We start from the raw sequence: 257226 nt of genomic DNA on the forward strand, positions 1-257226 counted from the left end.
GCAAAACCAGAAGGGCCTTTGGCAGGGAAAATTGCCTCCTTGAGGTCTTGGGAAGACAGATGTCAACAAGAGTGGGCTGGACTGGGGTGGGGACAGCAGCGCAAGGTTTCCAGAGTTTGCTGAGCCCTTCCCATAGAGACACCAGATCAGGGAAATTTGAGACTTGCCCTGGCGCTTCTGAGATGGCACATCATACCCCTCGCTTTACCATGAGGAACTGAGATTCAGATGGGGGAGTGAATTTCTCGGAATCACCAATTAGGAATTTTCTGAGCTGGGTTTCATTCATTGTCAACTCTCCCATGTGCTCCTTAGCCCTAGACAAGTGAGGAAATCCCCAGGTCCAGAGCGGGAGGGTATTTTAAAGTAGTGACCAGAAGTGGCAGTGAGTCAGGAAAAGCAGAAGGTGAGTGTAAGAGCTGACTCTTGGAACAAGCGGAGCAGAGCCGAGAGCACTGGGTAAGGGCAGCAGGCAGGGCGAGCTTCCCCTGCAAAGGCCCAGAGAACCAGACAGGCAAAGTCCACACCGGAGGGTCCTCGCCTTCAGCCCCAGGGCTCAAGGGACCAACCTGGAGTCAGAGTGATACAGAGAGATCTGATTAAGATCATGTGGGTGGTGGGGGGGTGGGTAGGGGGTGGAGGCGGGATAGGAGGGGCTGTGGGAGGAGTTTGCCCAGGCAATGGAAGCCAGTCTAGGATGGGACTGGCTGAGAAGCTGAAGCGTCCAGAGCCAGTGGAAATAAAAAGAGGGCTGGGGCTTTGGCCCACGAGTTTTTCTAGCTCCTGAGCTGGCTCTATCTCAGGCTCAGGCTCTTCTTCCTTGAGAATGCTCGGGTGGTCATGTTACAGAACCCCTGGGCTGCTCCAGTTGAAAACAAACCCGCGGGCTCTTTAGTTAGGGGCCCGATTGCCCGCCGCCAAAATTATAACTCTCAATACCAGAGTTTAGTGAAAAGAAAAAGAATAGTTTATTTAACAGTTATATAGATTTAGTTATTTGCGGATTTCTGTTGTTAAGTCTTATGTTCTTTAAAACACCCATAAACACATATCCTTGCCTCCCCCCTACCAAACCTGGCTAGTTTTAGAAAAGTCAGAGAAACCCTTTCCCTACTTTCCAAACACAGTTCAGCTTTACCAGTAGCTGCCAATCATTCAATCCTGATTGGGGAGACCTCGTCTGTGTTATGGGGTCCACCAGCTTTTAATCCAGAACCTCATGGATTCTCAGCCTCCTTGTAAACTGTATAGTTAGTCCTTTTGTAATCCGCAGTCAGCCTCAGCCTTAGTCCAATCCGCACAGTCCGCCTTAACCTTAGTTAAATCCGCACAGTCAGACCGCCTAAAATGTCTGCCGCTTATTTTTAAATCCCTGACTACATCCTCTGATGTAGTGGGTGCGGTAACCAGTTCTGACCATTCACAGAACCTTACACAGGTGCTTTCTCCATACCATCCCCTGGTTCAAGACTCCTCCCATCTGCCTGAGGCTTTGGATGCATTAAAGCCATTTTGCATAAAAAAGACACTAGCCACCGGCCTCAGGCATGTGGAGGCATTCTGAAAAGCTGCTTCCTTCTCCCCATCCCCCAGCTGCAAACTCTGGGGTTTTTTTTGGAACACCCCTGTTTCTGTAACAGTCATGTGGCAGCTGCCTGCATTTCCCAACAGATGGTATTTGGAATGGGAAGCAACTCCAGGCACAGCCTAGGGTCGGGCTGGCCTGGCAGAGGGTGGCAGGTATATTCTTTGGTTATTCTAGAGGGAACAAGGCTCTGAGGCAGAAGCCCGCCATTCTTCCAAAATCATGTAGCTTTTGTGTATTATGTTGTTTTAGTTTCTAAACTAACCCTATAGAAACTAACGGGGAAAAGCTAGGAGAATCCAGGTGTAAGAGTTCAACCTTATTGACAGGCTTAAGTAATTAAAGTTGTGACTTGATCGGCTTAAATGACTGCTTTTGGAGAAAGACTCCTTCCCTTTATCATCAAACCTTTGCCTCTGGAATTTTGCCTAGAGGGTGGTGGTGGGCTGCGGGACTCCCCAAATTGCTGCTCGGTGACAAGAGCGGAGAGGCTTTGAAGGGGAAGACCAGGGATCGGCATTCTGTCCTTTCCACAGAAGGATCCTGGGGAGGATCCCGGGGAAGAAAGAATAGCATGATGGAAGTTGTGTGTGAAGGGCTTCGTCGTCGTCGGCAGCCGTCCGTCTCGAGAGACGATGGTGTAGCTTCTTAAGAGTCTATCTGCACCGCCGAGAATGGCTGTGCAGTCCGACTCGGGAGTGACACGGTATCTGTCTCCTCCCGTGTTGAATCGACATCTTGCGATGACGCTGGAGTGTCCTCTCCAGTGAAGCTGAAGCTACAGAGCCTGGGCAGGGTGATATGGAGGGTCTGCTGTTGCCCATGCAGCAGACCCCCCCTCTCTTCGCAGCTGAAGGGTCCAAGGGAAAGACGGAGTCAATACAGCTTGGTTTCAGGTGCGCCGCAGGAGTTGCCGGTGTTGACTACAATGTCAAACCGCCTTAGGGACTCCGGCTCCGGATTTTCTGTCGGGGTTTACTCCCTTAGCCTTTCCCCTGAAGAGGTATGCCGCAAGGCAGCGGAGGTTTTTTGGAGTCAGAGTTTTCCTTCTCTGGTGTGCCCTGACTGGAAGATCGAACCAGCGACACTTAGCTCGCAGGCCGACGCTCAATCCACTGAGCCAAACCAGCCAGGGGTGAAGGGCTTACTCCTACCCATAGTCTCATGGTCACCACTAAAACGTGAAGTCTGTGAATGAGAAGAGATTCTAGGGGACGTATCCTCAGGGAGTGAACTGGTCATAAATTCCTGCACGTAGTCACGCCCCAGACCACATAACTTCTTTAGTAAAAGATTTATCTCGGCCATAAAAAACCACTGTCCATTGTTTCTGTGCACCCTGGTTAACACACCTTTGAAATAACCACCCTCCAGAGAGCACATGATCTTGTAAACTACCCTGTAATCCCTCTCTGCCTTGCTTTCTCCCACCTTCAGGTGATCTCCCTTACTTCCCTTTCTTAATTTCAAACGCATAAAAGAAACCACAAACTGTCATTCTCCAGATCATCTGAGACTTTGCTTACTGGCAGTTAGGTTTAAATACAATCTTATAAAAATTCTTTTGCAGGCTTGGACATTCTGGTGATCACAAGTCAAAGGGAAGGAAATACAGTAGGGAGGGAAGGAAGGAAAGAGCGAGAGACATGAAGAAAGAAAGGAAGGAAGAAAAAAAGGAAGGGAGGGAGGAAGGAAGGGAGGGAGAAAAGAAAGGCTTTCTGACTTGGGACCGGCATCAAAGAATTGCTTTCCTTCCAGCTGGACCATAAATAAGATGGGAGGAATTGACAAGCCCGGGAGACAGGAAGCTGACTTGGCTCTTTAGAGGCCCATCAACTTCTCTGTCCTTTATTGAACCAAGGGAATGCTGCTAAAATCATTTCCAGGGAAGGAAATATCTTATCTTTTTTACTTGATTTTGCATTTGGAAGTCAGTTGTTTTCTGATGATAGTAAATTCCACTTCTGTCATTTACATATATCTAGTTTGAAAAGACATGGAAGTATTTTAATGATGTCTGGGTCCATTTTTAAAAATCTGTCAGTGCTCCCAGGGCCAAAGAATTCTACCAGCTGAAATATGATTTTATCTACCCAACCAAGCTTACATTCCAGCAGCGTTAAAAGTATTCTCCCAGCCTTTAAAGAAAGTCATGGAGATCATCCATTTGAGTGCAGGATTCTTGTTCCATGAGAATGTCTTATCTGGTTTTCAAATTAAATACAAAAATAAAATAAAAACCTAATGTAAAAAAGCTAATGTGCTAGGTCTTCTCAAGAGTTCAAATGGGAACTTCTGGGCATTAGAAGTAAAATTTGTCATAGAACCAGCCAGGCATTAGCCTAGGCTCCAGTCCTGTCCCTGTGATGCCACAAGTCGTGTCACCGTGTGGGGTGGGGGTGGGGGTGTCACTTGAGGTGATGTCAGTTATCTAATCTTTAAAATAAGGATACTTATCTTTACCTCCCAGGGATTTGTAACAACTAAAGAAATGAGATAATGTGTGCCCTCACCAAAGGGGCTCTAAATACAAGAGACACTAAATTAATGTGAGCTCCTATCATCTACTTTGGAAGTAGATTCTTGGAATTCTTTAGTCACTAAACCCAACAGGAGCAGGGCTTCCCCCCAACCCCCACAATCATCCTGTTCCCTCTGCTCCTAGTTAACCCCTCGTCACCCTGCAGGCCTCAGACCAGGTCTCTTTCCACCTACTGACAGGGAACCTCAAGAGTTAAAGACTTTAGCTCTGACTGGTGTGGCTCAGTGAGTTGAATGTAGTCCAGTAGCCTGGCAAACAAAGTTTGCCGGTTCAATTCCTGGTCATGGTACGTGCCTGGGTTCAGGCAGGATCCCCAGTTGGGGGTATGCAGAGGCAACCTTTGATGTTTCTCTTGCACTTCCGTGTTTCTCTCCCTCTCTTTCTCTCTCCCTTGCTCTCTCTCTCAAAACAAAGAAATAAAATCTTTAAAGAGAGAGAGAGTTAAAGATTTTAGCCTTAGTTGCTAGGCTTAAGTGATTAATGCAGGTGGAAAGCTATTATTCCAGGAAATGGAATGCATGACTACTTTACTGTCGGAGATCAACAAGGAAGTCAGCGTTTGTGTCCCATGGGTTTTGCAAGTAATGGAGATGGTATCTGATTTGTTGATGAACATATAAAGAAATACTAGGAAAATTGCCCTGGACTGCAACTGCTTACTTACCTTTTCTTCTCCTTACAAAACGATTGGCTTGAGATGAGATGTTAAAGCAGTTTTTGAGGGTACATAACCTGCTGTCTTCTCAGATCGCCAACACCTGAATAAAGCGCCCATAAAGAGTCTATCCTTGTCTCTATTTACTGGTTCTGGTAGGGAGAGGCAGCATGAGCACCGACTTTTCCAGTTTCACTACTGCTCTTCTCTGCCCCTGGGCTCCAGCCACCCTGTCCTTCAAAGAGGCCCAGTCCAGTCCAGACGTGGGCCTTTGCACCCACAGTCACTTCTCTACTTATGGTAAGTGTGTGCCTCTTAGATATTTATTTTTATTAAAAAAAAAACCCAAAACTTATTTAACTAAAAAAGTGTATTAAAATCTGTCTCCTGGCCCTGGCCAGGTCACTCAGTCGGTTAGTGTTATCCCGATACTACAAGGTTGTGGGTTCAATCCTGGTCAGAGCATATATAAAACTCAACCAACGAATGTATTCAAAAGTGGAACAACAAATCAATGTTTCTTTCTCTCTCCTTTCTTCTTTCTCTCCTGCAAGTCAATAAGTAAAATATAAAAACAAAAAATCAAAAACAACCCCTGGCTGGTGTGGCTCAGTGGATTGAGTGATGACCTGTGAACTGAAAGGTCTCCGGTTCAATTCCCAGTCAGGGCACATGCCTGGGTTGCGGGCCAGGTCTGCATTTGGGAGAGTGTGGGAGGCAACTGATCAATGTATCTCTTGCACATCGATGTTTCTTTTTCTCTCTCTCTTTCTCCCTCTCTTCCCCTCTCTCTAAAAATAAATAAATAAAATATTTTTTTAATGTACAAAAAAAATTCTGTCTCCTGGCTTATGATCTACGGGGCTGTGAAAAAAACAAGTACTGGGAGCCTGATGTGTTTTCTGCTTTTTGACCCCGTTGAGAAGTCCCTGCTTGGAGGCTCTGTGCCTGCGTCTGACTCTCAAAGCAGTAGGAGATAATTAACAGATGAATCATGGAAAAGGGGTGAGGAAATGACATTCCACAGAGCCTCACACATATCTCTGGGATCAAAAGGAGGAAGATTGTCATCACCAAACAGAGAAATGGGAAGATGTAGCTAGATAACTTTGCAAATAAGTTGGAGATAGACCTATAACTAGATTACTCTTAGTTAAGGAGTTAATTGTATTAGATTGTGACCCTGGATTAACCAGTAATAGAGAAACGGGGGGAGAAGAAGAGGGGAGGGGGAGCTAATCGCGTTAGTATAAAAGCAATTTTCTTTGTCTACTTTGCATACGCATTCCTCTGGTTGGCTGTGCACCCGACTCTGCAGACTCGTGAATAAACACCTCACTTAGCTGCTGAAGTCCTGTGTCCCGGTGTTTCATTGTGAGTGTCTCTCACACCATCGTGCAGACTCACAGCCTGGTGCTTCATCTTCTTTCTTACCACCACCGCCATAGGCTCACACACCTGGCTCTCTGCAAGGATCCCACGTGTAAGCCCCGTGTTACCCCATATTTGAAGGCAGACATCACAGCCTGGAGGGCCCCAGAGTTAGCAGTGGCAGCCCCAGCAAAGAAAGAAACTCCTGAATTTTAACAAAGCTGGGCCCCCATCTTGGCTTGACTATTACTAGCTGGGGTCATTAGGCAAGATGCTGCCCCTTTCAGAACCTTGGTCTCTTTATTTGTATAATGAGGCATCCGATCTCACGGGATCCAGTGAGATGAGGTACGTGAGGCACCTGGCAGTGCCTAGCAGCTATGATAATTATCAGGATACTGAGGAACAAACCGCAAATGGGGGAACGTCAGACACTGGAAGAGACAATTGGGGGGATACAGAGGGTGGGCAGACAGTCCCGTGCTATCTTAAACCTTATCTGTAGGCAACAACCAACTTCTGGTGCCCAAGGATCCAGTCCTGCGTCTCTCTGCACAGAAGGTGGGGAACGACCTCCATTTTGAATGCTCATTATGGAGACTGGTCTCTCCCCACACAGTACACCGCCCATGTTGGGGTCCTGGACAAAACTGAACTGCTGCCTTGACCATGGATCATTTCTACAGGATGTCAATGCTTTTGTTCTTCACATAGTTGATTATAACCATGACTTTTCCTCTCCGTAATCTGGGTGCAATTCACTGGTGCCAGCCATATGCCAGACTCTATGCCCAATATATAAGCTCACCTGCCTTGTGTGCCGTGTGTGGGCAGTCTGCATGTTGACAGCATTTTGACCTCTTTCTTTGGCAACTCTTGGGTCCAGGTTTGTTTTTGGGACAGGAGGGGAACCAGCACTACCTGAGACATTACTGAGTGTTCAACTTTCTGCGATAAGCTGGACATGCAGCATTCTGTGTCAGTTCTCTGGCTGACTCTGCTTCTTCAGCCTGGTCAGACTGGACTTAGCCATCCCCTTCTCTCTTGGAGAGTCCTGGCTTGATTGAGTGTCAACATGGGAATGCTCCCTGGAAGAGACTCTGCTGCCATCTTGCTGTGTGGCCTGTGTAAGTCCCTCCCCCTGGGCTCCAGATGCCCCATCTGTACAGTAACCCAGCAGAGTGGCTCTGCTCCGATGTCTTGCCTAGGGGGCATAAATGAGTCGGTCTTCTCTGAGTTTGCCAGGAATTATCACGAGTTATATGACCTTGAGCAAGTGATGTCACCTCTCTGTTTCTCAGCTGCCTTATCTTGAGAGTAATAATTTACTAAAAAGTTTAGAAAACAGCTTGGCATGAAGTGGGCACTGTATGTGAGCAGTTAACCTCATCGCTACCACAGACACCATCATCATCATCACCTCCACCGTCATCACTACCACCCTATCATCACTGCCATCCTCACCATTACTGTTATTGTCACTACCGCCATCATCATCACCATCATCATCACCATCATCATCACCATCATTGCCATCATCATCATCATTACCGTCACTATCATCATCACCACCAGCACCAGCAACACCATCATCCTCATCACCCAGCCCCATCAGGCAGTCGGTTGATGTGGCTGGTGTGGGGAAAACTGCTCAGAACAGGATAGGTAGACACCTGGATAGAGCCCTTGCTCAGGCAAATTTCTGTTTCTTTCCTCAGCTTCAATCTTTTCTTTCTAAGGTAAGGGGATCAGGCCTGATAGGGCAAGGGGTGCACCTTATGGTCCAAGACTAGACCCTTTCCTCGCTCCTCTAGCTTTCTAACCAAATTCTTCAAACTTTGAGTTCCGGGACAGACATTACTCCTTTTCCTAGGAGGTCATCAGTGTCCAGCCCTGCCCTCGGCTAAAGGCAGTCAGTTTAATCTGAACAAAAGAAAAAGAACTGGAGCAATGCAAGGGAAGAAAGAAATCCAGGCCCACAAGATTTACAAGATGAATTTCTTATAAATGTAACACAGCATTGTAGCCACCCACTCCCTGAGAAAGACAGGAGACAGCCTGGAGAGGCGGGGAGGGGAGGGGAGGGGATAAAGTGGGAAGAGAGAGCAGGAAGGGGAGAAAGGATGGGGGAGGGTCTGCAGGAAGATGCCACTAAGGCAAGACTCTAGAAGCAACACCCTCCATTGTCTTTGCTTAACGAGAAATCAAATTGTGTGGTCAATTGTATCTCAGTAAAACTGGGGGAAAAGTCCAAAACTGGGTATGTGCCCGGAGGGCAGTTGTATGGATTTGTTGTCTACCTGTGTGTGTGTGTGCACACTTACATATGTGTCTTTGTGACTATGTGTATGCTTGAGTGTGCATCTATGTGTGTGTGGGTATGTTTGAAAGTGTGTCTGTATGTCCATGTGTAGATAGTGCCTGGCACATATTAAGGTGCGTATGCTTGAGTGAATCTGTATAGTTATGCATGTGTGTGGCTGAGTGTGCATTCCTGTATGTTCATGAGTATCTGAATGTGCCTGTTTGTGCCAGGTCGGGGAGAAGCCTGGATGTATACTGGTGTCTGGGTGTGTGCTGTAAGTACTCGTGATGTTTTGCCTAAGGGGCATAAATGAGTCAGTCTTCTCTGTGGCCCAAGGGTCAAGTGCAGACTCCTGAGCCACACGGTGCCTTTGAAGTGTGACTGCATCTTTCAGTGTGTGAGGCTGCATGGCTGAGTATGAGGGAGTGTTGCACATGCGTGTGTGCATTTGTGAGCTTGTCTGCAAGGGTGGTACATGAGCATGCCTCTGGTGTGTGCTGTGAGGGTGTGTGTGTGTGCATGCACAAGCAAATGTGTGTTTGCTATGAGGGTGTATGTGTGCATGTGTGCACGTGTGTGCGCTGTGAGGGTGTTTGCTTCCGGGCACCTGCATGTGCGGGGAGCCTGGTAGGTCTGGGTTTATTTTCCTCTCCCCAAGTCAGGAAATGCCTGTGGGTTTGTATGATTGGTCAGTTCCCCTTTCATTTTAATCATGGCCATTAGGGCCCCTGGCAGCCTCTTAGCAGTTTCCACCCACTCAGTTAACTCGGCTTACTTTGTGGGAACGACCGGAAGGGTGAGTTTGCAAGAGCTCAACTAAAACTGGCCCCCAAGCCCTGACACTGTGGGAGTAAACACCAGGGCTCTGGGCCCCCGGGGGGGCCACTGTTCTGCCTCCCTCCTGAGGCACTCTCTGTTCTCTGCTGGGCAGCAGGGCAGGACCCCTTCCCAGCCAGGTGAGCCTCAGCACCTGCAGCAGCAATGGACAGGGCAAGAGATCTGGCGGCCGACCACCTGGGTTAAAATGCTGCACCCACCCTTGGTGAGCTAGGAGCCTTTGACCAGGTGGCTGAAACTCCTCCATTTCCTCACTGGCAAAACGGAGACCTGGTAACAAGGCTGACTCTCCCGATGATGCCAGCAAGCCTGAACCGAGACCACGTGCAGTTATCTTGAGAGCAGTAAAGGCCTGAGGGTTTTAGACATGGCCTCCTCATTCCAGACTAGCAGAGTCACCTTCTAGTTCTTGTCATGACAAAATGACTCCTCCCCACCTGTGGAGACATCCACTCTGCACCTGGGATGCCTCTGCATGCTCCAGCGGGTCCCCCATATGCTCTGTTCACCGCCCCCCCCAAATGACTCAGAATGCAGGTATTTTAGGATCTCAAAGAGACACACCTAGAAATAATTGTTGCCACTACAAGCTGCATCAATGACCTATGACCCACTTAGGGTCTTATCAACAGCCCAAAGGTGACCAGGGTTGCACAGATCCTCAGAACAGAAAGGCAAGTCTCTGGGGAGTCAGGAAGACCCACTGGAGAAGCTAGTGTTCTCCTCTTGGGCACCCTGCCTGCCTCCCCACTTCTCAGCTCCCACATGCATATACACACACTTCGGACCTGGGGTTTAATCTACCCGCCACAAGGCCTGCCCCGTCGCTGTTCCAGGGCTTCTGGTTTCTCTGAACAGAAGGAGGAGGCCAGAGCTGCAGAGGCTGGAGAGAAGACCCTTTGGAGTGAAATGAGTTGGTAGAGCACTTGCCTTCCCAGTGCCCAGGTGTCAGGTGCAGACTCCAGAGCCACCGACAGTAGTGATTCCAACCCCGTCTGCAGAGGGCCCGGGAATCTGCTTTGTAACAAGGCGTGGAGGCAGAATACTGGCCCCCTAACAACACCCACAACCTAATCCCGGAACCTGTGAGTGTGTTCCATTTACATGGCAAACAGAATATTGGGGTAGTACAGCAATTTTCAACCCACGTGCCGCAAGAATTTTTAAAACATGCAATACCTGACGAATTAGTCAGGACCACTGACATCTCTTCTCTTAAACTGCTAAGTAGAAAAATGACAACAGCCAACACAAAATAGCCATCCAGTGTGAATGCCATCTTGAACCATAAATATAGGTCATATAATAGAGTTGCATCTTTCTTTTTTCTTTAGGATTTGTCTTTTCTTTTTTTAATACATTTCTTTAAAAAAATTTTTTTTTAAATTTATTTTTAGAGAGAAGGGAACAGAGGGAGAAAGAGAGGAAGAGAAATATCAATGTGCAGTTGTCTCTTGCACACCCCCAACCGGGGACCTGGCCTGCAACTCAGGCATGTACCCTGACTGGAAGTCAAACCAGCAACCTTTTGATTCTCTGCCCTGACTAGGAATCAAACTGGCAATGCTTTGGTTCGCAGGGCGGTGCTCAATCCACTGAGCCACACCAGCCATAACTAGAGTTGCATCTTATTGGTTATGTCACATAATAAAGTTGCATCTGATTGGTTAATTCTTTGTACCAGAAATCCTTATATACAAGCATAGGCATCTGATTATTTTTTAAAGATTTTATTTATTTACTTTTGGAGCAAGGGTAAGAGAGGGAGAAAGAGAGAGAGAAAAACATCAATGTGATCGTGATACATCGATCGGTCCCCTATCACACACCCCCAACTGGGACCAGGCCCGCAACTCAGGCATGGGTCTTGACCAGCAATCGAACCAGCAACCTTTTGGTTCGTAGGTCGGCACTCAATCCACTGAGCCACACCAGGCAGGGCAAGGCACCTGATTCTTTTTAAAAGTTACTTTTGGGCAAAAAAAGTAGGTAATTACTATTATTATCTTTTATAAATAAATCAAAATTGTACCCTTTTTTGTCAGATAGGCAAAAACGTATTTTCTGGTGTGCCGCAGAATTTTAGTTTGTGCGTGCCATGAAATTTTTAAGAAGGGTTGAAAATCGCTCGGGTAGTGGATAGGGAATTAAGGTTGCTAACCAGCTGTCCTTAAAATTGTAGACGTTCTGGATTATCTGAGTGAGCACAAGACAAGAACCTTTAAAACTAGAAGACAGAGGCAGAAGAGGAGTCCAAGAAGGAAGCAGTGGTTGGGGTGACGCAATGCAAGGACTTAGCCCTTTGTCACTGGCTTTGAGGGTGGGAAGAGACCGCAAGTCAAGGGATGCCGGCAGCCTTTGGAACTGGAAAGGGCTAGGAAACAGATTGTCCCCCTAGAGCCTCCGGAAAGCAGCACAGTCCTGCCGACGGCTTGTTTTAGCTCAGAGAAGGGGAAAAGCCATTGTACTGGAGGTAGAAAGTGACGGAAGCCCATGGCAATATTGCTCCTAGCTAAGCAGGAGACATGCTGCGCCTCTGTGAGGCTCCGCCATCACGACTCAGCCGGTAGCGTCGCCACCTACGCTGGAAGACCTCACCATGCCGCCACCCCCTGTGCCGCCACAGAAGAGAAGGCTCCCCCGCTGTGGCTGCGCGCTGTCGCAGAGTCCCGCTGCAAAGCCACAGGGCACGAGGGTGTTCCCGTGTAGTGAAGGAGCTCCTGCAGTTCCCATGAGGACTGCTGGGATGAGGAGAGTTTCCAACGGCAGCCGCTAAGCCCCCGGGTCCCCCTCCCTGGCCTTGTGGTTGAGCCTGCTGCGCTACACCAGACCCCTGGCCCTCTGGATAAACCCTTGAGTGCTTGCCAGCCCGTCCCTCCCTCCTTCTCCACTCCAGCTGGCCACACTTCCTTCTCTATGTCTGAACCTGACTGTGGACCCACGTTTTCCTCCCAGGTAGCTCCTCGGCCTTCTTGTAAACCAGTGGGTACGAATAGCACGAGGCCGGACAGAAGATGTAGGCTAACTGTGCATGAGTCCAAAGGTTTCTGAATCCCAACTCTGACCAGCCGGGACACCCAGGGCTTAGGCATAAAGGTCTCCTCGTCCCATCCCTGCTAATAATCATATCTACCCACACTTTTAGGTAAGTGAAGACAAGAGAAGAAAAGACAATTTTTGAAACCTCTGTTTAGTGTTAAGCTCCTAAGTTTTTCATCTCCTGATTAAGAGGGGTTAGCATTTTTCAAGTCAATGCAAAAAGCATCTGCTACCTACTCAGCCCTGGAGGGGGAAGTATAGGAGAAATGCGGTTTAAGAAAATTACACTGTAGCCCTGACTGGTGTAGCTCACTGGGTTGGGTGTTATCCTGCAAACCGAAAGGTAGCCGGTTTGGTTTCCAGTTGGGGCACATGCCTGGGCTGTGGGCCAGGTCCCTGGTTGGGGGCGGGTGGGAGGCAACCATTCGATGTTTCTCTCTCACATCGATGGTTCTCTTTCTATCTCTTCTCTCTCTAAAAAATAAATAAATACAATCTTTTAAAAACTAAATCTGGAACTATTCTAAAATTTAAAAAATAAAATTGTTTTAAAGAAAGTCATACGGTAGCTGAGGAAATACACTTTGGCCGGCCCTCCTCTAGTGGCTCTGACCCCTCTCTGCCTTAGAGTTCCTTCTTGTGGAATAGACTTAACTCCTACATGTCTATGAACCCCTGAGGGGCAAGATCCATGTCTTACCTCTATCTTTCCCAGGGTCCAGGCCAGGGCTCAGCTCATACTAAACATAGAATCAAAAGAGTCAAGAAAGTCAGAGGACAAGAACATCTGGGCTCTGTCCACGTCACTTCCCGCTCAAAGACCTTCAGTGGCTCCTCATTCAAGGTCGCATAAATTGTAAGCCCCCTTAGCCAGTCCTGGGGCCTTCATCCACCTCTCTTTCCTCCTTTTCCATCACTCACCCCCCTGACCCCATCCTCCGCCCCCCAGTCATGCAAGACTCAGTGTATCTATCAGGGTTCATTTGGAGAAGCAAAACTACTAGGCATTATAGAAAAATCGAGCTATATTTAGGGATCTGACTTTATGCAACTATAGGAGCATTACAGCTGCATAAGTGTTGGCGCACAGCTGTGGCCTCTGTATTCAGAGCCAGGCCTGAGGCCAGCAGGCAGGCGATAGAGAAGTAAAATATGGCCAGGAGTTGGGGAGAGCAAAGCAAACTGGACCCCATGGGAAGGAATTGGAACTCATGTCTCTCACTGTGTCCGAGCCTCTAGCTTCCATCCTGTAGTTGACCCGCAGGAGAAGCAGGAGCCTCTGTTGAAGAAATTGACCCACGAGACAAAGAAACTGGAGAAGATCCGGCGGGAGCTGCAGCAGGTCCAGGCCTGGACCCCACATGTCACACCAGCACCAACAAGAAAGAAGGAGCCTGCCGTGGACCGAGCACTGGCCTGTGAACACAAGGGTCACAGGTTCGATTCCCAGTCAGAGCACATGCCTGGGTTGCAGGCCAGGTCTCTGGTTGGGCACGCGTGAGAGGCAACCACACATTGATGTTTCGCTCCTTCTCTTTCTCCCTCCCTTCCCTTCTCTCTAAAAATAAATAAAATCTTTAAAATAAAAGAAAGAAAGAAGGAGCCTGCAAATCTTGGTCATACATGAGAGCTGTGCAGTGTCTCTACTGATTGAACACAACAAAAGGCTGGGTTCACTTCTAGTTCTTTTTAATTTTCAAGTGTTTATTATTTTTTTGTGATACAAAAATTTAAATTACCAAAATTAAGGTCTTTATTATTTAGGTTAAAATGGATTATTTAAAACATTTTTTTTTTATTTTGATTGGTTTCAAGAGTACAGAATCACTGCGCCGCCCACTCACTTCTCCTTTCCAAACCTCAGGCAGGTTGCTCGTATGGCCAATTCTAACGCAGAGAAAATACCAGAAAACGCAGCTCCAGCTCAGCTAAACTTGACCAAACACACACTTCCCCAGCCTGCCTCCTTTGCTGGCAATGTTCTTCCCCATTCTCCTCCTGAATACCTCCAGCTGAGCTATCAGGGCCCTGCCCAAATGGCTCTGCACCCCTCAAGGCTCTCCTGTCATCCTGGAGACTCAATCGGCCTTTCCTTGGGCCCCAAGGACACTCAGTACTAATCTCCTCTTGAACCTTCTCCCCTTTCAGAGAGCTAACATGATCCCCATCCTCCTGTGTGAGGCCACATCTGTGTCATCTCCAAGACCCCAGAGACTAGATACCACTAAACATTATCTCTGTCTGTCTTCATACCAACCCTTTGAAGCAAAATTTTTTAAAGAATATTTTATTGATTATGTTGTCACAGTAGTCCCAATTTTTTCCCCCATTGCTCCCCTCTGCCCAGTACCCACTTCCCTCCAGCAATCCCACACCCTTAGTTCATGCCCATGGGTCATGCATATGAGTTACTTGGCTTCACCCTTTCCTGTATTATTCTTAACTTCCCCCCTGTCTATTTTGTACCAACTGATTATGCTTCTTAGTCCCTGCACCATTTCCCCATTTTCCTCCCTCTCCCCTCCCAGCTGATAACCCTCCAAATGATCCCCATACCTATGATTCTGTTTCTATTCTGGTTTGCTTAGTTGGATTTTGTTTTTATTTTTTAGATTCAGTTGTTGATAGTTGTGAGTTTCTTGTCATTTTAATGTTCATAATCTTGATCTTTTTTTTCTTAAGTTTCTCTAACATTTCATGTAATAATGGCTTGGTGATGATGAACTCCTTTAGCTTTACCTTTTCTGGGAAGCACTTTATCTGCCCTGCCATTCTAAATGATAGCTTTGCTGGAGAGAGTAATCCTGGTTGTAAGTCCTTGTTTTTCATCACTTTGAATACTTCTTGACAGCCCCTTCTTGCCTGCAGTTTCTTTTAAGAAATCAGCTGATAGTCTTATGGGAACTCCTTTGCAAGTAACTCTCGGCTTTTCTCTTGCTGCTTTTAAGACTCTCTTTATCTTTCACCTTTGACATTTTAATGATGATGTATCTTGGTGTGGTCCTTTCTTGGTCTAGCTTGTTTGGGACTCTCTGTGCTTCCTGGACTTGTAGGTATATTTCCTTCACCAAATATGGGGAGCTTTCCTTCATTATTTTCTCACATAAGTTTTCAATTTCTTGGTCTTCCTCTTCTCCTTCTGGCACCCCTATGGTTCAGATGTTGGCACGTTTACAGTTGTCCCAGAGGTTCCTAAACCTCTCCTCATGTTTTTCAATTCTTGTTTCCTCATTCTGTACTGCATGACTGTTTTTTTCTTCCTTATGTTCCAAATTATTGATTTGAACCCCAGTTTCCTTCCCTTCACCATTGGTTTTGTGTAGATTTTCCTTCATTTCATTTAGCATAGCTTTCACTTCTTCCCTTATGCATTTTCCATACTTAAGCATATCTGTCAAGCCTGTGAGAATCTTTACCACCAGTGTTTTGAACTCTGCATCTGTTAGGTTGGCTATCTCCTTGTCGCTTAGTTCTCCCACTGAAACCTTGACCTGTTACCTCTTTTGGGCCATACTTATCTGTCTCCTCATTCTGAGAGGCTCCTGTGTTTGTTTGCCTCCATGTCCCAGGTAGAGCTGTCGCTCCTGTTACATTGTAAGGGACAGAGCCTTAGGTATTCGTCAGTACAGGGCAACCCGTTTCATCACGTTTTGGTGCTGTATGTGGGGGAGGGGTCCAAGAGGGAACAATGCCACTTGCCCAGCACTCACTCATTTTCCAGGCACCTCTCCCACTTCTGTATGGGAATGGCACCCCTCTAGCTGTTGTCCTGGCCATTGTTCTCACAGTGGGTGAGTCTGCGGATGTTCTAGGATCGTGGAGGCCCTTTAAACAAGCGGACTCTGCTGAGAGACTGGCAGTTTCTGCCTCCGCCCCAACCCCCACTGGTTTGCACAGTCAGAAGCAATGAGGCTTGATTTTCCCCGGTGCTGGGACTGTGAACTGTGCAGTCTGGTCAGGAGCTGGGAGCACTCCCCAGGTGTTCCTCCCAACTTTTTAAAATGTTTGACTGCACTTCTCTGCTGGCCTGCTACTGCTAAGACCGCTGCTGCCGCCACCACACCGTGTCCTCTCCGCCCCGGCTCCGCCCCTCCTACCTGTCTGGTTGAGTATTTCTTCTTTATATCTTTGTTTGCTGGACTTCCATGCAGCTCGATTTTCTCGAACTTCTGGCTGTCTCTTGTTTTGAGGTAGTTGTATTCCTTCTTAGTTGTGGGAGAGATGCAGCATGTCTGTCTAGGCCTCCATCTTGGCTGGAAGTCTGAAGTAAAATGTTCTATTGTCCCCCATTTTATGGCAGAGGGGAACTAAGACTGGGGAGCAGATGTCACCTGCTGAATGCTGCACAGCCTATAAAGGCAGAGACAGGACTTGGTCCAATCGCCTCCCAAATCTGAATTCTTAATCAGCAAGCAAATATTGGGGTAGGCAACATGAAAAGCTCGATGGGAGCAAAGTAACCAAGCACCCTGGTTTGCCTAGGACTGAGGGGGTTCTTGGAATGGTGGGTTTTCTTTATTTGTTTTACTTTAAAATTTTTATTTATTTATTTCTAGAGAGAGAGGAAGGGACAGAGAAAGAGAGGGAAAGAAACATCTATTGCACCCTGACTGGGGACCGAACCCACAACCTAGGGCTGTGTCCTGACCGGGAATTGAACAGGTGACCCTTCACTTTGCAGGATGACTCCCTACCAACTGAGCCACACCCATTAGGGTAGAATGCTGGATTTTCAGTTTTAAAATCCAGATAGTCCCAGTGTTGTGAGCATATGTTCACAATATAATTTTTCCTATAAGTCAGCCAAGCAACTACTCAGCTAGCTGCCTGCTGAGCAGCCCAGCACCAAGGAATAGAGAAGAGTCACACACAGTAACTATGCTACTCGCTCAGCTTTTATTGAAGGCAGGTTCACTCAAAGTAGAATATCATCATACATTAATATCTCACTCACACTCTAACAATCTAAGAGAATTATAATACACACACAGCAATCAATGGAGGGTAATGAACCTGAGTCCCAGAGTCTCAGTCAGCAGGTTTGGGAGACAGCACAGTGGGCAAGGGAGCTGTCAGCCTCTTACAAGGAAGGATCTCTGGAGCCAGATGGGCAGCAGGGAAGACAAAGTCCTCAGTCCAGCAGGGCAGAGCCTCCGGCAGCCAATGACAAGGGAGATCAGTGCAGAGTGGAACAGCACTCTGGTGCGTGGCGCTCGGCTGTCTCAGCAGTGGTCTGGAACTTCCTTCAGTTATACCTGGAAAATGGTGTACTTTACCCTTCTGGGTCTTTTTGATAAATGTCTTGGCACCTCTGATGCCAAGTGGGGAATTTTCCCAGAAGCCTATCTATTGGTGGTCTCTCTATGCAGACATGGCTGTTCTGATCACATGTGCAGGTACCTTAGGTGTGTCTCCTTGCCAGATGTGTCTAGCATGACTTAGGATGTTCCCTTCTTGAACCAGAGTGTCATGGCTGACTGGCAACCATCTTGGTTGACATGAGTGACTTCATTTTGTTTTATATACTTTGTGCTATCTTCACCAGACCAATGCCCTTATATTAGTCCTGCTCTCCACACCCAGGCAAACGGGACCAGTTGGTCCCCCGAGGAGAAAGTGTTCTGGCTGTTTCAAAGTGGGAAAGGCTCTGGGAAGTCAGGGAGGGGCTATTCTGAAGCACTGACCCTGTGCCACCCCCAAAACCAGAGCTAAAAAGGAGCTTTTGGATTGGCTTTGAGATCCAATTTCTCCCTTCTTCAGAAACTTCCACTTCTTAGTTATTTGGAAAACAGTTCTGGGGCCATCATAGTTCTACAGCTGCTGGTTGCACTTGAACTGTGGTGGGAAGAGATGTGAGTTAAGGACTAGCAGGAAAAAGTCATCATGGTCTGCAGACTGGGCATCAAAGCATATTTACAGAACCTGCGGGGCATAGGTTGGCTTCTCTGGGCCCAGCCTGCAGAGGTGGCTAAAGAAGCACCAGCAGAGCAGATGGAGGTAGAATCCCAACCTCCTGAACATCAGCGTTGCCAGGAGCTGCTTAATCCAACCCCGTCTGCCAGCTCAGCCCTGTGAGAGGATGTATCCAAGGCCACGGAGCCATCAGGAGCAGAGCTGCAGCTAGACCCACGTTTCAGGGCTTCTGCCCCCAAGTGGGGAGACTACCTGGGCCAGAAAGAGTGGTGTGGCTCACTGCTAACTTCAGGTGAGCTGCTTCTCTGTCTCTGCTGCCAAGACTCCACTACATACTTAACTGTTACATGAAGCAAGGTCTTGCCTTCTCTTGGAGTCAGTTTTCTCCTAGGCAGAGCAAGGGGATGATGCCTACCTCTGGGGTTACTGAGAACATGAACAAAGAAACTTGTCTTAACAGTTGGCCGGCTTATCTTAACAGCTGGGAACTGTCTTTTCTTGGGAAAAATGCCTTGATAAGCCTCTGGGAGAGACTCACCAGGCTGGATGTAATAAGCTGGGCACCTCTTCAGTGTAACACGGAGGGCTGGGAAAGGAAGAGATGGGAGGGGGCAGGCAGGAGAGAGAGAGCCGGCACCAGGGAGTGGGGACCCACCAGCCGTGTAGGCAAGCCATGGGGTGGCCAAAGGAGACTTTTAGAATGACGCACTGCCACTGTTCTTCAGAAATTGTGTGTAACACCACCTGTCCCCTCTCCACCCATAAATCATCGGTAACATCTGCCAGTTCCGCAGTGCTTGAAACTACTCTGTCTCTGTGTGTGTGTGTGCACGTGTATAACTCAAAGAGAGCTAAGTTTCCTGTTTGAGTCAAGGCCGTAGGAAACAGAGACCACACAAAGAAGCAAGAGCTAAGGCTTTGAGAAAGTTTGGTTTGGCAGAGACCACGAACTATACACGGAGATCCATCCACTCTCTCCCTTTCCTGGGCCACAGCTCCATTCCGCAGCCGCCCTTGCAGTTAGGTGTGGCCAAATGTTGGAGCTGAAGCCAGTGGAATGTGTGTGGAAGTGCTGAGTGCCACTTCCAGGCCTGGCCCAGGAAACCTCACACACCAGCCCCTCCCTGCGTGTGGGATGGTCTTGGTTGGGAGCCATGTGTCGACAATGGCGCATCCAACATCAGTCCGACCTGCCGCCACCCCCACAAACCTGGAAACTTCTAGATCTTATCAGGAGAGAAAAATAAACTTTTGTGTTGGGTCATTATATTCTGGGTCTAACTGTTAAAGAAGTTTAGCCTTCACAAAACAATAAACTACAAGAGGCCTGAGACATCCAGGAACTATGAAATCAGGACAGAGAGCTGGGGGTGGAGGCTGTTGTACACACATTCGAGCAGATCTCCAAGAGGGGCGGGGCCATCTGACGTGTAGGTTGCACATGTGAATGCTCTGTATGCCCCGAGCCAGTGACAGCCATTCTGATGATGGTGGTGTTTACTAGGGAAGCGCGTGTCTGTCTTCCAGTTGGATTCATGAACCCTACCTCTCAGGGCAGGAGAGCTGTGGATGCTGTCATTAGGATGAGGAGCTAGTCCAGAGAGAACCAACCTGGAGTTTTGTTTTCTCGATGCTGGGGAAAGACATCCCCTTCACATCTGTTACAAGGAGGAGAGGTTATTTGGCCCAGGAAGGAATGAAAGGTGTTCTTTATCCTCAGGGAGGTCTGAGTTCCTTCCCTACCCAGGAGAGATATCAGCCCAGTGCTTTTCCAAGTTCCTGCCCTCCTGATAAGTCCTGGAGCCCCACAACAGAGAAAGGGGCAGAAAGCATATTAATGATTCTAGGCGGTGAAAAGGAAAGCACCCAGCCTCTGGGTGGGCAGCCATCGGGCAGGGCGCCAAGAGGTTCAGAAGGCTGGGCTCCCTCTTGCTGCCCCGAGGCCTTGTGGGGCACAGAGGCTCTGAGGCCTCACTCCAGCGGCTGAGCTCCAGCTGGCACAGTGTGGATGAAGTTGACGCTGAGCACCCCCTCTTTGGAAGGGTTCTGATAACCTCAGCCAGAAACTGGGGAACACAAGGCAGCTGCAGTGGACAGACGCTGAGGCCCAGCACCCCAGCATGCGGCAGCGAGCCTCACAGTGTCGGTGGCAGTGACAGTATCTGGCAGCCTCCCCACAGTCCCCTGGCAGCCTAAGAGCACAACTTGCTGTCGATGGAGTGATGAGGGGGCACGGCTGGTTTGAACTGAGCTCAAAGAACAGAGATGGAATACGACTTGTAGCCTGAGGTAGAAGGGTCCATATTTGTCACCAGAACTTAGGAAAAGAGGGCTGCTCATCCTGGGTGACCCCTGGACCAGGGCCAGGTTGTGTGCAAGGACTCAAGCCCCACACCCTCTGCTCTGTCCACTTCTTCCCCAAGTTGTGGCTCTCAGCGACCATTGGCACCCCAGGCCAAAACTCGGAGACCTGACTTCCTGAGCAAGCCGGCCCCAGGCAAGCAGGAGGCCCAGGAACTGAGCTTTGGGGGAGCTGGAGCAAGGAGTGGGCAGAGGGAAGGGGGGCGGGGCAGCAGAGCAAAACAAAAGGAAAGGAGCTGCCAGGTTCTGTGGAAGCTCAACATGACTGATTAAGGGAAGATCTTGGCAAGGGTGTGAACAGCATTGCCAAGGCAACCAGAGGTGCCAATGTCCACCGAGACCATTCATCTTGCAGACAGACCATTTCTCCCCAGGTTGGAGACGGGGAAGAGCAAGAAAAGATGTCAGGGGAGCCACACAGAGTTCTGTACCAAGAAGCTTAGCGTGAGGAACCAGCACCTCCTGGGTTCATGGTGCCTCACCTCCCGGGAGCCACAGCCAGGGCTCTTGGTGACCACAGCTCCTAAGGTTCCCTGTCCCCGGAGGAACGCAGACTCTGAAGTCAGGCCGGCCAGGGTCTGGGTCGCAGCTCTCTGACGTCCTAGCGCTGCTTGGGCAAATCTCTTCACATCTCTGAGCCTCAGTTTCTCCACCTGTAAACTGGGGGTTATAATACTTGCCAGATGGGGCTGTTGTGGGGAATCAACAGAAACAGAACATGAACGTAATTTCTCATAATTGTCTCTGTTGTGACTTAATCACTGAACATTTGCTCTGTGCCGGGACCTTTTCCTAAATTATCTGATTGAGTTCTCTCTCTGATCCCTCAAGGGAGAGGTAATGCAGTCAGGGTCCCCAAGTTTGGCAGACAGAGTGGGTGGGGGTCAGGGGAGGCACTGAGGAGGGGCTAGGGGGTGCCTACAGCTGAGGAGGCCAGTGTGGTGTCCAGTCAAGCTGTCAGGATTCTCCACGCACCATGGACCCAGCAAGGTTAGGTAGGAAGCCAATGTCCCCTTCCTCTTCCGTGCTCCTTTCTCCAAAGCACCAGCCTCGCAGGCCCTCTCCCCACTAGACCGCTTGGTGGAAGTCATGAGACTGGGCAAGAGGGCAAGACTGGCTGATAAACGTGCACCCAGCGAGGGAAGCAGAATGGGCTACGGTGCAACATGAAGCGCTTATGACCGAGGGTGAGGAAGGGCTTCTACAAGTAGAGGAGACATCCTGGGGTCCCGACGGAGCGAACGAAGACTCTGCTCAAGAAACGTGAAGCCATGTCAGGTTTCGCAGGGCCTGTGGCCTTTCCAGGAACTGCCTGCCGGTGCCTGGAGGTCAGCACGCCAGAGAAGGGCAGGGCAGTCGGAGTGGGAGGGAAAGGGCTTCAAGAGGCCAGTTTTTATTGCAAACATCCTTGAAAGATGGAGAGAGTTCTCTCTCTCTCTCTCTCTCTCTCTCTCTCTCTCTCTCTCTCTTCTCAAAGGGCAGGCATGCTTACTGCCCATTATAAAAGTTTGGGGTTCTCTAAACTCAGGACTCATCCCTTGTACTGCAACCACTGCATGTAAATCATCCAGCCGGTCCCTTCTATATCATCCATGTGTAGAGTTGCCTATTAAAGTATAGTACCCCTAGTTAAACAATGAATACTTATAAAATGTAAGTATGTCCCATGCAATAGTTGAGACATACTAAAGAAATTGTTCATTGTTTATCTGAAATTCAAATGTAACTGTGTACCCCATGTTCTTAAAAAATATAAATTGGATAACTCTGCCCCCGTGGGACTCAGGGACAAGAGGAACTGGTACAAAAACGCTGATGCTTGTGCCTCTTGTTATGCTGTGAGTAATAGAGTCCTTTGTCTCTGACCCAAGAGTCTTGGGTTTCTGCCAGCACCCAAGTCAGCTTGCAAGTAGGGCAAAATCTCCTACCCTTCCCAGTTCTTGGTAGGGGTCTCCGGCCCACGCCTGGAATCTGGCATAGAGTTGACAGCCCCAAATATCTGTGGCACGAATGGTTGTCAATTGGTAGGAACTGCTGCCAAGTACACAGAATTCCTCAGGGGTTTAGAGTGGGTTCCTGGTGGTCGGTGCAGCAACTTCACATTTCACTAACTCATCGCTGTTACCATGGTTACTATAACTACATAGGGCTTCATAGCTTCCAAAGAACATTTTCATGCATTATCTTTTTCAGTTTCCCAATGACTCTTTGAAATATGCGCAATTATTCTTACTTTAGAGGTTAGAAAACTGAAGTTCAAGGTCAAGAAGTCCATTGCACAAGGACACACACCCAGTAAGTGGCAATCACTCAGCCAAAGAGAACTAACACCTATCATGTAACTTCCATATAATGTGGGCATGATCAGCCACAAAAAGGGTCTGACAACTCACTCAGAATTGCATAGGTGGGGAGTGGCAGAGTTGAAATGAGAACCCACTTCTGTTTAACGCCAAAGCCTACGCAAAAATGGTACAAGGTCATAGGGATGGGAGTAACATCCTTTATAATGATTTCCCAGCCAGTAGATAGGGACAGAAGACAGGGTGCCAGTCCCAGGGGCTGTAACTGACAGTGACTAGATTGGCCAAAAATGTCGATGCTTGAAATGATAGTCCCATTCAGGCTGAGAGCTACAGGGGAAACTGAGGCACCTGGGCCACACAGACTGGACCAGCTCAGCAACCATACATTCTAGGACTTCAACAAATACCATAATTCATTCCATGGCCCATGGACTGGGGGGCTAGGTTGCCCCAGGGTCCCAACAGTCTCAGGTATGGAACGGTGATTCAGGATGAGAGGGACAGGAGGGGGACCGGGATGTTTTCTCTCCGTCTGTGAGGAAAGCTGACAATTTGCGGGAAATAGAGTCTTGCACCAGAGTTTCTGTGTGTTTCCTGAAACACTCATTTCAAAAAAAGGGGGGAAGAAAAATTCTATAGTGAATTTTTCAAAAAGTGTGAAAAATGCCACAGTCCATTTCTCCTCCTTGGATTTATAATCTTCAGTATATTAAAGGCTCTGAGAAGTCCTATAGCAAAGGAAGCTGTGACATTTTCCTGAACATATCGATTGGGACATTTCTCTCTTACTTTTTAAAATAAATTTTTTTTGAGCAATAACTATCATTAAAAACTCTGAAACACGCTGGAATTGCAAGAACTTGGAGGCACACCATTTCTTGATGTTCTCCCTTTTCCTTATTTTAAACAGAACAAAGCATTCACTGGGGGCTCAGGAAGTGGAAGGAAGCAGCGTCAGAGCCACTGCGCTGTGTCATTTCAGAGGACTCTACTAGCACAGATGCCAGCGGAGCACCATGTACTGTCTCTGTGAAGAGCCTGCAAGGTAGCAGCTCTGGGCAGCATTTATCACCAAAAAGAGGTGTTTTGACAGATCCTCTTATCTCTGGGGCCTCTGTATATTTCCGGTAATGTGCGGCAGAGAACATTTTCTAACGGGAGGCATGAATGAGACCTTATTTAGCACTTGCCTCTTGAGCCAGAGGAAATGCAGCTGAGGCCCAATGTCTCGCCCCCAGATGAAAGGGGAAGGAGCTTGCCTCTCACACCAGCTGCAGGAGCAAAGGTCCTGATGCCCTTGCCTGACAACCCTTCCGGGGACTGTCAGAGCCACCCTTCTGGCCCACGGATGATTTCCAGGCTGCAAGCTTCCTAGAAAAATGTGATTACCCCTGAGAAGAAAGATCCTCTGGAGTCACATTGTCCCCGAATACCCAAAGGCCCCCTTCATTAAGGTATGGCCCAAAGAACTAATGCATGGGATGTTAGCAAATATTGCAAGAAGAAACGGTTCCCTGCTTACACAAATTCAGGCATCTTGGTGTTCTCCTGGTCCCCTGCAGAGTCCCAGAGCACACGTGGGTGTTGAGAAGTCCCAAGGAGAAAGGCTTTGATTTCTACAAGCCTGGAACAGCTGTTTATATTCATCAGGAATGGGAAATGCTGGGCATTGGAGCTTTAGTCAACAGCCCGGCAAGGACCAGGCTTGCAGGAACGCACCACAGGGTCAGGGAGGAAGTTCTGCCAAGTGGACTCCAAGGCCAGACAGATATGTGTTCACGTCTTGCTTCATGATTAAGAATTTTGCAGCTTTTGGCAAGTTACCGAACTTCCCGGACTTTGAATTCCTTGCTGCTATAAGAACAATAACGGAAGTTCCCACCACGAGTGGGTTTGGTAAGGACTAAATGAAATGATGCAAGTGGCAAGTGCTCAAGCAATGGTTGTCGGCATTATTATTGTTGTTGTTATGGTTTTTTGTTATTGTTTATGGAGATGGAACGGAGAATTAGACAGCAAGGAGGGAAAAGGCCAAACATGCATTTTGCTGCCTTAGTTGTAAGGTGCTGTAACATCAGAGCTGCAAGACCCTTCCTTGCCCATTAAGGTGGAAGAACTGACAAAGACACCATCCCCCACTCATACATGGAGTTAGTCTCAAGCCAAGAATTTATTCATTCTTCAAGTACTTACTGAGCACCTACTCTACTATGTGGAGACAGTTTGCACAAACCTAAGAAACAAACGCAGCACACGCCAGAGATCTCCTGCTTGGAATTTGCCTTACAGAATTTTTTGCAAAATGTTCTCAAGATGAATGTATTTTCTAAAGGGCCATGAGAAAACGCGCACGTATCTACTCATCTGAGCAAAAGAAACAGAGTAAGGGTAGACCAGAACCTAGCAGGATTGGTTATGTGCTGGAGGGGAGGACGGGGAGGGGAGGACAGGGTGGAAGAAGGGGGATGGGAGGAGGGAAGGGTCAGTGACATTTCTCTGAATCTGCCCTTTGTGTAGCTCTGACTCTTAGAACATTTCATAGTGACATTTCACATACCCCAGAACTAATGAGCTGAATAGAAGCAACCAGGATGGAGGTGGAACCCCAAACGTTCTTCGGACAGTAACAGATGAAGCTAATACTATGGCAAATGAATAATGCTTCCATTCTGAGGGCAATGAGGAAGAAAATAACTAATTTAAGCAACTTTGGAAAACAGTTACGTGGGCGAGATATAGACAAAAAGACTATAAGGTTAAAGGCAAAAAGAACTATACACAAAGATTGTATTCTAGTGATTAAATCTGCTTTTCACAGGAGTATGGGTTAGCAATTCTGAAACTGTTTTTTGCATATAGTAGGGTTGAGCAATTAAGTAAATATTGTGGAGTCAAGTCTCATGCTAGCGAAGAAAGAGGTTGGCAATAAGTAAAGGAGGAAGATTACAATGAATTCTGCAGTGCTGGCGGTATATGAGCCTTTGTGCATGTACGTGTGAGTACACATAAACACCTTCTCTAGTTCTGCCTGCGGAGAGGAACAAGAATCAATGACACTCTCTCTTAGTTCATTTGAGCTGCTACAGCAGAATACCATAGACTGGGTGGCTTATAAACAACATCTGAGGGGGCTGGGAAATCCAAGATCAAGGAGCTGGCAGAGTTGATGTTTGGTAAGAGCCCATTTCCTGGACACAGCCTTCTCACTGTGTCCTTGTCTGGCACAATGGATGAGGGAGCTGTCTTGGGTCTCTTTTCTAAGGGCACTAATCCCATTCATGAGGGCTCCACCCAAAGGCCTCACCTCCTAATACCATCACCTTGAGGAGTTAGTATTGTAACATGGGAATTTGGGGAGGACACAAACATTCAAACATAGCACAACTCAGTAGCAATAAAGACACCTGGTGCCCAGATTTTAGTTTCTAAATACTATTCCCCAGTAAAAAAAATCCAGTCTCCTTGAAGAAATGGTTGATTCTGGGACAGATGCAGGCAAAATGCAAAATGAGCCTGGAACATCTTCTGGTGACAGGAAGCAAAGGATTCAAAGTTTGAGACAAATTGAAGAAAAAATAAATAATGATGGTAACACATTACAACTCATAGAATAAAATGAACATTCATAAATTTATGGTACTAGATGATCAAATAAAGAAATAAAGGAAAAGGGACATCTTTTACTTTTTCTTCTTTTTATCCATTATTGACATTATAATAGATGTCCCCAATTTCCGCCTATTTGTCCCCCTCCACCCAGCCCTCATACCAAGGACATCTTTTTCTTATAGCAGAATTCCAGTTAACAAATATAGAAGGAATAGTGGAAATGGAAAATAACCATTAGGCAAACACCAACTATGAGGATTCTGATAGACGTTAAAATTGGTGGACCAAAGTATGAAAAGAAGCAGGATATTTGCACAATCTTTAAGTATCTCCCACAAGACAATTATTAATTACAAAAGACGGATAGTAATTTTTTTGGAGGAGAAACATGGCTGTCACCCAAGTGAGCAAAGTTAACACCACCAGTAATATGCACATTATGAACCTTCTGATAAGAGGAATTGAGAAGGCTACCATATCTCTCCTCCCCCTTTATATAACATAAATATAAACATCATTGCTGTCACTCTTTTAACTTATCCATATGCTACAATTACCAATCACATTTGGATCCTGTTATTACTTTGAATGGCTGTTTGTGAGATCAACTAAGAATAAGAAAAACAAAAGATTTTATTTTACCTTCATTTATTTCTTCTGCATTGTATTTATTTTTAAATTTTCCATTTTTATTTTAACTTTACACTTTTATTTATTTATTTAGAAATCATTTCTATTATGTTGTTTTGACATCTTTTTTAAAAATTACATTTTATTGATTACGCTATTACAGTTGTCCTGATTTTTCCTCCTTTGTACCCCTTTGCCCAGCACTCCCCACTCCCTCAGGCAATCCCTCCACCATTGTTCATGTCAGTGGGTCTCATATAAGTTCTTTGGCTCCTCCATTTCCTATTCTGTACTTTACATTCCCATGGCTATTCTGTAATTACCTATTTGTGCTTCTTAATCCCTTCGCCTCTTTATTCATTCCCCCACACCCTTGACATCTTAAAAACAAACAAACAAAAAAACCTTTCCAGCAGAGGAGAGACTGCCTCTCCCTAGGCTAGCCAATTCTTAGAGCAAAGGGCTCAGCCAGGAGCACACCCTTCATCTGCAAACTAACCCACCCAGAGCCTCAGTTCCTCATCTGGCCCATCCATACCAAGGGACAATATCCCTCTGCCTGTCATCGCAGGGCCAGTGCCAAGCAGCCAGAGACCACCCCTCTAGCCCAAAGCTCCCCAGATTATTCAAACTAGCCAATCATAAGGTGTTCACTCTGCCCTGACTTTCCTTTCCCATGGAAACCCCATGAAAAGCCATGGCCTCAGTGCTTCCTTCCCCCACTCCTATCTGCCATCTCCAGATCACCCTGGGGTCCTTCCCATGTGGCCCTACGTGGTGTGCTGTGTCCCGTCTCTAGGAAATATCAATACAATAAACTTTGCTTTCCTGCACTCTCTGGTGTCTCCTCTCGTGGCCACACTTGACTGACCACATTAAAACAACAACAATAACAAAAAACCACAAAACAGCTTCCCTGACATTCTTCCTTCAGGGAGATTAAAGTTTCCGGCTTATATGACTTTCCTTGTTTCTGAAGAACTTCTTTTAGCATTTCTTGCAAGGCAGGCCTAGTGGCTACACATTCCCTCTGGTTTTATTTGTCTGAGAGGGTATTTCGCTTTCACTTTTGAAGCATAAAGTCACTGTATACAGAATCCTAGGCTGGTAGTCCTTTTTCTTTCAATATTGTAACCATTTTACTCCCCTCTCTTCTTGGGGCATGCTTTCTGACAAGAAGTCCAGTGTAATTCTTATCCTTGGTCCCCTGTACGTAAGGTGTTTTTCATTATGGCTTCCTTCAAGATTCTTTCTTTGTCTCTGGTGCCCTGCAGTTTGAATATGCTGTGCCTAGGTGTCCATTTTTCAGCATTTATCTACTTGTCGTTCTTTGAGTTTCCTAGATCTGTGGTTTGGAGTCTGTCGTTAATTGTGAAAAATTCTCAGCCACTGTTATTTCCAAAATTTCTTCTGTGCCTTCTTCTTCTCCTTCTGGTATTCCCATTGCACGTACGTTATACCTTTTGTAATATTCCCACTGTTTTGAGATATTCTGGTTTTGTGTGTTCCTTTTTCTCTTTGCACTTTAGTTTGTAATATTTCTATTGACATGTCTTCAAGTTCGCTGTTTCTGTCCTTGGTGTGTCTAATCTACTAATGAACCTACCAAAAACACTCTTCATTCCTGTTATAGTGTTTTCAATTTCCAGCATTTCCTCCGGATTCTTTCTTAAAAGTTTCCATCTCTGCTTACAGTACCCATTTGTTCTTGCATGTTGTCTACTTTTCCATTAACGCCCTTACTGTATTAATCAGTTATTTTAAATCCTTTATGTGATAATTCCAAAATTTGTATCATACCCGAGTCTTGGTCTGATGCTTGCTTTGTCTCTTCTCTCTCTCTCTCTCTCTTTTTGTCTTTAATATGTCTTGTAAATTTTTGTTAAAAGCTGGCTATCATGTATTCAGCCAGCCATGATATGTCTGGCATTAGGAACTGAAGTCATCAGGCTTTTAGTGTGAGGTTTTATGTTAATCTGCCTTGGAACTGGGCTGTTTTTAATATTTTGTAGCTGTAGGTGCCAGAGGCTTCAGTTTCTTCTGATTTCTTTCTGGTTTCCTCCAGTTGTCTTCGGTTTTTCCTAAAAATTTGTTCTTTTTACTTTTCAGTTACAGTTGACATTCAATATTATATTAGTTTCAGGTCTACTGCCCAGTGGTTAGACATTTATGTAACTTACAAAGTGATCCCCCAGTAAGTTTAGTATCCATCCACACACTCCATACATAGTTATTACAAAATCATTGACTATATTCCCTATGCTGTGAATTCTTTCTTAATTGGTGTATTTGTCTTGCAGTTCTCTAAATTGTAATCTACTGTTATTGTACTTGTCGATGTGGTGGTAACGTGTTGGGGAGGGGAAGCATTCTATAGTCTTATGATTAAATCCCCATTTTTTGTTGTTGTTTGTTTTTGTAGTGGGTCAGAGTCCCTGGGCTGTGATCTTTAGAAGCATTTCTTAGTTCCCTCCCCCACCCCTTCCCCACCCCCTCATGCAGGACAGGAAGACGGGGAGGAGGCTGGAGTTGTCTAATTGCCCTTTACCCAGATCAGATAAGACTCTGGTAAAGCAGTTTTCCTTGGGGGCCAGGCCTTGGTTGTTACAGACAACATCTATGTATATTTCCACAATGTTTTTTTTTTTCCCTGCCAGAAGCATGAAGGGATTTCTCCCGTCTTCACCGTGAGAACCTGGAAGGTTCCCAGAGAGAAACCCACTAACATGTGGGGGCCCCTTAAACTGGGCCCCTAGGAGATTCTAACTCTCAACCTAGTCTGCCGCTGAGCCTCCAGCAATCTGTCAATTACCATCAGAAGTGTTCCTGCCAGTTCTGACTCCAGTGTTTCTGCTTCTCTGGGAGGCTGTGATTCTATTCCTTGTCTCTCCAGTTCTTAGGGTGAAGTTTGCCCTGTGACTTCAGTTCTCTGATGGAGCTAAAATTTGTAGCTTTTCAGCTTTTTCTATAATTTTTTTTTTCTTTCACTGATTCCAGAGAAGGGGAAGGGAGGGAAAAAGAGAGCAAGAAAAACATTGAGATGAGAGAGAACCATCAATAGGTTGCCTCTTGCATGCACCCCAACTGCGGACTGAACCCACAACCTAGGCATGTGCCCCAATTGGGAGTGGTACCAGCAAACTTTTGGTTTGTGGGAGGATGCCCAAACAACTGAGCCACACTGGCCAAGGCTGTTCAGCTCTTTCTTATTGTGAACATGGAAGTGAAGACTCCTAAGCTCTTTGCATGTTGGAGTTAGAACTAGAACTGTGTGTGTGTGTGTGTGTGTGTGTGTGTGTGTGTGTGTGTGTGTGTGTGCCTGCGCGTGCATGCTTTAAACACTTAGTAAATGTCATCCCGAAATTTTGGGTTATTGACAGACCCCTGCCTGGAGACACAATTTGGAGGGGAGGCAGAGAGAGTCTGTCCTTAATTTTAGAAAATTCTCAGCCATAATTACTAACAAAATTTCTCCTACTCCTTTCTCTCTTTCTTCTCCTGGTATGCCCATTCCACATGTTACACTTTTTGTAATTGTCCCACAGGTTTTAGACGCTCTGTTCCTTATTTTTTCACTCTTTTTTTCTCTTTGCATCTCAGTTTGGAACGTAAATAATGGCTTCAGTAAATCAATGATGTATGTGGGGAGGAGGGCTGAGAAGTTCCCCAAGAATGTCTCCCAGAGACCCTGACCCCCTGAGCTGGAGGTGGGTCAGCACAGCCAGCTCTGTAGCAGGGACGGTCTGCTGGGGTCTGAAAGGTGCTTGGCAGAGGGAGGGGGGAGGGGACAGCCTTGAGAAGATGGTGGGGAGTGGGGGCAGGGGGTGAGCCTCAGCCTTTTCATCTGTTGACCCTGTGCTTTGTCCTCTGTCCTTTGTCACTTCCCTAGTCATCCTCACCTTTCTCTGGATTTGTCAACTTGACTGTGTTCACCTGGTATTGACTTGGAGGTCATCTTCATAGTGGAGGTGCTTCCTGGAACCTACGCCGGGGGCAGAGAGTGGGTCTGATAGTCCTCCTCTCTTCTCCCACTAAAGCTGCTTGGGCCTGGGAGCTTCTGGGAGAAGACACCTCCTAGGAGAGCTCTGGTCCCTGGGTCCCGCTACCACCAGCCTCCAGAAAGGCAAGCAAAGGTCAGAGCTGAGGCAGGTTAGCAAGAAACTAGGAAAATTTCCTGGCAAGTGGAATGAGGAGAGCGAGACAAATGGCTGAGCAAACAGTGGGCGGAATGGCTGGGCAATTAGCCGCCAACTCATACATCACAAGACTATTCTCCTTACCCAAAGATACCTAAGAGTAGGGGGTTTTAACCTGTGGTCCCAAACCAAAGATACCTAAGAGCAGGTGCTTTAAATCACCTCAGGGGGGCAGATGACAAAAACCAGTTGTGCCCTGACCGGGGTGGGCGTCCTTCCGCCAAGTGAGAAGTCACTGGTTCCATTCCTGATCAGGGCACATGCCTGGGGCACATACAAGAGGCAACCAATTAGTGTTTCTCTCTCACATCAGTGTTTCTCTCTCTCTTTCTCTTTCTCTCTCATTCCCTCTGTCTCTCCAAGCAATGAAAAAAAAAAATGTCCTTGGGTGAGGATAAAAAAAGAAAACAAACAAAAATATCACAGAACAAGACTAATCCAAGATGGAGGTAAAATTGACCAGAGAACAACCTCAAAGCTCATTATACCATCATTATAATAAAAATCCACACCACAAATAGGAGGGGGCCGAGGAGGTCAAACACCATGACACTTCCTGAACGGACCATATTTAGAACAAGATCCCCCCCCCCCAACTTCCAACCAGAAGGCAGAGTCAGAATGCGGCACCACAAAGCTTGGAGGCAATGCCCCCTTGAAACACCTAAAATGCCAAGAACTAACTGACCATGTGCACCCCACTCGTGAGGTGGCCCACGTCCACTCGGATGTGTACTTTTCGCTTTTTTCACTGTGACGTCCATGCTCTGGCCTTTTTTCTCTATCTGAATAAACCTTGCTTTGTTCTTATTCCGATACATCCTTGAAATTTTTCCTGTGCTAGTCAGGAACCTGGAGGTCCCCTGGCACACGGAAAGTCCCAGACCCTGCCAGGAGAGCCCATGTCCTGTTTGCCGGTGTACATCCTTGTACGTGTTAGGCATGGTCCTTTGATAGCGTATCCTGTGAGGTAAACATTATCGTTCCCATTTTACAGACAAGAGAACTGAGGCTCAACGGGGCGCTGTTCATTTGCCCCATCACCAGATAGCTAGAAAGGTGCAGGGCAGGGCCCTAACTTCAGGCCTGAGCTTCCTCCCCTCTCCCCCAGCAAAGCCCAGGCCTACCCAGCGTGAGAGAACCATGTTCTCTGTGGCCACAGCTGCCAGCCTCTGCCCCAGATGTACAAGCAGATGCTGTGGGAGATTTAACAGCAGGCCTGTCGGAAATTTGGCCCGGAGCCCCCATTGTCTCAGCATTTTGTAATCTGGCTCCGGGCAGGGGGCCGGGGGTGGAGGCCACTTTTTGTGGGAACTCAGGCACAAACGGGGTGTGAACCATCAGACTGGGACTGAGGCCAAGACAGCGAGAAGAAAGCCGGGGCCTTGGCCAAGGCTCCGGGCCCTCGGGAGCATCCAGCTGGATGGGGCCATGCAAGCTGGGCCAGATGTGGGCTGGGGAAAGTCGCAGAGTCCTGGTGACTCCTTGGCTGCAGGGGAGAGAGACAAAGAGCAAACTGATAGGACAATCAGAGGGTGAAGCCCTGCCAACCAGGGAAACACAGGGCCTCTGTCACCCCGGAAAGAAGCCCAATCCACTGGAAGGAAGCAGAGGAGCTTTTTGGAGGAGCAAACCCCCGTGTGCTGAGACCCAATAGCTGAGCAGAAGTTGTCCAGGGTGAGGAGCATGCATGGCCTTCGTGGTGGAGGGAGCAGCAGGCAAGAAGACCCTGAGGACAGGGAGTTTCGGGGAGGTCAGTCTGTCCTCGGTGTCCCACGTGAAATTCAGTACAGCAAGAAATGAGGTTGGGGGATTGGAAAGGGTCCAGACCATAGAAGTCCTAATGCCAAATATAGCATGGGATAGACTTACACACACACACACACACACACACACAAATTCATTGTTTATCTGAAATTCAGATTTAACTGGACATCCTGTATTTTTATTTGCTAAATCTGGCAACTCCAGCCTCAGGGGCAATGTAGACTTAATTTCTAGGTAGTGGGAAGTCATTAGAGGCATTTCAGGGAAGTGAGGCCATGATCAGATTTGCATTTTAACAAGAGATGGGCAGCCATATGGGTGGAAGGCAGGGAGACCAGCCAAGAGAGAAGTAGGTGGACAGATAGCGGTTTATTAAAGAGGTAAAGTGAATGGGCCTTGGTGATCAGTTGAGTGTAGAAATTGAGAAAACGGGGCAGTCAAGGATGACATCCAAGTTTCTAATCAACTAGATAGACGGTGGTGGCCTTCCCTGAGCTAGGAGCACAGGAAGAGAGGCAGGTTTGGGAGCGGGAGAAGCAGAGATGTCCAGAAGACAACTAGCGGTGGGGGTCTAGAATCCAGGCAGGAGGCCAGACTGGAGGTCTGCTTTTGGCAGGGATCAGATTTTGGAGCGAAACCATGGGAATGGATGAGCATGCTCAGGGAAATCATAGAAGGTGAGAAGGAGGGGGGCTTAGAAGAGACCCCCGGGAAATAGTAATAATTTAGAGGAAGCAGAAGACAGAGAAGCCAGCAAATTAGACCTGGAGGCTGAAGCCAGAGGTCTGGAGAAATGTAGGAAGGGTCTCTGTGACATGTGTCCCTCCTGGAAGCTCAGGCAGGAGACAGAAGAAGGAAAGTGCATTTGAAAGTGTCAAGCTCTACCAAGACATCAAGTCACGTACGTGAAGACAAAAAATAGTCTGGTGGATTTGGCTCCCAGGGACCTGTATTTCAGTGAAGTGGTAAGAACAGGAGCCAGGTGGGCAGGGTGGAAGACAGAGTAAAATGTAGAGACCGCTCTTGCCTGAACTTTGGCTCTGAGCCACTCAGACATGGTGGACTGGCCGCAGGCATGGATCCCTGTCCCTCCTCAGACCCCATCAAACTGGCCTTGAAGGAACAAAGCAGGCATCACCTCCCCATAAGGACAAAGAAGATGGGTCAGGAAGCATCTTTCCAGCTCTCAGGGAGAATAAATGTTCTCCTACTTTGTGTCTCCCTCTTAACACATTAGTTCAGCACAAATTTGTGGTCTTGTTCATTGTAGTTCCCTAGGACCAGCACAGGGCCCAGCACAGAGTAAGGGCCCAGAGAACGTTTGAATGAATGAATGAATGAATAAATGCACCCACAGGCAGAGCTTCCAGTTTGGCCTCTTACCCTCTGAGACTCAGTTTCCCCATCTGTGCCCAGTGGGTGCTGCTCAGGGCATCAGGCAGCCATGACAGCAGGTACAATGACTCCATGAATGTGAACACAGACTGCGGATGTCACCGACTCCAAGAGCAGCCTCTCATACTGATCACTGACTGTCCAGGACTGGCATGGAAGCAGTTAATTACCCTTTTAAACTGCAGGAAAACTTTGCTGTGCCCTACCCCCTCTCCTGCTTGCCAGATCCAGAATCTAATTGTGCAAAGGCTGGAGGACTAATCCATTTAGCAGAAGTCATGGGGAAGGGAAGTGAGGAGTTAGTGATGGCCCCTGGGAGATCAAAGATTGGAATATTTTCAACTCCTGGCTGGAAAACTACTAGGAGATGAATACTGGCCTGACCTAAAGACGGGTATTGTCATTGCCAGAAGAGGGATGAAGGGGCAGGGTTTCCTCGGAGGTGGTGAGCTACTCATCACTGGAAGCATTCAAGTGGGCATAGGGCACCCACTTAGAGGGGACGTTGTACAAGGGATTAGAATGAATTCTTTCTTCCATCTCTGTATTCTTAGGATTCTAATCCAGCCCAAAATGAAAGGGCATCTTCAGGCCACTGTCCAAGGAGCTATACACTTGCTGGCTCCTTTAATCCTCCCAACAACCCAGGGAGGGAGTTATACACTACTCCATATTGCAAGTAAGGAAACCAAGTCTCCATGGGATCAAGTTGCTTGCCCCAGGCCACTCCACAAAAGAGCAACAGTGATTAGCAGCTTTCATTGGAACTATAGCCCAGGTCCCAGACCCAGCACCCCACTCTCATTCAGTCATTGAATTCTCATGACTATTACCCTCCCCATTTTACAGATGAGGAAACTGAGGCTGGAAGAGATTAAGTAATTTGTGAAAGGTCGGGAAGTCAGTAAGCAGCAGTGTCCAGATTCTAGCCCTGGTCTGAGGTCTGCCTGACACCAAAGTCCAGGCTTTTAACCAGAGCAGCACATGCAAACTCAGCCTGCCAGGTTCTTTCCACTGAAGCTCACTGCTGGCAACACACAGGCAGTCCCCTGGCAAAGTGCCCGTCCTGCTTGCTTTCTGTTCTGGGAGGAGAAGAACCAGAGGAACAATGGGAAGAGGGACAAGCGGCATCTATTTCTACAGTCTTTTCTACACCTCCCCCACCCCGATTTCACCATGGAGGGAGAGTAGCTACAACAGAGCAGGGGTCTGTCCTGTGGGGAGAGGCTCCTAATACCAGGGGAGAAATGCATGGTTCTGGGTTGAACGCCAGACACTGGTCCTTTAGGGAGCAAAGCCACCCATTCCTCCAGGACAACACAGGGAAGGAGGATCTCAACGTATCCTGAGCACCTACTGTGTGCCAGGCCCTGAGCACATTCTATCCATTCTCTCATTCACTCCTGTCGTTGACCCAGAATATTTACCGGCCGTTAATTAATTCAGGAGGCCCGATGATCATCTCTGCCTACAGGATGCTGATGCTGATGTTTCTCAGCTCACTTCTGCCCCAGTCCCTTCCCTCTCCTGTCCCCAAGGCCTCCACCTGAAGCCACTGTCCACCCAATGCCTGAGGTTACCCTGACCCAGACCCTGACCTGGCATTTGGAAGCACTCTGGCGCCACCTTCTGGCTGGTGCTGGAAGGCCAGGGGAGTTGGGCAGCTGGGCTGCAGGTAGGCTAGGCTGGCTCTGCCCTTGCCGCAGGAAAAACACAAGAATGGAGGAGCACAAAGGAAGCAGGAACGAAGTTAAAATACAGACCATAAGAATATTGTGGCGGACATAAGACCACAGACTCAGAAAACTTTGAAGATGGCTTTTTAAACATCATCTACTCAGGCACAAAGAAATGAGAGGAGCATCTGCCAGCCACGTCTGAGTGATAACTCATCTTAGTTCTCACCCCATCAGTTTTACAGGTTCTGTGTACATGGTGACAACTCACAATTTCACGTATAGAACACACACACACACACACACACACACACACACACACTCACCACATCTTTCTGCGAATCTTGTTGAGATGCACAGGGGAGGGAGACTTGTATAGTGTAGGTTTGTAAAGCGACTCAAGGTATACATTTTGAAAACAAGGAGAGTCACAGTAAACAAAATAGGGTATTCATGTGAAAAAAGATTCAGATATGCATTTGAAAAAACAGTATTTTTAAAAAACAAGGGAGTATAATTTTGAAGGAGTAAAACATTAAGGATGCCCTAGCCAGGTAACTCAGTGGCTTAGAGCCTCGTCCCAATATGCTAAGGTGGCAGGTTTGCTCTCTGGTCAGGGCACACACAAGAATAAACTAGTGAGTGCATAAACAAGTGGAACAAATTCACGTCTCTCTCTCTCTCTCCCTTCCTCTCTCTGGAAAATCAATTTTTAAAAACATTAAGGATATTTCCGTTAGTTGAGGTTTTAACTTCAGGGGTACATGGCACAAAGTTCTTTTGCTATGAGGTGCTGGGCTCCTTCATCACAGTACTCTTGCTATGGAGGGCCACACCTCAGCTCTAAGCGTCCTCGCAGGTGACACAGAGGGAACCGTAGCCATTTACACAATCCCCAAGGTCAATGAACGAAGACATATCAATCGTCTAGGAGAAGCATAACTTTGGCACTAACATAGGAATAAGTTGCTTGTAGGCGGGGTGAGGGGTGTCAGGAAAAGAAAACAGTGAAGATGAGGGCCACTCTGGCCAGAGAATCCCTTATACTCCCACTAGGGGGAGTGCGAGCTCCTTACCAAGACAACAGGAGGCAGAGCCAGGCACAAAGGTGCAGCGTGCAAGGCGGGGCTGGAGAAGGTGGTGGAAGATGGACTGGGGGGGTGGGGGTCGGGGGCAAAAGCAAGGCACCTGAGAGGCCACCTGGCTTGAAGTCCCAGCCCTGCCACTGCCTTGCAAGGTCCCTGCCCTCTGTGGGCCTCGGTTTTCTTTCCTACAAAATGGAAGGTGGAGTCCACCAAAAGCAGTGCCGCTCACCGTTGCATGTGCATTCAAATCATCTGGAATCTTTTTAAAAGGCAGATTCTGATGCAGAGGGTCTGAGGTGGGGCTTGAGAAGCTGCATTTCCAACAAGCTGGCAGGTGGTTCCCATGCTGCTGGCGCTGGGACTCATCTCTAAGAGACCTGCCAGCTCTGGTGAGTTTGGTTTTTAGAGCTGAGCAGGGAAGACTTGCCTGGGCTTCAAACCCACCACCGAAGTGGCTGTTCAAGTTTTCATTCACTCATTACACATTTTCTGGACCACTGTCTGGGCCAGGACCTTCCTGCTGCAGGGGACATAGACCCAGTCCTGCCCTGAGGGCAGATGGACACAAAATCAGAGCCCCATATGCTGGAGAAGAAGGAAGCCCGAAGTGCAGAGTTGTGAGAGGCCTTTGGCTAGACATGGGGGGGGGGTCAGGGAAGAGTTCCCAGGGAAGAAGTTTCCTTCATACAAGGCCTTTCTGGAAAAAGTCTACTCATTGTTAATATAAAAAGAACAGTTTGTGCAACATCTATGTAACCTGGCAGCCAAGGTGAGTAGATTGGAATGCACATGCGGGAACAATGAGGACTTCACTGTACTGGTCAGTGGGACAGTAGACGCTGTTGAGTGAGCACGTGTACTGTGTGGTCATTGCACTGAAAATGACTGAGCGAGTAGAGTAATCTGCATCAGATTCTGCATTAAGCTTGAACGTTCCTCTGTGGAAACTATTTGGATGACTCAGAAAGCTTTCAAGGATGATGCAATGAGTGCAGCACAAATAAAAGTGTGGTGAAACGCTTCAAAGATGGTTGGGAATCTGTTGAAAGTGATCCATGTTCTGGACGGCCTGCAGCAAGCAGAACACCCGAGGATGCTGAACGTGTATGGGATGCACTCAACAAAGATTGACGACGGACAGTGTGAGAACTGGAAGCTGATCCGGGGATTCCAAAAACTACTGTGTCTGAGATTTTGATGCAGGGTCTTGGCACGAAACATATTGTAGCAAAACTCATTCCATGGCTTCTGCTACCAGAGCAGAAGGAACATCGTGTTGCTGTTGCTAATGACTTGATTCAAACCGCTACCAATGAACCACATTTTCTAAAGAAGGTCATAACCGGAGCTGAATCGTGGGTCTACAGCTCTGATCTAGAAACAAAGGTCCAGTTGTCCCAATGGAAGTCGCCTGGGTCTCCACACCTGAAGAAGAGGTGGCAAAGTCACAGCAAGATCGAGACCATGTTAACTGTGTGTTTTGATTGGGAAGGTGTTGTCCATCACAAGTACACCTCTCTAGGTCAAACAGTTACTAAGAACTCCTACCTTAATCAGCTGAGAGATGCAATATGGCAGAAACAGCCACAGCGATGAGCAACAGGAGATTGGCAGCTTCAACATAACAATGCGCCTGCTCATGCATCACGTCTCATGCAGTCTTTTGGTGAAACATCAGATCACCCAGGTGACTCATCCCTCCTACAGCCCAGATTTGGTGCCCTGTGACTTCTGGCTTTTCCCAAATTAAAATCACCTTTGAAAGGGAAGAGATTTCAGACTGTTGATGAGATCCAGGAAAATATGATGGGGCAGCTGATGATGATTGGAGAACTGTGTAAGGTCCCAAGATGCCTACTTTGAAAGGGACTGAGGTGTACATTGTCCTATGTACAATGTTTCTTCTATCTTTGTCAATAAATGTCTCTTTCATATTACATGGCTTGATACTTTCTGGACAGAACTCACTTATTGAGTGCAGGCCAAGGTGAGGGTGGGGAAGGAAAAGGTTGTCCCAGGCAGAGGAAATAGCACATGGGAAGGCCTGGAGAAGGCAGAGCCAGGCTGATTGATTGCGCAGTGAGAGGGGCCACACGCAGACACACAGGCACACACACATGTGTGCATATTGCATATACACACATGCACACACACATGCCCACATCCCTTTGGAGATGTGGGGAAGAAGCAGCATCCTAAAAGAGATGAGAATTCTCATTAAGAAAACCTCCATGACCTCCCATTGGAGTGAGTTGTTACAGGATGGTTTCCATGGCAACTCTCTGCTTCCCTCCCTAAAGACTCTATAAGTATGGCTTCCAAGTCTCCTTTAACTCCTTGACCAAGGCTCCCCCAGCTGTCAAACTCCACAGGCAACCCCACCCCCTCTCTGGGCCGCCAAGCCTGGGAGACCCCAACCTCCAGCTCACACACGGGCTCCACACCTACCCTTGCCTGCCCAGACCCTGCCTGCTCTTCTCTATCCTTGTGCCCACGTTACCCACTCCCTGAACAACTTTGGGAGGCAGGTTACCCCCTGTGGAGGTGACTGAAGCTCAGGGAGAGGCAGACATTTATTCAAGTTTGAATTCTTTGCATGTGAAATGGGGGGGAGGGGTGTGTGGTCTACAAAAGGTAAGGTCCTACACTCCCTTGCATTGCCTCCTTCCCGAGGTCAGAGCATTCATTCATCTCTCCTATCCGTTTATGTCTGCTGAGCATCAGTCCTGTGCCTGGTCCCATGCCAGGCCCAGGGACACAATCTACTAGGGAGACAGACTTTGAACAAAAAGGCAGGTGAACACAGCAAGGCCCTTTGGTTGTTCATGCATGTGGGCTCTCCCCAGTTCTGGCTCCCTGGGGGAAGAGGAGGAGGGCTGGGAGTTCTGAGGAAGGGCATCTGGAAACCCGGGGGTAAAAGGAAACCTAACACCCCGCTGCTATGGCCTGAATGCTCCTGCCCGCCTTGCTCTGTCTGGGGAAACAGCTGCCATGCTGTGAGGACACTCAAGCAGCCCAGTGGACGGGTCTACGTGGCACCAACCTGAGTCCTCCCTCTTCAGCAGCCTGCACCAACTAAAGGTTTTTTGCTAATTTTTTATTTGCTCGTTCTACCTATTACTGAAAGAGGGATTGTGGTATGAGTGAGCCATCTTGGAAGCAAACCTTCTAGCCCCAGTCAAGTCTTCATTCAAACAACGACCCCCTGGCTGACACTTGATTGCAGACTCATGAGAGACCGCAAGCCCGAATCCCCAGCTCCCAAATTCCTAACCAACAACTGTACAACAATCAATGTTTTTTGTTGTTTTAAGCCACAGAGTTGTGGGGTAATTTGTTATGCAGCAATGGATAGCTAATTGGAATTAATCAGATAACATTCTGATAAATAGAATTCCTGGAATTGATCAGGTATTTATCAACTACGTAAAGAGAAGTAAAGGGATTTAAAAACAATGATGCACTTGAAAGCTATTGTGTATAATCTTATTAACCAACGTCACAAACAAACAGAAAAAACAATGAAAGCCAGATTTCTTACTATCAGAAAAAGGAATTCTAAATATGGAAAGGGGGAGAAACTGGAATGAATCTTGTAGTGTTGGATAGAAATTAGAGTTCATGATTGTCAATATTTATACATAGATGTAGAAATAAATAACTACGTAAATGTCTGTGTTAGTATGTGTATAAACACCCATACACTTACAGCTGTGTCTACTGAGCTCAGAGCACTGACATTCCAAGAGTTGTGGGCATACCTAGTGCCCAGATCTTTGTTTCTAAGTATTCTCCATTAAAAAGAACCAAGACTCCTCAGCCCTGGCTGAGTAGCTCAGTTAGTTAGAACACTGAACCAATTTGCCAAGGTTGTAGGTTCGATTCCCGGTCAAGGCACATAGAATGAACTAATGAATGCATAAATAAGTGGAACAACAAATCAATTTTTTCTTCTCTCTCTCTCCAAAAATAAATAATAAATTAAAAAAACAAAACAAAACAAAACAAAATCCAAGACTCCTTAAGGAAATGTCTAATTCCAGGACAGGGAAGATACAAGATGAGTCTAAAATGTCATTTTCTGCTCGAAAGTAAGAAAGTGTGCAAAGAATGAAGGTACATTGCTAAAGGTATGCACACTAGACAAATCAGGAAAATTTGGCACATCGAAATAAATATTGAGGGGGGAGGGGAGGTATAAGCAGACTAAAAGGTAATGTTAAAAAAATATAATAAAGATTAAAGAAATAAATATTGACTGTAACAAATTAATATTAATCATGTGGTTATTTTGCTGTGACCCACTGAATAGGACAGGAGTCCACAAGTCTAGGCTGATATGAATAAACGAATAAATTAAAAGTTTGCTAAAGAGTTTTATATTTACATATCTCAAAGTAACTCCCCCACAAAATACTTACTCCAAATGGAAAAAGTGATTTTACAGTGGGGAAGCCTAGCAGACACTATCTTTTTTCTTTTTTTTAATTTAATGAATTTTTTTTCATTGTTGTGCTATTACAGTTGCCCTATCGCTCTCCTCTGCCCCCCCCTCCCCACAGTCAGTCCCCACCCCGTTGTCCATGTCCCCGGGTCATTTATACTAGTGCCTTGACTAGGTTCTTCCTCTTCTTCCTCCCCTTCTCCCCCTCCCCCCGCAGACACCATCTTAAACTATCAGAAATGAGACAAATATGAGCCACCTGACCTGATGCCACGAGGAGAAGGCAGTGTCACTTCTGTGATGTTCCTGTAGATATGGGAAGCTTTTACTAATTTTTGTACCTGCTTGTGGTATCGATTACTGAAGGAGGGATTGTGGATGTGTCTATTTCTCCTCTTAGTTCTCTTGAGTTTTGCTTTATATGTTTTGAGGCTACATTATTAGTTGTATAAAAAATTTAGAATGGTTGTATCTGCTTGATAAATTGAGCATTTTTTAAAACTGTGAATAGCTCTCTTTATCTTTACCATTGCTCTCTTTTCTCTTAAACTCTACTTTTGCTGATATAAATGTAAGCTCGATATGGGTGATATGGAGGGTCTGCTGTTGCCCATGCAACACGGGAGGAGACAGATACCGTGTCACTCCCAAGTCGGACTGCACAGCCATTCTTGGCGGTGCAGATAGACTCTTAAGAAGCTACACCATCGTCTCTCGAGGCTCTGTAGCTTCAGCTTCACTGGAGAGGACACTCCAGCGTCATCGCAAGATGTCGATTCAACACGGGAGGAGACAGATACCGTGTCACTCCCGAGTCGGACTGCACAACCATTCTCGGCGGTGCAAATAGACTCTTAAGAAGCTACACCATCGTCTCTCGAGACGGATGGCTGCCGACATCCCAAATGTAAGCTCACCAGTTAACTTTTGGTTAGTATTTACATGGTATAATTTTTTCCATCCTTTTACTTTTCCCATTTCTGTATCCTTATATTGAACATATCTCTTTGCAAGCAGCATATGATTAGTTTTTATTTATCTAATGTGCTAACATTTGCCTTTCAATTGGAGTCTTTAATTTGCTTACATTTAACATAATTGCCATATCTTTGGCTTTAGATCTTACTCTTGTTTTTTCTATTCGTTCCACTTATTCCCTTCTCTCCTTGCCTTCTCTTGCCAGCCTGAAATTATACACCCAGCAAAATACGTCTTTCAAAAAACAGACGTGAAATAGATATGTTGGACAGATAAAAACTAATAATTCATCTACAGCTCACCTTCATCAAAGAAATTAGTAAAGAATAATTTGGGGGCAGAAGAAAACGGTTTCCAGATGGAAACTTGGAGATAAAGGAAGAAATGGAGGCCAATGAAGAGAGAAAATATGTAGTTAATCTAAATAAATATTGTCTGTATAAAACAATAATAACATTCTCTTGTGGAGTTTGAAATATACAAAAAAGTAAAATACCAGTTGTTACCAGATGACAATAGTATGTAAGTGACCTAAGTTTCCTGCATTTTCCCTCAAGTGGTAAAAATACTAATTTCTTTAGACTTTAATAAGTAAAGGACACATACTATAATCTTTAGGGTAAGCGCTAAAAGAGTGGAAAGCTAACAAGCTAATAAAGAGATGACATGGATTAATACAAAATATCAAATCCATTGAGAGTAAGGTGAGAAAGAGGAGAAAGAGAAATATATTTTTTAACAACAAAAAAAGTAAAGCATGAAAGAAAATTTAAAGGTAATAAAAATGTTCTTAAACTAGGTGGTAGGTGCAGCGTTCATTTTGACCTGATTCCTATACTTTACACCTATTAATTAAATACTTTTTAGTCTCAACTACATAGTTAATAAGAACAAATTTAAAAAAAACAAAGCAAATGTTGGAAGACTAGCCACGCGTAATTGATCTCATTTGCATATATACGTATATATGTTAAAAGAGAAAAAGAAACAGAAAATAGGTGGGACAAACAGAGACATATACATACACTTTATAAAAAATGATTTTATTTATTTTATGTTTTTAAAGAGAGGGGAAGGGAAGGAGAAAGAAAAGGAGAGAAACATCCACACGTTGCCTCCCACTGGAACCCACGTGGCGGATGGACCTGCAACCCAAGCACGTGCCCTGATGGGGAATGCAACCAGGGAACCCAGCCAGCCTCCCTTAGTTTTGCAGGACGAAGCCCAACCAACTGAACCACACCCATCAGGGCCATATACTTTTTTTCTGTAAAACAAGATCTGGACGCCTATTTGCCAAAATGCAATCAGTTATGTCTGTGTCTGTGTGGAGCGTGAGTACTGTGTGTGTGTGCGCGGACGGTTTGGGGGAACCGTTCGTTTCTGCCTTATAGACGTGGATGGAGTTTGCATATTTTTTTTTCAGTAAGCATGTATTATTTACATAACTACAAATTACATACAGGCCACAAATATATTTCCATTTTGAAAAAATAAATTTAAAAAATGTAAAGATAATAGGATCTGGTGCGCCTCACAGCCTGGAAAGGCCTTAAGGATGTGGATTCCATCCCTTTCCTGAGCGCTTAGCACCTCTAGTTGTGACCGACTCCTGCTGTCGTGACCCGGCCCTCCCACACGGTGGCGCCGCGGAGCTGGCCCGGCCTTTCCCGGCTCCCGGAGGCTGGGGGTGGGATGGGAGGGAGTTGGGTGTTTTCTCGGTGGGGCGGGGGCGGCGCATCTCCATGAACAGATTTATTTCTTCAGCATGCCGCCCACGGCTTTACCAGGTGGCATCCGGATCGCTCTCACACAACAAGTCAATCGCCCCCGTAGGTGGCTCCAGAGCATCCAGAGCATCTCAGCACCAGCTTCCAGGTCATTATCCGCGCAGTGGTGCCGCCCAACCCACCTCCGGGGGCCGAGTTAAAAGCTCTTGTGTCTCCAGAACTGGATTCCCAGAGCATGCCTGCGGGGCCCTGACAGGGCTCCTTAAATCATCATTGGGGCCTGTCTCCAGAGGTAGTGAGTGCTAGGTCCCCGGAGGAGTGCAAGCCATGTTGACCCACCTCACCCGTCAAGGGAACTACAACAGGGTGAGGTGGTGGCGGGGGAGGAGCCTGCCTTGGATGAAATGCTCCTGGGTCCCTCTGGGCTGAGACTGGGTGTTTCTGATCTCTGAAGTCTCCCACGTGCAAATCTAAGCAAGTCACTCCCTGCTTGAGACACTCCATGGTTCCCCATCATCTTGTCGTCCTGGAAAGACGGTCCAAGTTCCTAAGCCTGACTGCTGAGTTTCTTCACCACCACCAGGCCCCAGCACACAGCTATCTCACCCCATGCCTCCTCCGTGACACTGAATCCCTTCATTCCCTCCCAGCTGTCACGCTGTCTCTCACCTCTGAGCCTTCTACATGCTGTTCCCATTCACTCAAACACTTGTCCACCCCCTTTGTGTCTTGGCTAAATCTGACTCATCCTTCAGACCTATAGTTCCAATGTTGCCTCCTCCTAGAAGCCCCCTCAGGCTTCCTTCTCTTAAAGCCACACTTGACTCAAATTATATATTCATTGCTTGCCTCCCCCTCCCTTGGATGATGGGCCCCATGAGGGCAGAGGCCTGCCTGCCTGGGTTGTCATTATTCCCAAAGGCAGCATGGTGAGGTACCAGGTAGGTGCTCCATAAATCGCTGTTTCATGAATCAGTGTTCAGAAAAGTGCATCGTGCGGTGGGGGCTCTTTCTCTGAGGTGTCCCCAGGGCATGGCAAATGTGCTTTATGGGTTGTGAGTGGGACACAGCCCATCCAGAGAAACCACTGGGCTCCCCCCGGCTCCTGCTGCCAGGGGACACAGACCACGATGGCTGGCAGCTGCCAGGGCCTCTCCCCGGCACACAGCAGGTGGCTGGACACAGGCTGACTTCAAGCAGCACCAGGAAAGGTGAGTGTGAGGCTCGGCTCCAGCCACCTCTGCCCAGCATCACCCCAATACACGTGGTTGCCTCCCGGGTTCTGATGTCCAGTACACGTGCTTCGCTGTTCTCCCGGAACATTCTCAGCACCTTATCCTCATCTGAATTCATCATCTTTCCCCAAATTGCTTTCCTGCTGGTTTCCCATCCCCCCAAACCCTGCTCCTTCCTCCCTCTCCCACCCAGCTACCCATCACCAAAGCATGGTCCTTAATCAAGAACCCCACCATCTGCTTTGCTGGCTGTTCTAGGGTCCTGTGAGGACAACATCCCCTCCCCATCTGCCCCTACACTTCCCGCACTCCGTGTTCCAGCCAGACTCCATCACTGTCACTCCCCACTGAGCTGTGACTGCTCTCTTCTCCTAGCCTTTGGGCTGCTCCCTAGGGCTGGACCTCCACTTTCTACCTGGCAAATGTGTCTGCACCTTGCAGGCTCCCCCTTTCTCCAGGAAGCCCTCCCCAATCTAGTGCCCTTCTTGGGGCTGCCACAGTCACCTTGGCCTTCCCCCATCTCCTCCTGGGTTGCACTGCATTGCCAAACCCAGTGGTCTGTGTTGCGTCCCCAACTCACTCAGCTGCTCAGCATCACCTGACTCGACTGGCCATGCCCTCCTCATCCAAAGCCCCGTTCCCTCTGGCTCCCAGGTCTCCCCTCCCCAGCTCCTCCTGCTCGCTGGCGGCTCCTTCTCAGGTCCCTTGACAGCTCCTTCCTCATCTCCCAACCCTCGAATGTTGGCATGCCCCAGGCCTCTGCCCCAGACCTCCTCCATCTGCTCTGTCCCTCAGTGCTGCCAGGCAGGCACCCAGCTGTAAGTCCCCTGTACATACTGATAGTCTCCATGCTCCTATCTCCAGCCTGGACCTGTTTCCCGACTTCAGGCTGCACCCTATATATAACCTGCCCCTTCCCTCTCCCCTTGTTGGCTTCTGTGCACCTCCAACTTATTAAGTTCAGGTCAAGGTCTCATTCAAACTTACTTCCTCCAACCAACTCCTCTAGAGTCCTCATTCTTCCGGTTCATGAAGCCAGAAACCTTGATATCATCCTTCACTCGTTTTTATCACCCTACAATCAATCAACATACATCAGCACCCCACCCTTTCTCACCACCTCCATGCAACCACCTGGCCCAAGATCCCTCGTTAGGTTAAGTTCGGTGGCCTCCTGACCCATCTCCCTGCTTCAGCCCTTGGCCCACTTTGGTCTACTCCCAACCCGGCAGCCAGCCTGTAAGTCAGGTCATGTCCCGCCTCTTCATTTGGAGCAACAGCCAAGCCCTTCCCTGCCTGCAAGGCCTTCGGGAGCTGACCTGCTCTCCTGCCGCCCTGGCTGGCCTCCTTGGCTGGTCCTTGAACGTCCCACCTCAGAGCCTTTATACTGGCTCTTTCCTCTGCCTTTGACACTGCCACCCCCCGGTGTCTGCACAGTTCTCCCCTCGTTGACCTCAGATTTCTGCTCAGAGAGGACTCCCTTGACCAATTTATATATAACCTACCTCCCAGTACTTCCTGCCCCTTTCCTCTGCCTTATCTTCCTTGCCAGCCCTTCTCCCCATCCGACATAACGTGTTTGTTTATGTGTTTATTTTCTGTCTCCTCCACTAGAATGTAGATCTGGGAGGGCAAGGATCTTTTCTCTCGTGTTCCCGGCTGTATTCTCAGTACAGCTGGCACATATAGACCGTCCTTCAGCAGACACTGAAGAGTAAAGAGGCAGGAATATGAGTGTATTCACCACCACCTCCAGAGTACTCAAGCCATCATCAGCACTCAGCAAATGCTGAAGGCACAGGTGGATGGGTTAGGGGGTAGATGGAGGGAAGAGGGGAGGGAGGGGTGACTAGATGATGGGTGGGCGGACGGGCGGATGGGCAGATGGGGTTGTTGGAGGAGTGGCTGTATGGATGGGTGGGTGAAGAGATGGACCAAGGCATTGACTGGACAAGTGTCCCAGGCCCAGCTCTGCAGGAAGAGGCAGGTCTGTCTACCTGGAGACACCTCAGCCCCAGAGCATCTGAGATTCTGAGGACCCAGATCCTTACTGGCCCCTCTAGGACTTCCTGGGCCCCAGCAGATTTGCCAGGGTTACTACCAGCAGTGAGAAGAAACTGCTCCAATATGCCACACTGATCCAAAATTCAAGTTCTCATGCCTATTGACACAGCAATTCTGCCTCTGAGAATCTCTGCAAGAAAAATACTCATGTTGGTGCACAGAAATAGATATGCGTACCGAGAGGGTCATGGCTGTGCTGCTTGCAATCATGCAAAACGGGGATCAGCCTGGATGTCCCATGGGGGGAATGGTGGCACAGCTCCCCATACAGAGCTTGGTGGCCCATCCACGAATCAAAGAGATGGATCCATGCGTTGAGATGAGAAGATTTGGTGTTGAATTGCTAAGTGGCAAAGCACGTCATAGAACAATCATATGGAATGAGCACATGCAGTGTGAATAAACACATTGTGTGTGTGTCCATGGGTCCATGTCCATGCGCATGGGAAAGGGGTTGGACTCACACACCTCCCAGCCACGGTCACTGCTGGGTACAGAGTGGGGTTCGAAGGGACATTTCCTTGTCAGTGGATATACTTCTTTGTTGACTTTTTGGTTAACAACAAGCATTAGTTTCTGTGTAATCACATTCACATTTTAAAAGAAATTTTCCCTATGCATGTCTCAGCACTTGATCTAAACACGTGTTTTTCTAGCTTTTTGCTGGCAGGCAATGGTTTGATGGCAGTAAGGCTGGGTGGGGGCTGGGTTGATGGGTTAACAATGAGTTCATCACCCAGGGTGGGGGGTGTGAAAGCTGTAACCAGGTTCTGACTAAACCAACCCTGAAAGCATCACCTGGCATTCAAGGCCCTCTCTGACCCATCTTTCAAGCACAATCTCTCAGGATTCCCAAACACACAGAGCAGGAGTCAGCGCATCCAGCCCATGACCCACTTTTGTACAGCCTAGCAGCTCAGAATGCTTTTTATGTTTTTTAGTGGCTAAAGAATAATCAAAAGAAAAATATTTCTCATGACACAAGAAAAACATGTGAAATTCAAAGTTCAGCATCAACAAATGAATGTGTGCATGTACCAGGCTCATTGATATCCGTGTTGCCCACGGCTGCTTTTGAGCTACGACGGCAGAGGTGAGTAGTTACAACAGAGGCTATGTGACCTGCAAAGCCTGAAGTGTTTACTGTCTGGCCCTTCAGAGAAGAAGTTTGCTGCTCCCTGATACATAGTCTCTTCTGTCCAAGCAAATCACCAGCTATGTGGCCCCACTGCTTGGGCTTTGCTCTCCCACGTCCATTCAACCTGCCACCAGAAAGAGACTGGGTCCTATTCTCAGGCCCACCTCTGGTGCTTGTTTTTTTTTAAGTATATTTTATTGATTATGTTGTTACAGTAGTCTTAATTTTTTTTCCTTTGCTCCCCTCCACCCAGTACCCCCTTCCCTCCAGCAATCCCACCCCCCTTAGTTGATGTCCATGGGTCGTGCATATGAGTTCTTTGGCTTCACCATTTCCCGTATTATTCTTAACTTCCCCCTGTCTATTTTGTGCCTGCCAATTATGCTTCTTAATCCCTGCACCATATCCCCATTTCTCCCCCTTCCCTCTCCCAGCTGATAACCCTCCAAATGATCTCCATACCAATGATTCTGTTTCTATTCTGGTTTGCTTAGTTGGATTGTATTTTTATTTTTTAGATTCAGTTGTTGATAGTCGTGAGTTTGTTGTGATTTTAATGTTCATAATTTTAATCTTCTTTTTCTTAAGTAAGTCCCTTTGACATTTCATATAATAATGGCTTGGTGATGATGAACTCCTTTCGCTTTACCTTGTCTGGGAAGCACTTCATCTGCCCTTCCATTCTAAATGATAGCTTTGCTAGATAGAGTAATCTTGGTTGTAGGTCCTTGCTTTTCATCACATTGAGTACTTCTTGCCAGTCCCTTCTTGCCTGCAAAATTTCTTTTGAGAAATCAGCTGATAGTCTTACAGGCACCCCTGTGTAGGTAACTCTCTGCTTTTCTCTTGCTGCTTTTAAGATGCTCTCTTTATCTTTCAACTTTGGCATTTTAATCATGATGTGTCTTGGTGTGGTCATTTCTTGGTCTCGCTTGTTTGGGACTCTCTGTGCTTCCTGGACTTGTATGTCTATTTCCTTCACCAAATTTGGGAAGTTTTCCTTCATTATTTTCTCACATAAGTTTTCAATTTCTTGGTCTTCTTCTTCTCCTTCTGGCACCCCTATGGTTTGGATGTTGGCACGTTTACAGTTGTCCCAGAGGTTCCTAAGCCTCTCCTCATTTTTTTTTTTCAATTCTTGTTTCTTCATTCGGTACTGGTTGACTGTTTATTTCTTCCTTATGTTTCATATCATTGATTTGAAACCTGGTTTCCTTTCCTTCACCATTGGTTTTGCATGGATTTTTCTTCATTTTACTTAGCCTAGACTTCACTTCTTCCCTTATGCGTTTGCCATACTTAAGTATATCTGTCAAGCCCATGAGCTTCTTTATCATCAGTGTTTTGAACTCTATGTCTGTTAGGTTGGCTATCTCCTCATTTGTTAGGTTGGCTATCTCCTTATCCCTTAGTTCTCCCACTGGAACCTTGATCCATTTCCCCTTTTGGGCCATACTTCTCTGTATCCTCATCTTGACAGACTCCTGTGTTTGCCTCTGTGTCTTAGACAGAGCTGTCACACCTGTGACATTGTAAGGGGTAGAGCCTTAGGTATTCGTCAGTATAGGACAATCTGTTTCACCATGTCGTGGTGCTGTACATGGGGGAAGGGGTCTGAAAGGGAACAACACCACTTGCTCAGCACTCACCCCTTTTCCAGGCACTTCTCCCACTTCCGTATGGGACTAGCGCCCCTCCAGCCATTGCCCTGGCTGTTGTCCCCAGAGTGGGTGGGTCTGCGGATGTTCTAGGACTGTGGGGGCCCTTTAAACAAGTGGACTCTGCTGAGAGACTGGCAGTTTCTTCCTCACCCCAACCCCCGCTGGTTTTCACAGTCAGAAGCAATGAGGCTTGATTTTCTCTGGTGCTGAAACAGTGAGCTGCGCAGTCTGGTCTGGTGCTGGGAACGATCCCCAAGTGTCCCTCCTGACTTTTTAAAATGCGTGACTGCACTTTCCGCCAGCCCGCCGCTGCTGTTGCTGCCACCACCACACCATGTCCTCTCTGCCCCAGCTCTGCCCCTCCTACCTGTCTGGGTGAGTATTTCTTCTTTATATCTTTGTTTGTTGGACTTCCATGCAGCTTGATTTTCTGGAACTTCTGGTTGTCTCTAGTTTTGAGGTAGTTGTATTCTTAGTTGTGGAGGGAGATGCAGTGTGTCTGTTTAGGCCTCCATCTTGGCCAGAAGTCTGGTTTTTTTTTAAATTCTCACCTGAAGACTTTTTTTTTTTTCATTGCTTTTTTAGAGAAAGAGGAAGGGAGAGAGAGAGAGAGAAACATTGATGTGAGAGAGAAACATTGATCAGTTGCCTTCTCTACACACCCCAACTGGGGATCAAACCCGCAACCTGGGTATATGCCCTGACTAGGAATTGAACCTGTGACCTTTCAGTCTATGGGATGATGCTTCAACCAAGTGAGCTGCACCTGCCAGGCCGGGGTTCTTGATTTCATGCAGGAAATATTTCACAATACAAATCCAGGTGATTTTGAGAATACATTTATTAAAGCTGGGGACAATTAAAGGAAGGACTTCAGCTAGAAGAAGCAACAGGAGAAAACCTAGGTTGTACTCCACTTTGGATCCTTAGAAACTTTACAGGAAAGAAGTGAGCCACGCTGGGCTGTGTGGACTCACTGCTCACTGAGAAGTAAAAGTCACAGGGACAGAAGTGAGCCAAGGCAGGGCTGCTGTTAGCTCACTGAAAAACCAGAGAAAAGGGGGACCTGGAGGCAAGTTCAGGGAGTTAGCCCAGCAGAAGCTGCTGCTGCCCACTGCTCCCCTCATTGCAAGTCTCACTGGGACCCTTAGAGTTTAGGAGAAAGAGAGCCAAAAAAGACATATCTAAAAGAAGAAACCCCTAGAGAGAGATAGAGAGTGTGTGTGCTGGGACCTTTGTCTTGAGGGTTTTTAAAGGTGAGGAATTCAGGGGCAGTCTCAGGGGAGGATCTCTATAGAATATTTGTCAGGTCTCCAGGTGTGTCCTTTCGGGGTTGAGGCCTCCACTGATTGATGAGCATTAGGGGAGAGGTCATTAGTCGCTACATCTGGTCCTAATGTCCGCCCTGGTGTTGCTCGCTCCATCTGGTTTTGCTGATTTTCTGGGCCTGGAGCTGAAACGCAACTGAGGCCTAAACATCGTTTCTAGTTTGACCAAAACTCTGTCTCCATGGTCTCCTGATCCGAGGCTTTGTTCCTAAGATTATTTGATGCAGGTCAGAACCTGATTGTCCGGAGGGCCCAATGCTTAAGGGAGCGGTCATACAAAGGCTTGTATGGGAGTCCTATGTGGCTATTCTCCGGCCCCTTGTTCCTCCTCTAATGGGGTCTGAACCTCATCACTAGCAATATGCCACCGGAAGAAACGTCAGTGAGGGTCCAAACCACGTGACCAGAGATATGAAAGATCAGGGAATCTAGACTGCAGGACCGGCAATGTGATAGGGGATGAGAGATCATCTTGAGGTCTTTGTTCTCCCAGTTTTTCCCATTGCTAGGCACCTGGGCTCTCTTCCCTGGTGACTTTCCTTATGTGGCCTATCATTCTCGCTCTGCTCATGCCTGTCTAAGTGCCTATTACAACATAACATGCACTCCCTGTCTGCCATGTGCCCTATCTACTGGCTGGAAAACTAACCATCCTAAAAGATCATGTCCAGCCCTCCCTATAACCAGGAGGGCCTGCTCACTCTGCTGATTCATGCCCTTCTGGGCTGATGCCCAGTTGTACCTCTGCACCCACCCACCCCTATCCTAATAGAGATCCTCATTGGTAGAGACCCTGATTCATTTCTGTGTCTCCAGCACTTGATACACTTCTGGCTAAAGTTTGATGAATTACATGGACAGTTGTCATGGCTGGGTTGGTAAAACACTTCCAGGTTTTTTGTTTTTTGTTTCTGATTCACCACAAAACTTGGAAGCTAGCTAGGAAGCATGGAAGGGAGGGGCGGGGGCAGGTGGAGTGCAGAGAGCTGAGCTCATATGGGGGTCCCAATGATTGCAGGGGCACCCCCCAAGGCAGAATCACTTTGTAGGACCACGGAGAACAAGCTGGGGCCAGGATGGAGCAGCAACAGTAAGACACAGCATGACTCCATCAAGGAGGGACCTTGTTTGGAGTCAGAGGGAGCCTGACAGGAAATGAGCTCCCCATCCTGGGAGGTAAGCAAGTGGAGTTTGGATCAAGAATGTTATAGAGGAGATTCTTATTCTTTCAGTGGGGTGCACTGGATAAGCCTCCAATCTGAGGCTCTGGGAAGCCTGAGCTTCTCTTAGGGTGGTGGCTACACTTTTGGGCAACACCCATGGACACTACGGGGGCTTGGGGAGGAGAGGAAATGCCCTTGACTTTAGGTCAGCTTGATCTCATCTTGCTGTTGGAACACAGGGTGTGCCAATGTCTCCAGGGCTTCCCGTACTGAGGACAGGCCTTGGGACCTGGCAGCCAGGACACCTCAAGTTGAGCCCCACGGTGATTTCTGGCAATTGGAGGATCCCAAACCAACACCCCCCTCCCCAGAGCCCAGAAATCTCCCCACTCCAGCACTTCGTTAGAGCTTGCCTTCTTCCCGGAAAGGCCTGAGGTTCTTTAATGATAATCCAGCCTCACATTCATGCAGCGTGAGGAGCCACAGCAGATTGTGGCTGAGAGTCTGCACCTTGGAATCCGTGACACCACCAGCACCACGACAGGGTCAAGTCTCTTAACCTTTCCCAGGAAAGACTCAGCTTTCAAACCCCGCCTGCGCCAGCACTGTGCATGCATGTCAGCGGGGGTGGGGGTGTGTGTGTCGGGGTGGGGGCTGGGGGGTGGCAGTGCAGATTTTGGGCCTTGTTCCTGCCACTTCCTGGCTGTGAGGTTGGTGAGCACTGCCCTTCCCTGAGTCCTGGTTTCCTCCCTGAGACACCAGGGAACTCGCCAGGGCCCCCGTGCAGGCACGGAGCTTCTGTCGCCAGGAAACCAGCCCCTCTTGCCACGCGGAGCCGATGACAGGGCCAGCCCGTAACGTGCCCTCACTTCCTGCCAGCTGGCTCAGAACTTGTCCAAAGAAGCCAACCCTTGGTATGGCCTTTGAGCAAGCCAGGAAAGCAGGCCGACCATCTCCTTAAACGCAGGAGCCAGCAAAGGGCTACAGTGTTGGGGGGCCCAAGAGGTAAAGTGGGGCTGGGTGGTGGCGGTGATGTGTGTGTGACCAAAGGCTGGCCGCACATTAATCTCGATGGCCCCGCCCACCTTCCAGCCTCCGGCCATCCCCATCCAGACACGCTCCTCTCCTCCTTGGCTGGGAGGCACTGCTGGGCGCTCCGTGAGGCCACCACGGCCTGGGTCTCCACCCCGCGCTCTGCCACTTCTCGGGAGCTGGGGGTAGCCTCTCAGTTTTCCCATCTGTGAAACGGGGCTCAGAGAAGCAGTTTTGGAAAGGGGATGAGTGTGGTGCCGAGAGCGCCAGGCTCACTGTGTGCCTCAAGGAGAAGACCCTCTGATCTCCCTCCGCGGGCCCAGCACTTAATGAGATGGGAGGACCTGGTCCAAGCAGATGAACATGAAGACGTGAGGAGAGACACAGGCAGGAGCGTCTGGATGGGGGGGGGGGGGGTGCCCTGGTACTCAGTCAGCGCTCCTGGATTGCGCGCTTATAAATCAAGGCAGGAGGCAGTGGGGGAAATAACAATTACAGCGAACGCTGACTCCTTCCACCAATATTTCATCCAGCAACTATTTAATGGGTCCACTCCCTTGGGCACTGCTCTGTGTGCTGGGGTACAGCGTGGAGCTTGCGGGAGAGCAGGGAGGGACTGGCAGACAATACACAAATAAACATGTGATATAATGCCAGGAGGGTTCCTAAGGGGTGGGAAGAAAAGTAAAGCCAGGGGCAGGAGTGGACAGAGAGTCGTTGGGGGGTGGGGCATGGTATCTTAGAGAGGGTGATCAGGGAGCTGGAATTTGACCAGAGATCTGAACTTGGAGAAGGGCTAGGCTCCGGGGAATTTCACTCCAAGCAGAGGAAGTGGCCAGGCTCTTGGGGTGTGGGGCAGTCCGGAGGAGGGGGCTGGAGGAGGGGTGGGAGGGTAAAGGGAGAGGGAGAGAGAGAAGAGAGGAGGATGAAGGGGAAGCAGGAAGGGGAGGAGAGAGGGAAGGAGAGGAGATGAAGGGGATGAAGGGGCAGATCATGCACGGCCTTGAAGGCTGTGCCGAAGGTTGTAGATTTTGGATTTATTGAGTGCTTTGGCCCTGTTCTAAGTTCTACCTGTATGAATCCATGAATCCTCCTACCAGCCATTCAGGGACTATCCTTGTCCTCTGATCACAGATGGGGAAACTGAGGAACTGAGAACTGAAATCACTTACCGAGCTGGTCAATGGGAGCCGGGGATTGAGCCTGTCCTCACCTGAGAAACCCCTCCAGGAGGCCCACATGGGTCTGTGTTCTGGAGAGGCACCTTGCGAGGTTAGGAGAGTGCCCCAGCCTGGGGTCAGGCTCCATCCCCACTCAGAGCCCCTGGAGGAACTAGAGGAGGAACTAAATCCCCCAAAGGCTTTTCTGATTCTGCTGAGCAGATGGCTCTCCTCTGGGCCGGCTTTACCCTGAAGGTACTAGACCCCTCGATTTCCATTCTTTCTTTACTTGTCTGGCTCCAGGGCTCGGCCCAACCCAGAGGGTGAGTGGGGCAGACACAGTATCATCTCCATGCCAGCCTTCTGGTCTCATCCTCCCCAGCAGTAAAGGCAACAAACAAGCAGATCATGGGTGCCCACCATCTCCCCACTACGTTCATGGCTGGGATCTCCTGCCCCCCACTCCCTCCTGCTGGCGTTCCTCCACGCAGCCCAACTTGGGGCCAGCTGCCATTGCGACAACTTGGCTCCCTCTCTTTACGTGGAGCGACAGGTCAAGTCTGGAACCAGGAGGTCCTGCTGCTGCTGGAACAGGGTGGTGCAGCGGGCCAGTGCCCTGGGCTGTGCATGGAGCACCAGGTCCCAGGTCTGGACCCACCACGCCCAGCTCTCTGTTGAGCTCTGATCCTGAAGCCAGGAGTGGCCTCCTCAACATCTCCACGTGTCTGCCTAAATCGCCCCCAACAGAGCTTGAATCCCCATCCTCAAACCCTGTCCTCCTGGGTCTCCCCCGGCTCTGTAGCCAATCAGGGTGCTCAGGCCAAAAGCCTTTGAGTCATCCTAGACACGCCCCTTTTTCCTTCCTCCGCATCCAGTGGTACAGCCTCACCTGAGGGCCCCACATGGATCCTGAATCTGTCTGCCTCTCTCCATCCTGCCACCAGCACCCTGGCGGAGTGCCAGCATCTGTCACCTCAAGGACTGGTGCAGTGGCTTAGCTGGCCTCCCAGGTCCATTCTGACCCCTCCTCTGGCTCCTGTGCCCACAGCAGCCTTTCATGTCACTCCCCCGCTTCAACCTGCAGTGGCTCCCACACTCCCCTGGCCCACAAGACCTTCTGTGAAGTGGTGCCTGCGACTTTCCTCTTCTCCAAGACCATTCTCCTGCCTGTCCACCCGGCCCCAGCCACGCTGGCCATCATTCTGATCCTCCTGCTCCACCTGCTCCTGATTGTTCTCCCCCAAAACTTCCTGGCCAGGTCACTGCTCAAAGGCCACCCTCTCTGACGGGCCTTCCCTGACCCCCTGACTGCAAGCAGTGCCCTATCACACTCTGTCACGTGGCCCTGCTTTAATTCTGTGGCTAGCACTCCCCTTCAGCTGAAGGTGTGTGCCCCACCCCCACCCCCCAGCTAGAATGTTAAGAACACAAGAGGGAGGACACTGTCATCCGAGCCCCTAGCACAGGGTCAGGCCACAGACTCAGCACTCCGTGATTGTTGGAGGAATGAGTCAAAGAACCCCATGGGGCGTGAATGCCCTTTGCTGCAAGACAGGAGTATACAAATGCCAGTACTTTGTGGCCCTGAAATCTCACCCTAGGAAGTCAGGAGACAGATGTGGGCAGAATATATTTAAGATGTTCATCGTAGTGTTGTTTGTGGTCCTGAGGGACTGGCAACTACCTAGGTGTCTGTCCATCAGAAGGACAAAGGCTCCAATCAGGTATGGCACAGCCAAAAGGGTGGAACATTGTGTGGCCACTGAGCAGGAGGAGACGCGTCTGTTTGCATTGTTTCACCAAGGGGAGAAATCAGAGCCCAGAGCTCAAGACAGATTTATTGTAAATGAATTCCTGGAGCCAGAGAGGCTCGGCACTGCCATGCTAACCCTACTCTGACCTTGGCCCATGAGAGAGTGAAGTCCAGCGAGGGACGTGCCTGGCCCTGGCTCATACCAAGTGCCTGGAGGCACACCCAGAACTGGGACCTGGGTCCCCCTTGCACCAAGCCCCACCTCCTGTTCTCAGCCAGTTCTGGGGGCACAGCCTGATGAGGGGTGCATCCAGACCCTCACCATGAGACCCTCAAGGCAAGTCCTTTCTTTTAGGTCCTCAGCTTCCTCATCTGTAAAACGGGCCCATATTCTTCCCTGCCTACCTTACCTCTTTTGTAGGTTGTCAGGATGATAAAAGTTTGGGTTAGAATCAGTATTTCCCTTTCCTGAGGGCTTAAGACACACCTGCCCAGTCCTGTCCTGTCCTGCCCTAAGGCTCTGAAGCCTGTTATCTCAGTGAATCTGCACAACCACCCTGTGAGGAAGGGCTGCGAGTAGCCCCATTCTACCGATGAGACTCCCCAGGGTGGAGTGACTAGCAGTGTCATGTCGACGGTAAGCCGAGAACCTGGATATGAACCCTGGTAGTTGATTTCAGCCCCACTGTGCTATGTACAGAAAGAAACCACAGCTGCATAGTGTGCCAACAGGCCCCCAGAACCCCAGGGACCCCTGGAGAGCTGGACCAAGCCCCAGTTCCTAGGCACCTTCTCTCCACAGCAGCCTGCCCCCACACCCTCAATAAAAGACTAGGGAGCCTGGTGCCTGTAGCTGCCTGGGTAGGACCTGGCCCCCTCCCTATAATTAAGGCAGCGGGAGGTTGGGAGCTGGGATCTCTGGCATCCCAGGGGTGGGGAGGGGTGAAGCATGACTGAGGAGCTTCCCTGCGGCTGGGCTAACCACATCAGACCCACTGGCTGTTGTGGGAGCAGCTGGGCAGCAGTGGCGGCTGGGAGGGGCCCAGGTGGGTATTTCTCTCCCTGTCACCGCTGCCCTGGGATGACCTGCTGGCCTCCTGGCTTGTCTCCTTGCCTCCTATCTCCCTTCTCTTGATGACTCCTCAGCACCAGAACCATGTCTCCAAAGAGCTGGTCACTGAGGCTTGGCTTCTATGTTCCAGCAATGCAGAAAGGTTTCTCCCTCTTCAAGTGCAGAGCATTAAGACTGGGGAAAGGCTGCTTGCAGGAATAGCCAGGTATCATTGTAAAGGAGGCCATTCCCTGCAACAAATGCCTTCTGATGTTGCATGTCACCCCCTGGACCAGGCCCACACTCCCAGGCTGTTGTTCAGGACCTTCTGGCTCCAGCCCCAACCATCTCATCTCCACTGACATCCTCCCAGTCACTTGTTGTTCCCCATTGCGTGCTACCTTCCTGCCTACTTGCTTTCGCTTGTGCCATTCCCTCTGCTTAGCTCTTCTCTCTCTGCCCAGTTTACATGCCTCCTCATCCAGGCAGCCTTCCCTGATTGGGCCCAAACGACACACTCTTTCTCCCCCAAGCCCAGGTCCCTCTTCTGTATTCTGCATCTAATACATCTTTTTCTTTCCTCCCCCCCCTAACTCATCCCCAAGCTCCAAGAAGGTAACTCACAAGCCTTGGACAAGTCACTTCACTTCTCTAAGTAGCATTGTCCTCATCTATAAAAGAGGATAGCCTGAGTTTCTGCTAGAGAAATCATTGAGGAGTGCACGTGGATACACATGCAGAACAGTGCCCATCACCGGTGGTTGTGTAATGAGTGGTACCCAATGTTACAGCTGTTCCTGTTGTTACAGTAGCCAGAACTTTTTAAAGGAGAATTTGGAACATGTCACTCCCATGGACCATCCTCAGGGTCAGGCCTGAGAACATTCCCGTGAGGCCCTGCCTGACCCTCTTCTGCTGCCCTCCTTGGTCCCATCTCTCTGCACTGTCTCCTCCTTAACCACTGCTCCAGCCACCTGGAGCTTATCTGGGGCACTAAACATCTCATGTACCCTCTCAACTTGAGGCTTTTGCACAGGCCACTCCCTCCATCTGGTACACTTTTCATCCTTGCTCCTTTCTTTCCCTTCCCTGAGGGCTCATCCTTTAGGCCCAGCTTTGATGCCCACTCTTCCAGGAAGCCCTCCATGATCACCCCCTATCAGATAAGGCATCCCTTCTCTGTGTGCCTGCAGTACTTACCCTACATACTGCACTGCAATGACTTGTTTATCTTTGAGCTTTGAGCTCTGCCGTGAGGCAAGACTGGCTTTCTGCTGCAAACGGAGCACCTAGCATGGTGTCTGGCACAGAGTAGATGCTCAAAAAAATGTAGTGACTGAGTGGATGGATGAGTCAATTTCTGCATCTCCCACACTGCAGGAAATGTCTGTAGAACAGATTTGAGTGGGAGGTTCCAGCAGGGCCTGGGAGAAGCCCCTGGGGTTTGGGTGCTGGGTGGTGAACAGAGCGGACTCCCATCCCCTCCCGAGGTGGCTCAGCCCTCCCCCTTCCCACAGACCCCTGGGGCCCCAGAGCCAGATTCCAGATGCTAAGCCCCAGCTCAGCCTCACCTCTTAGCTTTTCCATCTGCACAGCTGGGCCAGATCCCCGCAGCCAGCGTCGCGGGCAGCCAGGCCAATCGTCCCCGGCGTCTTCCTATTTTAGACATCTCACTGCCTCGGTCCCTTCTAATGTTTCCAGCCAGGCTGCGGGGGGAGGAAAAAGAGGTTACTGCTACTTTAAATGTACTGTATGAAGGCGAGGGCTGGAAGGGGGCCTGCTTGCAGGAGTACCCAGTCATCTAGTTGGAAAAGCCGCCAGATGGAATACAAAAGGAGAAACCCAGACGCTCATGGAGACAGCCTCGGTTCATAAATCAGGTGGGGCCGGGGGCTGGGGGCCCATACGCCATGGAGCCCGACTCCCTCCTGGACCAAGACGACTCCTACGGTAAGAGGGGCGCCGGCAGAGTGGCTTAGTTGGGGACTCAGCCACTGCTCAGGCAGACTTTTTTCTGCTTACTGCAGGAATCTGAGTTAAAGTGGGGAGGTGGTCAGGCAACTGGGTGCTGTCTGGTCTTGGGAGCCTGGGATAGGGGGCACAGGGCTACAGGGTCCCGTGAGTGGAGCCTTGGGGCAGCCCCTCAGACTCTGGGCATCGGCAGGGGTGGGGGCAGAGTCGGGAGGACGGAGAAGGGGATTCGGCTGCTTCTGTTTTGCTCTTGGCTAAGAAGGAGAGAAAGGAAGTTTGCAGGCCCCCTGCTTTTCGGCCTCACTCGTGTCCCCAGGCCTGCTGGGTGCCGTGGGGAATTTAATTAGTGAGATCCTGCAGATAAATATAGATGGGCCAGCAACAGGAACGTTCCCTGTAATCAAAGCCCAGCTGAAAGGGCTCCGCTCCGCTTTGCAGGGCCCCAAGGGCTGTGAGGGGAAAACCTGGGCAGAGGGGTGGGGGAAAGTTGCTTGAGACAGAGCCCTCCTCGCAGAAAGCCCGGGACAGAGCCTTACTGTAAGACTCGGAGGAGCTCGGCCATGGCAGTTTCTTCAGGCTTGGGGCTCCGGGGGTGCAGGTGACTAAGACCCCGATTGCTCTCCCTGGACAGGCTGCTGCCCCTCAGCTAGGACGCCTGGTGCGCTCGGCTCTCTCTGGGCAGCACCAAGGAGGGAAGCAAGAAGGCAGGAGTGTGGCTGACGGACTGAGGCAGGGTTTGGGGGAGCAGCAGTTTGGGGGCTCTGTAGGGAAAGGTCCAATGGAGAGGTCGCCCACCCCAGCTTGGATCAGCCTTTTGGGAACCCAGGGCCTCCTGGGACCACGGTCCCTGCTAAGAAAACTGAGTTCTTCCCCGCCCCCTTACCACCCCCCACCCCCCACCCCCACCCCCGCCAGCCCTGGCCTCTGGGCACAGATTCAAGGCCAAATTTCCTTCCTCCTGCAGGAGCTCTGCTCTTTTCAGGGAGAGGGGTGCTTTGCCATGTTTGGGGCTGCCACCCTCAAGGGGCACTTGGCGAGGTCCAGCCCGTGGACCCGGTATCTCTGGGTCGTCAGGTAGCCAGCGGATACAGCTGAGTGACCGCCATGTGCCAAGCTGTGTGTCAGGGTCAGGGATGCGGAAATGAAGAGCTCAAGGCTAAGAAATAGCTTGTGCTTAGTGAATGGAGGGAGGAAAGAGAGAAAGAGAGGGAGGGAGGGGAGAAGAGAGAGAGAAAGGTCCTGGAAGAGGTCCCAGTCTCTAATGGGAGACAGACCAACAACAGGAAACTGGGTTCAGGGTGACAAGATCCTTGGGGGGGTCAGGGTACTGGGGCAGATAGCCTGGGTTTATGACAGGCCTGCCTACCCCCAGAGGTGTTCCCTGAAGCTTGCACAGGGAGGCCTGCATGCTGCCCCATGGAGGGCACAGACCCTTGTCTGGGGGGAACCAACCTGTGGTTGAGCAAGGTTCCAAATCCCCTGAGGCTCCATCTCCCCACCTGGAACCCAGTGGTGTCTTGGGAACCCACAGCCTTGAACTGCTGTCCCCCGGGTTGTCTTGCGGCAGCCTCAGCCTAACTGAAGGGTCACGTGCAGACAGCCCCTCATCTTCACCTGCTCTAGTAGCCTGTTGCTGATATTCTGGCAGCTGCTCAGGCAGTGAGGTGCCTGGGAGCTGGGAAGAAGAGGCAAAGGGACAGAGGGGACCTCAGGAGCTGTCAGACAGGAATGGAGGAGCTCAGGCTTGCTAAGGGAGTTGTCCCTGATGTAGCTGAAAGGGAACTGGTGTCAGTCTGCCTCAGAGGTCAGAGTTGAAGGGGCTGTCTTGGGCCAGGACAGCAAAGGAAAACTGTGGCCTCAGAATCACTTGTTTCCTAGGCGCTGGTTCTACATTCATTTAATCAGTACGTACTACTTTCAGGTCCTAGACTATGTTTTGGGGTTGGAGAGACAAGTCAAACCTTGTCTCTGCCTTTGTGACATTCCCAGGCTAGTATGGGAGAGAAGTAAGCACTCTGATGAGGAAGGCCAAGGCCCTGTGGAACCCTTAAACCCACACCTGGAGTCCAGAAGGCTTCCTGGAGGAGGTGACACCTTCACTAAAGAAGTATGACTCTCCATCATGAAACACTTTCTTCACCTGGCTTCCAGGATAGGCCACTCTCCTGATATTCTCCCACTTATTTCTCAGTATCTTTTTCTGGTTACTTCTCTTGGATGGTGCCCTTCCTCCCAACTCCTCCCTGCTACCCACATTGTCCCTCCACCAAGATGTGCTTCTGCCTTCCTGCATGATCTGACCCTTCCTCCCTCACTGGCTCACTCTGAGGCTCCAGTCATGCTGAGTTCACCTTCTTCAGACTTACCAAACTAGTTATTGCCCCAGGGCCTTTGCACCTTCTGTTTCCTTTGCCTGGAGCACTTTTCTTGTCCTTCTTCAGTAATCTAACCCTGCCTTGTCCTCCTCCCAAACTCAGCTGAAAAGTCATCTTCTCAGAGAAGCCATCCCTAGGCCATGTTCCTCCAGTCCATTCAATTATATCCCACACTCACTGTCTCTTTTCCTTTGTCGTACCTGTTCCTATTTGCACTACATATTATTGTATGTGTGTGTGTTTAATCGCTGAATCCCCCCAGTCTCTAAACTCTCTGACAGCTGTTATCCCCAGAGCATAGCTCTCTGTCTGGCGTGTGGTAAGCATCCCACAGATACTTGTTGAATGAGTGAGGGGATGAATTCCGTTGGCCCAGGCAGAGAGAGCAGCAGGTGCAAAGGCACAGAGGCTGGAGAACTTTGGGGAGTTCTCCGACACATCCGGGGAGGGTGATGCTTTTGGTCAGGGGCTGGTGAGCTGAGCACCTTGGGGGTTCAGGAGCTTTGATAGGGACAGGTTGGGAGGGGCAGAGCTGGGCGCGGGGCTCTGGGCCCTGCTCCCTGATTCAAACTGAGCAAGGCTCTCCCCTGCCCAGTGGATATCCTGAGCTCTGATTCCATTACCCAGGTCCTTGGGGGCTGAAAGGAGCTTGGCCATGTCCCCAGCCACTGCCACTGATGCTCTGGAGACCTGAGCCATATTCAAAATGCCTCAGCACAGTGATTTTCAACCTTTTTCGTCTCATGGCACATAAATTACTAAAATTCTGAGGCACACCAAAAAATATATTTTTTGCCAATCTGACAAAACATAGGTATAATTTTGACTCATTTACATTAGATGGCTATTGTCATGTTGGCTGTTGTCACTTTTTTAATTTGACAGTCTAAGGGAAAAGAAGTCAGTGCCCCTGTTTCAAAAGTTCTTGCGGCACACCAGTTGAAAATCGCTGTCTTTGCAGACAGAGCTGAGCAAACACGGCCCCTTTCGGCGGCCCTGCGATGAGAGACCCTGAGGGCAAGGCTAGTGAGGGCGGACAAAGTGGTGGTGGCAAATATAGGGGCAGGGGGGTCTTTGATACACCAGGCAGAGGCAGAAAGGTGCTCGGAGACTGTGCTACCCCGGCAGAGTCCTTTGTGATGGGCCCCAGCTTCCCAGGATAAGCCGGGGCAAGGGTCAGACAAGATCTGGCTGATCCCCTCTCACGTGGACCCCTCAGAGTTGCATGAGGAGGCCTTTGCCAAGGAAGGGGACGAGAGGGAGGCCTGACAGTGGGCCAGGCTAGGGAGCAAACCTCACCCTGCAGAGCAGACCGCTCTCTCCAGCTCCTCCCGGGGTCCTGCCATGCCCCGCTTCACAGACGCCACCTCTCACCGGTGCACTGATGACAGCTCTTGGTGCTGCCCCAAGCAGGTCATGTTTTTGTCGCCTGGTTGCTGGTCTGACTCCCACTTAAGATCATGTAATCTTTAAAGGAGAGGGCTGCATCTTACTACTGTATCCCCAGGGCCCTGAAGTGCACCTGGCCCCGAGAAGGTGCTCAGGACACGTTTACTGGGTCAATGAATGATGAGCGAAGGAATGAATGAATGAATGAGTCAGTGAGGAGTTGGCACCAGCTGGATCTTGGCGTTAACTTGCTGCCTGCCCCCAAGCATCCCTTCTCTGGGCTTCTGTTTCCTTAGCTGTCCATTGAGGGTGCTGTACCATCTTAGTTTCTAAATCTGACTCTGCACTGGACAGTCTCTTCCCTCCCTGTGACCTGAGCCTCATCCCAGCTCCCTTTGTCTTTGGGTAGCCTGGACCAAATCTCTTCTCCTTGCTCGGCCTCAGTTTCTTTGTCTGACAGATGGGCAGACTTGGGCCTGCCCTGCCTGCTTCTCTGGTTGTCTCGGGGCTCCAGAGCAGTGACGGGGGTTAAACCACATGTGTTTGGACACCTGTTGGGGGGAGTCTCTGATTCGTAGAGGAGGGAGTTAGGCTCGGACAGATGTTGCGATAAACGCTTTGGTTGGTTTGGAAATCCTGGGGGTGGGAGGGGCAGCTCAGAAGTTTGTTTCTTCCTGATGACAACCAACAAGGACACCTGCCCCAGCTGGGAGCCCTAGGATGGGGCAGATGGAGGTGCTTTTGTAAATTTCTAAGTGCTACAGGTATGATAGCCAGTAGTATTTACTGAGTGCCCGCTCTAGGTAAGATGCTTTGCAAGGTCCTTTATGTGTGTACCTGTCTGCTTGAATCCTCACAGCAAACCAGGTAGGTTGCTATTAGCTCCGTTTTTCAGATTAGGAAACTGAGGCTCAGGGAATTAAGTGATAGCCCAGGTCATACGGTGAGGTCAGTGATTCGAACCCAGGTTGCTCCAGAGTCCGGGATCTTTCTTTAGCAGCACTGAGAGCTGTCCCTGCGCCAGCGCGGCCAGGAGCTCCCTCCATTTGCCCATGAAAAATTCTGCCTCCTTGGGAGTGTCTTTGGAGGAGTTCAAGGGATGAGCGCGACGTGGCAGGAGCCACAACCAAAGGCAATGTCAGCTCAGCTGGAAACAGTGAGCACAGAAGCCGCTGTAATGGGATAGGGTCAGTCTAAAGAGAGGGCTATTTTGGGCTGGAAGCTGTCAGGAGGCCTGACGTCGCCCTTCCCAGGCCCTTCCTGTGAGTGGGGGAAGCTGGTAACAGATAGAAAATCATCATAAAGTAACAGCATTCCCGGCATGTGTCTCCCATTCATCAGCATGTGTCCCCTTTCCACTGACCCTGGGAGGCTGGTGTTACCTGTCTCGGGTTAGAGATAAGGAAAATAGTTCAGAGAGGCACAGGGATTCACCCAAAGTCACACAGCTAGTGAATGGGCAACTGAGAGTCCCGTAGCTGAGTCCCAGGCCAGAGTCCATGCTCTGAGCCAGTGCCTGTGAGGCCCCTCTCTGAGGCCGTGACAGTGGGGATGGGGTGCCGGGACATGGGCGCTGTTCAGGCTGCCCTGCTGCTCAGGGACGAGAGCCTGGGGCTGCCTCCTGCCTCTGCCACTCAGTGAACTCAACAGGCCCTGAGCAAAGTCCTGGGCTCTCGGTCAGCCTCAGTTTTCCTGCATGTGAAGCTGTGGTAGTGATGCCAGCCTGGCCAACCCGGGGTGGAGAGGGAATGCCAAGTTCAGGTTCCGTCCATCTCCCTCCAGGGCTCTGCCCCACACCAGCTGGCTGGGCCTCAGGGGACTGATGGAACAGCAGAATGCCACACTCCCACATGAGGTCCTTTCACAGGCGAAGGAATGAGGCCAGAGAGGCAGAACAGGGACCCCATCTACTGAGCTCTTCCTGCATGCCTGGCTCTGTGCTAAGTGTTCCACATGGAGTCACTGAGCCCTTGCAGAGGAAGCAATGACCCCATTGCTCAGATGCAACACTGAGGCTTAGAAGGGGCCAAGGCTGCAAGCTAGCAGTGGCACTCCTGATTCAAAGCTAGGCCTCCCAGACCCTGGGGCTGCTGCCCACCACTCTGGGCTGCCCCCTGGCTATCCTAGCCCCCATCCACAGCCCAAGAGAGCCTCCGTCCTGCTGCCTGGCCATGCCTGGGCCTCTGACCTCCCCCCTTCTCGCCCCACGGGACTCTGGGAAGAGGCTAAATCAGGAAGACTAGTCAAAAAAAAAAAAAAAAATTAAGCCAGCTGGGGAGGGGCTTAAATTATTTATGCACCCAAGTCTGAGCAGCTGGCTGTATGAGGCTGGGAGCAAGGTCCAGCGAGAGTGGGAGGGCAGCCCCTGGGCCAGAAGCTGGGCCAGGCAGAGCCTGAAGAATGCTCTGGAGAGAGGAGCTGGTGTCCCCCAGAGAGGGGGACTCCTGGTGGGAGAAAGAAGGAGAGGCTCATTCAGGAGTTCGTGTTGTTTAGAAAGCAAAGACATGTCACCCCGGTCCTCTCCACAGTCTTCTGGTGAGCTCCCTTCTGAACTGCATGTGGCACACACCGCACAGGCCAGGGCTGCCCACCCTGGGCACCTCTCGTGGGCTTGGGCCACACGGCTGTCAGCTTCAACCTCCTCGTCAAAGGGGTGGGTACAGTATTAGCTACGTCACAGGGCTCCCACTCTCAGGCCCAAGGAAGAGGGTCTTCCAAGGTCCTCCTGTCCGTCCCCCATTACATGATGCGAAGATGGGGACCTGAGAGATGAGGAACCAGAACCACTCAAGGTTCATGCCACCTCCTCAGTGGTTCTTAGATCTGCCCTGACTTTCCATCTCCCAACCGCCACCTCAGGCCAGGCCCGACCATGGACTCTTAGGGCTCCCCTTTTCCACCCCTGCCCCAAACTCATCCTCCCCATGCACAGGCAAAGGGGGCCACTCACAGGCATCTTAAAGTCCCACAGGTACCTCACTGCAGCAGAGTAAAGTCCAAACTCACTAACACCGCCTCTCAAGGTGGTCCATCATCTGACACCTGGATGGTGCCTCTGCTCTTGTCTCCAACCACACCCCTTCTTTCTCTCCATTTCCCCATCATGAATTATTCTCTGCCTTGAATGTGCAATCCTCTGTCTCCTCACTCACCTTTGCACTTCCTGTACCCCTGCCTAGAGAACTAGCCCCATCTCAGCTCTCCCCACTGCTCCTGCCCCAGTCTGGCCATTCCTGCTCATTCTGAAGTCTTAGCTCCAGTGTCACCTCCTCCAGAAAGTCTTCCCTGACTACTTTGTTTGAGCTCCTGAGGCACCTGTCTCCACCTCTGGTCTGTGAGTTTCGCTAAGAGCCAGACTGAAAACTTCGAGGCTAGGTAGGATGGGGTAAGGAAAGTGGTCAGGGTGACTCAGTGGGAAATGTTGGTGTCCACATTGAGAAGAGGACAGTGTTGGAAGTGCAGATTCTGGGTGGGAGGAGGAGTGATGTCCTGGGCTTGCTGTGTCTGCAGAGTTTTCTGTGGAAGAACCTGTGATGATCATTTCAGAAGTGACCTCCAGAGAGGTCTCAATTCCAGGGTGGAGGACAGGAGGGTCTGGGGTCTTCCCAGCTGCATCAGTTCCACTCCCTTTCCTAGGCTTTTGAAGCCTTCACTCAACCACCTCCCCCAGGAAGCCAGCCCTGACTAGCCAGGCTGAGACTGCTGTGTTCTCTCCTTGACTATACCCTCTTGGTCATCACCATCTCTAGTCCTAGGACATCTCATGGGCTAAGCCTTGGAAGTCTTTGAGGTGGGGCCACACCCCTGCATCTCTTGTAAACTCCATGTCCTCCCTGCCCCCAATTTACACACACAGAGATTGACACACAGACAGAAAACCTGGACAGGGCAGCTTCAACCAGTGGGATTCTGGGAAAACCAAACAGAAGCCCAGACAGGCTTTGGGTCAGATTGACACAGGCGAGCAGGAGCAGAGGCAGAAGGGAGAGGTGCATTTTTGTCCAATATGAATGCATGTGTCTGGATGACTGAATCTTTACAATCCCCATCTGGAGGTGCTCCAGCCAGTGACCAACATCCCAGTGCACTTGTGTGTGTGTGTGTGTGTGTGTGTGTGTGCTCCACAGTCTGCACCAGAACCAGGGGGTTTGTACTCCGGAAAAGCCTGCTCAGGGGATCACGGTTCCTACAATGGCTGGGGTGCCTGTCCCTCAGCCCCCGCCCCCAATTCTGCCCACCACTCTCTCTCCCTCTACCCACATCGCAGAAAAGGGCCTCACCCTGCCTCTGAGAGTGGTGGGCTGTTGGGTGCTAGGAGTGGAGGGCGGCAGCTAGCAGAGGTGGTCATGAGGGAGGGGGCCTGAAACACAGCATGAGGCTGAACCAGAAGGTGTCCGGGGAGGTCAGGAGGAAGGGCCGGGTGGGTGAGCTGCGGCCTCCTGAAGCCTGGGGTTGCCGGGGTCCGGGCCCCTCTCAGGAGCCCCCTGGGGGCTGTCCCAGGTCTGTCCCTGGTTTCCCTCCTGGTATCTTCCGAGTGGGGTAGGATGGGGGGAGTCGAGTAGAGTACCTTCTCTGCTGGTGATACTGTCCTTGACCCCGTCACTGTGCCTAAGAGGGTGCCTGCTCTGAGACCCTTTATTCTCTCCTTTGCCAGCTCTGTGGCGGGTGGAGCAGGGCTGGCTGTGCCCCTCTTCTGGGCTCTTCTCCCAGACTGGGCCTCCGGCAGCTTGGAGGGGGTGGACAGGGCCCCTCAGAGCCTCTCTGCTGCTCTGTCTGTCTATCTCTCCGCCTCGCCCTGGCTGGGCCTGCCCAGCTGGCTCGGAGGCCTGTCCTCTCTCTCAGAGCCCCCTCTCCTCATTCAGTGGCACAGACTTCGGGACAGCCAGGGAGGAGCGGGGCTCGGGCCCACACAGCTTCTCCAGGCCCCTCCAAGCCCGCTGGTATCTGTGCTCCTGATCTCACTTCTTTCCCTGGACCCCCAGAGGCTGGTCCTCCCCAGGCCCCACATCCCCTTCCTTCAGCAAGCCCAGGCTCTGTCCCTTCCCCCACACCTCACCACCCAGGCCCCCCAGCCTTCCTGCTGAGCACTGTCTCTGGGCTAGCTCCTGGCCTGGGCAGGCACCAGAGGCCCGGGGAAGCATGAGGCTGGGTCTCGGTCCTGAGGGGAGAACTCAGGATGGGCTCCCAAAGCTACAGTGACAGTTCAGGCCAGGGGGCCTCTGGGAGAAGGGGGATGCTGAGACCCAAAGCTGGCAGGGCCCGATCAGGGAAGAGAGGAATCTGAGTTATTAGGGAGTTGGGGCAGAGGCTTCTGGGAGGAGGCAGCTGGGGCTGGGGCTGGTGCAGGTAGCAGGGGGTGCCGACAGGTAAAGGGGGTGGAGACAAGTGAGCTTTAGGTAAGTCGAGGGCAACAAGGAGGACACCCCAGCAAGGAAAACAGCAAAGGTGTGGCGGTGGGGGGAGAGGGGTATGAGTGTTCAGTGTCCCAGTCTGAAACAGGGGGCAACTGCTCCAAAGGCTGGGTTACAGACGAGGACCTGGAGTGAGGGGGTTTTACCCTCCCTCGGCACTCCTACATTTAGGGCTCAATGGCTCTTTGTCGTGGGGACATGTGTGGACCGTTCTGTGCATTGGAGGACGTTTAGCTGCATCCTTTCCCTCTACCCCCCAGATGCCAGTAGCATATCTGGCTCCTCCAGCCCAAGCTGTGACAACCAAAAATGTCTCCAGACATTGCAAAATGTTCCCTGAAAAATAACATTGCCCTCGTTAGGAATTACTGTCCTAGAGTAAGCTGGAGCCAAGGAAGGGGTGTGAGCAGAGGAGGGACAGGGCCCAAAGCTGCAGCCTGCAAAGGCCTGTGTGCTCCAGCTCTGGTCCCCAGCCCCTCAGCCCGTGCCAGGCCGCATCCCTCAGCTGACCTGGGCTCACTGAGTGCCAGGAAAACCTTCACCAACACGGATGCAGTCCGGAGCGCTGAGCTGGGGGGGTGGAACAAAAGAGCTTGTGTTTGGGGATGGAACCTCCCCTCCCCCGCTCAGCATGGGGGTGGGGGTGTGCTGTTGGGCGGTGATCCAGGGCCAAGAGGGGCTGCAAGGCTGGGAGAGGCTCTTGTCAGAGCAGCGTTTTGGATGGAAGGTATGGGAAGTGGGAAAGCTAACCTCCTCCTGCCTGCGTTCCTGTTCACAAACAGGCCCTTTCCAGGGGCCATGAAATCAAAGCATCTCAGCCAGTCGGATGGAGTTTTAAGCTGGTCCTGACCCGTTATCCTGGGATGAAGGGGTCAAAGGCTGCCTTCCAGGCAGGGGTGGGGTGGGGCAGGCCAGGATGGGAACAGACAGCAGCCCAGAGCCTTTCTTCCCTCTGGTCCACGTGCTGTGTCTCAGAGGGATCCCGGGGTTGGAGGAGAGTGTTAAGAGGGGGTAGGCGCCCTGTTATTACTGTCTCCCCACCCCCAACCATGTGCAGCCAAATGAGCTTCTAAAATGCGCGTCTGGCCTTCCTGCCTCCTCTGCTTAACCCTTCCACGAGCTCCCATGACCCTCAGGATCAGGTCCACAGCCCTTGGACAGCCCCTCAAGGACACTTATCTCACCCGACTCGCCATGGCCCCCCAACCCCACCTTTCAGCCAGATCCCTCTCTAGGCCTCCGTGATTTTCACCCCTCTCTTCTGAGCCTGGAACACTGCCATCTCCCCCTTGCAGCCCCCCTCCACTGGGCTAACTCCTACTCTCACGCTGGTGCCCTTTGGTCATCGCTGCCTCCAGGAAGCCCTCCCAGCTCCTATGGTGCCTTGTGTGTTGGTGGCACCACTCGCCCCAGGATGAAACTCTGAAGTCTCTGTCCTGAGGGCAGTACCCATGTTCTCTTGTTTCCCCGGTAGTCCTGGGCCTAGAATTGAAAGCTGGAGACTAGTGAGCATTTCGTGAAGGAAGGAAGGAGAGAGGGAGGGATAAAAAACAAAACCAAACTTTTTTTTTAAAGAAAAACAGGTCTTTATTTACAATATTCCAACCTTGGGTGGTGGTGGTGGTGGCGGGGGAACGAACTGTGAGCACTTCAGATCCCTGTTCTCCTACGAGACCCAGCACTTCCCTTGCTCCCCAAAAGACTATAAACCAGAATCAAGCCTAACAGTTCCCCATTCCTTATCTGTCAGCTCTTTCCTCAGGATCTGGGGTACAATGTCCTCAGCCTCCCAATAATAGCCCAGGAAAGCCTGTGCCGTGTTACACTGAATCATGGTGACGTCCCGGAAAGGCACAAGTCCTGAGAGTGTCCTCTCATTATGCCCGGAGTTCCAAGAATCCAGATAGAGTCTGGCAGAGGCCGTGGTGACTTCAGGGTCAGCTGGAGCGGGCCCCATCCAAGCAGCAGCACACCTGCCCTCCTACCAGCCCAGGCCGCAGGGCCGGATCCTGACGACAGGCTGCATAGCTGCTACTTCACGACGGGCAGCGTGACTGAACCCCCTTTCAGCTCACGGCTCCTTCCTCATGGCCACTCCTCCTCTCTTCTACATGCACGCTGCCCGCATGGCCCTCTCCCATGGCTGAGCGGCTCTCCTACGCAGCTGCTTGCTGCTACATCATGGCTCTCTCTCCTGTGCACCAGACCTCCCAGCCAACTCCTGTCCACACCCTTTCAGACCCAAAATGTGTTCTTAGTAATGGGGAGCAGCCTGTCCTTCTGGACACTGGGGAATGACCCCACAGTCCGCTGGGAGAAACAGATATCATTTCTCTGTGATGAGCCTCCAGGTGTGAGCCCACAGCCTGGCCTCGATGACAGGTTCCTCTCAGATTTGGCCCTTGATGTCACCACCAGGCAGGACAAGTGTTGGGGGTCGGTCCCAGGGCGACACTTAGTTGCCCACACTGCACTTTGGGCACCACTGGCCACCTGTGGAGCCCAGAGTCCTTGGATCCAGGAAGCCCAAGAGCCAACAGACTGTCCGGGTCGCTGGTTTCCCACCCGTGTCAGAGGAGGTCTGGGCTGCCAACGAGGTGCCCACAGGTTGCCAAGCAGGGGAAACGGCCCTTTCCCCTGACACCGCTCTGCCCAGAGCAGCTCGCTTTCCTCTGATACAAACATCGGGCTCGCTTAAAAATTTTCACAGAACATCTGAAATGAAGATTCTGGGGCTCAGTTTAAAAGGCACTGGTCTAACCCACCTCCTTCTTGAACAGACAGGAAGACCAAGGCCAGGAGAGGAACAGAGTGGCAGAGCCAGGCTAACCTCCTGGCCCTTCTCCCGAACCAGCCCAGCCCTCTACTGAAGGCATAAACCTATGAGTGAGTGACTAGGAATTGGAAAGTGGGGTTTGTTTGGTAACATGAAATGACAACAGAGGACACTTGGTTTCTGGAGCGAGGGGTCAGGGATGGGCAAGAAGGACTGTCCCAAAGCAGGAAGGGAAGAGCAGAGCTGGTGGCTGGTCACCCTGGGTCACTGTGCACTTAGTTTAACTACATTATGCCCAGCTTGCCTCCAGGGCTGTGCATAGACACTGCACAGACTTGCCGGTGTTCACCAAGGCACCACGAGGTGTAAGAACCGGAACCTCAGGGTTCAAGTCTCACTTCTTTCATTTCCTCCCTGTGTTGACCTTGGCCAAACCACTCTCCTCTTGAGACTCAGAATCTTTCTCAACAAGATGGGGCTAGCAATAGCCCCATCCCAGAGTAGTTGTGAAGGGGAAGTGAGAGGCCCGGAACAATTCCCGGTGGGTTCAGAATTTCTCCTTGAATGTGAACGTGGGGGAGTTCCTGGTCTAAGGTTCGCATTGCAGCTATGCCTCTTACTAGCCGTGTGACTTGAGGCATGTTTCTTAACCTCTCTGCCTCAGCTTTCCCATCTATACAGTGGGGATAAGAGCAGCACCCATCTGCCTCATGGGATGTAATGAGTTAATATGTGTAAAGTGCCTGGAATAGGGCTCCATAAGAGTTTGTTACCAATATTTGTATTCAGATAACAGCTCTTGCTAAGGAGAGGCTGCCTAAGTGGAATAAAAAGAATAGATGAGATAATTAAATGGAAAGAAAATTAGGGTTCTCCCAGGGAATTCCTTTGTGGTACTAACCCAGCCCGGTCCTCACCCATCAGCAGTGTCTTCCAGTTGTGGGGGACCCCCCCCCACCTCCCTGCCACCCACTCCCTACGGCTGAGCTTCTCCCTGCATTTTTCTGTAAACGCAGAGGTAGGATTTCATTTCGCCCCTCGATGACTTTGGGTGATAGAGAAGTAACTTCAGACTGCTTGAATTGAATCTTCTCTCCAGAACGTGTAACAAACCTGGAAATTGGAATGGCCCTGGAGCTGATTATTCTGGGAGGGTATCTCCTGGCATTAAAACTAAATTAGATCAAGGTGCCTCTGTTATTAGGAAAATAATTCCCTGTGATTACGGAATGCAGCCATGAATCCTGATGGCAGATGAACTTCAGGTGACTTACTTGAGACGAATAACTGTGCAAAAATCACAGGCTCATCTAATCGCTTCTCTCTGGCATTGCAGTTGGGTAATTATGCTAACGGTTATGAGACATCACCTATTGTGGTCTGGGATTGGGAGGGCTTGAGACAGAAACGTGTGTGGAGGGTGTTTGTTACTTGCTTCCTGCTGGAGAGGTTGGGCACCATGTTTGGTTACAAAACGGCCCTTTCTGGGGAACTGGTTTGGTCCTTTGTCAGCTGGGAGAGGAACTGTTGGGGAATCAGAGTTGCAGTGGCTTTCAGACCATCTTAATCTAGGAAATGGAATTTGTGCGAGTTCCATTATTGGGCATGGGCATTCCAAGAAGTGAGGTGAACTATAAAAGCTCAGGACCTTGGATTTGAGTCAATTCAATTCAATTTGTGCCCACTGGGTGCCAGGCACTCAGTGATCCAAGCACCGGCGACTGGCGAGTACCAGTATTGGACAGTATTTCTGGCACTTTCTGAACATGGTTTCTCATCCCCTCACCAACCTGAAAGAGGCGCTCTCATCCCCCATTTTAGGGACAAGGAAATAATGACTCAGAGACAACCAAGGTGCTTCCACCCACCCAGAGGGATCTGGAAGGCTTCCTGGAAGAGTGGACACAGGGGAGGGTAGGCAGAGAAAACAGCTGAGCAAAAAGCCAGAGGCAGAAGATTAAAGGGGGTGTTAGAAGATGGGAGATGGGGTGGAGAGAGTGGCTGACAATTAGACCAGTTGAGGGTTGGACAATGGGGAGCCACTGCAGGTGCTTGAGCAAAGGAAGGATAGACAGCGCCTGTGAGGTACTCGGGTCACAGTGTGGGAGACCCACTAGGGGGCTGCTGGCAGGGAGAAGGTCAGAAGGTGATGAGATAAGTAACAGGTAACTTTTTAGTGTATGTCCAAAATCTTGCACAGGACACACCTGTCCTAAAACATTATTCGTTCCCTTGAACATTGCTCACCTCTGTCACTGCCAGCTTCACGGTCACACTCTCTCCTAGGTCCAGGGTAGGTTCCCTAGGAAGCAGGCCCTGAGATGTATCAGTGAGAAGGAAGTCTGTGAGGGAGGTGGCTCCCGGGAAGGGAAGGGACGGGAAGGAAAAGGAAAGGAAGGGAAAGGAAGGGAAAGGCAAGGCACGTAGCAGGGCTGGGTATAAGGAGGAGCTGAGCTGCCATTTAGTCTCAGGGCAGGCCTCAGCCCCCCCAGGTGGCAGGGGCGGGGGCGCTGGAGTGATGGGCCACTGAACGTAGAGTTACCACCTTCTGGGGATGTCACCTCAGCTGCTGGCCCTCTTCAGCAGAGGCCACCCCCAAAGAGGGCTGAAGCTGAGGGCCATCTTGTAGGAGTCTCCCCACACGTGGCGGGGGGGAGTCCTCTATTCTTGATGGGGTGGGGGATCTGGGTTGCATATCACAGCATTCACCCCCCTCACCCCCCAACCCAAGCATTCCCCTCTGGCAAGCACCCAACCTCTTGTCTTCTTTCTGACCAGGTCCCTCTGCAGGGCTGTCTGTCCTTCCTTCCTCACTGCCAGTCACCCCTCTCCTCTCACTGTGCTCTTGCTAGCTTCCAGCCTGTACCCTTTAAATCCATCTTCCTCCTCCAGATGAAGGGGTGTTTGTAAAACTAGGGCATTGACTGGCCCTCTGTGCTTGAGGTCTCCCAGCAGCTCCCGAAGTCCCAGCTCCTGGGCATGGCATTCGGGGACCCCTCCTGACCAGCCCAGCCTCTTCTTCCTGTCCCATCTCCCACACTGTCCGACTGGCATCCCTGAGCAGACTAGGCCGGCTCACATTGCCAAGCTTGGGCATGGGCTGGCTCCTTTCTGCCTGTTGCAATTAGTTCTCTCTCTGCTCCTTTAAGACACTCAGAGGTCATATCCTTGGAAGCCTTTCCTGGAGCCACCGCTCTGGCCCCCCAACCCAGGCTGGCATCAGGACCCCCAGAGCCACCCCACCCCCCGTCCTGGTCATGAGCACATGGGGCCAGCACCCAGGCAGTGTTGTTGACTATCTCGTCCCTGCGCAAGTGAGCAGCTCACTGCTCATTTATCTGTATCCCCAGCACCAAGCTCAGCATGTAGCACAGAGGGGTCCCCGTCAATGTTGACATTGACAGACACTCGGGGAATCCAGGGACAGCAGGGGTGGGCGTGAGAGAAACTACAGAGGCAGAATTAAAGCATCGGGCTGATTAAACTAGGGCAGGGCTGGGCCCCTCGAAAGAGGCCTGCCCTTGGGACCAGAGCCATCCTCCTGGTCACCATCACCTGATCCTTCCTCCCCTCATAGTGTCTGACTCCAGCCGCACTCTCTCTGGGTGTTTAATTCTCAGCCAGAAGCAAGGTTTGCACATCTCTATAGATGATTCTAGAGTAACCCTCTCTGCCCCATGCAAACACTGGCTCTCTGCTCCCTCCCCTCCCCCTTCATTCATGTCGTCCCTGCCCAGGGGTTCTGGTGGGCCCAGGTCTTCACCATATGATGCCTCAGTGTTGAATCTCACTTCTCTCATCAACCAAGGGCCTACCACCTCAATGAGAGACTGAGTAATTAGTTAGCTTGTACAACAATAAAACATCGTATGCATGAATACAAGAGTGTGGTACAGGCACTGTTGTTTATACACTGTCTGCTGTCCTGCAGATCGCTTAAACTCTCTGAGCCTCAGTTTCCTCACCTGCTGAGTGAAAATGAATAGTGTTAGAACCTCCTCAGATGTGGCTGTGAGAATTAAGGGAGTGAACACACAGAGCACCTGGCAAAGCACTCACACTTCTGCAGGTATCTATTACACGGATGTAGCATTGGAGGTGTGTAAATGAATTTGGATTCACTAATTCATTCAACAAATATTCATTGAGCACCTACTATGTACCAAATCCTTTCCTGAGGGGTCGGAGGGGACGGGGTGTAACAATGGACAAAACCAGGCACGATGCTTGTGCTCAGGGATGTCCAGCCCCGGGAGGGTGTCACACAACGAAGGCACAGGGACCAACTGTGATAAATGCCACAAGGAAAAGTGTGTGTAGTGTGCAAGGTCAGGGAAGACTTCCCTGGGGACGTGACTCCTAAGCTGCCATGGGAAGAAGTGAACTGGGCCGAGGAGTAGAGGGGACAGAGGGAAGTGGTCTGGAGAGGGGAGCCTGTGTGCAAAGTCTGTATAATGGGCAAAAAGCATCACACAGCTGGGGACTGGGAGCTGGCTGGGTGGCTGAAGGCAGAGAAGGAGGGGGAGATGACAGTGTGGAGAGGTGGGCTGGAGCCAGACCACCCAGGGCAGGCTAGGCCACATAAAGACAAGAAACCATTGAAAGCTTCCAAGCCGGCTTGGGGTGATTTGATTAAATCTGTGCTTTACAGACCTCACGAGGAGAAGCCATAGACAGAGATCAGCAGAGAGAGGGCCCAGGTGGACGCAGGGAGGCAGCTCAGTTCTTCCTGAAGTCCAGGCAAGAGAGAACAGACAGTGTCTGGACTGGCCTGGAAATAAACATTTGGGACGCACCAGCGAAAGGACAGTGTTTGAAGCCAGGGGCCTGGATGCAGCTGAAGTGGAGAGTCTGGAAGGATAAGGGGAACTCAGATAATCTCAGACTCCAGGTTTTATAGATCAGTGGAGTAAAATGATGGAACCAAGAAGAGAACCGGAGAGCTAGGAGAAAAACTGGGGAAGGATGGAGAGACAGGAAAGATCAGAGAGTGTCCAGGGGGTAAAGTAAAGCCAAGAGGTCGGGCGAGATGAAGATGGAAAGGTGTCCTTTGGTGTGACCAACAAGAAGGTCATTGGTAATCTCTCTGAGAAGCATTGAGACGGCAGACCTTAAGCTGGGTAGGGGTTCCTGCCTTGCATGCCTATTTGCATAGGACAAAGAGCCAACTGGGGCTAATGTCCACATCACCAGAATAACAGTACATTGCCCAGTGTGATCTGGATCAAATAGGATCAGCTCATTAGTTCAGAAAATCTCCTCCGAACCCATGAAGTGCACAGTCTTGTTCTTTTCCGGTGCCCACATAGCCCTGGTGACTTGATATATTTTTTGCTTGTACAACACATAACATTGGCCAATTCATCTTCTAGAGTCTGGACCGTAAGCAATTTGCCATCCTCTATGCTGCCTTGATGGAAGCTCCCAGCTAGCAGACATATGTGGATTTTGCATATATAGTGCAGACGATGCATTTGGTAAATCGCTTCAGACGTGTCCCCGGGGAAGGTGCCGCCAGCTCTGTCGCCCCTACAGATGGAAGCTGGCGAGGAAAAGATGGGTCCAGATTGGAATCCCTGGGCTACACGTGAGGACAGATTGGAGGGGGGCAAAGTGGACGTGGGGAGACAGACAGGAGGGTTTGTGGTTCGGAATTGCTGCACAGCACCTCACCCGGTGTTAGGACACGGGATGGGCGGAGGCACTAACTTGGAGCACACTTCTGACCCTCCCACCTTATGGGCCAGCCTCCAGGTGCATGCCTTTGTTCGGAACTGGAGAACACTCCCTGACATATATATCCAGCCTCCCACTTTCATAGTAACTCACGTGGGTTCCTTCCACCCTCCCCTGCAAAACATCTTCCTCTTGGCCAATATTCATGTAATTACTATAATTACTACCTGCTCAAAAAATGGGGCCATGCCTTTTGCCTCTATTATCGCACAGAATCTTCACAAGAACCCCTTGCGATAAGCCCTGGGCACATGTTGGTTGCGCAGACCCAGAAACTGAGGTGCAGAGGGATATCGTCGCGTGTCACAGGTCACACAACTGGCAGAGGGCTCAGTCCAGATGTGAACCCAGGTCGCTCTGATCCCAAAGGTCTCATCGCCTCCGAAGAACACACAGAGAAGATCTGTATAGTGGGATTGCTTTCCTGGACAGTTTGGCATGACCCCGTCTTGTTTGTGAGTATTTGCATCCGCTCACCCCTTTATTCATTCAACAGACCCTCCTGAGGCCAGGCTACACGTAGGTGGTGGGGTGGCAATGGTGGCTCAGACAAGGTTTGTGATCTGGAAAAGCTCACAGTCTGCTCATAACCAGGTGCGACAATCTGCAATATTATAAACATGGACGGTGCGGTGGGCAGGCGCTGTGGGAACCCTCTGCTTGGGAGGGCCAATGAATGGCTCCCAGGGCCTTCTCACGGGCTGAAATGGCTCAGCAGGAGAAACAGGCCCTGGCTTGGCAGAGACAGGGACAACAGGAATTGCAGGGGTAAACGGTCTGTGCAAAGGCATTACAGAGGTGGGAGGGCAGCTTGGGAGACCTGCCTGCCTGGTGGTGCTTGGGTTTGGGAGTCTCAGCCGGCTGGGACTAGGGTGTGAAGGGCCCCAGTGCAGACTGGGGAGCGGGCTATTCATGTTCTTATAATTTATACAGCACTTCATAGGCACAATGACCACATATCAAAATAAGGAACCTGCAGTTCAGAGCAGGACTGGATTTTATGAGGACGCTTATCATGCTTGCTCTGTTCCTTAAAAAAAGTTATAAAGAGTTAAAAAAAACGAAAACAAAAACACAAAACACTTTTGTAACTACAGCCCAGGTCAAGAAATCAAACCTTACCAATATGACTGAAGCTGCTCCCATCATCCATCCTATCTTCCTCTCCCCCCAAGGATAAACTCTTCCCTTAATGGTGTATTTATCATTCCTCTGAACTTATTTATACTTTTACCACGTATGCACATTCCTAGCAAAATATGGTATCATTTTGTTCTGCACGTTTAAAAAAAAATCTATGTAAATGATATCATACAATTTGATCTTCTGCAACTTGCTCCCCATCCCCTCACTTAGATTCATGAGGAGGTCTAGTCATTCATTTTCACCGCAGTTTAGAATTTCACTGACAGCTCCACAGTCTGTCTGTGTGTTCTTTCTCTGATGGCATTGAGGCTGTTCAGATTCTTTTCTAGAATAAATGCTGCTGCAATGAGCAAGAGGTTCTCTGGGTTTATGTCAGAAGCCAAGTCTCTGGGTCACTGGGGTGCTTGCATCTTTGACATGTGTAAATACTGTCCAGTTGTTTTTCAGAGCGGTACCCTCCCACCCCACCAGGAGTGTATGAGAGTTCTTTTTGCTGTCCCCACCCCTTTGCTGGTCAGCAGTCTCACTGGTGGAAACAGCGCTTGATTGGGTTGTGTTTGTATTTTTCTTATCACGAGTGAGACTGAATATATTTTCCTATGTTTACTGGCCATTCATGTTTCCCCTTCTTCAAATTGCCTGTTCATATAGTTTGATTTGTATATTTTGGATTTCGTGTTCCCAATATCTTCTTTTGATAAACAGGGGTTTTATACTTTAATCAAATGTATTGATCTCTTTCTTAAGGGGTTGTGCTTAAAGACACAAGAGTCTTTAAGAAAGATTTCCGTATTACAAGGTTTTTGAATTTAAGTCTTTAATCCACTTGAAACTGATTTCTTTTTATGCACGGTGAGAGGTAGGAATTCCGTTTCATTTTCCCCCATACGGACAGCCTATCTCTCTGTAAAAGCACCATTTATAGTAAAGAACAGTCCACCCTTTCCCCAGGACGTGCAACACCACTTCAGCATCAGGTTTCCATACATGTTCTATCATCAGCCTATCTGTCCATCCTTGGGCTAATATCACATGGTTTCATTGTACCTTTTTAGGCTCTTAGAGCCTCCTCCCTTGAATTAGCAGGGCTTGAGGCTTCCTGAAAGCAGATCCCTGTCTTAATTCATCTTTGGGTCCCTCTCATCACTCATTACATGACCATCCAGGTCACGCGTTTGTTTGTTATGAAGACCTCCTCACACTCTCTCTTGGGCTCCCAAGACTCCTTTATGCAGAAGAGGAAACTAAGGCACAGAGGTGAGATGACTTGACAGGGTCGCGCTGCCATAAAGTGTTGGACTAGGGCTTCTGTGGGATTTCAAGGCCACCCTCTTCACCCATCTCGTACTACCCAGGCTTTACTTGACCCTCCGCGGCTCTTCTGGTCCTGGATTTTCACTCCTCCCTCCCTCCTTTCAACAAGTAGCTCCTGAGTGGTGTATGTGTGCCAGCTTTTGTTGGTGCTGGGACCCAGATCCCATGTCTGGGGGGGCTCTTTCCATTGCTAGAGACCAGTAGGGAGCGTGGGACCTTCGGTGCGCATTTTATGGGAAGTCGTCAGAGGCCTGGGGTCACCAGCAGGAAGTCTGGCGGGGTTTCAGAGTCAATTTAAAGAGCTCCGTTCTGGGCGTGCACTTGGGGCCCAGGCGCTGCCTTCAGAGAGGACGCTGGCTTCCCCCAGGAATTAGAGGCGTCCGCCCGCCCTCCCGCCTCGAGAGGCAGGAATGCGAAGGATCAGCTTTCAGCAGAGCTGCGGCGGCCGTTCCGGGGAGCTCCAGGTGCAGGCCCTTCCCCAGCGGCCGAATCAACTAGTTCTGTCTGCCCAACTGGGAGAGCAGCTCTCGCTAAAAATAGTGCCTTGCCCAGCGCGTCCTGCGCGGGTCGCGAGCCGGAGCCGCGATTTTGGGAATCCGAGCCACTGACAGCCCGGGGAGCCCTGCACGCCCCCACTCCGGGCCTGGCCCGGGTCCCACCCCTGAGGCCCACGCCGCCGGCACAGCGCTGTCCCCACAGGTGCCGCGGAGGGTGGAAGGCTCGCGGACCGAGGCACGGCCCCGGCCGTCCGGGATGGGAGCCGGCGGCACGGCCTCCCGCGCGCTGGCCTGGGCCTCCCTGCCCCTGCTGGGGCCTCCCGCCGGCGCGCTCTGCGAGGACACGATTTGCTGCCGAGGTAAGTAAGGCCCGGCAGGCGGCGGGCGTGCCCCTCGCTCTTCCCAAGCACTTGCTGGGGCCTTTTTCTCCTTCCCCATCCCAGGTCCGCAGCGGGAGGCGAGGTCGGGGTCTCGGGGAGACGCCAGGCATCCGCACGGGGCTGGGGAGAAGAGCCAGACGCTCTCTGCAAACTCACCTTTAGTTTGAAAAAGTTACTGTTTTGCTACCGGGGCCCGAGGAGCGTTCCCCTCCCTTTGGGCACAGTCTTCCTATCTGGAAAATGGGACAATGAAATCGTCAAGCTTTAATATTTGTTGTGACCCCAAAGGAAGTTAGGGTACCGGCTGAAGGGGATCGCAAGCATTCTGGAGAAGTTTGCCCCAACCCAGATGGGATTCTCGAGAGAGTGTGTTAGTGGGAGGGTTAGAATTGCCTTCTCTGTGGCCCTCTCCCCCTCCTCCCCCATTCTCTCCTAAAGCTCTGGACTTAGCATCAGATCTTGGCTCCCGTGGGCGGCCGAAGATCAAGGCAGGGCCCACAGCAAAGTTTCAGAGGTCAGAGGACTCGCCAAGATCCTTGTGGGAGAGGAGGGTGTAGTGTGGAAGAGAGGTGAGCAAAGTAGAGTCGCGTTCCACTCCTCAGTCGCGTACCCCTATAGTCCACAGGCTAAAGCCGGGTTTTATCTCTGAAATCCTGGGGTTCAGGCAAGGAACGTAGTCGGCCGCACAGAGTGCCCTGGTGGGCTAGCTGGGACGGCGGCGCCCTGGACCCCGCCGGCCCGAGAGCCGAGGGCGTGTGGCCTGGCTTAGATGGGGGGGTCGGAGGGAGGGGGCGTGTAGCCCGGCCCAGATCGTGGGCCAAAGCAGGGACAGGGGGCGTGTGTCAGGAATGAGGGGGTCCGCCCTGCCCAGGCCGGCTGGGCGGGGCAGCAGTAGTGGGGTGGGTTGGTCAAACAGGTGCGCCCCCGCCCCTCCCCTCCCGGCCTCCGCTCAGTGCGGGCCAGGCGGGCGGAGCTGCGGGTGGCCGGGCCTGCGATTGGCCGGGCTGGGCCGGCCGGGTGGCCCGGGGAGCCCTAGAGCCGGAGTACCGCGGCGCAGGCAGAGGCGCGGAGCCGGCCGGAGGGCGCTCCTGCCGGGCCTCAGCCTGCGTGGCCCGCACCGCTGCTCTCAGCCTGGCTGGCGCCACGGCAACTTTCCTGTCGCCTGGGGATCTCGCGACCCCGCCACCTCGGGACCTTGCCCCTGGGCCGGGCTCAGGCGCCTTTGGGATGGCAGCGCCCCCCGGCCCCGCCGGCGCATAGAGGTAAGAGCTAGGGCGCCTGAATCAAGATGAGGGGACCCAGGGGCTTGGAGGCCTGCAGGGATCCCAGAGGGATCCGGGGTTCAAGAGGGTCTGGCGACCCTGATTAGAGGTTTGTGGGTACCGGACAGACGAGTGGGCTGCGACTTTGCTTTGCTCACCCCTCTCCCACCTCACAGCCCCCTGTGCTGTGAGGATCTCTACTGGTGGGTTGAACCTTTAAACTTTATTGTGCGCGTTGCCTCTGTATCTCGGTCCTGGGAGAGGATCTCTCTGGGCATTACAAGGAAGGCACCCCCTAGCTGGGGCCCGCAGCTGGCGGGAGGGTTTTGGGGGAGGCTCTCTAGCCTTCCAATCCCAGCGTTCCCAGTGGTCTCACAAAACTTCAGACCTTACTTATTGATTCGCTCTGAGGGTTGATAATTGGATAGCCACTCCTTGCTGTGCAGAGCCAGGCACCCCAGGGCACCCGAGTTTGGGGTGTTGTTTTGTTCAACCCTAGCTGCTCTTCAGTTTTCAGGGGGCGGGGTCACTGAAGTGAGGTCTCTTTTCTGTTTCCTGGGCTGCCTTGTACTCTGCCCTCCGTGAAACCACCTTGAGCTAAGCAGAGTGGGAATGGGGACCAAAACCATTCAGGTCCCAATTCCCAGCCTCGTGGGAATATCTGGTTTTCTAGTTTCTGGATGGTTCATTCTTTTGGGCTGTCTGGCTTGAGTCACATGGCAACTGAGCCTTTTTCCCCCAGCCCCCTTCTACGGTTTAGGGGAAAAAGTAATTTTGATTTGAATTTAATTTTGATTGAGGGTGGATGAGTAGGTAGCTTGTCACTTATGAGAATTATCATCTTTTACATTACAGTATTTCCCCTCAATCTCAAAGCCAAACTCCTGTTTTTTCTTGACCTAAGCTAGTACACCTGAGAATTAGAAACCAAATCAAACACCAGCTTTGGGCCTTGCTCTCACTAGCTGTGTGACCTTAGGCAGCTTCCCTAACATCTCTGAATTCAAAGGTCCCACTCCAGGAAGAACTAGTGGGGCCTTTGAGAGGTGAAGTGTGGAAAGCACCTGGCTCACAGGACAACAGCTTTCGGCTGCCAGTGTGCAACCTGGATCTTGGCCCTTTTTGCTGCCTTAGGTACCCATTTACTCTGTGCCTCAGTTTCCTCTCCTCTTAAAAATTGGTGTGAAACAGCCCCTCTCAACCAACCATTTTGAGAAAAATGCACAGCTGCACATACCCTCCAAGGCATATGGTTCCAATGAGTTTGTAGGTCTGAGATTTAAGATACCCCCCTCCATCCCCCTCCTTGTCACGAACTATTCAGAAGGTATAGGCTTTCTGTCTACCACTGATCTCTCCTCATCTTGGGGGTAAATGTTATAAATACGAGGGAAATGCAGATGCACTAATTAACCAGCATGATAGGGAGAGAGGGGCCAACCGGCACACCCTGGTGCCTTCAAGATCATCCAGGCCACCCCCTTCCCATTCTTCCATCCCTGGTGTTGCGTCTCTGCCTGTTGAACACGTAGACTTTTTTGCCGGGATCCTCTAGTGACAGTCAGCCCACTAGGCAGCTGGCTTCCTTATTGGGCAACTCTAGTCTGTTAAAAAATTCTTCCTGCTTGGAACAGAAATCTGTGTCCCTGTTACTTCTACCCACTGGTTTTAGTACCACCCTTCAGGCATCTCTTACTGGCTCAATTATACACTGTAGTCCCCAGTGCCTGGCATTCTGTTCCTCCCTTTAGGCATTTACCACATTGAACTGAATTTGGCAATGATCATAGTGCCATTTACTGAGTGTTTATTATATGCCAGGTCCTGTGCTGCAGGCTTTACACGTATTTCCTTGCATCCTAAAGGCAACCCCATGAGGTTGATTCTTTTCTTGTCCTCATTTTGCATATGAAGAAACAGGTTTAGAGAGGTTGAGATTCACCCCAAATCATATAATCCAGAAGGAGCTGGAGTACATCCCAAACCCAGCATCTGCCTTTGGAGCCCAAGCTTCTAATCGGTACTTTTGTTCTGTGCCATCATGCATTCCCACGGTGTGTGTGTGTGTGTGTGTGTGTATGTGTGTGGCTGCCTGGGTCTGTGTGGTGTGCTGGCAGAGCTTTTATCACAATCACTTGGGCACTTGTTGAAATGCAGATTCCTCACCTTACTCCAGACGTAAGAATCTGCACTTTTTATAATTCCTCTGGCCATTCACATATGCACCACTGTTTGAGAACCATAGACCTAAAATATTCCTAGGGAGAGAATATAGGATATACAAGAGATCTAAATTCAAGTCTTGGTTTCATTCTTTTGAGCTGGTTACTTTTCCTTTCTGGGGCTTTCTCGGGCTTTCTCCCAGTGGTAAAATGGACGTGATGTTATACCCAGTATCTGTGGATGGCTGTGGAAGTCTCCTGGGTGGATGGCAGGCATTATGGGGCAGGCCCTTGGAGGACAGAATCTTCTCCTGCCACAAGGGATGTGTGTGGTAGTGAGTCTACGGTTCCCAGGAGGCCCTGCTCACCTCTCCACCCCCTAGGCCTCTGGCTTCTTCTTCCTAGAAGTATTGGTGCACCCTGCATGAGGCCCTTGTGCTCAGATTTCTCAGCCAGGGTGGTGGGGATCCAGGAGAGGTGGGCAGGACCACACACACACTCACACCCATTCCTCCTCCATGGCTCCAGGATGGCCTCTGACCTCTCAGACAGGAGGTGCTGTGTCCAAACTTCTGGGGGTGGGAAGTGGGGTGGGCCTGCCATGTGTGCATGTGTATTGTAAGACCCAGTAGAAACCTGTCCCTTCCCCTGGAGGCCTGCTCTGCTTGTCCCTGGGCAGCTCCTGAGAAATGTGTGACCTGAGGCTGGTGGGTGGGGCTGGCTGTCAGGAGCGTGAGGGCTAAAGGAGTCCCTCGCCTAGGCCTCTGGACTCTCCCAGTCCTGTTCTAGCTGTGCTGTGCCCAGAGCTCTGTTCCACCTCCATCCTGCTTAATCCTATGGAGGCGATGACTCATTAAACACCCATTTTACAGAGGAAGTCACTGAGTCCAGGAAGTTAAGTGACCTGTCCAAAGCTCTAATGTCCGTGTGTGGGGGAGGATGGTGGTCAAGTTTGAACTTGAACCCAGGTCCTTGGACAATAAGCCCAGGCCTTTTCGGACTGTATCTCAACCTTATTGTTCCTCTGCTTCACCTGGTCATGGCTTTGGTGCCAGAGCCCTCAGCTGGAAGCTTGAAGACCTGGGTTCCGACTGGGCCACCATCAGGCTGTGTGATCCTGGGCAAGGCTGGTCATCTTTTAAAACTTCAGTTTCACCCTGGCTGGTGTGGATCGGTTGGTTGGAGTGTCATCCTGTACACTGAAAGGCTGTGGGTTTGATTCCTGGTCAGGGCACATTCCTAGGTTGCAGTCAGGGCATGTGCGGGAGGCAACCAATTAATATTTCTCACATCATTGCTTCTCTGTCTCTCTCTAAAAGCAATGAAAAAATGCCCTTGATGAGGATAAAACAACAACAATAAAACTTTAGTTGTCTTTTCTTTAAAGGGGAAGGGGAGGTGTTTAGTTAAATCTCCAAGCTTCCCACCCAACCAGACAGTGACAGGATGCCCTTTTTTCTGCATGTTCTGTATTTCTAGGGATGAGCTCCGGGCACAGGTAGGGGGCAGAGTGCTTCACTGGGGCTTGTTATGAAACCAGTCAGTGTCAGGGGGCTCGGGGAGCTGGGGCGGGGGGATGGCGGGAGGCAGCCCAGGGGGCTCGCCTTGGAATGAAATAGTAGTTTGTACTCTGAACTCTGCAGGAGGTGATGGTGGCATAACTGGGAGCCGAGGGGCAGTGTGTGGTCTGACACCCACCCAGCTGAGCACCCCTCTCAGCCCAGAATAACCTTGGCGGAGAGACCAGGAGGATGCGTAATAGTTTCTTGTCTCCCTCCTGGGTGTCCCCAGCCTTCATTGAGCCCACCCCCTCCTGACTGGTATCTGTGCCTAGGTGGCTGGAACCTCTCCCTGGAGCTGAGCAACTGGCTGAGGGGATCCAGTTGCCTGTTCCCTATGCGCAGCCTGGCTTCCTAAAGCAGGCCCTGTTAACCACAGCCTCTGCTAGCCACCTGCCCTCAGTTTCCCCCTCCATCATGCCTCTCCTTCCCTCCCTGGGGTGTGGCTCCCTGTTACCCACCCACAGGATCAAACCCATTCTTCCTGGCCTGGCAGTCAGGACCCTACACCTGCTCCAGTTTCCTCCCTGCCTCCCTCTTCTCTCTCTGCTCTGCAGGCTGCCTGTGTCCTGGTCTTTCCGCCGGTGACTCTTGGATGACCTTCTCTCTTGGTCAGTGCTTCATTGCCCAAATTCTTCCTGTCCTTCTGGGTCTGGCATAAATGTCACCTCCCCTCCCTCTCATCACCCCACTCAGGGTGAGCTGTCCCTCTGCAGATGCTGGCCTGTAGCTCTTATCAACCACCTTGCCTTATACTTTCTCATCTCCGAGATGTGCTATGAACTTCTAGAGGGCAAGGTCCTGGCCTTACCTCTCATCTCAGCGTCCACGAAGTGGTTAGGGCCCAGCAAGGGCCTTCCTTACTCTGGAAAATGCTCAGAAAGCCTTGTCGAGTTGGGCTGGCTTATAACCGGGCTAGGGTTTCCTGCTCCTAACTCAGAGTGTTTTGCCTGCACCCTGCTTTGCAAGGCAAACAGGTCGGGGTCCTCTCAGTGTGTGCTCTGGGCCAGGCTGGCTCCAGGACAGGGGCAGACAGAGAGGTGCCTTTGGTGTGCAGAAAGACTCTCCTATCTCCTTTGGATTGCTCTCGATCTGCTTTTTTAAAACATCTATTCTGGCTTTGTGGCACTGAAGACAGAGCAGCCTGGAATCAGGTCTGAAAAGGGCGCCTGTCCGTTCTCCCACCTGCAGGCTGAACTGCAGGTCTCTTCCGGCCCAGATCCACCTGATTCCTTAGAATTCATAAGAAAGTTGGCAGAGTACTTATGAAGGGTCTTGGGGGTCCCTGAGATGGTGTTAGGGGCCCACGGATGTGGCCCTAGAGGTATCGAGGGATCACATGACTTTCTAGTGTTGCACAGATATTTGTGGCCAGAACCTCTAGGGAAACTGTCTGTGCCCAAGGGTCAGAGAGGGTTCTTGAGCCCCAGAAACCAAAGGGGAAAGAGTGAAAATGAGGACAAAAATTTATGCTAAAACAAAATATGTCTATAAAGTGTCTGAATTTGTAAGACGCTTTCACTCCGGGGTCTTGTTTAATGTAGTCCTTTAAGCTGACGTTCTCCTGAGGAAACTGAGGCTCAGAGAGGGGATGCTTGGCTGAGCTCGCACAGCCAGTAAGAGGCTGCCCAGGGCTTGCCCTGGCTTCTCTCCATGTCCAGTGCTCGTTGGGCTCCACGGGGGCCTTGAGGAGGAAGGGCTCCCCACCAGGGAGCCAGGAGGTAGGGCTCCCCATTCAGAATGAGGCTTTTCTCTGTGAAACTCTTGCCTGGAGTCATTTGCCCATGATATCATTTGATGAGCGTGAACTCAGGCGGTGGCAGGTGGGCCAGGTGGGACCCGGGAGAATGAGCGATATCTGTATGAATTTAGTCAACACCCACACAGGTGGGCCAGGTGACCAGGAAGGAGCTCTCCGTCCTAAAGCAGGAAATGCCCAGCTCCCTGTAGGTCACAGTGGCTGCCATCTATTACAGACCCATGGTGGTAAGGTCCAAGGGCTACTGGGGGTGCTGGAGGGAGAGGAACAAGACTGATCATGGTCTGTCTAAGCCCTTTTCTCAGCTGGAGGCTGGCAGGAGTCCCTGGAGTCCCATAACATCCATGGTGCCTTTGGTATTGACTGTCCCATTCACTTCTGCTCTGTTAGTTTACCTGTCTCCACCCCTGCCTCTGTCCCTAGACTGAGCATCCTAGCACATGGTTGCTAGGTGCTCATGGTTGACCCATCTAGGTGACCCTGGAGCAGGCTCCACCTCCTCAGAGGGGGACAGGAGGGTGTGTACGGGTAGATGAATAAGCAAATAAATGAATAACCCTTCTCAGTATGTTTGGTGACCCTGTCTGGCTGTCACCCGCTGGGAAATATGTAACAACTGAGTTCACCAAGAAATGGCTGTTTGACAGGGGCTGTGAGGACCCGGCCAGACATCGTGGGAGCTGGTCCCGGCTGGAGCAGGGCCCTCGGAGCCTTTCCCAGCAGAGGATAAGTCATCAACACAGGCGCTGCTTCCGGGAGGAGAGAATTCCCAAAAGTCTCTGCCAGCCCCCTGATAGGGATCTGCAGGGTGTGTGAGGGATTTGTTTTCGGCCAGGATGTGGGGAGTTAAAAATAGCCATCCTAATCCCTTGGGTGCGTGTCACACTTGAGGCTGTGCAGAGCCCTTGGCTCCATTATCTCACTTGAGAGGCTCAGCCGCGGCTGACGCAGGTGGAGGTCGCACTGCCCGCTTTATAAATGAGGGCGTGGAGGCGTGCGCCCCGTTCCTCACGGGAGGCTGTAGCCAAAATTTGGTGGCAGCACCTAGGTCTGTTCCCTGCCCCCCATGTCTGTGTTCTGTGCTCTTGCAAGGGGCCTAATTGACAAGCTACCCAGGAGAAGGGGGTGGTTGAAACACTAGGGGTAGATTATTAAGCAAAGTAGCAAGGACAGTGAGAAGAGTAAGAACCTGAGGAGGACGATCAAGGCCCCAAGGGACAGGGGCTCCTGATGGGGTGGGGGATCAGCTAGAGGTTGTAAGTGGCTGGGGTAGAGGTGTGGGGGTTAAGGGGTTGGCGATGGCAATGAAGCAGAGAAGTACCATCAGGACCCCAAATTGAGGCCCTAAATACCATAAAGAATATGTCAACATGATGCTGTAGGCACCAGGGAGCTATTGAGGATTCCAGAGCACTGCTGCTCCCTGCTTTATCAACAGTGCACGACTGTGCAGTGCAATGGGGTGCCCCCACCCCGGCTTTGCTGCAGGTGTCACGTATGGTGTTTGGTAGAGAGGATTTTTAAAATCCCTCAGAAAACACTCCGTCCACCCCTACCTTTCCTTCTGGAACCTGGCACCACAGGACAGGGAGGACCCTATTTTCTGCTGCTTTTGGGTTCTAGGAGGAGCCAGTTCTGGGCATAGTCTACATCTGGGTTTCTTGGCTTTTTAAAAGTTTTTAATCTAGGCTCTTCTGGTTGTCTGTCTCTCTGGCTTCATGGTAGGAGGAATTAGGTGAGAGGGAGGAGGCAGCAACTGAAGTGGTGGGGGAAGGCTCTTCCCCTACCCCTGGCCTGATTCACTGAAGCCTTAACAGGCTGCCCTAGTGCCTCCGACCCCGGGCACCTTGCCCTTGACCACCAGAGTTCATTTTCTCTTCCTCTCAGCTTCACCCCTCCCCCACTGGGACCCCGTTCAGGCCCCAGCTCCTCCAGGCAGCCTGCAGGACACCTGCACAGCACTGGCCTCTCTTTCTGCACATTCTACTTCCTGCTGTCCTGGGATCCATACCTATATTAGCTTTCACTCCTTCCCCTGCTAGGCCAGAGGCCTTGAGTGCTGAACCAGACCTAAGCCTACAGACCATTAGAAATCTGTAATCCACCCACTTTAGAGTTAAGCAGACAGGCCTGGGTTTGTCTAAAACTCATGAGCAGCTCATGACGAAGCTGGGACTTGAACCTAGATCTCCAGTTCCACCCTGGTCTTCGGCTGCAGCACCACTTTGCTTTTCAGAACCACGCCGATCCTTTCTGGGCTCCCAGAGCAGGGATTCCCAGCTCTGCAGGAATCCTGGTTTTGCAGCCTTGGCTCCTCCTGGGGCTGGGAGCCAGCAGTGCCAAGCCTGTGGGTTCTCAGAGAGGGCTCTCGGCGTCGGCAGGCGTCGGCTTAGTCACAGGGATGAGATCACCGCTCACCTCTGGATGGTGGAGGATGCCAAGGTTTGGGAACTTTCACTCTGAGCCACTTGTCGATTTTGTGCATGTGTGGGAGAAAAACAAACCTGTTGCTTGGGACTTTGTCCTTGGCCTGTGGACTGCAGGCCTGGGGAAGCTGCTGGGTCATGATAAGCCCCTGGGCGGTGCCATCTGACAGGTTCCCAGGAGAGCGGCTTTGTGCTGAGAAAGCGCGTGGACCAGGAGCCAGGACCTGCTGTTAGTGTTTTCTCTGCCTCACACTGGCTCTGCGACCCTGAGCAAGACGCAGGACCTCTCTGGGCTGTAATAATAATTGCTAGCAGCTCACACTTTCTGAATACTTTCCATGGGCCAGGCACTGGACTTAAGACTTTCCAGAAATTAGCCCATTTGGTTTTTGCACCAGATCCATGAGATCCTGCTATCATCTCCATTTTGCAGATGAGGAAACTGAGGCCTAGAGAGGAGTGATTTGCCTAAAATCGCCCAGCTGGAAAGGCGTGTGGATAGAATTTGAATGAACGTCTTCCCCACTCCATAGCTCACAGCGTCCCTCACTGTTCTCTGCTCTCAGCTACTGGGCCAGCCCCTCTGGGTTCGGGAATGCATGAATGTGTAGATATTAGGTGTGATTAAGTAGGACTTTGGTGAAAGCAGTTCTGGGTATGGAAAAGTCTGAACTAAAGAGACTGTATGAACTACTTATTTGTTTTTCTTGTAAAGGTACACAGTAACTCAAATGAGCCAAATAACAGTGATGCACAGAGAAAGGGGATAATAGAGGAAAAGATAAATTTCTTTAAGGCACTTGAAGTTTACCTTTTGCACGGCATTCACATTCCTCTAGAGCTTGTTTCTGTGGTTTTGCTACCAGGGTGAGTGTTTGTTGAAGCAAGCCTGCCGGGTGAAGATGAGGTGGGAGAGACTCAAACCAGTTTGAGATTCAACTCCTCCCTCTTTCCAGAGGATCTATGGAGAAAGGGTGCTCAATCTTGGTGAGGCCGCAGGTTGGTGTGGGGGGAAGGTGAGAAATCAGGGGGGCTTCCTGGAGGTGGTGGGGCTGGAGCTGGCCCCATGAGGACAGTTGCCCAGGTTTCTGCAAACAGGATTGTGAAATCACCTTTCCCAAGCTTTCCTGGTTCTCTAGGGTAGTCCAGAAGCCTGGGCAGCTGGGAAGCCTGTGAGTCAGGACACTTGGGGAGGGGGAAAGTGTCCAACCCTGCCTCAGTTTCCCCATTTAGACCAGAACATCCCTATATCTCCTTTATCTCTGGCATGGCTTTGAGGAAGGTGCAGAGGGGTATGGATGAAGAAGTGAGTTTAAATTTGGAGAAGAGTTTGTCACTTCCATGATGTGTCCTCAGGCCAGTCATTTCACTGCCTGCACCTCAGTTTCCTCCTCTGTCAAATGAGGATAATTGTGACAACTACCTCATCAAGTTGTTTTGAGGCTGGAGTGAGGTAATGCTTACAAAGTGCTTATCACAGAGCTGGCGCGGGGACAATGCCTGTCATTATAAACTGCTGCCTGCGCTGTTGTTTTTAACTGGGGACACACCTCTCCACCTTCACCTCTCCCCTTGCCGCTGAGTTCCTGTTGTTGACATCCTCCTCTCCAGCTAGTGCAGGGATTTTGAGTATTTATATCCCTGCTGGAATGTCTCTCTGCATTGTCCAGTTAATTACCTGATTGAATGAAGACAAACAATTTCACTTCCTTTCCTGTTGGAGAGCAGGAAGTGGCCTGGTGATATCTTTACTGTGATTGAGATGATTATTGAACTATTTGGTGACCAGGATGCCTTTTCCCCACTGTCCCCGCCCCCAACCCCTTCCCTACAGAGGTCTGCTCTACCTTAGAACAGCTCCGCAATAAATCAGGCAGCAGCCACGTGCTTGGGAAACATACATCTTGTTGAGGATGCTGATGGCTTTGGCCACATGTTTCTGTCAGTGCCAACTTGCTGTTTTGGCACCTTCTTGTCCATTCACGGAGGGATGGTTGAGGATGCGTTTTAAATATTTAGAACGACCCACCTGTGTATATACTGGGTGGGTGGAACTGGCTGATGAAGTGCAAATCAATAACCAGGGTGTAGGGAGAAGGCTTCCATGGGGAGGAGCATCAGCTCTTCTCCATGCCTTGATGGTGTTGCAGGCACTGGGTTCTGGGCAGGACAGCGCAGCGGTTAGGGGCCTGGGTTCTGAATGGATATGCCGGGGGCTTCCAATCTCTGCCTTGCCCCTCAGTCACTGCATGAATTAGGGCAGCCACTTAACTTGTCCTTGGCCCTAAAGTGAGGGGTACAATGGCACCTGCTTGCTAGGAATGTTGTAAGAATTGTGCCTTGCACTATGCCAGCATGTGGTAAGTACTCCTACAAGTAAGCCTTTATTTTTACTCAAAGACCTTAAAAAAACCCCTCACCTTCTCTATCCCAAGACCCTCCCCAGTCTGACTTCCCAGCCTCACCTTCTTCTCTCCAGTAACACCCAGGACCAACATGCCCCGGCCCCTCTCTCTTCTGGCTCCTGCTTGGGCAGTCCCCTCCACATGGATGTCCCCTACCATATCTTTGCTCCTCCTTTTCCCTTCAGAATGACCTCAGGCACTGAAGCGCAGGGCCTTGTGACATCCTTGCTATGCCTGTGTCTGCCACCATCGCTGGCCCAAGTGTGTTTCATGGAATGGCAGTTTGGGGAAATGCTTTGTTGAACGGAGGTTTGGAAAAGGCTGCATACTTTATTTATGCCAATTCACACAGTCCCAATCCACATTAAAGGCTTTGAGAAGTCCTGCAGTAAAGAAACCCGCTGAGCTTTGTTGACCCCAGAACTCTTCAAACCTCAGACCGCAGGATATCCTCTCCTTGGAATACCTATTGACAAGGCTTTGTGACCTTCCTAGGGATGTGGCATTGTGACATCTATGTCATATTTTGATGCTATTTCCCATTTTACATCAGGGAAACCAAGGCCCAAAGGGCTCAGTAACTGGCCCTTGGTAAACCCATGTGCCCCTCCATCACCTCATGGATCAGTTGACGGGTCCTTTATGTGCATGTCCAGGGCCAGGTGATGAAGGAAGGCTGGTAGTGACAGCCAAGGAAGGACCTGCTCTCAAAGAGCTTTTGGCCTTTCAGGGTATAAGTTTGACACGTGTGTAGAGAGAGATCAGCCGCCAATCCTGTATCCCTGAGCCCTAGTGTAATGGGAGCCCTGGCCCTGTCTGTATCCCCGCCAAGGAAGGACAGGAGAGGCAGATGTCCTCGGGCCAGGGATCCCAGAACCCAGCCCCTCCTGCCTTCCACCCCATCCCCGTGGGTTAGTCCTGCAGGGGCATAGCCCAGGGAGGGGAGAGAAGGCAGCAAGGAAGGAGGACCCTTCTGTTTACCAATGCACAGGCTTCCCTTCCTTTCTGGGAGAAAGTGCTCTCTTTTAAGATTCCTCTTTTATTATCTGAAATTCTCAAGGGAGCAATTACCTGACGGTGGGAATTATCTGCTGTCTTTATTCTAGCGCCCGTCTGCCTGAGTTCCTTCTTGGAGTAATTGATTTCGGTAATTCAGAACTGAATATTGTTTTAGGAGAGGGTGCTGGTGCAGAGGCAGGGGGTGCCCACAAAGGCGTCTTCCGAGGTGCTGACGGCCAGCGGTGCTGCTGGTGATGGTTATGGTGGGGGTGGAGCAGCGACTGAATTAATGTATTTCTTACCTTTGAATTTTCTCTCTGTTGTACTGAAGGTGCGTGAGTTGCGCAGGAGCTTGCCTGACGGGGGAACTGGGGCAGGTTTGCTGTAGAAAATAAGGAGCTGAGAGGCAGGCATCAGGTCTGATGGGTTTGGTTACCTCTTGCCACAAGCAGGTCAGTCTTGGGCACTGGCCCTGCCTGACCATGGCCCTGGCCCTGGTCCTCACCCCCTGGCCTCCCAGAGAGCCAGGGAGGCAGTGACAACCCCTTGGAGAGCCTTTAGGGACTGCAGGTGCTGTGACTCGGCCTGACCTTTCTTCTGGGCAGACGGAGGTGCTGGCTCTGGATTCTGCCACCTGGGGCCCTGCTGTCCCCTGGGAGCAAGGACAGGTTAGAGAGCCTGGCTCAATGGGGACACAGAGAGCAAACAGCTTGAAGGGAGGACCTCAGCGTGAGGAGGCCCAAGGACAATGGGAAGCTGATCTGCTCAGTGGATAAAAAGGCAGTGGGGGGATTTTCTCCCCCAAATGGCACCCCTGGCTACTGCCCAGAGAAAGCCCAACTTCAGCTGTCTGAATGCCCGGGACATGAGAGGAAAAGCCTGGACTGGAAAGTTCCGCAGGCCTCTCGCTTCTGGGGCTTGTCTGGAGGAAGCAGCATGGTGCAGTGGCTCCTGTGGGACCTCTCCTCTCCCCTCTGCCTGCAGCCCTCCCTTCCCAGACCCACGGGGCACAGATTTGGGTCCCGTCCCAGAGGCGACCGGTCCTTTGTCGAACGACCACCCCCCCTGTGAGGCGTGGACATTGAACTTCCTTCCACTGCCTTCTGTCTGGGAGTCATGTGGCATTTTCATCCCCACTTTACGGATGAGAAAAACTGAGGCCCAGGGTGATCTGTCCAAGTTCCCACCTCATGCCGTCTCCTGACTCCTGCCTGGTCCAGGGCCTTGGAGGGCTCTAGTGGGGGGTTGGGAGCTCATGAGCTGCCCAGCAAGGAGAGGGAGGGCCCTCAGGGAGAGAGGGGGCTTCCTCTGTTTCCACCACAGCTCTTAGCTAGACTTGGTGCTGTGACCGGTTCCTTGAGTCTGTGTCCGACCACCTGCTAAACGGGGAAGCCCCTGAAAGACGGACTCTTTGTCACTTTGGGATCACCCCTCAGTGCCCAGCTCAGTGCTTACACAGGGATCAGCCAGGACTTTTTCAGGTACGAAGGCAAAAAGGCCCCTCAAACTGGCCAAAGTGTAAAGGATTGTATGGTCTCATGTGTCTAAAGAACCAAAGAAGCCGATGAGTTAGTGAGGATGTGATGTTTCTCACCTCCTGCTTCTGCCAGTTCTAAGCTGTTTCTCCCCTGAAGTGCAGGAGGGGGTCCCCAAGAAATATTGGGGTGCTGGTCCCAGAAGAAGGGGAAGCAAACACAGGCATAAACAACAGAAGATCCATAAACACATGATGTGCATGTCATGAATGGCTGGAAAAGTCAATGGATTTTTGCAGAAACTGTTTTTTGCCGAGAGAGGAATTTACACTGGGGGCGCAGTATCCAGGTGGCAGGCACATCATCTTCTGTAAGCGAAACAAAGCGGACACTGGGCGCCGAGGCGGATCGAAGCCACATCTTGCTTGGCTCAGCAGAAATATGTGCTCAGCGAATTGTGGCGAGTCTCAGTTCCAGGAGTGGTGGGGGCAGCGGGGCTTGTGTGGACCTATTTGCCGTCCCTCGTCCAGTCTGAGCTTTGGTGTTACAGACGTGCTTTGAAGGATTGAGAACTACTGGGCTGAACCTAAGTGATGTCAAAAGACTCCCGCAAACTTTAAAGGACCAAATATATGTGCTGGGAAGGCCTTTCTGGCCAATGTAATACTATCCTGTGGAATCGACGGATAAATTATAATATGATGGGATGTGAGGAAGGGGTGGTTGTTGGAGGCCTTTCTGTCCTTTGTCTGTGACAGCAGGGAGCTGCATAGTCCCTGCCTGGAGGGCCACATATTTATTGAGTGCCCGCCATATAACAGGTTGACTCCTACCTGGAGTCCACATATGTACACTGAGTGCCTACTATGTGCCGACACTGTGTTAGTGCTGATTGAGAGCTGGTATGATTTCAGGAGCTCCTGTAAACCAGCTCTGGTGTCTGAAATTCCACCGTTAGTGATTGATTCCTTTGGCTTAAATTTGCCCTCTCTAGTTTAGGTATTAGATACTAGCGGGGTACTGGATGGGAATCTCGTTCATTTCTAAGCCCTCCTTGGGTTGAAAGTTATTATTTGGCGTTAGAAGAAGAGTTAAACAGGGGACCAGGATACAACATTGGGCTGGTGGTGGAAGTCGAGGTTTGCACATTGTCTGTCATTGCGCCTACCCCACCCTGAGTGCTAAACTTAGCAACAGTCCAAAATTTTAGTCATAGAATCGCTTTTAGTGGTCATTGTTTTCCCAGTTTGGATCCTAAAGGCAAAACAAGAACTAAAGGTCCTTCCTGGCTCCGGCCTCCTTCTACAGCCTTCCAGATCCTTCCATCCAGATGGGCGGCTCCCACTCTGGCCGCCTGGGGTCGGTCAGCTGCTAGAGGAAGCTTCCAGAGCCACCCTCCCCCTCTCCCCAGCTGGGAGAACAGTTGTCTGCTTCTACCTGTTCACCTTTTGGCCCCTAGGAGCCCTTTCCCTGCTGAAAATATGGGCCACTGAGTGTTCAGCACACACTGACCCTCCCCTCACCCCACATAGGGTTAAAAGTATGTGTGGCCTCTGAAGTCCCCCTGGGTTCAGGGCCAGGCTTGATCCGCTGAGTGGCTGAGCCGCTCTTTGGTGACTTTCCCATCTGTAGAATGGGATCACAGTACTCACCCCAGTGGGCGCTGCTGACGTAGATGACGCAGGTCAGCTCCCTAGGCCTGGCCTGTAGAAGGAACTCAGTACTTGGTATCGTTGGTGATTACAGTATTGTTATTACTCAGGGCCTCTGCCCGTCTCCCCGGGGTGGGTACCAGCCTCCAGCTACCTGACCCTTGCCTTCCCAGACTTCACACTCTCCCGGCTTCTTGCATGCTGCTCTGTGGGTGCCTCCTGACCTTCCAAGGGTCCTGCCCTGGGTGCCTCCTTTTCTCACCTACCAGCTCGCACCTGGGAGCCCCATTCATGGCCCTAACCCTAACTGTAAATCTCTCACCCTAACCCTCTCTCCTGAGTCCCAGATGGAGAAGCGATTCTCACCAGGTGCTCTAAAGGCACATCAGCATGGGCGTCCCCTTCTTTCCACACTCCGCCGCCCTATCACCCCTCCCCATTGAACCTCCCTCTTTCCGATGAAGCTGCACTGGCCAGCCCCTGGGCCGGGGAACCCCAGGCCGGTGGTCGCCCTCTTCTCCTTCCTCCTTCGTGCAAGACTGGTCGTTCCCTTTGACACTGGCTCCCGGCTCCAGCCCTGTCCCCACTCTCCACTTGGGGATGACGCAGCCACAGCCACCTGTCATATAGGCTAGTTCCTGATCCCGCTCCACTCTGCCCCAGGGGAATGCTCTAAACCTCAGTCTGATGGAGTCGCTCCTCTGTTCCAGGGTCTGGAGGGGCTCCCTAGTTTCTGCAGGGTATAGTCTGGGCATCTCAGGTTGGCTTTCAGTGCCCTCCAAACTCTGGTAGGAGCCCCTTGTCCGCGGCTCCTTTCTCTGCGCCCATGAGCTCAGCCAGCTGAATGCTCCATGGCCTCCCACCTGTCCGGTTGCCATGACTTTGTTTTTGAGGATCCCCTGCCTGAAGTACCGTCCCCTCAGCCTTGTGCCTGCCTGTCAAGATCCTACCCTTGTGTGATCAAATTCACAAAGCCAGAGGACATACTGGTGTCTGTGTGGCCCAGCCCCCTGCCTCTAACCAGAATAACATGCCTGCTGTGGAATGTTCCTTCCATAGACTCTATAACATTTGCAGCTTGCTTGCTGGGGCTCAGCCCAGAAGTCTCTGGAGTCTATAGGAGAGGGGTCTGACCAGGCTAGGAGGGCTGCCTCTCCAGGGACAAATGGGTCTTGAGAGAAGGCTAGGATAGGGACCCCCGGATGTGGCACAGAGCTTGCTCTACTCCTCCTAATTCAGTACCTAGAAGGCCACCTGAGTTTCATGAGATGCAGGGAGTCTAGTGACTGCAAGCCCCCACTGTCTGTGCGGGGGGCCTCTGCTTCCCCACCTCTCTGTTGGGAGGTGACATTCCCGCTTCTCAGGATGGATTGAGCAATGGGGTGAACGAGAGCAAAACAGAAGTAGACAAATTAATAACTAACAGATGTCTATTGTTAATAGCTTAAAGATACCACCAGCACCCCACCCTCTGTCCCCAGGGAAGAGGAAACAGTGGAGCCCCTTAGAAGAGATTGATTCACAGCCAGCTTGAGACAGGTTTAGCAGAGAGGGTGACAGGTACTATGGTGGGTGTGGGTAAGGGGTAAGTGCCATTGCCAAGGCCACCAGCCTTTGAATTACTTTGACTCCCTGGGGTTTTCGTGGGGTGAGGACAATGGCTACCGAGTGAAAGGGGAGAATCAGAGGGGAACTTGGGTAGTGCTGTGAATCTGTCCCTGTCCCAGCTGCACCCAGACCCAGGCTGTCGTCCTCTGTCCTGCGTGACTGCGGGACGCTTCCAGCTGGACCCACTCCTGTGTGTGCTCCCCTCCAGTCTGCTCTTTAGCCGGCAGCCAACGTGCATGTGGTTTTATACTTTAATGTGGATTGGGTAGAATTGCTCCCGGCTCCCATTGTTCTTAGAACCACATGTGGTCCAGGCCTGAGCCCCACAGGCTGGACCCGCCCGGCTTCCATCCCCTTCCCCATCCTCACCGCCCTTCTGCCACTCCGGCCTCTCCTTCAGCCCCTTTCATACGTGCGGGCTCTGGACCCCTCATCTCCTTGGAGATTCTTGCTTCAGCTCTGGGACCATCTGTCTGAGAGAGGGAGACCCCTCCCCAGTTGACCCCCTGGATACTTGTTTTTTTCCTTTACAGCATGCATCACAGTTTCAACTTACATACATGTGTATGTGTTCTATCATGCTTTTTTGTGTTTCCCGTGGACTAAAAGCCCACGAGGGCAGGCTCCCTGTCTGGCTTTTCACTACTCGCACCGCCCTAGTTTCTGGTACATTGTAGGTCCCCAGCAAATATTTGTCAGAGGAAGGCATGGATGAGTGAATGAAGGCCTCACGAGGGGCCCAGCCCTCGGCTAGGGGGACCAGCCATCTCAGTTGCCCAGGACTCCCGGGGCGTGGAACCTTCCGTTTAAATTCAAGACAATTGCAGGGAAACCGGCCAAGTGTCCATCCCTAGAGGACTGGGGGTTTCGAGGTCCACATGCTCTTTAATGTTCACAGCCTTAGAAAGTCCCGTTTGTGGGTGCCTGGGCTTGTGCATGTCAGGGTGCCCGGACAGGCCTGTGTCATCCCTGGTCAGCATGTGGCCAGCTCTTCTCAACCCCACTTTGCAGATGAGATTGGCTTGATCCCCCCAGGCCAGGGTCCTTGCTCTGACTGCACAGCTGGCCCCCACATATGTCAGTCCGCGTGGGCAGCCGTAACAGAGTGGCACTGATTGGGGGTTTAAACTATAGAAATTTATTTTCTCACAGTTCTAGAGTCTGGAAGTCCGAGATCAAGGTGTCAGCAGGGTTGGTTTCCTCTGTCTCCTTGGCCTACAGGAGGGCACGCTCTTGCTGCCTCTTCATGTGGTGTCCTCTGTGCACATAGCCCCTTTTTCTAATTTCCTCTTCTGGTAGGGACTCTGGTCAGATCGGACTAGGCCCCATCCTAATGGCCTCATTGTAACTTAGTCGCCTATTTAAAGGGCTTATTTCCAAATACAGTAGCTCTCTGAGGGACTGGAGATTGGGATTTCAATATGTGAATTTTAGGGACCGCATTTCAGCCTATAATGTCATCCTAGGCCTGAGTGACACTTCCCCAATAGGACACCCCAGGTGGTGGTACCGGACAGGTGCAGCTTTACCCAGGACAAGAGGTCTCTACTTCTCGGGGGCCGGGCACCCCAAAGGTAGGTTCCAAACTTAAAAGTTTTAAGTTTTCTATGCCTCTATAATGTCTGTGTCTTTTCCTTTTCTTCCACATTTGCATATTCTTTCAAGAGAGAAACCATCTCTCTGTTCTCTCACCAAGCCCTGCTGGTTCTGTCTGGACAGCAGTTCCCAGCCCCCAGCCTCAAAGTTTTGGGGTACCTCGGGCTCCCTCCTGGTGCAACCAGCTCACTGCTCACCTCTGCCCTCTGATCCTGCTTGTCCTCACTGCATGGTCTTGGCTCCGGGGTCCTGTCCTTACTGAAGTAGCCCCTCCAGCCAGGCTGCCCTGAGCAGGAGCTGGTCTTGTTCCTGTGGCCCGAGGACTGGACCAGTACCTGCCACACTGTAATAATCAAAAAGGTTTGTGAAAAGCAGAAAGGAAGGTGTCCACAGAGCAGGCCTGGGTGGGGTGGGGGGGATGCTGGAAGAGACTGTGTATAGCTAAATCAGGCTACACCACTTCCTAGGTGACCTTGGACACGTCAGGTCGCTTCTCTGAGCCTTAGTTTACTCATCTGTAAAATGGAGAGGTAACAATGACCACCTTCTGGGATTGTTGAAAATGTGAAATGTCAGGAACTTATTTGAAGCATTCAGCATAGTGCCAGGCATGTACTAAGTGCTCCAGAGGGTTAACTTCTGTTATCTGGGCTTTAGCGAGTTCAGAGAAGAGTGTGTCTCTATAACAGATCTCTGGGCAGCTCTGAGGCTCACAATTTCCTGCCCCATCAAAGGCATGGTTGCGTGGCTGAGGTAGGAGGGGCCCCAGTGTTGCCTCCCAGCCCCTCTGTGGTATGTCTGCATCCCTTGCCTCCACTAAGCTTAACTGTCCCTCTTTGTCATGATAAGAATGAGTCTTTACAGACTCTGGCTCTTACCTAAGTCCCATCTCCTCTCCCTCCTGACCATCCAGCATCCTTTCAACACCCCTGGGAGGCAGGTCCTGTTATTAAACCCCTCCCCCCCATTTTGCAGAGGAGGAAGCAGAGGTTCAGAGAGGTGAAGTGATTTGCCTTGGGTCACACAGCTGGTAGCTGCAGAGCCCCCCAGGCTGCCTCCATGTTGGCTGGTCTCTGAGTCCCCCATGATACTAAGGTTTAGGTATGGGCTGATGGGAGGGTAGGATTGAGATGAGCTTTTTGCCTTTTTCCCCCTTTTTTCTCTTTTTCTTTCCTTCTCCCTCCCTTCTTTCCTTCCTTCCTTCCTTCCTTCCTTCTTTCCTTCCTTCCTCCCTCCCTCCCTCCCTTCCTTCCTTCCTTCCTTCCTTCCTTCCTTCCTTCCTTCCTTCCTTCCTTCCTTCCTCCTCTTTACTTTCTTCACTTTCTTTCGGTTATGGTTGCTCTGAATTCTGAGGCCACCAGGAGCAGGGGGTCTAGGTCAAATCTGACCTGCAGCCCTATGTGACATGACCTGTATGGTGTGTGTTAGTTTTAAAATGTGAATTAGTTACCTACTAGTTAACAGTCAGGAGGTTTTCAAATTAAAATATGGTAGCTGCTCTGACCCTGGTTGGTGTGGCTCAGCTGGTTGGAGCGTCATCCCATATACCGAAAGGTTGCGGGTTCAATTTCTGGTCCGGGCACGTGCCTAAGTTGCAAGTTTGATCCCCAGTAAGGGAGCTTACATGAGGCAACCAATCGATGTTTCTGTGTTAGATCTGTGTCTTTCTCCTCCACCCCTTTCCTCTCTCTCTAAAAGCAATGGGAAAAAAAAAAAAAGTCCTTGTACGAGGATTAAAAAAAAAAAAAATCTGGTAGCTGTTCTGGAAATCAGATCATCTGGCCACCCCGGGCCTGCTTTTCAGTAGCTGCTTGGTGGGCTGTGGCGTGCCTGCTCCGTTTAGCTTGTCCAGCTCACTTCGTTCATCCTCTTCCCTTCCTGGCTCACACCAGCATTTGTGTTCTTGATTCCTGGGCTGGGTGAGCAACAGGCTGGGGCTCGCATCGCAGGGTGGGCCCAGGTGCACCTCTGAGGAGCTCATGGCTGGCAAGGGCAGGCAGAATCACAATTCAAGGCAAAATGAGGGGGCCCAGAGATGTTCAGACAGTGCTCGGGGCTTCCAGAAATAGTCATGTGGCCAGTAGGACATCCATGGACTGGGCACACGTTTCATGAGCTCCCGCTCTGTGCCCGCCACTGGCCAACCCTGGAGGCTACAGAGAGGTATTTGGGACACAGACGGCCCTCAAAGAGCCTGCATTTTAGGGAGTGAGGGTGCCTGGAATGGGCTTTCAGGGAGCAGGTACAGGAAAGTGCAGAGACATTCTAGGCAGAGGAAATAGCATGAGCAGAGGTTCAAAGCTAGGACCTCAGCAGGGTTCCCAGTTTGAGCTTTAGTTGGGTGGCTCCACCTTTCTGCCCCCCTCACGGGAGCCAGGCTGGAACTTGCCTGAGAATGAGGAGGGAACAGGGAGATAGACCCTGGACCAGCGCTGAATTTGGGGGACAAAGTTCAGTGTGTTTTTAATTCCTAAAGGCTTTTAATCCATTCTTTTTTTTAAAAAATAAACTTTATCTTTTAGAGCAGTTTTAGGTTCATAGTGAAATTGAGCAGGGAGTACAGAGAGTTCCCATATATTTCCCCACCTCCCCCAGCCTCTACTACCAATGTCCTACACTGTAATCTGTTTCCTAGTATATAAAAGCAGCATATTCCATGATTTAAAATAAAATCAAACGTTACCAAAGGGTATAAAGTGAAAACGAAACCTCTCCTTTTCTTGCCCCTACTCAACCCGCACACAAATACATACACACATAACACACACAGTACACACACACAAACACACACATGGACACACACACATACATACACATACAAATATGCACACATACACAAATACATATATACACAACACACACAAACATAGACAGAAGCACACACACATACACACAAACGCATACTCACATACGCAGTCCCCAGAGTAACCAGCGTTTATTTTTTGGAAGCCTATGCGAGAACCTGTTTCCATGCTCCCAGGGACCTACCCATTCAGGGGTCGTCCCACATACCGTGCAGCGTCACCTGGCTGTGCACCGTGCTGCAGAACAGCCACAAGGATTCCATTTTCAGAGGGGACTGTAATTCATTCAGCCAGGCTTCCAGTGATAGACATGAGTATTTTTCACAGCGTTTTTTTCATGCTGCAAACAAGGATGCGTAACGACCCTTGTACGCCTGTTCTTGCATGCTTGTGAGAGTTTCTCTGGATAGGATGTTGAAGAGACTATATAAATTAAAAACGGACAATTTATGAATTTTAATTTCTGATACACGTTGTTGAGTTGCCCTCCATGGAAGTGTGGCAGTTTCCACTTCTGCCCATGGTGGGTGAGAGTTGATGTGGTCATGAACTTCTCCAGTATCAAGAGCTGGGCTGGGCTAGGGCTGGGGTAGGGTTTGGGTGGACTCCAAGGGGTGGGACTCAGCTGGGGTGAGGGACTCAGGAGGCATCTGGAGTGTGTTTTTCTCTGTGCTCGTCTGTGCTATCATATATCTTGGAATCCTTAGAAAATTTATGAATCTGTTTAACAATTAAAAAAATAATTTATTCTGCAACTTGTCCTTTTTTGTTCAATAAGACATGTTAGGCCCTGGACAGGTGGTTCAGCTGGTTGGAGTGTTGTCCCGTACACCAAAAGGTTGCAGGTTTGACCCCCAGTCAGGGCACATACATAGGTTGCGGGTTCGATCCTCTGTCAGGGTGTGCATGGAGGGCAACCCCTCGATGTTTCTCTCTCACTTTGATGTTTTTATCTCTCTCTCTCTCCCTTTCTTTCTCTCTCAGATCAGTAAACACACCCTAGAGCAGCGGTTCTCAACCTGTGGGTCGCGACCCTTTTGGGGGTTGAACGACCCTTTCACAGGGGTCACCAAAGACCATTGGAAAACACATATATAATTACATATTGTTTTTGTGATTAATCATTATGCTTTAATTATGTTCAATCTGTAACAATGAAAATACATCCTGCATATCAGATATTTACATTACGATTCATAACAGTAGCAAAATTACAGTTATGAAGTAGCAACGAAAATAATTTTATGGTTGACGGTCACCACAACATGAGGAAGTGTATTAAAGGGTCGCGGCATTAGGAAGGTTGAGAACCACTGCTCTAGAGTAAGGATTTAGGAAAACATATTTTGGAGAGGTTTCCCTAGTTGCACATGGACTGCTACCTTGCTATTTCTTTTTGATGTATAGCGCTTTCTGCAGTCAAGGGTGCGGTGTGTTTGATTTAACCACCCTCTGTGGGTGTCCGAGGCCCACACTGTGTTTCAGGGAGCACCCCTGTGGGCCTCATCAGGCTCAGGTGCCAGCGTCCCTTAGTCTGGAGGAAGCACATTTATTAGGAAAGTGGTTCTTCTTGCTGTGAGCTCAGAGAAGAAGTCATGGTTTTGCCTTGGCTTTGAACTCGTGTCTGGCACTTCTCTGGTACCTTCTTGAGTAACTTGTGGGTCCAGTGATGACTTTGTTCCTCCAGCCCATGCAATGCCAATTCCTAGTCCCTCTTAGCTATCCTGATGGACTGGTTGGGTGGGTCCCTGTCCGTTGATCCCGGGGCAGCTGTCCCGTCTTTGTATGAGTAGACATACTTCTGGTAGAAGGTTGGCAACAAACCACAGGCTCACTCATTCATCGGCCAGCGTGATTTTCCTCATCTTTCCTTTTGGAAGAGTACCGTGGGGTCTCTGGGTCTGGCTGGGGGTTTGGTAGTGCGGTGGATGAGGAAAAGACTCATTCAGGCCCTACCCACAGGCAGTGCTAGTGGCCATTCCTGGTGCTAAGAGCGAGGAAGCACTGGAAGTCTTTTGACTCTTCAGGGGGTGGGCAGTCAGGAAAGGCTTCCTGGAGGAGGTGGTACTAGAGACAGTGGGGTTTGGAGATGAATCTCTGGATTCTGAGGGAGCCCCTGGGCATGGCAGGGAAGGCGGGGAGGGGTATGTGGAGAAGCCTGGCCAAATCTTCTTTAGACTCTCTGACCACTTGTGGTTGCATGGGGGACCACTTGGGGGCTGAAAGATGCTACTGGGGTGATTTGGAGCCAGATAAACTGGGCTCAAACCCTGGCTTTGTCAGTTTTCAGTTGTGCCTCCTTGGACCAATCACTTAACTTCTCTGAGCCTCAGTTACCTTGTCCGTAAAATGGGAGTCTGTAAGGCCTCAATTACAGGGCTCTCAGAGGTGTAGCCTGAGCTCTTGCCTGAACACTGGTCGGCACAGACCTGCACAAGGTAACTGGTATAGGGTACCATGCAGGTGACTCAATCACCTGGGCATGCGATGATGACTAAATTTGGCAGTGGGTTCCGGGTGAGGCCAGAGACACTTTCTGCATAGAGTTCATAGGTAATGGATGGACTCATGCTTGTGAAGGTGACAAAGGTGACAGTGTTGACTTCCTTTCCCTCCCAGGTCTCCTTCCCACCTGGGGAGCACTATAAAAAGAGATCCCTTCAGGGACAGTGGATAGGTCATGAGTCTTTGAGGACAGAACCCAGGTTGAAAGGTGGCCATGGGGGATCTGGGAGGGGAAGAGCCCAGACTGCTGGTGGCAGAGGGAGGCGAGGATTGCCAGCCGGCTGCTAGGCATGGTGCTACACTCAGAAAATGTGGCCAGAGATGATCTCCAAGCAACCTTTGGGCACGTCTTCATGGCGCCCTTTCTTTCTAGGTAATTAATGGTGTTTTCTCATCCCTCCTGAGAGGACCGTGGTGGGTACAGCAGGGTGGCTGGGCGGGCGCCGGGCAGACAGTCTGAGCCCACTCCAGCCTCCCTTGGCAATTTATCACCTGTCAGCCCTGCTCTTTCGGGACATAAAACAAGTTCTCTGGGAGGCTGCCAGGGGCCCCGAGGCCCTGAGCTGGGCTGTTTGCTCTTTGGGCACAGTGTCTCCAAGGGCTTTTTCTCCAGGGGAACTCTGCCAAGCCTGCCCCATGGAGGGGCTTCTGGGTAAGCCTGTGGGTCTAGGGTTTGGTTCCTGCGTGATCTGACCGGGGCACGTGGATGAAAACAGAAGCTCCTAGAAGGTCAGGGGCACACCAGGCGGTACACAGCCAGAACCTGGATTCCAGGACAAACCCAGTTCTTTCCCCTTAAGCCCCTGCCTCTAAGCCAGGGGTTCTTAACCAGGGACCCCAGAATGTCCAAGAACTTGGACAGGAAAAAAAAAAAATCCTACCTTTATTTTCACAAACTGCTAATTACAATTACAAATTGTAATTCTTTTAATAATAAACGTAGGGGCATTAGCTGTTTCATGATTTTGTAGAAATCACAGAAACTATCACGTCATAGTATAATTTGGTGGGTATCTTGAAATGATGCTTTTGTTCATCATACTTCAAAATTACAGTCGTCATTAAAACTAGGTCTTGTTATTGAAGGCATTAATAAAGAAGCACATACGGGTGTGGGATGCAGTGTGCAGATACTTTATTGAGTTGTGTACTTGAATCCTGTATGGTTTTGCAAACCAGTGTCACCTCAGGAAACTCAATTTGAAAAAGAGAAGCACATCTATTGCTATCAATGTTTTTAAAAGTATTTTGATAACCATATTTCAATGTAATTGGTTTCCTTTGGAAGCCTTGGTGTTTTGTTTTATGCATGTAAAAACATTTTTCTGGGAGGAGGTCTTAGGCCTTACCAGAGGCGGGAGGGTCTAGAAAAAGTAAAGGACTTGCAGGCTGGGCACTTGGGCACTCGAGGTGCCTTCCCTCACTGCAGGGTCAAGGTGTCCTGCAGCCAGTGACTGACGTCTGCACTGAATCAGCCTGCTCCCTGCTCCCTGCTCCCTGCACCCAGCTGTGTGCTGGGCTGGGGAGAAGGAGCGTCTGCCCTCCTGGGGCTCCTGGGCTGGCTGGGGGTTGTGGGGGTGGTGAGCAGGACCCGAACACCTACAGCTGTATAAGCTGCCAGTGAGCCCCGTGCTGTTGGGATTCTGAGGAGGGAGAAGTCACTTCTATTGCAGGGACTTGATCCTTGAAACTGCTTCATGGAGAAAGTGACATTGGTTTTGGGACTTGAGGACTCTGAAGTAGGAAACACGGGGAGAAGCATGGCAAGCCCAGGCACCAGCATGAGCAAAGGCATGGAGACCAGAAAGTGGGGGCACATGGAGGAGGGGAGCGTGGGGGTAGTAGCCCTGAATGTGGCAAAGAAGCTCCCACCTTCTGCTCTCAGCCCAGGGAGCCACGGCAGGATTCTCAGCAGTGCGGAGGGAGGGTACTCTGGTTTGGGTTCCAGAACAGTCCCTCTGGCTGCTGATTGGAGGGGTGTCTGGAGGGGATGGGACTGGAGGCTGGCTGGCTAGTGAGGAACCTATGCAGTTATCCGAAGAGGGACATGAAGACTTGAACTGAGTCCAAACTGGGGGTCCTGATGGGACTAGAAAGGGGGTTGTCCCAGCCCTAGAATGATGAGAGGTCGGGGGGGGAAGGTCTACGAGATTTCCCAGGCTGGAGTCTGAACATCAGGGTTTGAATCCCAGCTCTGTAGGTTATTAGCAGTGTGGCCCCGGGCACGTCGATGCTACTCTGCAAGGTTTATTATTTGCTCATCTGAAACACTCGGTGGTAACAGCACCTGCCTGGCAGGGTCACCGTGAGCCAGAAATGAGATGAGGCAGTTAAAACTGCAGCACAAGGCCTGGCACAGAGCAGGCGATGGACACGTCAGCGCTATGGCTGTTTTTATCACCAGGAGTAAAACAGGGTCCTGGGGATGCATTGGACGGGAGGGGCTGCGGGAGAAGAGAGGCCGAGTCTGCCGTTTCTGATCTGCCAGGGGTGCTCAGAGAGTGACAGGAGGAGCTCCTCTGGGTTTCCAAGTCCCAGAGCAGGAAGGGTCTAGACGGGTATCCTGCAGTGAACCTGGAGCCCTTGGGCAAAGGGTGGGGTGAGGGAGGAAGGCAGGGTCTGCAAACATGGGCCCTGCTCACACTGGAACTGAGCCTTGGGGTCTTGGAATTCCAAATGCATCTTCCCACACTCACCCTGGTCCTGGACTGGGGCTCCCACACCCCGCATGGCCTCCCTCCCTCTCAGATCGAGGTGTCCCAGCTTTAACTCTGCTGAGTGATTGCAGTGCTGTGGGCAGTGGGAGCCCACTGATGCCAGAGAATAAATTTGCCATGTTTTGTAGAGCATGCGGAAGCATATTTGGGGGGTTTAATCTTCTTAATAAATCGTTCTCAGATTCTACACTATTAAACCCCCGGAAAATTCATGAGCATGCTGGGAATGAGAGACATCATCGGGAAGGTTTGACTTGAACAACACAATAAACGAGGCTTCTAAATTGGGTCAGGGAAGCCTCTGAGGCCCAGAGAGAGGACATCCCGCTTGCTCGGCCCTCCCCAGGCCTGTAAATTAATCATGCATACAAAGGGGCCTTGTCCTCTCTTGTCAGAGCCAGGGGCGGTGTCTGTGCTCACTGACCCACCCCCACTCCCACCTCGTTGCAAACAGAGCGCCTGGTGAGGCGTTTCAGCTTCTGTGCTTTGTAATTCTTGTGTCTCCAAAGCAAGGTGGGTGTACATTTCAGCAAGAGAGATGTAGGTTAGATAGGGGGAAGAACTTCCTGGCAGACTGTGGGGTGGTGTGAAATCCCGGAATGGGCTGCTCAGGGAATTCGAGGAGACTCTTTTCTTCAGGGCTTTTAAGACCTGGCAGGCTCTATCTGTCTTTGGCACTCTCAGGCCACTGCCCCGTGACAGCAGTGACAAGAACAGACATTGCCCCAGGGTCCAGGCACAGGAACGAGCTTGGAAAGTGCTTCTTTCTAGGCCATTTTGGGAGATTTATTACCTGCCCGGCTTGAGCTAATTGGACGTGGGGCCGGCATCCTCTAAGCCCAGGCCCTCACTGTGGTCTAACCATGTGGTATTTGGAAAAGGGAAGTTAAGGTCTGTGGTTCCCAGGCTGCTGCTGATCTTCAGTGGGTTCCCTCCCTTCCCTGGTGCTCTTGGCCTGCTGGAATCCTACCCAAAGGCCTCGATGCCACCCCCACTGTGAAGCCTGCCTTGTCTCCTTGCCCTGTCAGTCACAATCAGTTACCCCCTTCCTTATCCTTCCTCTCTGCTTTGGGCCCTTGTCGGTGGGTTCCTGTGGGAGTTCATGCATCCCATCAGACTGTCAGCTCCCTGAGGACAGACGGTTGCAGCCCTCATGGGCCCACAGTGTCCCTCCTAGGACCGTGCCAGTACTTTTGCATGGGTTTTCCGATGCCAGCTCCTGGGAAGTGTCCCCTATGCACCTCAATGTGGGAGCTGAATGGCCTGGCTTCCCTCTGGCAGCTGTGGAAATCCAGGGCTCCTGAACTGAATCAGGCAGTCACAGGAGGTGGGCCCAGGTGGGGAGGCACACGGGGCAGACCCCGGCCAGCCACAGCCGGCCCTGTCTTTACTCACTCAGTTCCGACACTTCTTGTCTTTGTGCTCCCCACCCTTCCCCGCTCCGGTCCCCAGCCTGCTTAAAGCCCTCGTATTCTGCAGGTCTTTGAGGGAGGTGAAGGGGTCCCCAAGTGTACACAGGAGGTCCCCATCCCTGAGATGCCATGTTTCAAGGAGCCCCCTAGCACATGGGAACCAGCCCCTTCCTAGCACAGGCCTGGGCAAGTGCAGCCTCTGAGCAGTCTGGAAGGGATGACGTGTAGGTCTAAGACCCGGCAGGCGGGGGGTGAAGTTCACCATAAGGGAAGGGAATGAGTCCTGGTGGACAGGCTGGAAAGGAAGCGGGCGTTGGAACAGGGGAAGGCAGTGAACAGCCTGCTCCGTCAGCTGAGGAGTCCTTTCTGGGGCTACCTCTGGCCCCAGCCTCCAGCAGCCTGGCTAGGCTGGGAAGAAGCTGGTCTTCCACCCCCAGCCCGCTCCCCACCGTGTGGGTCAGGCTATTCCCTGTGCACTTGGGCCTCAGAGGCTCCTGCAGCCCCCTGGCCAGCCTGTGGGCCCCAGGTATGTCAGTGTGTGTGTGTGTGTGTGTGTATGTTGGGGAAGCTGGTGGCGGGTGACTGCAGCGTGGAGCTCTGGCTAGAGAGGCAGGGCCTCCGTGTGGAGCTGGCTGGACACAGGCAGTAAATGCCACCAGAGGTCAGTAGGTGGAGGAAGAGAGCCACGAGGCCCGTGGGGTCAGGGAGGCCTTTGGGCTACTCATTGGATGGCACTAATTCAGTGCCTAAAAATAATCCCAGACTCGGCCCAGCACTTCAGAATTTTCCAAGTTCTTTCAGACCCACAAACTCACTTCAGTCCTGGAGGGAGCGAGTTCCATCCCTGTGTGACCAAGGGGAACATCAAGTTCTAGAGCAAACTGGTTTAGGGCCTGCGGCTAGCTGCTGGCAGAACCGACTGGAGCTCTGCTCTCTCTGGCTGTAGGTTCAGCACGGCCTCCTGCGGACCTGCTTGGACACGGAGTGAGGGAGGACTGGCTTTGCTGTCCAGACACCCTTCCCGCAGGGAAGGCCAGCTGGGAGAAAGGTTAGGATGCGGGAGAGCCGTCGCAGTGGAGGAAAGAGGAGCACTGATGGGGTCAGGGTTGGGGTGGGGGTGGGACATCAGCAGGGGCTTCCTGTGGGGTACTGTGGAGCAAAGTGGAGGACGTGGGGCACAGGGCGGAAGCCACCCAAACACGGGGAACTTGTGAGTGAAGACAAGACAGTAGGAAGCGGATTTAGGCCCAGCCAGCTTGCAAAGACTGGGCTACCCAGCCTGAGCAGCCCCTGCAGGGCCGGGTGGCTGAGTCACATGTGAAGAAGCCTGCTGTGGAGGACCCTGTGGGCAGTCGACTCCAGAGGTCATCTGGGGGCAAACCATGGCCATACCAGCCCTTTGGCTGTACTGCTGTACGCCAGAGGTCACCTCTCCCCTCCAGGTCCTGGCCCACTCTGTCCCTTTTCTCCTGGCCAGACCTCTTGCTCCAACCCACTTTTATTCCCCCTTTAGCATAGAGAAGAGAGAAACTTGCCTCTTAAGACGGCAAAATGACTGAGGAGAGGAAAACAGTCAAAGGAAGAGAGGTGGTTGTCATGGAAACTAGAAAGTAGAAGCAGAAACTTTCAGGGGCAGGATGGAAGGAAAGCAGACCGAGTGGCTGAGGACTGCGGGGGCAGGGGTGACCCGGCCCAGGCTGGCTTGGAATACCCCTCCGCCCAGAACCCCCTGCCAGAGGGAGCGAGTGGGCCTCCTGGTTGCTCCCAAGCTGGGGTGTGGGGTGCCTGGTACCTGAGTGAGGTAAGTGGCTTGTGGTCTGAGCAGGAGCTTGGGTCTTCTGCCCAGAGTGCCGTACAGTTTGGGGCTGCAGGTCGCACTTTGCCGGAAGCCGCCCAGGGGTTTGTTCCCTGCAGGTCTTTGCATGATGTCTTACCCGCTGTTCTAACATGCACCAATGATGTGGCTCAGGACCGGACAGTTTACAAGGCAGCTTCTCACAAGCTGCCTCATGCAACTCCCGTGATTGTCCTGGGAGGACGGAGTGGGGAGGTGAGGCTCAGAGAGGTTAAGGGGTTTGCCCCAGGTCACACAGCTGAGGACCACCACGGGTGGGATTGCAACCCCAGGGCTGTCAGACCCTGAGCCTTGAGCCCCCCACCTGGTTCTCCGCCACTTTTTATTTTTGAGTGGGTAGCTCTGCCTGGAGCTGTGCCCTCCCTGTCGCCTCCAGAGCCTTCTCATCCCTCACTCCACCAGGACTTCCTTTGGGGTGCTGCCATTACTTTCTGTACAACCTTAGGGAAATTACGTCTCTCTGAGGCTTAATTTTCCCATCTGTAGAATGGGCATAACAGCACCTTCTGCCTCTAAAGGTGGCTGTGTGGATGCAGTGAGATGATTCAAGTCGAGTACTAGGCACAGTGCCTGGCCCAGAGAACACCCTCAGAAATCTCCTTCACCATGTCGGTGTGGCTCAGTGGACTGAGTGCCGGCCTGCGAACCGAAGGGTCACCGGTTCGATTCCCAGTCAGGGCACATGCCTGGGTTGCGGGCCAGATCCCCAGTTGGGGGCGCACAAGAGGCAACCACACATTGAAGTTTCTCTCCTTCTCTTTCTCTTTCCTTTTCCCTCTCTCTAAAAATAAAATAAATAAAATCTTAAAAAGAAAAAGACATTAAGAAAAAAATCGATCATGGCTGTGGAACCTCTGGAAAACATCAAGGCTGGATAGGGAAGCACCAGAGTCTCCAGCCCTAAAACTGACCACCGGGGCCCCAGTGAGCACCAGGCATCTCCGCCTACGTTCTTTCTGCCAGGCTTCCCTGCCGGGGGTAGGGTGCAGGAAGGATGGGGGGAGGGGAGAGGAGTTGGGCCGCTGTCCAGTTAGCCCTGAGTGTGAGGCTTGGACCTGCTCAAGGTTTAGGTCTGAGAGGAGCCCTCAGAATCCCTCGTGGCCTCATGGGCCTGCTCCTGAATTGGAGCCAAGCCTTAGATTTCTCCCAGGGAGCCAAATGTATTATTAAATGGCAGAAAGGCAGCACACTGCATGTGAAAGATAATGGGGGAAATTTATTGGATGGACTATAAATCATAGAATGAAAAGTGCTGAAACCTGAGGGGAGGAAAATTAATAAGTCCTGAGCTGTGGCTTGTTTGGGGTGATGGTAGAGGGCAGTTGGCCTCGTTTTGCTGTGAGCCCAGGAGCTTCAAGATGCAGGGAGGCCTAGAGGTCTGGGTGCTGCAATGTACATTCACGTGTGCTATGCTCGCCTGCAAACATGGCTGTGACGCCCCCACCCTCCTCTCGATTGGTAGCAGCCGGGCGGCAGCCCCTGGCTGGGCACTGGGGTTATGATGACGAGCCAGGCCAACAGGATCCGACCCTTGGGGGAGCAGCATGCCAGGAGAGACAAATGCGAGATGAGTCATCAAAAAATAGATATCATTGCACAATGCGATGGGTCCCCTGGAGGAAAGGTTCAGGGAGCCTGGAAAAAATGATGCGGAAAGGTTGTGGGGGGTAGGAGGGGAATCCAGTGAGCTTGGGAGGGATGGGGTGGTTTCTCTGGAAAGGAAGATGAGTGGGAGTTGGCCAGGTGGCTCCGGAGAGCTGGGGGCAGAAATGAACCAGAAAGAGGGCCAAAGTCTAGCGAGGCCAGGGTGGCTGGAACAGAGGGCTGTTTATAAAATGCTCACTCTGGCTGATTTGTGGAAAATAGACTCAGGGGACAAGAGAGGATTTGGGGGGGGGGCAGTTAGGGGCTGTGGGAGTCCTCAAAGCTAGAGATGGTGGTGACCTGCCTCCAGGTTAATGACAGTGGAGGCAGACAGAGATGCACAGAGAGACTCAAGCTAGAATTTGGAGCTGGAAATAATCTGTTCGCAGAGGGGACTCAGAGCCTAGGAAGCCGGCCCCATGTCCTGTGTCCTAGGAGTGGGAACTGTGGGAGCAAAGACATGAGGGACAGAAGTGGTGGGGGGCTGGGGACCCGTGTGGCTGAGGAAAGGGTAGTGGTAGGGAGCGGTGTGCATGAGGGTGGGGAGAGGGCTGGCAGCACCCACTGACCACCACCCTGGGCTGAGACGGGAAGCCAAGGCTCAGGCCTTATTGCTACAGGACACCTTTTTCCAAACGGCTCTGTCTTTGGCATCTGGAAAGGGGCTAGAAGGTTAATTACCTGGAGACAGGTGAGGGGAGACCATTCGTGGCACCATTAGGAGCCAGACTACCTGAGATCAAGTCCTGTCTCTGCCACAGTCACCCTTCTGTGCCTGTGAAATGGGAGAGTAATAGGGCCCACTCTGAAGGCTCTTATAAGGACTCACTGAATTAATCTTGCCTGGCAAAGAAAGTAAGCACTGTACCGGGGTTAGTAACGATGTCCTGTGTGACCTTGGGCAAGGCTGCCCCTCTCTGGGCTTCGGTCCCTCCTGGTGGGTCTGTACAAACACTTTGGCTAAAGCTTCTCTGGTCTCCGTTGTGCCAGCGGTCTCCAGCTCCGGAGGGTGGCCAGAGTGCATCCCTAAGCTGGCAGTGTCATCTCGGATGGGACCTCCCAGCCCTGTAAGGAGACACCAGGCCTATCAGGGATGTAAGGGGATATTTGAATCAGCCCAGGACCTGGTGAGGTCAGAGGGCACGGGGACCAAGACAAAGGGGACCAGTCAGGGCTGCTGCCGGGCCTGAGCTGACCCGCTGGGCCCCAGAATCTAGACCGCATTTGGGGAGCCTGGGGAGGGAGGGGAAGCTGGGCCTTGGCCTTCACTGTGGAATGGGGCCTGGGCAAACTGGTTGTTCTCTGTCCATTCTGGGCCTAGTTTACCCATTTGCACTGTGAGGTTTGGAATCCCTGCCTTCTGCACACGGGGTGCGGGGAAAGGGACAGGCTGCAGTCTGTAAAAGGCTTGGAGCCCTGTCAGAGCCTGGGGTCCCAGATGTCTTCATATAGAGCCCTGGGGGCCCTGAAAGAGAGCGGGAGGTAGGCTGGTGTGGACATGGTGGGCCCACTCCCTGCTGGTTAAAATGCACATTCCTGGGCTCCTCCCCAGGCCAGTGAAACCAGACTCTCCCCGCTGGGCCTGGGCTTCTGCAGTTTAACATGCTCCCCAGGGGATGGAAGTGCCTTAACGTCTGAAAATTGAGATTGGGAACAGGGAAGCAGACTGGGACCCAGTGCCATGCTGCCCTAGGGGGCAGGCACAGCCCTGGGAGCCCTGGAATCTTGAGCCCCCCCAGCCAGGCTAGTGCTCCCCACCATAACACCAGGGCCAAGAAAGGCTTTGTCCCGGGGCCCCACAGCCTGGCGGGGGGCAGCACCTGCCAGCACCTTCTGAGGGCTCCAGGCTACGCTCTGGGCCTGGGCCTGGGCCTGGCAGAGAGAGTGTGTGCATGAGGTCAGAGAAAGATCCAGAAAATTCTGCAGCTACCTTGCAACTTCCTGGGACAGAGGCTACAGGAGGAGGGGAGGGGCCATGGTGACAGAGGCCTCTTGACCCAGGCTGCTTCCTCAGGACTAGGATCAACTCAGAGCCCCACCCATGTCCCCTGGGCTTTCTAATATAGGTGCCAGGAGGGATCAGGGGGTAGGGCGAAAGCCCCAACTCCAGCCCCAACTGCCCTAGTGGCTTCTCCTTATTGTGCCCGTAATAGCTTCATCTGCTGCTGGGAACTGAGGGAGGGCCTGGTGTGGGTCTCAGTGACCTTGGGCAAGTGTCAAGTCCTTTTCAAGTCTGGGGTTGAGGGTAGAATGCCCGCTAGATCTCTAAAGGCCTCTGCAATTCCTAGTTGTGGGAAAGCAGCCTCACTTTCAGACCATCTGAGAACAGGGACCAGTTTGGTAGTGAGTTACCTATCATCAAAGGCATGCCAGACAAGGCTGAGTGAAGTTTGCTTCCTCTTGGGCCTTTGTCTGTGGTCCTGGACTATCCTTTTTCACACCCTGTTTGTTTCTCTCTGTTAATTATTAATCACCAGGAAAGCCACACCTGGGAAAAGCGGCAAGTCCCCAGCTAAACGTTGCGGGGGTGGTGGGGTGGTGGTGGTGGGGGGGGTGGTTAGGCTGCTGATTTCCAGGATGATCTTGAACTTGTTTTACTTGGCCCCCGAACATTCAGCTACTTCCTGTACGAGCAGCAGCAGAAATTCTAGGGCCCCAGCCCTTCCTCCTTCCCCTGGTAGAATTTCCAGACAAAGTACTGTTTCCAGGGTGGGGGCAGGGCCAGCCAGCATTGTTCTGGCTCTCAAAAGAAGTCGAGGGATGACAAGTTGCAGAAGCTACATTTAATCCTTTTCTACACAGTGTAGGATGCCAGCTCTGGGTTAGGTGGGACCTTCGGGGAAAGCCAGAAGTTCGAGAATCGTGGCTGTGGCACAGACTACTCCTCCTCTAACACCTACCGTGGCTCCCGTTTATGTCCCAGACTGGGCACAGAGGCTCTGTGAAAAACCACCCAGGCCAACCCCATTTTATAGGAGGGGACGCTGGAGCTGTGAATGGGAGGGCACTTGTTCGAAGGCACACAGCAGAGCGAAGACATGTATTCATCCGTTCATTAATTCCGCGCCAGTGCCTACACTGAGTCGGGACTTCCAGCCTGGCTTCCTGGCCAACCCCAGGCTGCCGCTTGTAGGCCAGCTCTGCAGCTTGCTGCCCACATGCCTCAGGGAGGAAAGCCCAGGCCCACAGAGGTGAAGTCACTTGCCGCTGGTCCCACAGCTGCCCTTGGAAAAAAAAAAAAGAATGGGGACTTTGAGTCCAGCTTCCTTCATGCACCTCATTCATCAGATGTTTACTGAATGCTGTTCTGTGCACTGGGGATGTGGCTATGACAGGCTTAATGAGCCCCTGCCCTCATTAAAGTTTGGGAGAAGATAATTAGTGAACAACTGAATATGCAGATAAGATTGTTTCAGGAAGTGATAAGTTGAAACAAATAAAACTGGGCAGTGGGATAAGGGGTAGGGGTTGGGACAGAGGCACTGGAGATAAGGTTGTCGGGCAAGGCCTGGGAGGGTGTGATATCTGAATTGAGGCCTGAGTGACAGGGAGGTGCTGACCATCTCAAGACCTGGCGTTGGATGTGAGGCAGAAGGAACAACAAATGCAGAGGCCCTGTGCTGAGACCACCTTAGGCATGTTTAAGGACAGCAGGACATCCAGCCGAGTCTAGAACCACCTTAGCCAATGGCTCCCTAGAAAGCTCTTTTAAGAATCTGGATTCTGCCCTGGACGGTGTGGCTCAGTGGGTTGGGTGTTGTTCTGCAAACGGAAAGATTGTGAGTTCAATTCCCAGTAGGGGCACATGCCTGGATTGCAGGGTTTGGTCCCTGGTTGGGACTTGATACAGGAGGCAGTTGATTGTTGTTTCCCTCTCACATCAATGTTTCTCTCCCTCTCTTTCTCCCTCCCTTCCCCTCTCTCTAAAATCAACAAGCATGTTCTCATGTAAGGATTAAAAAAAAAAAGTCGGAATTAAAAAAAAAAAAAAAAAAAGAATTTGGGTTCTTTGGCCCTACACACCAAAATTTAGATTCAGTGATGCCGGGGGAGCTATTTCTAAATGCTCCCAGTGGAGTTCATGGGCATCTAGCCTTGCTCCACTCCTGCAGGCCTGCTCACAGAACCAGCCAATCCTTTCATAGTTGCAAAGCGAGGAACAGAGAGGGTTGTAACTTGTCGAAGTCAGGCAGCCACACAGCAGGAGAGCTAGTCCTGGAGCCCAGATCCTCTGCCTCCCAGGCCAGGGTTCCTTTCTTACCACTTCCCTTCTTCCCCTTTTGGAGGGGCTGCCTTGGCCTCACCCCACTTGGATCTATCTCTCCAATCTCACCCTTACACACCCTGCACAGCCTGTTCTCCAGTGACCACTCCATTCTCTGCTCCAGCTACACAATTCTACACACTGCCCTCAGCTGGTTTCTACCCCTGGGTCTTTATCATGCTCTCTCCCCCTCCAAGAATACACTCCTCTGCTCTCTACCCAGGCAACTCCTACTCAACCTTCTAGCTCAATGCCAATGTCTCTTCCTTCAGGAAGCCTTCCAGGACTTCTCTATCCTCCAGATTTCCTCACATCAGATGGGCTGAGCCACACTTCCCAAATGCTATTACTATCTCTCTCAGTTTTACTGAGAGCCTGCTCTGAGCTGGTAATGTTGTTGACCAGCTCTAGTTGTCTGGCTCTCACGGAGCCCACAGATTAGTGGGAAAAGAGACAGCCTGGATGGGGCAGGTATTGATCAGTTTATACACAGGGCTTTGATTCACTATGCTATTTGACCTTCTGCAACCTCACAAAATATAAGTATCATCATGCCTACTGTATAATTGAGGAAACAAAGGCACAGAGAGGTGAAGGCACTAGCCTGGAATCACACAGTCAAGGTGCTGGTTCCTGACTGCAAATCCCACACTCTTTCAGCTCCCTTTCTAGGAGCTGGCTGCTGGGCCTGTTCATCTGTCCTCCTCAGTGGGATCTGCCGGGGTTGAGTAAGGCCTGTCCCCCTGAAACGCAGGCCAGTGCCAGTCATGAAATGGTTCACAGATGACCAGGCAGGCCTGCCTGGGAAGGCAAGGGGCTCTCTGACCTCACACTGGGACCATATGTCACCCCCTCTGGTGGCCCAGTGGGCGTGGAGCTCTCTGGGCCCCTCAACTGGAAGGGGAGGAAGAAACCTGGAGACTTGGAGTGGCCGCCCCAGGCCTGGGCGGGAGAAGGAGGGCTGTGGGCCCACCTGGAGCTTGGCAGCGTTTCTGGGTCAGGGGAGGGAGAGGAAGTACATGAGGAGAGTGGCTCCAGGCTTGGCCATCTGGGCAGAAATGCTGGCTGCTAGTGTGGGGGTGCGGAAGGATGGGCTGGGCTGGGGCCTGGAGACTGGATCCCAGCCTCCCCTGGCCACAGGACTGGAGTCTTGAACTTCGGGGGTAGCCATTCTGGATTGGAAACCCATGGTTCCCATGGGAAGGATGTGTCAGGTGTTCTGAGAGGGGAGGTCCAGGTAATTAGGGGGGAAGTGGGTCCTGGCAGTTCTGTTTGGGGCTCACCCCCAGCTCCCATGTGTGACCTCGGGCAAATTGCTCCCTCTCCTGGCCTCACTTCCCATTTGCATGGGGTGATGCTGCTTCCTGCTGGACAGGAGGGGCAATATGACCTTCGAGGACTGGAGATCTGATGCCACAACCCCAGCTTGCCACGCATTAGGAAGGGTCCTCCAGGCCAGTGGCTGTCCTATAGGGCCTCAGCTTCCTCGGTCCATCACTTCCTCTGACGATTCTGCCTCGCTCTGACAGCCCTGTCAGTGTTTTATGATTGACTGTTGACGTGTATGAGGGAGATGTATGTCTTCTTTTCTGGACAGAGGGACATTTCTAGATCCTGATGGAATCCTTGGAGGTGGGCTGGGAAGAGATATCACGTCTCTGAGGCCCAGAGATGTCAAGGGACTTTCTCTGAGGCACACAGTGTCCAAAGAAACACAGCAACTCTGCGCAGTGGCTTCTGTTTCTGTTAGAGTCCTGACCTCTCCACAGCCTCACCCTCAGCCCTGGTTTGGGTGACTTGGTTTAAAAAACACTCAACATTCCCCGAGGCTCTGTCTGTGTCTGTTGACATGTCCACGCTTGACTGATGCTTCAGTTCCGCCTCTGTTGAGCGGGGTAGAGCCATCCAGGCCCCAGGTCATCCTGTCATCCTGGCCCTGACTGGGTCATTTTCTTCGAAGGATGTCATTAAATTCCTTGGTGGCTTTAGAGAGGAAGTTATGGTGGTGGTGGTGGTGGGGAGGGGGCAGTGGAAGCCATGGATGTCTGGCTGGGCCTTGAGTGGGACCTCCCAGGGCTTGTCTGCATCTTCTACTCTGTCGGGTGAGTCCTTGCTCCAGCCTCCTCCATCTCCTGATTGAAGATCCTGCTCCAGGTCCAGCCTCATTCCCGGATGAATGGTGGACTCAGGAAGCTGTCATTGCCTGTCAGACGGGCCACCTCCCCGGGCAGAGGCCCACCATGAATGATCCCATGTTATCCCCACCCACACCCCTGCCCAGGGCTCCAGTGGGAGCCCTGAGATCTGCCTGGGAGGCGGATGTGTGCAGGGTTGCCTGGCTGGGGACTTCCCCTGGACACCACTGCCCACGTCGTCCTGACAGGAAACCTGACAGATCTGAATCCTCCAGACACCCATTGTGTGGGGCCTGGTGTGGGCTCCAGTGTTTCCCCTGTTAGGACTTCCGTCCCTCTTCACCTCCTCCTGGTCCTTGTCAAAGCTGCTTTATAAGGAAACTTCCAGGCTGTTGCCCCTCCTCCATCTCTGCATTAAGTCCTGTTCAACTTTAAAACTTTCGCTCTTTCCAGCTTGCCTGGGTTCAAAACTTGATTTTAGTGCCAGCTGTGTGACCTTAGGGAACTTACTTACCCTCTCTGTGCCGCCAATGTTTTCTGTAAAATGAACATGGTAACCATCTGCTTCATAGGATTGTTGTGAAATTAAATGAGAGAATGTTCATAAAATGCTGCGGACAGGGTCTGGCACACAGTAAGTACTGAATAAGGTTTATTAGTATTAAATTCAAGCTCCACCCCTAGACAAACCTTCCTAGGCCAAACTTGTAACCTTTCTATGTTAGCAGTTTGGGACTTCTGTGGTCCCCTCCAGGCGTGAGCATCTCCTTCCTGGGGGGAGTCTGGTGTTATATAACTGGGGCTTGTTGCTCTTGTTTTCCCCCTGAGCACAAGGGTCCCCAGGAAAGGCCAGGTCCTTCTGCTTTGAACTCAAAATTGAAGAAATGGGTGACCCGTCCTAACACTGGAGGAAACACTGTCCTTTATGGGCAATTTAAGTCTTTCCAAAGGTAATGCTGACAGTAGGCTTTTTGCTCCTTCCTCACTGACTGTCAACCTGACAACCCCAATAAGAGGTGAGACTGCACTGGGCTGGACCCCATCCCTGCATCAGTGCCCCGCCTGACCCAGCGCTGGCCTGGCCTGTGGTTTACCTGGACTTCCAGCTCTGCCCTCAGGCCTCCCACCCACCTCCTTCCCAGCAGGGTGTAATGCTCCTCCGGACACCCAGATGCTGATGGTTCTCTGTCCAGAGGGAACTCAGTGGGTCCATCCCTCCCTGATCTTCTCCTGTGTCCTCATTATTCAGACTGACTGGTGGAGTATGGCAGAGCTGGGGAGTGTCTCTTGTTGGGGCTCAGACTACTTTAATAAGGGGATTTTTGAGCTGGGTCCTGAGGAATACAGAGGAGTTCACCAGGTGGGTGCAGAGGGGAGAGCTTCATGGTAGCCATTTGACCAACAGGGCAAAGGCCGGAGGTGAGAATGAGTATGGAGCCTTTGGAGGCTGAGAGCAGAGAGGTTGGGGGGATGGGTGGGGGTACAAGGGGAGATAGATGCTCTGTGACCGAGCTGGGTCCTTTTGGGTACCGTGGAAGTTCTCCTTTGGAGGCTGTGGAGGGTCAGTGAAGGTGGTGGTTGGGGTCAGGTCAGATCTGATTTAGCCTGTAGAATTCCAGGCCCCACCCAGACCCACTGAATCAAGAGTCTTGGGGGAACCCCAGAAATATACACTTATAATGAGTGGGAGTGATTTGGAGGCTCAGGGGTATGGAGGCTTCAGTCTTGACTCCCAACACAAAGTAGCACATGAGGGAAGTGGGAGCTGGACCTATTCCAGAACCCTCTGGAGGCAAGACCACTGACAGACTATGTCAATCCTGGGGGGCCCGGGGCTCGCAGATCAGCTGTGCCGGGGAGGGTCTGTAGCAGAAGTGGAGGTGGCTGTGGTGGGGGCATTCTCAGCTGCCCCTCCTCTAGTCTAGGCATTCTCCGGAAGGTGGCCTGCTTCTGTTTAAAGGCAGGAGGCCACAGGGGCAGCGGGAGGGGGTGGGTGGCTTGTTCTACAGCAGGATTGATTCCAGATGCTCTGTTGGGCTTGCAGGGAGCAGCCTTTGTCTGCCTGCCCACCCCCCGGAGGGGGGGGTCCTGAGCTGGAGGAGGGGCATGGAGTCCAGGCCCCTCTTCCCTAGCTCCTGCCCTACCCACTTCCTGCTCAGTGCCCTAGCTGGTACCTACTTGGTACCCACCATGTGGAGATGCCCAGCTTGGGTGCTTGACAATGCCCACCCAATCATAAGGCCTGGGATGCAGAAGCTTCTTCAGCCTCATTAGCTGACCCTCCTCCTTCCACAAGGCAGATATGTTGGGGGTCCATAGCTTCTCCTAGTAGGCAGGGAAACTGAGGCACAGAGGACTTGAGAAACCCAAGTGTAAGCAGAGAGACCATACCAGACTGTTGGAGCCTAACTGCATTTACAGATGAGATTCCCGAGTTCCTGACTATGTCCCCCTTCCCTTCACACCCACATACCTATATCTGCTTGTTGGGGGTCCTAAGCCAGGAACACGTGTCCCAGCCACTGTTCAGTAGCTGGTGGGAAGGCTAAAACCTGGCTGATGGGGAAATTCCTGCTTTGGGAAGGAAACTGGTCCAGCTGAACTCCCTAGGAAGAGAGGACCATTGCTTGCCCCCCCCCCCCCCCATCTAGACTTCTGGGGAATCCTTTACCCACTCAACACTGGTGGACCTAGCAGTGGAGGCTATCTATTCCTGGAAGTACCAAGGGTGGGCAGGTGGCTGCGGAGCCCCACCTGGGTGGGGAAGCTCAGGATTGGGGAGGAAGCTGCATGCTGTGAAGACTCACAGCTTGCCTCTGGACTGAGGGACCAGGTCCAGCCCTTCCCAGAGGCCTCAGAAGGTGCTCCTGGCAATGCCTGCTATGGAGGGTAAGCCAGAGCAATGCTTGACCCAGTGATTTTCAATCTTTTTCATCTCATGGCACACGTAAACTAATTACTAAAATTCTGCACACCAAAAGATCTATTTTCTGTTGACCTGACCAAGGGAAAAAAAGGTATACCTTTCATTCATTCACACCGGATGCCTATGGTTGTGTTGGCTGTTGTCATGTTTTTATTTGACAATCTACGGGAAAAGTGGTCAGTGCCCCTGACTAAACAGTTGGATATTGCAGCACACTGGCTGAAAATTGCTGGCTTCACCCAAAGGGGGCTAACGGGTTGCGAGCCCTGTGGTTTCCCATCTTCCTGAGAGATGGACCTGTACTCTGGGGAGAGGAGCCAGGGGAGCAGGTAGCTATGGATAACCAGGACTGGGTTTGAGGACCACTACCCCTCTGCCCCTCCCCCCTCTGGCCCTGGGAAGGCGCCTGGCTTCCAGCTGTGATCCAAGCTTCTCCGGACAGGGGGGCCCTCCCCCTGGCTGAGGGAGTAAGGGAGGGGGCTACCCTTGTGAGGTGCAAAACCCGGCCTGGATTCCTGCCCAGATGGCCCCGCCCCCTCCCGTGCCCCCCTTTTTAGCTGTTCTGGAGGAAGACACAGTCTGCCTTAGGCACCCAAGAGTGACTCTCCCACAAACACACCCTGAGACTGTGTGTTGGGGTCCCCAGGCTAAGAGCACTTGCATTTGTTAACTTTGCCTGTGACTGAGGCACGTCCAACCCTTCTGTCAGTTTCCCTTTCTGTACTTGAGGGCATGGAGCTCAGGCAGGTGGTTGTCTTGAGTAATTTGAAAGATAACTGCGGCTGTGTGGACTGGGGAGAGCTGTCGGGAGAGACAGAGACCATCAAGAGCCAGGATGGTAAAGGAAGGCTCGAGGAGGTGGGCCCTAGAAGGAGGGACTTTGGCCCAACAAAGTAGGTGGGAGGGCAGTCCGTTCTAGGTGAAGGGCAAAGAGCGAGAAGTAGGGGAATAGCAGTGGGCGCTGGAGGGTGGTTTGATTGGGGCCAGGTAGTTGGAACCTCAAATACCAAGGGAGGTTGTTTGGACTTGTTGCTTTTGGACACTGGGGAGCCATGGAAAGTTCTTGAGCTGGGGAGTGAGTGTCATGGAGAAAGCTTTTTAGTGGGGTACAATAGAGCTAGTTTCACCCTCCCTTCTCCCAGCCTTAGTTTTTCATCCCTGGAGTAGGGTAGGGGTTGTTCTGCGGTGCTGTGCCTAAGCTGCTGTTAATGCCTGGAGGGAGGAGACTTCACAGCATCTGGCGGTGGGGGGATGTTATTTGGGGTGGGTCTAGATCAAAGAGGGCAAAATGTTCAGATTTGGCAAAACCCTGCTGGATACATAGGTGTTCATTATGTTTTCTCCACTCTTCGTGTGTTGGAAATATACACCATAATTTTAATTATGTAAAATATGTATCAAATGGGACATTTTAAAAAATGTGAAGACTAGGCAAGTATCTTGCGTGAAAGGAAGTCTTTTTAACCTGGCTGGGGCAGGGGCCAGAGGAATAGTGTGTTTGCGGGTCGATACTCAGCCTAGTGCTCATATGACAGAATCAATCGGGCCCCGCGGCCGCAGCCTCCCTTGACCATCATTGAAAGTGACCGGCTCCGGATCACAGCGCCCGCCTGGCCGCCCCACGTGCTCCCTGCCCAGAGCCCAGTGCCGAGGAGCGCACACCTGCGGGTGTGAACCATCTACACCGGGCCGGCGGAATGGGGCTCCGGGTGCGCTCCGAGGTTGGGCATAGTCGCTCAGGTGCGGGCGCGGAGCCGGTGACCCTCCTGGGGACCTGCCTGGGGTCCTGGGACACTCCAAACCGCCTCGCATCTCTGATTCCAGGCCGGGATTTCTCCCGCACTCACTTTTCGGGCCGGTGCCAGCCGGGCCCCGGTCCCTGGCCCCCGTGGCGGGGCCGGCTGCTCCGGGGAGGGCGGGGGCAGGAGGCAGGAGGAGGAGTTTGAGCAACTTTGTGGGGCAGCCTTGGCCTCGGCAGCGGCCGCACCGGCAGCGCGTGCAGGGAAACGCTGGGACGCCCGCCGGGCCTGCCGGAGCGGGTGATGGGGCCCGTGTGAGCGCGCCCAGGCCCGGCCCGGTGCCCGGCGGGCGGCAGCATGTCCGCGGGCGGCAGCGCCAGGAAGAGCACCGGGAGGCCCTCCTATTACTACCGGCTGCTGCGGCGGCCCCGGCTGCAGCGACAGAGGAGCCGCTCCCGCAGCCGGACCCGGCCCGCCAGGGGTAGGCGCCACCCCGACCCCTGACCCCAAGGACCTCCCTATCGCCACCTCTCCACCTGATGCCCTGGGATGCCAGGGACCCTTGATCCTTCTTTTTACCTGGGACTCCCTCTTCTGCCTCTTATAGTTGCTCGTTTCTGTGTCTGCTTGATCTCCATTTCCTCGGCTGCTCCCTCATTCTCCACCCTCAGTGGGGAAACTGAGGCACTAGTGTCTCCTCTTACGCCATGGTCAGGAAAAGGGGAGGTTGCAGTCCGGGGTCTCTTTCTTCCGCCACTGAGATCCCACCCCCTGCTCCACTGTGCCTCGGTTTACTCAGTAGCTGGGCAATAAAGCAGAGTGGACCTCGGCTTTTCCTCATCTTGACTTCCCAGCCCTGCTTCCCAGCTTAGCCCCCTACCCCCACATCCCTTCCTCAGGGACTTAACAGGCTCCTCCAGCTCTTGGGTGGAGGGACAGGTGATTGGACTTGAGGCCGGGGGCGGGGGGGGGGACCCCGGGGGACCCCCGACCCCAGGGGTCCTTCTTTTCAAAGGAGCCCAGGCTTGTAGGATTTATCTGGGACCCCTTCCACTGGGTGGGCACCACCTCCTTTGAAAAGATTTTCTCTCTTTCAAGCCCTGGAGGCTGGATGGGGAGGAGGGGGGAGGTTCAAGCAGCATTTTCTTTTTCCAGTAACAGGATCCTCAGCTGGAAACAAGTGTGATTCAGGGGGCTGCCTGCTGGCCCCGGTGGGGGGAGGTGTACTTCCTTCCACCGCTGGGTGGGTGGGAGGGAGGAGGGGAGGCCCCCTGGAAGGAGGAGCTCTTAGAAGTTGCCTGGGAGGCCCGAGTTCTGGGCCAAGGCTCAGGCCCATTGAGGTGCCCATGGTGGGAGGGAGGAGGGGGGTTGGTAGCACCCAGCAGGCACCTCGGCCGAGTTTACACCCTCAGGTTGTCTTGGGACTTGGGAAGGCTGGCTCCGTGTTTGAGCAAATGTGTGCTTGGAATCTGGCAGACCTGAGGTCAGATCTTCACCCCTCCAGGTGTGGTTGTGTGGCCTGGGCCCTCTGTATTTTCCACGAACTTAAGTTTTCTTGTCATTTTGAGCGTAAACGAAGCAGGTGGACAGTAAATGCTCAACTAGTCCCCCCCCAGAATGTGGGAGACTTCCCGTGGTGAGGGCTGAGCCGCACTATACAGGTTTCCTCAGGGAAGGAGTAGTTACTGAAGTACTGAGTTCCCTGTGCTTGAAAGGGTTCAAGTTGTGGCCTGGAGGTGTGTACAGGTGAGTTCTGGGAGTTCAGTCCTCAGGGGTCTCTCAGGGCCTGTGATCCAGCCCCTACCCTTGCCTTCTTCTTCCTTTTTTAGAGATTTTATTTATTTACTTTTAGAGAGAGGGGAAGGGAGAGAGAAAGGGAAGGAGAGAGAGAGAAACATCAATGTGAGACAGAAACATCAGTGGCCTCTCCCATGCGTCTTGAACCTGAAACCCAGGTCAAGGCGCTTCTCAGTATGACGTCCATCCAACAGAGCCACATGGGCCAGGGCCCCTTGCATTTCTTGAGGTGGCTTCTGGCTAGTTTCTTCCTGCAGGTTTGATCTGGAAGGCTGGAGATCTGGGTTCATGCACTGTGACTTTGGGTAAGTCACTTCCCTTTTCTGAGTCTTAGTTTCTTGAACTGTAAAAGGGGACTCCCAGTACCTGGATGATTCTGTGAGAAAACGGGTTCATGCTGTGAGAAATGGTAGTGGTACAAATGCCCAGTAATGCTCTGGCCACCCCGAGTCCTCCTGTACCCACCTTGCCCCTGCTCAGTGCCCCGAATGCCCTTTCCCTCCACTCTTCACTTCAGCCTGTTTCCATCCCTGACTGCAGAAGCACAGGAGGACTGAAAGTCCACCTTCTGCTCAGCTGACTGTGCTGGAGACAATCAATGTGTCTGCTCCGCCTGTGCAGGAGGCCATGCATTGTCTCAGCCTTGAAGGAACTTGAAGCCTGTAGCAGGTGGGAAGGAGACTGTCACTGAACAGAAGTTACAGCTGGGGAAATCAGGGAGACCTTCACAGAGGAGGTGATGTTGGGACTGGGCCTCATAAGATAGCTAGGATTTCCCTCTGCAGAGGGAGTGGTTAAATCAGGTCCAGGTTCAAGCCCCAGCTCTGCACTAAACTATCCTTTGGCCAGTTACCTCTCCAAGCCTCAGTGGCCTCGTCTGGTAAATGGGGGTAGGGACGGCAGGGTTGTTTGAGAAATGAGGGGCAAATGTGTGGAAAGTTAGAAGTCTGTGCTGCCTGGGACTTAGACCACAGTTGAGTGTGAACTATTGTCCTTACGCTGGACAGAAGGGACAGCTGTGCAAAGATGGGGAGAAGGAAAATGTTTTAGATATTATAGACAGAGTTTATCCTGGGGTGGGGAGGGGGAAGTAGCTGGATTAGTGGTTTGGGCCTGATAAAGGGCCCCGAGTGATGGGGAGTCATGGGTAGGGTTGTGAGCTGCCTGGCAGTGTGAGAGGTGGAGGCTGGAGGCCCCCTGCGCACCTAGGTAGGAGGCGGCTAGAGCAGCCAGTGACCTCCCTCCACTGTAGCCCCAGATCCCTGCCTCTGCCCCTAGGGCCACCCTTCCGGAGGACGGCGCCCCCACCCAGGTTGTAACTTATGTTGGGAGAGCCACGACGTGGCCTTGAGTACATCCCTTCCAACCTCAGGCCTCAGTCTTCCCATTTGCATGGGGCCTTGGTCCCACACTAGTGGCATCAGACCCCAGTGGAAGAGGCGGTACCCAGCACCCCAGCCCTAGTCAGGCTGTTGCTCCACACCCATTCTGGCCTCTGCCACTAGCAAGGAAGGATAGTGACTGAGCACTCGGGTGGGAGGTGTGTTTGTTCAGAAACAGGAAAGCGCAGAGAAGAGTTGGCTATCAGTCAGTGGGGGCCCACAGCTGGCCTGGTTGGGAAAAGGGTTGTGGCCAGGCTGCCACCTCTGAGCAAGCTCCCTGCCTACCCCACCCTCCTGGAGTGGTGGGAGGGACTCACTGCCCACTTGGGGAGCAGGACTCCCTGGCAGGGCTCCAAGTGAGTGATAGTGTCGGCAGTCCCCCTGCTTTGACTAAGCAGGGCTCTCTCCTTTGGCCTTCCATTTCCCCGTCTGAAGAATGGGCAGAGTAGACCTGCTGTTGACATTGGCCAGAGGCAGGATGGCAACAGTGACCCTTGGATGGCAGGTCATCTGGCCATTTCACATGTGCTTGGTGACCCTAAGTCCTCTTGAAGCCTGGGCATGGCCCTTGGATTTGAAGAGGTCCTGCCTCCAGTAGGGTATCACCAGCCAGGGTGTCTTCCCACCAAGGTCAAGGAAGCTTTGTCTGAGCCATTTCCCCAGGACTGCTGGGGGGAATGCAAGTTTTCCTCTCACTCTGGATAAAGTCTGGCCCATTCATTCATCAGGCATGCATGTCGTGAGCACCTGCTGTGTGCTGGGCTCCAGCCTGGGCACTGAGGGCACATGGGGATGAGTGGCTTGTGCTCCCAGCCCTTGCCAGGCCCCAGTCTGTTGGGGGGAGCTGGCTTATTGAGGTGTACTGGGCCACAAAGTGCTTTTTAGGGTTCAGAGCAATGGTTAGTGAGAGATAGGAGCTCTACTCCCAGCTTAGCAACTAGCTGGTTGTGTGACTCTGGGAACATCCCAAGGCCTCAGTTTCCTTATCTGTCAAGCAGGGCTAATGGGGAGACCTCTTGAGATGCCCATAAACCACACTCATGGGAGGTTTTGATTCTTCTCTTCATGTCTTCATGTGTGTGTTTTCAGAGGTCCGGCCGCATGCCAGGCCTGCCTGGGTGCTGGGGACTTTGGCGGACATGTTCTCGTGAAGCAGTTCCCCCTCTGTGCCCATACAGACCTCCATAGTGCAGCTCTGTGCCTTGGCTGCTGTGTGGTTCCCTCCTCCGTTCCATCTGGGCCTGCTTCCTTTCAGGATCTTCTGGAATCTCTGTGGGGTCTCAGCAGGGGCTTCCCAGGACCACTCCAGCACACTCTGAGGAATACAGGCCTCACAAAGGTTCCCAGGAGTGCTGGGGCTGACCGCTGAGGGTGGTGGTCCCTGACCATGGCTTCGAACTTGGTGGCTGAGGGGTCAACCCCTGGGGTCTAGGTGAGGACACTGAGGCACAGAGGGGCCCCCAACATAGGGTGGGGTATGGAATCTAGGGCTACTGGCCCCAGGAAGATGGTGACATGGTTGGGAAGGGGGCTGGTCTGACACAGCTGTTTTCTAACTGGTAGCAATGCTTAGGGAAGGGCCTGTGTGCCACCAGAGGGCAGGGCAGGGCTGGGATCTCTCCACGGAGAACCTGGCTTCAGGGAGACCTACCCAGTGGTCCCTGGGAAACAGCTCAGACCCTGTGGGCTGGACAAGCCTGAGCATAGCCTGGAGGGTGGGGGCTGGTTGTGTCTTGTGGCCCCCTAGTCTTCAAATGTCCCCCTAAGGACCCAAGGCCTGGCTCTCTGCCCCTAACTTGGATGCGCCCCTGAAATTGTACAAACACCTTTTTTTCTGCCTCCCTCTTCCTCTGTTCCTGCCGTGGCAAAGCTGTACTTTGGAGCTTGACCCGGGCTTCTCCAGGCCCTCCTCATCCTTACATACCTCAGGGACTGGGAGGCTCACTATTCCCTACCAGGGCATGTAATAAAGGTAAAAATGGCTTATGTTTGCTGAGGGCCTCGGTGCCTGACAGTGAGCTTCATTCTGTCCTTGTCGTACCTCATTTAATGTTCATAGCAAGCCTGTGGGATGGATACTAATATTAGCCTCATTTTATAGATGAGGAAACTATGTCCAGAGAGGGGGAGCCTTTTCCCATGTCCCGTAGCTCAGAGACTGTGGAGCCCAGCTCCTGAGTTTATAAATGCATCACCTTGCTATCCTAGGGGCAGGCAGATCTTTCTGTGGCTAGGCCTCTGCTGAGATAAAACCGCCTCCTTCTGTCTGATTTGCATAGTCAGCAACTCTACTAAGTGTTCTCAACCATCATCCCCCATAGTCCTAGCCATAACTCAGAAGGGAGGCAGTGGAATGACCAGGTTGGCATTCATTGGGGGAGGGGGGAGCAGTCAGTTCTGGGTGGCTCCTCTGCCTGGCTGGGCTGACTCAGGTGATCCTGAGGCCCAGTCTCTGCCAGGACCTAACCCCCTGTATCCTGTTCTCAGTCACGTCGGCAAGCACGTGCATTCCCTGGGCGGGTCCCAGGTCTTACGGGCTCAGCGTCATTTCTCCACCGAGTCTCTTTGTGCTGACGGTTCAGTGTATCCTGGTATGAACTCCTTGGAGATGGGCAGCCAGGCTGAGACCCACATCCCAGAGCTATCTGGGTCCTGGATGGAGGCCAGAGACCCCAGTTCATTGGTTGAATGTCGGTGTTTTGGCCTTTGTGTCTGTTTCTGGCCCGTCCTCATCACTTTGAATGATAAGGAAGGCCATGGCTTCCTTTTACCTAGCTCAATGTGTGCCAGGCCCTGTGCCAGGGGCTTCACCGGAGTAGCTCATACCTCATTTGAATTCTCAACCCTTTTGGGAGGTAGGGGTCATTATCACTACCTCCCTTCGCCAGATGAGGAAACTGAGCTCAGGTGGTAAAGTTGCTCTCTGTAGAGGCAAGGTTTGCACTGAGGCCAATAGACTCCAGAGCTGACGCTTTGAAGCATGTGTAGAAGCCCAGTGCTTTTTTTCATTGGATGGTACAATTCAAAGAGGACTGGATGGGCCCAGAGTGTGCTCTTGATGTCAGTGGGTCATGTTTAGGGTCCCGATTCCCGGGTGCTCTATGTCTGCCCCATTGCATCTGTAACTATGGAAACTGGGGAGTACAGGGAGGGATCTGAGCCTGCTTTGCTTGGCTGCTGACGGGGGAGTTGGAGAGACAACTGTCCTATGCCCTCTTGCAGCTCAGCTCAGCACTGGGAGCTACCTGTTCTCCTTGACAACTGGGGAAACTCAGGCCCACAGAGCCATCACCCTTGGCCCAAGGTCACTTAAAGATGTCAATGAGAGTCCTAGGCCTAGAGCCCAGACACCTTTCCATCCTATTTCATTCTTGGTTTTGTTTGTTGCTTTTCTTAAGATTAGCCCAGCTAGGGAAACTGAGGCAGCTGGACTCCTTATGGGGTCTTCTTGGGGGTTGGGGGAGGCTCTTGTGTAACTAGACACATCCAGACCACATACGTGTTTTGCTTAGAAATGACATGAAGCCTTTTGACTATTTTTAACAGAAAAGCAACGAACAACTGCGATATTTCCCCTGCCCCTTCCTCTCGAGGCCACTTGGTTAAATGTCAGGAAAGGGAGAGTATTTCCTGGTCAGGAACATTCAGAGCTTACTGGGAGCTGAAGTTTTGTTTTCTGTGAAGTAGGTGTTTGGGGAGTCAGTGCCCCCCTGCTCCCACCTCTGCTGTTCCCTGGGAAGGTTGGCCTTGACAGTGGCTGGGAGGAGGGATTTGAGAATGCATGGCCGAGATGCCCCTGCTGGAGTGGCAGGGTGGTTATTTTTAGCCATCCTGAGCCAGTAGAGGCATTTCAGCGTTTGTTCAATATTTAATTATCCATCTGAAAATGGCCCACGTGGCCTCAAGTTTGGGAGCGGCTCTCCAGCCTGCGATTTCCTCTGATTGCATAAATGAGGAAGCAAGAGGAATCTCAATAGCCCTCCAAATAATAATAATGAAGAAGGAAAAAAAAGTTGACGTGGCCCTCAGAAAAGACAGGCTTGGTTCTGCAGCCCAGGCAGACCGCCTGTACATTAGCAGAATAGACGAGCCTGTGAGGATACCCATCCCGCCCTTTGGAAACGTAGCCGTGCTTGGTCTGTGAGTCCCAGACTCTACAGCTGCCTGGCTTTTATTCAGGATGAGTTTTTCCCCCTTCGCCAGGCTCCTGTGTTGACTTTGACAGCTGCTGGGTACTGGAGAGGAGGTTTGGGGATTTTGTTTTTGGAAGTCTTGTTAGCTTTTATTTCCCTTCTCTCTTCCCCCTGACAGACAGGAGAGCACTGTCGGCATCTGGGCTGTGTTATTTCTTTTTTCTTGGCCCTCGGAGGTGATGTGTTGACACGGCTGTGAAATGAAAAAGGCAGAGCTCAGGGAGGAAGGTGTAGGGGCTGTGAGGCTCCTGCACCCCCATCCCATAAGTCCCTGGAGGATAAAGGAGTAGAGGGGAGAGGAAGAGAGAATGAGACTGGGGGGAGCCAGACCCTCTTGGCATGGGGATTGTGGAGCTTGGATTTAGTGATTGGAAACCAATAAATTGGCAGTCTGGAATATTCTTAGGAAAAACTGGTTTTCTGATTATTTATACCTCTAGTTTTGGGGCTGAGTTTGGCTCAGGGGTGTGGCCAGGTGAATCCCAACTGCACCACCAATGTTGTGTGAGCTCAGATAGGTCACTAAACATCTCTCGGCTCAGAAACATCTCTAACATATAGATGTGACAGAACATAAGCTATTATTACAGGCTGGGCGAATTGTCATGATCTGTTCATCTAAAGCCTGAGGGGTTAATTGCAGCTCTATTAGGGCCAATCTAGAAATAAAATGTGATGCCTGTGGGGATCAGAAACTTCCAGATGGTTCCCTGGCATCTCTTACCCCCAGAGGCTGCTACAAGTGTCACTTGTATTTGTTCAGAGCTGCAGAGCTTTAGTGAAACCACCTACTGTTTGCAAGTCCTGTGCCAGGGGCGGCCCTGGGAGGACATAGCCAGCCCCCCTCCCACCGCCACCCTCCCCCCCTCAGGGAGCTAAGCCTAGCAGAAGGGAGTCCTGTAATCAGGTTAGCAGATGGTGTGACTGGAAGGGTAGGCAGGGCCTTGAATGGTTAGCCAAGAGGTTGGAACTCCCCCCGCCCCTGCCCTGGTCAGGCCATGGGGAATCAAAAGAAGGATTTTGAAAATAACAGTTGTAATAACAACTTTGATTTTTCTGAGCTCTTATACAGTGCCAGGCACTCTTCTAAGGCCTTTACATGCATCATTTCATTATATTCTCCTTCTCACAGAGAGCAGAGGAGGACCGAGGCCCAGACTGGTTCAGTGACTTGCTCAGCATCACCCAGCTCCTGAACGGGAGAGTCCAGTTTAAGCCTCACTACACTTACCAGCGCTGTGGTTTCGGTGAATGACTTTCAGCTACCAGCAAGCCAGACTGCCATAGTGCGGGGAGAAGGGAGGGAGCGAGAGTAGGTACCGGGGATCACAGGTGACAGTGCTAGCTGTCCGGGTGCCAGAGGCCTGGATCTGCGCTGGGAGATGGGGAGAAGGACCAGAGCAGTTTTCCTGGAGGACTCAGATGAGGCAGGGTTTGGAGACCCTGCCAGGTGCTTCCTGGGGACTCCTGAAGGAACCTGGCAGGTGTAGCGTCCGGGGAGGCAGAAGGCAGGCAGGTGGAGAAGAGCTGACAAGCTTGGAGTATGTGACACATGGGAGAGACCACCACCCACCTGAGGATCAGTGCTGGTGGGGCTGCCACATCTTCGCCCTCACCAGCGACAAAATGAGAACAGGGAGGTTAGCATAGCGACATTCTCATTTCATTGTAACCCGTTTGAGTCACTTTCCTTTAGTCTGAGATGATGGTCTTCAGACTCTTGGGGGTTAGAACAAAACTTCTAATGAAATATAGGATGGTGATTATTCTTTGTTTTAACATTGTATTTGCAAAGCAGGAGGTTGCCCAGCTCCATATTATGCTACCGCATCGTTTTATTTATGAAAATTGAACTGGTTCTTGAAATTCCGGAACAACGGGAGCCTGGTGCTTGGGAGAGAGTCCAGGGTGTTCCTACAGTGAGAGGGGTGGGAACTGGTGGAGGCATAAGGCCTTTGGAAAGGCCTGGGCAGGTGGGGAGGGGACCGGTGTGCTGTGGGCATGGCCAAGAGGTCTGCCCTTGCTCTGCATTCTGCAAAGGTGTGGGTGGCACCAGACTGGGCAGGGGGGCCTTGGGGGAGCAGCTTCAGGAGAGTGGTGGGAAAGGCACTGGAGATTGTAGGAGGTCAGAGAGTTGGGGTGGTGTGCAGAACTGGACAGTGCTGAAGTCTGGTGGGAATGGAGGTCCGAGAGAGGCTGGGGTTTCCCATAATTATCTATGCAGTCACTGTTCCATCTGGTATCTGGGAACATGTTCAGAGTTGCATGTTTAGCAACAAGCAGTTTGGGGGCTTGTGCATCCTCCCGCATCAGTAGGCTCTGGGTTCTCCCAGGAGGGGACCTTGTGTTTCACACAGGTAGTGCTGTCTGCAGAGGGAAGGGCCAGTTTAAGGAGCAGGAGCTCTAGGGTTGGGGGTGGGGCAGCCCCTTCCAGGGACCTTATAGAAGAGGATCATGGGTTATAGCTACTGACTGTCCCCAGAGGACACCACGAGTTATGGGCCAAACCCCTCCATCTCTTCTTTTTTAAAAAAATATAATTTTTATGTTGGCATTTACCTCCTCCTCCTCCTCCTCCTCCTCCTCCTCCTCCTCCTCCCACTCCTAGGATTTAAAAAGCCATAAAATCCATTATAGAAGAGAAGAAAATAAAAGTCTCCTTTAATTCTAGTGCCCACTGGTAAGCTCTGAGTGCATTTGGGGGTCATTTTCAGGCTTTTTCCTTTCTTTCTTGAGTTTTTTGAAAATTCTAAAATGTTGAGAAGCATAAAAAAGTATAGAAAATAATATTGCAGACACCCATGCACTCCCCTCTCAGGTTTAACAAATGTTAATATGGCCATACTTCTCTTTCTCTCTTTCTTAGAAATAAAATGACTCAGGCACAGCAGGGGTTGGCACGGTGCAGCCCACGGGTCAAATCCAGCTTCCACTTGTTTTGCATGACCTGTGGGCTAAGAGTAGCTCTTACATTTTTCAAGGGTTGAAACCAAAATCAAAAGAGGAATAATCTTTGATAACATGTGAAAATTATATGGAAGTTGCGTTTTTGTGTCCGTAAGGAAAGTTTTATTGGAATGTAGCCACACCTGTCATTTACATACATTGTGTGTGACTGCTTTCATGGTATGTCACCAGCGTTGAGGAGTTGAAGCCTCAAATATTGACTCTGGCCCTTTATGGAGAACGTTTGCTGACCCCTGCGAGGGAGCGAAAGCTGCCTACGCTCTCTCCAGGGATGACCAGCCTCCTGAAGGTGGTGTGTGCCTTGCCCACTTGGGCTTTTATACTTTACTATACATATGCAAATGCTTCAAAATGTGCAGAGCTGCATTCTTTCAAAAATGGACAGAGAGAAATAGCACTCCAAAGCAGGGGAGCGAACACGTGTCTACACCCTGGGGCCGCCTTACTTCCCTGAATTCCAGCAGCACAGACTACATGCCAGCTCTCCGCTGGCCCCAGAACAGGCAGTCCCTGTCGCTGCAGAGCGAGGAGTTGCAGAAGAAAATTCAGGAATAAAAATGGGGAAGATGACACTGAAGTGCCTGTAGATCCTCAGAAAGCAAAGGAGGAGAAAGACTCAGGCACGACAGAAGGCTTCGACCACTTAATTGATCCTTGGCGTGACCAGGAAACCCGGAGCTTTCTGGAAGGCTGGGGATTCTTTGAAAGTGAGGTGTGTGTCAGGGTGAGAAATGGGAAGCACATACTGTCAAAGGTTAAGGGGCTCCAGGAGAAGGGCATAAAGAAAAGCTGATAACTGTTTGCAGGGGCTGAAAAGTGTGCAGGACTTACTCTGGAGGCCAGCTGGGGCGAGAGCGCGAACCCTTGCCCTGTCCTTTGACAGAGGTCTCCACTGGGTCCTGGGATAGAACTGGGAGACGCAGCTCCTTGGCTCTCCCAGCCCCCGCCAAGTAGCAGCAGCCTGACCCCTCCACGTTCTCCCTAAGGAGCCGCTGAGTGTTCCACATGGGGGATTCTCAGGCCAGGTGGAGGTGCCCTGAACCCCAACCTCATCTGCGTGCTTCTCTCCCGGAAGACCCCACCGCCAGTAATGGGGGGCAACCTCCACAGACTCTGAACCACATCCTGAACTTGAATAATTTCAACTCTGATCCCATTCCATCAGAGAGGCAACAGGCATTGCCATAGTCCCATGACGCCTACCGTTCCCCACACCCAACAACATGGAAACAAAACGTGGTCCCAAGCGAGGCAGCCTTTCCTGCCTTTTAGCCAGGCTGCGATGGGGCCTGGAAATGTAGAGAGAAGTCAAGGCAGGGAGGGAACTCAGATTCCTGGGTGACGTAGGACCCATTGTCCTCTCGCTGGTCTGTGCACAGAGGACCCTTTCTCATCAGGGGCAGCCTCTCGATTTAGAGGTCACCAGGCTTGAATCCCGCCTCTGCGTTTCCTAGCTGTGTGGCCATCGTGTTCTTAGGCTTGAGGTTTCTGAACCTCAGTTTCTTCCTGTTAAAGTTGGAGCTGAGGTTTCTTTAGGAGTCAGGTTTCGGGTAAAAATATGCATATATGGCACCTTCAGGGTCCCTCTTAGATCTATTTCTCCACGCCTCCCGATGGCCCATTTTTATTTCATGTAGAAATCAGTTGTGTTAGCATTAGTGGTTGAAAAAACTATCTTTTCCACCATCAATTGACTTTGTACTTTTTTCCAAAAATCGATTGACCGTATCTGTGTGGGACTGTTTCTGCACTCTCCTCTGTTTCATTGATCTGTATGTCCATCCTTATGCTAAAACCATTCTGCCTTGATTACCTCAGCTATATTTCAAGACTATAAAGTATGTCGTGAAACCAAGTAATAGAAGTCTCTCAACCTGTTTCTCCTTTCTCCAGATTGTTTGGCTAGTCTAGGTCCTTTGCTTTGCTCTCTAAATTTAAAATTGAGCTTGTCATTGTCTTCAAAAAGCCTGCTAGGATTTTGAGTGGGATTGCATTGAATCTATAGATCAGGGGGAGAAATGCCACCGTAACAATACCGAGGCTTCCCAGTCCTCCAATGTGGCATATATTTCTGTTTATTGAGGTTTTACTCAATGTCTCTTCTCCTTCTTGTTTGTTAAATTTATTCCTAAGTAATTTTGATACCCTTTGTTAATTGCTGTGAGGGGTGGACATTTTACCTTACTTGCAAGCTAACAACCCATCATGGGTGCTCGCAGAAGACACGAAACTCCTGGGTCAGACACAAAGGACTCTTGGCGCATGACACAGCAGGTGGCATGAACTTCATGTCTGCACAGATTCCCTTTCCCCCCAGGTGCCTAGGGCAGTCACAGATGCTCTGTTCTAGAGCATAAAATGATCCGCTCTGATGTTTTTCCAAAGTACAACTTCATTTTCCTTAGCGGATCTGATATTAATCTACGGGTCAGCTGTTCCTTAGGCTAAAAACTACATAAGGAACTGAAATTCAGTTTGCTTTAGTATCAAATCATTAACTGAGAAACTTTGGGAGATAATTTAAAATTTGAAATCTAAGTTGTTGAATACAGAAAGGTAAAGAGAGTTTAAAGTTATATATAAAAATCAATATACAGTCTATACGCTTAAAACTTATCCCTGTTTTAATTTGTTGGAAAAAAACAAACCTGTTATATAGTTATGATGTTCTAATTTAATAATAGAGTTTTTGAATAGAAATGCAGAACATTAAGTACTGAGGTGGAGTTTTGGGGCAAAAAGAGATGGTTTATATTTCCTGACTGAATGAAAAATAGGATGACTTTAATAATACGTATGGATATTAAGTTTTGATAATCATGGTTCCCTCTGGAGAATGATTATCATTAGAACTCATATAGCCTAAAGAAGTGTTATTGACGTAATCAGCATCTATTCTAAGGATAGCTACATAGGGTACTGAGTGAGTATTAGAAGATAAATGTTCTCTATGTACAGACATGAAAACGTCTCTAAGCTGTATTATGGCATAACCAACAAAGGAACCGTATATTTTTGTGGTTTTCAAGTATATGTAGTTATCACATATGTTGTTTGATAATAAATGTATGGTGGAGAAGTTTGCATTATATATGGTGATGAATGTTCCAGTGCTAAGAGGGAGCGTGCCTCCTTTTCTAAGGCAGGCATAGCTTTGGAAAAAAAGAGATGAGAGATCTTGAAAGTACACAGTCCTAATCGGCCAGTTATTCTCCGTGGTGTTTTCATCAGTGGGTGTATTGGTTTCCCATTGCCACTGTCCAATTTAGTGTCTTAAAGCAACATGGATTTATTATCTTACAGTTGTGGAGATCAGAAGTCTGAAATTCATTTCCCTGGGCTAGAATCAAGGTGCCGGCCAGACACATTCCTCCTGCAGGTTCTGGGGAGAATCCATTTCCTTGGCTTTTCCAGCTTCTAGAAACTGCTTGTGCCCCCACCTCAGTCCCACCTCTGCCTCCGTCACCATGTCTCCTTCTCTGACCTGCCTGTCCCCCTGTTAGGAGGACCCTTGTGAGTACACGGGACCCACCTAGATCCTCTAGAGCAGTGGTTCTCAACCTTCCTAATGCTGCAACCCTTTAATACAGTTCCTCATGTTGTGGTAACCCCCAATAACCCCCAACCATAACTAAAGCATAGTGATTAATCAAAAAAATAATATGTAATTATATATGTGTTTTCCAATGGTCTCAGGCGACCCCTGTGAAAGGGTCGTTCGAACCCCAAAGGGGTCACGACCCACAGGTTGAGAACCCCTGCTCTAGGGTCATCTCTCCATCTTAAGATTTTTCATTTCATCACATCTGCCATGTAAGGTATATACAAGTTCTAGGGGTCAGGACGTGGGCTCTTTGGGGGCCATTACTCTGCCTAGTTCAGGTGGGTAAGGTTCAGCAACCTCTAAGGACCAGCAACCTCTAAGGGCCGGCTCTCCTCACTCTCCCAAAGGTGGATGACCAAAGGCAGAACAGAACCAGGATGGGTGTTCCATGGGAGAAAGGAGACCTACCAACTTCTCAATGCAATAGTTTGGCAAACTCTCTCTTTATTTGGCTGTTCAGAGCAGATAATAACAGTACAGATGTGCTTCGTTACACACACCCACACACAAAGCAGATAATAACAGTACAGATGTGCTTCATCACACACACACACACACACACACACACACGCACACACACACACACACACACTGATAACACACAGAGGCATCAGCTGGACTGCTGTGTCTGGAAAGTCCTAACAAGCTACAGACTCCATGGCCTGTTACCGTGCTGGTTTTACCTGTGGCTGTTCCTGAAGTTCACCTGGCCACTCCTGAGGTCGGGGCTGGGGGCACTAGTCCGTCGGCACTCTGGGCTTGGGAGCGATGACGATGTTCCTTTACGCCCGGGTTTGTTTCTAAGTCCCCTAACCCTGTGGCCTTTCCTGATCCACTTTCTCTGTCTGGTCATCGGGGCTGCTGTTGATTTGGATGTCACTTGTTTTGTTTCCTGATTTCGTTTTTTTTTTTCTTCTTTTCCTGTTTCCTCCTCAGACATACTCAGAGGGCACACTTTGTACTGAATCATCTTACCACCTATTTATACTTTAATTTTACTACTAGTTGTGGGAGGTTGTCTTCATTCAGTAAATGGCACAATCATCTGTCCCCACCCATACGTAGCCTGTCTCATTCTCCAAAGAGAACCTCTGATAACAGATCTGTGAGTACTACTCATTTTTCTGGGTAAGTGGACACACCTACAAAGAGAAAGTAAAACATCATATTAGTTTAATCACATAAACAACAAATGTATTTCAGCCTACAGAGTGCCGGGTAAGGCTTTGCAGTGATTTTTTTCTATTCCTGTGCCTCTCACCTCCAGATGGCTGGCTACTCCCTACTCGGGTAACACTGGGTACCAATGCATCCGTGCAGTTAGCTTCTCGGGATGGAAATCTCAGCTGTTTACACACAGATATGGTTTCTTATCGTTTAACAGGCTATTTATTAACCTTTTATTTTGAAATAATTGCAGGCGTATTGGCAGTTGCAGAAACAGAGAGGTTTCCAAGAGAGGTTTCCATGGACCCCTTTATCCAGTTCCCCTGTAGTTATAGTCCAGTCTCCTCCAGCATCATTACCCTCCAAAGACCTGCCGGAAACACACCCATAGTTGGACAAGGCGGATTTATGACTCATCGCAGCGAAGGAGAACACACACCATGGGGCATCTCAGTTGGAGTGTGGTAGAAAGAACCTACTATAGGGTCTGGGCTTATCTCAAATCTTATCTCTACGGTGAGGAGGCAAGCATGCGGGTAAAGCTGTCATCAGTGAAGCAGCAACAGTCACTCATTTTAGCCAAGTGGGGACGGGGCTGGTGTTTGGGATTCCCTGGGTGGCATAGGGACCTGACTTTTGTTAGTTGCTTAGACAAAATTATGAAGTGGCCTTGTTTTGTCTCAGCTGATCATGGCGACCTTGTCTGAGGTTGGTAGCCTGTGAGGTTGTTTTATGTCCAACAGGAGAATCACCTGGCAGAGCTGGGAATGCCAGGCCAGCTTCTGATGCCAGGGGCTGCATCTTTCCCTCCTTTCTCACCTTTTCTGCACATTGGCGGGACGTGTGCATGTACTTCTGTGTCATTTTTTCACATGTAGATTTGTGTAACCAGCACCACAATCAAGATATAATACTTGATCACCACCAAGATCTCTGTTGTGCCGCTCCTTTATAGTTACACCTACCTGCCTGCTGCCCACCATCCCATCCCTGATTCCCTGGCCATCACTAATCTATTGTTCCTCTCTAAAACTTGGCCACAGTGGGAATGCTATACAAATGGAATCACACACAATGTGGCTTTTTGATAATGGCTTTTTTCCCTTAGCGCAGTGCCCTTGAGAGCCACCCAAATTACGATATATAGCAATAGTGCATTTCTTTTTCATCGCTGAGTATTCCATTGCATGTGTGTTAGTTTCCTATTTTGCTGTTATAACAGACAAAAACTTAGCAGCGTACACAACACAGATTTGTCATCTTACTGAATTGGAGGTCAACGGTCTGACATGGGTTTTGCAGGGCTAAAATCAAGGTGTTAGCAGGCTCTGTTCCTTTCTGAAGGCTCTAGGGGCAAAAATCTATTCCTTGTTGGCAGAATTCAGTGCTCTGCGGTTGTAGGACTGAGGTCCCATTTTCTTGTTGGCTGTCAGCTGAGGCTGTTCCCAGTTTCTAGAGAGAGATCACCCTCATTTCTTGGCTTGTGACCTGCTTCTTCCATCCTAACCATTGTGCTTAGATTCTCTCCTGCCTCTTCATCATTATGGCCCCTTTTTCTCCTTTCCTCTTCCACATGTAAGATGATTCCCATCTGGATAATTCAGGAAAAACTCCCATCTCCAAGTGCTTAACCTTAATTACATCTGTAAAATCCCTTTGCCATGTAAAATAACACAGTCACAGGTTCTGGGATAGGGTGTGGCCTTCTTTCGGAGGGTGGGCATTATTCTGCCTCTCACGTGATAGATGTACTACAGTTTGTTTAACCAGTTACCTATTGAAGGATGTTTTAGTTGTTTCCATTTTGGGGCTATTAGAAACAAAGCTACTATGCACATTCTTTAAAAAAATAATGTATATAAGTGGATTGCACTCTGTTTCATTTTGAAACTTACTTTTTTCACTCAACCATACATTTCTGAGTTTTATTCATGTTGATCTTATAGGAACTGGGTCTTTTGTAGTGCTGTTGTGCTCCATTGCAGTTATGAACAATGTTCCCTGGAGTCGTTCCCTTTTCTCTGCTGTGTAATATTCCGCTGAGTGATTGCTCCAAGGCACAGTCATCCATTCCCTTATTGGTGGACACTTAGGTTACTTCCAACATATTGCTCCTGCAAACAGTACTACAGTAGATATCTTTGTGCGGATCTCCATGTGCCAGGATGAAGCATTTTTCTAGACTGGACAAGTACAAGGGAAATTTCTGGTCCCAGAGTCAATGTATATGTGTCGGTTTCAACTAGCTATTGTCTAATACACTTCACCAGCAGTGATGAAAGAGTTTCCTACATTCCTGTCAACACTTGGGGTCAATATTCTTTTTCATTTTTGCCTTCCCGGAAGGTATGAAAATGGTACCTGCTAATTTTAATTTGCATTTTCCTGATCACTCTGGAAGCCCAGCACACTTGTGCTGACTTCTCCTGACGCCAGTAGTAGAGGTTGCTGCATCTGTTTTTAAGCGTTAAGATCTGGGCATTGCAACCCGACAACTAAAATTTAGTGTCTTGTCTGAAATTACAGGATGTTCCTCAGGTCTCCATGTTTCCATGGGAACAAGTAACAGTCATCCTTCATGATTAGGTGGTATCCATGGCAACCAAGCCAGCAGCATTTGAATGAAACTGATTTTATTTTATTTATTTATTTTTGCAAACATGTGAAGGTTAAAATGCATTTCTCTGGCTGTGGTCTCCAAGAATAGGAACACAGCTTGGCCTTCTGGTACAATGGAGGCTCTTTTGATCTCTTAGTGGAAAGAGGATCCAGGATCAGCTGGTTCTGTGGCTTGGTTTTACAGACTGAATCCTGGGAGGTCATGTGGAGGTCACACAGTCTGAGCTGAGGGGAGACTCCTCGGCCAGTGCTCCAATGTCTCGGGGAGACTCTAGGAGGTTGGCCGCTTCTCCCTTCCTGGGATCTGTTCCTGGCGATGCCATCTTCATGTACCATCTGTGTTGCTTAGACTTCTGGGGGCATGAGGCCCAAGCCCCTCGGTGTCTTCTTCCCCAAATTAGAAAAGATATGTTGCCGAACCGAAGGCCAAAGTCACCTGTGTTTTTTTCAAGGATGTGGGCTAAATCCCTGGGGGCAGAGTTAGGATGCAGGGGTCAACTTTTCATCTTCTTTGCCTGTGTAAAATAAAGAGAATTTTGTTTTGGTTTTGGTGGTGGGGAATAGGGATGGTTACTGCTTTGACACGCTGACTCACTGCATTGCCACTACAGCAGACCCTCTCTATATTGCGGTTCACTTATCACGGCCTCACTGTATCGCGGGATTTGTAAAAATATTATATTTAATTATTTATCATGGATTTTTTGCTATATTGTGGGATATTGCGGTACTGTATACGTATGTTGTTAAAGTTACGTAGGGTTAAGAGTGTAGAATAAATGTAAGGTTCCTACTTCGCAGAGGGGTCTAGATAAGTGAGGGAATACTGTAAATCATGAGCTCAGAGGTGGAAAGGGGCTGGCCTGGAGTCACACAGCAGAGTCAAGGTTGAATCCTGTCTCCTAATCCAACCTTGGGTCCTCTCCCTACGCCCTGCTCCAGGTACCCTTCGCCTTCTCTGAGGCCCTAAATGTGGGCTTGCGGGGGGCAGTTTAAGGGGATTTCAGCATATACCCTTACTTCCTACCTGGGGGAACTTTAGAGGAAGTCACTTGCCTCTCAAAACCTCAATTTCCTCATCTGGAAAATGGAGCTCACTTTAGCTGTCCAAGTTGTCATGTAGGGACTATATTTGAATAGGTTCGGAACATCCGTTCTCAATGGGGGCAATATGGACCCCAAATGGGCAAAAAATTGCTTCTTGGGGGGGGGGCACAAAAATCTCTTCTATATAAAGTCCAATATGCATACAGTGCATAGAAGGTACTGTATATATGGTATTAAACTTTTATGGGAGGGTGCCCTGGCCAGGTGGCTTAGTTGGGGAGTGTCATACCATAAACCAAAAGATCATAGGTTTGATCCCCAGTCAGGTGACATGCCTAGGTTATGGGTTTCATCCCTGGTCGGGGTGTGTACAGGTGACAACTGACTGATGTTTCTATCGCTCTCTCTTTCCCTCTCTCTCTCCTTCTCTCTCTCCAAAATCAATAAACATGTCCTTGGGTGAGGATCAAAAAATTTTTTTTATGGAAGGAAACTAGGAAAAATGTATCTAAAAAGACTCCTTAGGGGGAAAGATAATGAATAAAAGGTAGAGAAATGCTGGTCCAGAATCCAGGGACCCATGAGGTTATGATTACGAACTTTGTAGTCAGGGCTTGCGGCAGGCCTGGGGAAGCTGTTTGGGGTGTCAGGTTGGGAGAGAGCTTGGCTGGGCCCAGACTCTGTGATGTTCAGTGTGACCACATCACAGCTTCTCTTGGGGCCTGGTTTCCCGTCCAGACGGAAAGGAGTTTCCGTCAGCTGCACCAGTGAGGACTGGTTGGTTCTCAGCATCTGAGATGCCGCCTGGTGGGTCAATGGGGGTCTAGCAGGAAGCAGGCGGCACTTACACTAGGATGATTTGAGGTGTGGGTGGGTGTGGGGAACTGTGAAGAGGGCTGCAGAACCCCAGAGCTAGCGACAGCCTGGGCCCTAAGGAGGGGGGCGGGGCCCAGGAGACAGGGTCATTGATGGCTGCTGGAACCCTCAGTGGAGGGAGGCAGCCTAAGCGACTCTCCTCCCTCCCCCGATCTCCTACCAGGGTTTCCCATTGGCCAGACCCTGTGGAGGCTGGAGGACCAGAAGCTCCGTTGGTGTGGTCTGCGAGGGTCAGCAGCCCCCTGGAGCAGAAGGCAGGGTGGAGAATGGAGCTGGGGCCAAGTGGAAGCCACGTGGAAGGGACCAGGCGCCCCTTCTGTTTCCTGTGGAGTGCAGGGCCTGCCCTGGCCATCCCATCCTGTCCTGCAGCCTCCTCACTGGCTTTCTGCCTTTTGACGTTGATGGGGTGAAGCCAGCGCTTCAGAATTGAAGTATAAGGCCATTTTGGGAGCCCCCCGAGATGATTTTGCTATAGACCTATTGGATTAGGGACTCGTGGACAAGTCCCTTCCCTCTGGTCTCAGCTTCCTTATCTGTAAGATGGATGGTTGGACCAAATCACCCCTGAGAACCCAGGAAGCTAGAGGCAGCAGGTGCTCTGAACAGGTTGATCGGACCTGGTCTCAGAGGAGAGGCAGTGTTGCTGGGCTCCTCGTGTTCGAGCAGGTGACTCCTTGTGTCTCTTGGCTAGAATAATGATGGCCTGACTGCCCAGGAAGGGGTAGTGTGGTCGTGTGTGTGTGTGTGTGTGTGTGTGTGTGTGTGTGTGTGTGTGTCTCCTGAGGCTTCTGGAAGCTGGCTGAGCACTGTGCCTCCCGCATGGGTAGGACACAGTGGTTATGGAAGCAACCGAGGGAGGCAACTGAGGTGGAGTTCTGGGAATGGGGGAGAGGTGAAGGCAGACTTGTGAGTATGGGCAGAGTTTTCCTAGGGAAACCCCAGAAAAAGTGGGTGTCCCCTAAGGTGAGGCTAGCAGGGATCATGGGGGAGGAGTCATGAAGGGTCTAAATAGGGAGCAGTCACTGGGCTGAGGAGAGGTTGCAGGGAGGAAGTTTTCTGGGATGAATGGACAGGAATGGCTAGTCCGCATCTGGACCTGGTGGGATCCCCTGTTGCGGGCCTGCCCGGTGGTCAGCGGGGCCTGAACCTGTCCCTGCCAGTGGCCCACCTCCTTAGGCTCATTGCCAGAGCTCAGCATTGGAGCCTGTCCCAGCTGGGTGAGGGGCTCAGTTCTGTCCTGTCACACATCTGAGGTCCCCTGTTTGATCGGGCACGTGGAGGAAACGGACCAGAAAGTGTGGTCATTGCCCCCAATAGCCCATTCTGCCTTCTAGGAAAGCCTGCCCCTCGTGATCTGTCCTGTGTTTGAGCACCGCCCACACACGGATGTGTACCTGGGAGTGGGTCGGAGCTGGTACCCAGCCTTGGAGTTTCTGTGTGGATGTGAACGTGTGAGTGTGTTTGCTGGGCGTGCACCTCTGGCTCCGCCCCTTTGTGTGTTCACATGCACCAGGGAAACCTGGGCCCTGGTCTTTTTCTTCCTTTTGAATCAACAAGTCTTTCCCAAGCACCTGCCAGGCAGCAGGCTCCATGCAGAGCACTGGGGACCCGGTAGAAGTTCTGCAGTCAAACTGAGGACTCTCTCTCTCTCTCTTTCTCTCTCTCTCTCTCTCTTTCCCTCCCCCTCTCCCACAACTTCTCTCTCTCTCTTTCTCTCCCCTTCCCCTCATGTCTCCCTCTTTTCCTTCCCCCCACCTCTCTCTCTGCCTCCCCCTCTTCCCCCCTCTCTCTCTCAAAGTGAGAACATTTATAAGAGAGACTTACGCCTGGCCATTGCTATAGGAGCCAGAAGTGGGCTAAGAGCTGGGGACAGAGGGGGTTACCAGGGGTCCCTACCAAGGCCTACAGGGTGGGTCAGGCTGGGAGGGGCAGGAAGGGAGTCCTCTGTGGGGTCCCAGTGGAAAAGACAGCCAGGGCCAAGCATGGTGTGGCAGCCAGTGAGGAAAGAAGCAGGTTGGACTGACCTGGGAGGTTTTAAACAATCATGCTCAGGCCACGGCTAAAAGTTTTGAATGAGCTGTCACCATTTAAAAACCAGAATATTTCTTATTTAAAAAAAACCCAGATTTCTAGCTTCTCTTGAACTGGGGGGAGCTATAGCTGCCCCGGGCCCCTGATTGCTAGGCCGGAATAACCAGCCGGAGCTGAGCACCAGGTCACCACCCTTGATTCCATAACCTGCTGGGCCCTTGAACTTCTCTCAAGTTCAAAGCCTATAAAAAAGGTCTGAATTGGAAGCGAGAGATCACAGATTCTCATGTTGTAAAGGGACTTCTTGTATGCTTCCAGTAGCAGGGAGCTCATTGCATCTCAAGATGTAGCGCTTGAAGTGCGGGTTTGGGGAGACCTTTTAGAAAAATTGTGGTAAATATATATTACATAAACTGGGCCATTTTGATCATTTTCAGTGGCATTAAGTATATTCCCAGTGTTCTACAGCCGTCACCACCATCCCTTTCTAAGTCTTTTCCCTCCAAACAGAAGCTCTGTTTCCACGGAGCAGTAACTCCTCATGCCCCCGCCTCCTCCACCCCCTTTCCCGTCCCACGCCCCTGGGAACCTCTCATCTACTTCCTATCTCTGTGAATTTGCCTATTCTAGGTATTTCCTCTAAGTACAGTATTTGTCCTTTTGTGTCTGGATCCTGTCGCTCAGCATGTTTTCAAGGTGCATAACCTGGCAGCTGGATCAGAATGCCCATTCCTTTTTCGGATGGGTAACTTCCCCTTGTGTGGACACGCGGCCATGATTACCCATTCATCTGTTGGTGGACACTTGGGGTGCTCCTGCCTTTTGGCTGTTGTGAATAACACTCCTATGAACATTTGCCTATGAGTATTTGTCTGTGTCCCTGTTTTCAGTTCTTGGTGTATATACCCAGGAGTGGAATTGCTGGGTCGTGTGATTTAATTTTGGGGGGACCTTTTCTACAGTGGCTTACTGTGTTACGGGGACCTGGCCAGGATGGGATGACAGGAGGGTCTGACTGGATGGTCTCAGCGTTCATGCTCACCCTCTCTCTCCCTCTGTTGACAGAGTCGCCCCAAGAAAGGCCCGGCTCCCGGCGCAGCCTGCCCGGCAGCCTCTCAGAGAAGAGCCCCAGCATGGAGCCCTCAGCCGCTACGCCGTTCCGGGTCACGGTAACTATCTCTGCGTCACCATCGCCATCTGGCCTGGGGTGCCGCTCTGTGACCCTGCGGTCCCCCTTCCTGGAGCCTCACGGACCGGGAGAGCATCCAGCCTCCCTTGTTCTAGGTATCCAATCGCTCAGCTGCTCCCCTCTCTGTGGCTCAGCCCCGCCCCTGGGGGCCACATGGGGGTTCCATCCTGTGAGGGAGGGGGCAGGTAGGGGACAGACCCCCTGCTAGTGCTCAGTCAGACACACACTCTCTCACGTGTGCGCACACACTTCCCTGACTCTTGAGAGGAACAATAAATGTTTCCAAATTTTAATATCTCTCATATTACAGCCCATGATGTGTCATAATTTAATTGCTGGTTTTTTCTTGGTGGCACATAAAATAATGCTGTGTCTTAAAATTGATGACATCTTAGAATCAACAAAACACAGTATGTATATCTTAGCCATTGACTTTAGTGGTCCCATTAGCACAGACCTAAACAACTTTACAGAAACAGAACCCAGTGTGACCCCTTGGAGTGGTGTGGTCAGGAATGAGGCCCAAGGGATGAGGACCCAGCCCTATGGGGAGCTGGGGAAAGAGACTTTTGGGGGAGGGAACAGAGAGGGCCCAGGCCTGGCTGTCACTGTGTACACTGTGGCATGGGGGTTCAGCTGAGCTAGGAGTGATTAGCTGTTCCTGATGGGTTGAGAAGGGTTTCCCCCAGGAGTTGACTTTTAAGCTGGGTCTTAAAGGGTCACTAGAAATTGGATAGGCAGAGACAGTGAGAGGGAGTTCCAGGTAGGGGGAATATCAGTTGCAAAGGCGTGGAGGCATGTTAGAAATGGACCTGTGGGTGGAATGGTGGGATACTGGGTGGGATTGGAATGGAGGGGTCTGGAGGACAGGGTGGGAGGTGAGGCTGGAGAGCGGGGCTTAGCCTTTGCGTGCCGGGCTAAGGGGATGGGGCTTTCCTAAGGGCCACCGATTCTCTTTCCTGGCTGTATGTCATGAAATGCTTCCAAAATAGATTTTTGGGCCCCCTTAGTTTATCCTGGGATCAGTGCAGTGGGGCAGGGGCAGGGCCTGGATATCTGCATTTTAATAAGCTCCCCCCAAAAGTGGTTGTGAGCCCCAGCCTCTGGCTCGGTCTCCGAGAGGGAAGGGAAGGAGAAGAGGGAAGCCTGCCGTGAGAGGGGACTCAGGGTCCCTTCTCTGAGTGTGGCCGGATCCCTGGGAGATGGTCTCCGGCCTTCAGGCAGGGCCAGGAGGCTACCTCTGGGTGACCCTGACTCAAGTCAACTGGAGCAGAAGCCGGGTCCGCCCTCCCTGGAGCCACAGCAGCTGGAGCTGAGCCTTGAGGGGGCCTTAGGGGACAGTGACCAATAACATAGCCATCTGCTCTCTGGTCAGGGTCTTACACAGATGATCTCCTTGAATCCTCGAGACAACCCTGCAGCTGATCCTTTGATCACCCCATTTTACAGATGGGAAAACAGAGGCTCAGAGAGGTGAAGTCACCCCACTGCCAACCGCTAATAATGGTGGAGCCAAGACTTGGACCCTGGTCTCTCTGGCCTCAGAGCACAAGCACGCACTGCCCCTGGCTATGAAGGGGACCCGTTCTCCCCATACCTTCCCAGCACCCTCCCAGCACCTCCCAGTGTCGCTTTTATCCATTTTCCTTTCTTTCGCTGCTCCAGTAGGTGTGCTGTCACACCTTGAAGTTGCTGTAATTTGCAGCTCTTTAATTGCCAGCTAGGCTTGGCGCTTTCCCTGTAGCGGCGCCTTCACTCTGTTCCCTGGCGTGGAAGCCACCTGTGGATCAGAGCCAGCGCCAGCCCTCTGAACCGCCAGGCCCCGGGACACCTGGTCCCACCTGTCCAATTAGGGTCTGCATGGTGGAGCCCGCGCTCAGTCCTCATTTACCCCCTTTCCACAGAGTCCCCGTGGGGAGGCGCTGTTACATCCCTGCTTCACGGACGAGGGGACTGAGGCTGAGAGGTGTCACGCAGCTTCTGAGTGACAACCAGGCGTGGATGCCCGGACTGTTGGACACTTTGCTTTGTCTCTTTCTTTGAGCACCTTGGTCCTCTCCTGGGTGCTGCAGTTAAGGAACTGGGTGTGAGTTGAGTTTCTGTCCTGAGCCGGTGCTGGGAGCTGGGGCAGAGGTGGGGATCTGGGTTCAAATCCCAGCTCTTCAGTGACCGGTGTGACCTCATCAGTCACTGAGCCTCTTGGAGCCTCCTGTCCCTGTCAGTGAAGTGTACAATGCCTTCCTCGAAGGACCCTGCTAGATTTTCACATCCGCGCAGGTCTGACCCCTGATAGGGTCTTAGTAGATGAAATCCATCATTATAATCTGATTGTGTTTCCCTTTTTGGCTCCAGATCTGGGGAGAGCAGGGTGTTTCGGGGGGAAGGTCAGAGGTGCCCCTGGTCTGGGCCTTGGGAACAGGCTTGCGCACAGACCTTCGCCAGACCAGAAGCAGGCCCTCTGCCCCTCAGCCTGGAGCTCGTTCTGGCTCCCACGCGCTCCCGCAAGCCACATCCCCAGTGCTCAGCTGACTGCTGCCCTGTGCAGCCCCCGAGGGGCCCTGGGGAACCTCGTGCCGCCTGGGGGAGGCAGGAGCGACAACAGAGGTGTACCTGCACAGCTGCTGTCTTCGCTGCCGTTTCAAACCGGGTGACAGGATGTCAGCACCTCTCACAGAGGCACGGGCCCCCTTGCGCCCATAGAGTTTAATGGAGAATCAGCATTTCGGGGTCTGTAGGACTCATTCTGTTCACCTCTTCCATGAACACTGAGGGGCTGGATTGTCCAAGGTCACCACCCAGCTGGGGGCACTTCTCGGTCTGGGCTGTTTGCACCCTTGCATGCACCCCACAGGACATCAGAGGCTCGGTGCTGTTTCCACCTCCACCTCTTGGAGCCTGTGGGACCCTGGGAGGGCCTCAGTTTACCCTTCTGTGAAGTGAGGAGAGTGGCCTTCGTAAGGCAGCGTGTGGTTTGGGCATGCAGCTGGCACTTAAATGTTTTGATGCAGGACCTAAGAGAATGAACAGACCTCAGGCTGAACCTCCTGTCAGCTTCATGACTTGGGCAAGCATGGAAACCTTTTGCCCACCTGGTGCAACTTCCTTCCACCTGCAGGTGGAGTTAGGGGGTGCAGGAGTGGCTTCCCCTAGTAGACCAATGTGGTACTTGTGCCCTGAGAGCTGTAGAGGACCCTGGATGAAGGTAGGACAGAGAAGTGACCTCCTGCCAGGCTCCAAAGAGATGGCGAGGCTGAGACTCAAACTGAGGTCTGTGTTCACTATACTGGTAGGGAGTCCTGGAAGGGAGAGGGAAAGAAGCCAGGTGGCAAGCTGGGGGGTCCCAGGTCTGTACAGGCTGTCAGGCTGGGTCCAGGGGCTCCCTCTGCACATGTTCACCACCCTTCCTGTGGCCCGGGGACCCTCAGCAAAAGCAGCATGCCCTTACCTGCCACCCTATGTTAGACGAATTCATGGTTTGATTTGGGGGTAAGGAGATTGTGACTATTAGGGTATCCCCGTGAGTCCCCTCAGCCCACTGCCTTCCCCAGACCCACACTCTCCTGGTGCAGGCTGGGTCCTTCCTCCCCCTGCCCACACCGTCCTTCCCATCGACCTTGAGGAGAGCTGGCGGGGCTGGGGTGTGGGAGGAGTGTCAGAGGCTCTGGGAAACTTGACAGCCAATTGATTCCTCCTTGGAAAGTTGAAAGTGGAGAGTTGTGTTTGAAGGTTTAGCTGAAATTAGGTCTCACGGCTATTTTTTGCGAGATGGAGAAGAAGTGTCAGTGAGGGGAAGACTCAGGGGGCTGGCAGAAGCTGCAGATAAACTCAGTCCTAGGTTGATTGAAGATGCTTCGAGAAGTGAGTCTGTTTCCTTTCAGCCACCCACTTCTTACTGGATGCTCAATTGTCGCACCCCAGGTGGTTCTGAAGCTGTGATGGAGGTGTGCCTGGGGAGCTGTGAGAACCCAGAATAAGGCAGTTAGGGTAGGAAAGAATTCCTAGAGGAAGGATCTTTGGGGCTGGGCTTTGAGGGATGTGTAGGAGTTTGACAGGAACAAAGAGCAAGGAATATCCCAGTTAGAGGGGGGATCTAACTGAATAGGGAGAAGCCAATGGCCCTGTGTGATTAGTGTTGGATGAGCTGCAGGCATGAAGGAGAGGAGCCTGGCGAGAACAGTGAGTCGGGAAAGCCTTCGGACTTTCCCCTACAGGACACAGGAGCCACAGGGGATGGTGGGCAGGAGTGGCTCCAGCAGGAGAGCTCTGGGATGTGGACTTTGGTTTCCCCAGCTTCTCACGCTTCTGCCCACTCCTACGGCGTCCCTCCCCCTCCCCATGTTTCAGCTTCTCTGTCTTTCTCTCACACCCAGAAACAGGTACAGGAACACACACTGCAGACCCGTGGGTGACCCCCTTCAACACTGTTATGGAAAAGCTATTGGAAATTATCTGCTCAGCCCTTCCCTGTGCAGAGGAGGGACTGAGGCTCAGAGAGGGGAGGGTCCTTTTCCGAGGCCACACAGCCCACCTGGGTCAGGGCCTGGAGTTGAGCCTAGATCTCTCCATTCCCCACCCAGTGCACCTAAGGCCTTGCTCCTTCCTGCCTTCTCTTTCCTGCAGCTGAGCCCTTCTCCCCACCTTTGTCATGTTTTCTGGGGGAGGGGGCTTCCGGGAAGGGACATTTGTGGGTCCGACTGCCCTTGGAGGCCCCTGCTAGCTCCTTCCCAAGCGTCAGCACACTGCCACCTCCTGGCCACCGAGTCCCAGCACCAACTACAGCTTGACTCACAGTTTGAGCTGGTGGCTGCCTGGAGGAGGAGTGACTTGAGGGGGCAGGAGAGTGGCATTCTCTGTTCCTTACAGGGTCTGCCTCTCGGTTCCCATTAGTGCCCTTCTCAGCTAAAGTGACTCCATTGGGCTTTGGGGTGGGGGACAGAAAAACTGGTGGGGTCACAGATTAGGTGAGCCAGCTCTGTCACTGAGGGACATTTGCCCTGAATACCTGCTGGGGTTCCTTCCACCACTCCAGGCTGCTCTGGCCCATCTCAAATGCACGTTTACCTGGGATATATTATGTCTGCGGCCCAGTAACCAATGGAGGGATGTCAGCCATGCAGCCATGGCTGACTGTGACTGACCAGGCCGTCGTGCTGGGCCCTGGATCGGGGTCCTGTGAATGGGTGCCCCGATTTCCTCCTCACAGAACCAGGAATTTGCCCTTGAGGGCCAAGTCCCTCGTTCAGTTGAGCCCCGTGAGCTGGGGTCTCCCAGCCCAGTGTCCGGCTGGTGTTCCATAGACGAGAGGGTTGGTGGAGACAACAGGCCCATGCCCTCTGTCCCCCTCCACATCTGCCTTTTATGGACCCTAATTGTTAGTAAACTGTTCAAACCCGAAAGGAAAGTTACTATCATTCTGGTCTGTGTCCACCTTCGAGGGAGAGAGGCCCCCTTTCTTGCAGTGGGAATGTCAGACAGCCCAGGCACAGGAGCTATCCAGGGTAGCCAGGGCGGGCGCAGACGGTCTTCAAGGCAGGATGTGGGGCAGGGGGCGGGGGGCCATTTGGAGCTTCCTGAATCCGAGGCCAGGCCAGGGTCTGAGGCTCAAAACTGAGGGCAAGGCTGTGGTACTGGGTAGCATTGGACGGCTGCCCGCCCCAGTAAGGAACGGGAAGGTGTTTTCATTTGCTCCATATCACAGATCAGGAAAACAAGGCTCAGCGAGGAGACGGGATGGTCCCAGGGTCCTACGGCTGGTGAGTGGCCGAGGTGTGGGTCAACCTCCGGTCTGTGAGTCCTGCCGCGGGCGTGGACTAATTTTTCTCCTTCTGTTCTCTGCCTTCCTTTTTTCTTTCTTTTAATAAACTTTTAAATCAGCATCAGCTATGTCTTGGAACCTGTGCAGGGCACAGAGCGCATGAAAACATAGTTTCCCCCTGCAAACATGAATCGGCTTGAGGAAGTGATTTCTAGGCAGGTGAGGGGGAAGGTCGCCTTGGGCAGCCAGGACAGCCCCTGCATGAGCAAGTGACCGCAGGAACTGGGGGCAGTTTGGGGGGCTGAAATGTTAGGGAGGGACTGGAATGCGAGGGCCAGGAGACTCATGGCCGTGCACAGAGCTAAAGGGATCTGAGGCTGTATTAACAGGAGTAAGGGGTCCCAGAGAGGGAGGTGAGATGGGCCAGAACTGACCAGAGCAGGCCTGGAGTGCAGTGTACTTGACTGGTCTGGGAGAGTTGAGCTCCTTCAGTGGGATGAGACCCGGATTTCCAGGGGCACCTCTAGGCCATTCCTGTAAATTCTGTTTCCCCTGCCTTGCCCTGGAGCCTGGTGGGCAGCAGGAGTCTGATAAACTGGTCCCCACTAAGGTGTCAATGGCCGAATTCCTATTACATGTTCCTTGCTCAAAAGGAGCCGTATCAATGGGAAGTTTCAGACATTCAAGCGGAACATCAGGCTCTGTGACTGGCAGGTGGGATGGTGTTTGGGGGCCTTTCTCTCCCTCTTCACCCCTGCCACCTCCTGGAGGGGCAGTGCTGGCTTGTAGCAGCACACCCAGAACAAGGCAGGGTTTGAATCTTGGCCCCATGGCTTCTCTATGCAGGATCGCTCGGGCAAGTTGCCCAACCCTGAGCCTCTTTCCCCATTTGTAAATGGGCGTAGGAGCCCCTGGCTCAACAGGTGGCTGCGAGGGCTCAGCGCCTGGTACAAGGGAAACATCCCAGTGTTCACACCCTGTTCCCCCTTCTGGTGGGTGGGACTCGCCCCTACCCCACATCTTCCCCAGAGCCTCTCATCTCCTGCCCCTAAATAACATTGCCCCTGACAGAGCTTCTAGGGCTCAGCTCTTGCCTGGGAGATGGAGAGGTATTGCAGGGAGTGCCCTAGACGCAGGAGACCAAGTTCCCGCGTGGTAGGAGCTGGTGTCTGCGCAGGGCCGTTTCCCACCAATTGGGGGCAGCAGAGCGCAGCAAGTAGATGCCTGGGTGGCTACTCCCAGAGGAGAGTTGAAGGCCCAGGGGTTTCTGGGCTCCCCTCCATCCTGTACCCCCTACCCCAGGGCCACAGGGGGCTGGCAGAGCTAAACAAACCCAGATCCCACCCCTGGTGGAGGGATCAGCTCAAATCAGTGAGTGCCTTGCACTAGTGGCTGAACTGACTGAGGCTGGGTTGACCAGAGAGCTGGGAGGCCTCTGAAAGGGGACCTGCGTCAGGGACTTTGGAGGGGAGCAAGGTCTGGAGCCCAGGCAGCCTGCCAGTAGGAGGAGGGGCACAGGCTGAGGTGGGCCAGGGCGCGGGCTGCCAAGCAGGGTCGCTGCACTGTGGTTAGCAGGCCTGGCCCATTAGACACTCCTCATGGTGGTCATTTGAAGGGTTGCAGGTGCCCTGTTTCATCCTCACCTCTGCTTTGAGAGGAAGGAAGGCAGATGTTCGGGGTGAGTCTGGATCGTGGTCAGAACTTGGACTTGAAGCCTGGCTTACCTGGGCTAGACCCAGCTCTACCAGCTGCTTGCTGTCTGTACAGTGGGGGGGGGGGTTCACAGCCCATCTGCACAGTCCGCTGGGTCAGGCCCCATGCCGCACACCCTCCAGGCATCATCTCATTTAGTGTTCATGACCCGAGGGGCAAATAACACACACCCCACTTTTTGAAGGTGACAAAATCAAGGCAGACAGGAAGTAAAGGACTTGCTGAAGATCACTCAGCTAGCGAGTGTGGATTGGAAGGTCTCCCAGAGCCTGGTCCACAGCACGCAGCCCAGTCTCTGCCAGCCAGTGCTGTTATTCTTCCCATTTTATAGATGAGAACATGGAGGCCCAGAGAGGTGAGGGAGGTACCTTGTCTGAGGTGACACAGCTGCTAAGGGACAGAGCTGGCATTGGAACCTGCGTCTCCCCATCTTCCTGCCTCCCGCTGACCTGGCCTCCCCACTGGTCAGAGGCTGTTTGTGCAGGGTGGACACCCTGGGGTACGAAGGAACTGCTCTCCTCTTCCTGCCCCACCCTGTGGCCCCTGCAGGCCCTCCCCTCTCCCAGGGGGCCCAAGAGATTGGGTGTAGGGGGCTAGCTCAGATGCCTTCACTCCCCTCCACCATGGTATGAAAATAAAATGATTACCTCTGTCACATCAAGTGACATTCGGGTTCAATTACAGACATGATGATATCTGAGTCTTCCAGTAGCAATTGCTTCCCAAGTGAGGAGGCCCTCTTTGAGGGTGGCAGTGATGACATCTGTTTCCGACACAAGGTCCCACATTGGGATGAGTAACTTTTCCTATGGAAGTGCTTAGGGAATGTCTAAGGCAAACCCTAATTTGTACTGCTCTACTCCGGCACCTTAGATGACTCCCACGGGTGGGATCCAGTTCCCCAGCTGCATTTGAGGCCCCTCCCGTGCCCAGGCGTGTCCTAACCTCCGTGCCTGAACCCTGGGCAATTGGGCAGGGCACCCGGAGGGAGGGGCTTGTGGAATGAAGGTGTGTGAGAGGGAGTGAATGAATTAAAGAAGTGAGTGCAGGGTGAGGAGAGGAGGGGCAGGCATCCATCTCTCTTCTGAGAGCTCCACTTCTTATGGCTTGGGAGGAGAGGTCAGGACAAGTCACCCAGACCACCACCCTGTGGCAAGGACCCGCAAAGACCCCAGCCTTTGCCTTGAAATTGACCTTTACTCCACCCGTGGGTTCCCATGATCCCTCAGAGCAGATGCTACATCACCCAGGAGCAGAAATAGCCTATAAAATCCTCTCCCCAAACAGTGCATTTTGTTTCCGGTAGTGAAAAGGGCTTTTACAAGCAACTGCTCACTCAGGTGGATTTATGGGGCTGCTGGCCGCCACTCGCCACTCCCTCCCACTAGTGTTTACAGGTCCCCGGGACAGGAGCACCCTGGGGTCCTGGTGCTTCCTGATGGCTCTTGGTGCTTTACCACCTCTTCCCTGCCTTTCTGCTCCGGGGCTGTTCCTGCACTGGCTAGGTGCCTGGGAAGGCAGGATGGGGCCATCTGATGCAATAGGACCTCCTTATGGCCCAGCACAGAGCTGATGTCCTGCCATCAGTGCCTTCCTCTGGCAAGCTGTTGTCCTCAGAAGGTCCTTCCCATTTATTGTCACCTGCAAATGGGTCACCAGGGAGGGGAAAGGTGTCATGCCCAACCTGGAAAAGATTTAGAGATCAGCTAAACAAATTCCCTCAGTGTACAGATGGGGAAACTGAGTCAGTGAGGCTAACGTACTTGCTCAGGGCCTCACAGTGCAGTAATGGAACAATGGAAGAACTTGAGCTCTCGCGCAAACCACCTGGGTTGAACCCAGCCCAGACACTTCCTTGCTGTGTGGCCCTGTGAAAGTTGCTTGACCTCTCTGAGCCTCCATTCTCTGATCTGCACATCGGGTTATGAGAATTAAACAAGGTGAGTCACATAAAGCTTTAATGTATTGCCTGAAGCTTAGAGAGGGCTTCATAAACACATCTGGCGTACTCTTCTCATGTTGTAATAGTCTTCATTATTATTAATTAGCAGAGCTGAACCCAGATTTCCTGGCTCTGAGCACGTTTTTTTGTCACTCTGTGGGGTGGCCTCTGCTGAGAGCGTTCACTCACACAGAGTGTGCAGAGCACAGGTTTTGGTGGGGAATGAATGCTGAAATCAGTGAGTCACCCGGGGAAGACGGGCCTGGTACGGGGACCTTAGTGACAGGACTGGAGGGAGCAGAGGGAGAAAGTAGAGATCCTGCTGCAGAGGTGAGGCCCCTGATGGAGTCAGTTTCCCACAGCCATGCGGCCCTCGTGCCGCGCTACCCACCGAGAGGTCAGAACTGGCCCAGGGCCTAAAGAGCTGATGAAGTGTCTGTGGCCATCCAGACCCCTGGGATGGGTTTATGATGCTAAGCCTGGCAGGAGATTTACGCGGCAGGAGTCACTCCCTGGCTGCTCTGGGTTATCACGTCCCTGCCTGAGACGTGTGTGTCTGATTTCTGTTCACTGATGCCACCCAGTCCTGGGCACTGGCAGGTACCAGGAGGGCCTCTCCCATGTCTTTATTTCCCCTTCCCACCTTCACACCCCTACTCTTTTCCCAACTGGGCAGCTCTCCCACCTCCTTTAGATTCTCAGGGTTCCTGAGGGGCCCCCTTTACCTGGGCATCCTCTGCACTGGGGCAGGGGTTATGCCCGTGATATAAGCCTGGGCTCAGTTGTGTAACTTGGAGGTCAGAGGGACCTGTGATCGCTGCCCTTGTTGCGATTCTGCCTGCAATGCCTGTGTGTGGCTGCCTTGCCCTGAAGCATCTTGGCAAGCCCACCCGGAGCGACCCCCAGTGGAATCCCTTAAAAAGCCTCCCAGATCACATTCTCTGCCTTTCTCTTTCCTCTTTACATCATAAATATTTGTTAATTTATTCAACAAGTATTTATGGAATACCTGCCAAATGTTCAGCACTGGGGGACCCTGGCTGCCATGGCCCCCACAATCCTATGGGGGAGGGAGACATTAACCAAATCGATGTGTAATTACAACTGTGATAAGTCTATAAGGAGACCTGGCCTAATCTGAGGGCATCAGGGGGAAGCCTCAGAGGAGAACATGTGAGGAGAGGTTGAAGGATGTGCTGGGTCCTCAGGGCAGCAGTGGGAACAGCCTGTGCCACAGCTGTGACAGGAGAAGCTGGCAATTTCAGAAGTCCCATTGAAGCCAGGGGAACTGGAGCATTGGGGACCGGTCATGAGGGGCCTTGGGGCCCTCACCACGGAGCTAGGCCTGCATCCCAGGAGCCCTGGGGAGCTATGCGAGGAGGTGGAGCTGGTCAGCGGTTGATCTGATCTGCTTTTTTAAGGCTCTGTCTAGGTGCCCTTGAGGAATGAATGGGGGAAGGGCAGCAGGGCTGGGAGCAGCAAAAGCAGTGAGGAGGATCCTGCAGGTGTCTCTGAGGGTCCAGGACTGCCTTCCCCGCTGGGGGACCTTGAGGGCAGAAAACCAGCCTTCCCAGGGCCCAGCACGTGGTGAGGCTCAGGGAACATGCCCTGGGTGAGCTGTGGTCCAGCACCCTTCCCTGCCCTTTGTTTCCTTCTGGGTAGTGGCCGGCTGGTCCCTGGCAGTCAAAGTCCAAGCAATAAAAAAGAAGCGATGACAATGACACTGATGACATTAGCAGCTAATATTTACTGTGTGCCGGGAAATGGGCTAAGTTCTTCCCAAGCATGATCTCAGTAACTTGTGACAGCAATCTGTGGTGACTGGTGTTGTCCCCATTCTACAGAAGAGGACACAGGCTCAAACAACTAGGTCATTGGCCTAAGGTCCAAAGCCACAGGTAGTGGAACCCTCTGCTGCTGTGCTTCTTCCTGGGGGTGGGGATGGGGAGGAGGAAAAGCCTTTGTATTCTACCTGGGATTCCTAGAGATGGAGGTAATCCTAGCATCTAAGGAGGTGTGTCAATGGTGGCATTTCAGGTGTGGTGATGGCAAAAGAGAAATGTTTGGAGTAGGGGTCCCTGGCTTTAGAGGGGTGTGGGCACCCTGCTGAACAACCTGCCAGGCCTCAAGACTCTGAGATACCACACGTTCAGGGCGCTGTGAAGACGAGCTTTCAGGGTGTGAGAGAAGCAAACAGGTCATTCTTAGAGAGGGACACAGAGTGAGTCCCTGCATGCAAAGCAGGGGGGCTTGTGGGGTCACCAGCATGGAGCTGTTTTGTCCCCTGGGCTTCCAGCTCTTTGAGCTCACCCAGACACTCTCCCTTCCTGCTGTGGTTGTGAACTTGAGCACATGGGGGCCTGTGTGTTTGGACTGGTGTCAGTGTAATTCTGTGAGTGCCTGATGATAGCTGAGTATGTGTTTATATTTGTGAGCCTGTTTTAGTGTATTTGTATGCTTATTTGTGTTTTATGATTGTATGTGTGTGTGTTGATCAATGTGCACATGTATTTATGAGGTGGGAGTGGCAGGGAGACTTACATTTCTTGGTGGACATGTTCCCCCATGTGCCTTTGTATGCATGCATGTCCTTGAACTTGTGTGTGTTTCTGGCCCTGCCTATTTCTCCAGGAGAACGTGTTTAGGTGTGGTTATCCAGGTAATAATTTTAACGCAGGAATGATCCTGAGTGCCAGGGTCCTCTTGGCTCTCATGGCCCTTGAGTTGGCTCTCTGTGTGACCCAGGCAGTCTGTGTACCTTCTCTGGATAGTGAGAATGAGGAGGTCTTTTGTTCAAAGGAGCACTGGCTGGGGGTTAGGGAGGGTCCTATGGGCATAGGATCGCCTGTGAGTAGGTGGCCACCGGGAAGGCACCAGCTTAATCCTGACCTAACATATGGTCCCTGTTTTACCTGTCACAGTGTCTGACATTCCACCATTAGTGAGTCATTCCCCATCTGGGACTTTCTTTCATGGTGCCTACCTCTCAGGGGAGGAGGCCGGGAGGCCTGACAGCTTGCTGAGGGCCGAGTCCCAGAAACAGGGAAGGACTCGGAGAAGTCTGAGAATTCGCTGGGACTGTCTGCGCCGGGGTTGGAGAGCCCAGCTGTGGAAGGCAGCTCTGTGGCTTTACAGATAGAAGCATCAGTTATCAGTGCTGAAAAGGAGCCTGGTGATCAGCCAATCCAGCTTCACAATACAGATGCGAAGACTGAGACCTAAAAAGAGGAAACATGGGGAGCCTGAGAGGTTCTTGAAGCAGGGGTGCTGGATGAGAAGAGGGGACTCTGCCCTCTGGGCTGCTGGTACCTTGTCTGTACCATCTGGGCATTGTCCTGACTGTCCCCATGAGCCCTTCTGGCTCTCGCCCTGTGACTCTGGTAGCAGGACTCCTCACTGCCCCCAGCCCCTTCCGGAGCCTGTGTCCAGCTGGGGTCACTATCAGCCTGCCAAGGTATCCATTCTGCCTGCCAGCCTGTGTGCCCAGCAGATCTCCAATTTTGGGGTGATATCTGGATGGGATCTTTCCCTTCCTTTCCTGTTTACTTAAGATGTACTATTGGCATTTGCACAAAGCCCCAGAAAGATACTGAGAGACAAGCCTATTAAAACAGGCTTCTACCTTGAAGGATCTCTGTTTGGGTGCCAGCCTTAGAATTGGCCATGGGAGGAGGAGCTAGGCCTGGGCAGAGGGAGGGCCTCTGTGGTGAGGTGCTTTGGGGGTGGGCCCAGGGTGGTCCGCCGTGGGCTCAATGGGCGGGGCAGGCCCACCCACCTGTTTGCAGTGGTCCAGGGCCCATTTATTGAAAGGGGAGCAGGTGAAGAAGGCAGGATTGAGGCTGTAGGACCAAGTAGATGGTGGAGTTGGGGGAAGGAACTTGCCTTTCATAGAGTGCCCAGTATGAGCCAGGCATGGTGCTTGGTGCTTTACATTCAGGTGAGAAAGTGGCCCAGAGACCAGGGGAGACATGCAGCGCCCAGGTACTCAAGGGGTGGTGCTGGAATGCAAGCCCCTAGGTGCTGCCTTCTGGTTGGGGAGTGAGGCACATGTGAGGATGGTACCGGGCAAGGCTTCCCCTCTCTGGGACTCCCGGTTCTCACCTGAGAGTCCCAGGAACTCGGGGAGAGAGTATACCTTCCCTTTTATTGCTCCCATCTAGGGGCCAGGGCCCGGGGCTGAGTGTGGGGAGGATGGGCTGAGCTGCCAGTTCTTCTTCTGGCCTTCAATTTGTGTGTGTGCACATGTGCAGGTGTGTGTATGCATGTGTGCACATGTACATATATTGGGGGGCCCACACCCTGCCCACACCATGGGCTAGAACTCTATTGGTTATACTCCCATCTCTACTGCCTATCAGCTCTGCCACTTGGCAAGTGGCTTAACTTCTCTGAGCCTCCATTTACCCACTTGAAAACCTGAAACATTCTATTTTTTTTTTAGATTTTATTTATTTATTTTTAGAGAGAGGGGAAGGGAGAGAGAAAGCGAGGGGAAGAAACATCAATGTGTGGTTGCCTCTTGCGCACTCTCAATTGAAGACCTGGCCTGCAACCCAGGCACGTGCCCTGGCTGGGAATCGAACCAGTGACCTTTCGATTTGCAAGCCAGTGCTCAATTCACTGAGCCGCACCAGAAACATTCTAAATTCTGAGGTGTACAGCTTCCCAAGGAGTCCCAGTAAGAGGCATTGGGCCCTCCTTGGGACATGTGCAGTGCTGGTCGGGGGCAGAGCAACTTGGCAGAGCAGGAGCAAGGAGCACAGTACCTGGTGATTTATCATCATCATCATCATCATCACTTAGAATTGATTGAAATGGGTTAGTGAAGAAGTCGTGTGTCTGGAATTCTTGAAAGGCCCGTGAGAAAGTCTCAGAACATCCTGGAGAAGGAGCAGGGTTGTGGGCCCGACACCAGGATGGTGGCATAGTCGCTGGAACAGGGATGGAGGAGCTGCCGAGAACGGGGCTCCTGCCAGCCTGAGACCCCACAGGCTTCTGTCCTTCACTTGGGACTTCCCTGCACTTTGATCAGTGACATGGATGGCAGCCCAGGGGTGCTGTGGATCTGCTGGGAGAGAGGACTTCCGAATGGGCAGTGGGTTGTCATAGACAGTGGGCAGAAACTACCTGGCTGTTAGCACCCAGCCACCAGGAGTGGGCTGGGGGTGGTGGCACCAGGCAGCAGCCTTGTGCAAAAGCCCCTGGGGCTTTAGCTGATCCAAGTGCAGTAACACAGCCGTCTGAGAAGCATATGGAACGCGGCAGTGTTGGTGGGCAGTGCCTCATCTTGGGAGGGAGCAGGCTCGGTCCTCATCGACTGCGCAGGCTGCTCACTGAGCTGGAGACATCAGTCCCCACTCTAGTGAATGAACGCTGAGCCATCCGCTGAGCAGCCCGCGCCCGCACATTGTGCCTCCAGAATCGCTGTGAGGTTGCTTTAAAAAAAAGTGCTTGTTTAAAAGAGTTCAGAACTACTGAACTGGATGATCGTCTCTGGCTCCAGCACCACTTTGCAAGCATGTTCACTCATTTACGGGGCACAACAGATGTCCACCTGTGGCGGTCACCTGCCTCCTCAGAGCAGAAACCGGTGGTTGTACTAGAGGCAACCTGAGTAATACTAGTAAAGCTGGCAACCGCTGTGTTTAGTTGCTTAACCGTCACCATTTTACTGGTGATCTCTTGCCTCATTTAACCCATCTCACAACCCTGTAGACAAGAAGGCTCAGAGAGGACTAATAATTTGCCCCCCACTTAGGTTACGGTTTGAATACAAGAAGTGAGAGAGGTCTTGTGCCGGCCCCAGGGGTGTGACCAGCAGGTCTGGTTTAGGTAGGGTCCACCTCCTGAAGAAGGTGGGATAAAGTCAGTCCCTGGGGGTATGGAAAGAAAGATCCAGAGCTTCATCTGTCCTACTTAATTGTCACTGCAGTCCCCACCCATCTCAGAGAGAAGCGAAGGTCACCGGCTGGCCGGTGAGCCGGCCGCCAGGAGGTCTGCCGAGCGGCCTTGAGCTCTGTTTGCCTGCCTCCAGCTCCCAGCTCAGCAGGCTCTGCTGCAGTCCCGGAACCTGCTTCACTGAAAGAAGGGAGACGCTTTGCCCACTTCCCTTTATGAAAGTTTGACTTGGGTCTAGAACATAATTTCCTGACCTGAAGACCAGACAGTCTCTCCTCCAGAGTTCAAAGCTGCTGCCGCCTCCAGAAATCATGTCTTGGGACCTGCCCGTGAAAGGACAGGAGCAAAGGTGCATCTCCCTTTGTCCAGGACTGGGTAAAGAGCCACCCCGTGAATTGGTCAGTAAGCAAGCTGTGCGGCTGGGCAGAGCAGAGAACTGGAGCCAGGGGTCTTGGACTAACCTTGCTGTGTGACCTTGGGGCCTCATGCACCCACATAATGCAGTCTGGGATCTGAGTCCCCTTCTAGCTGTGGCTTTCTGGGATGATGAGCATTTGTTAAGCCTGCCATATGCAGGGACCTGAGCTGGGTCCCCTGGAGGACACAAGAGTAGACATGTGTGGTATGGAAGTCAATGGGGTTCCTCCCTATTCTCCTAAAGTATCACTGTCTCATGATCTGAACTCTCTGCCTCTTAATCTGTATATTTCTCACCTCCTAGTGTTTGTGACTATCTTGGTCACTGTGTCTAGCACATAGTGGACTTTGATAAATGATGAATGAGTGAATGTTACAGAGAGTTTGAGTCCCCAAGGTCATGGTCAGTTTGGGTGTATGTGGAGGATATATTCAAAGTAAGCTTCCAGGAGGAGGCTGCTTGTCAGAGGAGCATTAAGTGCCAACTTAGGAGAGGTGGGGAGAGGACGTGACACATGTCTCACTCAACCTCCTAAAAGGGAGAAAAAAAATTTTTTTAACTCAAAAATAGGATAAAGCTATTGCTGTTGCTACATAATGAACTATTAAATTATGAAACATGCTTTGTGGTCTTTGTGCCACATGAGTGTAAAAATTGTGAAAGTTCTCCTGGTGTAGAAAATAGAAAACAAAAAGTAAAAGCCCATTGGGGAACTTGCTTGACAATAACACCTGTTAAGAGAAGAATCCATCCATGTTAGCCAGGTGCATCTCCCCTCCCCCATACCTGGCAAAAGGCCAAGATTTGGGGAGCCCAGAGCTTGTGTAAAGATTTGGGTTCCTGCCTTCATGCTGTGTCTCCTGGAGGGTCTGCTGTTCTCTGATCTGCCACCATTCGTGCTGCCTCTGCATCAGGTATTGCCCTGTGGGTCCCCCCTCTGGCAGAGGGTCCCTCCTACAGCTAACACCTTAGAGATGTCTGGTGAGCTGCAGGCAGCTCGTTAGAGCACCTTCATGCATGCTGCTGAGCTGCAGAGAGAGGTGAGAGGCATTTGGACTCCACTGCCTCGGCAGCATTTCAGTTGGGCCTTATAAGATGTGCAGAAGTCTGACAGGTAGCCACAGGGATAGGTCTCCCCTGGATGTGAGAGATTGCGTGGGAGGAAAAAGTAAGGGGAGAGAGATAGGAAAAGGGAAAGCTTGAAGAGGGTGGGCGGGAGAGGGGGTCCTATGGAAAAATCTCTGGCTTTCGGTAGGCCGAGAGGCATTTTACCTCTGAGAAAGGTTTCTTGATTTGCAGAAAGGCATAATGTTTTCTGTTTGTGTAGGTGATGAGATGATGTGTACAACCAACGTTTAACCTTGTCATGTCTAGGGTGATGGGGCCATACAGAAGGACAAATCCAGCCCGGGGCGTGACCTCTAGCAATGTCCACCTCTTCCCCTGGACCAGAGAGGGCCACACGCCTACTCTCTGTTGCATGATGAATGAAATGTGATGTTCAGATTGTGTACAACATTAATTTCAAAATAAGTTAATATCCCACTCACCTGGAATTGAGGCTGGGGTGGTGAATCCCAGAGCCCAGTCAGACAACTCAGTCAGGGAATTCCCCCCCCGCCATCCCAGTTTTCCTCTCCCACCAGCATCCTGTGTGTTCCAAGTTCAGAACACCCCAGGCTGTGACCCCTTGAGGCTCCAAATATACCCATTCCCTGGTAAAGGGAGCGCTCTTCAGCCTGCATGTACTGAATGCCTGTCTCTGCCATTGGGCCAGAAGCCCTTGGGGCTGGGGGTGGAATTCAACTCTGTCCTAAGTCCGGGGAAGGCTGGTAGATAGAGGGACGAATGGCCTGAATGCCTTCCCCCCTAGCTGAGGTCTGCCGTACTCCTCCCAGGAGTAGGATTCTTCCCACCGCGGGTCATGAATGGGGCCCGGCAGCTGTCCCTCTAGTTAAGGCCCAGACTTCCCTGGGACTGGCTCCAAATCTGGAAGCAGGCAATGGGGCTACTCACTCAGCAAACCTTCACCCCCTCGGACCCTCCCTGAGCTAGGCACTAGGGACCCTGAGCCCAAGGTGGTTGTCCCTGCTGGGATACTCTGGCTCCAGGCAAAGTGATGAGGACCACTGATGGTCGTCTGCGCAAGGAAAGGCACCCAGGTTAGGGGTCCAGGTGGCAAAGGTCACTGGTCGGCGCCGCAAAGACCACACGCCTGCTCTCCCTACCTGTGTGTACTACCGGGGCTGAGAACACTGACCTCGCAGGTGGAGGAAGGGGCTTTGTCAATCTGGAACGGCGTGGGGGGGCGTGGATTTCTCAAGGTGGTTGGGGGCGTGTGACCTCCATACTGGAGGAGGGGTGGGGGCGGTGGCCTCCCAAACCTCCGGGGTCCCCGCCCCTCTGCTGCCCCGCCCCCTCGTCCCCTGGCCCCGCTCCTGAGCCCGGGGGGCTCGGGCAGCCTCGGCCGTGGCCGGCCTGGCTCGGCTCTGCGTCGCCTTGGCAACAGCGGCTTAGGGGGCGGGGGCGACGTGGCGGGCTGGGCTGGGCTAGGTTGGGCCGGGCCGGCGGCGCAGGGTGGGCTGGGCCGCGCTGCGCGGGCCGGGCCGTCGGCACTCTGTCGGCGGGCTGGCGGGCGGCGCGGGCCGCGAGCTGCTGGGGCCGAGCCCGAGCCCGCGCCCGCCCTCCGCCGCGCGGCCGCCCGAGCCGGGGCGCGGGTCCCGCGTGGGTCCCGGGCCCGGCGCCGTCGCAGCGCTAACCCCGCCTTCCCTTCCCCTTCTTGTCGCCCCGCGCGCAGGGCTTCCTCAGCCGCCGCCTCAAGGGCTCCATCAAGCGCACCAAGAGCCAGCCCAAGCTGGACCGCAACCACAGCTTCCGCCACATCCTGCCGGGGTTCCGGAGCCCCGCCACTGCCGCCGCCGCCTCCGCCGCGGACAATGAGAGGTGAGCCCGCCGCCGCCGCCTCTCGGCCTGGCCTTCTCGCGCCGCCGCCCCGGGATGCGCCCCGGAGGGCGCGGGGACAAAGCGGGAGCCGGCGCTGGGGCACGCTGCAAGCGTGAGGACACGCCACGCTGCCGTCCTGCAACTTGTGGGGCTCCCTCGGACTGGGGGGCACGACGGGTGGACCCTTCTCTCCCCCCGCCCTACGGGGTGAGGCCGGGCAGAAAGTGCCCTCGCGGAGAAGTCCTGCCTCGCCTTGCCGAGGTGGGCATTGTTTCCCCGGGCGGTGGGATGCCCAGAGATGGGGACAGAAGAGGAGCCTCCACCTACTCCCTCCTCCGGAGCCCCTGGGTGTCCCATACAAAAGGCATTTTCCGCTGGGTTTTGCTCAGACCCAGTGGTGAGGAAAAGGGTGAACATCTGGAGGGGAGGAGCAGGGGGCTGGGCTGCTTAGGGGGCACATCTTCTCTAAGTAGGGCTCGCGCTCTGCTGGGGGTTGGGGCGAGCGGAGTGGGCAGTGCTCTGAGCTCAGGGCATCAGCTGAGGCCGGGGAAGAAGGGCCTTATCCTCTCCATTCTGGGCAGCTGCTTCCCTTCCTTACCTCTCCGCTCCCAGGGGTGTCTCCTGTTCCCTGTTTCCTTTTCCTGGGCAAGCCAGGAGCGGGGTGTGGAAATTCCAGGCGGAGGTGGCTTGTGGGGTAGAGGAGGAGAGGGAGGAGGCAGTTCAGCCGGCGCAAAGTCACCATCAACCGAGCAGGCTTCAGCTCGCAAGGGCAAGCCACCGTGTCCGCGCGTGGGGGCACTGGGCGGACACAGTCTCTCGGGGCCCAGGTTCCACTCCCTGAGCCGTGCCAGCCACCGCACGTTTCCGCTTGGGCACGGGTTACGGTGATGGATTCCGGTGCCAGTTAGAACGTGTCCCTGCAGAGCTCGTGGAGGTGAAAGAACAGGCAGGCACCCAGGAGCCTTTTCAGCATTCAGCCCCAACATCTCAGGCCCCTGGCATCTCCCTTCATAGAGCTGTGCCCTGTGTGTGATCGGTGCTTTGGCGAGGCACAGGGAGAATGAAAATGTGCCTCCCCTCCCCCTTGGTTCCAGCAAGGAAAGGAGTACAAGTTACAGCCCAACTCCTGCCCAAGGTTGAGTGACTTTAACTGACCCCTAGCATCTTTCTGGAGAGGAGCCCCGGTGGAATTGCTAGACCTTTAATTTCTACCAGCCCAGAGTGGCTCTCTCCAGTGCATCCCTGCGGCTGCCTATGGCTGGTTTCCTGCCCCAGCTGCAGTCCCAGCCCAAGGAAGGACCGACCCTCAGCCTTTCTCGGATAGCCATGGTGCCCCAGGGGACCAGGCGTGCCGTGCTGTGCCGTGCGTGGCAGGCAGATGCATCCAGGCCAGCGCTCGGCGCTGGGGGCAGCCACTGCTGTCTTTGAAAATCTCGCTTCCCATCTTTGTTATTGTCTGGGCGGCAGGCCACCCGGTTTGCTGCCTTCCTGCCTTCGCCCGGCCCCTCCTCCTCCGGCTTTCTCCCCCAGGAACATGCCCTTCTCTGCGCTTTCCTTGGCGGGGGTCAGGACCCTCTGCACCCGCATGCGGGGGCTTGTGTACGTACCCCGTTTTGTGTGCATGTGTTGATTGTCGGGGAGCAGGAGAAACAGCAGGCAGTCCGGCCTCCGAGTGTGTCTGCCCTCCCGGGAGCAGACAGCGTGCATGCCATGTTTACCTCCTTCCAGTGGAGAGCCTGCACTGAGAAGCTGGCGACCGCTTGGCTGGCAACCCTGGCTGGAGGTTGGGGTATGGCCGACGTGACCTCGAGCCCGTCCTGCCCAGCTTGGCCTCAGGTCAGCCTTGTCATATGCTGAAGAGGGGCGCGGAGTGGGGGGCGGGGAGTGAATCTGTGTAAGCCCATTTCTAGAAACGGTGGTAAACGGTAGCGGTTGGAGCAGAATGGCACTGGCAGTGGTGTGGAATTGTCTTATTAATTTTCCATAAACAAAATCTGGCTTGGTGACTTCTCTGGCACAGGAAGGGGCCCAGATTTCCTACAGATAGGCAGAGAGACTGAATGTGAAATCTCGCTTTCCAGCCTCAGAGCTGAAATAGGCTTTGCTAGGGCTGGGGTCTCCTGTTCTGCTGCTTTGGTTAGAAATAGATTCCTTGGCTGCTGCAGGGATGGATGGGCAGCTACTTCTCTGGGGCACCCCCTGCAGTCCTCCTGTGTGGAGTTGAGTGAGTAAAACCAACTGTGGTGACCAACTCTCCCCGAGCTCATGGCGGAACCTGGGCGAACGGGGAGGCGCCTCCCCCTGCTCTGACTTGGTGTGGCTGTGCTGTTGAAGGCTGGGAGGACTGAAAGGCTGCCTTTGGCGTGGTTTAGCAGCAAGGAGGGGATTGAACCCTGGCGCCATGGAACCCCGACTAGGCTGCCTGGGCTGCCGTGCCTTCTGCTGGGGAGGGCGGGGTAAGTGCAGAGATGCCAGTCTCAGTGAGGGGATGGGGTGGGGGCTTCTAGGTGACGTGACAAGTGGGAGCCCTGGTCCCTGTCGCCTTCCTACGTAGAGACAGCACAGGGCACTTGGGGGCGGCCCCTGGGTTGTGACTTTGGATGAACCTGTCTGCGTTTCGACTGCTGAAGCGGCTTTGTTGTATGCTGTCTGCTGTGCCCTACAAACTGCTGTGTAGTGGAGGGTGTTTTTTTGCACTGGAGTTCTCTCACTTGGAAGTTGGAAACCTCCCTGGGCTCCCCGGGAAAGGAATCTGCCCCAGGTGTGGTGACTCTGAGGCTGGCTGGTTGGGGGCAGGGGGCTGATGTCTAATTATGTGGCTGGGGGCAGGCCAGCCAGGGCTTGGTGGGCACACTTGGACACTGGGGGTCCTCAGGGCCATAGGACAGGTTTGAACCTTTGTACTTATTCCTCTAAGTGGCCTGGGGGAGGTTCCCAGCTGGTGTCCAAAACCCCTGGGTCCCTAAACACGCGTTTCTTGTGGGGAGGTTTTGGAAATAAGCACCAAGGACAGGTAATCATTTCTCCTGGATAACAGATATGAATGCCGCTCAGAGGCTTTCCAGGTGAAAGGTGTGCTGGCAAAAACATTTCTGTTTTGCAGGCTGGAAATGTTGCTGCTTCATTTACAAGGCTATTTTAATGTGGGTAAAAGCAATCCAGGCTGTGGTGGTTCTGCCTTCCCAGAAGATAATTTCCAAGTCACTCATTTATTAATGTAGTAGCAAGGAGGGTCAGCTGGCAGTATTAGGCTGTCTTCATCCCTTTTCTCCTGATACTGTTTCTGAGTGACTCGAGCCCTCCACACGTGCTGAGACTATGTCCTCTCTGGCTCGCTACCTGTCCTCCTCACCTGTAATTACTCTGCAGTGATTGTACCCCTCCCCCCTTTCCCATTCTTCCCGCTCTTCCGGGGCAGAGCTTATTATTGCATGAATGCTGGCAACCCAGGTGCAGAGATGCAAGGCTGCTGTGTGCAGTTAGAGACGGATTACCCCTCCCAGGGATGGTGTTATCCGTAGTTCCCACACCTGAAAGTTACTAATGGTGGGATTCCGGACAGTGTGAGACTAGGGAGGGAGGTACAGTACTGGAAGTGGCAGGTGGGGGCTTCCAGGGACCCTCAACTGGCCCTGTGTAGGTGGGAACTGGTTCTGCCCCTTTTGGTGAGACAGTCCCTGGAGGGAGAGAGGGAGCTTGATGAGAAGCAAGGAAAATGGAAGATGGGATCTGTTTTCCTTCTTTAGTCGTTGACAGGAGTGCGGGAGGGGCTGGGCATCCAGGTTTGGTTTTTCTTGCCTGCCCTACTTCCCCTGCCACAGACAGTGCTTGTCCTTCTCTGCCTTCCCTTGGTTGCCTGTGCACTTTAGACAGTCTCTAGGCATGGACAGTATGTGGCCTTTTGGTTTGAAGCCAGGGTTTCCTGGGGCAAGTCACTTAACCCTTCTGAGTCTCAGTTTGCATATCTGCAAAATGGGCCTGATGATGTTGGTGGAAACACTAATAATAATGTATTCAGCATGTATTTAATAGAAAATGTCTATCGTGTTCAGCACTGTTTCCTTAGCAACTAACACCAGCTTTGCACATTTCTTAAGTGTTTCTAAAATTTTATTCAATAAGTAATGGCATGCAAAAGAGGCTAGACTAGCATGTTGCCGGTTTTCAGTAAGCGGTAGTTAATGTTGGTAGGGAAGAGTCACTTCATCTTGGTAAGCGATTATGAGGTGCGGTTGTGAGGGTCAGGGAAGATATTAAACGTTGCTGTCCCTTGTAAGGTGAAAAGGGCGCATGGAGGGTCGTGATTACCTTGAACTAGCTGGGCAGAGTGACCTTTGTTTCTCTCTATACTTGGAAACAAACCTCTTCTGTATGTCTTTTAAACATCGATTTTAAAAGTTCTGTCTTATGTTAGATCATACTTGTTTTTAATCATTTAGGCATTTAGGTTACTTAGCTTTTATTAAAAATGATGCTGGTATTTAGATCTTTGTCTGCGTCTCTGGTTGTTTACTCAGGATAAAGTCATAGAAAGGAAATTATTAAATCAAAGAATGGAAACAGTTGGTGGTTTTTGATAGAAATGCCACCCCCCGAAAGCCTATAGTAATTTACACTCTCCCTATGATTTTTAAGAGTGCCCACCTGTTTTTTCACACCCCTAAAAACATTGGGTGTCATCATTAAAACAATCTTTGTCATTTAAATAGGCATAAAAAAATGGTATATTTTTTGTTATTTGCATTTCTTTGCTTGTTAGTTAATGAACACTGTCTTCTGAGTTTAACGGCCAGTAGTGCTTTTTCTTTTGAGTTTTGTGTGTTCCCGTCCTTTGCTTTCTGAACATTCTGACAAGCCTCTTCCAGGATTCTTGGTTGCTTGGTATGGCTTCCCCTCTGCTCTGAGAGGCCCCATGTAGGTGGATCTTTGTTAAATGGGCCTCTGCCTTCCAAGAGGTATGGCAGAGAATTCATTAGTTACCTACAAGGAAGGCTCTGCAGCTCTCTCCTCTCTCCCCTCCTTTTCCCTCCTCTCCATAAGGGAATCAGATTTAATTCTTAATCCGATAATTATTATAAGGAGGCCTGGCATTTACACAGCACTTGGAGAGGTCTTCCGCCCTACAGGATAGGTGGGCAGTGAAGGCACTGTTAGATCCAGGGAAACTGAGGCCCACAGTCAAAGGCGTGGAGGTGGGACCGTCACAGAAGCCAGACCTTGCCACCAGGCCACAGCCCCCCTACAGAATTGTACTTGGAGTCCCATGGGCACCTTTGGCAGCTGGGCTGACCGGAGCCCTGCACACGAGCATATGATTCTGAGCCTCCTCTGCAGACAGGGAGGGGAAAGCCACTGAACACGACTCGGACGTAGAGAAGAACCAATTTATTTTTTGCCTTCTCATTTTTATCACCCTCCTTTTAGATCTGCGGCTCCCTCGTGTATCTTCCAGAGATCCGAGCCTGGCAATATTTTTAGGAACAGTGGAAATTAGCTAGTGAGAATGTGATCAGCCCCTGGCTGGGGTTTCAAAGGCTAGAGAAGCCTTCTTCATACAAGCATCTGTAGATACATCTATGTCTGTGGATGTCTTGCAAGTATGCACCTGCCCTCATGAGTGTGCCTGTACATTATATGTGAATATCTTGTACACGTCTGTGCATTTGAAATGAGTAATCATGTGTAAAACATTTGGAACAGTGCTTGGCACTTCATATTGGGTTGGACCATATGACGTGGCTGTTTTTGTAGGTCGAACATGGGCATATGGTTCAACCTAATAAGTGCTCAATAAGTGTTGACTACCATTATTCTTGTTGTGTCTGTTTTCTTATGTGTACATGTGTGCATAGAATGTTCTGTGTTTGAGCTCTCACCTGTGCATATCTGGGTGCAGTTTCTGCGTGGGCGTGTGGCCACTGAGCTGGCCAGTTCTGTGAACAAACCGCCCACCTTCTTGGGGAGAACCTTCTGGGGCTCGCTCGCATACACCGGGGCCGTAAGGACAGCAGTCCTCTTAATTCCCTTTTGCGTGTAGGTTCCAGGAAAGCCCAGGCCTGGGGCGCGGTGGGCCCATTGCATTCTCCCCAAGCAACCCAGCCTGTTTCCAGGCCCCATGTCTGAGGATATGCAAATTGACTCGGTAATGGAATTCCTTTGCAAAATATTACTTGAAGCAAAAAGTTAATTACCAGGCTCTAATTAATGGCTACTTTGGAAGGCCACAGAAGAGATCATAGGGAGACTGAACAGACAGGAAGGAAAACACCTAGCTTCTCCCCGCTCGCTTGGTGGCTCCTTCCCAGGTGGCAGAGCTCACTGAGCTTCTTCCCTGCTCTGCGCTGGCCGCCCACTCCCTCGTGGTGATTGGCTGAGGGTGAGTGAAGACGTGCCCTCTGCACCAAGCACCTCTGGTGTTCTCTGAGGCTTGGTCCGCATTCCCACCCGGCGGTGGGGTGCGTGAGCAGCTGTGGATAGCAAGCCTGGACGGAGGTGAGGTTGTACCACCTCAGCCTTACCCCTCACTCCCCCCCACCTCCCAGCCCTCCTAGCAGCCAGGTGACATGGCCAGGGCCTGGGCTGTGGGAGGGACTGGCCACTCTTCCAGTGACACCCCTTTCCTAGTTCTTCCAGGGGCCTTTGGGCTGCTGCCTACAGGCCTCCTATGCCCCCCTCCTCTCCCAATGCCTGAGGCAGCTTCTGGAAAGGCTCAGTGTCTACCAGGGGCCAGCTCCCTCCTCCCATGCCCCCTCTCAGTGCTCAGTGTGGAGTCACCTGTGATCATGCCTGCCCACCTACCTCAAAGGCCTGGCCGAAAGCCCAAGGAGATTATTGTCATAGAAATGATGTGAAAGTTTCCCTTCCTGGCTGGGGGTGCCAGGAAGGGCAGCCGTTGTTACCTTTGCTTCCTGAGATACAGGGCATCTCTGCCCTCTGTGGGCATGTGTGCATACGAGCCTGTGGATGGGCACACAGCCTTGGCTCTCCCCACAGTCTTGTCTATAGGCCACAGCGCATGCCAGCTGGGTATGCACCTGTAAGAACCTTCCTAGGCATTTGGAAGGCAGGTCCTTGTGGAAGCTACCAGTTGTGCACCAGAGGTCCCCTCTAAGCCAGGCAGGTAGGTGGTGGGGTGAGACCCAGGGGAAGGAGTAGGAGATAGGACCCCCCACCTGCAGGGGGTCCTTGGCAACACTCTGGACCTTTGGGGGGTGGTAAGAAGTGACCCCGTGGCTGGAGGTCAAGCTCGATTCTTGGGGTTTGCCAAGAATAGGGCCTCCCTGATACCCCCTGTACACCCACGCAGGAAGCCTGCAAGCAGCTGACTCCTAGAGTTGTCCCCTCAAAGACCTCAGCTGGTGGCAGTGGCCTGGGTGGGCTGGCTGGAGGTTCTTTTGCCTTGAGGAAAAGCTCAGGGTTTGCCCTGTGCATGTGCTTCTAGGTTGTATAAGGGGGAGGGGGTCAGTGAGCAGCCTGAAGAACTCCTTAGAGGTTCTGCCAAAGGCAGCCTGAGCAGGGCTTTGCCATCTCCACCCTCCTACCTCCTGTCCCATGCTCCCACTTGTCCCTTGACTGCCACAGGCCAAGTTAGAGCCATCAGAGTTCAGAAGCTGGAGGAACTTGCCTTCTGAGCTAGGCTCTGTTCCGTGGGACAACCTCGGAAAAGACACTGAGTCTCAGTTTTCCCATCTCTCTAGTGGGGCCAGCGGGGCGGGAACTTGCCCAGCTAGAAGATGGATTTGTACATTTCCCTGCATCAGATGCTCTGTGGGGTGAGCTACTCCTTGTCACAATGACTCTCCACCTCTCTCTTCTGGAGAGGCCCCTTCTTCGCCCCGGTTCCAGCGGGCTCTGGCCACTGCCCAGTTAACCCTTGGACCTGCCTGTTGCCCTGACCTTTCTTGCACCCTCGGGGCCCTCATTTGCAGGCCAGAAATGATTGTAAAAGAGGGAGTGAGTGAGCAGAGATACAGATGCCACCCTGGTGGCGCAGGCCCTGATTTAATGTGACGGTATCGTGGGGGGTTTTCATGTGAGGGCAGTGAATTAGTGCGGCGGCTCCCTGTGCCCACTGACTAAGGGGAAGTTAATTTCATGCTCTGTCTTTTTGACATTTGTAATCAAAGCGCTATATTGCAGCTGCAGACAGCACGTGAAGGATGCGAGGCCTTAACAATTCCTGTTCCCAGTGAAGGGGATTGATTAATAGATTGTTTAATAGATTGCTCACAGCCTTGCCCACTGTGCCCCTTGTTCCCCTTCCTGCCGTCTTCCCCCTTCCTGACTTCCACAGATCTCATAGGACAGTCCCAGAATGGACTCTGACGACAACCCCACTTTTGTCTTGGAAACGGAGGGGCTGGCCCCTGAGGAGGACTGACCTGAGCAGCCCAGTCCAATAGGACTGACCCTTCATCCTCACAAATGCATATGAAGAGGGATTGCCTGGGACACCTGATAAAATGCAGATTCTTGGGCCCCACCCTAGACCTTCGGAATTAGACTGGTGGAATGATGGATTTTCTCCAGAGTTTGAGAACTACTGTCCAAAGTTTATTTGCAGAGGGGCAGGAAGTGTGCCCTCGTTGTGGGCCAGTGACTTGCCTAGGCTCTGCCCACATTGTGCTCTTAATGACTTCTTCTTTCATCTTTTTTTTAAGAGAGAGAAGAGAGGGAGAGAAACATCAATGTGTAGTTGCCTCTAGCATGCCCCCAACTGGGGACCTGGCCTGCAACCCAGGCATGTGCCCTGACCAGGAATCAGACCTGTGACCTTTTGGTTCGCAGGCCAGTGCTCAGTCCACCAAACCACACCAGCCAGGTCTTAATGATTTCTTACGTGAGAGGGGTGTTAGTTTCCCATTTCACAGATGTAGAAACTAAAACTAAGAGTGGGGTGTGACTGGCTCAGAGTCACACATTGGGGGCCCCCATGTCCAGGCAATCCAGTCCCTGATGGTGTTTCACATCCCCCGTTAGCATGCGGACCCTTTCTTTTTATGGTTGTGGTGCCTTTAAAACTTTTTTCAAATCAAATTTATTGGGGTGACGTTGCTTAATAAGATTATATGCATTTCAGGTGTACCTTTCTGTGATACATGATCTGTATATTGCATTGTGTGTCCCCCTCCCAAAGTCAGTTCACCTTCCATCACCATGTATTGGGCCCCCTTTACCCTTTAGTACCCCCAAACCCCCTTCCCTGTGGTAACCACCATCCTGTTGTCTGTGACTAGGAGTTTCAGTTTTATACCCTACATATAGTTCTTAGCTTTTTCTGACTGGTTTGTCTCACTTAGCATGATATCCTCAAGGTCGCAGATGGCCGTCTTTCTTTCACCTTCTCTTATGGCTGAGTAGTGTTCTGCTGTGTATATGTACCACATCTCCTCTATCCAGTTATCTGTGGAAGGACTCTTCGGTGGTTTCCATGTCTTGGCCTCTGTGAATACTGCTGCAGTGGACACAGGGGTGCATGTTTCTTTGCGAATAAATGTTTTCAAGTTTTTCAGGTGGATACCCTGGGGAGGGGTTGCTGGGTCATATGGTAACTCTCTTCTTAATTTTTTGAGGCACCTCCATACTGTTTTCCATAGTGGCTGTGCCGGTCTACATGCCCACCAGCAGTGAATGGATTGTGGTGCCTTTTGAAATCAACCTTCTCCATCCTTGAGGAGTGCCCAGAGCCCCCTCTTGTGCTCTCATAGGGCTCTCCACTGGAAAAGGGTGTCCAAGGTCTCCCAAGGGTGCTGGAGCAGTTAGGCCATTTATGACTGTGACCTGCATTTTAGAGGTGAGGTAGGCGAGGCTCAGAGAGGTGAAGGGGCACATTTGGAGTTAGAACTTGTCTGCTAACTTCAGGTCCAGTGCTTGCCCACCTGGGCCAACACAGCCCACTCTTCTTGCCGTCTTCCCGATTACAAGAGGAGAAACTGAGGTTCAGAGGGGTGTAGTCACCTACCAGGATCGAGTGAGTGGCAGTACTGCTGTTCAAGCCCAGGTCCACTGAGTGAACGCCTGGAGAATAGGACTAGCCAGCGTTTTGGGGCTGGACCAGGTGCCCTCGGCGCCTGCCTGGGGGTTGGCGTCTTTCCACACAGATCAGGAATGAGAGTGGCCACTATGCTGAGGCCAGCGGAAGAGGCACTGCCCTTTTAATCGAGGAGGCCAGATACCTGCTGTGTTTGGGGAGGAGAGTAGGGCAGGGAGAGGGGAGGTCTGGGCCACAGGGCAGAGAACTAGAACTCGAAACCAAGACTGCCTTACTCAGAGCCCCGTCCCCACACTGCCACTTGCTGAGAAGACGTGTCAGTCACTGAGAGCCAGTCCAAGGCTCAACTCCACCAGCTGCTCCTCTCTGAACCTCAGTTTTCCCATCTCAAAACAAAAATGAAAACTAAGATCTTGGGAGCCAGGATTCTGGGATTTCTGGAAGGAAGGCAGCTAGCACAGGGCGGTGCACCCCGTCTTTCCCAGGCTTCGTGCACTGCCTGCAGCCCCGCAGCCCCGCAGCTCCTGGAGCTGTCACAGAAGAGCCACCGCAGCCGGTGGGCAGGATGCTTTCCATCTCGGCACTGTTCACACAGCGGGCTCCTTCTGGTGCCGGGAGAGCCTCCGTGCCCGTGAGTGGCCACTTGTGGTGGGCCAGGCTCTGTGCCCGGCACCTTTTTGTTCCTGTTCTCATTTCGTCCCTACAGCAGCACTGTGAAGGGTAGGGGCCATTACTGCCCTCGTTTTGGAGAGAAGATTGAGGCTCAGACAAACTGAGTGATGGGTCCAAGCCATCCATACAGCTTGTAGGTGGCCGAGCTGGGACTCAAACCCAGGCGGTCTGGCTTTGATATTATAGAAAAGCTCTGTCACGCTTCTGTTCCTACGCCCTGTTTTCCAGACATGCTGTGTCAGTAATATTAACAAACTCGCCATGTCAGAGACATCTCGTGTGTGCCAGGCACTGTGTGTTACATGTATGTCATCTCTAATCCTCCTGACTACTTGCACCACTGACAGCTGGCCTCAGAGGGGTGAAATCGCCAATTGGGGATTACGTCATGAATTTGGAATCTTAAGTCCCTATAGACCCAAAGCCAGGGCCCCCTCTAGTGTCATAGCTAACAGGAGGGGCACACACGGTGGGCGAGGCCTGTGCCCAGCACGTCACTGGGAAGAACGTGCTTCCTCCGCACAGAAGCCCATGGGCTATACGCTGTTGTCACCCTGGTTTACAGTCAGGAAACATGAGATGCATAGCTGGCATGGCGGACCTAGGATTCAAACCCTAGCCGCTTGGCTCCCAAGGCTGTGCTCTTAACTACTGGACAGTACTGCCTTCTCCCTACTTTACAGGTGAGGAAACTGGGGTTCCACCAGGTAACAGCCACTTGCCCTGAGTCAGACAGCAGCTGACTGGCAGAGATGGGATTTGCATCTAAATCTTCCTAGATTATTTCTCTCTCTCCCACCTGGGAGAACATAACAGCCATTGGTGGGGTGGAGGAGTGTCCCAGGGCCACCTGGAGCTCTGCGGGGGGCTTCTGTTGGTGCTGAAGTCCTGAGGTGGTGGCGGTGGCAGTGGAGGCGGACCTTCCTCCTGGTGTCGGGAGGGCTGGGCAGGGCTGGCTTGGTGACTGCCCACCGCATTTGTAGTTGACCAGTGATTACAAGTGTCCTTCTCTGTGGGCTCCCCCAGGGTTCTGGGCCCCCACATCTCTTTTCTTCTCGGTAGAGCTGATGCGCTGTGGCTGCATTTGGACCTATTGATTTATGATGCTGGGTGGGGTGGGACGGGTGGAAGGGGTCATGGGTAGGCTAAACCGGCTTTGCATGACACCTCCCCTTCCTCTCCAGGTCTGTTTCTAGAGGACATGTTTTCATTGCCCAGGAGGGTAAAGAGGAGATGGTGATGATGGTGGACAGGCACTCCCCAGACCGGCCCCTGTCAGGACCGGTGGGAAGGTGGATAAGTCTGGTGCAGAGATGTCTAGCAGGACTGGCTGAGGGGTCGCTGGTCATGCAGCCAGGCTCCCTGCTTACACACCCTCTGTGGGCCTGGGATGGCTCTGGGCACATGGGTAACTAACTGCCGGGCGTCAGGGAGGGAGCTGGGAGCAGGTGTGGGCAGTGTGGCAATGCCCTGGCCAGGCGTCTGGGTGTGGCCTGCCCTAGGCCCATGAAGTCCACGTTTGGTTGTTGATGAGAATAGTGAAGACCTGCTCCAAGGGAGCTGATGGCTTTAGCAAGCAGTCTGTGCAGCATTTCTCCTGGAGGTGAGACAGGTGTTTTCCTCACAGGAGTGTGCGCACCCTCATCTAGGGAATCACTCTGTGATCTGGACATTGAAGGCTCCGAGAGGTCCTGCAGTGTCACCTCATTTAGTCCAGGGGCTCCTGTCCCCCAACCCAACCCCACTGCAGGAGCAGCTGTGGGCATCTGTGGAGCAGTAGAGTTCTGCAGAACATTCTTGGGTAAATGCTCATTTGAAGGGTTACCTCTCCTTGGAAGTGTGCTTTTTAAGAGCGAACGTTGGGAGTATCCCATACCCTTAGGACCTATAGGAGTAAGTCTTGAATGATGGTATTGCTGTCCCAGCAACAGGTATTGGGGTATGTTTTCCTGGAATAAGACATCCCCAAATCCTCAGAACCATTCTTCAAAGCCGCTACCATCTCTTCTGTGTGGGGGATGGGGCCTGGCTCTGGGCAGAGCCCTCTGTGGGCTCAGAGCCTGGAGAAGGTGGTTTATTCCCCTGTTGTGGGCTGGATGGCTCCCTCCTGAGTCCCAGCAGCTTGGGGTCTGGGCATCCCCACCCCCCATTGGACTCCTGTAGAAGGCAGCAATGGGGCAGAGGCTGCCCACTGATTTGCATAATTGCATCGTTCCCTGAATAATTAATAAAGCTCTGTCCTTGCTGGGAGCAATGTCTGCACCATTATGGATGGGTTTGCCTGAGCTCTTCCAGGGAGCTGACGGTTCCTGGACTCCTCGGCCTTTCCTGGCATAAGCTCCCCAGAGAGAGGAGAGGGCATGGGGTTGGAGGGGGTGTGTCCTCGTAGCCTCATGCTGGGCAGGGCTGGAAGCACAGGCTTCTTTCTTCCAGGGTCCACACGTGGGGTGTTAAGCACACAGATGACTTGGGATTCTGAATTCTCCCACTTCACATGGTCGGTCCCACAGCTCTTCGTCTCTGCAGTGTGATCAGCTGCTGTGGAGACTTAGCCCCCTTTCAGGCACCCAGGGGAGGCATTGCTGACCCAGGGGGAAGGGGAATGATGGGGCCTTTTCAGGCACGGGCAGGGGAGCGGGGGCATTTCTGCTTGAGGTCTTTCCTCAGTCCCTTCAAGTTTTTCATGGTAAGACCAGGTTTCTAAGTCCCTTTCTGTGTTGTTTTCATTGAAGGGCGCTTTCTCCCCGGGCTGTGGGGTTGTCTCTCTGTCATGCTAGAGAGGGAGTTTGAGGGCTTGTGCTTCTGACATGTAGTTGACATTGGGAAAGGTCCTGTGGTCTCTTCAAGCCAGGGGTATCCTTGAAAGGCTTTGTTCTCTTCCTTTTGTCCCCTAGTCCCTGTGCCCACAGGAATGCTTCCAAAAGTGGGTTCCATGGTGTATACCACATTCTTGAAAATACTAATGGGTGCTCGGGATAACGGGATTCCATAGTCCAAACAGGTGAGGGAAGCGGCCAGTGAACCAGTGCTTGACCCCTAGGAGTCTTTAATATGTCAGTGTGCATCTGGCTGTCCAAGAGAGTATGTATGATGCTCGGCTTTCCACCCACACAGACTCCCCACTCATCTCTGGTGAAGGGGAGATGCCCAGGCCGTTGCTGGCTTGCGCCAGCTCTTGGAAACCCTGCTCTCTGTTGAGTTTCCCTAGCCAGCATTTATGTGGCATGTTATCATTTTCCACGTGACCCTCCTGCCGGTTGGGGGAGGTGGCAGGGCAGGGATCATCTCACTTCACAGATAAAGAAACTGGGACTCAGAAAAGGCAATTGTCTCACCTACATAGTTGGTGGTAAGAGTTGGCATTTAAACCAGCTTCTGCTAGCTGGATTTTCACCTCTTTTCCTCGGCCACCAAGAAGCCATTTACTCCTTGGGTGAAGGCCAGTATGTTGGCTGGCATTGGTCCTTAGGACTTTGAGGACCTGTTGCTCCTACAGCTCCGATCCCAGCTTGCTTGGAATACGTTTCTGGAGGTTGGAAGTAGGTCAGCTAACATGCTTAGTAGTATCCCGGCCATGAGGGTTGGTTTCGGAGCCCTACACTGAACTACAGGTGTCCTGCTCATTCAGCCATTCTTGACTCACCCTTTTTTTCTGCTCTCTCTTTGTATAGGGTGGGTAGGCACTTGTCTTGTGAGGGGCGTGGAGGAGGAGGGGGCAGCAGGTGTCTAGCTGCTCTTTCTAGGGCCTTTCTGAGAGCCACGGCGTGGGCCTGGTGGGGGGCCGAGGGCAGCAGCTAGGCTCAGAGGCTGCATTTAGGCTCCGGGGTGACTTCAGGGCCTACACCAACTGTTTCATGTCTCAGGAGTCTCCTTGGGTCACAACATGAAAGGGATTGTGTTGCCCCCAAGTGACGTCCACCTAATGAACAGAATTCTTTCACTGACACTTCCTTTGGGATCTGGGCAAGCCACCTAAGCTCTGAACCTTTGTCTCCTGATGTTTAAAATGGGTGCGAGAACGGTGCTGGCCTCCTAGGGCTCTGCAGTCTGTGTGAGGTCCTGTATGTCACGTGATCACTTCGTCCTATCATGTCACATGCACGCGTGCTCTCTCACATTTGCTCACCTTGTGCTTTTGAGCTTCTGTTTGAGACCCCAGAATCCCGCCAGCACATTTGGCCCAGCCCTCACAGGGCCCACCCCGTCGTGTCGCAGGAGACAGCCCAAGACAGGCACGCAAAGATGTTTGTGCGGACATTCCTCCCACTTAGAAAATCAATACTCTGTGGTCTCTGCCTAATTGCTCTGTTGCTGCTAAGTGAGTCATTATGGAGGGAAAGTAGCAAATGCATTGTGAGATTAATGGGAGAAAATAGTTGGCAATGACTTTGATTTGCTTCTGAAACTCCAAGAAGGTGTTACTATCAGAAATCTGGAGAGCCACGTGAGGCTGAGTCCCGAAGCAGCTTTTGGCGCTGAGAGGTTCCTAAGGTGCCGCCATGGTCCGAGGGGGGGCCTTTCAGGGCAGGGCTCTGACGTGACGGTTGTGGGGGCTGCAAACGGGAGTTCCTGAGCAGGTAAGTTTGGAGCCAGCAGTGGGGTGGGGCGCTAATGGCCCAGTCCTAAGGAGAGGGTCCGCTCTGTGCCAGGCAGGCTGCTCGTGTCGGGGCGTGTGGAGCGGAACCAGCCCGGCCCCTTCCCTTTCGGAGGAGGCAGGCTGGAATGAATGGTCGCAGGGGTCAATGTGTCCTGAAGGCAGCGAGAGCCCAGACCTGGAGGGTTTAGCAAGGTGGGGACAGCTTCCCTGAGGAAGAGAGGAGTGAGCTTAGCTCTCAGGAAGGTGCCCCAAGTGGGTCTGGTTGTGACAGGCCAAAAGACGGCCCCTGTGATCGACCCCCTCACAGCAGGGGTAGGAAGTAGATACTTCCTCACTTCACAAGTGAGAAAACTCAAGCTGAAGATGGTTATAAGACTTTCCCAAGATCATATAGCCTTTAAATGACAGAGTCCGGATTTGAACCCAGGCCTGTGGAACTGCAAGCCGAGGTGCATGCCCACCTGCTCCAGGGAGCTGGCCTTGGCACCTGTCACTGGCGGGAGCCTCTGCAGCCAGTGTTAGAGACTTCAGTCCCGTAGGGCTGGGCTCTGCAGGGGGGCTGCCAAAGAATCTCCTGATCTGGGGAGGCACAGGACTCTGGGTAGGGGCGCTACCAACCCAAAGCTAGGCCTCTCTCCACGTTATTGGGGTTTTGCTTCCTCTTAAAGGCAACACGACTTGGGTAAGTTTCTGATGATCAAAACACAAGTTACTAATGATCCCTCTTTGAAAAAGCTTTGTTAATGGCACACTTCTCTCCAAGGAAGTGGGTTTATTTATTCCCTGCCATTCTTCCCAGCTGGCCTGTCATTGGCAGGGCCTGCGGCTGCCTGCAGAGGTGGGTGGAGGCATGGTCAGCTGAAGGTGCTTAGAAACCTGTGGACTTGCAGGGTTTTAGGAAGCTCAGCAGCAAATAGGGAGCCACCAAGCATTCCTGTGGGCACCGGGAAGGAGGCAGTGGGGGGCATCAGAGGTCATCTCATCTGTATTGGTTCTTGGATATAGCTGAGCATCATGATGCCATGGGAACCTGTCAGAAAGAATCCAGAGCCCCACCAAGGGGAGTCAGATTCACAGGTCGAGGGTGAGCCCCAGAGCCTGTATTCATGATAAGCCCCTGGATGATTCTGAGACCCACTCAAGTATTGAGACCTCCAGCTAGCAGTTCTGGATTCTCCCCTCACTGGAAGGGTCCTGTGCATCTGAGGGGTGGTGATGGTGGGGTGCTGGGTTATCGCTGCAGAGTAACCCCAGGGCTGGATATACCATTGCCTGCTCCAGCCTGGGCAAGCAGGCCTCACCATGCCCCTAGAGACACTGGTAGGGCAGAGCCAGGGGGTCAGCTGAGCTCTAGACAGGGCAGGCACTCGGCCTGGGTGCTTTGCTGCTGCTGTTGGCTGAAAGCCAGTTTCTGTGCAAACTCAAATTGAATTGGCTGTGCCCTGCCCCTCTCCAAAATCACAGCCCCCCATTGAGAGGCTGAGTGCTTATTTGGTCTGGTTGAAGAGCCCTAGCTGAGAGCCCTTGGTCCTGCTTAGACTCCACATCCAGAAGAACTCTGCTTAGTTCTTCAGATAAACAGCAGGGCATCACCTCTGGGGCTCCCTGAAGGTATAGAGGGGGTGCAGCCCTGTCTCAGCACTTCTGTGTGCTCCCAGAGGGGGACACCACTGGCATCCTGAAGTTGGTGCTGGAGGTCAGCTTTCTGGTCTTGCTTCCGCTCCTCCAGCAGCCAGTCCCTCCTTCAGAGAGAAAGTCAGGCATGTGGGACCCACTCACAACTCTGACGCTGGTCGCCACAACAGCTCTGACTCTGGGTACCAAATCTTGTGTCTCCTCATAGGCAGTCCCTGTCCTTCCATGGTGGCAGCCTCAGGCCACATGACACATGAGCCCAGGCGTAGGGTTAGCAGAAGGAGCTGGTCAAAGCTGACCCCACACTGTTTCCTCCGCCTGGGCCATGGGTGGCTTCCAGAGTCTCACGTCCCTCAATTTCTCCCCGAGCTTGGGCACCCTGGACACCTGCTTGTTTTCACAGGTACTCTTGTTTGCAGGTAGGCAATGGGCTGTCCCCATGCCTTGCACTGGTCTTTGGCCACCCTGGGGAGCCTGGACGACTCACCAGAAAGTCTGGCAATTTGTCACCCCTGTTTTCCCTCCCTCCTAGGTCAAGGTGCTGCTTAGTTCTTGTCGTGTCCCCTCTGAAAATCTGTGGTCGCTAATGATTAGCGGTGGGTGGGACTCTGCCTCCTTTCCCCAGCTCTCGGGAAGAGTTGCATTGAAGGCTTTGGCCTGTGTGCACGCGTTTCAGGAAGCTCTCAGAAAGACAGCCCATGGCCGCTTCAAAGCCAGGGCAGCCCCGCACTTTGTCCTTCCACCCCAAGAAGCACCTTCCACCATAGGCTCACTCCTAGGCGATGGCAGTCTTTCATGGCAGTAACTGCCAACCTCTTCATTGGCTCGGGGTCCAGGGTCTCCCATTGAGTGGCAGGACTTGGGGCAAACAACTCCAGACCCCATAAGGCCACTTACGAAGGGTTGGCTTGCTGAGCTTGCCTGGCTCTTGGGGCAGCTTCAGACAGGACAGCGATGCCCTACAGTCTTTTTGTCTGGTCATGTTTGAGGCCACTCATTGCACCAGTGGAAACGTTTCTGAAAGGACACGCTGCATCCTATCACGTGCAGTTGTACCAGTCCAGAAAGCTATTTAGTGGGTTCGCTACCCCTGGTGTGTTGGAGTCCTGATTAGGGTGCTGCAAATCTGGTCTTGGGTAGATTCACATAAGTTGCACACGTTTGTTACACCGTCAGTCATTTACCTCAGTGTGTTTCAGTGTGTCTGACAAACGACTTAGCAATACCCTGGGCTTTCTGAGCTAACGCCACCCTGCCTCTCCAGGCGTGGGAGCCCCTCCCTTCCCGGAGTTATTCTAGCTGCCTTGTCTGACCCTGCCCTGGGGCAGCCAGGCGCTGGGCACTGAGAGGCCAGTCCGGGTCCTGCTTCCTCGGATAGCTCTCCTCTCAGCCACAACCCCCCGCCCCCCCGCCCCCCCGCCCTCCACCCCACCTCTCCCTTCCTCTCCTCTCCCCTTCCAGTCCCATGGCTGCCAGAGCTGCAGGTCCAGGCCCTCCATGGAGGGGCAGGTACCGCATCGTGGTGGGCGCCCTGAATGGTGAACCTGGGTTGTTGGAACTTCTAGCCCAGAAACCTCAAGCCCCAGCTGTCAGCCCTGTTTGGGTTGTGTTCTGTGACAAGGGGCTTGTTTCTAACATGTGAGACGCTCCCATGCTTTCTGTCCTGATGGTCTTTTATGCCAGGGCCCCTCCCACCAGCCCCTGACCTTTGTGTAGAGGTTTCAGAAGGGCCACGTGCCAGCCCCCCGAGCTGGTGGCCCAGACAGAGCAACCAGTTCTAAATCACTCCGCCCGGGAAGGCAGACTCTCTGGGCTGCCCTGGCAACAGCTCCGCACCAGCCTGTCGGTGTGGCCGGTAGCTGCTGACTGGCTGCACTCCTCCGGCTCCCTCCCCCGCTGCTCGCTCAATACCAGCAGCGCCGCGCACCCTGCAGGCAGACCCTGCAAAGGAGGTGCAGGGCTGGGTCCTCAGACTCTGTGGGCCTGCACCCTTCCGTGCGGGTGCGGGTGGGGTCCCCCTCACAGTGTTTCATCAACAGCTGCGGCCGGTTTGGGCGCCGTTCAAGATCGGACTGCAAAGAGAACGAAGCTTGCCTTCCAAGGTCTTAACGAGTCTCTTGGGAGCGCCCAGATGCTCCTCCGAACTCCCCTGAGTGCCCATGACCTCCTCATGCCTGTTTCCTCACATAGAGGCAGCTAGCATGCCTGGGTTCAGATCCCAGCCCTGCCACCGGTTAGCTCTGTGACTTCGGGGAACTTGCATAATGCTGTAAAACGGGGATATTAGCAATGCCTATCTTGAAGGGCTGTCGAGAGGAATAAATGGATTTGTAGCTGAATGCTCAGCAGAGCGCCGTGAGATAGGTGCAGTGGCACTTGAGATATGTGAGCCATTACTGTCCTCGGAGTCCCCTGTCTCCTGTTTCCTCTGACTGGAACGCCGCCTGCCCCTCCCCGTCCTCTTCCAACTTTGATCCTACCTGTCTTTCAAGTCCCGGCTCCTTCTGCATGAAGCCTGATCCCCCTCAACCCCAGGGGTACCTCCCTTTGCTCCACATTTTCTGTGCCTCATTATTGGGTCTGCTCCCTGTAGCAAACGAGGCCACCTGAGGGCCCTGGCCGGGCCTCTGGAGCTGTACCTGTCCTGCCGCCCTGGGTGGAACAAGGCTGTGTCTGGGGCCTCCCATGTCCTCCAGAACCTCGGTGAACCCGGAAAGCCTGCGACCACGCTCATTCATAGGGCCTTAGAATGAGGGGTCCCAGAGATTCCTTCAGAGGGGGGAAGCTAGGCCAAGAGTGAGGAGGGGATATTCCCAGGGACGCACAAGGAGTCGCATGTCTTGCCCACTGCTTTCTGCACTCTTCTGCTTGGGGTGGGCCTTGGGCCTGCTCTCAGGGAATCCGGGAGGGCTTCACCGACGTGGCAGGAGTTGAGGCTTGAAAGCAGATGAGTTCATCAGATGGCAAAGGGGAGAGACAGGTGTCAGACAGAAGAGACCCCGTGAGCTCAGAGGCTGGGAACCGTTCTGTCCTTTTGGAACGTGAGGCTGCTCTGGGAGGCAGGAAGGGGCTCAGAGAACTAGGGGAGTGAGCAGTGAAGTGGTTCCGAGGGGCAAAAGCAGCGGGTCGGGGAGCCAGAGACGGGGGTGAGCACATGTTGGGTTGGATCAGGCAGAAGATGGGCACAGAGATGCGCCCTCCCTCCGTGCCAGGCGCTTCATCCCTGAAGTGCTCACAGTGACCTGGGAGATGGGGAACCCACCTGCTGAGAGGTTTGGTGACTTGACCCAGGTCTCATGGGCCAGTAGGGGGCACAGCCAGAATGGGGACCCTGGGCAGTGTGACTCTCTAGGCTCGGCGACCACTGTCTGTTGGGGATGGGGTAGGATCACCTCCCTGGGGTTGGGGCCCATGAGTCTGGATTATTTTCACTACTCCCCATGCAGGTGGGGGGGTCACTAGCAGTGGGTGTAAAAGGCCTGACAAGGGGTCTGGCCGCACAGGTGCTGTGTCACTGGTAGCTCCTCAGCTCTGATGTCCAAGTGCACACAGCACAGGTGTGCATATGCGCCAGGGCCACCTCACAGAGCTGGGCTGCTCACCAAGGCTGACAACTCTCTTTAAAGTAGGCTGTTGGAAAGTGGGTGGATTGGCAGGCACCCTACAGCTGGGCAGCCCCAACTCTGGCCTCTGTAGCCTGGCCGCCAGGAAGTGGGGTTCTTGGATGGCCTGGGTCCCTTACTCCCACCTTGCAGAGCCCAGGACACCGCTGTGGGCCTCACAGCATTCTGACTCTTACTTCCTGGCAGTTCTCACAGTGTGACAGTTGTTTCTGTGCCCCATTGAAGGACAGACCTCCCATGCACAGGGCTCAGGCCCCACTCTGGGCCTCTGGCACCTTCCACGCAGCCTGGCACAGCAGAGGGACTCAAGTGTTCGCACCGTGGATGATACATCGAGTCCCAACTATGTGCAGGGCTACACTGGGCTCTGGAGTAATGAACTTTGGCCTGGCACTTCATGACTGACAAAGCTCTTTCAGGTCCCTTTAGGAAGGTTGATTGTCTCAGATCAGGTGTTTATTTGCCTGTTTTGAAAACCAGAGCTCAGAGAGAGGAGGCGAGTAGCCTGAAATCACATCACCAGCCAGCGAGGGGCAGAGATAGGCCAAGCCCATCCTCCCAGCCCATCCTTGGAGCAGGTCCTTGCTCTGGGGACTGTCAGCTGTTCCTCTCTGACCAGCCTTTATTGAGCATCCCTGCTGAGGACCAGAAGTGGCATTCTCAGGCCCAGGGAGGCCAGGCCCATAGAGACCTGTACCCCAGGAAACAGGGCCCCTGGGGCTCATCTTACAGCTCCTCCCCAGCAGGAGCAGGGGGGGGCCTCCTCCGCCACTGCCCTGCTGAGGACCTGGCTGTTAGGGAGAGTGACTCTCTTTGAGGTAAGTCAGAGACAGGAGAACAAAGAGAACCCTTCCTGCCAATGTGATTCTGACCTTGAAAACCAAGAAAAAGGGAAGAGTTGGCTCCTGGCTTCAAAGGGGGCAGGCCTCCTGCAGGCGAGCATCGAGGAAGCCTTGGCTTTGTCAGTGCTTGATACCGTGTTTCTCCTTTTCAGTTTAACAAAAGTCCTGGGGATCAGTGTCTGTAGGCTGGCCCGGAATCCTGCCACTTTTATCAAAGTGGAGAGATGGCAGGATCCCGGCTTTTGCTTTGACTGGTGGCCAGAAGACACAGCCACTGAAGCGAAGAGCAGATATTGTTGTGAGACTTCGGCCGCAGCCCTGAAGGCAAACGCCAGTGTCCCGCTGCAGGTGTGCCCTGCCCTGGGAGGGGGCGCCTGGGACTGCAGAGCACCGTCCTTTCCCTGCTTGGGGTCTTGGAGGGACGCAAGTAGCAGTCAGGGGATCCTGGGCACGTGGGGCATTGGGTCTTTGCTGTCCCTACTGTGTGCGGCATTCTGACTGTGCCCTTGGGAGATGTGCTGTGGGTCCTGCCCCATGTTCTGCCAGGTGCCACACAGGAACCCCTGGCTGAGGCAGTCACAGATGTGGCAGACACTGTGGCAACGTGGAGAGTGTGAGTCCTGCCCAGGGGGGCAGCAGCCACTGGGCCTTTGGATTTGTAAGAGAAGGCAGACATCTGGAGTTCGGTTGGTGACATTTTGAAGTTTCACATCTTTACATGTTGGCAATTGATTTAAAACTCAAAAGTGTCAGGCACTGTGTGGGCTAAACAAAACATGCATGTTCACCAACTATAACCTATACTCTTTCGTGAGAGACCTTCATCATAGGTTGGATAAAACTCAGGTGGGCGGAGGGGAGCAGGCAAGGTGGCCTGGCCAGGGAGCCACCTGGGCAAAGGTATGGCTGTGGGAATGTACATGAATGTTTTCAGGACAGTCAGGGGACTGGAGCGGCAGGACAGATGGGACCCCACCCCTTTCTGGAAGCCACGCATGCCTTTCTGAGGGAGGATCCTAGATGGTGTGAAATGCTATCCTGGACGAGCAGATCCACCCTGAGCCTGCCACAGCTGTGTCCCCTGCCCCAGCCAGGGGCTTCTGCCCAGCATTGTCACAGTGAAGGAGAGGCCTTGGTCAGGGACGATTAGGACACACGGTGTCCTAATCTGTGGCAAAGGCGTAACTACACAGCTTTGGGGGCCTGTCCACCTGTCTGTGTGTCCACGCGTGCATGTGACCTCCCTCTGCCCTTTGCATTTGCTCTACTGCTGGTCGTGCAGCTCAGTGGGCACTGGACGTTTTAAACCCTGAGAAGGGGGCTCCCTCCCCCTCCCCTTGCCTGGCAGAGGTTTCGCATTCTTCTGAGGGTTTGAACTGCTTTGGCCAAAGCCTGTGGGTGTCTTCCTGCTGGGCCTGCAGGGGCCGCTTTGCTTTGTTCCTCCGCCCAGCCTGCCACTCCCTCTGTGATCCAGATTTGAGTTTCTGAGTGATCACGGGGCTCCCTGGCAGGTGTGGGTCAGTTGGGTGGAGTGTGCTGCTGGTTAGATCCCGCGATACAGGTACATGTAGGGGAGGCAGCCAGTCGGTGCTTCCTTCTCGCATTGATATTTCTCTCTGTCTCTCCTTTCCCCTCTCTCTAAAAGTGAAAAAATGTTCTTGGGTTAGGATTTTAAAAAATCTTATAGAACACCCGGCATAGCCAGTCCTTCAGGTTGTCCCAGAGATGTGTCTGCAAACTTTCCTTGAGCCACCTGCTTGTACAGGGCCTTGGGCCAGAGACACACAGGTGACTGAAGCCTAGGGTGGCCAGGGACTGATGGAGTGGACAGACACATGGACACCAGCGGAGTCTGTGCTGCAAAGGAGATCAAGGCAGCAAATGGGGGCAGGATGGTCAGGATGGAGGGGAGGGGAGTCTGCGATCCCCAGATGCCTGGGCCTGAGGCAGGGGCTCCTGGCTGGTTTCCCAGCCTGGCCTCCCCCCGACTCCTGCGCTCTCCTGTCTGAGTGTGCCGCGGGGCTGGCCAGCCCGGGCGGGGACCTGGCAGAAGAAACAAAATGTAAGGCGGTCTTGGCCTTCTGGAGCTCACGAGGTCATGGAGGAACAGGTGCCAACACCTGCCAAATGTACTTTCACTCATTTAACTTTACTTTTAAGTCTTCTTAACATAAAGGGAATTAAAAACACAAGCATAGAGCACCAAATTCTAGCCACAGAGGAGAGTGTAAAGCGTAAAGTGGAATTTCTCCTTCCACTTCACCATTGACTGTTGGGTGGGGGCTTTTTCTACAGACTTTTCTGTGGGCTTACTTAAAAAAATTTTTGTGTGTGCTTGAGAATGTGTTGTCTAGCTTAATCATACCTCCTTGGCCTATAAGAAGGGAGCGGAAGACGTGGTTGTTCTGGCCTAGAACCCTTGGGTAGGGAGGGGACATTCACTGCAGACCCTGTCGTCCCAGCCCAACAGCCCTGGGGGTGGGCATGCTCACCAGGGAGATCCATGGTGGGGCTGGGAAGAGGGAATGGGCTCTTCCTAGTAGCTTCCCCAGACTTAGATGGCGGGTGAGAAAGGAAAGTAGGAGGCAGGCTGGATGGCTGTCGCAGGGTTTCTTGTGCAGATAGGATTTCCCAAGGGACCCTCGGGATTCAGTTATTTCTGTTTTTGCTCATCTGCGCCTGGCCCTGGGGACAGGGACGGGAATCAGCTGCAACCCCTTCCTGCCCTGGAGGAGCTCCCAGCCTGGGGTGGCAAAGGTGCTGCAGCCTTCACAAGACTGCCTTGGGCCAGCTCCCTCTGGGACCAGTGCGTTACCACACAGGGGCCCTGGAGCCTGGCCCTAGGGGTGGGGCTGGGGGCAGCCAGGCCTAGGCAGGAGTGCAGGCTGGGCTCAGGGAAGTTCTTGGAAGAGGCGCAATTAACTGGGATTTGAAGGAGCTTTCTCTCAGCCCTGGTTCATCATCGGATGGAGCTTGAAGTACCTGTCTGTCTACAAGTGAGAAACTGGAGAGGAAAGACCTCCAATCTGTGAGAGGCAAACACTGATGGTGTTGTGTTTGGAGTTTCTGTGTCCCCAGGGGCCGTCCCGTGTGGATTGAGACACAGAGCTGGTTGAAGCCGGGGCCCTGCATGGGGGCAGGGAGGGCGCACAGAGATCCCTCCGCCGAGAGCTCGGTCTGGGCAGCCTGCTGGCCTGGCTTGGGTCTGCTCAGGAGACCTTGAGCAAGGAACTTGGTCATCTGTAAACTGGGCTGAGGACGTCTGCCTGACTTTCAAAAGTTCTGGGGCCAGTGTCTTCCCAGTATCAGAGGTGATAAGTTTGTTGATAGTGATGAGAGAATGGTAATGATGATGAGGATGGTGATGGTGATGAGGATGGTGATGGTGATGGTAATAAGGATGGTGATGGTGAGGAGGATGGTGATGGTGAGGATGGTGATGGTGATGGTGATGAGGATATTGGTGGTAATGAGGACAGGGACCAGAATAAAAATATTGAGGATTCATCTTGTGCCAGGCACTGTGCTGTGTGCTTTGTGGACTGCCACCACTACCACATTCCAAGCCATGTCACCTCACACCTGGACCCTGCAGCTGAACCCTGGACTGGTCCCCACCTCCAACTTTCGCCTGCCTTATTGATTTTACTGCTGCCGCTCATCCCTGTCCCCTACCCCTCAGGTGCCCCAGACCAGGATCTTTGCCCTTGTAGTTCCCTCCCCTACCCAGATCACTCTTTGCCTGCACATCTGTGACCTGCTTCCTCACTTCATCCAACCACACTGTCAGAAACACCCCCTCCTCTGCCTCGAACCTGGGTGTTGCTGTTTCTTCCCAGCACTTGTGTTCGCCTGATAGACCTGTATGCTTTTCCCAATTAGACTAAGCCCCAGGGAGGCAGGAAATCAATGTCTTGTTCCCTGATGTGTCTCCAGCCCCTAAACCAGGGCCTGACACAAAGGTGGTGAATGAACAAGTCAACATATTTCATTTAATCTTACCACGTGAGGTAGGCACATTGCTACCTGCATTTCACAGATGAGGAAGGTAAGCCCAGAGGTGGATTGACCAGCTCGTGGTCACACGGTTGCAGCAGGACGGAGCCAGGCGCTGAGCCTGGTGTCTGTAGCTCAGAGCCCTGTCTTGACCTGGAGACACTCCCACCTCTCCAGGATCCCAACAGCCTGCCCTCCGGGAGGGGGCTGCAACAGGGTGGGATGGCACCCCAGGAAAAGATGAGGCATAGGGCCAAGGTGGGTGGTCCTGAGAGGGCCAGGGGCAAGTTGAGGACACCAGTGAGGGCCAGGACAGGGAGCCTTTGCAAGGGAATCCCTGAGAAGAGTGTCCTTCTGGAGCGCCACTGCTCCCAGCAGCCAACTCTGTGGCTGGAGTGCAGCCTCCCTGTGCTGGCCCTGGTGTCTGGCATCATCCGTGTCCCAGAGGAGCCCGGGCCTTGCCCAGGCTGTCAGGGTGGAGAAACACTTGGTGAGAGAGGGAGGAGTGTGTTGTGTGGCCAGCCTTGCTGTTTGCCTTGTTGTCATGTCTTTTTTTTTTTTTTAACTGCATTTTTTAAATTGTTGATCTATTACAGTTGTCCCAATTTCCCCCATCACTCTCCACTGTCCTGCCCACCCCCTGCTCCCTCAGTCAATCCCCACCCTTTTGTCCATGTTCGTGGGTCATTCATACATTTTCCTTGATTAGACGCGCCGCCCCCCCCCCCCCCCCCACTCCCCTTTGGTGACTGTCAGTCTGTTCCTTGTTTCCATGCCTCTGGTTCTATTTTACTCATGTATTTATTTTGTTCATTAGGTTCCTGTTATAGGTGATATCATATGGTATTTTCACTTAGCATAATACTCTCCAGTTCCATCCATGTTATCGCAAATGGTAGGAGTTCCTTCTTTCTGCTGCATAGTATTCCATCATGTGAATGTACCACAGTTTTCTGATCCACTCATGTACTGACGGGCACCAAGGCTGTTTCCAGCACTTGGCTATTGTAAATAGCGCTGCTGTGAACATAGGGGAGCACAGGTTCTTCTGAATTGGGGTTTCAGGATTCTTAGGGTATAATCCTAGCAATGGAATTGCTGGATCAAAAGGCAGTTCCATTTTTAGTTTTTTGAGGAAATTCCATACTGTTTTCCACAGTGGCTGCACCAGGCTCCATTCCCAGCCACAGTGTGTTGTCACATCTTCTTAATCAGCCTATTTCTGGGAGCGATGACTTCATGTCCTGCCATTCTTGATACGGCCATTGTTGGGCCTCCATGGAAGTACCGGGCCTGGCATCACCTGTGCTGCCCTCGTGAGCTGGGTTGGGAGAGCCAGCTGGCCGGCCCTAACCCGGCCCGAGTCAGGGGTTTGTGGTCAGGTCTCCTCCAGGAGCCTCCCCATCCAGTGGTCACCCTTCGTTCTGGCCTCAGTGTTCCTGGGGAGCCTAGTGCCGCAAACAAATCCCAGCCAGCTATTGTGCGCACTGTATTGTGGGCAGATGGTGGGGGTGGAGGGCAGGCACACCCAGGCTCTGCCCTCCAGGGCTCCTGCTGGCTGCTGGAAGATGCAGATGGGTCACCAGACCCTATAGTTAAAGGGGCTTTGGGGGGACAGAGAAGGGAGTTGGTGGTCTGGCCACAGTGGGAAGGTCAAGGCTGGTGGGAGGAATCCCTGGGTAGAGGAGGGGAGGGCTTGCTGGCAGGCTTGGCAGTTGGGTGTTGCTGGTCACGTGTGGTTGTGTGTTGGGCCTGGGGAGTGGCAGGGCACAGGGAGGAAGAGAGTGGGAAGGCAGGCAGGGTTTGGACTTGATCCTTGAGGGCCCTGGGGACTCAAGGGGAAGGGTCTCCTTCCCCTGCCCCTCCCTGATACTGCCAGCAGCTCCTGTCCCCACCCTTGGAAAGCTTGTAGACTAGGGCTGGGAGGTGGGGATGGGGAATGGGAGAGCCCTGTTGAAGGAGCAGAGAAGTCAGGGTCCTAGTCCAGTTCCTGAACCCCAGGGAAGTCATTCGTCTTTCCCAGCCTCAGTTGCTGGGCCCAGGAAGGAGTGAGAGAAGCAAACATTTCTTTTTGCTCAGATGGTGGTCTGAGCCTGCAGGGGCCTGATGAGGGGCTAACATATCTGATAAGACTTCTATGTTCATTTCCTCTAAAACTGGGAATCTGCTAACTGCCTGCCTCTTGAGCAGGCATCCAGCAGGGAATTTCTGTGAAAGGGGCCCTTCCCAAGCCCAGGATGGCCAGGTTCCCCCACAGAGGGTGGTCTGCTCTCTCCCTTGTCCCCAGCCACCACCCATCTTCCTTTGCCTGCCTTTACTGTTCCCCCTCTTCAGCGTTGTCTTTTTGGGGAAGAGAACAGTTCAGCCAACATTTCCTCAGCATCTTTCATCTGCTTGGGCCCAGGAAGTGCATGGGTTAGTGAACATACTAGGCAGCTGTCAAGAGGAAAGGAGATTGTTGAATTGTCTTGTGTTTAAAGATCCGAATGCAGAAGCAGCTATCATGGGGCAAGGGGCCCCGGATCCAGGCTTTTCTTCCTGCCTCTGAAAGAGCGGGCACATTATAGGACCCCAAAACTGGGGTCAGCCTCTGATGATCCCTTCCTGTTTGAAGACTCTGGGATCAGTTTTGGATTTTGCACATACTCTGTCCTCTCCAGGTAGAGAGAGGCCTGTGCTGAGTGCAATTTCAGCACAGAGCCTAAAGGGCAGACTGGATAGAGGAGACGGACCTAGGCTTGAATCCAGTTGTCCTACTCACTGTTTGTAGCTTTGGGCACATTACCTCCTTCAACCTCTTAGAGACTGGGTTTTCTCCCATATAAATGGGTATTATGGCATGCCTGAGAGGCTATGCCCTGCCTGGCTCCTGGGGAACTCACCGGTCATATTAATGCTGCTGAGAGCCTCTTCTGCAAGAATACACCCCAGTCCCTCTGGTCCTCTCCTCAGCTGCGAGTAGCAGAGGGCAGCCAGTTAGTGGAGGCCTCACCTCCTGCCTGACCTGGGAGAGAGGCTGGGGAGGCAGTAACTGGCAGCGCAGGCCCCAGGAGCCGGAGGATGGGCCCCCACAGACAAGTCCAGGTGGGGTGGGCAGGGCCTCCTGGATGTGAATATGTATTGCTTTGGAATAGTGTCTTCCTTTATGAAGAAAGAGTTTGTTAATGAAATTAATAGAGTAAACGAGATTTGGGGAGGGCCGGCAGCCATGGGAGAGGGGTTATTTAAACACACTTCAAAGAGCATTCTTCTCAGGCATCTAAGCCACACCATTTGCATGCGAAATGATTGTGCTAATTATAGGTGGCCTCATCTGTTAACAACAAGTTTGCCTGGTTGTGCTACATTATTGTAATCACCCCGTGGGGATCCCCTGGCTTGCTTTTTTCACTGAAGATAACAATGACAATAATAATAGTGCCTATCATTTTTTTATCTTTTGCTATGTATGTGTCAGGCATCCTACCAGTCACTTGATAGTCATCATCTCATTTAATCTTTGCAACAGCTCCGTGTCCCAAAGATTCTTGTCTCTTGTATACAGAGGATGAGACTGAAGTACAGAGAGGTCCAGTGACTTCCTTGGGCTCACACAGCCAAGAGCTGGCAGTTGGGGAAATGACCTGAGGTCTTGCTGACTCTTGCACTCTTTCCCCTCTGTGGCACTACTTCCAGGAGACACGTGACGCATACGCTCACTTTGTACCTTGAAGCTTTCTCCTTTTCATCGGGTCCTCTCAGAAACCCCCTTTGGCTGAGGAGGAAGCTGAGACTAACAGAGTTAAGGGCAGTGCAGGAGGTGAGGCGGGGGACCCTAATTTCTAGGGTAGAACCAGTCTCAGCATCCCCACCCACCTTCCCACAGTGAAGGGCACAGCCCTTCCTTGTCCTCCCTGAGGTCTTGAGGAGACCGAGGAAGGGAGGCGTCTCTGCCTTTCCCACTCGGAGTAGGACTGGGCAGAGCTGGGCTGGGCTGGGCCTCCTGGCAAAAGGAAATGATAAGGCTGTAAATAGGTGGGAGGAGCCAAAGGAAATGATAAGCAGTGAACAGGTGGGAGGACATCATGCGTCATAAATTGCTTTACATGCACTGTCATTAAATCAGAGGTTGCACGCGCTCCAGTGGCTCGTGGCTACACAGGCAGGTTTCATTTGGCCTGAGAGGGTGGAAAGGTGTTTTTTGGTATGTTTTATTTTTTTAACTTACTGATGCTTAACCACCCCTAAAACATGCATCTGAAAAATCTGGTGTCTGGCTTTTCTTTGAGGGTGGGGGGCAGGTGTGACAACATTGGGCCTCTATTCCTGTAGGGCAAAGATTGACCTCTGTGGCTCACCCCAGACTCCTTTACTCCACCGAAGGCCTTCAAGGGTGGTCTGCCTACATTAGCTCTTCTCCGCCACCCTGGGAGGAGTGTCTGTGCATGTGTGTGTGGGGTTCCTGTTCTATAGATGATGAGCCTGGGGCCCAAGGGGACTGGCTGGGCCACTCCCCAGGGCTGTTGCTGAGGCCAGGACTCTTGAACCTCCATCCTCACCGTCCACCTCGTGTGGTTTTCACCCCGTTGCCTCCCAGCCATAGCCATGTCCAACCCCCCACTGGCCACCAAGGAAAGAAGGAAACCTTTCACGGGCCTAATGATTCAGAAATAACCAACAGGGAGCCCGGGGAACTGTGCCCGTCTCCCCCTCTTCCCTTTCCACTCTCCTCCAGGCCGGAGGGGACACGGGAAACCTATTCATTTAAACTCAATTATTTTCTCGAAGACAGAACAGAACTGAATTGGGTCAACGCTGTATTTGCTGTGCTCAGCTGTTTTCCCTGCAATGCTATCACCCACCGGGTGTATTGCTGGGCTGCGTGCTGCCAGGCTCACCAATTAGAGCTCCATGTCAGTGGGCATTCCTTGGCAAGCTGGACTTGGGAACAGGGGAGCACGCTCTGCTCATTCCCCCAGCAGGCTGTGGGATATGGGGCATTTAATGTCCAGCACTGGCCTGCAGTGAGGGTGCTGCGAGTGCAGGGACTGAGGCCCAGAGAAGTTAACTGCTTGCAGGGGAGGCAGGCGCTACCGGGACCTTAATACGGTGTGACTTGACTTGGGGCAGAGGACTTGACTGCTCTGCACTTCTGTCTCCTCACCTGTAAATGAGGCGTGAGAACTTGACCCACCTCCTGGGGTGGGGCTGTCAGGAAGTAAACATGACATCATATGCCTGGGGCCTGCCCACGGGGAACCCACCTGTCTGCTCTCTCTCCCTTGCTCACTGTGCCAGGCTTCCCTCCACTCTTGTCAAGCGGGGATCTAAGAGTGGAGGTCTGGGGGACCTGGGAGGGTCCTCAGTGCCGTCTTCTTGCAGAAGTGCCCCCTACTTCAGGGAGCAGTGTGGGCAGGGGTGTGGCCTGTGAACCTCTCCTCCTCTCCTCCATCTCTGCTGCAGAGGGCTGGGCCTTCCGCAAGGCCAGGCTACTTCAGCCTCATAGTGACCGCCCGTTGCCAGCTATAGGGCTGGGACAAGTGAGGACCTAGCCCTCCACCGCAAAGCACCCAGGTCACAGTGCCTGCCGTTGGACCTGCTCTCCTGACAGTGCCGGAAGCTGGGGGTGCAGCACGATTCCCCACCCCCACCCCACGGTGTTGTCGCTGGTCCCAGGGTTTGTGGGGGTGGGTAAGGGGACAGTTCAAGGAAATTTGAATTCCTTGACCTTTTAGGAGCTGTGTGTGAACTTGGGTATTGAGCCTGGTGCTGCCGTGTGCGGGGATGGCTGTGAGGGCAAGGTCCCGCTCTCGTGGGGTGGGAACAAGACTTGCGTGCTGGGCAGCAGATGGTCTAGTCAGAGCCACAGAAGCTGTGCTCTGGGGGGAACACAGTGAGCAGAACTGGAGTCTCTGGGGACAGGGCTCAGGGGTGCGGGGGTCTGACCCCCCCCGCTGACTCCAGCATACTGCACAGTACAGGCTGGCAGTCACAGGCCCGTACGCTGGAAACATCCCCTCTCTCCCTTGCCGCCCTTGAGAGCATTCAGTCCCTGGAACACCGTGCCCGGCGCTGCCCAGCCCTTGGCACTGTGACAACCAAAAAAGAGAAATGCTGACCATGTCTCCCTGCTTGTCTGAGTAAATTTACTCTCCTTTTACCAAGAAGCTCTCACATGGGTAGGAACGGACTCTCCCTGAATGCTTTGATGGAAACATTACATTTTTTGAGTGAACATGTGTCAACATCACTGGGGGTGGGGGGCGAAGGTTCCAGGATTCTCTGCCAGCTGAAGTCATTGCCACAGACAGTGGTCGGGCCAGCAGATCTGGTGGGGTGTGCGAGGAGGAGATGGCCAGAGGAGCTGGAACCTGGCTGGCCTCATGGGAGGGAAGAGGGGGTGTGAGCTGGGCGGGGTGGGCGGAGATACCTGAGTAAGTGAAGAGAAGGGAGGGAATTGGGAGGCTGAAAGCGGACAGTGTACATGAACCCCTCACACACACGCACACACACACACATCAGAAAACAAGGTGAGTGGAGAACGTACAAAGGGTGGGCAAGAACAGAGACCAGGGACTCTGGAATTGTGGGCACTTGCAGCTTGAACCAGAAAGACAGGCTGGGGCCAGATTGTTGAGGGGCCTGTAACTAGCTGTGTGACCTTGGTTGGCTTTTCCACCCTTTCTGTGCTTCAGCTTCATTTTAGTAAAATGTAGCTGTGAATACCCACAGCTTCTGGCTCTTCGGAGAATCAGTCAAGATAATGCATGGGAAATAGCCAGCACTGGGCCTGGCACGTGGCCGCTGCCAGGACACATTCGTTGTTTGTGAGCGATGATAAAACCACACAGGCATAGATGTGCTCACGTAAATTAACAGCTGGGGTCCCTTGAAACCGTTACCCAGAGTTGGTCCTCATTCTGATACCAGATTTGTTTCTCACCCTTAGCTAAGTGTAGTTGTGGTCTCTTCAGAAGCCCATGTCCATGAGCAGTCAGGCTCTGAGCTGACTGACCTCTGTAGGGTGTCCCTCTCTGGTCCTGTGTCTGCTTCCGTTGCGCTGACTCCTCTTCCTCCTCCTCCTCCTCCTCTTCCTCCTCCTCCTCCTCCTCCTCCTCCTCCTCCAGCTCAGGCAGTCCTGAGGCCCCTCAGAGAGGGCCTCTGTCCTCTGCACAGCGTCTAAAAGGACAGCCTTGGTCATAGGATACAGCTCCTCCCTCCCAAGACATGAGCATCTCTACTCTCTCCGCAAGAGGATGCACAGGCACTGCCTATAAGTGTTCTTTGACAGTGTTGGGGCTGGCTCTCTTGCATCCCAGGAAATGTGAAGCTTCCTGGGGGAGGAGGGTTCCAGAGAGCCTAGCCCATCTGGGGAGACATCCTCAGATCTGAAATGAGGAGACTCTTGGACCGTGAGCTTTGGGGAGAAGACTGACCTGCAGGGTGTAAATGTATACCGCATGATTACGGAGTCCCAGGGCCTGAAGAAACAGAGATGGATAGATTCTCAGCAGCACCCAGGAGAGTGGGAGGCAGGCCAGGAATTTAGGAAGAGGGAGAGCTTGCACACTCCTGTGCCTGGGTACCTTGAGAAAGGCTTCCCTTGGGTGGGGGCCATTGAACTGGGTCTTGAAAGGTGAATGAGAACTAGAAATAGGGGCAGGAAGGGAGATCAGGGGAGCAAAGGTGTAGCCTGAGAAAGCACAGGGAAAACAGAAAAGAAGTCCTTGTGGCTGGATGGAAAGTGTGTGGTGGGTGGGTAGGACCTAAAGATTAGGGAGGCCTGGGTCACTGGAACCAGGAATGACTGGATCAGGGCAGAGTCTGCAGTCCCCTAGCTACCCATGACCAAGGATGGTCACTGTGTACTTTGTACTTTTATGTATTATTCAAGATGACTTAGGAAGGAACTTGCAAGAGGGTATGCAGTCCTCTGAGCTGAGGCTAAGAAAGGTATGGAGGAAGCAACTTAATTCATGGTTTTATAGCCAGTTAAGTGTGGGAGCCTAAATTGGGATGTGCATCTTTTAACCCCCAGGCCCAGACTTATTTCGTTTTAACTTGTAACCCCTTCCTGTGACAGCTGCCATGCAGAGTGAGAGACCCTGTCATAGGGGCCTCTTTTGTTATAATAAGATATTAGAACAGTGTGAATCAACCAGCCGGGGTGGTGGCTTCCTGCTGGGGGAAATCTGAGAAGGCTTCCAGGAGGAAGGGATATTAGAATCGGGGAGGGACACAAGAGGGGACAAGTAATAGGTACAAATGGTTGTCTGGGGTGAGGCACATCTTTCGGATGAAGCTGGGTCAACTTTTGCAAGTGATTGAGCTTCTCTGGACTTGATGACTTCATCTATGTAAAGTGGTCACAGTACCTCATTGTTGCTGTAACTGAGCTCAAGCGAAAGGCCTCCTGGGGCCTGCACCCTGGAGGAGGCGTGTGGAACTGTGCTCAGCTCCCTCCTTCTGCTTTGTTGCCCTGGCTGCTCGGGAGCCTAAGGGGCTTCTGCCCTCCGGCCTCTACCCGTGACTACAGCCTCGCCTCTTACGTTTTGAAATTTTATTAAGACATTGGATAGGCCCAGGTGAAAATTGCAAGGGGAAACCTCGCCTCAGAAGGAAGGGAACTACTCTTAAGTGCGCCCGTGGCTAGGAGGCCCCTGAGGTTGGGGTGGGAGGGCTGTGGGCATTGTTCGATCACCTGAGCTCAGGATCAACTGTGCCTCTAACAGGGGACGGAGTGAGTTAGACCTCCCGGGTTGGGGGTTGCTTTGTACCATAGTCAGACCTGTTCACCAGCCCTGCAGGGTGCCCCAGCCAGAGTCCTACACAAAGTAAGTGTCCGACAGTTTGGCACTTAGGAGCCTCTGTTTTTGCTAAGGGACTGGAGCAGGGGACTGGCCTGGGGCTTGTGATGCCTCTGGATACAGGAGCCACGGAGCAGGCAGGAGCCCAGGCGGGGGTCTGTCTGTCTCCCATGGCCTCTCTTTATCCATGTTTACATGGAGGGATTGGATTCCATAATCCGATTGCATCAGGAAGTTGTGCAGCAGCCCCCTTAGTTTGATGAGCCGCACTGGGTGCTGGCTGTAAGGGAAGGGGGTGTGGTTCCCTGCTGGTGGTAGAGGCCCAAGTTGCTCTGTCTTCTTGACTGGGATGGAAAAGGGGATGACCCCAGGCATTGGGTTGGCTGGGCATGCCCTTCCCTAGGGATTTGGATTTCAGTGAGGGCCAGGTAAACAGGACCCAAGGATGAAACCCCGGGCCAGCGGTGGGGTGGCATTTGGGCCCACAGACCTGACTGGGTGTGTCTGCCAAGGTCTTGTGGCATTCTCAAAGCTGGGCAGCTTTCCCCTCCTGTCTGCCCTCTCTTCCCGCCCACCCAGGGGACCCGACCCAGAGGAAGCTGGAACCCAGGACTGCTTCCTGGGAACGAGGTTCTTCCCAGGTAGGGGAGTCAGGGGCCCAGCTTTCCCTAGGCCCTCCTGCTTAGTGACCATCATGTTAGGCAAGTCCCTGGCCTTGTCTGCACTTCAGTCTTTGTTCACATTTTTTAAATGTTTGAATGGAAGTGAGGGGGAGGGTGTTTGTCTAGGGGTGGGGGCTGGGCTCCAGGCCGCAGCCTCAGAGCCGGAGGAGCCAGGGTGGGACCTGCAGGGCAGGGTTGTCCCTCCCGTGGTGCAAGGGAGAGTGTTGGCAGCTGGGGTCAGCTGGCCGTGGAATGCACCCAGCCCCAGCCTCGGAAGGGAAAGGCCAAGGACTGCAGGTGGGCGGGCTGGGTGGCAGGGGTGGGTCCAGCTGAGTCCCGCCCAGAGCGCGCATGTGTGTGTTTGTGGTGGTGGGGGTGCTGCCAAAGGGAAGTCTGGAATGCTCAGTGGGCAGGGAGCAGCACCCAGGGAGGTGGCTTTGGTGTCCCTCCTAGTCTTTTGGTTACCTCTGCTCCCACCTGCAAGCTTTAGCTGGCTGGTCCCAGAAAGATACATTTATTCATTCAACACATCTGTCAGTGCCTACATTGTGCCAAGCTAAGGTGTGCCAGGCTTACCAGAGTGAATGGGCCCTTGTCCCTGCGAACCTGAGGGGGGGTACACAAGGTGATTTCAGATCAGTGCTATGAAGAAAATGAAGGCAAGTGACAACTCCTTTAGCTGGAGTGCTCAGGATGGCCTGCCCTAGGAGAGGTCACTTGATATGAGACCAGAATGAGGGAAAACCAGCCTTGCCTAGAGCAGAGGGAATGGCCAGTGCTAAGGCCCGGAGGTGGGACTCCGGCAGGATATGACCCTGGGAGGAGCCAGCGCTTTGGGGGAGGAGCCTGAAAGGGACCTCTCCAGGCTGAGGCTTCACCAGACCCAAAGAACCCTTTCCCTGAGGCTGGAAAGTGACTTAACAGGCGGCTTTCTAGACTTCTTGGACCTGGACATTGTGCCATATGGTGACCTGTGTCGAAGACTGTAATTTTCCACTTGTTCTCTGGAGGACCCGGAAATCTCTAGATGTTGTCATCGCTGTTTTTTTTTTTTTTTTTTAAGTCATTTGTGAAATTTCAACTTGGAAGACAGATTCAACGTGTGCTTTGTAGGAAGGGGAAGCCTGCCTGGGCACGCCCCTTGATGCTGGCCTGGAGTGGCACCTTGGATGCACACCACCCTTGGGGATGAGCCTCTGTGGTCTTGGACTGCTCAGTGACAACCTCAGCAAGATCCTGGGCCGGGCCAGAGGATCTGCTCTATGGAGGCCCGCCCATTCACACAAGCTGGATCTGGCTCCCGGGCGCCCCATGCCCAGGCTTGGGTCAGCCGAGAGGCCAGGGTTCCCATCGACAAGGTCTGTGGGTGGCTCTGTGGGGCAAGGGGCACAGGAAGCTCCCTGCCCCGGTGGGCCATGGATGGCGATTGGAGGGTGTGGGGCTGTTTCTCCTAGGAGCCCAGCCCTGGAATGCCACCCATCCCCAGGCCAGGGCCTCATTGGTGCGTGGAGATGGTCCACAGCCGGCCAAGACCCTTCAGGGGCTTGGGAGGAAGAGTGAAGGTGGGGGCTGGGGCTGCTAGACTGGCGTCCTCCGCCTGCTGGGAATCAGGCCCTGCCCTCTGGGAGCTTCAAGTCTTGCAGTGGGGATGGGGAGGAGGCTGTGGGGCACCTGGAAGGTGTTCTATGCCCAGGGAACTGGTGGGTTGGCAAGGTGGGCTGTGAGGGGGGCCTTTGACCTCAAGCTGTGTTGCCTATGAGGACCCTTGTCCTGTTCTTGAGCCTGAGGCTCCCAGCGCAGGTGAGGAGAAGGGGGAAGCCATGGGGGGCTGCTAGACACAGATTTAATAATCCTGGCCTGTTTCTCTGACGGTTAGTATTGCAGGAGAGGAGCTTTACTCCTAAAACTTTTATTGATCCAGACACTAATGAAAAGTAAAGTGTTTTTCAGAGCAAGGTTTCTTTTTTTCCTACTAGAAAAAGAGCAGCAGAGTCCTAAAACACAAATTTGTTTTCCTCCCCCTCTCTAGATTGGGGGTGGGGGTGAGGGGGGACTGGCAGTGGCTCTGTTTAGATTTCACCTCTTCAAGGAGCCTCCCTGACTGCACAGGCCCACAGCCATCTCTGTTCTACGGGAATTAACTGAAGCTGGGGGCTGCAGAAGCTCCTTGCTCACCTGAGGCCGCCCCCCGGGCGGGGGGTGGGGGTGCAGTGAGAAGCATCTCCTTAGGAGGCAGTGAAGGTTGGACCCCTTCTTGCGTCTTTCTGGGCCTGGATCCTTTGCTGCCCTGTTGGTTTTGCACATTCTTATTTTAAATACTTGTGAGCTCTTGCCACTTGCCAATCCCTCCTCCCCCTTAGGACACAGAAATACTACAGACGGAGCTCTTGGCTCTACAGAGCTTGCCTTCTGGCAGGAGAGACAGGTAGTCCTGAATAAGTAAAGGAACTCCAGATTGGGTGACGTTCCCTCACTGAAATCTAAGTCAGGGATTTTTGTCTGTGTGGTTCAGCACCTGGATTCCTAGTGCCTGAAAAAGTAGCACATAGTTTGCTTTTAAATATTTGCTGGCTGAATGAGCAAGATGTTATGAGGGAAGCAAGCCAGGTGTTTCAGTGGGGAGTAATGGGGGTGGGGCGGTTGGGGGAGGGCTGAGTTTCAAAAGATGCCTGGAGGCAGCCTTTCGAAAATAGGTGGAACAAGAATTCCCGCCAGGTACAAAGTCCCCTGAGGCAGGAAAGCCCAGGCTGCAGGTGGCAGGTGGGGGTTTGCTGGATGAGGTCAGAGGGTAGGGAGGCCACCAGCCAGACTTCCCCCTGGGAAGGAGTTTCTTTTGAGTGCTGGTTGGAGTAATTGATGGGTTTTAGTTAAGTCATCAATCGATTTGCATTTCTAAAGGGTCCGTGTAACTCCCTGGTAGAGAGTAGGGGGTGGAGTGAGGCTGCCTGGGCAGGTAACTGGGGAGTACACCGGTGTGAGATGTTAGCGGAGGTGGCAATGGGATTTGCAGGTGGCTTGGATTCTGAGGGCCCAAGGGAAAGGGAGGCGTCCTAGCTTTTGAGACTCTGGCTTTACCCACTGAGTTGGCGCTCCACTTGGGATATTTCAGGCTTGAGATTCTATGAGGTGTCCAAGGAGACGTCAGGCCAGCATTTAGATCCGTGAGTGTGGATCTCAGGGCTGGGGAGGGCTGGAGATAGAAACTTAGGAGTCTGAGCACACCAGATGTGTTTAAAGCTAAGGAGTGGATGAAATCACCAAAGGAAAGTGTGCTAAAGGGGAGTCCCCCAAATCAGAGCCTGAGAAACTGTGCCTGGACAGGAGGCAATTCGAGTCCCAGGAATGGCAGCAGTGCCCTGTGAGGGAGGAGGGACCCCACAGAGTCGGGGCCTGGGTTTCTTGGAGAAGCTAGCTGACCCCCCTTGAGTAAGGAGAGGACAGAACCTGAGGATGCGTCTGGCCACGTGGAGGCCTTTGAGGACCTTGAGGAGAACCCCTGGGGCCAGGACAGGTGTGTGAACAGGAAAAGGAGGTGGCAGGGAGTGAAGTGCAGGGACAACTGGCCGCCTGGGAAGCTGAGGAGGGTGGGCGAGGGCTGAGACGTTCTGGTCTCGGGTCTCAGGGTTGCTAACTAACACAACCAGAATGTCAGCTCAGGCCTGCAAACCGCCAAATCAGACCCGCCCTCCCTGACTGATTAACCCTGTGGGTGAGGAGGTAGCGGCCGTGGCAGTGGTGGCAGCGCCTGAGGCGCTGGAGTCCTGCGGCCGGGGCTCCGCCAGAGCTTCAGGGCTTGCCTCCTGCCCGCTGTCCCTGCTCCCCCTCCCCTCTCTCAGCGCACATGCTGGTCGCTTTAGGCTCCGGGAAGGTAGAAGGCGGCAGGCCTTGAACCTGGTCAAGTCTTTCGGCCCTTGGAGCCAGGGGAGGCTGTGTGAGCAGCAGGTGTAGGGTGGCTGGTGTGGCTGCTGCTCAGCTCCCCGCAGGAGAGCGAGCTCAGCTGCACCGAAGACCCTGGGGGACACCTGGGGAGGAGAGGCCCGCCCCCTCCCTCCCATCACTGAGGAGTGGGGAGAGTGAGACCTAAGAAGGCCGAGGTGGGGCTGGGCTCCACCTGGAGAGATGGCATATATGCTGCCTTCTGATGACAGCCAGAGTGGCTTTGTGCCCTGTCTTCCTTTCCCCTGCCCTGTAGACATCAGTTCTCCTGGGGGTAGGATGGAGGCAAGTTCAGGTTTCAAAGGATTTGGACCACAGCCCAGCCTTTCTGTCTTTATGACCTTCTGGCCTGACTCCTTCTGCGGGGGAGGGCAGGTATTTGGGAGGTCCTAGGAGGGTGGTCTTATGTGGTGGTCACTGAGGGTCCCAACTGGAACCCCTCCTTTTTACAGAAAGAAACTTAAGACCCAGAGAAAAATGACTTGCCCAGGTTTATGATGCAGGACACTGACTTCCAGCTTTGTGCCTCCCAGCCTAGCCTGGCAGCCGCCTTCACCCTCACCGATTGGGCAGGTGTTTCTTAAGCGCTCACTCTGAGCCAAGCCTTTTCTGTAACTCACTGACTCCTCACAGCCGTCCGGTGACATTAAACCTTATTATCTTATTATTATTGCCCATTTTACAGAAGGGGCAGCTGAGAGAGGCCCAGAGAGGTGGCTTGACTTGTCCAAGAACACAAAGTTGCAGGCGGCACCGTCCAGATTTGAACTCAGACGTCTGGCTTCAGCGCTTGTGGTTTTAACCATCAAGCGACATGGCCTCCGGCTTATGTGACTGGGGGCTCAGTGGAAACAACTAGGGTGGTGGATCCTGGAATGGCCTGGCCCCTGGAGCATTAGACCTGAGGACTCCACCTGGCCTTGGCCTTTCTGATAGAGGGCAGTGTCTGATACAGTGTCTGCTGCCCGCCCCACTGCTCCAGGTGCCAGGAAGTGGCCTGTCTTTTCTGGAGGGCTCGTTAGACCAGGCACTGAGGCCCAGGCAATCAAGTCTCTTCCTTTCCTCCTCCCTGCCCCCTTCTACCTGGCAGTTGGGTAGGCCCTGCCCTCCCTTGGAGCCTTGGGTCCCCAGGAGAGCCTGAAGCCCTGGGCTCCCCTGCACATGCCACCTCCTCTAGACATGTAGCCTGTTCAGGAGGAGGGGACCAAGGGCCTTGGTATAAAGTGCCGCACCTATGCAGGGCACTGTGTGTCTCCGTTCATGGTTTCTAGTTTTCTCATCTGCATGAAAGAAGGGTGGGGAGAGCATATACCCAGGTGAAAGCCCAGTGCTGGGGCCCCTGTGACAGGTGAGTCCTCATCCTCACTCACCCCCTTCCTTTTGCCCATGAAGGAAAGGTGCTAGTGGCTATGGAAGAGGTGGGCCCAGGCACCCGGCTGGGAGAAGCCGGGCCTCTGGGAGTGGGAGGGAGCCGGTGGGAGAAAGCACCCTGGCTCTGGCTGACCTCACATGGCTGGGTCCCAGCTTTGCTGCAGACTGCATGAAATCCTGGGCAGGCCGGGAGCCTCTGCCCACTGCAGCTCCCTCCTCTGTGCGGTGGGGTCAGCTAACACCTGTCTTTTGGAGTGGTTGTGAGGAATGATGAGCCTGGGCTAAACTCTGTGCCAGGCACGAAGTGAGTACTTAAAAACGGCTGCTGTGTCTACTCAAGGATTTTATTTTTTTACTTTCAGAGAGAGGGGAAGGGAGGGAGAAACAGAGGGAGAGAAACATTGATTGGTTGCCTCTCGCACGCCCCCAACTGGGGACCTGCCCTGCAACCCAGAAACGTGCTTTGACCAGGAATCAAACCGGCGACCTTTCAGTTCGCAGGCCAGCGCTCAGTCCACGGAGTTAAACCAACCAGGGCTCTACTCTCATTCTTAAGATGTAGCCCCATTGTTTTGGGGTTCTTTGGGACATTTGGGTGGAATTTGGATTTTACTGTTGTTCATTTTATCTAAAGTCTTCCTTAGAAGTCCAAGGCTTTCAATCGGATCATGACTTTGGGGTTTTTTGTTGTTGTTGTTTTTTTGATGTCCTGTTTCCTATACAGAAAAAGGGATCTGTGCCTTTAAGGCCCCGGTTGGCCCAAGTGGGACACTGTTCCTTTAAAAGCACATTACAGAGAGTTGGAACTTAGCCTTTGTTTAACTAGCCATGATTAGTCCCAGCGGACAGGGCTGGAGTGGTATGTCCAGGACCAGAGCTGGGTTGGACTGGCTGGGCCCAGTGGGGAACGGCGGGCAGCCGGCTTGCCGGCCTGGCCTCGTGGTGTCCTGAGCCTGGTGAGCTTGGTGGCCACGCTGAGGCATGGTGAGTGGCCTGAACAGAGGTTGGAATGAGGGAAGCCAGGGAGGAAGGAAGGGAGGGAAGCCGCCAGCCTCAGGGCCACTGACCAGCGTCCCGGGCCCAGGCCCATCTGTGTGAGATGGGTGGGAGCCGCAGGTCAGAGAGGGGCTGTCACAGGTGCCAGCCTTGGGAGGGCCTCAGGCCTTCCCTAGGGACGGCGTCTGCCCCTCTGCAGCCGTCTGCCTCCAGCCCAGGATGAGGAAGCAGTTAGGTCAGCCCCGCCGAAAAGCAAGAAACAAAAAGTGCTGTGGCTGTCTTAGTTGCTGAAGAGCGAGGGAATCGGCGTCGGTTGATTCAGGCCCAATGTCCTCTGTGACGGGCAGGCTCCCTTCACACGCAGCGATGCTCGGACCTGCAAGAAAGTCCTCCGAGCTGGGGAGCTTGGCCTTTGCTCTGAGTGGCCCAGCCCTGTGCGGCGCTGGGTGGGGCTGTGTGGGTGTTCGGGGCCTTGTCATCTCCACCCCGGCTCCCCAGCCCGCAGGCCTGCAGGGTGGGGTGGTGGAAGACCGGGAAGGTTGTGTCTGGGCCTGGAATGTGTTTTGCTCCAGTTTAAATATTTGAGACAGTTGTCAGGAGCCAGGTCACTGCGATGCAGCAGCCTTGACTGGGAAAGTGCCCCATCTCTGAGAAGTCAGAAATTGTTGCAGACTTCCCTGTGGAAGGGTTGTGCGCAATGGTGGAGCTGCCTGGCTTGTTGCAAGTGTCCCTTGGTCCTGGCCAGTCTTCCTACCGCTGCTGGGGGCTGGCAGTGGATCAGATTCCTACCGGCTAGGTGTCCTTCTCCCCATTTCCCAGACAGGGGAAAAGATTTGCCTGTTGTGCATTTTATCTAAATAGAAGGTAACAGTTCTGGTGACCCGGGGTTCCTACCAGTTACCTGAAATCATACAGTTTCTGTTGGTTTGGTGAAAGCCCGAGGTGTTGGCAGGCAGTGCAGAGGGATTGGATTTGGAGCCCGGATGCCAGGCTCCCAACCCCATCCTGGTACCTGTGCCCTGTGACCTTGGGCACACTGCTGGACCTCTCTGAGTCTCCACTTCCTGGTGAAATGTGGAATGTCCCCGGAGGGGCAGGCACTCCAAAGGTCGTGGTCTTTGAGCCAGCCATGGGGGTGGGCAGCCCAGTGCAACTGGAGCCAGATGGGGCTGAGCACAGCTGGTGTCACTGGGTTGGGCTGTACCTTGGAAGCTGTATTTGAAGCGTGTGGCATTGCTGGTTGGAATCCCATGGATCAGGTGGCAAATGACAGAGCGAGCTTATCCTACAGTCAGCCTTCGAGGGGCGGGAAAAGAGGGTGGGCTCTTGGAGTCTGATAGACTGTCTGGGCCTTGGGAAGGCCCTTGAAGTCTCCGAGCCTCGGTTGTCTTCATTGTAGTCGGCGGCTGGGCTACGGGAGGGTCAGAGGTGTGGGTGTCTTTAGTGTGGAGCCAGTGTCTGCCGTGTGCGCCTCCTGGGCGTGTGGGCAGGAGCTGGTGTGTGTGGGTGAGGCAGGCACTGGAGGGACCGCAGGCAGCTTTGAGCCTGTCCTCCAGGGACAAGAGGACTCAGCAGCCCCACCCGTTTCCCTGGACATCATTTCTCTGAGTCGCTGCCTTTGCTGGTGGCCTGGGAGCTCGTGTCTTGCCGGCACCACTCTCTCCTGTTTTGCTGCTGTTGAATGTTCCTGGCTGTCCCCTGCTGGTGGCAGTCTGGGAAGCTGAGCTCTGAGACCCACTGGGACTCGCAGACACCGGGCTTTGGGAGGAATGGGGAGCGGGGGTCCCAAGGCCCCGGGGCTCAGTGCTGGCTTACTGGAGATGCTCAGTAACTCTACTGGGGTGCTGTACTCACTGGCCCAGGAGTAGGGGCATTAGCATAGTGAACGTCCAGCAGGCCCTGGCAGGAGGTAAGGGCAGCCCCGTTTGTCAGCCGAGGAGGCCAAGGTGCAGGAGAGGTCAACTGCAGGTCTGTGCTCCCTTGGCCCAGCACCCCTTTTCTCCCGTCTTTGCCTCTTGTCTCCCTGGGGCCACAAAGCCCCTCTGCCCCTAATGATGGCTTGAATTGAAGAAGCAGCAGGGCCAGAGATGAGCGCTGGGGCTGGAACCTAAGGTGCCAGGGTTTGTTCCGAGACGTGTCCATCTCTTCTTAAATGGGGGCTTTGAGGTGCCTGCTTAAGATGGCAGTATTCTGTGGCCTGCCTGGGAGCGGGTGGGTCCGTTGGCAGAGGTTTTAGGAGAGCCCACCTGTGGGGAGGGCCTGCCGGGCGGAGTGAGAGGCATCTTGGGAATGTCAGCGGGCCCAGGGAGAAGCCAGGAGCAACCGTACGGGCGGCACAGGGCAGGATGGGGCCGAGGGCTCCAGGAGGGCAGAGCCGGGGCTCCTGTTGCTGGGCTCCCCCGCAGCACCAATTTTACAGATGGGATAACCGAGGCACACAAGTTAACTAAGGTGACCCACGTCGCCATGTGTTATGTTTACATGTGTTTGTTTCTGAGGAAGGCAGCCTGGCCACTTTTGACTAGTTGTCAGCCAGCTGGGGCTGCGTTGACAAGTGTCCAGTCCTTGGTTGACAAGGAAGCCTGATGAAGGAAGGGCAGTCCCCAGGTCACGTTGTCACACTAACGTGAACGGCTCACACAGCACCAGGAGACCACATGGCGTGGCTGCTGGGTCTTGGGTAGAGGAGCTGAGGGGGAGATGCTGCTTCTGCCCCCGCCCTCCATTCCATGGGTGCCGGCGGAGCCCAGCTGGGAGGAATTTGAAAAGTCACAGGGGAAGGACTTGCGGGATTAGATGGAAAGTTTTTTTGTTTCTTCTTTGTGTGCTTCCTTGAGGGGTGGAAGTCCTTGGTTTTCAGCTCATTTGTTTTTGATTTCATCATCCTTCCCAACTTGGGTCAGGAGTCCTCTGGGCCTGAGGCAGCTGTCGAAGGTGTTTATGGTTTCTCATGGGGGTGGAGGAACCAGTCAGAAACCAGTCCCACACTGGGTGGTGTGACTTGTGGGGCCAAGGGCTGTGTTTCCACGTGTGAGGAGGAGGGAGAGGAGGACACAGACTGAGCTCACAGTGAGGGACACCTTGGACAGAACCTTGGGCCGGTCACTCAACTGTCCCAGCAGAGGAACTGGCTGGGGGTAGGCAGTGGGCCGCTCTGGGGCTGATGGCGTCAGGGTTGTGGGTGGATGAGGCTGGGGTCTGAGTCCTGGATGCTGTGCCCCTGTGGGCATCGCTCTACCCCAAATGACTGAGGGCATCACCCTCTCTAATCTTTCCGAGGGGCTGGGGCAGGACCAGAGAGCAGGTGGAGAACTATCCCCACTCAGAAGCAGTAGGGGCACGTGGCCCTCAACTAACTTTCGATTTGCCCAAATCTCATCCTATTCAATGAGTGTTCCTCAGGTTCTCTTCTTTTAAAATTCAGGGCACTTCGCTGTTCCACTGAGGTTTATGAATGTTTAAAAACTGCTTTGTGGTCCCCAAAGTAATTTGACAAGTCTGACAGCTATTGATTAAAAACCGAAAGTTATTCAGGTTGCAGGAGGACTTGCGGGATTAGATGGAAAGTTTTTTGTTTCTTCTTTGTCTGTGTGCCCTTTGCCACCTCCCCACCCCCCCTCCCCCCAAAGAAATAAGGTGTAGGGAGGTAGATGTGTTCCAGAATGTTTTTTAAAAACTCCATTAGGCTGCAGAATTATACTGGAAAGGGTAGGGCTGGCATACAGTCTGTTCTGGGACCAGAACCTGCATCCCGACATCCTTGGTCTCTCCTCAGGCCTCAAGGGCCACGTCACCAGCAGGCAGCAATGAGGGATCGCTCTGACATTGCAGGGGTGGTGGCAGCGGGAAGAGGTGTAGTAGTTAGCATAGGGCCCCTTAGTCTGCAGGGAGTTGGCACTGTGGGGCGGGGTTGTGGTGCTTCCTGAGGCAGCTCAGCAGGTGAGACCGCAGCAGCCTAGCGAGCGAGGGAGCCGATCAGGGCCAGGCGGCAAGTCTGTGGGTCCAAGGTCACCGGCAGACTGACGGTGCCCCGGGCCAGGAGCCTGCTGGGCCACGGGGCTGCTGAATGCCCGGCCTCCAGGCCTGGCTCTATGTGAAGTAGGTTCCAGGACAGTCCAACAGAAGGTGATCTGGCCATTGGGATCCCAGCTGTCACTTCTGGACCCTGTGACACGGCCCGGCCACTCCTCTCTCAGCCTCAGTTTCCTCCAACGTCCTAAAGCTGCCTTCATCGAATCCTTTAACTTAACTGGGGTGTGTGTGGCCTGTCAGGCCTGTCTGAGCTCCCACTCTCCCTCTCCGCCCTTTGTGCAGGGTGGTTGGGAGAAGGTTGGGCATTGATGTGCGCACCTTGGTAAGAACTATAACATGTAACATGGCTGAGTGTAAGTGGCTGCTAAGTCCAGGCTGCTGCGGTGCAGCTCGCCCAGTCAGCCTCTGGGGGCCCCCCTGGGAGCTACCCTGTCCTCCTCTCTCGGTTGCCAGGGCATGGACCCTTCTTCACCAGCTCAGCCCTGTGGTGTCAAGGGCAAACACCGGCTCCCAGGTATAGGGTGAAGGCAGTAGACCAGGCCCCTTCCAGTCCAGGGCTCAGCATGGGTGTGGGGACAGGGTCCCACTGGTTCCAGGGACTGCTGTGGCCTACCCCCTTGCCTTGGACTGAGAGAACCCCAGGGCCTGGAGGGTCCATGCCTCCAGGCTCAACCTTGTCATCCCAGGAAGCCTTCCCAGGCTGGGCGGGCAGCCTCCCTGCCTTTTAAGGACAGGCTCTGTCTCCCCAGGGCCCCGGGAGCCCCAAGGCCACTGCATTCTTCTCCCCTCCCCTGGGACCCCAGTTGGGCCAGGAGTGAGCGCTGGGCTTCTCGGCAGCCAGTTCCCAGGCCGGGAGGGCAAGGCTGGGCCTGGGGGGAGTTGGCTCTGCCGGGTGTTCTGGGTGGGGCACTGTCCTGTTTGTGTCCTGCCACTGCATTCCCAGGAGGTCAGCGCCCTTTCCCTGCCTGTATGCCAGGACCCGTGGGCAGATTTCCAGCACAGCCTCCTGGACCTGCCCATCTCTGACCGGCCAGAAGCACGGTTGGATGGTTGGCACGTTGTGACCTGACGCCAGAGTCCACAGGTCCTTCCAGCCCTTGGGTGGGCACCTCCTTTGCGAAGACCAACTTTATCCAGGATTTCTACCCCTTCCGGGCCTGGCTGTGGCAGTGGGCAGTGGCATGGGACCACACAGCTTATGTGTGGGAGGTTGCGTCGGGGGACTGTGTACTTGGGAGGTCTATTCAGTGGGGTCTACTACCCACTCCCAGGCACCTTGTTCTCTCTTCCTTTCACTTCAGAAAATTAAGGGCTTTTTAAATTTATTTATTAATTTATTTTTTATTTATTTATTTTTTTGAGACATCCCAGCATTTGGGTAGAAAGAACTTGTCCCATTTTGCAGATGGGGAAAACTGAGAAGGTAAGGGATTTGAGTAGAGGAAAGAAGAAACAGAATGGCCTGGGAAGTCCCTACCTTGTCACCCCAAATGTCAGGAGTGTCGTCTGCCCTGGGAACATCAGCCTCGATGACAGTGTGCGCATCCTTCCTCAGCCTGTGCACAGCTGGCTCTGCTCCTGCAGTGGTGCCTGGCGGTGCGGCGCAGGCGTAGAACCGACAGAAGGGGACTGGGGCTGTCACGGTGGCTGACGGAGTCACCAGTGTTCACTCCCCCTGGTCTCCCCCACATCACACCCATGTTCTCAGCCCCACATCACACCCATGTTCTCAGCCCGTCCTTCCAGCAGCCCCCTGAGGAGGAGATGTCCTCCTCCCACTGATGGATGGGGAAACTGAGGTCTGGAGAGCTGAATGACTTAAACAGTCAAGGTTGCGTGTTTTATAAAGAATGGAGACTAGATTGCAGCCGGGCACCCTTGACACTAGGCCCTCCTGCCCGTTCCCATCTGCAGGAGGGTGCGGGGTGTGGGGTTGCGCACATGCGTGCACTCCCTGGGCTCACTCCACTGCCTGCCTGCGTGCACTGGCTTCCTGGCCTGTTCTCCTAACAGCCCCCTAGCAGTGAAGGCATCTCCCTCCCCCACAGTGTGTCTAAAAGGGTCTCCCGGTTCCTGCATGCACACCTCCAGAGATGGGGTGCATCCTCCCTCTGAAGTCAAACCGGCCTGGCCCACTTGGGGACAGCTCTAACTGAGCTGTAATCAGCTCTCCTGGCCCCAGCCCTGCCCATGGGGGCATGCAGGGCAGCTCCCTCTGCCCCTTTCAGATTTGGAGGGTGAGCCTGAGCCTCCTGCTTTCCAGGCTGTACAACCCCACTCTCAACTATCCGCCCCCCCCCCCCCCCCCGCACCCATCGCTGGGCACATCCTCCCCATCTCAGATAGAGCTCTTTGATAACTATAGGTTTTTTCCTGGGATCTCCTCCCTCCTTGAAATAATGGGGAATTTGCTAAACTTCTGTGTCACTAACCTTTTAAGAGAAAAAAGGATGAGTTAAAAAAACTGCTCATGGGTTGGCTGGGAGGCTATCAGATAAGACTGCTGAGCTGGGACAATGTCCCGTTGTTCCTGCTCCAGGCCCTCACAATGAGCTGCTGTTGGGACCTGGCGGGATCTCCAGCCACAGCTCTGCCCCTGCCCTTGCTGTGCTGTGCCCACGGATCCTGGGCTCCTGGGCAGGGGCTGCCCCGCCCCAGCCAGTCCCTCTGGCTCTTCCTCCCAGACCTGGAATGAGCAGGTCCGTGAGCAGGCCAGCAGGGTGTGGGCCTCTCTCCACCCGTAGCCTATGGGGAGATGGAAAGACGAGCCTTGCGCTGGTGGCGTTAGTCTTGGACTCTGCTGAACGGGGTACACATCACACTCAACCTCTGGCTACCCATGCCATCTTGGGCAAGCCGCCTGGCCTTTCTGAGGTGTGGCACCTCAGTCCACCTGATGGGTTGTGGTGAGAATTAGGTGAGCAGACAGGTGGGCAAGGGGTGTGGACGGGGCTCAGCCCACGGCCTCGGTGTGAGTGTGAGCTCTGGTCTGAGACTAGGCTCTGTTAGGCAGAGAACATCGGGGGAAGGTAATGCGCCTTCAGGAAGGCGTGGGCAGTGGGCATGGTCCCTCAGCAGGGAGGAAGTTCATGCCTGGTCAGGGACCGGCTGGGGAGTGCATCTTGCCAGCGTGTGGACTGAGGGGAGGGGGAGAGGAGGCGCTTCAGGGAGGGTTCAGCACCAGGTGGAAGCAGGTGACCTGATTATCTATAGGCCCTAAGGGGAGAGCGGACGGATGAGAGTGACTCCATGTTGGGTAGGGGGGCCCGTCTAGCGGGACATGCTGCTGTGGTCTAGACAGAGAAGGTCAGTGGGGCACCCCTATCTTGCTGTCCCCAGGCCCTGTCCAAGGCAGTCTCTCTGTCCTGTGGCCTTGACTCTCCCATCTGTGACCGAGGTCTCCTGGCACCACCCTTTCCGGGGAAGTGTGAGGATTCCATTACCCACACAGAGCAGGGGTCAGAGCCTGGCCCCCCCACTGTGCAGGAGCGGCCTAGCATCTTGGAGAAGCCACTAGGCCTGCCTCTCTAGGCCAGTCTTGTCCCCACTCCTCCTGCCAGTGAGCTTGGGTCTGCTCTGCGTCCCCCCACTTAGAGAAATGCTGGGGAAATGGGGAGGGTCAGGGCTGCCAAGCTTCAGTCAGGATGCCTTAACCGTGAACTTGCCCACAGCCCTCTGTTCAGCCAGGAACCTTCCCGGTGAGGCATGGGCCAGCTGAAGCATGTTTGTGGGACAGGATGGTGGGGGAGGAAAAGCAGGTTTTGCAGCTCCAAGCTCCAGGTTCTGGCCACTTTGGGGTCTGGCCTGGGCCTGCTGGGCTCCTGGGCTACAGAACAAGAACAAGGTCCCCTTGGTTTCCCTGAGCAGGCCCAGTCTGCTCAACTGTACCTCCCTTTCCTCTCTCCAACCCTTCTCCACCCCCTACCCCCCACCCCCTGCCCTTGCTCTTCATGGATCCCTACTCCACCCACCCTGGCTCCCAGAATCCCTACCTGGCAGGAGTTTCTGGGCTGGGCCAGAAAGCAGCCTGATCCTGACCTGAAGGCTGGGTTTTCAGCTCTGGATGGCAGGCCCAGCGGGCTTTGGGTCCCAGCCGGTCCTGGGCTGGGTGCCTTCCCCGGCACCTGAGGCAGGTCCTCTCTTGCACTGAGGCATGAAGCCCCATGTGGGGGGAGGCCTAGAGTCTGCCCCATGAGGTGGGCAGCCCTGGCTGGAATCTCGACTGAGGGAAAGACATGGTATCGGTCACGCTGTGATGGGGGAACAGCGCCCGGAGGATCAAGGGCAGAAGCCTGTCTACACCTAGCACAAGGTGCATGTGCGTGAACGCTGCCTCCCAGGGAGAGGGCGCTGGAGGAGCAGAGGCATCTAGTCGGGACGTCGGTGGGCCGGCCCCTTACCAAGAAGTTCCACCGTGGACCTTGCGGAGGTTTGGGTGGGTTCCAACAGGCTTTCAACCAGTCTCATGGCCTCTCTCTGGTCTATCCGTTGCCCTGGAGCTTTCAGACGTCCTGCCTGAGGACATCGTTATGGCTCCAGGGACCTGAGCCCGGCCATGTGCCAGCTTCATGCTAGGTGTGGGCAAGCAGGTGCAGGGAGGCTGACGGGCTCTCTTGGGTTGGGCTGTGGGGTCTCCAAGGACTGGGGTCCCAGTTCCAGCTCTGACTCCAGTGTGATGCCTAGCACAGAGCTCCATGTTGGGGTGGGCTGTTCCCATGGTGATGTAGATTATGGGGGTGGAGGGTGGCCTCTGTCAGCCAGTGAGCCCCTCTGGGCAGCTTATCTCTGGATTCCTGAGGCCACACATAGTAACCCAGGCTGATCCTGGAAGCAGTCTCCAGGGTGTGTCTCCTGTGGGGAGGTGTGTGGTGACCCTGCCAAGCCTCACGGATGTGAGGTGGGGTCTTTGCTTATGATGCAGAGAGGGATGGAGGGATTGTGCCGGGACCATTGGAGGCCTGGAGCTGAAAGGCAGAGGGATTGGGGGAAGGAGGTCTGGTGAGCTAAGCCCAGGGCAGGTTCTGTGCCAGGGCTGGCGGCCTGGACCGTGGGCAAGAGAGGAGGGACAAGGCCTGCTCAGCTTCCACGCCAGACGTGGTCTTAGCAGGCCCGGCAGGCAGGAGGGCCTCTGGCGGGCACCACTATGTGCTTTGGCTCTGGAAAGGGACTTGCACCTCTCTGAAGTAGACCCTTCCAAGCACTGGTGCCAGCGCCTTCTGAGGCCCTTTCCAAAAACCGAGGCTCAGAGAAGGGGCAGTGACTGGTCCAGGGTCCTGTAGCAGGTGAGCATCAAGGCCAGGTCTGTCAGCCGGTCCAGATCCAGGCCCCATTTGGGCCCCAGGTGACATCCACTGCCTCTGCTCTTCGTGTTTGTCTTGGGCCCACTGACCATGAACTGGGCCCCCAAGCCCTGGTGTGTGGACCCTGCCTGAGTTGGCATGTCGGGAACTGTGCAGACGTTTTGAGCCTCGCTGCCCTCATCTGTAAAATGGGCCACTGAGGTCCTTGTGGCTCCCCCACCTCAAGTCGGGCTGGAGATGGAGTGGGGCAGTGACTTTCTGGACGAGTGTGTGACTGCTCTAGTCTTGGATGAGGATCCAGGCTAAGGGGTTGGGGTGGGGAAGGCTGCCCGGGTAAGCTCAGCTCTTCCCCGTGGGTCCCTGAGTCTGCTTAGGAGCCTAGCCAGACCCTACCCTGAACTCACTGCTGACTTTAGACTCTTGAGTGGCGGCCTCATTCCCAGCCACTTGCTCCCTTAGAGGCTGAACCAGTTACCCAGAGTCCTGCAGTGGGCAAAGGGACCAATAATGGGTCTCTGTGACTCCAGCACAGGGGTTCTGGCCAGGCTTCCTGGACGAGATGGGAAGGGAAGGGAGTGACAGGTACAGCCTGACACACCTGCCGCCCACCCCCTCAGGTCCCATCTGATGCCGAGGCTGAAGGAGTCTCGCTCCCACGAGTCCCTGCTCAGCCCCAGCAGCGCGGTGGAGGCGCTGGACCTCAGCATGGAGGAGGAGGTGGTCATCAAGCCCGTGCACAGCAGCATCCTGGGCCAGGACTACTGCTTTGAGGTGGGTCCCTGTCAGGGCGTGCGTGCGCTGGGGGCCTCTCCTACCAGGCCAGTTCTCCAGACACCCCCCTGGAATGCTCGGTGGCCTCGGCTTTGAGACCATGGCTGGAATTTGTTCATAGCTTTTGGCTCCTAGGAGACCAGGTAGAGCTGGGAGATGGCAAGCTTTTCTTCATCTGTGGGCTCCTTGGAAATAAAGCAGCACCTTTCCCGGTGCTGGTGAGGGCAAGAGGCCCCGGTGGAAAGCAGTAAAAGGGGTAAAAGGCCACGTAGAATTGTTCACGCCCCAAGGCCGTGCCTGAAGTTTGCAGTGTGGGATGGTGGAGAGTACCCCCTTTCTGGGCTGGTCTCCTCCCTCTGTAAAGCAATCAGAACATTTTCTGGCCTAGCATCCTGTGACCCGAGATTTAAGAGCAAGCAGAGGGCAGTAGCCCGCCTGGCAGGGCTCTCTACCTGAGGATTGGCTGTCCAGTCCCTCACTGCAGCTGGGGAATCTGAGGCCCAGAGAGGGCAAGATGCCAGAGGTCACACACACCTGCAGCCAAGCCAGAACCAGGGTACCAAACGTTGTGGGTGTTCCTGGGAGTCCCTGACTGCTTCTCTCATCAGTCAGATTCTCTTCCCACCTCACCCCCTCCCACCCACAAGGAGCTTACATAATTAGGGGAGCTTTCTGAGAGACGGATGAGGCCGGGAATGAAAATCAGCCACTTCGGGATGTGTGTAGCATCTTCCCCATGCCCTGTGCCCACTGTTCTGGTTCAAGATTTATGGTCCAGCTAGACCCCATCTGGGCTCTGACCTCTGCCTGGGACGGCTGAAGATGGTGCCAGGGCACTTGTTCTCAGCAGGGGGTGCTGTGGCTTATGCTGGCCCTTGCCTGGCTGGATAAGGAGTCTGGTTCCCCCTGTAAGAGCCCTTGCCGTGGTGCCGAGGACAGCGGGACAGAGTAGGAGCAGCTTGGGCTGGGCTCCCTTGCCTGGAAGAGATTGGGATTGGAGGGTGAGCAAGAGGCTGACAGTGAGGGGCGGGAAGGGTTCCAGGTGGGCCGACCCCAGGGCCCAGCCCACCCAGACAGCCCATTTCTCATTTCTCCAGTGTGGCCCCCAAAGTGTTAAGTTTCTGTGACAATCATGATTGTCACTGTCACTTGGCAAAAGAACCATCAGAAGGTGTCAGCCGAAGACTGGGGTGATCCTTGTGCCCACCCGTGGTGGTGTCCTTGGTACCTGGGGCTCCACCTGAAGAGGGAAGCCAGTGGAGCATTGCCCTCTGACCTGGGCAGGCACCCCGGGCTTCCTCTCCTCCTGCCTCAGGGGAGTGAAGCTAGAGTCAGAAAGATACTCTCCTGTGGACAGAGGGTGCTGAGGACAGGCTGAGGAGCCGGGACCAGGAGCTAGGCGGTGCAGGGCTGGGCTGCCTCTGCCACTGATATGCTCTGGGACACTGGTCTCACTGCGCCACCTGCAAATGTGAGAGACGGGGGTCATTCTGAGCCTTGCTCCGCCTCCTCCCTGCGGTTGTGCTGCAGACCTGGTGGCCGAAGCCCCCCAAGCCCCAGAGGCCTTCTGTCCTGCCCAGCTTCCTTGCATTTCCCTCTCCTGTGACACTGTTGTTCGTCCCCACAGGTGACGACATCATCAGGAAGCAAGTGCTTCTCCTGCCGGTCAGCAGCGGAGAGGGACAAGTGGATGGAGAACCTGCGACGGGCAGTGCACCCCAACAAGGTAGGCTGTGCCCCTCCCACTGAAGCCTCGGGGCTTAGGTTAGGCTCGGAGCAGAGCACAGACTTCAACATCAGGGAGCAGTGGGGGGCTCTTAGGGAGTTGGGTGCCAGTGTCTTTCCTTCTGCCCGGATCTCTTGTCCCTCCTTCTCCCCTGGCTGATTCCTGCTCACCCGTCCATCTGTCCTGTCCTGCAGGTGAGCACCGCTGGTCCAGGCTGGTGCCCTGCTCTGTGTTCCCACTGCCCTTGGGCTTCCCCCATTAAGTTTGTGAGACCCCAACAGTAATCACCTGCTTCTGTGTCTGGCATCCTGGCTGACCTGAGGGCCTGGTCACCATGATGTCACTAGGGAAGCGGCCTTCACAGTGGTCACATCTTAGGTGGCTTTACAGAGCAGCAAACTAAAAGAGCTAATAAATAGCACAGTGGCACCCAGCACTGTGCTAACCTCTTACTCGCCCTCTCGCTGTTTATTCCCATTTCACGGAAAGGGGGACGGACGCTTAGGTTAAGTCACTTGCCCCAGGTCAGTGAGCGAGTCTGAGGCAGAGCAGAGGTCCAGCCCCATGTCCGTCACAGTCCTGAGCTGGCCCTGGCCCACCCCCAATCCTGTCGGTTCCTGGGTCCTTCCGGATCTGAGGGCTCTCGCCAGCTCCGGGCTGGGTGGTGGGCAGGTGGCCAGCCCCTCGGTGACCGTGGTTCCCCTATGCATGTGCAGGACAACAGCCGGCGTGTGGAGCACATCCTGAAGCTGTGGGTGATCGAGGCCAAGGACCTGCCGGCCAAGAAGAAGTACCTGTGCGAGCTGTGCCTGGACGACGTGCTCTACGCCCGCACCACGGGCAAGCTCAAGACGGACAACGTCTTCTGGGGCGAGCACTTTGAGTTCCACAACCTGCCGCCCCTGCGCACAGTCACCGTTCACCTGTACCGGGAGACGGACAAGAAGAAGAAGAAGGAGCGCAACAGTTACCTGGGGCTGGTGAGCCTGCCCGCCGCCTCCGTGGCCGGGCGGCAGTTCGTGGAAAAGTGGTACCCAGTGGTGACGCCCAACCCCAAGGGCAGCAAGGGCCCCGGGCCCATGATCCGCATCAAGGCGCGCTACCAGACCATCACCATCCTGCCCATGGAGATGTACAAGGAGTTTGCCGAGCACATCACCAACCACTACCTGGGGCTCTGCACAGCGCTCGAGCCCATCCTCAGTGCCAAAACCAAGGAGGAGATGGCGTCGGCCCTGGTGCACATCCTGCAGAGCACGGGCAAAGTGAAGGTGCGTGCGCGGGCCCGGGCGGGCCACCCCGCGTCCTGTGGTCCTGTGTAACGGCCGGGTGACACACTGGATTACCTGCTGTTACCCATGTCCGCGTCGTGGCTGTCAGCCCTGTCGAGGGCACTGATCACGGCCAGGTGGGCCCCCTAAACCCAAGGGTTGTGTCACGGAGCAGGGGCGTCATGCTCCTGCCCCTGATCGCCGAGGCAAGGTATGGAGCTAATGGACAGGATGGCAGCTTGTAGTGAGGGAGTGGGTTCTAGGGGCCTCCCCCACCCCCTAGAGGGCTGGTCCCTGAAGCTTGAGGGCCAGCCTCTCCCAGCACAGGGGCCCCAGTGACCCAGATACACATGTCCAGTGAGGTGTTGCATTCAGGTCACTTCCCCATCTGGTGACCACCCCCAGGGTACTGTTAGAGCCACAGCCTTGCCCCCCACTCTCACACCAGACACAGAAATTCAGGCTCCAGATCTCCCCACCCCACCCCCACCCCTGTGGCCCTCCATGGGGCGGGGGAGCAGTAGGTGGGAAGATAGAAGTAACTCATGCTACTGGGGTGCTGTACATGTGAGCTCCTCCTCTGTTCAAAGAAGTTGGGGGCTAATAAGGTGTCCTTGGTGAGGGGCAGAGCATCTGACATGGGCCTCACGGTCCAGAAGTGCAGGCCACGTGACTGGGTATCGCAGCACCTTGCCGTCCTCCCAGGCTCCACTCTCCTGGGCTGTGACCTTTCAGAGTCTCTGCCCTTGGACTCCAAGGGGCTTCTCCCTGCCGCCCCCTCTCCCCTCGGTACAACAAGAGGAACAGGACCTGGGAAGAAAGCAGGAGACTTGGGCCAGATCTGGCCCAGGTAGCTGTGTGACCTTGGACAGGGCACCTTCCTATTCTATGCCTATCCCCTCATTGGGTCCTAGCTCTTAAGGAGAGCTCTTCCTCATCCCAGCCTGGGCCAAGCTTCAGATAGGCCCATGGGTGTCAGCAAGAGCCTGGCATAGCCCGGGTCCTCCCTCTGTGTGTTTAGAGAAGGAGACCCTGCAGGTCATCTGTAGATCAGGTAGGACTCCTCAGGTTATGTGGTCCCCAGAGAGGCCAACGGCAGCTTCTTCAGCCCCTCCTGTCCCTCCTTTGGCCAGCAGGGTCTCTCAGGGGCCACTTGTGATGTCAGAGGGACCCTAAGCTGTGCACCCCAGAAGCCCTGGCCACCTGGCAACTTCATTTCTGGGCAGCCCCCGCCCTGACCTTCATCCTCCCTTGGACTCTGGCTCCCTGCCTGTCTTCTTCCCCTCCCCCAAATCACAGGGCTGGCCTGGGTGAGAGAGGGAGGGGCTCTGGAGGGAGAGAGTTCCCACCTGGGTGGCGGCAGGTTCACTCCGCAGGGCCAGCAGGCAGCCAGGAGGAAGGTGTGGGCTCAGGCTCCTCCTGGGGTTGTCCCGTGACCCTGCCTGTGGGACCAACAGGTCCCTCCACCTAACAGCTGCCCTCCAAGGAAGTGTGGGACCCACAGCAGTGAGGAGCTGCTGCCCGGGTCTGCCAGGCAGACCTCCCGTCCTCCTCTGAGGGACCACCCAGGACAAGTCTGTGTCTGGTGGGCGACCCCATCGGAGTAATGGGTACATGGCGGCAGCTGCTTGTGTGAGGGAGAGGGTGGCCTGTCTGCTCTTTGGCACTGATGATGTGATTGGGGGAGTTCTCTGGTCACCCAGCCAGGCCTGGTCAGGACTGAGCAGGGATTTGAGTCCAGATGGTCTGGCCGTGATGTGGGAAGTTCGTGTCCATATGGCCTGCCTCCCTGGCCTCTAGACGCAGCTCTGATATCACCAGCCCGAGGTGTCTCCCCTCACCAGGCTGCCCTCCCCTCTCCCCAGCAGCCCCCCAGGGTAGACAGTGGAGCAGCCTTGAGAAGCAGAGGCTTCTGGCTGGGGAGCGGGTGTGGACTCCCAGGGCTCTACCAGCCAGGCCTGCTCAGATCCACCCCCCTCACCACCTGCCTCCCCAGGACTTCCTGACGGACCTGATGATGTCAGAGGTGGACCGCTGTGGGGACAATGAGCACCTCATCTTCCGGGAAAACACGCTAGCCACCAAGGCCATCGAGGAGTACCTCAAGTTGGTGGGCCAGAAGTACCTGCAGGACGCGCTAGGTAGGGAGGGCTCAGGCCGGCGATGGGCTGGGGCGGGGCGTGCCCGCCAGGTCCTCACTGCCCCTCCCGGCCACAGGTGAGTTCATCAAAGCGCTGTACGAGTCAGACGAGAACTGCGAAGTGGACCCAAGCAAGTGCTCGGCCGCTGACCTCCCTGAGCACCAGGGCAACCTCAAGATGTGCTGTGAACTGGCCTTCTGCAAGATCATCAACTCCTACTGGTCAGTGCTGCCCCCACACGCCTCCTTGGGCTCGGCTGCCCAGGGCCTCCCCAGCCCGGCGTCTGGCCTGTCCTGTGTCAGGCGTGTGCCAGACGCTGTGCAAGGCACATGTGTGCGGGTCTCATCCAGACAGCTCAGCGAGAGTGCTCTGTCCCCTGGTGCCTGGCTTACAGACAGCAGAGCAGTGGCTTAAGGAGGAGAGGGCAGGCAGCGCGCCTGTAGCCTTGCACCCCTCTGCCTGACTCTGCAAAGTCTTGCTGGGCTGCCAGGCCCCCGCCCTGGCCCTCTTGGGCTCTCAGATGTGAGGGAGTGTTCCAGAATATATGCAGGACATGGTTTGTGCAGTGTGGAGAATTGGGATGTGATGGCCGTCCGTGGCACGTGTTTATTGGCGAGCAGCCCATGTGGCTGGCGCTGTTGTAGGTGCTGGGGCTGCCTGGGGAGTGAGACTGACGAGGCCCTGCTTGGACACCCACCTGGGGTATGTGGGTGGCTGAACCTGAGACCCCTCGCCTGTCCTTAGGGGTTTGGTACTCATGTCACAGGCTTGTGGTTGGGCCGGCAGGGTCTCGTGTGGGTGCCTGGACTGTAGAGAACAGAGAAGAAAGGATTGGGCTTTGGGTAGAGCAGAGGTCCACAGGCTGCTGCCAGCCGCCGAGAGAAGGAGCAGGGTGTGCAGACTGGGACGCTCAGATCGGACCCCTGTCAGGGCCCCAGGTGCTCCGTGGGCCACGTCCTGCGAGGCTCATGTCCCAGGCACCTGCTTGTTCCTGAGGCCTGTGCAGTGGCCAGAGGACCTTGCGCAGGGTGCAGCCTTGCTAACGGTGTGGTATGCGTGACTGTCGCAGCGGGGGCCTTGCTGCCAGCCCCGGGCACTGGCGTTGTTCTCACCCTGGAGGAGCTGCTTGGATTTTCTCCTCGGTCACTGCTCCAGCTCAGGACCTGCGTCCCCCTCTCCACTTGGGTCCCCTTCCTGACCCCACCTCACCCCCACCCCCCAGTCATGCCTTGCTCCTTTCTTTGTTCACACTTCTTCCCTTCCTGCTTTAAGGCCTTATGCTTGGCTCCCTCCTGCGGCCTGCCTGACAGTCAGTTCGCCTCCCTTGGGCGCCCTCCGTCACGACCCTGATCCCATGCAGCATGGGGTTGTGCCGGTGTCTGAATCTGTTCCCTGCACATGCTGGGAGCACCCAGGGCAGCGGGATCTGCCAGCGCAGGGCTGGGCACACGAAAGGGCCCTGGAATCGTTCAGCAGAGAGGCCTGCTAGGTGGGCGACAGCCTAGGGGAGGGGGCGGGGGGGGGCCAGAGCCAGCATGGGGGTTGCCACACTGCGCAGACCCCTCTGCTCCTGGGCTGCGCACAGACGGCTCGCCTGGGGCCAGGCTGTGTTTTCTACACTGCCCTGCTCTTCCCACGGCGGGTGGGTGTGGGACACAGGGCAAGGTATCCGTGGGCAGTGATTTTCCATTTCCTCTTTCTGGTGTTTGTCCGAGACCCAGAGGCACCTCTCAGTTCTGGATGCCATTGAGAGCTGTCATCGCCTGACGCCTGCCCCCTGCCTAGTCCTGTGCCAGGCCCTTTGAGGACCAGGGCTGAGGGCTGCCCGCCCCCTTCCCTTCTAGCTGTGCTTTTGTGCTCAACACGTTCCCTGCCCAGAACCTGCTGGGCTGGGTGCTGGGCTTGTTGGACAGAAGCTTCCTGGGTTCATCAAGGCCTCTTACGGCCTCAGAGTCTCGGCCCTTAGATGGCCTCGTTCTGAGTTTGAGGGTGAGGAAATTAAAGGCCAAGGAGGGCCAGGGACTTGCTCCCAGAGGTCATGACAGAGCCAGGCATGGACTGGGTTCAGGGAGCACTGGGTCCTAGCCTGCCCCAGAGTAGGAAGCATATCTTTTAGGGTGAAAAGGGAGGAAAGCTACTTAAACATTGACATGGTGGGGCCTCATTGGGGCAGGCTGGAGATCCCCAATGAAAAGAGCACCCCCAGCTGGGCGCCAAGGACTCTGCCCGTGCTCACTGGGCCTGCCGGGGAAGTTTGTCCCTGCCTAGGAAGTGGAGAGCTGGGTCTTCACCCTGTGGTTAGAATATTCCCATCTGCTTGGTCATCTGAGCCCTCCTGAAAACCTCTAATTCCTATAACATTACTTGAGAGAAGGGAGTAAGTCTCCAAAGCCAGTGACGGGAACCAAGGAGCAATGGCCTGTTCCGGCTGTTTCCCTCACTGTCCCTTGGATCCAGAGGCCTGCTATTTGGGGAGGAGGGTGACACACTGGGAATGGTGGGAAGGGCCCAGACCTAGAGCTGGCCCTTGCCGTTAGGCCCGGTTAGGACAGAGACCTGGCTCCTCTGTGCCCCTTCATGGGGACCCCAGCACCCTGATAAGAGCTTGGGGGTACCTGCCCTTTCTTCTTCCTGGTGCTCTGTGTCCCCACCCTGCGCTGGCTCCGCTCCCCGGCAGCCCTGTCCGAGCTCCCAGCTGCCAGGGCTAGAACTCAGGGCTCCATCAGACCCAGAACTGGGTCCCTGCGCTGCACCCTCCTGTGCTGGTGCCCTGCCTGACCACAGGCCCACTCTTGTCTGTCCCTGCCCAGTGTCTTCCCACGGGAGCTGAAGGAGGTGTTCGCCTCGTGGCGGCAGGAGTGCGGCAGCCGCGGCCGGCCGGACATCAGCGAGCGGCTCATCAGCGCCTCCCTGTTCCTGCGCTTCCTCTGCCCGGCTATCATGTCGCCCTCGCTCTTTAACCTGCTGCAGGAGTACCCCGACGACCGCACGGCCCGCACCCTCACGCTCATTGCCAAGGTCACCCAGAACCTGGCCAACTTCGCCAAGTGAGTGCCGCGTCCCGACGGGCAGCGTAGGGGCCTGGCTGGAGGCCTCAGGCTGCTGGGGCCCCTGCTTTTGTCTCTGTCACGCTCGGTCTTCTCCCTCCCTGCTTTTTCAAAATAAGATCTCCTCCACACCTGTCCTCCCCCTACCAAAAATACACATCATTTTGGTATGTTCCCTTGATTTCCAAAGGTGAGAAGACATTTTTTTCTTTCATCTTTTTGAATTAAACATTTTATCCTAAGGATTCTCCCATGTGCTTAACATTCATAAGCCTCATTTTGAAATGAATGACTAATATGCCTTCAAGGGAGGAGGGCCCATATTTCCGTAGCCTGTCCCCTGTGGTTGGGCACTCAGGCTGTTTCAGACTGTCCTTGTTTAATGCTGTCAAGGATGTCCTTGTTCTTAAAGCACGTCAGTGTTCTGGACTGTACCTTCGATTGAGGGGGTGGAAACGGATGGGGTGGGTCATCTCGTCCCCATTCCGGGGCTCTGAGTCACACCTGGTCCGAGCCCCTCAGAGCCAACACTTGAGCAGGGGGAGCAATGCAGAGTGAGCAGCAGGTGCGGTCCGTCTCTCAGGATGGCTCTGAGCTTGTTGGGAGAGGAGACAGGGAGGCCTCCCAACCACGTGCTCCCCAGCTGCGTGTCAGGAGCAGGGACAGGGCAGCCCCCGGGTGGACCATGTGCTGTAGGGACAAGGCATCGTGGCATTCCTGAATCGTCAAGTGCCAGGCAGGGAGAAGTGGGAGATGAGACCCAGGAGGACAGCAGGGACTTGAAAGGCAGGGAGCTGGGAGCCAGCAAAAGGGCTCTAAGCATGGGAGAGGGTGGCCCTTGTCTATTCACGGTCCTAGAAAGTTCGGCTTGCCAGCAGTGAGGCATGAAGGTCAGAAGGAGCGGGACTTGCACCAGAGAGACGGGAGCCTAGCTGTGGTTCCAGCCAAAGGGGAGTAGAAGAAGTACTGGGAGTTGGGGAGGTGATGCAGGAGGCGGCTGCAAGGTCAAGTGGTGATGGGACAGTAAGGTCAGCTGGCCTTGCTGGTTGTGGGAGGGAGAAGGAGAGATGACCCGACAGGCTTCCGGCTCAGCTGGTGTCCCCACTTGGGATTGGGAGCCTGGGTGGAGGGCATGGGTTAGGGGTGATGGCGATGACTTCAGAGCTGGCCAGGCTGGGTGCAAGGGCAGATGCTGTGTGGGCTTACACATCTGAGAATCATCTGCCCACCGGGCTGTTGAAACTTGAGGGCAAGAGGAAGGAGATTGTGACTGGCAGTGAAAGGGGAGAGGGTCACCGGACATTCCAGGGCCTGTGAGAAAAGGTCTGGAAAAGGGTCCCTGGACATGGCTGTGAGGAAGGAGGGCCTTGAGTCATAGCAGACTGGTTGGCTGGTGGAGTTAGTGGTGTGGGAACTGGCCACAGCGAGTGAGGAGGGGTGGGCGCTGGGGAGGTGGGGGTGTCTCAGAGAGGGGGGTTTCTGGGTGCGGCCTGGCTTTCTGGGGCCGGCCTCGGACCTGGGTCACTCACCCTGTCTGCCCTCTCTCCAGGTTTGGCAGCAAAGAGGAGTACATGTCATTCATGAACCAGTTCCTGGAGCACGAGTGGACCAACATGCAGCGCTTCCTGCTGGAAATTTCCAACCCCGAGACCATCTCCAACACAGCCGGCTTCGAGGGCTACATTGACCTGGGCCGCGAACTGTCTAGCTTGCACTCACTGCTCTGGGAGGCCGTCAGCCAGCTGGAGCAGGTGCCTGTCCCCAGGGGGCAAGGGGTGGGCACAGGGGTCCCCTGTGTGGTGCAGATGAGCGGCCCTGCCCGGCCCTGGCAGCACGCACCTGCTCTCTGGCCGTTTCCCTGGTGGGAGCACCGCATTTCCTCGCCGGCTCCTGCCGGCCGGGAGCCCCCTCTGGGTACTGGGGCTTCAGCTGGGTCTCTGCGTACTTGGCGTTGAATGGATGGATTCCGCATAGGAAGGTGTGTTCCCTACCTGTGAGGGATGTGATCAGACTTAGCTCTTTCTGTGAAAATGTCCTGGTTCTGGTTTTTAAGGGGCCACTGACAGGAAAGACTTGAGAATGCTTTACGTCTGTGTGTCAGATAGGAAGTTACAAACCTTTCCACAGTTGCTCTTGACCATCCGTCAAAATGTGTGTTCCCTAGACACCTCTGACGTTGCAACAGCCACCTGGAGTGTGCCCTCTGTGGCTTGGGCTCCCACTGTCCCCTGCCAACAGCCCCAGCCCACAGTGAACAGGTCCTCAGTAGCAAGAGCTGGGCCTGCCACAGCTCCAGAGCTTCCAGAATATTCATTGCTTTTTGTAAAAGTCTACCTTGCAAAAGTCATTGCTGCTGAAACAGGGCTGGAAGGCCTCCCTGCTCCTGTCCCAGTTCCTGAAAGTGACCCCACAGGGCGCTCTGGTGTGCAACCTTCTAGGCTCCTCTGCGTGTGTGTGTTAAGGGTACACACCAGCACGGAGCTCCTTTCTTTTTTTGATGCCGTCAGGTGAGGATTTGCATGTGCACTGTGGCGTGCGTTTCTCATGCACTCTGCGGCGGCCATCTTCCCACGGCAGCACGTGCTGCTCGGTCGCTGCGACCTTTCTTGTGGCTGCAGGTGGTCCTGTCATGACTCTGGTATATTTTGCCGGCCCCCTGTTGCTGGACACTCGGGTTAGTCCAGCTTCTCACCACAAACAGATGCTGCTGCAGTCGTATCTGCTCGTTTATGTCCACTGTCCTTTGGCTGCAAGAGACACGGGAGGGGAAATGGGAACCAGGGCCATGGCTCTCTGCTCCTCCTCTGCTGCCAACACCAGTCACTCCGGCGGCCACCACTCACTGAGCCCCTGCACGGGCCGCCATCCTCCATGACTGCACCCATCAGCAGCCGTCCCAGCGGACAGTGTTGCAGCAGAGATTGGAAGCTGAGCCCTTTGTCCCTCACATCTCTGCTCTGTTGATAACAACTCGAGTTTTCACACTTTCTTTTTGCACAAAGCCCTACCTGGCAGCCAGTGCCTAGGCAGGGGGAGGCAGAGTCCCCTTCCCTCAGCTTGGCCCCACAGCCTGGAGTCCTTACTTAGCACCGTCAGTCTTAACCATGACCGTGAGGTTGACATGGCCCAGGTGTCACCCTCAGCCTGGCTGTCTTATTTGCTAACCGTCCGATGAGCCCTGGTGGTGCCTGCTCTGTGCCGGGACCATCTTCACGGGGGATCAGGTGTAGAAGTGGGTCAGGCCGCGGCCCACCCTGTGGGGTAGATGGTGTGGAGGGGTGTGGGAAATTCTGGGTTCCGCATGCGCTTTCCTCTCTGAGGAGGCACTAAGACAGGACGAACTAGGATCAAAGGCTTGGGCTAGGTCAGCTCCTCCCTGTGGGCCTCACACCTCGCACCTCCATCCCAGAAATGTCTGGGGAGCTGGTAAATATATAATCCACTCATTCCTGGCCCTCCAGCCCACACCCCATACCTGCTGTATCTAACTGGTAGGGGCAGGCGGGTCTACATGTCTACTTGGTTCCTTGGGGGTTTTGAACCACATTGGCTGCAGTTCGCTTGGCCTCCCTAGGAGGCCCCAACTGCTCACACCTGCCTCTTCCTGTGTCTTTGCAGAGCATAGTATCCAAGCTGGGGCCCCTGCCTCGAATCCTGAGGGATGTCCACACAGCACTGAGCACCCCAGGCAGTGGGCAGCTCCCAGGGACCAATGATCTGGCCTCCACGCCTGGCTCTGGGAGCAGCAGCATCTCGGCTGGGCTGCAGAAGATGGTGATTGAGAACGACCTCTCTGGGTAAGAGCTGCCAGGGGTGCCAGGCGTTGTGGGGTGCATGTGCAGACAAAGGCAGGAGGATGTGTTTATAAAACAAGCTGGTGAGGCATGAAGTGTGTTCTGCAGCCCCCAAGTGGTGAACCTCCATTAGGGAAAAACCAGGGAAGGCTGCCTGGGTGAGGTGATACTGTAGTTTTGAGCTTTTTAGGAAACATTTCCCTTGGTAGAAAATGCATTCTGGGTAGGGGGGCCTAATACAAAGCCTGGAGAGAGAGACATGTTCTGTTGAAGAACAATTACTGGTCGCAAATAACCTCTGGATCATCCAGGTGTGTTCTCCTGGTATTGCCTGGGCCCAGTCAGAATCTCCAGAAGTGCTTTGGTTTGCAGGGGTCTGTGTTTTCAGCAGGAGCTTGGGTGGCTACAAGGCTTTGAGGCTGGGAGCTCCAAAAAACTAGTGAGTTGAGGCCTGACCCTCATTCTGAGCCCTCAGCCCCAGGGCAAGAGGAGGGGGAGGCAAATGTTCCCTAACTTAGATCTCAAAATGAGGGTGTTTGTTTTACAAAGTAGGCATTTGTAGTGACCCATTTACGCCTCACCAGTACACTGCTCGCCCTGCCTGGGGCCACCTTGGACCAGCTGGCAGGGGCGAGGCTGGGCCGGCAGAGCTGGGAGTCAGGGCGAGGGTCTCTTCCTCTGGTGGTGGCGGCAGGCTTTTAAGTGGATGAGAGTGTGGAGATCGAGGACCTAGGGGGTGTTCTGTGCAGGCATGGGGGCTCAGGAAGAGGCCAGATGCCACTTCCCAGGTGCCTCTGAGTCCCGGAGTTCACTGAATACCTGCCCAGTGAGGCAGAGCTGAGTTTGGTGGGGATGCACCTTGGCTGAGAGACAGCAGGCACGTGGGTTTGCAGAGACCTGACTAGGTGTGTGGCTGGTCTGGGTTTCTCTGGGCTCCACTCGCTGCCCTCGTCTGATTCTCCGCCCACAGGTGCTGTGGCCCCAAGTGGTCACAGCCTGCTCCCCCTGGGCCCCACCAGCTGGTGCTCAGTGCTTCTTTCTCCACCCCAGGCCAGGCCAACTCTTAACTCCCGATCCAAGCCCATGTCAGACCCCAAAGTCCTTGCTGCCTCCAGCCTACGCAGAGCCCTTTCCACTCCCATATCCTCCCTCCAGGGCCTGCCTGTCCCCACCACCTTGTGCCCCCTTCTGAGGAGCTGAGTACCGGGGAGGGTACCGTGCCCCACCCCCACCCCCCTGCAGGCGCAGACCCTCCCTGCCTGAGTCACCCCTTGAGGATCCTCCTCTGATGCCTTGTCTCTGGCAGGAACGCCAGCCCCCGCCTGCCAGTCAGGCAAGGGCGTGGCAGCAGGAGGCTGGGCAGGGAGGCTGCACCAGGCCCCCGCGTTTGCTCGTTATCAGTCTGATTAGGAGCGAGAGGGAAGATGCAGAGGGATCCCCTGGGGCTTTGAAATCGGAGTTCTCTGTGCAGGACCTTTGGACAGCAGAGAGCCACTGCGTTGTGGGTTTGGGATTAGCTAAGGGGAATTTTCCAGAACACTCAGGCCTCAGAACCCATCCTCCCAAGATGTGGCTGAGCAGGGAGAGGGCCTGGCATTCGCAGTGCTGGCCTCTAGAAAGAGGCTCTGTGCTGGAGTAGCCACCCAGTCCCCATGGGGGCTTCTGCCAGGGTTAGCTGCCCAGGCTGTGGGATTTGCCACTGGGTCCCCAGGACTCTCTCAGTCTTGCTGCCCTGGTACCTCCCCTCCCCACCCCGCCTCCGCCCTCCTCCCCCAGCCCCGGCTCAGGCCACCAGGCCCGGCAGAGTGGCGGGGGCTCTTGGTTGGGACCCGCCGCGGCCACATTCACAGCTCTTCTCTTCCCCCTTCTTTCCCTGTGTGTGCTTGTCTCCCTGCAGTCTGATAGATTTCACCCGGTTACCGTCTCCAACCCCCGAAAACAAGGACTTGTTTTTTGTCACAAGGTCCTCCGGGGTCCAGCCCTCACCAGCCCGCAGCTCAAGTTACTCGGAAGCCAACGAGCCTGATCTTCAGATGGCCAACGGTGGCAAGAGCCTGTCCATGGTGGACCTCCAAGACGCCCGCACGCTGGACGGGGAGGCGGGCTCCCCAGCGGGCCCCGACGCCCTCACCTCCGACGGGCAGGCACCCACAACTCAGCTGGTGGCTGGGTGGCCGGCCCGGGCAGCCCCCGTGAGCCTGGCAGGGCTGGCCACCGTGCGGCGGGCAGGCCAGACACCGACCACACCCGGCACCTCCGAGGGCGCACCGGGCCGGCCCCAGCTGCTGGCACCGCTCTCTTTCCAGAACCCTGTGTACCAGATGGCGGCCGGCCTGCCGCTGTCACCCCGTGGCCTTGGCGACTCGGGCTCTGAGGGCCACAGCTCTCTGAGCTCCCACAGCAACAGTGAGGAGCTCGCGGCTGCTGCCAAGCTGGGGAGTTTCAGCAGCGCCGCGGAGGAGCTCGGGCGGCGGCCGGGGGAGCTGGCGCGGCGGCAGATGTCACTGACTGAGAAGGGCGGGCAGCCCACGGTGCCTCGGCAGAACAGTGCCGGCCCCCAGCGTCGGATCGACCAGCCGCCACCCCCGCCCCCACCGCCACCTCCTGCCCCCCGTGGCCGGACGCCACCCACCCTGCTGAGCACCCTGCAGTACCCACGGCCCTCGAGCGGGACCCTGGCGGCGGCCTCGCCTGACTGGGCTGGCCCGGGAGCCCGGCTGCGGCAGCAGTCCTCCTCCTCCAAGGGCGACAGCCCAGAGTTGAAGCCGCGTGCCGTGCACAAGCAGGTCAGTGTGCTGCTGGGGGCGGGGCGGGAGGGGGTCACACCCACGGTATGCTGCTCCTCCCAGTCATTTCATCTCCATCTGCACCCTGCTGCCATCCCATGCTGAATGATGCCACGTTTGGCCCCACTGGCCCCCGTCCCAGTCCTGGGAACCAGGGACAGTGCAGCTTCAGGGTCCCTCTGCCAGTTCCCCTGAGACAGCTGGGGTCAGGGAGAAGGAGGGCGTGGTCAGTCCACGTCCAGTGCTGAGCCTATTAAAGCCCTACCCAGGGTAGGAGGTGACCCGTCCCCTACAGGCCCTGTCCCTGCTCCGAGCTGGCCTCCTGAGCTCTGCTGCCGGGGTACACGGGTGTCTCCCGTCACCCAGGGCGTACACAGTATGTGGAACTGACATGCCCGGTCCTCCGGGGCCAGCTTGCCCGTCCTCACCCGGGTGGCCAAGAGCAGCTCTGGAGGCCACCCAGGTGCTTGGCCCGGCCTCGGCGGCCATCTGGGAGTTAGTGCCCCCTCGGCGGGGCTGCTGCGTCAGTAGGCGCCGGGTCAGCTAAAGGCCCCCTCCCTTGTCCCTGCGACTCACCGGGCACCGCTCCTACCCCCACCCACCCCTCTGCCGCCCTCTGGCCCTCACAGCTGTGTTTCCTTGTAGGGCCCTTCACCTGTGAGCCCCAATGCCCTGGACCGCACGGCTGCTTGGCTCTTGACCATGAACGCACAGTTGTTAGAAGACGAGGTCCTGAGCCCAGACCCCCCCCACAGGGATAGGCTAAGGAGTAAGGAGGAGCTCAGCCAAGCAGAAAAGGTAAAGCTGGACCCTGGCAGCTCGCGGCAGGGCAGGGCTGCACCCCGTGGCAGCTGGCAGGATCCTCTCCCCGTGAGTTCTGAGTGAGGGGGCACTGCTCAGTCCTGCAAATGGCCGGTCCACTCTCATCCCCTGGTTTCACATGGGGGCAGCAGTCAGTGGAATCTGGAAAAAGAGCAGCAGGAGGGATTTAGCTTAGACTCGAGATTTCCCAACACAAGCTGCACATGAGACTCAGCTGGGACTTGTGCTGAATCCAGACTCCTGGGACCTGGTCCTTGGACCTCTGGGAGGCCCTGTCCCCAAGTGACTGGGCAGAGAATCTGGGACTTGAGGGGTGAGGGTACCTAAGAGTCACATGCAGACCCCTGAGGGAGCCTCATACGTGAGGAGGTGGAGGCATGGGTGCCCGAGACAGCGGGGAGAGTGCCCCCAGCCGGGCCCCCTCCACTCGGGGCTGGTGCCTGCCCAAGGCCTGGCTCTTCCTCGTCCCCAGTGTGCATCTCCACCAGGGCCTGGGGGGGAGAGAGCCAGGGTGAGGGTTAGGGTCAGGTTGCTCCTGAGATGCTTTCTCTACCCCACCTACCACCCATGGAGCATTTTGTGGGCAGTGGGGTGCTTCTGTCCTCCCATTCTGCCGGTGGTTGTGGCAGCTGCCCTGGATCCGTGGCTGGTTCTCGTCTCATTCTGGAAGCCAAGGTCCCAGACAGTCGTCACTCCTCTATTTGCCCCTCTTGGCCCCAGGAAAGCCTGTAGCATCCTGTCAGGCAGGAGCCCTCAGATCGGGGGGCCGGTCCCCCTCTCCCTGGCCTAGGGCGAGGTCCATGCCGCGCTGCATTCCGCCACCCCTTGGTCCACCACATCCACCTGCTTTTACCATGATTATGTGAAGGGGACCAGGGGACATGGGCACCATGCTCCAAGGGCCAGAGTTTGGCTGGGGAGTGAGCAGGGCCAGCCCCTTCCGATGCCCCCGGTGTGAAGCTGGGGTCCGGCTCAGAGCCGTTCTAATTCCAGGGCTCAGCTGCAGCTGGAGTGCCCTCTCCCCTCGCTGTGCCCTGGCCGAGTGAGCTGCTGCTTCTCTCACCCGCTTTGCTACAAACCCTCACAGGCACCTCCCGGAGGCCTTTGCTCCCTGAGCCCCCTGGAGGCCTGGTCCTGCCTGCGTCAGGCCCTGCTCACCCCTCTGGCCAGGGCCGTTTCCCCGGGGCCAGGCTCCCCTATGGGCCCCGCTTTGCTCCAGGGATGACATTCGAGGTGGGGGTGGATCTCTCTGGCTGTCCTGTCTCCTGACTTTGGGACAGTCCTTTGCTGTTGCCCGGGACTCAAGGAGAAGCTCTTCCTGCCTCCCCCAGTTGTGTGTTCTCACGGCACCCTGGCCCCGAGCCCCCGGTTCTGCTGTCAGCCCTGCCTCACCCTCTGTCCGGCCACACAGCCTCCCGGCTTGCTGCTTCTCCTGCCGCCTTACACACCGTGTCTCCCCCACGGCTGAGCATGCTGGGCTGAGTCAGATCCAGAAAGCCAGGGCCACCTTGCCCTTCGCCTGTCTCGCCTGCACTTCCCCCGCCACTGCCCTGGCTTTAGGGTCAGATAGAGGCTGGGATCTTTCTCCACTGGTCGGTCACTACTCTCCGTGTGACTGGGTCGCTTTGGCGTTTGGGACCTCAGTCCCCTCTCCTGTAGGGTCCCCACCTCACAGGGCATCGTCAGATCTCCTTGACATGTTCGAAGTGCTTTATCCTTTGTTAGTCATAAAAAGCCAAAGGCCTAGTTAAACCCTAAGTTCTGAGTCTACGTCTGTCGTAGCCGTAAGGTCAGGCTATGGGGCGGGAGCTTAGTGTGGAAGGGGGTGGGGGGCAGCGCAGACTCGGCCTCTGCTCACTGCGGGAAGTGAGCTGGGTGGTGGAGTCCCGGGGCAGTCCGCCCTGGGCTCCTGCTCGGGCTCACGAGGCTGTGCTCTCTGTCCCGGGTGCTGTGCCCGTGGACGCCGCCCTCCTGGCAGGACCTGGCAGTGCTGCAGGACAAGTTACGGATCTCCACCAAAAAGCTGGAGGAATACGAGACCCTGTTCAAGTGCCAGGAGGAGACGACACAGAAGCTGGTGCTGGAGTACCAGGCGCGGCTGGAGGAGGGGGAGGAGCGGCTGCGGCGGCAGCAGGAGGACAAGGACATCCAGATGAAGGGCATCATCAGCAGGTGAGGTGTCCTGTTCCTGCTCTTGCTCCAGTCCGGGCCCCACACCGCCCTCCTGGAGGCTTCAGGGCAGGGCAGGGACTGCTCAGCTGTAGGTGGACAGGAAGGGAGAGTCTCAGGCAGTGGGGACAGCGTGGCACAGGCCTGGAGTGTGTGCTGGTGGCAGAAGGCAAAGCGGATCCTGGCAGAAGTGAGATCAGCCAAGACCAGCTGCTCGGGGGCCCCTAGGTCCTATAGGGGGTCACGTTTTTTGGTAAACCCTCTTAGAGCAGTTTAGAAGCCAGATTGGGGGTGCCGGGAAAGACGATGAGGACCGAGTTCAGGACAGGAAAAGTAGGAATGAACGTCAGTTCGTTTCGGTGGTGGGAGGTGGGAGGGTGAGAGGGAGGGAGGAGACAGAATAATCCCGATTTCTACGGAGAACATCTGGGTGTGTCATGGAGCCGTTATGGAGAAGGGGAACTTCAGAAGAGAAGCAGTTTGTGTGGGGAGGGAGGGGGATGATGATGCCAGTTTGGGATGTAAGTTTTAAGGTGCCTATGGGGTATGCAGGAAGATTTCGGAGGGTGGGGGTGGGGATGGGAGGGCCATTGGTTTTAATGCTGAGTCGTATCTTAATTGACGGTTTCTATCAGGTTCCCTCCCTCTTTCCCTCTCTCACTGCTGGTGTTTAGGGTGGGCACACCCTCCTCCGTGTCTGTAGGCAGGGGTGTAGTCAAGGTGTCACCAGACCACAGAATCCCAGTCCTGGAGTTTGCTTTCTTAGGACAGCAATACCAGGTACAAGGGCAGTGTGGGTTTACAGCTCATTTGTGTACACAGTACGAGCGCCTGTCCGTCGCCTGGACAGATTTCACAGGCGTGCAGTAGCCGGGATGTTGCCCGGCCTGGCCTCGTGCTTTGCCCACCACAAAGACCTTCCCCAGATTCCTCCTACTTAGACTGTTCCTGATTGTTTGCTTGATTTCCGTGCGGGTTTTTTCATGGAAAATGGTTAGAAGAAGGAGCGGGCCTAGAACCAGGGCCACCAGAAGCCACTGTGCACTTGACCCCACGGCTCTGCTCTTGACTGTCTTCATGTGCGTGGTCACGAAAATGGAAACACTTTCATCCTAACCACCTCCTCCTCACTGTGTCTGTTTTCTGCCAGGTCCTTGCTTTCCTGAGTGCAGCGGCTTATTTAACACATTTATTTCTACAAACCAGTCCTCGTATATTTCCTCCCTAAATGTAAATGTCAATTAGGTCAATGTGGTTGATAGTGTTGTTCAAGTCTTTATACCCTTAACTAGCTCTTTTGCTTGTTATTCTATTAATTATTGAGAAAAGGATATTGAAGTTTGTAATCATAATTATGGGTTTGTCTATTTCTCCTTTTATTTCTGTTGGTGTTTGCTTTATGTACACTGATACACTGTTCTTAGGTGCATAGACATTTAGGATTGTTACACACTGTTGGTGAACTGACCGCTATAGTATTATAAAGTCATCTTCCTTGGTTCTCATAATAGTTCTTGCTCTGAAATCATTTTTAGATGTTGATGCAGCTCCCCCAACTTTCTTTTAATTAGTATTAGCCCAGTACATCCTTTTTCATCCTTATACTCTTAACCCAGCTGTGCGTCTCTGTATGAAGTTTCTCTTACAGACACCTTACTGTTGGTTCTTGCTTTTTATCTGATAGTTTCTGCCTCTTAATTGGAGTGTTCAGGCCACTTACATGTAACATAATTGTCAATATAATTATGTTTAAACCTATTATCTTGCTACTTGTTTTCTATTTGTACTGTTTTAGTCCCTTTTTTCCTACCCTCTTGTATGGAGTATTTTTTATTATTCTATTTTATCTTTGCCGTTGGTTTAGTAGTTAATCTCTGTTGTTGCTTTAGGACAGTGGTTAGAACCTTCCTGTGAAGGAGCAGATAATAACTGTTTTCCCTTTTGCAGGCCATACGGTGTCTGCTGTGGCTGTTCGACTCTGCTGTCACAGCGGAGCTCCGTGTGCGGTGTGGCTGCTGGCAGACACAGGCAGGGGGCCTGGCTTGGCCCGTGCCCTGGCTGGCATAGCAGGCACGCGGGCGTCCTCTTTGTTCCTCTGTACTTACTGTACCTTTGCTCTCCGGCTGTGTTTAAGGTTTATGTATTTATTACTCATGGCCAACAATTCGATTATGATGTGCCTTGGCGTGGTTTCCTTCACGTTGCTTGGGTTTGTTGAGCTCTTGGACCTGTGGGTATAGAGTCCCGCCTTCCGAGGCAGTCCTCTGGGCCTCCCGCTGCACGTGGGCTCGCTGCTCTTGTTGTCCCACGTCACACTGAGGCGCTGTCACTTCCTTGTTCCTGTGTTCTAGCTTAGGTCATTTCTGCAACTGTGTCTCCAAGTTACTGATCATTTCTTCCTCAGTGTCTAATCTGCTATGAAGTCTATTTGGTACCTTTTTTTTTTCTCCTATTTCACATATTGTATATTTATCTCTAGACCTTGGTTTAAGTTCCAAACTTCTCATTATGCTCATGCTTCCCTCTATTTTCTTAAACGTGTGGGATGTATTTATAATAGTTGCTTTAATGTCCTTGCCTACTAATTCTATCATCTATGACATTTCTGAAACTTTTTTTTTCTATTAATTTCCTTCCTGGTTAGGGGTTATATTCTTCTACTTCTCTGCGTGCTTGGTTGGATGCCAGGCATTGTGAATCTTATGTAAGTGCTGGATATTTTGTGTTCCTTTAACTATTTGGGGCTTTGTTCTGGGAAACAATGAGGTTACTTGGAATCCCTTTGGATTCTTTTGAGGCTTACGTGTAAACTTGCTTCGGGTGGGTCCTGGCCAGGCTTTCATCAGGCAGTTTCCTTCTGAGGACTCCGCTTCAGGCCTCTGTGTTAATGTGCGTCTCTCCACCGTGCATGAGCTCTGCCTGGGGTGGTTTTGTGAACTCCTTTCCAGTGGTTCGTGCCCCAACCCAGTTGTTTTCTCACAGGCTTACAGACCAGTCCTCAGCCAGAGACCCAAGGGGGTCCCTCAAGGAGATAGGGGAAGCCCTCTCTGCAGTATCCCCCGTTGGCACCATCCTGAGAGTCCTGGCCACCTCACTTCCGTGCCTGTCCTGCGTCTCCCCGACTCTGATGTCGTGCCCTTCCTTTTGTTTGGCCTGGACACTGACTGCATGGGGCCCCTTCTTGTGCGAGTCACTGGGCTGTGCTCCCTGTTGTTCAGTATCCAGAACGTTTGTTTCATACACAGGGGTGGGCAGAAGTAGGTCTGCAGGTGTGAGTGCACGAAACACAGTTATTCTTTTGAGGTACTAAAGCTATTATAATCATAATCTGCACATCTTTATACAAACAACTGTAAACCTACTTTTGCTCACCCCTGTATTTTGTCTGGTTTTCTAGTTTTTTGGTTTTGTTTCCTTCTTTTTATGATGGCAGGAAGGTAGATCCAGTCCCTGTTTTTCCACCATGGCTGGAAACGGAAGTCTCCCCCAGTGTCATTTCCCTTCCGATGATACCACGTACTGTCCCTCCTCCCCCATCTCCCTCCCCGCTGCCCCCTCTCACAGGCTTTGCTCCGTGACTACCTTTCTGTGACAAGGAACCCCCTGCTTGGCGCAGGGCCACACCCCTTCCTCCTGATCAGTGCTCCTGATCCTGTGGACTGCTCACGACAGCCGGTGTGGTACCGGCCCCAGCCCCGTTGACCCCCAGGGCTTGCCCAGCAACAGGGACTGCTCGCTGGGCTAGGCAGTTGGCAGATAGAGGTGGGAATGAAGCTGTGGGAGGAGATGGGCCTGTCTGAGAAGCGTCTGTAGAGCAAGAAGAACGGAGGGTGAGGCGGAGTCCTGTGGAGCCCCCGCATCCAAGCGGCAGGCAGGACATGGCATTGGCAGGCAGCGGCCTGGGAGCCGGCGGGCAGACCCGGAGAGTGTGGGCTCCAGAAGCTGGAGGAAGGGAGCTGGCGGGCAGGAGAGATGGAGAGTGATTGACAGGTGTGGGAGAGACCAGCAGGAGGGGGCCAGGCAGGGTCTCAGGGAAAGAGCAGCTGGTGGCAGGCCCGCAGCTGCCTGAGCTCCGGGCTTCTGCAGACGGTGCTCCGCCCGTCGGCCGTGCTCAGCTTCTGCCTGCGGACCTTGCTCGTCCTTCAGATGTACGATTCAGCGTGTGCGCCACCACCCCCTCCTCCTCCAGGGCAGTTAGCTCCTTCCCGCTCTTGGTCCCCGTGGCTTCTGAGCTTCCCGGGCAGGGTGTAGCTGCTGCTGCCCGTCCGTGTCCCTGCTGCCTTGTGAGCTCCTTGAGGGGAAGGACTGCCTGTTGTTCATCTCGCTACCACGAGTGCCCGGCACAGCCTTGGTGAACACAGGGTCGTGGAGAAAGCTCTAGAGCCCTGCAGGGTCTTTGTCTTCCCACCCAAACCATAGTTCCCACAGCTGTATACCACCTGCCGGGCTCTGGGGGGTGGGGAGGGTCCAACACCCACTCCCACGCCCTGGAAGAACATCAGGAACAGGGGAGACCCAGTGGCTGCTGGGGATTTGGGAATACAATCAGGCAGGCAAAATGTAAGGAAGAAGACATAATCAAAATGTCAAAAATGAAGGATAAAGAGAGAATCTTAAAAACAGCAAGAGAGAAGAGAATTATGTACAAAGGGGTCCCAATAAGACTATCAGCTGATTTCTCAAAAGAAACTCCACAGGCAAGAAGGGACTGGAAAGAAATATTCAAAGTAATGAAAAGCAAAAACCTACAGCCACGATTACTCTATCCAGCGAAGCTGTCATTCAGAATAGAAGGGCAGAGAAAGTGCTTCCAGGAACAAGTAAAACTGAAGAAGTTCATCAGATCCAAACCACTGTTATATGAAATGTTAAAGGGACTTGTTTAGGAGAAGGAGGATCAAAACTATGAACATTAAAATGAAAACTATATTACAGCAACCAACAGCAGAAGCTAGGGAACCAAAACAAAGGCAAACTAAGTGGGCAACAAGAGTGGGAAAAGAATTATAGGCATGGGGAACATTTTGGGGGGACATCAGTGGGGAGGGGGAAAGGAAGGGAGATGGTACAGGAATTAAGAAGCGTAGTAGGAGGGAGTGGAGTAGACAGATATTTAGAAGAACTATATGTACAGCCAATGGGAATAGACTTAGGGGGGGAACTGGGGGAAGGGGAGTCACTGGATGGAGGCGAACAAAAGGAAAAGAAATTGGGACAACTGTTAACAGCATAATCAATAAAGCATATTTTTTTTAAAAATATAAGGAAAGGAGTAGGTCCAGCCCATGAGGTGGCTGGGGGCCAGCCGGAGGGCCTCTGTTCTCAGCACGTGTGGGAGGTCTGTGGCCCAAGGAGGGACTCTCCTACATGTCTTTCTGCGCAGGCATGATGACTTGTGCCCACAAGGCCCACACCCACCTCATCATCTGCTCCCTCAAGCGCCAGTCTCACTGTCCTTGTCTCTGGTCACAGGTTGATGTCAGTGGAGGAGGAGCTGAAGAAGGACCATGCGGAGATGCAGGCAGCTGTAGATTCCAAACAGAAGATCATTGATGCCCAGGTGGGGGCTCCAGCCCTTTGGTTGGCCACAGGTGGTAAAGGACCTGGGATTGGGGCGGTGACTTTGGCTTCTCCACATCCTTAGTCACACCCGCTGCAAGAGCTGCGGAGGACAGGCGACCAGGGTCTCTGCCCTGAGAGCCAGGCCTGAGGGGTCACTAGCACAGGCTGCGGACGGATGGGGGTGGGGCAGTTGCCTTTCACCAGGAGCGCTGACCGAAGAGTGGGCCTGTTGGGAGGGGCGGGAAGGCAGGGCTGACACAGGCAGCAGGGGGAGCGGGGCTAGGGTGGGGACTCCTGCTCAGAGCTGTGGCTTCCCAGTGCGTTGAGGGGGCCGACATGTGGAGGCTCTGGTTCCAGCCTCCTTCCCCCAGGGCTGTTGCCTTGTCTTCTCAGTTGCCCCAGAATGGGGCCGGGCCTTGCTCTGGCAGGGAGCTGTGACACTGTGTGTCCCAGGCACTTGCACAGGCACCTGCCTCGGGCTCAGGCGGTGGGTGGGTAACACCACTGGGGCTGCTTTGCTGGACCAAGAAGCGGGATGTGGTGGAGACGTGAGGAAGGCAGACTCAGGAGGTCGCGGCCCTTGGGGTCAAGGGCACCCCGGCCCACTTGCCCACTGCTTAGTAGCCTTCACACCGGGCACTGGCCGTTCCTGCATCTCCTCCAGGCCCCCTTCCTCCCGCCCCAGCACCGGTAGGTGCACAGAGCCCCAGGGAGATCCCTTCCCCCCGTGACCCTGTGCCACACCCCCTGTTCGCAGGAGAAGCGCATCGCCTCCCTGGACGCCGCCAACGCCCGCCTCATGAGCGCCCTGACGCAGCTGAAAGAGAGGTACAGCATGCAGGCCCGTAACGGCATCTCCCCCACCAACCCCACCAAATTGCAGATTACCGAGAACGGCGAGTTCAGAAACAGCAGCAATTGTTAACCTGCCCGAGGAGAGGGAGGACTGTGGTGGCCCAGGGCCGGGCCTCGGCCTGGGGAGCAGCACCCCACAGGTGCAGCCCCAATGCGGGCGGCAAGAGGCCGAGGCTCGTCTCCCCGTGCCCTCCGCCCGCGGTCCAGGAGGCGGCCACAGAGGGAGCCGAGAGAGACCGACGCAGCGGGCGCCCCCCCTGCTTCCACCTGAGAAGCAAGTTGGGTGCGGGCTGAAGAGACTGCACGCGGGGCGCGGGACAGCCTGGGGGAGCGGGGGCTGGCCCACATGTGTCTCTGTTGGTTACTGGATTTGGCGTGTGTCGCCTTTCCTCCTGACCTGGCCAAGTGCATGTACCCCCCGTGCTCCCCAGGGAGGGAGCTGCCCGGACAGGTGGGGGATTAAAGGACTGGGGCCCAGGCTCCCCCTGTGGGACCTGCCCCTCAGTTTCAGGAGCTGAAGGTCGGTTGGCAGGCAGGGAGAGGGTGGGGAGGATGGATCGGCCGGAGTTCTGTGTCCCCTGCCCGGCTCTGAACACCTGCCACTGCATGCAGCCTGCCGGGGGCCCTTCCCGCTGTGCGCGACCGAGGATTCACCCGCACCTGTCCCCACACTGCCCGCCTTCCTCTCCCTCCGTCCCTCCCTCAGTCGTTCTGCCAAAAAGACCCAGTGAGGCTCACGTACCTGTCCTCTGGGCCCTCGCACCTGTAGAGAGGATCCGGAGCCTCCCTCCCTTGCCCCCCTGGCCCAGGCTGATGCTCTGGGGCTCCCGAAGCCAAAGATCCGGGCCGAGCTGGCCCAGACGACACCGTGCGTGCTGCTTGCCCTCCTGTGGCCTCGCAGGCAGTGGCCGCTGGTGCTCCCCCTGAGAGAAAGGCTGATCTTTCCCGAGTGGTGGTTAAAAAAATTCTAATGCCCACGGGCCCTGAGAATGTGGATAACTGTGATTTTCTTTCCTTTCACAGTATGCATTAGAAACAAAAGCCCGCTTGCTCGCTTGCTGGAACACAGGGGCCTTTTAAATTGAGCGTGCGCACTGCATGGGAAATAGCGGCCCTGGAGGATGTTAGACTTGCTCCCTCTCCAAGACAGCAGCGGCCTGCACCAGGCCCCGTGTGTGCGGCCGGCCTCCTCCTCACCCTTCCCGGGCCCCCAGCCAAGGACCCAGGCGCTGCAGACAGGCGAGGGGCACACCCCACAGCTGGGGCCGGTTTTCCTCAGCTCTAGGCTGTTCCATAGCTTTTCAGCCCTCCCTGCCCCATAGGTGGGCAGGAGCTTGGGTCTGTCTGGGCACCTCCCTGTTGCCGGCCCCGGCCCTGGGTACCCGAGCTGGCGCGTTCGCCCCGCAGCAGAGCCAGGGCCGAGCCAGAGCCGCCCCTCAGCCTCAGTCTCAGCCTCAGGCAGCTGAGGAGACCCTTGGAAAGAGCGCTGAGCCCTTCTGCCCCAGGGGCTGCAGACGCACCGCCCGGGCTGGGGTTGCCACTGAGCCCGCCAGGAGGGGGCGTGGGGGGTGGTCCAGACCACACTGAATCCCCTTCCTGCGCCTGCGCTCAGAGACTGGGCTCTGCGGTGAAATCTGCAGTTCAGTTAGGCCAGAGCCGTGCTGGCGGGGCAAGGGCGGCCCCCAAGGGCCACAGGCCTCGTGAGGGACGGCCATGGGGCCGAGGCCCTGTTTTCACTGCTGGCCTCACGGGCAGGGCCTGGCCCCAGTGATGCCCTCTGGTTCAATTTCACCCCCCCCCCCCCCCACTGCCCCGTGAGTCCTCCCCTCCCCACCCCACTCCTCTCCCACCGATGCCTCATAGAGCGACCTCGGACTGATCGCCTCTTAGCGATCCAGGGGGGGGGGGTTCCCAGGCCCGGCAGCGGGTGTGGGAGGCCGGTGCAGTGGCCGGTGCTGGCGGCCCTTGGCTGGGCCGTGAGCTCTCAGGCCGAGAACCTTACTTACCTAGTGCAAAAACTGTAAAAGTGTACAGACTCTTCTCAGATTTTTATCTGCATTGCAAGTCTGACCATTTTTGTAAATGTTCTTGGTGTTTGACTGTAATGTAACTATTTCACCTAATGGTTGTACATAGTCCTCTAGTCCTGGTGCTGCCGAGGGCCGCCCGGGACCGCTGCTCTCCGATGGTTTGTATTTTATTTTTTAATCTAGAGAACAGTATTGGCCAGGAAGAAGAGGTTTGGGATTTGGGTGTGGGGGTTTATTCCCTGCCCCTGGCATTTACTTGTTTGCTTTGCAGTGTGCTGTCTGGGTGGGGTGGACAGGGACATGCGCCCTGGGTGGGCCAGCAAAGGGGCTCCCATCTGGGCCACACACGCTTGTGTCTTGGTGTTGGGTGCTGCCTGCAGACAGGGCCGGGTTGCCAGAGGGTCCGCAGGGAGGGAGGTGAGGGAAGGCAGTCCCTGCTCAGGGAGGACCAAGGTCCCAGGCCCAGACCCGGCTGGAGACGGCTCTCCCCTCCTTTGCCAACACAGAGAGGCCTGACTTTTTTGCTTAACTTTTATGTTTAGGGTGAAGGAAACTGCCAAACTTCCTATAAGTGAAGAATTTTCCGACTGCCCAGTAAGGGGGGTGGGGAACCGAGGCCAGAGCTCCACGCCCCCCCACCCTGCAGAGCATCTGCCCGGGAGGTGCCTCTCTCCCTCCCCCCATCCGTCTGCGGAAGGCAGACTGCCCAGGGAAACAGCCCCTCTCTTTTCTACACACTCAGCCCCCAGAGCCGTCCGGCCCCCCACCTCCCTGCCCCCTCCTTTTGTAAGTATGTGAAAAGGACAGAACTGCAAACGTGGAGTCTTGGCTGGAGCCCCTCCAGCTGTGACTTTTAACTATGTAATAATGTACAGAGAAAGTTGTTGGTGTTCTAAGACTGTGTGGCTGTGCAATTTCTGTACATTTGCAATTAGAAATATTAAAAATTTATTTAGCTATTTTAAGCCTGACTCGCCTCTCCATTCAGCTGGGTCTCAAGAGATTTTCCTGATATTGTCCTTCACTAAGGGACCCAGCACTTGGTTCACCCTGGTGGTAGTTGTAGACAGGGAAAACCCCTAAAACTGATGGCAGTGGTGGTCTTTATGCACTAAGTGATCCAGGATTACACCCACCCTCCTGGCTCTCGCAGCTGGGCAGTGAGGTCCTTGCTGGCCCCGCAGCCTCCTGGGACACCAGCTCCTGCCTAGGGCTCTGCTTCAGGTGCTATCTCATCTGAAGTCCACCTCCAGGAGGGACAGGCCCAGGGAGGGGGAGAGGTTGCCCAGGGTCACCACCAGGTCATGGCAAAGTTGGACTAAATCCAAGCTTCTGATGTCTGGACCCACCTTCAAGGCCCAACCCAGGGCCTTCACTGGGAACAAACACCCCCAAGTCCTTTCAGCTGCACCTGTGCACGGAGTACCTTGCAGCCCTGGGTCCTACTCAGCAAGTCCCAGCCACTACACCGTAGCACGCAGGGGTCAGTGCATGGGAGACTGGTCCCGCGGGGGAAAGTCCAGGCCTAGGCTCAGCCCAACCTCAGCAACGCACGTGGGCCAAGGCTCTGCAGAGGGCAGGGGTGTGTCTGGTCAGAGCCCCAGATGGACACCCTGTGCTGTCTCCTGTCAGGGACTTGGGCCCCAGCTGTCTGACATTTTCAGAGGAACCCCAGGGCAGCTCCTGTACTTGTCCTTGAAGCCAGTGGCAGGGCTGGTTCGGGGGCGGAGTGGCCGGATACATCAGAGCCCCCAGCTGGTGTCTGCCCCTGCTCCAGGCTGAACCTTGGGCCCTGGGGGAGCTCCAAACCCGGTGGTTCTACTGGAGGGATACATCCTGCTCCCCAAACCCATGCTCCTCCCTTAGACATGGTAATCGCCCCCCACCCACACGCTGCCACATCTGCGCTGTCCACCCGTCAGCCTGGGTGACCTCAGCCACCCGCTCAGCACTCTGGCCTCTCTGGAGTTGAGGCTCTCTCTCCCATAAGGACCCCGCCTCTGTCACGCCCTCCCCATCATCCCCCCATCAGCAGGCCCCTTCCCTCCCAGGCCCCTTCTGTCCTCCTTGCTTCCCCACCAAGCATATTTGCCCAGCATCTCTCTTCGGCCCCTCTCCTGACCAAGTGCTCTGACAACATCAGCCCTGGGTTCACCCAATGGCCCCTGGGAGTGCCCGCCTTCCCCTTCCCTCTCGGGCCTGCTCCCCCATTCACCCCACTAGGGAAGTTAAGGCAAACTTGGACCTCTTCTCAGACTCCCCAGCCAGACACTCCCGAGCCAATCTCCTCCCCCTCTGGGGGAAGATGCCCTCAGTAACCTCTGACCCTTCCCTGCCCGCACCCCCGACTGGCTGCCGGAGCCCAGCAGGCACAAGAGGGGAGGTGACCTTCCTTCCCAAGGTGGCCCCTGGCCAGGCCCTACCCCCTCACCCCTTGCTGCCTTATTTACTCCTAAATCTTCAGCCTCACTGCTCTTTCCCACGGTGCTAGGTCTCCACCTGCCCTTCACCTGCTCCAGGCTGGGTTTTCTTCTCTCCCCTTCTTTAACCTGTGCTATCCCCAGAGACCTGCCACCTCTGCCTTCTCACCTCCTGTTCTTCCCCCAGCCCCCCGCCACCTCATTGCCAAATCCACGGGCAGCCTCAGCGCGTCTACTGCTGTCCCTCTGCTGGGGCTACACCACATGATGGGGACCTCAATGGAATAGTGGTGAATGGGACAGAAATAGTTTCACGTGGACAGAAGGCGTTTATAGCAAAGGCACTACAGCTGGGAGCCTCCATAGGCGTGGATCAAATAGGAACAAAACCTGGAAATGCAGAGGAATCACAGGTAACAATTGCATTTCACAGGAACACACCTCTGGTATTAACAGTTTATTTCAGGTTAAGGAGACAATAGAGCCCAGAGGATTTTAGTAATGGTGAGATGTAATAAGCATCAAGCCCTTAATCTAGAGAGCACACCTTTTCAAGTTTACTTGGGGCATTACCCCCAAGTTGACTAAGTGGGGTATGAAAACCTCAGAAAGCTGCCCAAAGAAAACAGTTTGGGCCACATTCTGTACCTTAAAGCAATAAAACGGAGATCTATAATAAATGTTTAGCCAGGGGGAAAACCCCTATCATCAGGAAGTTTTAAAATAGATATTAAATCAATAGAATTGGATTTTTAAAACAAACTAGTCTTCTAATAAAACAAGGTATATTGACCTCACACATCTCTCTCTTTTCCTCCCCAAATACCACTGTACTGGCAGAAAAGGACTGACAAGATGATTACCTTTAAGGACAAAATTAAGATGAAAGGAGATAGCAGTCAATAAGATAATTTGAAAATCTTTGGCAGACGGAAGCTGGTACAACAGTTGACTACATTAGCAGAACAGAGGGAGAGAAAAATCGGAAATGAGCTGATGAGGTTCAAGGACCACACTCCTCACCCCCACCCCCAAGAGGCTCAGGGCAGGGAGGCCCGGTCTGGTGGGAGGCAGGGCCAGCGCACCAGGTCGGACATGGGGAAGCCAGACTGCAGCCTCCTTCCGCTGCTCAGCACAGCCAGGAGGCTTCCTTACTCCTCATTTCCTTACAAGGAACTGGATGTTTATTCTCTGGAGCAATCTTAACAGTTATGCTCCAGACTCAGGCACACCAGGAAGAGCAGAGGACTCTGTGAGGTGTGGGGTGGACAGCCAGTGGGAGGGGCTGAAGTGAGCTGTTTCCCTCTGTGGTCCTGCCCCACAGCGCCTTCACTGCTCCCAGAATGCCCAGAGTGAGCGTCTTTCCCCCCAGGTAACTGAGTGGAATGTACTTGATTAGAAAAACTGTCTTCTGAGAAAAGACCTGCAGATATTTCCCCAACACAGCATCCCATAGTGACCCCCGCCAATCAGCGTGTCCTGTGTGTGCGTATACACACATGAAAAGGCATAGACGGTCAATGCCCCTCCTACCACAGAGTTGAGGAAAGTGTCCAACAAATAATAGAAACTAGGTGTGAATTTCCCAGGCCTCTGCTTCTTTAGTGGCAACAAAACTCCCTATTTGCAAATATAACAGCTCAAAAAAAAAAAAAAAAAAAAAAAAAGAGAGAGAGAGAAAGAAAGAGCCCTGGCTGGTGTGTCTAAGTGGATTGAGCACCAGCCTGCAAACCAAAGGGTCACTGGTTCAATTCCTGGTCGGGGCACATGCCTAGGTTACAGGGCCGGGTCCCTGGTTGAGGGTGTGCAAGAGGCAGCCACACATTGATGTTTCTCTCCCTTTCTCCCTTCCCCTCTAAAAATAAATTTTAAAATCTTTTTTAAAAAAGAGAAACTTTCCCCGTGAAAGGGAAAGGTCAAATCAACCCAAGAAAGGAAACAGGAAATAGAGATAATGAAGGAAAGAAGAGAGCTTATTTAAAAAATAATAACTCCAAACTACGATAGCCTGAGTGATATAAAACAAGAGCAGGATACTATGAAAAAGAAACCAAGATCAAGAAAGCTCCTGACTTTTTTAGATTTTTTTTTTAACAAAAATAAACTATTCAGTAGAATTGGATATACCAAGTTGAGGCATTCATTCTTCTAGAAAGTAGAACAAAATATACAAGTAGAAAACAGGAGAGAGGGAAAAAAACTAGAGGCTTAATCCAGGCTGTTCGATGTCCAACTATCAGGAATTACTGAAGGAGGGAAAAGAGTAAAAGAGAATATGAATAAAGGAATAATAAAAGGACATTTTCCAAAGTGAAAGGAAGGTCGCAAGTGTCAAGGGTGAAGGAACAGACGGGAAAAGACCCCCTCCAATGCACAGCTTCACCAGTTCCCCAACTCTGCCAGAGCTGTGCTGATCCGCGCTGACCTTGGTCGGGAGCTCAGAGGGAGGGAGGGGAGGCCAGGTATGTGGGCCTAAGTGAGGAGCTGTTGGGGAACGAGGGCACCAGAGAGTGAAGAGGGACAGGTGCCCCTGAGAACTCCTGGTGGGAAGTCTCAGTGAGAGGTCCCGTAAGAAATGGCGAAGTTACAGTGAGGCCAATCAGCGTGATAGTGTCCTACCGGGCCATGAAACCATAGGCAACGGGGTTGCATCCTGGCTGCCAGAAGTCCAGATTAGCGTGTAACATCACATGCTGCATGCATACATACCTAGTGAATGTACATCAACACAGGTAAATGTGTTCTCCCCAGGTGATGCAATAGTCCTGGGGCAGGCTTTTTAAACAGTACTCCAGTGGGATGACAAGCTGTCCTCCTGTTGCCTTAGTTCCAAAGTTTTGGATATTTCTGAATAGTCCCTGACAATGCACCACAGTCACAAAGCATGAGGCCTCAGTGACCTGGCAGGCAATGAGTGAGTTACTGAAGCAGGCCCACTTCAGGTGACATTTAGACACAGTGTCGCGAGACAACAGAAGAGGCGGGGATTGGGGTGAATTGAAAAGCAAGCACCCTTTCTGAAGGCGTGGTTCCTCCTCAGCAGCAGGGACCATCACCCTGGATTTATAGCCACCCATTTTGCTCCTTCTGCCCTCCCCCACATTTTTATGCCCAGCCACCCTGCTCTCTGAGCTCCACATTCACGGCTCTGTGCCCTCTCAGCATTGCCACTTGGCCTCAAGTCTCATGAATCTGAAATGGAGCTCTTGACTTTCCTGACCTTTGACCCTGCTTCTCCTCTCGTCTTCCAACCCCCCAAATAGCTCTACCATCCTCCCAGGTGCTCAAGCCAAGAGCCAAATGCAACTTCTTGATTCTTCTGCATTGAAAAGGAGGGGAAGTTTTGGAACAGTGTTTGTGGTATATTGTGTGTGAAAAGCAAGCTGTGGATCAGTATGCCCTCCTTCCTTTAAAGAAAAATAAGTGAATTGCATGACATATAACAAGTCACATAGCAGCATTATGTTGAAGCAAATACATGCTACTAATCTGAGGAGGACTGGGGCTCTTCCTACTTTATATTCCTATTATCGTTTGAATATTTTACAACCAGTTTTTATTTCTTGTTTTGATATGGAGCCATTTAAAACATATCCATATAATGAAATACTAGGAAACCACTAACTGTGTAGAATAATAATAAAAAAAAAATGAAAAATGTTAATAATATATTAGTTGTGAAAGGTGATAACAGAATGGTATGTCCAGGAGGACTCTGGTTTTGTTTTTAAAATCTATTTGCAAGATGGTGGCACAGGCAGACACGGCTCGCCTCCTCACACAACCACATGAAAATTACAACTAAAATATAGAGCAACCACCACTCACAACCATCAGAAATTGAGTTGAATGGAAGTCTGATAACTATGAAATTAAAGAAACCATATCCATTGAGACAAGTAGGAGGGGCACAGACGTGGAACAGGATGGCCTCTCAGCCACATGGGGTGGATACAAATTTGGGAGGGATTATCTCAGGAGCGAGGAGTTCCAGCCCCACACCAGGCCCCCCAACCAGGGTTCCAGTGCCGGGAAGATTGTTCCCTATAACTTTCGGCTGCAAAATCCAATGGGGATTGGGTCAGTAGAAGAAACTGCAGGAGCCCCAAGCAGTTCCTCTTAAAGAGCCCACAACCTAAATCACCTACTCAGATTCACTCCCTCTGAGACCCAGCACCGGGGTGGCAGCTTGAAAGGCACCAGTGGCAAAGAGGGAGAAACCGAAGTGTCTGGCATCAAGGTGAGCAGAGGTCATTGTCTCTTTTGTCTCTTCTAAACCCTCGCCTACAGAACCAGCAATCTGGGGCCATATCTGAGACTCCATCAACCTGGCTAACTCTAATTGACCCGCCTTGGAGAACCCCAGAGACTCCGCCCCACCCAATTTACAGGCCCACCCAAGCTGCTTTTCCACATTACTGGCGAGTCTTGGCTCATGCTTCACAACTTCCTAAATTCTCTTTAACAAGAAACAACTGGCCTTAGTGAGCCCCAGGCTCAGCACTAGCAGCAGCCAGCTTAGACTCGCAGCTTGGCTTCACCTGGAAATCTCCAAGGCCAGCACAAGTAACAGCCATCTCAGATTGCTTTATAGCTCAGGGTGCCCCAGGCAAAACACAGGTTGGGGCTGACCTTGGCCTGTACCACCTGGGAAGCCGCAAGGCCAGCGCACCCAGTAGACAGCTACAGACCACATTGGAGCACCACCACCCTGCCCCTGCAGAGCTGATCCTCCATGGGGGGTGGAGGTTGGTGGTCAGTGGTCACAGCCAATCCTTGCAGCTGACTGACCTGGGTAAATTCCTCCCATTGATCTTCCAACAGCCACCAAGGCTCAACTACAAGAGGAGAGTGTACTCAGCCACACAAAGGGCGCGCCTCGAGTACCCAGCTTGGGTGATAAGGGAGGCTGTGCCTCTGGACCCTACAGGACACCTACTACATTAGGACATACAACCAAGATACGGAGTCAAAGCAGCTCTACCCAATACACAGAGACAAACACGGAGGTTGCCAAATTGAGGAGGCAAAGAAATATGGCCCAAATGAAAGAACAAAACAAAATCCCAGAAAAAGAACTACATGAAATGGAGATAGCCAACCTATCAGATGCAGAGTTCAAAACACTGGTGATCAGGATGCTCAGAGGACTCATTGAGTATGGTCACAAAATAAAGGAAGATGTGAAGGTTATACAATGTGAAACAAAGAAAAATATACAGGGACCCAACAGTGATGGGAAGGAAGCCAGGATACAGACCAATGATTTCAAATAAAAGGAAGAAATAAACATTCACCTAGAACATAAAGAAGAAACAAGAATTGAAAAAAACAAGGAGAGGATTAGGAAACTCTGGGACAACTTCAAATGTACCAACCTACAAGTCATAGAGGTGCCAAAAGTAGAAGAGGGAAAGCAAGAAATTGAAAACTTATTTGAAAAAATAATGAAAGAGAACTTCCCTAATTTGGCAAAGGAAATAGACATACAAGTCCAGGAAGCACAGAGAGACCCAAACAAATTGACTGGAAAAGGACCACACCAAGACACATCATCATTAAAATGCAAAGGTTAAAGATAAAGAGAGTCTTAAAAGCAGCAAGAGAAAAGCAGAGAGTTACTTGCAAAGGAGTTCCCATAAGACTATCAGCTGATTTCTTAAAAGAAACTGCAGGCAAGAAGGGGCTGTCAAGAAGTATTCAAAGTGATGAAAAGCAAGAACCTACAACCTAGATTATCTGTCCAGCAAAACTATCATTTAGAATGGAAGGGCAGATAAAGTGCTTCCCAGACAAGGTGAAGCTAAAGGAGTTCATCATCACCAAGCCATTATTACATGAAATGTTAAAGGAACTTATTTAAAAAAAATAAGAAGATCAAAAGTATGAACAGTAAAATGACAACAAACAACTATCAAAAACTAAAGCTAAAAAATAAAAACAAACAAAGTAAACAACCAAAACAGGAACAGAATCATAGGTATGGGGATCATTCAGAGGGTTATCAGCTGGGAGGGGGAAGAGGGAGAAATGGGGAAATGGTGCAGGGACTAAGAAGCATAATTGGTTGGTACAAAATAGACGGGGGGTAGTTAAGAATAATATAGGAAAGGGTGAAGCCAAAGAACTTACATGTATGACCCATGGACATGAGCTAATGGGGGAGGGATTGCTGGAGGGAAGTGGGTACCGGGTGGAGGAGGGCAAAGGGAAAAAAATATAGGACAACTGTAACAGCATAATAAAATATACTTAAAAAAATAATAAAAACCTATTTGCAAAAACAGGCCTAGATGAGGGGACAGTAGAGATAAGTTACATGTCATGGTGCCTTTACCCCTAAATCCTTCAGTGTGGATTTGCTAAGATTGGGGATATTCTCATAGTATAGTTATCAAACTTAGTCAATTTTACATGGCACAAACTTTAATCTAATGTTCAGTATTCTCCGTTGAACCAATCATGTCCTTTTATAGTATTTTCTTCCTCAACACAGGACTAGGGTCAGAGACCATTTAGCCTCTTTTTATCTGTAACATTCCTATGGCCTTTCTTTGTCTTTTATGTCATGACATTCTGAAAGAATGCAGCCAAACATTCCTCCTGTTTATTTTTTAAAATAAAAATAGATTTTTTTCATTTGTCTGATATTTCTTTGTGATTAGTTTTCAGTTGCTCATTCTTGGCCAAAATACTGCAGAGCAGAGAGCCTCTTGTATCCTTTTCCAGAGAAACAAATGGGCAGGCACACGACACCCACCTGTCCCTCACCGGTTATGTTAAGTTCCATCACCTGACCAAGGTGTGGTCCAACTTCTCCACTGAATAATTACTGGGTGGTGGTGGTTGTTTTGCTTTGCTTACGACTAATGAGCAAAAGCAGTCCGTGAGGAGACCCTTTGAGACCCTGCGAACATCCTGCTCCTTATCAAAGTGTCCCCTAGATTTAGCAGCCATTAATGGTTCTTGATTGATCCAGTCTTTGCTAGGATGGTTGCAAAGATCTGTCAATTCTAACACTCAGAATTTTACTGACAGCAAAGGTCCTCCCTTCTCCCCCCATAGTTGTTTATGTATCTATTATCAGTATGGCTCCTAAAGTCCTGTTTTTAAGGGTTTATTATTCATTACTCTACTTAATTATTTTGGTGCTCAAACAGTCCCAGACTTGGCCACAGGGAGTCCCTTCACACTGGGGCCTGCGTCCCATTGACCGGCCCCCCAGTGTTGCTTTCAAACATGTCCTTCCTTTCTGGCTTTACAAGATGTCCCAGGCTTGCCTTGTACCTACCTTGCCCCAGCTAGGGAATTAGGCATTTCTCTGGAAAACCCCGGGGAATGGAGTTACAGACCTAGAGCTGAGGGCTCCTGGAATGTTTTCTCTTCTTGACCTTTTCAGCAGATAGGAAATAAATGTATGCACATATACACATGTACCCACAATACAAATATACACCGACACACATGATTTGCACACACACACGTTTTATAAATTGTGGGTTTGCACCTATACCCCAGTTCCACGGAATCTGAAGTTGAACAAGCATCCTGGTGACTCCTGCATCGGGCAAGGCAGGGAGAACAGGTGTAGGCTGATCCGAGGAGGAGAAAGCAGCCTGAAGGAGGGAGAAGGGGGCGGGCACAGGCACAGACTGAGCCGGCCAACAGTGAATGCCAGTTCTCAGGGAGATTCCGCCCCCAGGGGCACCAAGCCTTCGCACCTGGGGTCTGCGGAAGCCTCTCCAGAGGTCCCGAGCGAATGCTGAAGTAATTCACCAGGTACTTCAACGACAGACAGGAATGCACTGCTAAGAAAAGCAAATGAATATAGCAATGAAATAGCCTTTTTTTTTGGTCCAGCAGTGTTTAAGTAACAGAAGCATAAAGGAATCAACCTAAGTAGAGAAAAATATAAGATGTAAAAAAAACATAGTGCTGAGCTTCTCTCTGTTGTAGCATATGTCATGTCAGATTGCCAGCGTGAATTTATTTATTTTCTCTATTATGAGGCTGTGGGGTCCAAATTTATTCAACTTTGTATACTTAGCATCTAACATGATGCTTGGCACATAGTAGGTTCAAAAAAGGAAAGGCCAGCCCTGACCAGCATGACTCAGTTTGTTGGGTGTCATCCCACAAAGCGAAAGGTCGCCAGTGTGATCCCTGGTTAGGGCACAAGCCTGGGTTTTGTGGGTTTGGTCCCCATTGGGGTGCCTACAAGAGGCAGCCGACTGATGTTGATCTCTGATATGAATGTTTCACTCCCTCTCTTTCTCTTTCCCTTCCCCTCTCTCAAAATAAATATATCAATAAATAAATATTTTTTTAAAAAAAGGAAAGGCTGTATTTGTTGACCACAGAACAATAAAAAGCTTATCTATAAAAGCTTATCTACTGCTTGGAAATTCACAATGCGTGTAGAAGTGTGTATGTGAGTTTGTGTATGAGAATGCGTGTGTGTGTGTGTGTGTGTGTGTGTGTGTGTGGACGGGTGTGGTGCGTGCTGGTGTCCTCAGGAACAGGAATAGCCCACGCGCCAGAATGGGAGTGGGCATGTGTGCGTGCGCTTCTGCATGCAGTTCTGTCCAGGTGTGGCTCGTATATCTGCGAGCACAGCTGTGGCCGGCGGCCGGTATACCTGGTCCAGGCTGAAGGTTCCCAGCAGGTGATCAGGGAGACACAGGGCAGAGAGCAGTGGGCAGAGGGTAGGGACAGGAAGATCGCTCCATGCCTTGAGACACTCTCTGCAAACAGCATCCAGATTCAGCCCCACCATGGTACCTGCCCTCCACAATCTCCCTTCCATGTCATCCCCTCTTTCTTTCCAGCTGTAGACAGGAAGTGAGTTCAAGATTCCCTCCACTCCTGTTGTCCTGGTGGAGGTCTGAGAAAATGGTCCTGGCAAGAGGAGGGGGCACCGTGTTCATCATAGGAAATAAGCAGCACTACTGCATTCTAGTAAGTCCGTGCAGGTTTCCGAACAGCACGGGGTCTCGCAGGCTCCGCTGGCAGAGGAATTCAATATGACATGCTTCAGCCTGTCAGCTAATGGGCTGCTGCTGGATGCCACGTGATCCAGCCTTCCTGGGGACGTTAAACGATGCTGAAAAGTGGCCCAGATTTATTTACTGGGACAGTACGTATTCCTGCCTGTGGGTGTGTGGGCAAATGACAAGTTCTGAAGACAGGTATTTGTGAGTGAGGCGGGAGGAGCTGGGGTTTGCATGCTGCCCCAGGGCCTGGGGAGACAGCCTGTGGCCTCCCTCCCGGGCCTGCTGCTGGCTCTGCCCCTCCCCGGGGTCATCGCCAGCTCACCCAGCTGACATACCACTGCATGACCCAGAGCATCAGTTTCCCTATCTGTTTAATTCATTCATTTCGTCACTATTCCCTCTCAGCTGGCATTCATTCACTCACGCACGCATGCGCTCGTTCATGCCCGGAACAGCGCACCTGCTGTGGATTGAGCTGAGCGCTGGGTTCCGTGAGTGCCGCCAGCGGACGAACCAGACCCTGCCCCCACGCAGGGCGCTGAGATGGCATCCAAGAACTGCACTGAGAAGGGCCCTCGATCTGCCTCTGAGCTTCTTGAGCCAGTGCCTTTCATCTCCAGAGCTGCCACCAGCTCCCTCCTGCCTGGACTCATGCTGCCCCCCAGCCAACCTTTCCACTCCCACACATGCGCCACCACACTCCAGGGTCCACCCTCCAAATCCTAAGCGTGGTTATCTTGCAAGACACATCCTCTAAACACTCTCCAGCGGAAGGAGGACATGTTCACTGGCCTGCGAGGGGCCGGCGTCTCTGGGCTGGTCACACTCAGGGCGGTGCAAAGCCCTCCTCTCTGCCCTTGGTTCCGCCCTTGGCACTTGGTCCCTGCTGTCCCACCGACCTTCATTTCTAGGCGGGCAGGGCCACGTCTGCTCACACCGTAGCCTCGCCAGGGCCCGGCTGGTGCTTAGCAGGTTCTCAGTGGTTACTGAGTGAGGAGAGGAAGGAAGGGCATGGAGACCGGAGCCCTGCCGGCTGAGCAGGCCTTAGCCAGGTGACACGGTCCCTGGAAGGGCAGGAGAGGCACAGACCCCACAGGGTGTGGGGCTGTAGGGGCCACGGAGGACAACCAGGGACTGTGGCCTTGCTCCTCAGAGCAAGCGGAAGCCATGGAGGAAAGAGCTCCTGGGAAGCTCTTCGGGGAAGACTGTTACCCTACTTACATTTCTAAGGGTCCCCAGGACCCAGTGGAAGGGCTGATGGCTGACCGAGGGCTGAGGGTGGGCTGAGTAGCGGGAATCCCCACAGGCGCGCAGGGAGTGACGTTAGCAGAGCCCTAGTAGACCAGGAAGGGTTCCTGGGCCCCTGTCCCCAGGTCAGTCTGCGTCCTCCTATGGTGCGCCTCTGGAGGAAGAAGGGGAGGGAGGCAAACCTGCTCCCCGAAAGGGCCTTACACACTTTATAATCTGAAAAGAGCAACAGACCCACTAAATAGGCCTTCGCTGCAGTCACAGGGCTGACCATAATTACCTGGGAAGAACCGGTCTGCTGCATTTTTAAGAATTTGCATTTTTCAGGGTTTAATGGACATTTATACAGAATAGCCTGTCGGGTAAAGGCACCACTTTCCATTAGACTGAGAAGGCTGAGGACAGGCTGTGTCTTCACCCCTCATCTTCATGCGAAGGCGGCCTTCACGCACTCATTCATTCATTCGCTCACGCACTCATTTATTCCACACACGTTTCCTGAGCGCCTCCTCCGTGCCAGGCCCTGGCTGGGGCTGGGACCCAGACGCGAACGAGCACAGCCCTTCCCTAGAGTGAGAATGACCTTGCAGCGGGTGAAAGGGACACGTGAGGGCTGTGGGGGCCTGAGGGAGGGAAGAGCCAGCCTGCGGGAGCAGGGTCAGCTCAGCAGAGGAGGTGACCATCACCTGCTGGACGAGCAGGAAGCTCACCAGTGACCGGGGAAGGAAGGGTGTTAGGAAATAAAAGGAAGAGCATGGGCGCAGCACTGGGGGCCTTGAAGAGCAGGAAGCATTTGGGGAGTGGCAGCAATGGGATGAGTCCTGAGGTAAGGTTTCTGGGAGAGGCGCTGCCCTGTCGTTCACCTCTAGGGGGCGCCCCTGAGGTTCTCCGTGTGCCATTGCCCCCGGTGCTGTGCACACCCTTGAGGCTGCTCATCGATTGGCCCAGCTAGGGCAACACTGGGCCCCAAAATGAAGACCCCCCCAAACCAAGTGAGGAGTTTGAGCCAGATCCAGCTGGCATTTCTGAAAGGCCACTCTGGCAGCCTGTGGAGAATGTGTTGGAGGCAGAGGGAGAGTTGGCTGCCGAAAAATGGCTCATTATAGAACACATATTTTGCAAAAATATGACAAAAGGCTCATTCTTTTCATTTGCAAGGAGATGCTACAAGTCAACATGAAAAAGATGAGTAGACATATGGGCAAAGAACACAAGCAGCTAGTTCATAGAAAAGGAAATACAAACGGCTTTCAAGCACATAAAAGCCTCAACTTCATCATAATGAAAGAAACAAACATTAAATTTATCATCAGGCAGCGCCATGTTTTTCAGCCATCAATTGGCAAGGTTACCGTTTTGACACTCTACTGTGTTAGGAGGATGGGGGAACTGGCCCTCTCACACTGTTGGTGGCACTGAAAATTGGTCCAGCCTCTTGGGGGTGGGGTGGGGGGGTGGCAATCCGACATCTTGATGGCAATTTAAAATGCATGTACCTTTGACCTAGTAATTCAACCTCTAGGACACACCATACATGTACACAAAGATGCATGTTCAAGAATAGTCCCTGAAAGACTGTATATAGTATCAGAAAACTGGAATCAACATAAATACATCAACTGGGACCAGCTACATAAACTAAAAAGTATCGTAAGTAATTGCAGTGCATCACAGAGTGGCATGCCATGATGCCATTAAAAAAC

General features: G+C 53.0%; 1 protein-coding gene across 9 annotated transcripts; it reads left to right on the forward strand.

Moving 5' to 3' along the window:
* The first annotated feature begins 59740 nt into the window (after nt 1-59740).
* DAB2IP (DAB2 interacting protein) lies at nt 59741-242627 on the forward strand. 9 transcript variants are annotated; one of them, XM_090274671.1, is made up of 17 exons: nt 124199-124389; nt 146657-146760; nt 165304-165449; nt 216506-216659; nt 218287-218385; nt 219102-219656; nt 221653-221797; nt 221874-222018; nt 224608-224844; nt 226394-226595; nt 228463-228641; nt 230536-231424; nt 232070-232222; nt 234225-234418; nt 239888-239975; nt 240735-240805; nt 241856-242627. In XM_090274671.1, the coding sequence occupies exons 1-17, from the start codon at nt 124266-124268 to the stop codon at nt 241863-241865; spliced, it is 3495 nt and encodes a 1164-aa protein (XP_090130797.1). In that variant the 5' UTR covers nt 124199-124265; the 3' UTR covers nt 241866-242627. The 9 variants fall into 9 exon arrangements, with proteins under 9 accessions (XP_090130796.1, XP_090130794.1, XP_090130801.1 ...); XM_090274670.1 differs by lacking the exon at nt 124199-124389 and adding an exon at nt 59741-59959 and having other exon boundaries at nt 240735-242627; XM_090274668.1 differs by lacking the exon at nt 124199-124389 and adding an exon at nt 80558-80983 and having other exon boundaries at nt 240735-242627.
* Nucleotides 242628-257226: the final 14599 nt, after the last annotated feature.

Source organism: Furipterus horrens, unplaced genomic scaffold, assembly GCF_987537825.1.
Source record: "Furipterus horrens unplaced genomic scaffold, mFurHor1.1.pri manual_scaffold_4, whole genome shotgun sequence".
Lineage (NCBI taxonomy): Eukaryota > Metazoa > Chordata > Mammalia > Chiroptera > Furipteridae > Furipterus > Furipterus horrens.

What these genes read in the sequence shown, in the direction of transcription:
- DAB2IP (XM_090274667.1), top strand. Translation starts at nt 124,266, where the DNA reads ATGTCCGCGGGCGGCAGCGCCAGGAAGAGCACCGGGAGGCCCTCCTAT. An exon ending in CGCGTGCCGTGCACAAGCAG is followed by an intron (nt 231,425 to 232,069) that starts GTCAGTGTGCTG and finishes GTTTCCTTGTAG; the next exon opens with GGCCCTTCACCTGTGAGCCC. An exon ending in AGCTCAGCCAAGCAGAAAAG is followed by an intron (nt 232,223 to 234,224) that starts GTAAAGCTGGAC and finishes CCCTCCTGGCAG; the next exon opens with GACCTGGCAGTGCTGCAGGA.